Source organism: Phyllostomus discolor, chromosome 12, assembly GCF_004126475.2.
Source record: "Phyllostomus discolor isolate MPI-MPIP mPhyDis1 chromosome 12, mPhyDis1.pri.v3, whole genome shotgun sequence".
Lineage (NCBI taxonomy): Eukaryota > Metazoa > Chordata > Mammalia > Chiroptera > Phyllostomidae > Phyllostomus > Phyllostomus discolor.
In genome coordinates, this window is record NC_040914.2 from 75,545,637 (window position 1) to 75,797,992 (window position 252,356).

Consider the following 252,356-nt stretch of genomic DNA (forward strand, 5'->3'; position numbering starts at 1 on the left):
CCGCTGCCTTCTTGCGCGTCCGATGGCTTTTGCGCCGATTTCCCGCCAAACCTTCCCCGGACCTCCGCGCGCCGCCAGCCCCGCGCCCGCCCGGCTTGTCTTCTCCTACCAGTCCGGATGAACGCGTCTACTTCAACTTCTTGGCTGCCCAACTTCCATTCAGATAAATCCTCTGCCGGATCTGGGTGTTATTCTGATAGTAAATTATTGTTGTAAATTATTGGTTTTCTAATCTTGGTTGTGCGAGGAGGTACGGTGTGTCCACCTATTCCTCCATCTTGCCGGAAGTCCCCATAGACAGGTTTAATGTTCTCTGTTGCCTGCAACATCTGTGTCAGTTCTGGGCCCATCTCAGTTGATTATCTTCTGTATGGGTTGTAGTTTCCTACTTATTTCCTCCAACTTCTCAGCTCTTTCTCGGCTATCTCAGTTTCCCTCTCTGTTCCGTGGCTGGAACTCTAAGGCACCTTGTGCGTGTATGGCCTCTCATAGGAATGTCTCGTGTTTCTTCATTAAGTAACATCCTGACTTTAGATTCGAGAGGACTGAAGCATAAACATGCATGTGCATGTGAGCGTGTGTGTATGTGCACAAATTTTAAGTGTGTATATGTGCCTGTGTGTGGTTGACCTGTGTGTGTGTATATATATATATGTAACCTACATAGGCATGTATCAGACATATGCATATTAGGTTATAAGAGTTCCTATGTATGTATGCACATGTATTCATGTTAGTGAAGTATTAATCAATTCCCATTTTCTTGAAAGCTATCATTTTTGAATTTGATATGCAGTTTAAATATCATCAGAGGCTTTTTCAGCATCTTGGGAGATACAAGATTTTTCTTCTTAGCTGTATTCTAATGGCATACTAATGGGTTGCCAAATATTAAAGTAGTCTGTATTCTTGGAATAAGTCCCATTTAGCTATTACAGTGATCTTTTCAATCTGGTATTGGATTCTGTTTGCTAATATCTTAATTTGGATATTTGTGTTGACGTAAGTAATATTGGCATGTAACGTTATTGATTAATTGAGCAGTCTTCCGATCTCTGCCACTGCTTGCCTTCTGGATGACTTCAGCCCAGGAGGTTATTCCGTCCCATGGGTTATGGATAAGCTCACTTGGCTCGCTCTCAGAATAACCTGGACCTCCTGCTCATCACCCGGCTCCCCTTCTGCCGTTCCGGGGACTCTTGCCTGTGGGGCGGACAGGTGGGCTGTGTCGGAGAGCACAGAGCCTTTGTACAATGAACAGCAGGAGAATGGTACACAGGTCCCGAGCACGCCCCTTCTGAAGTGTGAGTCAAATGGCTGCGGGTGCTGAACTGCTCCTTCCCCCAGCACTGAACGCCGGTGCGTGCGGGTCTCCCCTCAAGGGCCCTGCATGCCCACGGCCCTCTTTGCGGGCGCTCTGGGATGTCACTGGGGTACTTCATTCAGCGTTGTGAGGAGCCCGGATTATTAGATCAGTTGTCTTCCTCTTCTGAAGACACCTTTACAGTGTTCTTAGGCTCACATGATGGTTGACTCAGTGTGCAATTCTAGGTTCAAAACCCTTTTTCTTTTAAAAGTTGTAGGTCGCTCTCCGTGAGAAACAGAATGTCAGTTACCAAGGATCTACTGTACTTTCTCTTCACTTTGGGTTTTTTTTTCTTATCCTTTGATGTTTTATCGGGAATTGTCTGCATCTCTGTTTCCCGCCACTCCCCCAGCGCCCTTCTCTGCACGTCCGTCGGCCCCTTTGGCTGCGAAGGCCACAGCCAAAGTCCTTAGCGCGGGTCCCACCTCCGGCTCCACCTCTACTCTCCCTGCTTCCTCCCCCACAGTCTCTCTTTCTGAACACGCTGGTCTGTTAGAGCTGGCTTTCTTGTCTCAAATTCTGTTTCATCGTTTCAGTTGCTTATTTTTCCGAGAGACTTCCTCAATTATATATTCTGTCCCATTTGTTATTCAAGCTTCTTAGCTGAGGACTTTTTTTTTTAATTCGACAATCCAGTCTTTAATCTCTAAGTATCCTCTGGTGGCTATTCCTTAGCAGAACGTTCTCCTTTTACGGCAGCAACAACCTGCTTAATTTATTAAGAAATATAAACCAATGCAAAATAATGCAATGCAAAGTGAGTTGCTTCCTTTTCAAATTCAATCCCACCGCCGTTCAGTTGTCCACCTCAACGGTCATCTTCTATTTGTGCTGTTTTCCTCGGCTGACGTCTCTTGACTTTTTTCATGTCACTGTTCAGCAGGATAACAGCTAGCGCTAATGTGGACACGCTCAGCTTACGACCCCACCTTGCTCCTCTCTCCTTTGCGGAGGGGATGGCTGTGGAAGTGAATGGGCAAGGACGTGTATGTGGTTGGCAGGCATCACTTCGGTTTTTTGCCAAATTTTTTTACTGTGGTAAAATACGCAATTTGCTCTTAACCACCTTCAAATGTACAGTTCAGTGGCATTTAGTACATTCATCTTGTTGTGCAGCCGCCACCACCACTTGTCACCAGAAAGCTTCTCACCTTGTGAAATGAAACTGTGTCAGACACTGGCACCCCGTGTCTTCTCAGCACCCACCTTCCCCACCCCCCCCCAACACCTTCCTTCCGCTCTTTTTCTCTGGGAATCTAAGGCCTCCAGGTACCTTACCAGGCTGAATTGGTGTTGTGGGGGGGGGCTTCTAGTCAGCAATGTTGTCCTTGAGTTTGAAGAAATAAATGATAAGACCATCTAATTCCTTTTGGGCACCAGGGAGAGTACTTGTGTCTCTGCTTCTCCGTCAAAGGGTCCTAATATTGATAAGGTGCAAACCAGATCACCGCATGAAGCAGCCTCTGAGGCTGCCCCTTCTACGCAGAGATTTGGAAGCCGAGCAGCTGGTCCAAGCCCGGCTCCATACGGCGGCGCCAGACCCGGGTGATCATTACATTGGGGCAGGCAGAAGAGCCGTGGGTAGCAGCAGGTGACTTCCGAGGTCAGAGTCACCCAGGTAAGTTAGTAGATGATTACATTTGTAGAAATGGCCCCCCTCCCCAGATCTTTGGGAGTGGCCGGCAGCATCCCTATGCCTCTGACACCCTAAATCACACCTCCCAGGTCCCAGACACCACTGTCCCTGCAGCACGTGTATGCAAAGCTCCTTTGTGATTTTACAGGTGATTTGCGTGCGAAGGGACACGCTGTGCTCACCAGAACTGTGCACCCAGTCACTCCGCTGGCCATGGCATCCTCAGTGCCTCGCCTGTGCCCTGTTACCACAGAAGTCCTTCATTTCCAGGCATTCGCTGGTCTAAGTTTCTTAGCTTCTCTGAGGCTGCATTTCCCATCTTTGAAAAGGCTGTGATGGAATAGCTGTCTCGTTGGGCTGTTCTTGAGATTAAACTTGACAGAGACCGCTAATCGTCTGCCCAGCATCCACTTTTTCACTGTCCTTAGTATGGAGTCTGGTGCAGCACAGGGGCGTCAGGGCCCAGGGTAACACCTGTACCCCCAGGTCACCACGGGCGTGCAGCCACAGACACGGCTCTGGCTTCAGCCTAAGGACCTTCCGGAAAACTTGTATCAGGGAATGTGAAGAATTGTATCTATTGAAGATTTAGGGGAGGGCTACCTCAGGGGAGCTGTGGTCAGCAGAATGACCCTGAAAGATGTCCAGGTTTTTGTCTCTGACACTTGAGGGTGGAAGAGGCCCACTGAACAAGTAACGAATAACAAAGTAGATAAACTGTTGAGCGGAGAAAAAACTCTCCACCAGAAACACCTGCCCCTTCAAGGAAGCTGACGGCCACAGCCCCTCACAGTTCAGGTGCCAGTTCCCCAATCTGCATGTTTCCAAAGTTGGGACCCTCGCTACTTCCTCGGCCAAATGTCCAGCAGAAGCAGCTGGAGCCTGAGTTGGCCTGAGACCACCATAGATTCAGGGGCTGTGGAGAGATCCAAGACTGTTTTCCTCTCAGACTGTTGCATTCCTTAGCTGGGGAGCCCACGGCTGGTGTCGAGCATGAAAGCACCATTAACCTCTGTGATCCCCGGGCTGACCGCACGGTCCATGCAGCAGCTGCCAGGGGCCAAGCTGCCGTTGTGACCGCCTGCTCACGACAGACGAGGAGCCAAGTGCTCGCTGGAGGGGAAAGCTCATCCAATACAGGCAAAGCTTCTGGCAGGAAGAGGCTGACCATTGTCCTGGAAGCCAAGGGAAAGAGGTTTACACTGAGGGACCAGCTGTCAATGGGCTGTAAAGGACTTTTTCTAGAAGGAGAATTTAGGGTGCTTCCCTGGCAGGAGGTGGAAAGAGATCCTCTGGCTCTCACAGGACCCTTTCTAGTCCCGAGAATCTAATTCTGACCGGTAGTTTGGGCCCCTTCATTTGCACTTGGAAAAGCCTGACAGGGTAAAACACTGTGAGTCCCCAAAGGATCCTGTTCGCTGCCCCCACCCTCAAGGAAAACATTCTCTCTCTCCCCAGAACATTCTCCCCCGCCTGCTGCATGCACTCATTGTCCATGTCCAGTCCCAGCTACCAGGAAGCCTCCCAGGACCCTGCTCCTGCGAGGTGGCCCCTGCTGGCAGCCCACACCCACCTCGCTCCACACACTTCCCTGCAGTGGTGGAAAGCCTGTTGTCCTGCCCCATCATCACCCACCACCGCATGGGACAGAGGTCTGGGCCGGGGCCCCTGTCTGGGACCAAGAGGAGATGGCCAGAGTCCTGGCGGGAGAGGAAAGTTGTCCTCATCAGTGGATGCTGAGGTGCCTCTCGGTCACATTCTGGGTTCAGTGAGGCTGCTTTCGCCTGTGGAAGCGGTGTGGCCACGGTCTCCAGCATAACCTTTTCAAAGGATGGTTTTCCTCCAACAGCTGCTGCCCTCAGCCCCTCAGCAGGCGGCAGGCAGCAGGTGGCAGGCGGGCTTCTTCTCAGGAGACCAGAGAGGCCGTTTCCCGGAGGAGAGGCAACGCCTGGGGGGAGCAGCCTGCCGGCCACCGTGGTCTCTGGGAGCTGGCCTGTCTCTGTGGGAAGGGAGGGTGGCAGGTTGCCGCCCTCTTGGGGCCTGGGTCTCCACTTTGTACTGGGACGAGTGGCCGCCCACCCCCCCCCCCCCCGGGGAGCCATCGGGAGCCTTCAGGCGACCTGGGACCGACTGAGAGCTCAAGGTGACGATGAGGCAGCCAGGGAAGCCGCTGCCCTCACTCTCACAGCGAAAAGGCTTGAAAGGCCTGTGGGCAGCATTTCTAAAGCAACTGCTGTGACCAAGGTCAGGGGACATTCTAGAAGGTCGTGAAGCCTTGGCTGGGTCCCACGGTGCTGTCATGTGAGCCAGCCGGGAGGACAGGTCGAGGGCAGCAGCCACAGGGCTACAGCCTCTGCTGCCCAGCGTGCTCGCCACTGAGCATACATGGCTGCTTGTTTATTTTATTAAAATAAAGCTTTCTCTTTAAAAAATTTTATTTATTTATTTCTAGAGAGGGGGGAGGGGGAGAAAGAGCGGGAGAGAAACATCGATGGGCAAGAGACACATTGATCGGTTGCCTCTCACACACCCCACTGGGGGCCTAGCCCACAACCCAGGCGTGTGCCCTGACTGGGAGTCTAACCAGCAACCTTTCAGTTCACAGGCCGGCACTCAATCCACTGAGCCACACCAGCCAGGGCTATCAAAATAAAGTTTTCTTTTTATTGATCTTGGAGGGGAAAGAGAAAGAGAGAGAGAAAGAGACAGAAACATCGATTTGCTCTTCAGCTTACTTAAGCATTCACTGGTTGGTTCACATATGTGCCCTGACTGGGGATCAAACCCACAACCGAGGCATATAGGGACGCTGCTCTAACCAGCTGAGCTACTTGGCCAGGGCACACGTGACCGTTTAAAGTTAAATTGAAGTGAACAAATATCAAAATTCGGACCCTCAGGTGCAGTGGCCACATTTCAAATGCTCAATAGCCACATGTGGCTTTTGGACCCTGTACTGAAAGGTGCAGATCCAGAACATTCCATTTTAGAAAGTTCCCTTGGATGGGGCTGCACTACATGGTGATTGATCAGTAAATGGTATGGGACAGAGAGACAGAAAAGGGGAGGAAAGGGGGAAAGAGAGGGGAAGGGTGGGACGGGGTCTCTGTGCTCCCTGACTTGATTCTGAGGTGCCGTGGATCACAGGAACATCTTTCCCAAAACCCCTTAAACTGCTCAGAACACGTGCTTCTGCCCAGAAGGTCGAAGATGTCATGGCCTCACCTGGAGACAGCAATCAGCAGCCCCAGGAGACAGCGGGCAAGCCCGGGCCAAGCTGGGCGCTGGAGCAGCTCCCGGTGCTGACCCTCCGTGAGGGGTGCCAGACCAGAGACTTTCAGACAGCGCCCTCTCGTGGCTCCTCCCATTAGCTTCAAGAAAACAAGTGTAGGCAGGGAGTGCCTGGGCTCAGGTCTCATGATCACACAGCACATCTGGCGGAGCCACTGCAGCAAAGTTGTCCCTGCATGAAGGACAAATGACTGTGTCCCTCCCCTGGAGCCCATCTGCACAGATTTCTGAGTGACGGCACCAAACCCTCCTCTGTACCTGGAAGAAAATCACCACTGACCCAGCTGAGGTCTGGGCACCACACTCGCCACATAGCCGTCTCTGCCAGGTTTTCTGCTGTAGCTTCCGAGGGGCTCTCCTGAGTCCACTCTCACCCTGTTCTCCATTCAACTTGATTCAGCCCTAGTGGCAGTTCCCCAGTGCAAATCTGCTGCACTTGGGATCTTTCGATACCTCCCACCGTCTGGTCCCAGCTCCACCTTCTCTCGCTGTCTCCTCCCAAACATGAGCTTCCTCTGTGGGTAGCACACACCAGACTGCCACCCGGAGGCCTCCACACTGCGTGCCTCCACCCAGAGTCTGTCCTCACCCTTCATTTCTAGGATAATGAGACTCGTCCTCAAGTCTCAGCTCAGAGGGCCCTGCCCCAGGAGCCTCCCTGACCCAGTCAGCACGCCTTGTCTCATCTAAGGTTCCCCAGCACGAAGCCTGGGCCAAGGGTGCCTCCCAGTGGTTTGCCTCCCAGTGGTTTACAGGGAGGTAATCTTGGCAGGCTTGTGAGGGAGTGGGGAAGTGAGACAGGGAAGGGGAGGAGCCAGGACAAAGGACATTACCAGGAAGGTGACCGCTGAGGGTAGTCGGGGCCCTGGGGCTCCTGGAGTCCCTCAGGAGACAGAAGAGAACCCAGCTCAAAGGGTGAAGAGGCTGGTGTTTATCCACACCTCTCACCACCATCGGCTGAGGCCGCTCCCTGGGGTGTCACTCCCTAACACATCCGCTTGTCCCTGCACAGGCTTCCATGGCCGAATATCACCCCAGGCAGGGAGTGCTGGTCCTTGGGGCAGCCTGGGAATGTGGGCAGGCTGTGACGTGGACGATGTCCCTGAACTCCCCCCCACCACCACCATGCTCACACATACTTCACTCAACGCCACTGGCCATCTGCCTGAGAGCTGCGGAGGGTTCAGGCACAGCTTCTCACACTCTCTCCCCAATGACTGGCACATAGTAGACACCAATGTTTGCTGACTGAATGAATGATGCTTAATGTCGCCCTTGTGTTACAGGATGCAGCCAAGAGGGGGGACCCCAAATAAGCATTTGAAATGGGGTCCAGAACTTAAGGTGTCCAGGAGATTTTGGGATGTCTCCATCCCCCCCCCCCCCCCCTGCCCAGGGTGTGGGTTGGGGGAAGGGACAAATGGAGCAGGGCCATTGAGAGCTGTTTAGCATAGCAACAGCCTTGCAGCTAACCTCTGGCTTGGTCATTTAACATATCTGTAGCCTTTGGCTGGTCGCTTAGATATGTTAAATAGCTGTGATCAGCTCTAAGCCAGGGGAATGGAAGTAACTTCCCCACCCAGATGTAACTGGGGGGGGGGGCGGGTCCCCTGAGTTACAGCGCCTGTGTGGGAGCTCAGAGAGGATTGGCTCCAGGACATGGGGCCACGCCTGCCCAGACTCATGATGGCAGCCCAGTAAAGCTGGAAGGATATGAGTTCTGGCATGTGAAGCCGACTGTGGGAGGAGTCGGAAATGAGGCTGCAGAGGAAGATTGGCCGCGGGGATTTAAAACCCAGATTTGGTGGCCATTGAGGGGGGATGAACCACGCGGACTTGACGGAGTGGAGACTCCTGCAGCCCTGAGAGAGGGGAACCACACGGCAGCCCTGGAGAAGAGAACCACGCGGCCTGGCAGAGTGGGGGCCCCCCCACACACAGCTTTAGAAAGGGGAACCACCACCTAGTTCTAGCAGAGATCCTGGTGACTCAGCGGAGGGTGCCAGGAACCCAGGGAGGTCTCCCAGTCGAGAGGGAGTACTAACTGGGAAGAACCAGAGGACTGCCTGAGCCATGGACTTCTATTTCCTTTCCTGAGATACGGTACTCTAGACTGGGCAAAGGGGGAAGGAAGGAAGGACTGTGTCTGTTTGTGGGTGTTTTAAGGGACTTTGGGATTTTGGTGAAGACATTAGGTCACTACTTTAAGTTAGTATAGCATTAAATAAATATTTCCTTTCCTATTCACCAATCTCTGGCATTGAGAGACGTCTTTCCTCTGGCGGCGGACATAACGGACCCGGGGCCTTCTTTCAATAATAGTATATCATCCCAGGCCCCCCTTGTTGTGTTCTGTAACACTTGGGGCAGGGAAGATGTACCCAGCAGAACACAGCTGTGCCTCCCCATGAGGCCCTTCGCAGCAGCCAGCTCAGAGGGAGGGAGGTGCCTGAAACACCCCGCAGGGCCAGCCATTGGCCCAGGGGCCGAATTCCTCATCGTCCTGCATGTCTGAGGCACCCGGTCCTCTCCCGACTAGACTTCCTCCTGTCTCTAAGGTGGACACCCCCATTCACGCACCCTAGAGTCTGGTTCCTGTGGGAATCTGTTCCTTCCTGCCAGGCTGATGCGTGGGTCACCGGCCAGCAGTGATCATGGAACGCTGTGGATGGCTCGTCGAAAAACACACGAGAAAAAACATGCACAGAGACAAACTAGTTTCTGTGGAGAAGTAGGGAGGAAATGGCCACCCCCCCTAGTGGGGAGCGCGCTGATTTACCATCCATACCTGCTTTTATTGGGCTCATTTTGCATAATAATTCAGGTAAAGTACAGTACTCATTAAGGGGAAGTAAGGAACTATAGAAAACAAGGAACTCTGCCAGTCTATTTTGAGTCGGGGTCAAAGAGCTGTAAGACTTTGAGGAACAAACTAACTTCCTCCTTGGACCCTTATCATTCAACTGAGAGCATTCTAAACAAAGAAGGCTTCACAGTAATTCACATATTTTCTTAGGCCTGATCACCTGGGGAATCCCCCCTTTTCAGCACAGAGCTGCACAACCCTGTCATTGTTTCAGGCTTAGGTGGAGCAAGGGAAGTAAGGCAACCAAGAGATAAGGAGTTTTTCTCCCAGATGATGAGAACTCAGGCTATGTCAAAGCCAAGGAGCGAGGGTCCATCACCCCCTTTTGCTGCAGCCCCCCAAGTCCTTCTTTTGGGGGGCCTCCCAAAGTGATCGTGCCTGTCTTAGGTCATTCCCCCCTTGGGGAATCTTACCCGTCTTTGGTTAACCAACCAAGCTTTTGGGGGTTCGGTTATTAATAAAGCAGCAGAAGCAGCATTCCTGCCAGGGAGATAAGCTTTTGTCTCCTGGCTGGCTTACAGTTCCAAGGGCGTTCGTTCCCTTAGCCTAAGCCTAGGTGGGGGTTTCAGCCTCTGGCACCAGTCAAGGCGGTTCCCAATACCAGGCTAGTGAGAGGTTAGCTCTGCATGGGGTATCCACTTTCTTCTTTGTACTCTTCCATATTCTCAAAATCTCCCAGACCTTTTCTAATGAAACTTTTATTTTGAGATCACTGTAGATTCACATGCATTTACAACAAACAGCAGAGATCCTGTGCTAACCTTTGTCCAGTCTGCCCTTGCTGGTGACATTCTGCAAACCTCTGGTCTGACATCGCAGCCAGACAACTGATAAAAGTGAAGATACAACCTATTTCTGTCACATGACGCTTCATGTTGCCCTTGTATGTTCACACCCATTTCCCTCCCCCTCACTGGCCCCCGGACCCCCGACATCACTAATCTGTTCTCCATTTCTACAATTTTATCAAACAATGTGATGTCAGATAACTGGATATCCATGTGCAAAATAATGAACCCAGACCCCTACCTCACACCATGTACAAACATTACAAAAATTAACACAAAATACATAAAAAATCTAACTGTGGGAGCTAAACTATGAATCTCTTAAGAGACAGCAAGATAAGTCTTTGTGAAGTTGGATCTTTGTGAACTTGCTAGGCATTGGTTTCTTAGAAATGACCCAGAGCACAGGCAACCTAAGATAAAATAGAAAATTGATTTCAATGAAATCACAAATTTTTGTACTTGAAAGTATATCAAGAAAGTGAAAAGGTAACATACAGAACAGGAGAAAATACTTTCAAATGGTATGTCTGATAAATATCTAGTATCCAGAATACACACATAACACAAATTCGACTATAAAAAAGATAATACAATTAAAATATATACAATAGGTTTGAATAGACATTTTTCCAAAGAAAATACACAAATGGTCAGAAAGCACATGAAAAGGTGCTCAGCTTCACTAGGCATCAGGGAAATGCACGTCGAAACCACAATGAGATGCTGGTTCCCACCCACAAGGACAGTGAGAATAAACACGACAGATGAGTGTTGGAGAGGAAGTCCAAGCCCTCGTGCCTCACTAACGGGAATATAAAATACAAAATGGGGCCATTTTTTTACTATGGAAAACTGAGACAGTTCCCCAAAACATTCAGCAGAATTACCATACGACCCAGCATCCCTAGGCACACACCCAAAAGAAATAAAAATATGTTCACGTAGAAACTCGTGCTCAGATAGTCATGGCAGCGCCTGGCCCATCAGCCCGTACGTGGAAACAGCCCCAAGGCCCACCGACCAGTGAACGGACACAAGGACGTGGTCTGTCTGTGCAGTGGAATAGTGTTCGGCCGTAGAAGGAACGGAAGCCCTGATACCTGCTGCAATGTGGGTGAGCCTTGAAAACGTCCAGCTAAGTGAACAGAGCCACAGACACGAGGAGCCTGTGTGGGCAAGGAGCCACACAGCCCAGTATTACACGTGTGTGAAACGTGCGGAACAGGAAACAGCAGGAGCAGGTTCATGGTGTCAGGGGTAGAGGAAGGTGGCGAGGAGGAGTGGCTGCTTGGCAGGTGGAGAGTTTCTTTTGGGGGTGATGAAAAAGGTGTAGAATTAGATGATGGTAAATATACTAAAAACCACTGTATCATAACTTTAAAAAAGTGTATTTTATGGTATGTGAATAGTATCTCAGCTTTTTAAATATATTTTATTGATTATGCTATTACAGTTGTCCTATCTTCCCCCCTTCACTCCCCTCCACCCTGCATACCCTCTCCCACCCACATTCACCCCCTTTAGTTCATGTCCGTGGGTCATAAATTCTTTAGCTTCTACATTTCCCATACTATTCTTACCCTCCCCCTATCTATTTTCAACCTACAATCTATGCTACTTATTCTCTGTACCTTTTCCCCCTCTCACCCCCTCCCACTCCCCTGTTGCTAACCCTCCATGTGATCTCCATTTCTGTGGTTCTGTTCCTATTCTAGTTGTTTTCTTAGTTTGCTTTTGTTTTAGGTGTGGTTGTTAATAATTATGAGTTTGCTGTCATGTTACTGTACATATTTTTTATCTTCTTTTTCTTAGATAAATCCCTTTAACATTTCATATAATAAGGGCTTGGTGGTGATGAACTCCTTTAACTTGACCTTATCTGAGAAGCACTTTATCTGCCCTTCCATTCTAAATGAAAGCTTTGCTGGATAGAGCAATCTTGGATGTAGGTCCCTGCCTTTCATGACTTGGAATACTTCTTTCCAGCCCCTTCTTGCCTGTAAGATCTCTTTTGAGAAATCAGCTGACGGTTTGATGGGAACTCCTTTGTAGGTTACTGTCTCCTTATCTCTTGCTGATTCTAGGATTCTCTGCTTATTTTTTTATCTTGGCTAATGTAATTATGATGTGCCTTGGTGTGTTTCTTCTTGGGTCCAACTTCTTTGGGACTCTCTGAGCTTCCTGGACTTCCTGGAAGTCTATTTCCTTTGCCAGATTGGGGAAGTTCTCTTTTATTATTTGTTCAAATAACTTTTCCACCTGTTGCTCTTCCTCTTCTCCTTCTGATACCCCTATAATTCAGATGTTGGAATGTTTAAAGATGTCCTAGAGGTTCCTAAGCCTCTCCTCATTTTTTTGAATTCTTGTTTTTTCATTCTTTTCTGATTGAATGTTTCTTTCTTCCTTCTGGTCCACACCATTGATTTGAGTCCCAGTTTCCTTCCCATCATTATTGGTTCCCTGTACATTTTCCTTTATTTCACTTAGTGTAGCCTTCATTTTTTCATCTAATTTGCCACCAAATTCAACCAATTCTGTGAGCATCCTGATCACCAGTGTTTTGAATTGTGCATCAAATAGGCTGGCTACTTCTTCATTGCTTAGTATTTTTTCTGGAGCTTTGATCTGTTCTTTCATTTGGGCCATTTTTTTTTTTTGGTCTTCACATTCCTGTTACATAGTAAGGGACAGAGCCTTAGATGTTCACCAGGGCGGGGCAACCCAGTCACTGGGTTGTGACACTGTATGTGGGGGCAGAGGTCAAAGAGGGAACAATGGCACTTGCTCCACTCTCTGCCGGATTTCAGTCACTTCCCCTGCTTCCCACAAGCAAACTGGGCCCTTCTGGTGCTGATTCCCTGGTGGGTGAGCTCGTGCACATTCTAGGACCCCATGGGTCTCTCCAACAAACTCTCCTGTGACCCTGGGAGTCTCTCCTGGCACCTCAACTTCCGAAGGTGCTTTCAATCGGTGTTTTGAGGCTTTATTTCCCCATGCTGGGGCCCTGGGTTCTGTGGTCCATCCTGCTCCCCAGCTTCGCCTGTTTTATCTGTGCAAATGTGGAACCTCCTGGTCCACCAGACACCCTGTGCACCGCGCCCCTCCACAATCTGCCACCTCACTGGGTCCACCCGCTGCTGCCTTGTGTGCTGCAGTCCGCCAGCTGCCACCTTGCCTGCAAGCCCTCTCTGCTATGGCCGCCCGACTCCACCCCTCCTACTGGTCTGGATGAATGTGCCTTCTTTAACTCCTTGGTTGTCGGACTTCCATACAGTTTGATTTTCTGTCAGTTCCAGTTGTTTTTTGTTTTTAAATTGTCGTTGTCCTTCTTTTGGTTGTGCAAGGAGGCACAGTGTGTCTACTATGCCTCCATCTTGGCCGGAAGTCTGTATCTCAGTTTTAAAAATTCAATTCACATACAGTTTTATGCTCTTTACAGTGAGACCCACCTGAAACAGAGAGGGTCTGCTGTGTGCAGCAGGGAGAAGAGAAACTTGGAAATGGCCCCCATCCTGCAGGGACACAGAGGTAGAGGGCAAGTCACTCCTTCCTGAGGGAAAGTCATTATCGATAAAAAGTGGCCACTCGAGAGTTTCACCAATAACCTTTACTGACTACATTTATAACAGAATCACCCACATTCACAGAAACTCTATACAACCAAGAATCCCCCAATGATAAGTAATTTGGATGGAATCTTGGGTGAGAACCATGTGATCTGAGAAAACAGTGGCTATTAGAGTCTTTCCTTGACTTGAAGACCTTTGTTAAAGACCATGGGTATGACTGGTACTTTTGTTGATGTTCTGATAGTAGCTGAAGATCCCAACTTCAGCCCTTGAAAAATGGCTGGAAAGCAAAGAGAAAGGCAGCTACCAGGAAGTGTCCCCCAGCCGAGCGCACACAGCCCTTGCAGTGCCTGTCAGGAAGCCTCCATGGGGAGGACTGTGGAGGGTCCCCCACAGTGGAGGGGGGTGTCACCTAGGTCCCCAGTGCACTCAGTCCTAAGGAGCCCAGGCAGGGGAGGGATGCTAGTAGGTGACACCAGGGTGCAGTCTTAGCTGCTCACTTTGCAGCTACTGGATTTCAGGAGCCACTCAATCCCTCAGAGCCCACTCTGTCCTTCTACAGCAAGGAGGAGAGTCCCAGCTTTGCAGGACTGGAGAAGAATGGGATGACATGGAAGCTACAGCGGGTCTGACCAGAAGGTGAGTGCTTGATCACTGCTCCTCAGGGCTCCCTGTTGGGAAGGTTCTGAGCTCAGCCGCCCACCTGAGGCCTCCTCAGTTCTAGCAAGTCTCTGCCAGGCCAGCAGATGGGTGACTGGTGGCTTCTCCTCAGATAAGCTGGTTGTGTAAGTTCGGGGTATCTCACAGGGCATTTTGCCTGTGCTCCAGCCAGGCAGGATATCTTTCCTAAATAGCGGGCCACTGCCTGCAACAGCAGTTCTCATCCTGGCCCACCCTGACCAGCTACCTAACAGTCCAGTTCCTTTGTTTGTCCTTCCAGAGTGGGCGGAGGGTGTTGGGAACCACCCTGCCTGGTATCAGAAGCTGTAACCCCTGCCAAGGCTAAGGCTGAGGGAATGACCTTCGACCATAAGCCCCCAAGGAGACAAATCTTATCACTCTGGCAGGAGCACTTCTTCTGCTCCTTTTACTTCACCCTGCCTGGCCCCCAATACTTGGTCAGTTAGCCAATGACGGGTAAGATTCCCCAAGGGGGAACGATCTAAGACAGGCACAATCACGTGGGAGGCCCCCAAGGACGGACTTTGGGGCTACAACAAAAGGAGGTGATGGACCCTCGCCCCTCAGCTTTGACATAGCCTGAGTCCTCATTGTCTGTGAGAAAATCTCCTAATTTCTTGGCTGCCTTACTTCCCTTGCTCCACCTAAGCCCAAAACAATGACAGAGGGTGGTGTAGCCCTGTGCTGGAAAGGGCGGGTTCCCGGGGTGATCGGGCCTGAGAAAGAACATGTAAATTCCTGTGAAACCTGCTTTGTTTAGGATGCTCTCAATTGAATGATAAGGGTCCAAGGAAGAAGTAAGTTTGTTCCTTAAAGTTTTTTTACAGCTCTTTAGCTATCTGACCCTGACTCAACATAGGCCCTCAGAGTTCCTTGTTACTTGGTCCTTACTTCCTAGCAATGAGTAATGAGCTTTACCTGAATTTCTGTGTAAACGAACCCAATAAAAGCCATTGAGGAAAAGGCTCTTGGTTCTTCTCCTCTGAGAGATCAGCCACATTTCCTCCCCAAGCAGATCATGTCTTGGTAGACTTATTCTCATCTGTGGCAGCCGGAGGGGGGGGCCCTGCAGGTGGAGACCCCCCCCACAAGAGGGGAGTCCCACTAAATCTGACATCGAGTTAGCAAATGTGAAAACAATTATGATCTTCATGAAAAGCAAACAGGGGAAATCTCACAACACTGCCCTACGCATGGTCACAGGTCACACCAAGCTGACAAACCCCCTGCCCGGCCCCCTTCCTGTGAGCACAGGCCCCACAGCTGTGGCCCAGGCCACTCCCCAGTGAGCGTGCATCGCAGGGGTGTTTCTTGTCCCAGGGAGTCCAGCACCCAGACAGACAAGCAGGACACAGGGGAGAGGGACGTCCACTTCTGGCCGTGGCAGAGTGACAGAGACACAGCTAACCTGCCGAGAACAAGAAAATCAGGGAAATAGCACCTAAGACTGTTTTCAGGCACCAGACATTTTCTAGGATATTCCTCTCACAATCACATGGAGGAGACAATTAAAATGCAAATAAGTTAACACATGTAAATTAGAATTGCATACATTTACACATTAACATGTATCTGCATGTCATCTATTTACACAGTGGTGTGTTGAAAAGGAGTTGGGCTGGATAGAGATAATGTTTGGGAAAGATGCATGAACTGGGGCAGGGGGAGTTCGGAGAAAGAGGAAGAAGAGCAAGACTTTTCCAGAGGAGACTACAGGAAGAAGCTGGGTGTGGGGAGGCCCCAGCTTGAACCCCAGAGTCACCCTGGAGGCTCCTGCAGGAGGGACTCAGCGGCTTCCGGGTGAGAATGTGGAACCTGCTCAAGGTTTGTGGGATCCAGACTGGGCCAGGCCTTTCTAATACAGAGCCTCCGTGGTCGGGGCAGGGCTGGGGACACGCAGCCGGTCCCCACCCGGAAGGTGTGCTCCAACCCCAGGGGGCCGGCAGAGAGAGCCAGCTCTAAGATCCACTTTCCACACTAATGCGATGAAAATGTGTGGGAACTGGAGCTGGGGGTCTTCTGCGGCCAGAGAATCGTAGAACCGGGTGACAGAGAACAGGTAAAGAAAGAAAGGTGGGTGGCCCCAAGGTATCCCGGTCCCCACCATCAGCTCCATCACATGTGCATGGCTCTCCCATTGACCTGCTGGAATGAGAAGACACCGCGTTGGGCATGAACACGACTCGGGACGGTGGTAACAACATAACAGTAATCACAGCCACACCCATGCGTCACCCTTTTGTTGAACTACAGCCAACCTCGCCCACATCCTAGACTCAACCAAACCTCAGCAGACAAACCCTGGGGGAAGCAGCCCAGGGAGTGAGATGGGCCCTGGACGCCTCTGCCCCCACCCCAAGCCTGCTCACCGAGTGACAGCGATGACCCTCCAGACATCCCGGAGGGAGGCCAGGAGGCCGAGGCAGAGAAGCAGTAGGGAGCTCTGGGGACTCGCTCCCCTGCCCTGGGCCAGCGGCCCGGCCTGGTGAGGGGCCTGAAGCTGCAGACGCTTGAGTCAGAAGCATCTGTTGCAGCAGATCTGCCATCTGTTTTGCTGGAAGCGTAAGTCCAGGGGGGGTTTTAGGCAGAGAAAGCGGGTGAGGCCCCGCCTGGGTGTGAGGACAAGCCCGTCCTACGTTTGTACACTGCACACCAGACAACCCTCCAGAACCCAGGGCAGGAAGCCAGGTGTCCCGGCCAGCTGGGTACAGCCCCAGGGGGTGGACACTGAGCCCGCACTCAAAGAGATGAAGAGAGCTGTTCACTTATTTCCAGGGTGATCATGGGGCCCCCTGGCTGTTTTTCCAGTCTTTATCTTTCAGAGCTGCATACTGAAATATTTATGGATGAAAGGAGGCAATTCAGCTGGGATCTGCTTCACATTAATCTTTTCTTTTTTCTTTTTTTTTTTTTTTTTTTGAGGGGTAATGGGAGTGGTGAAGCTCAGATGAATCCAGGTTGGTGAGGAGCTGATGACTGGATGAGGGTGATGGGAACGTGGGGTTAATCTCCGTGTTTGAAATCTCCCACAACTAACGGGAAACAGCAACCGCAATCCCCAGCGGGATTCCAGCAACTCCACCTCCCTGATGCACTGCAGCTCGCTCAAGACCTGCTGTGTTCAACACGTGCCCTGCTGGTATTACAGCTCATTTATTTTTATTATACTACTAAAATACTGTACAATAAAATGTATACTCTACGTATACTGATACAAAGGTGCACTATCAATAGAAAATGTAACAAATGTATTTTCTGTATAAGAAATTCAACTACAAAAGCATAGAAAAGTATATAAGCCCCCTCTTTACAAGGAAAATACTGGAAAAGAAATATGGATTTTCTCTTTAAAATAGAAATAGATGCAAGGCCCAGAGAAACACAGTTTTCAGTCCTCTGTGTGAAGCTCGGGAAGAGACATGTGTGATTTCTCCTTGTGCAGTGAGACCGCCGCTCAACCATGGCCATGAGCCCCTCTGAGGGCTTGAAATGTCATTAATATAAACTGTCTGAAGCACAAAACAGTGGCTGGAGTAAAAGTTGATACTGCTTTTTAACAATGTATCCGTTGATACATATGATTCAATAATAAACTGAGCTTTTAGCTTTTCTCAAAGACATAGAAAGTCATTCAAAGCCAAATCAGCCAATAAAAACGAACCTATACATGTATGTGATTATACAGTTAGAATAGCAGTTTCTCCTACTGTTCTTCTCCTGCTGGTGTAGAGATTTTTAAATAAGGTGATTTCTGGCTCTTCTACCTGAAACCAGGGCCAGCGCCTTGCTTCCTGCTCCGCTCATCATGCATCCCATCTCTCTTTGCGGGTCCTTTTACCTGCCCTCTTCCCACCCTCACGGGTACCAGTGCCTGTCAGCTCAGACACACACCACCCAGCCCTTAGCTACGTCAAACAGGGTTACAGCTTTGCTTTGTGCATGTGCATTAATGGAGCCCTGCTGTGCGGGCTGCAGAGACTCGCTTCTGTTCTCTGTTGCAATGTGCCGGCGCCCGTTTCATTGTCCCTAACAGCCGCACACTCTAGGTGCCACGTTCCCATACACCCCCCCATGTCCATCCTCCCATTGAGAGGTGCTTATGTTGTTTCCAATATTTTGCCGTGGGAATCACTGCTGCAGACAGGGGTGCCTGTGGGAGTGTCTCCAGATATGACCCAGACGTGGGCTCGCTGGATTAGGTTAAACACATCATGAAATTGGATGGACACCTCCAAATCACCCCTTGGCAAAGGCTGTGACAGTTCACACTCCTCCTCACTGTGTTGCCTTTATAATCAGGAAAAACATGAATCTTCTGCAACACGAAGAGGCGGGTGTGTTGGGTTGTGGCCGTTCATCTCCCAAGCACTCTCCCACTCAGCACCTCCTGGGCCCTGACTGGGCTGCTTGAATCACTCGCCCATCACAGGAACCCTGGTGACCTCTCGGACCCGCCCCCTCTTGTGTGTACAGAATCCACCAAGCGGTGCCCACTATGCAGAGTCTGGCTGCAGCACGCCCAGGGAGGACATGACACAGGCCCACAGAACACACCACTCCTTTGCTCACATGCAACCCCAGGAAAGCAGATGGGCCAGCCATCAGCACTGGAAAGGCACTTGGAGAACAAGTCCAACCCGCTTGTTTTACAGACAATGAATGGGATGGTCAGGGTGCAGACGCCACCTCCTCGTGCAGTGCGACGTGAGTGCGTAACTGAATCTGTGCGCTGGGCCACGAATATGCACGTATATGAGTACACTTTGTCGTGAATATATGCTGCATCATGAACATACAAACACGTATGCACTGTGTCTGTCACAAACATGAATGTGTATATAAGAGGTCACAAACATGAATATACGAAGATAGAACACATGATATGTTATGAACGTACAATGTGGGAATGTGTACTCATGAAACTATAAATAAATACTCTGTCATAAATACATATATATACAACACACTCACACACTGTCATAAATTATAGGTGGTTAGAGCTTTAAAAAAACACTTTAAGTGCCATCCAGCTCCAAAAAGAAAAAAAAAAAGATTAAAAAATACCATCTAAGCCCGGATTGCAAATTGGTTTCATCCTGGAGCCAATGCTAATAGATTGGTAGAGTCTGAGGCTTCCCTGGGGTCAGTGGGAAAGGATGGCGGGTGATTAGTGATGCCTGATGGCAGCCAGGGGAGAGAACCCCGGTGCGGTGCGTTCCGTCTGTGGACGTATCTGTGTTACAGGCATCCGGGATGACAGAAGTCTCCCCATCCCCATCCTGACGGTCCGGAGACTCCACCTTCCCAGGGCAGACTTCCCTGCTGCCTTTTCGCCACCTAAAAGAAAAGCATGTGGGCAAATGTGTCCACCCCAGTGTGCCATGGGGGACTAATTTGGTCTGGAAACCTCCAAAGGGAGCATGCCCGGGGCAAAATGCCAGCCCTGGTCTCCTTTTAAAAGGATTCTGGGGCTTAATTCTGGGGACAGTTTACTGCCTGATGGTGGAAAACCAGCACCTGGAATGTGGGGGAAGACAGGAAGGAAGCCTCGAACTACCTCCCAGGGCACACCTGAGAGGAGAGGGTTGGGGGGAGAGGGGCCGGGATGCGAGGAGGGCTGACCTGGCCCGCCTGCACTCACTGCCTTGGAACCCCGAGCTCTGGAGGAGCCGAGCAGAGCAAAGAGTGAGGACAGAAACTCAGGGCAATGGTCCTTCCCTGACACCCTCCCTCCCCCCCCACCCCCGCCATGCCTGCCGGGCCAGGGCTGGAAGCACAGGATGCTCAGACAGGCTGGGAGAGTTGGAAGGGGGTGAGGGAGGAGGGGGTGCAAAGGAGGAGGCAAGGAGGTGAGCGTGTAAGCCAGGCGGTGGAATGGAGAGAAGAGGAGGAGGTGGAGGTGGGAGAGGAGAAGGTGGCAGGAGAAATGGTGGGAAAGAGGGCAGCAGAGACAGGCGCTCTCTTCAGAGGTCAGTGACCCCCTTCCTAAGCCCCACCAGGACACATAACCTGGCCCCATCCCACACCCCAACTCTACTGCTTTGCCATGGCTTTCAAAGGACCCCTCCCCACAGGACACCAGTGGAGGCCTCCGCGGGGTAAGAGCCCAGCACCCTCCCCCCTCACCTCTGGGTCCCTCCCAAGCCCACCCTCACTCACAGGCCTCACTGCTGTAAAAGCCCCCCTCTCACCCTCTTGTAAGACCTCACAACGTGGGGCACCCAGTAGGGCATCACAGCCTGATCCCTAGGCACCGGGAGACGGCCTCCAAAGTGGTGACGGGCCGGGGCACGGCTTGGTGGCTTTGGGGATGTCCACCGGGACCATGTTTTGGATCTGACAGAGAGGAAGGGAAGAGAAGGCCGAAGGGGCTGTGCCCCGGACAAACAGCCTCGGGCACAGAGCCCGGTGAGCCCCTCTCCACACGCCTCCCACAAGCACAGCCAACCCCCCAGCTAGGGAGCAGGTCCCCCCTTCACGGCATTCCGGAGCGGCAGGCACCAGCACCTCCATGGTCCCCCTGCCCCTGTGACCCACCACTGGCAGGGGCAGGACACAGAGGACACACAGGTGGAGGCAGAGACCTGGCTCTGTCCCGAGCCTGGTGGCCTCCAGGAGCAGCCCTTGGGCACAACATTCAGCTCCCCAAGCCTCAACGCTCTCAGCCCTACAGAGGGCTCTGCCAGCACTTTGACAACATTGATCAGAGTTTCAAATGACTGACTTTGATCCAGCAATCCACCTCTGGGACTGAATCCTAGGGTACTCATGTGCATTTGCAAAATGTGTGCACAGAACACTCACTGCAGCGTTGGCTGTTGTGACCACACTGCCTGAATGCCCACCAATAAGGAACAATAAATGGCAGGACGGGGCACAAGAGGAAATAGTGTGGCCTTTGGCAACAATAAGGTGGTCCAGTCTATCAGGAAATGACGTTAAGTGGGAAGTGCAGCCTTGTAAGCACAGCATGCTACCATTTGCATTTTTAAAAAATACGTGCGTCATACTGCTTTTATATGAGTTGTGGTGGGTCATATCCAATTCCTCACCCCTTCTTTGGGGCCTCCCCTTTGCCGTGTGACTCTGCAGCTCCTCCCAGCGGGGACAGGGTAGAGCCCATCCGCAGCTTTGGTTCAGCCAGGCACTGGACTGGCAGCAGCAGGAGGAGGGAGGACAGCAGCCAGATACAGAGCTGGGCCAACAGATGCTTGCAGGTTCCCAGCTGCCCTCACCCCTGTCATTGCCACGAGAAGCCCATGCCTGAGCAAGCCCACCAGCCCCGAGATCAGGGACATGCAGGGCTCAGCTGCCCAGCAGAGACTCCTCAGATACACAAGTAATAACAGTGACTGGTGGTCCAAGCCAGGAGTTTGGGTGACTTGCTGTGGATCACTGGTGAAAGGGCAGGGCACAGAAAATGTCCAGGACACACAGGAAGCCTTGGGGGAGGGGCCAGGCAACAGGAATGGGGGCCCGAGGGAGAATTATGTTCATCAGACTCCTTTGAATGCTGGATTTCCAACCATGTACTCACGTCACACATTATAGAAAGTAACAAAAACCACTTTTGAGTGACACTGCTGACTTCCCAGGGCTGCCGGGCACTCCGGGCAGCCTGTGTGAGACGGGCGGCAAAGGGCAGCTGACGCTGCAGGGGAAGGGCTGAAGGATCCGCGGGCTCAAGCAAAGAAGGCGTAACAAGGCCCGGAGCACTCAGGGCCCTCCCCCACCTCTGCACCTCTTGCCACCACAGCACGGACACCCCTCGCCTGTGGCCCTTTTGCCCAGCAGGAGGAGCACACTCTGGCCAGTTCTACCCAATCCACTGAGCACTTGCTGAGCGCATGCTCCCTGGCAGGCACTGTGTTGGAAGCACATAAAGCCCCATCTGGCCCGCAGGAGTCACTGCACCGCACCATTCATGAGAAATAACAAATGTCAGGATGCTGGGGAGCAGAAGGAGATGGGAAAGCATTCCAAGCCAGAGGTGGCTTTCCAAGGAAGTGTCACTGAGCCAAGGCATGGGGGGCTGGCTAGGGGGAGAAGGCGGCAGAAGAGCAGGTGCCTGCTTGAGAGCCCTCAAGGATGTGGGTAACGGAACCACCTTTATGGGGCAGGCCTCACAGGGTGTCTGTACAGCAATCACTTCCTCCCCCGAGGTAAAAGAACCCACTGTTTCTAATGGAGCTAAGTGCCCCACCCCTAGTGGTCAGCATCAGCCAGCTGGGGCTTTGCCAGGAATGGGTCTGGGGTGAAATCAAAGAGATGAAAGAGAAGATGACTGAGATTTCTGGGAACATTTTAGTCTGTATTTTTAGTACTGCCCTCACTGCGTGCTCATTGGACAGCAGCTCAACCCCAAGAAAAATACCTGAGAATTGTTTTATCCCTGATAAGAAAGAGGATGGGAGAAGCTTTCTATGCTCTCCTATGACCTTTCCGCTGTGTGCATTGCGGTGTAAGAAAGAGACTTGCAGCCACCATCTAGAAACATTAGCAGTGACAGCGCCAACACTCTGAGCAGAAGGATGAAAAGAAGCCGGGTCTTGAAGACACTGTTGAGTCATAAACCGTTCCTGGAAGAATCTTCTGCCAAAGACATTCCTGGAAGAATCTTCTGCCAAAGACGCTGGTTGAAATCACTGTCAGTTTTCTGTACTTGCAACCTAACACCTTCTCTCTAATGGAAATCAGAGCCCCTGGGGAGTAGGAGCCCCTGGGATGAGCGGAAGTGGGGTGGAGGAGCCAAGCAGAGGCAAGGTCTGCAAGGACTCCAGCGGTTGTATAAGGCAGTGGGGTTGACACTCCGAAGAAAATGGGGGAATGCAGGACCAAATCCATGTTTCTAAAACTCATGGGGCTCCAGAGCACAGAATGGGCAGTCAGAGCTAGAGAGGAAGGGGGTAGGGAGCCCAGCGAGGAGGCTGGATAGGCACTGCAGTGAGACATGCTGGCGCCCTGACTTCCCTGTTCCTTCCATCCTGCTTAGAGGCACCTCTTTCCTGGTCCCAGCCGCACACCTCAGTGGGGACTGGATTCAGAGCCAGAGACCTGGATTCTAATCCATGATCTGCTGTGGACTGACTATGTGACCTAGGACAAGGCCCTATCCCTCTTTGAACCTCAGTTTACCCATCTGCTAAAGGGGTGTGATAATACCTACTCTGCCCAACACTAAATGATACAGTGACCTTTCATCACTAACCAGAACAGTATGACCTAATTATCTTGACATCACTGACCCCTTCTTTGAGAGTTTATTAAAAAACAAGGAATGAAAGAGGTGGCATCACTGCAGATTCTACTGAGAGTAAAAGGGCAATAAGAGAGGATTATGAACAACATTATGTCAATAAATTCAACGGCTGTGGCCTAATGGAGCAATTCCTTGAGAGACACAAACTACTAAAGCTTGCTCAGGAAGAAATAGGTAACCTAAATAGCTCTGTATTTATGAGATAAATTAAATTTGTAGCTAAAACCTTCCCACAAAGGAAGTTCCAGGCCCATATCGCTTTATTGACAAATTCTTCCAAACACTCAAAAAAAAATATTGCCAATTTTACACAAAGTCTTTCAGAAAAATGATGGGATACTTCCCAACTCATTTTGCAAAGCCAACATTACTCTAATACAAGAACAAAGGCGGCACAAGGAAAGTGCGGACCAATATGCCTCATGAACACAGATGCAAAAATCTAATCAAATATATCAAAAGTATAATACAATATGATTAGATCAGGTTTATCCTAGGAATGGCTGGTTGAACTTTTGAAAACCAATCAATGTCATTCATCATATTAGCAAACCAAAAAAGAAAAACCATATGACGATCTCAACAGACAAAGGCAAAAGCCAACATTCATTTCTGATAAAAGCTCTCAGCAAACTAGGAATACATAGGGAACTTTCTCAGCCCAATCAGGGCATTTAGACTTACAGCTAACATCACAATTACTCATGAAAGCCCTCTCAGATCAGGAAGAAGACAAGGATATCTTGTCTCCTCACCGTATTCAACAGTGTACCGGAAGTTCTAGCCGCTGTACCAGGCAAGAAAAATAAATAAAAGGCATCCAGCTTGGAAAGGAAGAAATAAAACCATGTTTAGCTGCAGGTGACAAGATCAGCTATGTAGAAAATTTGACAGAATCTACAAAAACAGATACTAGAATAAATGTGTCTAGCAATATTGTGGGATAAAAGATCAAAATACAAAAATCAATGGTATTTCTAAATACAATGAGCAATCGTAAATTAAATGTTAAAAACAATGTTATCAAAAATATGAAATACAAAATGGAACTTGCTTTTGACTCAGCAATTCCACTCCTGGGAATTTATCTGAAGAAACCGGAAACAGTAATTCAAAAGAATATAGGCACCCCTATGTTCATAGCAGCATTATTTACAGTCACTAAGATTTGGAAGCAGCTCAAGTGTCCATCAGTAGATGAGTGGATAAAATAACTATGGGACATTTGCACAATGGAATACTACTTGGCCATAAAAAAGAATAAAATTTTATCATTTGGGACAGTATGGATGGACTTGAAGAACATCATGCTAAGTGAAGTAAGCCAGTTAGAGAAAGACAAATACCATATGATTTCACACATATGTGGAATCTAATGAACAAAGTGAACTAACCGAGTAAAATAGAGACAGACTCACAAAGAGCAGGAGACAGCTATGGGGTGGGGAGGTTAGGGGGTGGCAGGATGGAGCAAAATAGAAAAAGAACGCATGCACATGAACGACAGAGTGGTGATTGCATTAAGCTCAGACTTTCCTCCACAGAAACTATTCAGATGACTCAGAAGGCCACAGCTATGGGCAACTGGTGATTGGCAGCTTCATCGCCACAACATACCCGCTTGTGCATCACATCTCGTGCAGTTTTTGGCAAAACGTCACATCACCCAGATTACTCAGCCCCCATACAACCCAGATTTGGTGCCTTGTGACTTCTGGCTTTTCCCAAAACTTAAATCACCTCTAAAAGGGAAGAGATTGAAGACTGTCAATGAGATTCAAGAAAATACAATGGGGCAGCTGATGGCAATTGGGAGAACTGTGTGAGGTCCCAAGGTGCCTACTTTGAAGGGGCCTGAGGCAACATTGTCCTGTGTACAATGTTTCTTGTATCTTGTATCTTCTTCAATAAAAGTCTCTATTTTCCATAATATATGGCTGGATACCTTCTGGACAGACCTCATCTAATGTTACAGCAACAAGACATCCATATGCAAAAAAAAAAAAACCAAAACAAAAAACTAACTCAATACACACCTCATACCATATACAAAAATTAACTTAAAATAAACCACAGGAACTAACATGAACTGTAAACTATAAAACTTCTGGAAGAAAACATGAAGAAATCTTTCTCACCTTGGATTAGGCAAGAATTTCCAGAGATGTTTATAAAGCAGAATCCACTGCTTTTTAGGGCTGGGCACACCTAAGCAAGATCCAGAAAAAGGTCAAATTGATAAGTTGGACTTCATCAAAATTTAAAACTTCCGCTCTTTGAAAAATGAAGAGGATAAAAAGACAAGCCAAAGACACAGAGATAATATCTGCTCATTGAATATCAGACAAAGAACTTGCATCCAGAATATATAAAGAACTCTCAAAACTCAATAATAGAAACAAACAGCCCATTTTTTCTAAATGGGCAAAATACCTAAACAGACACACATCAAATAAGATATGGAAAATCATATGAAGAAACAACAACATGGTTTGTCATAGTAAAATTACTAATGAAAACCACACTGAGATAAGGTGGCTAAAATTTAAAAGACTGACCAAACGAAGTGCTAGTGAGGGTGTGGAGAACCTTGAACTTCATGCTCCTGGTGGGGATGTAAAATGGCACAACCACTTCGGAAAACCAGTTGATAACACAGACCTACCATATGATCCAGCAATTCCATTCCTAGGCATTTGCCCAAGAGAAATAAAAGCATGCTAATACAATACAAAGACTTGCATGCAAATGTTCATAGCAGCTTTATTTACAATAGACAAAACTTCTGAAAGCGATCCAAGTGTCCTTCACTGAACAAAGGGATAAACCAAAGTCCATTCATATAATGGGAACACTAAGCAGCAGTAAAAAAGAATGAACTACTTATACACACAGACACGTGGATGAGTCTCAAAAATAACTGTGCTGAATGAAAAAGCCAGACCAAAAAATATATATACTATATGATTAAATTTATATAAAACTCAAGAAAAAGTGAACTATTCTATAGCAGAAACAGATCACGGTTGCCTGGGGACGAGGGCAGGGCAGGGAGAGGTAGGTGGGAGTTACAAAGGGGCATAAGGACACTCTTTAGGGTTGTGTATACGTACATCATCTCAATGGTGGTGGCATACATGTATGTCAAGACTTAGCAACTGTACACTTTACATATGTGCAGTTTATCATATGTCAGCCATAATTCCATAAATCTGTTTTTTAAAGGAATCTGGTTATAAAAACCACAAACTATCTTTCATACATTTTAAAATATCATTCATATAATACTGATAATTATTATGCTTCTGATGGGGTAACTGGTCCCCCTGGACCCAGGTAAAGAACCTCTGGTTCAAGTCAGCTACCTGTTTCAGGGTCACAGGGACAGAGGGACCCGCTAAGGTAGTGCTGCCTCAGCCCTGGGCACCTGTAGGCAGCCCCCGAACCTAGACTGCTACCCACAGCAGATGGGCTCTTGGTGAACAGCTCTAGGGACGGGACACATCTGAGCAAGAGCCAGAACTGACAGGATCTAAAGGGATGCTGCATCTGTGATGTGAGCCAAGGAACTCCCTGGAAGAGTAAATCATCGCTCAGAGGGAACTAGGGTTGAGGCAGGTGTCCAAGGGCAGGGACAGGCCCTCGTCTCCTGCTGCAGCTCAGAAAGAGGCAGGCTACTGTGGCTCATCCTCCAAAGTCATTTAGAGGGGGACCGCCATAGCCTGCAGAACACTTACTGCCACATTAGCATAAGCAAGTCTCAAGTTCCAGCTCTGAAAACGGGGCAGTACAACCAATTCTAGTGGGGAGATGATTGCTCTCTTCGTGGTTATGTGTCAATCTGCATACAGTGCTTTCCATTTTCAAAGACTTCCACATCCATCCCATGTGATCCTCCCCAACCTACAGGCAGGAAGGAGAGGGGAAGTCATCCTCTCCATGGGCAGATGAAGGTGCTGATGCCCACAGCAGATACTTTAGGTGGCAGTGTTGGCTCTCCCCAGCCTCCTGAATACATGTCTCAAAGTGTCACGAGGAACTGGGGGCTAGGGATAGACAATGGGTGACCCGGCACAGAGACTTTAGGGGCTCAGCGACTGCCCCTACTACCTTGAACTCCTGTGTGCAGCACATTCTCTCATGAGATGCTGCTTCTAGACCCACATTCTCCGCTCCCCCCACCCCAGGAGTATGTTGGGGTCAGGTAAAGTAGCTGAGGGCTTGCTTTCCTTACTGAAAGATCTGTGAGGCACATTTCTTCCTCAAAGGTTTGACGTTTGCTCTTCCTAGAAAAGAAGGAAGGCTTAGAAAGCCCTGGGCTCTGTGCAAATTGGGGGCAGGAGTGCCAGGGTGAGGGCCTGGGCTAGCCTTCCTGAACTGGTTCATATCATTAAACCCCAGGGGTGGAAGGGGTCATCCATTCAAGCCTAAGAGGGAGTAGAGGGTGATGACAACAGAAGGTGTGTGCCGGATCACGTGCTAACATCTGGGGGTTCCCTGATGTCGGATTATTGCCAAATCCTACTTTCCTGAACCTACTTGCGTGGGCACGCTCCAGCTAAACTTGTGCTGGGTGGGCACTTTGGAAAAGACAGGAACATTCCAACGTGGTGAGAACTTCCCAAAACACGGAACTGCCAACCACAGCACCTATGATGCTTTATCAGTCACCCCAAAGCTTACTTAGAATACTGGAGAAAAACCTTGTCAGTGCTGCACATTTAATTCCTTCCAGCATGAACACCTGAGTGCTCTGCCTCTGGGATGACAGACTCGGGGTTACTCTTCCTCACTCTCTCCCCCAAATTATAAATGTTGGCCATATGGAATGTCCAGTGGGCATAAATGAAATGTGTCAAAAGTGTTTTGTAATATGGAAACCGTAAGAGTGATACAAGTGTTTTTGTGTTTCAATATTATTGTAATTATTGTTCTTTTATTACACCAATAACATGGAAAACATGAGTGATATGTGTTTCTGTGTTTCGTTATTATCAAAATTATTATTGCTATTTTATTACAGCAATAGCTTCAGGTCATTGAGAGCAACTCATCCAGCTAATATTTGAAAACAGAGGATGTGGGAGGTTGCCCCGCCCGGCATCCAAACAGCTGGTAAAGACAGCTTTGCTGTTTCCTTGGGGGACCACGCCCACATCCATTCTTGTGGTTCAAATGCGCTGGAAGCCCGGACTCCCCAGGAGGGAAAGTTTGGTCCAGCCCATCTCAGACATTGTTTCGGAATTGTTTTATCTACCAAGTCAGTCCAGTGAAACTCATTCAAGGACTTTGTGCTGTAATTAACTGGTAAAGACGATCTCCTTTTCTGCTGAGGAGATAAGGCTCTAGAGGTCTTGGTGGTCATCTTGCCTCCAAGGGAGAAGCCAGCACTGAGAGATGAAACAGTTCTTGAGCACCTGGATACATCCGTGCCGGAAGACCTTCCCCTGACATTGTCGGTGAAACAAGAAATTGCCCTTTCGTGCACAGACGCACAACCACATAACGCACCCGCCCCCGCCCCGCAACCCGCAGGCTGTAGACCACAAGTTCCGTTTCCGTTTCCGTCTGCAGCCTCCGAGGCACCCGCTTCCGGCACTACCGCCCCTCCGAGTGCCCCCCTCTGCCCCGCTGATTGGTGGGGCTCCAGCCAATAAAGCGCTGCCTCCCAGGCAAGTGCACTTAGATGGCGATTGATTGGTTCCTGGTGGAACGGACTTCGGGGTCTAGCGAGGCCGGATAACCCTGGGGTGGAAGGGAGGTCAGAACCGTGGAGGTCGGACCAGCACCCTTGCCCTTGTTAGTCTCGCCCAGCGGGCTAGCACGGGTGGGCGTCAGCCCGAAAAGCCCACCGACCCCCACTGGGAATGCCCACTCACCACTTCCGACAGGTTGCTCCCGGGGCGCCCCAGCCTGGGCGGGGGGTCTGTCCCCTGGAAGAAGGAGGGGGACCCGCCGCCTTACAGGGGCTCGCAGACGCGGTCCTAAGGTTGGTTTCACAGAGCCGGGCAGCGTTTCGGCCTGAGTATATCACACGCAGGATTTGGGGTATATTTGTATTTAAAGTTCTAAGTTGTTTTACTGAAATTCGTATTTAACTGTGCATTTAAGTTACTGATTTGATGGGCTCAAATTGTGATTTTTAGGGAAATGTGTAGTTTTTGAGCAACCAGAAGTCTAAAAGGCTGTGTAATTCAAAACAGCTGTCATCCCGAAGGTCTCGCTGCTGTTTTAAACCCGTCGGCCTCTTTTCCCGAGCCCCTTCCCTTAGTCTCCCTCCCCTGCGCATGTGCATGCTCTGAGGCACAGCAGCTAAAACGAAAGTGGGACTGTGTCCTTCTGTTTACGTGAAACCAAACACATTCTGCCTCTGTGTTCCTTTAGTTTGTCACAAGCTTCAATTTCCTATTTCTTGGGAGTGCATTTTTACACGCTTTTCAGTATTTTCATGCTGACTTGAATACTCTCAATATTTGCCCAAACCATCATAAAAGGAACTGTAGCCCTGATGGACAGCACCCCAATGTGCTGTGTTCTAACCATGGGCAAACAGGGTGCTCACAGGCACAGCTCAGCTTTTTTGGCTCTGCTATTGAACCACGAAGATGGTGGGTGACCTGTGAGCAGGACTGAGTGCCCAAGCCAGGACACACTCGAGTACTCACATGCATGCTCTTCTGGCCAGCACCCATGCCGACTGGGCAGTGGCCCTGCCATATTAGCTGCTAAATGTCTGAAGGCGTACCCCCTGTATCTGTGTCTTTGTAAAAGTCATCACTGGTCTCTTAATAGCTAGTGACAAAATTACCCAGGAATCTCGTCATTAGCCTAGCATTTTATTTACAGGTAGCTGTCTTGTTTCTGCCCCCTTTAGGGCACTCTTGGCTACCCTGCTGTTTCAATTCTGAGCCCACTAGAACACAGCTGTAGCATAGAAGACAGGCTCATACTCCCCAGAACTCTGGCCATTACTGCTGGGACACTGTCTTGCCTCTTCATATCAAGAATAGCTCATGACTGTCCCCATCCCAACCATGAATGGCTCAAATTAAAAGGACTGAAGATACCAAGTTTCTGAGGATGTGGCAGGTAGAACCCCCATGCATTGCTCATGAAATAGATACAATCGTGTTGGCAAACTTCGCTGGCATTACAAAACCTAAACTTGCATACTTGATGACAAAGCAGTTTCTTGCCCAAGCACAGACCCAAGAGAAATGAGAACTTATGTCCACCAGAAGACACGGGCAGTAACATCCACAGCAATCTTTGTTAACAGCTCCAAACTGGAGATGGCCCAAATGTCCATAGGAGAACAGATTTTCTTTAAAAACGTATGGCATGTTCACTATGTGACAATAAAAAGAACATACATCCACAGCCCACAACAAAGTAGGTGAACGAAGCACACGGACAAAGAAGCCAAACCCCCAAATGTGTATGTGATTCCACCTGTGTGATGTTGAAAGCCCCAGAAGCAAATCCACCACCAAACCAGCTGACCACCTGCCCCAGGAGACCCCATGTGCCCTGCCCCAAGTGTTCAGAATAACAAGGGGCCTGATCCCAGTCCTCGCCCTGCCTCTTACCATATATGGCAAATCTCCTAAATTTTCCAAGCCTTGGTTTCGTCAGTAAACTAGTGATAGATAACCAGAGAACACATCCCATAGGAAGTTTGAGATCAGGTAAGACAGGAAGAAAGGTGCCGCAGAGCCAGGCACCTCAACCGCCACTCCCTCAGTGTGGCGATATCCTAGCCCACCCCCCATTTCCCTTTGCCTTCCCACTGGAAGCAAGGGTTGGCTCATTGCCACTGTCTCTGGGGAGGGAAGTGGGACCAGAGAAGCCTGTGGCTGTCAAAACATTTCTGTGCCGGCTCTTGTTTCCCGAGTTCCCAGGGGAGGAGAAGGGAGGGAAAAGTAGAGGAGGGGAGGGGAGGGGAGGGGGAGGAGTGCCAGGGCTTGAGTCCCTGAGTCGTGGTACAGATGGGCAGCGTGTTCACTGACCAAGGGTGCCTGCCTGAGAGCACAAGGAGGACCTGCATTTGGCCAAAGCACCCAGCCTGACTGACCCACCACGGGCACAGAGAAGGGGCTCTGCAAATATAAGTCCTGTGGGTTAAGTTAAATCATAACGTCAACATAAAATCTAAGAACTATAATTTTTTAAAATGCATGTTTCTTAGTGGGGGACTTCTGTGTTACGTGCCTGGTCCCCACGGGTGGACAGCACCCTGTGAGACTCTGCTGCCAAACCCTCACCCTTCCCTCCTGGGATCACAGGTTTCATGGTGCCCCCGATTCTCCTCGCCTCCCAGTCGATGACTATCATTCTGCCCTCAATGAGCTGTAAAACTTCAGCGTCCTGGTTTCTCTTCTTCACTGTGTCCTCCTGCAGTCTGTGGGGAGACATGGGACCCACCATCATCCTTCTCCTGACTGTCATCAGAGCACTGTGAAAGGGGCACAGCCCAAGCCGGACAGCCAGGCTCTGAGTCTGTTCATTTTCAAATGCCTCTGTCACCATCACCTCACCCCCTCCCCTCCCTTCCACACACACACACCAAGGACCCACATCCTAGTGCTTTCCTGAGATCACCAGTGTCCTCTAGGAGAAGAGGGGCTCTGAGAAGTGTCTTGCTTGCCTATGGCCATCAATGGAAGCTTGCCTCCCAATACAACTGTGGGAACTGGGGACAGAGAGCAGCTCTGTGGTGACAAGGAGCACCCACCAGGCTCAGTCAGCCTTCATCTTCATCCCGCATCCTGCAGGGAGCCAGGAGAGGACAAGAATTGGGTCTAGGTCCCAGCCTGCCTCCTGGCCAGTCCACATAGTACTCAGCAGGTGTTCTCTGAACGACTGTCTGAACAAGGGTGTCCTGTAAACTCCTCCTCTGTTGCCTGGGTTCCCAGGCGGGGATGGCAGCGGCCCTGAGCCAGTGTCCAGGTGTTACCCAACCACAGTGGAGTTCGGCTGCCCGCTGCCACCAGGGGCTGCCTCCAGAGCCAGAGGCTGGTGAGAAAAGAAAGAACTTTTTTTTTTTTAATTTAGATGTTGCACAATGTGGGAGAATGGCAGACTCTTGTCTCAAAGCCCATCTCCTCTGCAAAACCCAGACAAAACCCAGCTGTCTTCAGCAAGACCAAAACAAAAGACAGAGTCCATCCTGACTGGTGTGGCTCAGTTGGTTGGGCATCATGCAGCAAAGTTAAAGGTCACAGGTTTGATTCTTGGTCAGGATACATACCAGGCTTGGTCCTGGTTGGGGCATATACAGGAGACAACTGAATGATGTTTCTCTCTTGCATAGACTATTTCTCTCCCTCCCTTTTTTCCCCTCCATTCACCTCTCTCAAATAAATAAATAAATAAGAAACACAGACAGAGTCCAGAGTTCCTGTTCCCATTTAAAGTTCTGTTCTTTGGGACCCACAGGTGGCTGCCGAGCAGTCAGCCTGGTACTTAGCTTGTTCCTGGCTGCTCTCCAGCTTTAGGCTCCCTTGGTCCCGCATGTGGGGCCAGCGCCGCCATAAGCCATGTGGTTTCTGGGGCCACAAGGCCCCACAAACACACCAAACAGTGTGTTCACCAGGTGGGCAAGATTGTTTCTTCATTTCCCTGGGTCTGTATTGGCTGGGGAGGGACCAGGTGCTTTCTTTTGCTTTTGGTGGGTCCACCTCCCAACCAATCCCTTCCCTCCCCTGGCTAGACTGACAGGTCTCTTCATCAGCACCTCCCCTGTCACCATTGTATCTTCTATTTGAGCATGTGCTGCCCCCAGTGTGGTGCTGGAAGGGGATAGGAGGGCTTTTCCCCTCTTACCCAATTATCTTGCCAGCCCTACATGTACTCAGGGTAAGGACTTCCTCCTGCCCACCATGTTTCTGGGGGTGGAGGAGGGGGTGGTGCGTAGGCAACGCCCGCCCCCCCCAACTATCTTGCCTTGGCCCCCATCTGTTCACCATCTTACCCCAGGAAGCCCTTCCTGTTCCTTGTCCTTAGCTCGCTCCCAGCCATCTGGACAGCCTCTCAGTATCACAGGCACCTGCTGTCTACTGAGCGGTCACGGTGGCTCTGTGAGGTGGGCTCCAGGACTGGGCCCCCAGCAGGCCAGTCCCAAGACTGCATTTGGGCCAGTGGCTCTCGGGCGAAAGTGGCATCAGCTCTTTTCTTCTCATTCCCTCAACCCAGTCCAGCAGTCCGCAACTCCTCACCCAGAGTCTTGCCACCTCCCAGGGTTCAGGCTGTGTCAACCCTTACCAGAATCCCCAAAGCAGCCTCCTGGGAGACATCTCCCACCACCTCCACCTGCAGCCCCTTCTCAACGTGGCAGCCAGAGCTACCTTCTGATCAGAAGTCTCTAGGAACTCCCGGGGGCTTGGGGGGAGGGTCCCGGTCCTCACAATGCCCGAAGGGTGCTGTGTGAATACGAGCACATGTGTGCACACCTCATTCCCAATGACAGCGTCAGGCAAATGTGGCATCGTGGTGTTACCAGACTCAAGGGGTCTGTCACTTGGGGTGTTCTGTTCAAGGAGATATGGTTGTCCTTGGCCAGTATCTCATTTACTTGAAGCAAGTGACCAGGACAGATTCACATCCAGAGCTGTCTCCCCCAGGGGAGGCTTAGCCATTGCTTGTGTATGCTATTTGGTAAATTGCACGTTCATTTCTTCTTGGCAGTTGGCTAAACTGATCAGTTTGGGTTCTGATTAAGTTCATCCTTTACAGCTGCCTCTGAAAAAATACCGTGTTACATTTTAACACTTAGCAAAAATAGCATTTAGTGATAGTAATAACTGCTCAGATCTTGAGATCCTTGTTCTCCTGGTGGGTTTCTTCTACTCTTTAAATACTTCTGAGAGTGTTTAGTCAAATTACATTCCAGATCTTTTCCCACAAATAAAGACAGAGGTGTTAGCCTATGTTAACACTGGGATGGCCCATGAATTGGGGTGTTTTCTCCACAAGGTGGGTCAGGGTTGTGTGAGGACATTCACAGCACTCCTAACAGCTGGAACATGAAGACAGTGAAAGGTTCCAAGAGAACATGACTGCTTTCTCCAAGCTCTGAGCCATACAGTGGGCTGCTCAGAGTCTATGCACCAGGCACCATGGCCACAAGGCAGGCACTCAGGAAATTCCAAGACACCTGTGACCAAGTTCACCAAATGACAGAGACCGAGTAGGTTTCTGTTTCTGTCACTGTTCACGAGCATTAAAAAGTGACTCATCGGAAGTGTCCTCAGGGTGGAGAGAATCAGCTGGCTAAGGGAGGGGTTTTGGCTGTCTAGTGTAGGCTGCAGCAGTGAACTCCAAGTTCTCAGAGAAAGAACAGGCCTGTCGTGTGAACTCCTGGGCTAGTTCTGCATGAAGTGGGAATGGAGGCCTGCTGGCACCTAGCTAGTCAAACCACCGTGTGCACTCCGGCCCTCCATGCTGGCCAGGTGGACGTGCCTGATCCAGAGCTGCCTGGTGTCAGGACAGAAGGGTGAGGGAGGAAGGAGCAGGGCAGCTGTGACATTGAGCACCAGCCAGTGAGCCATACGCCCGGACCCGGCAGGTGGTTAGGGAGGGAGGTCCCAGTCTGGACCTCGAAAGGAGTTGGAAACTCTCCCACTGCCAGGGGGCCTTCAAACCTGTTCACACTCAGCAGTAGACACTGGCAGTTTGAGCTGGATGGGCAGATATAGGTGGTTATATGGCCAGACCCATGTCACAGAGTTGGGGGGAAAGTTCATTTGCAACAGTCTCATGCAACGCACATTCAGCCCCAATACAGAAGAATCTCCAATGACTTGTTAGAAACCTCCAATGGCATCCTCTTCAGCTGAGGAGCAGAAAGCAGGGCACGTTCAAGTACGCAGAGATACAGCTGTTTCTCCCAGTCCACACAACAGACCTACCTACCTTACCCAACCTCGCAGCAGCAAGATGGCAAGTGAAGGTGGTGCCACCAATGGAAAAATGTCTGAGGACCCTCCTAGGCCAACTGCCACTTTCCCCAAATCAAGCACCACCTGGGCACTGCTGGTCCCTAAAGTGGGTCATTCAGGTCTGGTTAATTCCTTGGAAATTAATTCATGCAGCAAGTTCTAATGAGCTGCCTGACCAGTCCCTTGACCAAGGAAAGCCAGCTGGTGTGGGGTCCCTGCACATTCACCTGCTAAACCAGAAACAAATGACACATCAGAGTGGGAAAACAACACATACTCTGGACAACAGCTGCCAGCCCTGCCTGGCGTCACTGCGGGCCACTGCCAGATGGACAGGTCCCGCAGGCTCTGGGGCTTCACCTCACACCAGAGACAGGGCTGATGTGAACACGGCCAACAGCCTACAACCGAGGGTCATTTTAGTCATTACTGGTAGAAACCGGGTATAGGCCCAAACACCAGAGGCAGGTTATACCCTTCTGATTTGAGAATGGCTTAGAATCGGAAGTGCTCGTCTTCGATACGTGCACACTTTACAATGCTTAGGGGAGGCCTCAGACGGAGGAGTCCCTCAGAGCGAGCCTCCCACTCGGGGTAAAATAGGCATTCTCTTGATTGTATTTAAACAATGGTGAAACTCAGAGAATGAGAGCCAGCATGCCCGGCTGTCCTTCATCTTCATTTTCCTCAAAGCTTCACGGCCACAGCTATCACGTGTAGTTCAGGGCTGGCCACGCTCGGCACAAGAGAAAAACGTCACACTGCAAGACGGGAGCAATGATGCTTGCAGGCTCAGTCCTGCAAAAGACGTAGAAATGGGGGCCATGCCTCCTCATCTTGGCTGCAGGACCTGCTGGAAGGATCTGCAAGGTGAGCCCTGGGGACGCATCTCTGATGAGATTTCGCTGACAGTGCTGGGCGGCTGAACCCCACAGCTGCCCAGGCGGGACCTCATCTTCTCCACTGGCCTCTCCGGGTCTCCACAGAACCTCCTGGGAGGGCCCGTTTGCCATTCAGGGAATGTGTCCCAGAGCCTGTCAGTTGTGACACTGGGAAGCAAAAGAAGGTCAAAGTTGCCAAATGAACTGAAGTTAGGGAAGTGGGGATTTTTTTATTTAAAAACAAAAAAAAAAAAAACAAAAAAGGCCAGTCAAGGAGAAATGAATCAGGAAACAGAGGACACATTTCACGAGACAGCTCAGATTGGTCTCTGCAAGAAGGTGCCACAAAGCTGCCCCCTTCTGCAGGGATCCTCACACTCAGCACAACCCAGCCAACAAGGACAAGCAACAAAGAGGAGACAAAACTCTGCCCTGCCCTGCCCTCCATAAAGCGCACACCTGGGCAGGTGGTGTGGAGATGGACCTCTGCCGCCTGCAGGGAGAGCTGAAACATTCTTGCAGGCCAGCACACATTTAGGGCTCCATTCTTCAGGAGATACTGAAATTAGCATGGACCTCAGAGGGGGTCCCCAAATGTTAGCTGTCAACCCAACATGGGCACAGTGCCGGTAGAAGAGTCAGTGCTCAGGGTCTCCATGAGGGAGGGTCCTGGTCTCCAAAGTGTACCCTGATGCCCACAGTGTGACTTTTCCAGAAAGCTGCCCTCTCGGCTGTGGAGGGGCTGCACGGTCCTCACGTGCGGCCACTTCTGACACTTGAACACCTCCCAGAACAGCGCCAGTGTACACTGTGCAGACGGGATAACCGCAGGGTGGTAAAAAGACATAGCTCTGACCCAGTTCTGGGATACGTGGCTGAGTTTGCAGTTCTAACATGAGAGCGTGTGTGTGTGTGGGGGGGGGGGGGAGGTGGCTGGGCAATGAGTACCGACTAGAACTGGCTGCAGAGAAGGTTGTAAGCCTGGAGAGAGGCCAGGGCAAGCACATGGGTGCTGCCTGGGGACCAGGACCGGGGGTGCTGTTCACAGGGCCTCCCAGCTGCTCAAAGGCCTGAAGTGACATTCTCTAGTGACCCATACCGCTAGCCCATTCCCCTGATTCGGGAACTGACATGGGGGTGAAATTTTTGTCCAAAATCCAAGTGAGTCAGTAGAGAAATGGGAACTCACAAAAAAGTGAAAAAAATACAAAGGAAAAAAAGAGACAACAAAAAACAAAACATAAAAGAAATAAAACAAAGCAAAAAAAAAAAAAAAAGAGAAATGGGAACTCAGTCCTCAGCCCCAAGACTGATACCCCCAATTGGCTAGGCCCCTCCCTTCCTGCCCAGGCTGCACAGAAGTTCACCTCGCCAAGGCCCTCACAGGCCCGCAGCCACTTCCATTTGTTCCTGCAGAGCAAAGGGTACAGCCGGCACCCCCCACACTGGACCCCTTCAATCAAGAGACTGAGTTATGGCATGAACTTCCCTGAAAGAGGATTTTGTTTTCCCTAGAAAACCGTCAGTGAGTCAAAGACAAACTCAATTTCTCCAATTCTTTGTTTTTTTTTGTTTTGTTTTGTTATAAGACATGCTCGGCTCAGCTTTCCCATCGGCTACTGACAAATGTGCAGGCCTACGCCACACACTCTATAGAAAGTATTTCAGGTGGCTGGGTTGAGAAGCCTCCAAGAAGGTGGGTGTTCTGGTCGGAAGGTTGAATCTCAAAAGTGCATGCTGCTGCTCTTCCCAGGTCTCAGGGTCTGGAGCCGCCCCCAGCAGAGAGAGGGGCCGTCAGGAGGTCAGGGACTGAATGTTCTTGAGCATCTCCTCGAAGGCCTGCGAGGACGGTGCGTCCGCGTTCCGGAAGTTGGCCTGGACTCTGCTGTACAGGCTGAAGGATTTCAGCTCCAGCCAGATGAACCCGAAGCGGTCCTCGTCGAACAGGATGAAGACGCCAGGGGTGCGCTCGGGGCTGGTGAAGCCATGGTCGGCGATGAGGCCTGTACCGTAGAAACTGAACCAAGAAAGAGGAAAAGCACAAGGGAGAGAAGAGTAAGAGGGGCTTCGAGGCACTGTGTTGGCCCAAGTCAAGAACTGGTCATGCGGGAGTGCTCTAAAGCCCTTTCCTTCCATTCAAGCCACTTTCGCTCATTGTAAGCAAGAAGCTAAGAATCAGCAGGCGCCCCGAGAGAGCCTGTCCTTGTGGAACCCTGCACAACACTCAACATCCAGCACACTGGGCCACAGTAGCAGAGGGGTGGGGCTCTGGGGGTTTGGGAGATGGACGTTCACGTACGGAGCATGAGAGAGGGTGTGCCGAGCTCCCACACGGTTGGGCTCACCCCGCCAGCTGCTGATTCCTACCACCTTGCCAGCTACGGGAGGAGGGTCTCAGGCAGCCCCACCTCACAATCTTTCCCAAAGCACGTTTTCATCATGCAGGCCTGGGTCACAAAAATCTTAATTCGCAGGGTAGTTATGTCAACATATGAACACTTCAAGTATAATCAATAAAGACTTACTGGCATGCAACTGGTATTAAGTCACAAAGTAAAACTTTCAAATACCTACATGGCCCAGTTTTGAGATCTAAATCAGGCTGAAATACACTGTCCTTCTTACAAAGAACTTGGTGCTTCTGCTGAAGACAAGAAGTCAGGGGCTGGCCTGAATCTCCCAGCACGTGGAGTGACACCTGAGACCTCCTCCACCCCCACCTCTTCCCGCCACAGTGAGGCTCTGCTGGGTGGGAGAGGGGACAGCAGCCTGCGCTTCAGGGTTTCCTGGGTGGGAGGAAAGCACTACAGCCCACAGGGAGGCAAAGGGATGCCCACTGGGCTTCGAGAACACAGCAAATGTCTGCTGCACCAGCACCGCAACAAGGCCTCGCGGACACACAACGCAGACAGGGAAGGATTGCAGCAGGCCCTCCTGAGCCGGGGAGCCGCCGATATTCAGCACGGGTTGGAGGACCACCCTGTGGTGCTGCCAGGGTGCTGCCAGGGGGCTGCCAGGGGGCTGGGGCCAGACTGGACGGCCCCAGCCTGCTGGTGGGCTGGCCACAAGCCACTAGGAGTTGTCACATTATCCAGGGATAACAGAGCCTTTTCCTCGCATGGCCTTTCAAATGGGCATGTAATGTACAGCATGGGGAAAAGAGTCGACATTACTCTACAACTCTGTATGGTGACAGAGGGTTACTGGACTTATTTTGGTGATCAGAATGTAAGGAATCTAGATGTCGAATCACTATGCTACACACCTGAACCTAATATAATATTGTATGTCAACTACAGTTTTAAAATTTTAAAAACTTTACAAAAAAATTTACATCAGGTGAAATTATACTGGAATGCTACTTATATGTCTCCCTCTGGAAAAGCCAAATTCAGTCACTTGTATCATAACTGCGTAACCAGAAGAAAATGTAATAATGTTTTTCTGCCAAGCCCACAAGACACCTAAATCCCCTTGGGGGAGCTGGGCGTGCGGGGCGCACTGTTAGTCTGTACAGAAACAGCTGCTCAGACCACTGCAGGCGCATGGCCCTGCAGGCGGCCCAGAGATAAAGGGAAACAGACTGTACATAACTTGAAAAAGGTGGCGAGTCAGCTGTAATGCTGGGAAGCGGACAGACTATTCCCTCAAAATAGCCACTAAGGCAACTGCACAGAACTTCCTGTGATCATTGAATGTCCTCGACTTGCATGTGCAATATGGTGGCCATCAGCCACATGTTGAGCCCTTGGGGCCAGCGCAACTGAGGACCTTTTTAATTTTACTGATTTTAGCGAAAGTTAAGTAGCCCGAAGTATAGGGGACTGCGGCAAGGGTCTCGTAATCCATCTGCCAGGGAATGGCCTGAATGGCAGGGCTGGGACTGAGTGGCTGAAAGTAGAGGCCTGAGACAAAACTGTAAGAACAGCAAGTCAGGTGAGGAGCTGGCAGCCTGGGGGAGGTCTTGTCCCACGAGCAGGGATCCTGACCTCTGCATGGAGGGAAGCAGCAATCCCTTACCACATGTTGTCTGGGCTGGGGTTCACTTTGGTGGCCAGTTAGGCGCTGGCCCAAAGTAGCCAAGGAGGGCAGAAAAATAACAGAAATGAAGAAGGAAGGAAGAGGAGAAATCACAGGATGAAATAACAATCTGACGTCCAAACTACCTCCATGTGGTGATGAATGGCAAACCCACGACAGGCTTTACCAGCAAGGACATCCAGGTGAACTCCAAGCAGGCTTTCTCACGGAGAAGTGTGGGCTGAGGGTGAGGCCTGCTCCTCGCTGTCTGCTTCACTGCTACCTGACATCCTGCCTCATATCCCTTTCACCTTAGTAACTATGTGACACGAGGCATTCTGGAAGGAGTCTTCATGCCTGGCAATTCTAATAACCCCAGTCTGAGGCTCCCCGACGGGGCGTGACAGCTGACTGTTTAGCCCAGGAAACGGTGCCAACTGTTGGGGTCTGAGCTAGGGCTTGGACCCAGCTGCCAGAGGCTCCCATTCCAGGGTGGGAAGCCCCCACACCAGCCTGTCAGAGCCCAGGCCCACCCCGAAGCCCAGTCTTCGCTCACCCTCGTGTCCTTACCACATCCTGCAGGTTCGGGGGTAGTCCTCGTTCCTTGAGGTCACACCCACAGGCAGAACAAACTGGACAGGCTCCTCCTTCAAAGCTGCAGCCCCTTGGTCCCCGGGCTCCCAGACCTTCTCCGTGGGTGGCCTGGCACCCTCGCTGTCCTCAGTCCTGTCTTCTTGCTGCTGCTGCTCCTGGCGTACCTGCTCGTGAACCTCCAGGACGATGCGGGAGAGCTCGTTGAAGTTGCAGAGGTTCTCGACATTAGGCAGCTGGATGCGGTGCATGAGGTCGATCTCTACCGTTTGCTGCCCCGCAGGAATATTGGGGTCACCCTGTGGAGCGAGTGGGTGGCAGAGAGCAGGGCTCAGAGGCCAGCAGAGACATACTCCAGCCTAGGCCCCACCTCTGGTCAGAAGAGCTCACTCTAGTGTTCCTACTGACTTAGAAGCAACCCCTTGAAAAGTAAAATATTTTAGAAGCCCTTAAAATTAGCACATAGAGCAAGTGTCCCCATCTTTGAAGGGATCTTTGAGGCCAGAAAATGACAGCACCTTCTAGGGATGTGCTGAGGGTCCACAGGCACAATGGCTCATCTGCGCTCAAAGACCTCAGGTGGGAACTAGCCTGTGACAGTCGAAGAGACAGAGGTTTAGAGAACTTCACCCCCTCCCAGGGTCAGGCAGAGGGCAACAGGCCTGAGAGGCCAGCCCAGACAGGTCTGCCTGGAACACAGAAGCTCCTCAGCACGAACTCCAGGAGATCCCCAGGCCCTGCTGCTCTACACAAGTCCTGGGGCACGCCAAGATCCCCCCCAGAAGAGCCCCACCATGCCAGGGACAAAGCCGTGGTTCCAGGCTCTTGTTCACTAGGAGCTTTCCCAAAAGCAGAGGGACCTCGGAGGACACAGGCTCAAGAGCAGCACTGGGTGAGGACTAGGAAATGGTGCTGCTTCTTCAGGATGCTTTACTGCACCTGCTGGAAACTCACCCCAACAAACTATGCAAATGACAGGTGAGCACAGCATGAATGGGGGCCCTGGAGGGGCCAACACAGGGCCTACTCTGCTCAACAACCTTCCAACTGCTTTTTCAAGCTGCTGAGGCCGGGACAGGCAGTGGGGCATGTGTGCCACCAAAGGGGGTCTCCAATGGGAGGCCCTTGGGGTCACCTGGGGGGCTTGTGGAGCCCTTACCTAGACCCCTACCCATTAAATGAGAACCCGTAGGGTGGAGCAAGGGCATCAGTGTTTTCTCAACTTGCTGCAAGTATCTCAGTGTGGAAAAGCAGTAGGGCTCACCATCCCCTGAGACCCTGGTTGGGTGAATCTGGGTGGGGCCTGAGGATCTGCATTCCCAACCAGCTCCCTGGGGAAGCGATGCTGCAGTCTGGGTCCTACTAAGGAGCCAGGGTGCAGCCTGAGTCACGATGTACCAAGGCTGGCCTGACAAATCCACACAGGGCTGGACCCGGCCTGGCAGCCCCAAGACTTACTGTGATCTTCGTGGCCCTGGCATGCTTCCCATGGAAGCTGAGCATGACAATCTCTAGGCCGTGGCTGCCATAGGTGCCTTTGAAGAGGCCTGGCCTGATAAGGTCGTCTGGGTGGCTGGGCGGGAGGTAGATGCGGCGGTAGGTCAGGCAGTTGCTGTGGGGGAGTGGGTGGTGTGAGAGCCGCACGGAGCTGCAGCAGTGCAGAGCCCACACCTCCCTGCCCCACCACGGGCAAGGCAGGTGGCCTAGCATGGCCAGGTCAGTGGGGAGCAGGGGCACCCCATGTTTCTGAGCCATGCTCACCCACCCACGTGTGCAGGGAACCCTCACACCTTCTTTGATCCCAACAAGGCTTAACAGGGGCTCACGTGTCCCCCTGCCAGGCACCCGAAGGCCGCTGGATTGGCGCTCACAGTGGAGGGAAGGGAATGACACTCCTGATCGGTCACCCTGGGGCAGGAATCCAAGACTGTGCAGGGGACATGGCAAAGAGGCCAAACAGGGGCTGCAGGGACAGGGCCAGGGACAGAGAGGTGGGAAAGCAGGCCTCCTAGGGTGGAGGTGGGAAAACAACCCCAAGGGTTAGGCACACACACCAGGGCAACTAGAGCATCCTGCTGGTGGATACTGATGATAAATAAGACAGAAAACATACGGGACGCAGGCGAGAAGGTGGGCGTGGACTGCGCTCACAGCAGCCAGAGAGGGAGGTACTAAGTTCACAATACTCCCACAGAGAGGGACTGTGCCCACGGTGCCCACAGAGGGGGCTGCACGTACTCATACTGACTGGTGTAGATGAACTTCATCAGGATGAGCTCCTGCATGTGCTCATGGAAAATGTCCTCCAGCGTCCGCCCCCATTCTTCCCTCAGCCACGTTCGGAACTCCTTCCAAGAGAACACAGGTCATGAAAACCACCATGACACAGGGGCACGGGGAGGCCGCTCACTGTGATCTGAGTGGACAAAGCAGCATTTTTATAGTTGTGGGTGATGCTGTGGGCACCCCTATGACAAAGGAACCCACCTGGGCAGGCACATGAAGATGGGGCTGAGCAGGAGCATGGGAATCTACTGTGGTGTGTTTGCTCTCTCAGCACCTGGCCTCCTTTCCTGTGGAGACATGCCACTGGTGAAAAATGGGGGGCTCTGGTCCCTGCTTTCCCAGAGCACACAAGCCCAGACTTCAGGGGAAGCAGCAGGGACACGAGGTCCCTTCAGGTGAGGCTGGGGCCACAGTCCATGTCCGGAGTTCCCAGGGAACAGCCACATGAACCTCACCTCATGCCCACCCAGGAAACAACTGGGGTCTACACCGAGCTGGCTCAGCAATGCACAGCATCCAAGCCTAGCTCCCAGTCTTCTGGGAGAACAGCAGGCACAGCAGGACTCTGTCGCTTAATCCCATGCTGGGCGAGCTGGCCAGAGTTGCTCTCTGCAGCTGCTGAGGAGGACCACGATAGGTTTAGCCCGAGTCAAGAGACTGGGTGGATTTTCCTTTCTCAAATGTGCCTTCATATAGTTATGCTGTGTGTTCAGTAAGTATATGCACAAAAAGGGAGCTTTTACAAGCACTGAGTCCCCAAAGCTCAGTAATTCATTATGGAATCAGAAACTGTGAAGGATGTTTAGTGCTTAATTGCTTGATTCTGCACATTTAACTTAATCCAGAGAACTGAGTTCCTAGCTCAGTATAGTGTTTCTAATGATTATCTAGAATTAGCTCTATAAACAGAAGCAAAAGCTCTTTACCAAAACAACAAAAAAGCTACAATCTGTCAACTGCTTTAATATGTTACTGGCCCAAATCTGGCAAAGAACAAAAACTACTACAGTGACTGAACAAAACTGTTATAACTAAAAAGTCAATACGTAAAATCAACTGAGTTTTTATATACTAGCAGCACAAAATTGTAAAATAAAAATTTTAAATCCTATTTACAATAGCCTAAAACAAAACAAAACAAAACCACAGCACTTGGGAATAAGTATTACAAAATATATGCGAGACCTCCACTCTGAAAACCCCAAGACTGCTGAGAGAAAGTAAAGAGGCGTAATAATAGTCGGAGATCTCTACGGACTGGAAGACTCAGCATTAAGTCAGCAATTCTATACAAACTGCCCTACAGATTCAATGTCAATCATAATCCCATCAGGCTAGCCATTCTGTAGAAACCAACAAGCTGATTCTGAAATTCATAGGGAAATGAAAAGAACCTAAACATCCACAGCAGTCTTGCAAAAGAATAAAGCTGAAGGACCCACACTAGCTCATGCTACAGTAATCAAGATGGGGGACTGACAAACACATAAATAGAACTAAACAGAGAGCTTGGAATCAGTCCCACATTTATCTGGTCAGCTAGTTTTCGACAGAGCTGACCTAACCACCTGGTGGGGAAAGGAAAGTCTTTTCCACAAACGGTACTCCAACGACTGGACATGCATACGGAGAAAAAGAACCATGATCCCTATTCTCATGCCGTACACAAGAAATAATTTGAGTTACAGACCTAAACATGATGTGAAGCTACCAAGCTTCAGAAAGAGAGAGAGAGATTCTCTGCCACTTGAAGATAGGCAAAGATTTTTAGAACACAAAGAACAATAACCATAAAATGATTTTAAAAATTATACTTCACTAAAATCAAAACCTTCCACTTTGTGACTCAACTCATGGAAGAAAGGCCCTTAAAAAAATCAAACAGATAAAAAACAGATAAAATGGAAGCAAAAGAATGTAATGAACAAGGATTTCAATGTTGCCATGGTGAATAATCAGACTTTAGCTAAATGCCAAAGAGAAGATGGCTTGTGAATAGTCATAATCTTGTTTACTTTGCACGAAAGGTCAAACTCATTATACCAGCCAGGCCAAATTACTCAGAACAAAGAACTTTCAAATACATATGTTTATTATAAAGTAATCTTATAAGGTGTATATGCATAAGGAAAAACACAGGGGCCCAGGGAAGAATCAGTGTGGTACTGGTCTGGGGCTGACTCACATGTGCTAGCACTGTACAATCACTGTCTACATCTGCACAAACGGCCTAGGAGACATGCGCTAACATTTTCCCTGTTCTACAGGCTTGGGACTTACAAAAGTAGAGAAACCTTCCCAAAGTCAGCCAGCTAGTGAGCGACAGAATCAGAGCTAACCCAAGTCCACGTGCTAACTGGTTTTGCCTCTAGCAAGGCAAATATAAGAGCCAATGGAGTGTGGGAGCTGGGCTCACCCGCCCTGGTGGACCGTCTGTACCCAAGGACCATCAAACTGACAACACGTAACAAGAATTTGGAACACCTTCAGGGCATTTACCTGGCAACCCCACTTCTGCATGATCCCAAATCCACATAAAGTTTTGCACAGAGTTCAGACGGTGGGATGACAGCAATGACACTTGGCATTCTCCTGGTGTGGTATCCTATTCAACCCTCCAGAATCACTTGGGGTGCACAGGTGATCATGTCCTCTATTTCAGAGATAAGGACTGAGGCTCCCAGAGGGTAAGTCACTCAAGCACGTGGTCAAGAGGGTAACAGGAGAAACATGAACATTTGAGATAAACCCCACATCCACCTGCAGGAGAATGGTTACATCCAAATACATCACAGCAAGATGATAAAGTTCTATGCTGAATGAAAAATAAATCTTGTGAAGGGTTCTAATGAGACTGGAAAATATCTCTGGAGTAACAAGATTAAAAAAATCCAGCTGAGAAAGTAAAATTGTAATTCCATCAGAAATGCCAAAAGACATAAAAGGAGGCCGGAGAATGGGCTGGGAGATGACTCCTAGGTAGGGCCATGCCAGCACTTTTCCCTCCAGATTCTGCTGATTTCATATTTGATGATGATAAGGCATCATTTTAGTAACTGCATGGTTACTTCCCCATCTCTGCTCCTCCCTGCAGCCCCCAGGCTTCAAGAAGGCCTGGGGAGGAAGTAAGGTGGTGGCTGGGCCTTAGCCATCATCCATGAAGACAAGCCAGGCAGTGTCTACACGGGGGAGGCAGAGTCTGGGGCAGCCCGAGGACTACACTACTCCTCACAGAACAGCCTGGACTTGGCCTTCTAAGGTGCACAGCGCTGGCAGCAATCCTGGGCCTAGAGTTTGCATGCAAGCAAGTGGAAGAATTGTCTAGCCCTGTGGGTGCAGTTTATGATGTCATGGGGCCGGCTTCTGGTACCAATGAAGTATGGAGCCCATGTGAAGGGCTGGGCAGGACTACTCACTGGTTTCTTCATGAGCAGGATGCTAAAGGGACTGGCCATGAGCCACCAGAGACTCAAAAACTGCCTGAGATATGCACACCCAGCAAATAGATAAAAGCTATAATGAGTCTACTATATTTTAAAAGTTCAAGTTTTTCTTAAGAAATGCCAATCTTTTGAAATGGCGATATGACTTAGATCCTCAGAAAACTACAACTCAGAGACAAGGTAAAATTACTCATGCAAACAAAAGAAAGCACAAAAACTGGTATAGCTGACACACAGGTTTACCCACCATAAGGCCTGGTCTGAAAATCTCAATCACCAGGTCCACCTGTGGGGAGAACAGCGCGGCTCGGAGAACAGCCCTCTGGTCTCCCTGCAACTCAGCTCTAAGAAGAAACATGCACAGCACAGACACCCTCGACAAAGTGGTGAAGGAGAACCACATAGTGAAAACTATTTCCTTTTGGTCACATTCTGAGGATTGGTGGAGAAACAAAAACCTATGCTTGTGTACACACAACCTCATGAGGCCGTTTCTCACAAAAGGGTCAGACACTTTCTGCGGCAACAACATGAGGATGAATCACGGGAGAGGGCCATCATGTTGGTGGCGTGCCGATGATGTGAAACCATTCAGCCTCATGTCTGCTCCTTGTGCACAGAAAGGGTACGGGCTCACCTCTTGCCTCCCACCAGACATCCTGTGGTGGTCCGTCTGGTTACACTTGGTGGAGAACTCGTCCTTCTTCACAATCTTCAGCATTCATGACAAAGCAGCGAGGGGAACAAATCAGTCATGGCATCTCCATCAGACAATGAGCCCCTCCTCCCCGATGTACCCCACTCATCTACAGAAGCCCAGAACACATACAAATTGTGACCAGTCCAGAGAAGGGAGCTCAGAACCACCCCGAGTATGCACTTCCTTCTGGAGGAATGGTGCATCCAAGAGAGAGGTGTTTGTGCTTTTCTAAGGGGACTCTTAGAGCAGGCAAGAGGGGCTATCATTTCATAGTCTTAGGTTTTGAAAAAAGAACAGTGAGGAATGGTGTGGTTGGAAACAACAAATGGTTTTAACTGGATACTGGATGCAGAACTAGTGGAGGGGTCCAGCTGGTGGTCCTTTGGGGAGCTACACCACAGCACCATAGCATAACTAACACACAGAGGGGGTAGGGGGTAATAACACAGAGCCCTGTTTCCCCTGATCTGCTCGGACACAGGCCTGTAGCTACGGACACCACTGCAAACTGAGCTGGCACCAGGACGGGGGAGACCAGAGGAGACCTCGCCCCTCGCCTGCACGTGGCTGCCGTGTCTCAGGGAGCCCAAGTACACACTCACCTGGATGTGGCCATTGTGGGGCCCTCTGTGGCCATACATGCACTCCACCGTGGGTGATTTCCTCTCCGTCAGGTGGATTCTAAACAAGGGCTTGAATCGCATTGGGTCATCCACATGAGGGTCATGGGGAGGCAGGTACATCCAACCAATAATGAACAAACCATCCACCTGCGGTGAGGAGAAAGGGTGCACGTCCACGTGAGGGTATGTGAGGCACGGAGGCAGAGGGTCCTCACCCGCAGCTGTCCACAGTGACCACCCACGTCTCCACACTCCAGGCCCACGAAGGACCTCAGGGCCAACAGACATCGAGATGCCCCTGGCCTGTCACAAGGGGACAAGCACGGCCCCACCACCAAGTGCTTGTTAACTAGAGAGTAGTTATCTAGTGAAAAGCAATGTGACTACACTTAATATCAGTTGATTGGTCACTGAAATTTACTGAGAACAGAACTTAAATGTGTGATGATGCATACATTAATTAACTAGATGGGGGGACCATGAAGTGTGCTTTATAAATCTTATAATTTTGTCAGTGATACTTCAATAAACCTGAAAAAAAATAATCTTTTAGATAGAAAAAAGTTGTTAGACCTGAATCCAAGAAAGCCTTTGAGAGAGAACTTCCAGATCTAAAGTGGAGTATGGGGGGAGCTAAATGACATGAGAAAGAAGTGGAATAATCCAGAAAGTGACACCCAATAAGTATGGCAACTGACCTGAGAAAAAAATGGGGGTGCTGCTTTCAACAGGAGAGAGTCATGAGGCAAAACACACAAATACAATGTCAAGCCTGGTTTAGGAACCAATCGGAACGAACCAGCTGTCAACAGGCAGTTTTGAGACAAGCAGGGAACCTCACATAGGGACTGGGTCTCAGGTAACATCAAGGAATTACTGCTGCTTTTGGAAGACGTGATAAGAACTGGTAGATATGTAGGAAAACACCCACATTTTTAGAGACCCACACTGAAGTATGAGCAGATGAAGTGACACAAGCCTGGAATTTGCTTGAAATTCCCTGAAAACAGGGACGAGACAAGGGACGAGCCAAGGGGCGGAGACAGAGGCTGAGAACTTGGTGCACTATCGGTGGCTGCTGAACCCCGGCAGTGGGCAGCGGCACTTCACGCTACCATCCCCCTATTCTGGTGTGTTTGAAACAGCGAGTGATAGGAAGTGACAGAGCTCAGATCAAAGGACACGCAGTCCCCACACGCATGCTCAGCACAAAGGCGCCCACATTCCCAGTGGAGGGACAGGGACAGCCCCATCTGAAATGACCCAGCAGTCGCTCCTGCCTTCCCAGAAGAGCCTAGATCCACACCTTCTAGCTCTCGAAACGGGAGGAGAGAATTTACTCACTTTTGCGGCTAACCAGTCTGAGACGAGAGCCAGTTGCCATGGTTCAGTCATGGGATACATTCATCACCCTCCCCAACTAAAAGGAAAAAAATATGCCCACACTGGGTTGTCCCTGAGAGAACATTTTAAAAGCCAGGCTTTTCCCCAGTGATATTAAATGTAACATATGTAAAGTGTGTTTCTGAATGAATGCTGCCACCAAATACAGAGTATAAAGCAATACTTATTCCTGTCCAAACCCCACCTGGTGAGCAAAATACACAGAGTGACAGTAACCAGAGTCACCAGGTGGTCCATCTGGACCAGGCTCGGAAGAGCCACACTGAGGCTGTCCAGGGCCACGGCGAAGCAGACTCACAAGTACTACAAGATGTGGAGCCGGTCTCCCAGGCTGGGCTTCTGGCATGAGCCAGTGGGAAGGAAAGCAGGGGCAGAACACCAGCGTTCCCCAGGGGGCACCTGACTGTTTTCACTGGGACATCAGCTACAGCAACACCTGGGCCCAGGCGCCTGCCCAGAGTTGGCCGAGTATTAACTGCACGTGCTTGGCCCTAGGGCTGCTGCTCAGTTCTGACCTCACAAGAACCCACAGGCGAGGCTCTTGGACTTACCACCACATTCAGCAGTCCTCCGTAGGGCCCGATATCTGGCTGCCACAATCCCAAGATGTGTCTGTATCTGTGGAGCACTACAGGGAGAGAGAGAGCAGGTCTTTGTTTCAGAGCCGGCCAGTCTTCACTTTAAAGTACATCAGAGGAAAGGGCGGGAGGAGGAAGATAGAACTATGAAGAAATGACGAAGGCTTATAACAGAGCCTTGTAAACAAATGTGGATTTAAGCAAAACTTACCTACCAAAGTTTCTAAAGAATTTTAAGAATGAAAATGTCTTTGAAAAGCACAATAAAACAGACAACAGAGTCCTTTTGAAACCCAGCCTCTCCGTGAGCAGCTCCAGTGACAGGGAACTGCTGTCTTGTAAGATGCAGACTGGGCGCCATTAATAAGTGGTGAGCCTCCCGTCCATTTACACAGCTAAGGAAGCTCAGGATTCCTTAAGAGGTGGGGCAGAGTCCACAATGTCATGGGACTGGATAATAAGAATTAAGTTGGGTCATCTCTCTTTTTTAAAAACACCGCACTTCCCCACCTCATTTCCAAAGCGACGCACACATACTCACTGCAGACAACTGGAGAGGAGGAAACCCAGTGCCAGCCTGCAACCCCACCACAGTGATGACGAGCTGCAGTACACATTTTGGAAAATGTCCTTCCCTTCAGTTTCCTCTGCCTTTGCACATGCACTTTTTGGGTGAATAAGTCAATGAGTTAATGGGCAACCAACTTACGCAAGACCCTGACTGCCAAGAGTAGGGCCGGGGTCTCTGTGCAGGCAGAATGTGCTGGGTAACTTCACGCACTGACTGGAAGGGACCACAGGGGGCCCAGACACGGGTCAAACATTATTCTGGATGTGCCTGTGAGGGTGTTCCTGGCTGAGGCTGACATTAACATCAGCAACACTGACTGCTCTCCCCAGTGTGGGGGGCCTCATCCAGACAGGCGGAGGCCCGGGCAGAAGAAGGAGGCTGATCTCCCACTGGTACGAGGGAGCCACTCCTGCCTGGCTGCAAGAGCTGAGATATGTTTTCTCTAACCCCGAACTCTAAATGTGGGCTCTCCCTGACCAGAGTAAAAGGCTAACTCCTGCAAACAAGGGAATTTCCTCTTGCATGACGGCCTTCAGCTGCACACTGGGTAAAAGTGGCCTGTCTACCTCCTCACCATGTGGTGGGCGACCTTCTACCAAATTCCTCGCATCCACTAGAGCAATGTGGAGCACTGCCAGGGTCCTAGGTCAGAACTCAAAACCCAGAGCCCTACGGTTAGTTATTTTTAAGTTCAAAATGCACTTCAACAGTCACCATCAATTTGCACACAGGGTCATGTCGTAAGGACAATATATCCCTTATGATGCTTCCAACTTCTTACAGACACGAATTATCAAGAATATGAAGCGACATATGGCCCAATATTAAGAAAAATAAACAAAAGTGACACTGCAAAAACCGCTAATAATCTGAGGCCACAAAGCTCCTAGCAGCCAGAAGCTGCATCCTCAGATGATGCTGACTTGCTTCTCCCCAGGACAGCATTGTGCACGCAAGACTGTTGATCCTCTCTGGTCCCACAGGACATGGCCCAGAGGCTTTTAAGAGACCAGGGGACACAGTTACCAAGGGCTCCAGGAATAACGTGAATGGATGAGGAAGAAACAGTGCAAGGTCCCAGGCACCTCACAAGCCAATCGTCACAGCAGACTTTTCTGGCAAGTCTGGCTAATGGCAGAGAAGAAATTCTAAGCTGCACTCTGTGAAAACATTCTAGAGGCACTGGAATACTGAACACATATTTAAACATATCAGTTTAAATATGTCCACAGAGAAATGCAATCGATGCTTACATTATATTTTCTGGATCTTCCAAGTTTGCTACAAGGACTGCTACATTTTTACGCCCACATTCAAACCTTAGAGAGGACAGCTGTCTCCAGTTAGAGCAGTCTCTTCTAAGCTGTCAGCTACCCGCAGCTGGGGAACATCCAACACGTGGCTAAAGTGCAGATGCTCTGAAAGTCATGAAAAGTCTGGACTCAAGACACATCCTTACAAGCTACAGAAAGCTTCTGACCAGCCAACCCTTGGGAACAAAAAGAACACACCCCTGACACAGCCCTAGGCACTTTCCAGGTCCCAGCCACCGAGCCACCCTCCCAGAGGTGGGTCAGAATTCCATTCTCGGTCTCAGGTATAAGTTCCAGGTAGACGGTTGTTCTAGAAGAATCCTGCAGCAAACGTATGACTTAATGAGTCTCTAAGTGCTTGTCCACTTGTATTTAAAAGCCCACGCCAGGCTGTTCCCGTCAGCATAGCTGTGGTGATTGATTGATGGTTCTCTTCAATAAATGCTACGTCTCGTTCTCTCCCACGAGCCCAGAGAAGGCACCTTGGCTCACTGACTTGGCCTGCCAAGCAGGGAGGGCGGGTTGGTCTATGACAAGATGTTCTAGAGAGGCTACTTCCAAGGGGGGTTGGAAGAGAACAGAATTCATGCTTTCAGACTTGGCCCACTCACCCGCCTGCCCCCCAACCGCAGCCGCCAGCTCCTCCTGACTGCTCATACGCACTCCGGACGAGCCCCCTCACCCCCTCACCCCCTCACCCCCCCACCCCCATCTCCACTCAAGCAGCTCAGCTCTGGGCCTGATGACACAAACACTGTGGGTGGCATTCACAGTTGTGCACAGGGATCAGACACGACCCCAAGCACACTGACCAGTCCTGGTATCCCCACACTGCCTCCACGGTGGTTCCCTGGAGTAAGTAACATGGGACCAGCGAGCGCTTTAGCTACACGTCCAGAGGCTGGCGGGGGTAAGGAGAAATTCCATAAACAACTCTATTCCTTGTGTTCTAAGTAGGTTTTGTTAGAAACTGTGCCCTTATAAGACATAGAAGTGGGTCTGGTTCACTCGGGATGCTAACACAAGGCACACTTGGCAGGGCAGAGGTAATAAGCAGCAGGGGGTCCTTGCAAGGAGGTATTTCTAATGTCTTTCTTGAAAACTGAAATTCACACCCTCCATCTCGGCTCAACCTAATAAGAAGTGGGGATACCCTTAACCATGATGGAATATGGCTTAGGAAAATTGCCAGAGCCCAAGTAATGCTAATCAAAAGGAATCAGGTTCTAAATAATCAACTGTGCCTACACAGTTTTGTCTCATGTGTATATGGGTACAGGTGTATGTCATTTTTTCCCATTCACATACTCTGTCCAAACACAACTGACTACTGAAGCCTAGAAGTAAACCACTTACATTTCATTTTGGAATACAAAGGTTTGGAGGCCTCAACTCTGTTCTCCCCTCTCGGCCTCAATAAATGATAAGTGCTAAAATGTGTGTCAATAGAGCGACCGCACTGGCACTGCCCCCAAACAGAAAAGAGGCTGCAGAAACCTGGCCCAGGCCACCGCTCAGGTGTGATCCTGGTCATGGCCGAGCCACAGAGAATGCTACGGAAAGCTAAAAAGACAGCAAAAGCCAAGGTCAGCTCGCTCCTAGGACCAAAGCATCCGCAGACTGCGAGTTAGAGGTCCCTCTCCATGCAACTTGTCGCTGTGCTCCCCCGCCAAAGCCAAAGCAGCAGGAGGTACATACGGCAGGTGTACACATCTCGGTACTCCATGTGCTGCTCACAATCGGGAAGAACTTTCATGAAACGTCCTGACTTCACACGAGGGTTTATACCTGAACAGACACAGCAGGGAAAGGGCTGAGGATGGCTCTGCTTTCACAATGGTATAAACAATTTTCACCTGACTCAACACCCTTTCCCTCTCCGCCATCATACTCAACCCCGGTACCTTGGGAGGCAAGCACTTGCCAAAAATGAGAGGCCTGGCTGGAAAGAAAACGTGATGTATCTCTCTTTTAATCAACAGATTCACACCAGGAACTCAGGACGGCGGGCAACCCTGGGGCCCTCTCCACGGTCACTCTCCTCCCGCAGCCGTCATGGATCAATGGAGCTCACTGCGGTAGGAGAGCAGAAGGTGCAGCCCGTGGACATTTGCAGTGGCTGTTCTGGGAGCCCTTGTGCTCCAGCTAAGATACCCAGCTTGTATAGTGCGCACCTAGTGTTTTCCTTCGCTCAGGTTTGTTTTGTGTTGCTTCGGACTATGGACAACATCTGCCAGCTCCTAACTCAGACCCTTCACTTCCGAATGAAGGCCGGCTCCCTCACCTATGCCAGCTAAGGCTGACTTTCTTGTACTATCTAGTCCAGAAGCTAAGTAATTTTCTCCTGGATAAGGCCTTCAAAGCAAACTCAGGAAAACATGCACCTGCACCATGAAACCTGCTTTAGCTGGTGGCAAATGGAACTCTTGAGGGTACTAAACAAAGATAACATAAATTATTCTCTGAATTTCCCAACCATTTTCACAGAGTGAAGAATAACCAGTCAAAAGAAATCTCCAGATGTCCTCCTTGGTCTGCCGGCCTGCCCCCACACAGGTGTGTGTGTTCCCCTCGCCACAGCCCATGTCCCCAGTCTGTTGCCCACATCCGGGCTTACCCCTGGCCACACCATGCTTTTCTCCCTGACAGTCCTTCCACATTTATGGAGAAGAGACTGTTCCCTTGACATGACTGTGTCTATCCTGCAAGCTGGACCTGAGCCAAAACACAGGCTGTTTCTGCAAACCCCCTTAGAGATTGGCCAATCAAAAATGTTCATTCAGACATAAAGCAGCACCCTCCTTAGCCTCCTGCTGTGTACCGGTCCTGGCACAGGTGGTTGTCCTGACCGGGCCGAGCACATAGTCTCCCGTACCTGGTAGCATTCACGTACTGGTTCCTGGGGCTAGCACCCCTCTTCCCTGTGTAACTCTCTGGTGCCTGTCCACTGGGGAGAGGATCCACTTTATACTGCAGCTGCCCCAGACATGCCTCCTACCTGAGTTCCCCCCAGTAAACCCCGTTAATTACTAGACTGCAGTGGCTGGCCTGTCTCTTCAGTGTGTTACCAGCCCTGACTTACAGAGGTCAATGTTTCCATCTCGGGGCTTTTCCCTGGGTCTGCGTGTACAAACACCACCTGCCTGCTCACCTGTGCCCAGATGTCCCCTCTATAGGACAGCTGCCAGAGGGCCTGGCCAACCCCCCCACCCAGAGCTATGAGGGCCTCATTTACCACACGGGCTGTCCTCTGGGTGTTACAGCTGTAATGCCCAGGAATAAGGTGCATGTGAGCACCTGCCTCCCTCCAGGTGAGTGCTCACAACTCTTAAAGAGAGAACAGTCTTCATGCTGCGTTAAGAGAATGCTATCCAACAACCTCAGAAAACTCAAAAAGCAGTCATCAAAGATAAGAACTTGTCACATTAGATAGTCAAAAAAGCCAGCTGGCCATCCCCAAGGGCCATGAAACCTTTCTTGAGTGCATGCACACAGAGACCGTGGCAGCGAGAGTTTGGTTCTGACTCTGACCCCAACGCCCACAGCAAGGCTGCATGGCCCCCATGAGGGTGAAGACACTGAGCTCTGGGCCAGCGACAGAGGGACGGAGGGTACCGCCCAGACCGTGTGAGCTCCCATGGGATAAAGGGGGGAGGGGACCGGGGGAGCACCCACCCACCTGCCTCTGAAACTCTGGGCTTGGCGGGAACCATGGAGGCATTGTTCTCACCAGTGAGATGAGAGGGCAGGGAGGGTACATTTCCAGGACACATGACCACTAGATCTCCGGACTCACTTCATCAGAGAGACGCATGTCTTCCTGGGTCGGTGGGATGGGAAGCAGAGGCAAGAGAAGAAATGAAAGTCTGGACACGCAGGGGAAGGAGCAGCGGGAGGTCCTGAGCAGGGCAGCCTTGCAGTGGAGCCCAGGGCTAGGACAGCAGTGCAGGAGGCAGATGAGGACTGTGCCTGAGGGCAAGGTGAAGCCCCAGGCACACAGGAGGGGGAGGGGTGCGAGCATTTGGCAGAACTGGGGCAGAAATGAGGCAGGGCACAGGGGCCCCCACAACAGCCTCTCCAAGGCTCCCTGAGGCAGGAGGAAGGGGCAACAGCTCGGAGGGCACACAGCTGAGCCACCAGGAATCACGATGGAAGAGGAAGGCCCATGAAGAACTTGGAGACCTTTGACAGGAAATGCCCCAAGGGTGAGCAAATTCTGACCCAGAAACACTAGCCAGTCCAGCAACCCAACTGGCCATGGGGTCCTCGTGTGCAGAGTCTCCTGATGGGATGAGGAAACCAGGAGAAGATGAGCGTGGCCCAGGGACTGAACACTGCCTCCCTCCCACCCCCACGCAGATCGGCCACTCTGCAGAAATGCTGCCCTCTGCCTGTGCTGGTGGCGCAGCCACGTGAGGAGGGCCCCTCAGAAGGGGACTCTGACAGGAGCAGACCCACGGAAAGACAGAATGCAGGGAGGGACACCCACCAGCCCCCGGACCTGGAAGAACGCTCGCAGCGCTTCAGCCCACAGACCTCGGCCTGGCCCATGGCGAAGCCCCCTGCCCACCCCCTGCCCCCTCGCCCACCACACAGGTTTCTGTGGAGAAGCGCGGCCCTCAGATCTTGGGTGAGGTACATGGTAGGAAAACGTCCCCTGGTCTGCTTTCAGTGCAGAACTGGGTAGCAAGTGCTAAAGAATGCACAAACCAAAGTCTCCTCAGATGGGTTTAAGAGGAACAGGTAAGGTCCTTCTCAGAGAGGTCAGCAAGTCAACTTTAGACCAAAGAGAATGGGGTCACCGTGTCTTTCTTACTCTGTTCTGATCCCCAGTCCTGGGTGCTAATAGTCCCTGCCACACCCCACCGGGCTGCTCCTGGGGGACCTGGGTGTCACCCAGAGCCTTCACGGCCCCCTGCACAGGGCACTGAGAAAGGCCAGCTGGGAAGGCAGGCAGGGCCGGGGAAACTTGGAGCACTCAGGGAGTGCTGCTGGCAGCGCGCACAGTAACACAGCAAGGTTCAGAAATGGGGGCGGGCAGGAGGGGTGCACACATCTAGAGGACCTGAAGGAAACACTGAACACAGGGCTGGTGTCCAGGTCCCGGCTGCGGGGAGGAGCGGGCCCACAGGCAGCCAGGAGGTTCGAGGCTTCACATCCCACTTCCTATCAGCCGTCCCCTCATCTGACCAGGCTGTGGGCCCAAAATCCCCAGGAAGGGACCCTGGAAGCACCCCAGAGTCTGTTCCCAGGGCAGACGTGTTTCTCAGCTCTGAGGGTCCCGACCCCTGTGATGGGCTGACAGTCAGGGCACTGCCTCGCCCAGAGAGGGAGAGAGGAGAGCCCCCCACCCAGTGCCGGTACTATCACTGCTGTCTTTACAGTGTCAGTTTCAACATTAAAATTAAGGTGTCTGAGAATGAAACCGGGTTTGGGTCAAATTAATTTATGGTCCATCGTTGATACTCACGGTGTCTGCTCTTGGGACGAAGTTAATGATGGATGATATTAGGTTAACTTACACTTCGCATAGACGTCTCGACAAGAGACACCCGTGATCTCCAGCTTCCGCAAGTTCTCACAAACGCCGTACTCTGTAAGAAGAGACATTTGCTAGACATCACAGTGAACAGATCACAAAGCAACAGAAACAGACAGACTGATAGAAGGGGGAGAAGAAAAGGGAGGGAGGAGGAACGACTGGGGAAAGGAAAGAGGGAGGGAAGGAGGGAGGGAAGGAGGGAGGGAAAGAGGGAGGGAAGCTGGGTGCATGCCTAATCCTCGGTTAGTCTGATCAGACAATCTTCAAATCAGACAATCCCCAGCTTACTAATAAGGTGTGGCAGAAATTCGGTGGTCTGAAATGATGCTTGTTCTCATGAAAATGAGATTGTCACTGGTGTCAGGGTTTCACAAAGACTTGTGTAACCCTCAGTTTGGCTCACCACACTACTAATTCTATTAAACAAAAACACAGTTCCTATGATTGAAGACCTAGGCAAGACGCTGGAAGGAGGAGCGGGACACTCTCTGCCCCTTCGCACCAGCTACCTTAGAATAAAAGCTGGTAAGGAGAGATCCTTGACAACCTCCCCACCTCCTTGTCCCACCCCCGCACCCCCCCTTGGATGACAGCACATATTCTCCTACTGTGGGGAAGCTTTGCCAGCAGAGCCCCCTGTCCGCTGCAGATGGGAATAAGTGTATCAAGACATGATCTGCCTGGGGAGGAAAGGTGGCCAATCTCTCAAAGGAGAAGGACCAGTCACCTGTTCCTCAATAGGCTTTCATTGGGTTTATTTACATAGGAATACAGGGCATAAACATAAAGCTCATCAGTCATTGTCAGGCAGAAATGATTAAAAAATAGAACATTCAAAGAACTTGAGGGCTTATTCTGAGTCAGAGTCAATAGTTAAAGGGCCATACAACTTTGGGGAACAAACTCACTTCATGCTTGGACCCTTATTATTTAAATTGAAGGTATTAGCAAAGTAGGTTTCTTAAGATTTTATGCATTCTTTCTTAGGCCTGATTGTCCCAGGGAACCTGCCCTTTCTAGAACAGGGCTGCACCCACCTCCAGCATTGCTTCAGACTTAGGGCATTGTTTCAGGCTTAAGTCAGGCAAGGGAAGTAAGGCGGTCAAGAGATTAAGAGACCTCTTGGAGACAGAATGAGAACTCAGGCTATGTCAAAGCCAAGGGGTTAGGGTCCATCACCCCCTTTTTCTATAGTCCCCCAAGTCCTTCCCTGAGGGCCCTATCATGACCGTGCCTGTCTTAGGTTGTCCCTCCCTTGAGGAATCTTACTCGTCATTGGCTAACCAGTCATCTGCCCAGGGCCAGGCAGGGTGAGGTGGGTGAGGCAGGGTGGGAAGGGCAGAGGTGGTACCCCTACAAGGAAGATGAGCTTTGTCTCCTAAGTGGCTTATGGTCCCAAGGTCCTTTAGTCAGCCTTAGACAAGGGGATTACAGCTTCTGAAACCAGTCAGGGTGGTTCCCAGCATCCTAAGTCTTCCTCCCTGTCCCTTCTCGCACCCCACCATGGCCCCACCTTTCAAAATCACCCTCCCCCACTCTACCACACCAGCATTTCCCAACCAAAACCTCAGGTCCTTCTGTTCAGGTTTCAGCAAGGCATTGGAAGGAAAGAACTGTAATTGAACTAATCCACACTAATTCAGAACTGCCTGTTGACCAAAAGCTGATAATGACAATGCCTGCTTCATACCTACCTTTGTGCATGCTGGGCACCATGCCAAACTCCTGCCAGGCACCACTGCAGTCTATTCAACCAGCAGCCCACGAGAGAGGTGCTACAGTCATCTCCATTTTAACAATGGAAAAATAGGGGCAGAGAGGTGACTGTTCTGCAGAAAGAAGCATGGGCTTGTGATGGCGGACCCAGAATCAAAGCCTGGATGTGGAAACACCTCAGAGCAGCGAACACAGCCCTGGCACAGGTGTGTGCTCAGCAAGCATTTGATGATGAGAACAGGGGGCCCTGGGATTGCACAGTAATAACCACCAGGACTCTCCCTGTGCTCATACCAGGTGCAGGCATTCAAGTAGGGCTTCATAGAATGGCCTAGTAACAAAATCCTGGCAATTACCTCTAAGACCAGTACTGTGCCTGCATCACAGGGCGGGGACTGAGGCTTGAGGACACTGGTGACTCAGCAGTCATTTGGCCAGTAGCCATACAGCACTGTCCCTCATCTCATCACTTTCAATCATGCCTGAATCTCCCCAAAGTCTTGTCTTGTCTTCTTTTCCTTTCTTTCTTTCTTTCTTTCTTTCTTTCTTTCTTTCTTTCTTTCTTTCTTTCTTTCTTTCTTTCTTTCTTTCTTTCTTTCTTTCCTTTCCCTTCCCTCCTTCCTTCCCTCCCTCCCCCCCCCTTTCTCTTTCTCTCTCTTTCTTTCTTCTCAATCACACATTATTTTCCTTGAGGCAACCATTATACTTGTATATACAGCCTGGTCTTTTAAATAAAATGGATGATATTACCCCAAATGCTCCTATAACTGTTAGGATTTTGACAGTACATAAAGTACAGCTCAAGATGCACACAGGCTGGAGAAGCTATCTGCAGCGAGGTGGTTACTACTCTCTCTGCACACCCCTTTGATCAGGCTTGCCTGGGGGCCCTGCTTTCCCCTACTCCACTACTGATGAACACACAAAGTTTAAAGACCTAAAACCATGGCCTTGCTCATTATCAGGCAAAATACACATGCTTTATCCTCATGCCAAGAGGAACCCGGACTCTAGAGAATTAGAGAGATTACAAGCATTTGTGAAGTAACACAAATCATGAAATACACTGCCTGAGAATCTAGGGCAGGGATAAAATAATGCAGGCATGTAACAATGTAACATGAGTTAGCAGCAATCTGAGAGAGCACAGTTTATCAAAATCCTTACAGATCACCTTTGGTCGGTGGAACAAACAGGAACAACTGGTCTACCCCACTCTCCCTGAGAAGAGCTCTGCTCTATATTAAACTATCTTCATACTTTCCTATGGCTCTGTGATGCCAAGGGGCACCTCTAGAACACCACCAGTCACTGTCACTACCTGGTCCAGCTCCCCGTAAACACACTTTGTCCTTCTCTTGTACAAACGATACACTTCAAAATTGTCACCCACATAGTAATATTGGTGCTTCAGTTTGTTTTCTGTGTAGCTTTGAAAGGCCAGCTCCTTTTCTCGGTCCCAGAGGGCTACTAGTGCATGAGGCAGCCAAGGACCAGCCTCTTCCTGCCTTGCTGACAAAGCAGTTTGATTGTGGGGCAGGGGATGTGGGAGGGTGTCCTCCTTTGAACTGCACATTTTTTTAATGTGTTAGTGCTGCAGACCAATAGTTACATACAGGGCAGGAGCTGGAAATACATTGTGCTCTGGTTGCTGCTGGCACCTGAAGTCAAAAGCCAGGCCTTTTGTGAGGCATTGGGACTGTCTCGTGGGCATTCCTCTGTGCTCACACTGCAGAAGACTGGTGACTTGGTTTATGATCTCTCTCTTTCTCTCTTTTATTCTTCGCCAAGGGCATTTTTTCATTGCTTTTTAGAGAGAGGAAGGAAGGGAGGGAGGAAGGACAAGAGAAGGGGGGAGGGGGGGAGAGAGAGAGAGAGAGAGAGGGAGAGAGAGAGGGAGAGAGAGAGAGAAAGAGATACCAATTGGCTGCCTTCTTGTATGCACCTCGCCAGGGGACCAAATTCCCAACCTGGGTATGTGCCTAACCAGGAGTTGAACCCATGACCTTTTAGTGTACAGGATGATGCTCCAACCAACTGAGCTATACCAACTGGGGCTGATTTATGATTTCTACTTGAGTCCAACGAATACTCTAACATGATGGAAACTACCAGTGCCCCTCACTAATCACTTGGGCTTCTGAGTGACTCTAAGGTTTTTAGCCAGGATGACCAAATTATGAATTTCTGTATACTTTGTCAACAAATAGTATTGCTAATATCATACAGGAGACGAACTTGCACAATCAGATAAAGCATCCACAAAATACACCATTAACAATCAGGAGAAGAGCAAAGTTATTATGTAGTGCTAATGAATACAGCAATCCTTAGTAGACTTTCCTTAATGTTCCCAAAAGATCACAATAAATCCACCAAAGTGAAATAATGTCACTCTGACCCAAATGTTCCTGTAAGAAATGCTTGGTATTTTCCACATGATAGAAAAAAAAATTTTTTTAAAGAGTGGCTAAGAACAATTCCACATCATCTGGTTGTTCTATAAACCTTCCCATAAGTCATCAGGGGAAAATGCCCTGAAAATGGCCTTAAGGCCAGACGTTACCAGTACCACATCTCCTTGCTTCCAGAGAAACTAACAAGTGTTAACTCCATCCTGCGGCAGAGACCCTATCTGAAATGATTAAAAATTAGCACACAAACCATGCTGCACATTGCTGCTCTTTAAGTAAGGGATTTGGTGTTACAGTCTGTTGATTCAAAAAGTTTCCTTGTTAATCTAGTACACAATTTATGAAATTCTTTTTTGAAAGTGTCTGCATAAACAGATGGCAACAAAGTATCAAAAAGTTGGGAAGGTGGAGAAAAATGGGTGAACTGGACTTGAGTAAATTTATAAAATTAAATGCTCTTATTCTGGTGCATTTTTTCAAACAATAAAACATAGAATCACCATATGATCCAGCTATTATTCTACTTTCGATACATAATCAAAAGAATTGAAAGCAGGGACTCAAAGAGATATTTGTACAGCCATGTTCACAGAAGCATTACTCACAATAGCCAAAAGTGGAAGCAACCCAAGTGCCCACTGACAGATGAATGGATAAACAAAATATGATCCATCTGTAAAATGGAATATTATGCAGTCTTTAAAAGGAAGGAAATTCCAACATGTGCCACAATGTGGATGAACCTTGAGGACATCATGCTGAGTGAGATAAGCCAATCACAAAAGGACAAATGATGCTGCATGATTCTGTTTATATTGGGTCCCTAGAGAAATCAAATTCACAGAGACAGAAAGGAGAATCGTGGTTGCCGGGGACTGGCAAAGGAAAATGGGGAGTTAGTTTCCATGGGAATGGAGTTTCAGTCTGGGAAGACGGAAAGAGCTATATAGACGGATGGAGGGTGATGGCTGCCCAACAATGTGACATATTTAATGCCACTCAACTGTACACTTAAAAAATGATTAAAACAGTAAATTTTATTGTAGGTATATGTTACCATAACAAACAATAAATCGCCACTTGGAATACTCTAATCAGAATTTTTCAAAAAGCTATTTGAAAGCTGTTTTGCCAAGGGTTAAAAAACAGCCCAGTGGTTTCGCCTGAGTCAAGTCAACACTGAAGCTGCACCACACTGCCGGGGCTGCCAAGCTCTCATCGTGCATTTCCTGTCCGATGATGCCCGCTCTGTGTGATGGGCCCTACCAGAAGCCCTCTGTCCCCACAGCACATTTCTGAATATGCGCTGAATCCAGTCAGCCTCTATGGGTGGGCATGAATTAGAAGAATTTTCTCTCTCTTTTCTACTCTCTCACCCCCACAGGAGAGCCCAAGACACATCTGCTTCTTTGGGCTCCTTTCCTAAAAAAGAAGATGGAACAGTGGAGATGGTACTCGCGGCAGTGTGACAGATCTGCAGACACTCTGCACCGGAACAAAAAAGACAAAGGAGTTCATGTCATTACTCTGTGTGCACTGTCTCAGTATTGGGAGACTACCATTAGAGGGGACTTAACCTCCTTGTCGCAAAAACATGCCCCTCATGAGGGAACTTTGCCACACTGGAAAGGCACAGTACTAAGACACCAACTGAAACAGGCTGGTGGGCACCCAAAATAAGTCTGGAAAGGGAGGTTCTCTTGTGTTCCTAGAAGGAATACCAGAGATGGGAGTCCACAGGCAACACAGAAGCACTGAAGAGTCTTAGTGGAAAAGCAGCAGGGACAGGGCCTACACAGTGGACTGTTAACCTGTGGGTGGAGCCAGCAGAGATGCACCTGGAAATGTGGGTATTGGGTGTGGGGGTCCAGTGAGGAGGCCACCAGGTTAAGGCAGAGGAAAGGAGGGTACAACCCAGATGTGGCGTCTGGCAAGCAGGACGGAGCTGGGGAGAAGGGGTGGAGTGCGGACTGGAGGAACACTGCTGGCTTGTTTCCTATCTGCTGTAAATTCACAGTTTTCTAAATAAAACCTTTTAAAAAGTGTATTGGTGAGAAAAGCTGCATTCCTGTTTGTACTAAGTTAGGGGATAACTATAACCCTTAATAAAATATAGTTAAAAGTTTTACTTCCGAGGCTACTAAGAAGTCAAAGGTGGGGGGCAGAAGCGGGAGGGAGGGAGCAGTAGGGCACCGAGGCGTCCTGACACAGCTGCTCCAGGCGATACCCAAGAACACTCCTCAACAGAGCCCTGATTTCAACCCCCATGTGTTCTCCAGCAGCTGCTTTACTCGGCTATTACTGTAAGTGCATGTAATGCCCTTTAAAAAAATAATAATGTAGCGGATCTAGAAAAATGCTCTGCAAACAGCTCATCTTAGGATGCGAAAGAATGTAAAAACCAAAACCTGGACATGGGTGTCTCCTATTAAACACCTTGAAACATTTGGGATGCTGAACAAATAGTTCCCGAGGATAGCTGAAACCACCTACATTATCAATATGACTTATTCCTGACAAGCTCCACCCCTGCAAAGATAAACAGTCTCAGTGCCAATAGGAACCTTGAGAAACTTCACTCTTCCAGCTAGATGACTCTGATCCTCACCCGGCTCCCATGACAGGCACCCGCCTAGCCACAGGAGACCTAGTCAGGCTAAGGCCCATCTGTCATCCCAGACACCCGTTCTTCCTGAGCACACGCACACCTGCTCTCTCTCAGTACCCGTTTTGAGACCAGATGTGCCCCTGAGTCTGACTGCAATCTCACGCTGGCCCTTTTCTAATATTCCAGACACGTCCCTGTTCCCCTAATACTAGACAAGCAGGCCTGGCGATTCCGGGCTTACTCTCCATTGCCACTGGGTGGACAGTGATGGCATCACTGCAAAGGATGCTGACTCATGAGTTTGGAACCCAGGCCATCTCCTGAAAGGGCCTGGTTTTGGGGAGGACACTTGTTCCTCTCCAAAGGCCCGAAGACACCTTTGTATTTATTTGCATGCCCTTTACAGCCAGAGAGACAAACTCAGATCCTCCAATGCATTACGTAACCACTTTATAAACAACAGTAAAAAATGGCAGTGCCTGCACCTCTAACAACCAATCAATTCTTTTTGGCAAGTCACCAGTGCCTGACCAATTAAACAAGGCCAAGGGAAAATCTTCACGCAATGCTTTCTGGGTACCAAATTCACTTCCCAGCTCTCTTTTTTAAAGTTAAATAACAGGACGTTTTAAGGAACACCATTTTTCTTTATCCTTTTTTACTTTGCTAACTGAAAGGACTAGGTTTCTCTATGAAGCAGCATATGAGACTCAACTTGCAAATATGAGAGAGGACTATTGTCCTTTCAGTGAGCAAAGCAGAAGAATAAAGGTTTTCCCTACAGTTTCGGATCCTGCTGTATGTCCAGGAGGTGGACTGGCTTCCTCTTCTCGTGGTTGAGACACCTGTTTCTATGACCTGGACAGTTTGTCTATCCAACTGCCAACCTGCCCTCCCTACCACCAAAGCTGGTGGGCTCTAGAAGCATCCACACAACAGGAATCAAAAAATATTCCTCAAGCCAACCTTAAAACCAAAACATGGTAGTGGCCAACAACTTGCCCATTTCCCCTCTTCCCATGATGGCTCTTCCAATTTCAGCCATATTTAACAAAAGCCACATGACTCAAATTTTGCATCAGTACATCAAACAGAATGGGAGTAGCATTTCTTCTGCATGCACAAAACAGAATTATTGGTTTTTAATTTCCCATTTCTGTCATAAAGATCACACATTATGGGAAAAAGATATTTCTGAGTATGATGGAAAGTAAATCCATTTTAGACTTACAACTGATCAAACTATTATACAAATATTATTCCATGTGTCATTAAAAATACCATTAAAAAACCACTTACCATCAAAGAAAGAAAAGGGAAAATTACATATTATTAATTAAAAACCTGATGCTGGAAGCAAGCACCGAGCTGAAAAATATGAAATTTTTGTGACTCAGTATTTAGAGTTCAGTGTGGAACAGAAAAATATGTGTATAAGTATTTCCTTTGTTTTTAATTTATCTTCTGTTATTACTTAAATATTCTGATTTAGAACTATGGCCTGGATTTTGTAAACTCATTAGCCTTTAGGTAGCCTTCATAAAATATTACATAAATGAACAATGTTAAAATTGGCAAGCATCTCAAAATTTACCAACTAAATGGTGAAGTATTAAATGAAAAAGCCCCGTCAGGGTCAAAGGCAAAATAACACACTTGGCTCCCACCACGGGTACTCTGAGAAATGACGACTTATTTATAGCTCCACATGCAAGTAACTGCAGGAGGCCTGGAGCCAAAGGAATGATGCATCAAAAAGTGTTTACCCTCCATCTCTCTGCCCTGCCTGCACGACTAGGTTTGGTTCGGTTTCCTGTAAGAGAGGGAAAAACATCACCTATTTGTCATACACTTGCCCCAAATCAGGAGAACAGATTCAGCTTTCCAGTAGCAACCCTTTTACCTGCCCAGAGAAATACCACTAGAAAATACTACATGCAGGGGGCTAGAAAGGCCCCATAAAAGGTTCTATAGAAGTAACTGATTTACTATGGCTAACTTATTATTGCTAGAACACTGGAAATGTGAACTTCTCCCCAAACATTATAACTCACTTTAAGTTTCTGGTGTCTCTCTCTCCCCACTGCCCTCAAATCATCCTATCATTTTAGGAAGAGCTATTGAACATACATGCTTTGTCGACACCCTGAAAAGTAATCACAGCCCAAATTCTTTGAAGCGGTTACAGAGGTGCATGGTGTCCTCTTTCCCACTCCCATTTTTTTGTGGTTTGTTTCCTGTTCTGGAAAATCCAGTTATATAAATGCAGAAAGCAAACATGTGAACACTGAGTAGTAAACACTCAAACTCATTACTTAGTCTCAATCACCCTTTCAAGACACTACAAACTGGAGCCACCACTATACCCCTGCCAAGGCCAGAACCCAAGGCTGTTCCAGAAAATCTGATGAGGTAGGACCATCCACCTCCTCAACCAGCCTGACATCTTGTCTCCTCTTCACCAAGGCTGGTAGAGCTTTGGTTTTGTACCCACAGGGGCTTGACTCTTGCCTCATTAACACCCAATGTAACCAAATGTCTAGTTCAGGAAAGATGGAGTTTTGAGGCTCAGAAAAATAAGACCACATTTGTCTTGTATACAACTATTCTTATATATAAATCCAAACACAATTATACTAACTCTATGAGCCATCTATGAAAACCACATGGGATTATCCAATTATTGACTAGATAAACTGGGACTTAAAGCTATTAGAATGAAACAGTGCAAGTGAAATCTAGCTGTCGACCATCTTCATAACCTTGGAATGACAATTATTACTTAAACCCAAAGTTAAAATTTTGTTAAAATTCTGATTTATGTTGTACACAACAGTCACTATAAATGAAGTTAAAAAGCAAATGACTATAGACTACAAGAAAATGTTTTGCAATATATTAAACAGAAATCTATCCAGATTAAATTAATAAAAGCCATAAATTGATATGAAAAACAACAGAAAAAGAGGGCAAAGATTAAGGATAAGCAAACAAAAGAAATCCAAATGGCCAGCAATTACATTTTTGAAATGTGCATCCTCACTAGTCATCAGGCATATACAAATTAAAATGAGATGTTGCTTCTCCCTCAGATTGGCACACATTTTTTTATATTCCTCACCTGAGGACATGTGTTTTGATTTTAGAGAGAGAAAGAGGGAGGGGGAGTCGGGGGAACAAATCCACAACCCCACAACCTAGATATGTTCTCTGACCAGGAATTCAACCCACAACCTTTTGGTGCATGGGAGGATGTGCCAACCCACTGAGCCACCGGGCTAGTGCTGGCACACACTTTTAAAGCTGTATCCTTCACATTAGAGAGAATCTAGCACATAATGGATTAAATGAGATAACCTGGACCACAGAAGGCAGCTACTTTGTAATGATGCATATTGGGCATTTGTATCTCACATTTTGTGACCTGCCTATTCATGCTCCAGTGACAGGTATGTAAAGGGGTAAAATCACTCTAGGAAATGACTGGATAGTATCTAGTAAAAACTGCAAATTTCAAAGCCCACTGCCCAGCCACACTGCTTCTGGATATAGTACTTAGAGAAATTTCCAAACTTATCTAAATCCAAGGAAACACATAGGAGATTGTTCACTGTCACACTGGGTATAATAAAAAAAAAATTATAATAGGGAAGGAATGAAAGTGTAGCCTCTTCAAATTATGAACCGGCACATAGCATTTAAAAAGATTTAACCAGACTTAAATGAGTTAACATGAAGAGAACTTAAGTAAACACAAGTTGACAGGGGAAAAAAGCAGGTGCACAATACTTACAGCATGATATAGTGCTACAATCTAAACCACCACAAAGCAATATAATGTTGGGGATGTATACAGGTGTATGCATATACAAGTAAACTAAACCCACAGCAATAGCTGCTTCTTAGAATGGGAAGGAGAGGGGTGCCCACAAGGGACTTCAGTCTCAGCTGAGATGTCTTCTTAAAAAAAGGTAGAGGAGTCAAAAGTAAATATGACAAAAGACTTTTTTGGGGGGGGTGGGTAGGAATACACTTATTTTATCATTTTTATCTTTCATTTCTTAAATTCCACAAAATGAAAATTCCCCTGCCATGTCAGACTACCGGGATGAACAAGATGGCTGGATTCCACCATCATGTCTGTTGTCCTAGGAAAGCTGAGCTGAAAAATGCAGCAGCGAGCAAGGAAGGACTCAAGGGTCCTTTCACGTCTGCTCCACTTCCTTCTATATCTTCATGAGGACTTTTTATATTTCCACTAACAATGCTAGGAATTTACCTTGAATTACAACTCCAGTTAATTTACCCTGTGACATGCCTTTGAGTTTCCTAGTTACACAAAAGTCTTCTGTTACCTTCGTTCCTGGAGCTGAACTACACAAACGCATACATTACAGTTCCCACGAGACCACAGCACAGGTTTGCTTGACTGATAGAGAAACTCCTCAGAGCACAGTGGAACATCTGTGATGAATTTTTTTTTTAAGATTTTATTTGTTTTTACAGAGAGGAAAAGGAAAGGAGAAAGAAAGGGAGAGAAACAGCAATGCACGAAAGGCAACATCGATCAGTCTCCCCTAGCACGCCTTCCAACTGGGGACCTGGCCCACAACCCACGTATGTGCCCTGACCAGGAATCAGGCCGGCACTCAATCCACTGAGCACACCAGCCAGGGCTGAATCTGGGTCTTACAGGTGTACAAAATACAAAACAAAGCAAATGGAAATCACAGATAAAGAGAAAATGGAACTTTTTTTGCCTCTATTTCAAAATGTCAAAGGAAATTTACTTACCACATATATGACAAAAGGTTAATATTGCTAATATTCATAGAGTTCTAACAAATTTGTAAGACAACAGACTCCCTGCCCTGGCCAGTGTGGCTGGAGTGTAATCCCATGAATCAAAAGGTCACAGGTTCAATTCTCAGTCAGGACACATACCCAGGTTGCAGGTTTGATATCCAGTTACGGCACATACAAGAAGGCAACCAATGTTTCTTTCTCACATTGATGTCTCTCTCTCTCTCTCTCTCTCTCTCAAAAGCAATAGAAAAAAAAGTCCTTGTTTAAGGATAAAAAAAAGAAAGCAGTAACAGATTCCCTAAGAGGACAAGAGAGAAAACAGAACAAAATAAAACAAAAAAATAACAACCCACAAATAAGAATTTCACAGGAGGTGAAATAAAAATGGCCAAAAGCCATGATAACACCTACCAGAGAGTGAGGGCTTCACATGCATCATCTCACTGAATCCTATGGGATAGCACTTCCCACTACCACTTGGGCAGGTGAAGCAGCCTATCCAGGATCCCTCAGTGGATACACAGCCCACCCCTATGACTCTAACTCCGGAGTGTTGGCCATTGAGGTTTACAGAAGAGAGATGACGAGCTGATCCCCTTGTTAGGGGGGATTTGAGAAAAGAGGCCTCCTCATGCAGCCTCCCTGGCGGTGTGAATTCCAACAACTGGGCAATGGGTACCTAAGGTATTACTAATGTGCACATCCTACTACCCACAACCCCGCTTTGGGAAATGTGCACTAGGAAAATAATCTCAGAAGTCCTAGAGGATACATGTAAGTCCCATGAATTCTCATGAAATGCACAAAGGCAGTCTTGATAGCACTGTTTATGACAAGAAAAAATTGCAAATTTAAAAACCTACCAGTAAGGGAAGTAGTCTGTGGCCTATGTATGCAGGGGAATAATATTACAAAGCTTTTTTATACTAAACTGTCTCTAAGTAAAAACATGTACATGACTTTATATTTGTATATGGAAAGATCTTTCCAAAAATTTAAGTTTATCTTTGATTGTAGGGGCTCTGATGATTCTTACTTTTTAAAAAATAAGTTTATTTGAGCTAACTTGATGACATATGCCAAGGAAACAAGACTTCAAATGCTCCCTGATGATTCTTACTCTCATCCTCTTGCCGTTCTGCGCTGTTTTTTCTTGCCTATCCTATTTACCAATACATGAGAGCTTACTGAATATCAAAGATCTGTTAACGTTTAAACGCAGAGAGCCTTGTACTCTGGATTAAGGAAACCTTTCCTCCTAGGATTTGTTACAAAACTAACTACCCAGTATCCTCACCACTGCCACCAGCACCCCTGACTGGGACAGCAACCCCTCCGGCACTGCCCGCTCCACTCACCTTGCGCAGACCCACTCCTTTCCTCAGGAGACCCTCCAAACACTCGGCCCCCTCTGCCTCCTACTACTCAAGCTCACCCTCATGCTCTCCTCAGCTTCCCCCCCACCCACAAACACACCCCCGCCCCCAAAGGGCTGGGGACACGGAGGGCGCCGGCGGACATCAGCGGACGTCAGCTTACTACCCGGGCCGTCCTAAACCTCCAGGGTCTCACACCTACAGGGACCACCCCTCAACCCCAGCCCCAGATCGCGTCACTTCCCTTGGCTCCGCTGCTTCCAGTCTTGGCAGCTGAGAGACCACTCCACCCTCTCTGAGCACCCCAATGCCCACCGGGAACTTTACTTCACCCACACCCCGTGCCCTGGATCTGCTGTAGGCTCCCTGCCCCCCCACCTCGCACAGCAGGGTCTGCCCCTTGGAACCCCCATCTCTGGCAAGTCCCCATCCAGGGCCCATGGGGACCTAAGACCCCGAGTCCCCTCCAGGCCGAATCCCTCACACAGCCGAAACCTTGCCCATGGGACCCCCGAATATCGCAGATATCTCTCGAACTCCCATTCCAGGCCCGTACCCCCAATACAACGCACTCACCCTCCCGACAGCGCCGTCTCCAGATGGTGTCAGTGTGCAGGATGTGACGGAACTTGGTGCAGACCTGAGCCAGGCTCGGGAGGTCTGTGCCTGGTAGCGAGGCGAATATCTCCACCAGCAGCTCCGGGGGCAGCTCGAGCAGGGAGCAGCGCGGGGGCGGCGAGGGGCTAGCGCTCCGGCTGCTCCCCCCACCGCACAGCACTACCATGCCAGCCTCGATGCGCTCCTCCTCCGGGTCTGTGTCCGGTTCGCTGTCTGCCGTCGCCGTCTCGGCTGGGCCCCGGCGCTGCTGGCGACGCCGGCATCCCCGCGAAGGGCCCACGCCGCAAAGACGAGCGCACACCGCCATGCCGGTCAGAGTAACAGCTGCTGTAGCCGCGCCTGCGCCGCGCAGCTGTGAGCCGCTCCACCCCACCCGGGCCAGAGCCCAGCCAGCCCCCCAGGGCCTAGTCACGCCCACTTAGAGCCTAGCTTCATTTACCACCCCCCACACACCCCTCCATCTTGTCTTGGCCCCGCCCCCTAGGAGGGACCCACAGAGGACCAGCCCCCGCAAGCCACGCCTGCCAGGGGGGCGACATGCGGGACCCTTTCCTAGCCGCTGGCGACTCCCTAGTGGCCCTGGCATCACCTCACCTGAGGTCTGAGGGCCTCCTGTCCGGCTCCCAGAACAAGCACAGGTAAAGAATGTCACCCACAAACGTGTGACAGCTATCCCTTCCCAATCGAAGATAGGCTGGTGGGTAGCAGGATGGTGCGCTGTCTGCTGCGGCATCTGAGGACCAAACTTGCTACCTCCAGAGTATGGGGCTGACGCGCTCCCCACTGCACAGACCAGGCTTGCGGAGGCCGCGCCTCACCTGGAGTGCCTTCAGATGTGTCTGCCGTCCCAAGGATGGCCCTAAGGACCATCCCCCATGGTCCCGAGGACCTCCCACCTCAACCTTCCCCTGAGGACAGCTGCAGGGACTGGCCCTCAGGATTCCCCAAATACACCTTCCTCCCCAGGAAACCCCACCCCCACCCCCTGGAAAGCTCCAGATGACCCCTAAGGAATGCTGCACACAGAAGGCATGATTAAGTGGCAGGAGGAACCAGTGCCAATTGTTAAAGCTCTACAAACTAGGTGAGCAAAATAGAACCCTGAATTGTGCCTGTCAGCTCTTTTATCTAACAACTAACATTCACTCATTACAGCGAAAGGGGAAATCATGCTAGCTAATGAATCCTGTGTCACCTCTCAGTGATCTTGTTATATCCCAGTTACCTTGTTCCCTGTGCTCCAGGGCAGGTGGGTTCTAGAGAATCTGTAAAGCCACCTGGGACAATGGCTTCACCTTAAATTGCTCATAACAAGGAACTGTTGTTATTAGTTGTTTCCAGAGAGAAGGGCTGGGGGTGTGGACCCAACTCCGTTCCGGTCAGACTTACTTCAATGACCCGAAGTGCTGCAGAAGTTGCCCAGAATCCAAAGCACAGGTGGCAAACACAAGGCGACCCTCTACCTTGTTTCTACCAGCGGCAGCGCTGAGCTCCTTGCCCCTAGTTAAGGAGTAGTTACATTATACAGTCCTAAAATTACATTTGGCCCTTTGAAGGCAACTGTGAGGCTGATGTGGCCCCCGGTGAAAATGAGTTTGACACCCCTGGTCTAAATGGAAGCTAAGAATCCACAGGCCACCCCAGTGTTTCTGGTCAGTGTGGGGTCTTGCTAATCTAGTAAAAACAAAAAAAATAGGAAGCTTGCCGGTTCCCCCAGGCCCAGTCTCCACAAAGTCCTGGCTATCCAGTACCACCTCCATAAAGAAATCTCGAGCAAAAAAAAGGGGAGCCTACTCTAGTCCATAGAATCCCATAAATGGGGAAGCACGTCTCCTGGTAAAACTAACAGTACCTTAGTTAAAATTTTGACCTTCTCAGGTCCACATAATTGAAAAACAACAGCAAACAGAGATGGCCTCCCTGCATCTAGGTTTTTCAGTCCCTCCTGTGCAGTTACCAGAACTCACTAAACAGCAAAAAACAAAAGCAGACTCATCCCATGTAAAAGTACTCAGTGGGCCCATGGACTCCTTACCACACCACACGGAGTAGCTCACTGTCTGGTCCTAACCTCCCAGCCTGGCCTCACCTCCTTCCCCACACGCATCTTTCAATGCGAGCCACCAGATTCCTTAGCCATAATTCACTATGCCTTCTCACCTCTCTGTCACGTTGCTCAAGCTGTCTCCTCTGCCAGGAAGTCCCATCTCCCCAGTCTGTGTCATTAAAACCAACCCTGTTCCCTCTTGTCCTCTAAGGCACCCCCCTTCTGGGAAGGCTAGTCCCTTTATTACAGCATCATCATATTTTATTGTAAACATTTGCTCCCTTTGGCACCAGCTTTATTAATGTATCCTTTGTAACATGATAGATAAACTAATGTTTCAGGTAATAAAGGAATGTTTACTAATTAAATGTTTGTAGAATGAAAACAAACTGGGTAAAAGATTAAGCAGGGAGAAAATATGAGCCAAACAGATGTAGAGAAGACTGGCGGGTTATCACCATCACCATCCAAGCTAAGAAGTATCTCAGCAATGTATCAACTAACATAATAAACATTTACAGAATGCCTGACTAGCCTAGGTGCTATGTTCTGTGTGGATCCATAGATTCTAAAGCATGATCCTTGCCACTGTTACACTTCAGTCAGTTTGTTGAAAAACATATCTATTCCTTACTAGCCCCTATTAATACAATAAAATTTTCTTCTAGAGGAGCTTAGAGTATATTAAAATGTACAAAATAATTTGCTCAAGTGCCCATCCTTAGTAGAACAGTTAAACTATTACATGTTGATAATTTGAAATATATAACTATACAGTTAAAAAGCATATCTACGTATTCCCTACGGCAGGAAGTCTGTGTACAGTAACTCCCAAAGATGCTGACGGATGGCGCTGGTGCAGACCACCAGAACAGAAGGAAGAAGACAACCGTCAGAGCCTGGGTGACCCATGTTGGCGTAAAGGAACCAGAAGGGAAAGATCTGCACATAGCAGAGAACTGTTACAGGTTGAACCCTGAAAGTTTTATTTGTCCTTGAACAATTTTATAATCCCTTCTATACAACTGTATCCTTTACAAAGAACACTAGGAGAGGGCATTCATACTAAAGTGAGAAAAAACTAGGTAGAAAAGATCGTTTGTTTTAACACTATGAGACTACAATAATCAACTCTTTATTAGTGAAAACTGATAACATCTAAGGAAATAAGCAGAATACAGGGGAGGGCATTTTCCAATTGGTGGTAAGCAATGTTAACTTGACTCACGCTGTTTCTCAGAATCCAGATGTGAAAAAATGCCATCTTATCATTGCTCAGCAGAAACAGTCAAGGTGACTGGAAAGAAGGGAACACATTCAAAGGCTAAACAAGAGGTTCATGGTTTAAAAGGAGAGTCTGAACAGTTACATCCCTTATATGGGCAAAAGCTGAAAAACAAACAGCAATCCTTTGAAGTGTGTTAGAATTAAGCAACAATAACAAAAAAACGTGTGGAAAGTCACCCAGTCCCATCAGCTGTTATTCGTTTATTTAAGAAATAATGTTAGGTTATGTGTGATTTATGGTGGCTTTCCTGCGAGCACTAGGTCGCTGTTTTCTGAAGTTTTACCCCAGAGGCAGAGCATCACCGGGGAAGAAGCACCGTCTCCCAAAACCTCCCAAGGAGCCACTGAAGACACTCCCACTGCACTGCACCTAAGGCGTGCCAACTTCAAAATCCTCCTGACTGAATCCATTCTGAGAATAGCTCCAGCACTCTTCTTGAGCAATACTTGTTTGTTTACTTGTTCTGAAGAGCAAAGAGATGACACAAGACTGACTGGACCACTGGCCAATAGTGGCCCAGACAACTTCCAGGGTGAAATCTGCCTTCCAATCAGAAAGAGGAGAGGTGGGTGGGGCCAGGCGGGCCAAAGGAGGTGACCTGCTTCTCAGTGTGACTTGCCCTCCATATTGAGTGTGGCAAAAATAACCCTTGTGTTCTAGACTGCAGGTTCATGTCTCGTGCCCCATTTTATAGATTCTTAGAAATAGCTAGATGGCACGATTTAAGCCATCTGACATCACTAATGCTAGGAGGTCATATTCATTTTTTTCTCAGTTAAATTATGTCCCCCACAATTATGGTGATTTAATGTTATGAAAAAAGGAATAGGGTGAGAGTTACTTAAAACTAACAATGCTTGGCTTTCTACAATGATAGTTCATTTGATAGTTTAAAAGTACCATGAAATTCCTGGAAAAACACTAAATAAATTTCAATGAAAGATGTGCTTTTGCTTTTTCCCTTTATATGTATTGTTTTAAGGGACAGTAGTATTTATGTTATTTATCTAAAAACCAATTATACTATGCTTATATTAGCTAGTATAAAATAATTCATGAATAATTCATTTACCACTCTATTAACTACAATCAAACTTATATTAAATTGCAATCTGGGGCACAAGAAATTTTCACCATATGCTTAAGCACACTTGTTTTCAAAAGTTACATGAAGTCGCTTTCTTTTTTACTGGTTTTAGAGAGAGAGGAAAGGGGAGAGACAGCGAAAGAGAAAAACATCAGTTTGTTGTCCCACTTATTTATGCATTCATCAGTTACTTCTATTATGTGCCCTGCCTGGAGATTGAACCCAAAACTTAGGTGTATCAGGATGTTACTCTAACCAACCTAGCTACCCAGCCAGGGCCTGAAATAACACACTTTAAATATAATTTGCTATTTATTTGAATATGCTAGTCTAAAGTGGAGATTATGTTTATGAGACACCCATACTGTACACATCAACTGTACTGGATAATTTTCTGAAAAGTATGTAGGGATCTGTGGTTTTAGATTGAAGTAGGAACTTAAAGTTAGGGGCTGAACTATAACAGCCACCGTAAATGTGGACTTCAGTGCTTGAAAATGACAAGGAGTAATCACATCCCATCACTAGCATAGGCCTTGAGGCTAATCCCCTGAGGCTCTGACAGTGAACCCAAGGCCTCTAGTAATTTGGTATGGCCGCCCAAGGGACCAGGAAAACAGGAAGCCCTCCTGCCCCTCTCCCCACCTCCATATGCCAGATAATGGATTTCCCCCCTTCTTGCATTTGAAACGGTTGTCCAGCAAGAGAACAACAAGTCCATTTCTTACAAAGTAGCACTAAGCCAAGAAAGCACTCACCAGCCAATACTTACTATCATAAAAAATCCTTTTTGACTTCAAACTGATCATTTTATGTTGGGCAGAAGGTAGGTACATAATAAGCACTTACTGGATCTCACAGATATTTTTTCCAGTCCTCACATAATAAACACAAAGCAACAAAGAGAGTACACTTGGGAGCTTAAAACCTTCCTTTGGAACTTTGGAAACCTGCTGAAATGTCGAAGTACTATCAGATTTTGAAAGCAAAGAACTGTGATAGAGGGACAAACACCTGGGAAATAAAGTGACACATGCACAGATGTACTGTTCTGTTGTGGGCAGTGGGAGAATAAAGAGCCACAACTAACATCATTGTTCTGGTGGGGGGAATAATTAATTACACAAGGATCTCCAACATGCTTGCTTGCTATGAGAGAAATTCCTTTGTATTAAAACCACTTTTGAGAAAAGCATCTTAGAAAGTTGCGTATGTTTGTATAATAATGTATATTAGCACAATCCAATTTCTTTATCAAACAGGCATATAAGAAAGGCTTTTCCAAACGAAAGGGTGTGTGGGGGGGAACCTGGAAATGATGCTGATCTTACAAAGCATTAGATATTGAAGAGCAAAAACAGCCAAAGAATCAAGTGCTGTTGAAACAGATGTAGGTTCATCAGATGTTGAGATGGGCAATAACTGAACTGATAACTAAACATTGCATAGTGATCTCGATTCTACAGGCTTTTATTTGCTCCTCAAAACTCACTAGGAGTTCTAAAATATCGCCCTTTACCCGAGTCTGAGACTCCCAAAAAACGGCTTATTCAACGTTGCTCAGCTCGTCAGTGGCTGAAGTGAGTAAGACTCAGCATTTGAGGACTGGAAACCCCCCCTTTAAGTGAAATCAGCACACTAGTGACGTGGGGCAGGCCCTCTGCCGCAGGCACGGGCAGGCGCGCAGGGGCCTCCAGAAGTCACCTAAGGGCTGCAGCGTCTGGTCCAAAGAGGAACTCACCCGATGGGAAGGTCTCAAGCTCAAACAATTATCCTTAGACTTTCTTCCAAGTTAAATTCCAGTAAACAAAACCTGAAAAAAAACTAGTTGCAGGTCTTTCCTAGTTCGGACATCGTGTGACAGAAAACACACACACACACACACAACTGAATATACTTGGTCCGGAAGGCCAATGAAAACAAACAAAAAGTTTACACCTCAGAATAACCAGCACCTCCTAGATCGGCGATACTCGTGCAGCAGGAGCACAAAAGGACTCTGTTTTCCAGGAGGAATCTTTGAGAGTCACCAGCACCGACCGCTGGAAACAGCGGTGCACTAACCCAGAGCAGTTGGCCACGAGGGGCGGCGCGGCGCGGTCTCCCGGGGTCGCAACCCGCCTCTCCTTGGGACGAGGGGCAAAGCGGGCCGCCTGGGCCCGTCTCGTCCCCCCTCCCTCCCGCGGGCCCCCAGGACACGTCCCCACTGGGCGCCGCCACGCAGACGTTTGCCGCGCGTGCGCCGCCCCGCTTCCGCCACGCTCCACAGGGCGGCCGCGGCGGCCGCCCTCCGCCCCGCCTCCGGGGGCGGTGCGCTAGTCACCTGACGCGGCTGCAGGCTGAGGAGACACAAGAGAAGTCGCTGTCGCCACTGTCGCATCCGCCGCCACCTGAAGCTGTCGGGACCGTCTGCCTCGCCGTCCTTTCTGAGCCTCCCGCGTCATGCCGTCGGAGAAGACCTTCAAGCAGCGTCGCACCTTCGGTGGGTGCCGCCGCCGGGCCCGGGCCCGGAAGGACCGCGGGGCCGAGGCGCCGGGCCGGGGTTTGACGAGGGCCGGAGCGGGCTGAGGGGCCGAGACGACGGGCTGGGCCGGAGAGGGCCGGGGGTTGGCGGGCGCCGGGGAGGGCGAGGAGCCGCGCCGGAGGCCGCGGGCTGACGGAGGGCCCGGCGCGGAAGACCCGAGCGGCCCAGACGGCGGGCCGGGCCCCGCGGGGCCGGGACTGACGGGCGCCCGAAAGGACCGGGGAGCCGAGGCGGCGGGCCGGCCCGGGGCCGACGGAGGGCCGGGCACCGCAGGGCCGACGTGCCGGGGCGACGGGGACCAGGAGCCGGGCTGGGTTGAAGGCTAGGGGCTGGGGTCTGGGTGGCGGAAGGCCGAGGGGCCGGGCCGCGGAGCTGGGGGTGCGCGCTCGGGGCCTGACGGGCTGCGTACGGACTCCGGCGACTGACGGGCGGAGGGTTTTCGGGGAGGGCTGGGAGGGCGGCGGGCCGGCGGGGGGGGCGGGGCGTGAGAGCCGGGCCCGGGGCGTTCACACCTGGCCGGCCGGCGCGCGCTTGCGCGGAGCTGCGAAGTCCCCGGGCGCCCCTCGTCGGCGCTCCCGGCTAGGGGCGGGGGTGACTGTCCGTTCCAAAAGCGCGAGTCCTTGAAGGAATGTGGGACTCGTGGGGAGGCTGTCCTGGACGCCGGCAGTGCCAGGCCCTCTGAAGTGGCTGGTGGCTCTGGGATGCAAGTGAGTCACCTCCAGGTGCTTCTGTCCTGGTCGCCTGTGGGCAGAAGGAAAGTCAGTGCCGTGGTCGAGAGGAGGAGTGGAGACGGGTGAGCCCCGAGTCGGCCGTCTCTGCGTCCCGGCGCCGGCCCGTCCACAGCGGGCGTGCTGGGACGTCTCGTGCCGGTTCATGACAGGAGAGCTGGGGCGGGGGTCGCCTTTGCCCGGGCTCGTGGGGACATCCTCACTCTTACACCGCCCACACCTCAGATCAGGTCTCCTCCGCTTTAGACGGCAAACCCCGCTTAGGTTTGCTGGCACTTGGTTGACAATGAAAGTAGCATCACGATAGTGACTTCTCCACAAAAATGACGATAACGAAGGGATTAGTGCTCCTTTTAAGCAAGAAAATTCTGCAGTAACGAGCGGCCTCCGTGGATGTCTGTGTAGGACTTGTTTACAGCGGCTTGGGGAGCACAGTGGGACCCCCGGCTCCACTGTCCCTGGGCAGTCAGGTGCCTCCCGCTGCTCGGGGAGTTCCTGTGGGAATCTTATGCGCCATCTCAAGCATCGGCACCTTTGCGCAGATTCCGGGCCTCTAGGAAGGGGTGCGCATTCATCTGAGCTTGGATGTGGTTGTCCAGATCTCATTATTGGTAAGTATTTGATTTCTCGTGCTCGAGGAGTTTCAGTAAGTGAAATTCGTGTCGGCCTGCCCAGCATGTCCTCAGACAACCTCTTGAGGCAGTTTGTTGGTCAACAAGACTTGGATGTGCTTTTTTTGTTAGGAATTTTCTCCTCAGTGACCCTGGTGAACTCTTCCTGTTGTTTAGCTTTTATGCAACCCGGAGAGCAGCATTTGAAGCCTCCGTCCTTACTAGCCCTGCATTCCGGAGTTAACTGCGCACGTTTGTGTGGGAAAGATGTCCATTTCTGATGACTGTCCATTTCTGATGACTGCGTGGACTACAACAATCCTTTCCTTTGCTGAATGTATTTTTACGTTATTCTGAAAAAGTACTTTCTGATGACTTAGAAGGATTTCACCTGAAATCTATGGCCCTGGGGGGTACACAAGCAGGAATGTCCCATTTTTACCCTATTAGTGTACCTTTCTGTGCAATTGTGACATTCTTTTGAGTTAATAAAACTACTGTAATAATCATAACCCACATGCATTTTCACATATGAACAACTGTAAACCTACTTTTGTCCACTTCATTTATTGTATGTGGGCTTTCCCCTTGGCTCGCCATTCCTCCCTGCCATTTTAAGATATCTTTAGTAGTAATTTTGCAGAAAAGTATCAAATATTTATACTTTTAATAATTTCTGCCTCGCCTTGCTCCTGATTGTCGTTAACAGCACTGGCAATTGACAGTTTTCAGAAATTTGTAGCACAGTAAGTGAAGGGAACCAGCTCTTTGGGGAGAACCTCTTTATAGAATCTAAGACCAGCCCCAGTTAGCTTAAGCAGTTCTTTCTTTCCAAGTGAGTGAGTTTAGGTTAATTTAAAATTGAATATAGTTCTTTTGATATATGGTAATTGAAAGGGTTGAAATGGATCTTAGCCCCCTCCCCTCCCAAACAACTCCTTTTGTAGCTGAAGAAACTGGGTGGGGCCCAGAGAGGTGAAGATCGCGGTCCACCTAGTGGCAGAGTCTGGACTTACACTTCTGACCTTCTGAGATGAATTCTTCCATCCTCTGTAGGGGAGACATCATTTCCAATACACGAAGTGGATCCACACTCAGCCAAGATGCCTAGTGTGTAGATGGCTTGCAGATGGTTTGAAAAGTATAATGAACTTAAAAGATTGTATTTGAGTGCCCTGGCTGGTGTGGCTCAGTGGGTCGAGTGCTGGCCTGTGAACCAAAAGGTCGCCAGTTTGGCTCCCAGTCAGGGCACATGCCTGGATGGCAGGTCAGGTCCCTGGTTGGAGGGGTGCAAGAGGCAACCAATTGATATATCTTTCGCACATCAATGTTTCTCTGTCTCTTTCTCCCTCCCTTCACTCTCTGAAAATAAATAAAATCTTTAAAACAGTTGTATTTGAGCAAGTAGTTTGGGATTTGGTTTTCTCAAATGTTATAATAGTTTCACTCCATTTTCACTCCAATAGTTTCTTCTGGGGTTGGCCAGTTTATTCAAAATCGGAACTGTTTCCCAGACACTGTTCTGCTGAGATTCAATGGTAAACTTAGGTCTTAAGCTCCTCCACTGATAATGAAAGGGCTTGCATGTCTCAGGAGAAGCTTACATGTTGCTCTAGAATAAATAGCTCTAATAGGTTGACTGGAGAGTGATATTTATGCCAAAACTTAGGTAGCACTCCATGAACTCAGCAAGCTCTGGCACTCTCTGATGGGTTGGATGTTACATTTATGATTTGTAGACAGATAGGGAAATATTTATTATGCTTCTCTTTCACTCAGTGACATAAATCCTGGAAAATGTATACGTGAGTTTTTACTTTAATTGCTCTGAGGAATCTCAAAGCAGCTTTGCAGATAATGTGTTGGTAAAATAATGTACTTTAGATTCCTATCTATTTTTATGTTTGTAAGGCTTATAAGGGTTCTCAGAGATAGGAGGAAAAGTAATCTGGGGAGGCATATCTTAGTGTGCATTTGGAGCAGTATCTTCATTTTCCGTGTGTTTATTAACCATCTCCTATGTATAACCCTGGGCCTTGAGGGAATATAGACATGACTAGAGCTGGGTCCTTGACTGCCAGGGTCAGTTTGTTGAGGAAGACAAATGATAAACAGATCATTAAAGCACTAAGAAAATAATTGAGTAAATAAATTGCTCTTTTTATGTGCCTTTGATCTGTGTTGTTGGTGTGGTCCTGTCAGATGTACCCTTGGTCTCTGAAGATAACTAATCAAAAAGAGTAAGGTATGAGCATGTACCATATTTAATTAATTGGTTCAGCATCACTGGGCCAAGACACTAAAGACATTCCTATGTCACTCTTTTCAGCTCAAAGATATCACTTGTCTTTAATAAAAATAATCACTTTTGTCTTCCTTTTAGGGCCATATTTTAGGGATAAATCAGGATAAAAAAGACTTTTGACACTATAGTTTGAAGCTTCACATTTAGAGCTATTTTGGTTTTTCCTTCTTCATTAACCAAAATAAACCCGTTTCCTTGTGTAAAAAATCTCTTCCTTTTGTACCTAAATGTTTCAACTTACCTTTTAGATTTATATTAGGATAAACTTTTAAATATGGCACATTCTTTAGAGAATGTTAAAGAATTGCCATCCATTTGCTAGAGTGAATTAATTAAATTCAGATTTCCCCAAGCCTCTGAAAGAATCTACCCTGACAAAATGGAGGTTTTTATTGTGAAGAGAGCTGATAGCTAAATCTGGATGGTCGAGCACCTTTTCTAGGCTAGGAGAGTCATGGGGACAGGTCTTAAAGCAATGAAGAAGAATCCACACCCTCAGAAATAGAGGTTTCAAAGGATGATGTAAAGGAAGTGCTCCTCCTCTGTATGTTTCCTCTACTCTGAGTCCCTTCCTAAACACTGCTGACACCAGACGTGGGTTTTTTGCACATCAAGCAGTTCAGCTGGGTGTCCTACAATTTAGCACTATTTACCAGTGTTAGCCTCAGATCCAGCAAGTTGAGGGCTCAGTCCCACAAGAGTGCTCCTCCCCCACTAACATTTCAACCATTAATTGCAAGTGCAGGTTTTAATCTGTGCTTCTGACCAACTGGCTACAAATCAGAGGTTCCCACAACCCCCTCACTTGCGATTAAATTGCTAGAGTGGCCCAAGAACTCAGGAAAACCTTTTACTTATTAGGTTACCAAATTATGATAAGGGATATTAAAGGATATGAATGAACAAGCCTGTGAAGAGATACACAGAATGAGGTCCAGAAGACTCCCTGTCCCTATTTGGTGTGTGCCACCCGAAAGCTTTCCAAACCCATCCTTTTGGATGTTTATGGAAGCTTTATTACATAGGCACAACTGATTTAAGTATTGGCCATTGGTGTAATTTAGCCTCTTGTCCCTCTCCTTTCCCCTCCCAGGTGGTCAGGGAGTGAGGCTGAAAGTTTCAACCCTCTAATCACTGTCGGTCCCCTTGGCACCCAGCCCCAACCCTTAAGGCTTTCCCAAAGATACCGCATTAAAATAAACTCCGGTGTAGTTGAAAGGGGCTTGTTATGAATAAGGAAGGACCTTTTTATCACTCATATTACTTAGGAAATTCCAAAGGATTTGGGAGCTCTGTGCCAAGACCAAACGTACATTTCTTGTTATAAATAACAATATCACAGATGAAAACTACTAGGTTAAGTTTATTTTAACAATAGCTGAATTTGTTTATTCTCATGTATTGAATAAAAATATGTACTGGGCTCAGTTGGTAGGAGTGTTGTTCCATATACCAAAAAGCTGCAGGTTCGATTCCTGGTCAGGGCACGTACCTAGGTTGCGGATTCAATCCCCAGTTGGGAGCCTATGAGAGGCAATCAGTCTGTTGTGCTTTTTTCCCTCTCTCCCCCTCCCTTCTATCCCTCCCACTTCCCCTCTCCCTTCATCTCTTTCTTAAAAGCAATGAAAAATGTTCTTAGGTGAGGATTAAAAAAAGAAGAATGCACTGGTAGGAACCCATGAGCTTACAGTCTTCTTTGTCTATAGCAAATATTTAGTAATTTATCTTAGCAGTTGATTTAGAAATGTTGGATGGGAAAACAGAAATAGAATCATGTTTATATTTGTATATGGGAATTAATTCAGTAGTTTTTATGAAGACTACTAAAATGTTTTTTTAATCCATACCAAATTGGCAACAATGATAGAATAAATTATAGTGCCTTTTTTCTGGAGCCACCAGCATAAGCACTTTCTCAGGAAGTTCATGATATTGATCATTTATTTGCAAATACCATAAGAATGAGTCCTAACCATGGTAAATCAAGGTAATTTTTAGAGGGCTTAAAAAGAATTTATTGATTCTGGAGAGAGAGAAAGATCAATGTGTTGTTCCACTTATTTATGTATCCATTAATTGATCCTTGTATGTGGCCTGGCCAGGGATCAAACTCCCAGTCTTAGGGTATCAGGACCATGCTCTAACCAAGTGAGCTACTCAGCCAGGGCCTTAGGTTTTAATTAATGCCATCTTAATCATATGTTCATGTATTACTTTATATATGACATGCCTCTCAAATTATACCTTATTGGGAACTGGACTTACCTTGTTTTTTTTCCCTGTGTTCCCCAGACAGCTTAGTACAATTATTTGAAAATATTAATAAGTGATTATATTAAGGGGCAGAATACAGAGAATTCTCAAAGTATTCAACAGTAGCCTTTGTGCTTTAAACCTTTATTTTGGGCACTGTGCAAAACCATTTAAAACTTAAATAGGACATTCTTTTTCCTCAGTCTTATGTCATACCAGCTGATAGAGCCATGTAATTGCATATTAGTTTTCATGTAATTGCCTTTGGCCTTACATACTAACCTTTGCCAGATATGAAGTGTTAGTGCTTGGTTTCTCTCAGTTCTAGGAAAGATGTGTCTACTGCTTTGCTCTGCCACAGCAAAGGAAAGATGAATTCAAATATGAAGGTTACCAGAAAAAGTGCAGGCAAGAAGCTGCATTTGGGCCCCTAATAACACCTATGTCTCTTCATTGCAGAACAAAGAGTAGAAGACGTCCGACTTATCCGAGAGCAGCATCCGACCAAAATCCCGGTAGGTAGTTTCAGGTACCCATGTATGTCTCATTGGTTAATGATGTATAAAGAAGAGAGCCCTGCTTAAGTATAAATTTAGTGCAGTGCTGCTGTATGCAACTACCTGACAGGGTTTCTAGAGGAATCCTACTTCTGAGATCTCTTAATCGAGTTTTTAATATACTTATATTGTGTTTCCTTTTAAGTCTGTTTGCCATCTTAATGTTACACACTTCACAAATCAAATGTATTTTCGGGGACAGGACGAGAGGGTCTAGAACCGTTAGTACTTTATCAATGGAAGGAAATACCCACTTCTTCTAAAGAAAGCAAAGACTACTACTGTGGGCAAATGAGCAGCTCTCAGGATTGAAGTGAGACTGTATATTCTAGGCTGCCTGACTTCTGATGCCCTGGAGAAGTCTTTTCTTATATTTGGCTTCTTTGCAGGAGATGGAGGAACAATACTGATCATCCTTGTCATGTGTAGGGGCCGCAGATGCTTATTGCTGTACTTAGCCAACTAAGTTCTCTGCCTTGAATCCTTTGATGGTGGACCTCAAATTAAATAGGCTTCTGCTAAGGCACTAAGCTGTTCTAGAGAGAATTTGTCAAAAGGAACTTTTGGTTTTAGGCAGAGGCCGTCTTCAGGCCCCCTAGGGTCAAGGTTGCTAAGTGATCTTGGACTAATTAGTAATATTCTGAGAGGAGCTCATCTGTAAAATGGGGAGAAAAATCCCATGCCATATGGTTGTTGGCCAAGTTGCAAGATTCTGGGTGCGTGGTTGTTACCTCCTGCAACTTTTACAGACCACTTACAAAGAAATTCCACTGCCAAATACTGTAGAAGTTTTCATGTTTGACTTTGAGACTGGTCATCTCGTACTGAAGTGAGGGGAAAAAAGATGAATGATCCATGGGGTTGGGGCTGAAAGGTACACAGAAAAGAGAGTAAGATGGGGCTGCTCAGCAGTTTCATGCCTGCAGGATTCCATAATAAGACATGTTCTGTGTTGCTTGGACTGGTTGGAAATTTCACAGTATGTCCTTGGCCTTGGGGTCAACGTATGGCTTAGAGGTGAGCCTTCTGGGGAATTTCCTTAATTTGAAGGTTTTTCTTTACTTTTGAGCACCTACTGTATCTATTTGCTACAGCAGGTGTTGCATATATTGGATGTTGTCCTTTTAATAGGAAAAGGGATTCCCCCTGGAAATAAATGGCCAGCCCAACAGGCTGCCAGGACTTGTTCCACAGACTCCTTTTGAAATGTGAATATATGTGTACATTAAAAATGATATCTTTTGCTGATAGTTCCAGGGTTTATTTATTTACTTTTTTATTTTGCAGAAATCACATATTTGTCCTTCCATGTATGTGCTTGTGACATGCTGAACAAGTTTGAGAAGCAGACTCATAGCCACTCTCATGTTGAGAATGTGATGAGTGCAGACAAACAATGGACAGAAGGACAGACAAGGCACAGGCAGTTCCCTGGCCCTCCAGTCTCCATTCCCCAGTGGTGGCTTTCTCTTCTGTGTTCCTGTTCATAGCCCTACCATCTAAATGAAATATCAAGAAGGCACTTTTCAGATCTAGTCAGATACCTTATTCTATGTGTTACACATCTGCTCTCCCAAATGAGAAGAATTAAGGGAAAAATTTAAAAAAAAAAAAACAAAACAAAACCAAAAACTGAAAAGTAAACCAAGCCTTTAAAGGTGATTGTATTTTCATGGAGCTCACCACATGGTGAGTAGAAACAGCTACAACAGCTTCTCCCCAAGCAGATCAGACTCACAACTGAAAGCAGGAGGTACCCAAGGTCATCTTATCCAGCATTTTTTCCAGGCTGCTGTGTGTTCCTTTAATAGAAGAATTCTAAGGTCTTGAATTTTTCTTCCCATTCTCTACTTCTGCTTCTTCCTGGGCCAAGAATCTAAAATTTCTATATTGTCTCTGATTTCTGCTACCACTTAACCCCAGGCAGGTAGTCTACCTACTGATACTTTCTTGTGGATATTATGTTCTGAATACACAGCTGTGCTAGGTAAGCTCTTCATTTTAACAAGGGAGGTGATGACAGCTTGACTTGGCCCTAACACAGAACCTCATGTAGGTCCCATAGAGTGGAACAAAGTTCAGATAAGCATTTTCCCTCTTTTGAAGAAATATGTAATTTCTTCATATTTTGAAGAAATATGAAGAAACTGGTATCTCTCAACTTCTCAATGTTGTTACAGGTCAGAGAGTTGCTTTATGTGAGGAAGGATGTCTGTGGTACTCAGTAAAGAGATGGTAATGAGTCTCAAAGGCAGTCACCAGTATGTGGTCAGAGCTTTTATATGGCTTGAACTGGAAAAAACGCTATTTCTTTTTCTCTGTACAAAGGAAGTATGGCAGGGAGCTAATGGATTTATTTCAGTTCATAATGTGAAACTATTTTTGTTTCTTGCATAGCTCAAGATTCTTGACTTTAATACTCATTAAAGGAATAGCAAGAATATTTTACCAAAATGAAAGAAATCCTCAAGTAACAAATTTGTCCCTGGAACCAGCTAATCATGATCTCTGCTTGTCAATATTGATTTAGGATTATTTTCATGTAAACAGAGAAACATGTGTCTAGTATTTAAAAAACTAAGTCTATTACCATAATTGAGATCTTACCATTTTATTAAGGTTCCTTGCCACGTCACAGGAAATGGTGGTTTTACAATTGATATAGACAGATTCAGATCTTTATACTTTAAGGTGCTACTCAGCCTCTCTGCTCCTCTAAAACTTAGGGTCTTTTTTTCAGACTAGGTAGTATATTTTCATGGTTCCTGTAGGGTAAGTGGAGGCAGTCTGGCTTCCTTACCCAAGTGTGGGTAACTAAGGGAAGTAGTGTTCTCATAGCCTTGAGACTGGGTCCAGGAAACTGTTCCCATAACATGAAGTGGGCTCTTATACACAGAATTATGTTCCGTTATATAATTCTCTGCCTTGAAGGCAGCTTTGTTCTAGTATTTAAAAGGGGCTTGGGTCTCCCTGCTCAGTGCCACACTGGGGAGCAAGGGCTACAACATGTGCCACACAGAGACATGCAGGGGGACATGTGGCTTGCAGCGTGCATGGCTCGCCTACTGGTGAATAAAGGCATGTCAGACATCCCAACTGCTTCGTGAATATTCTTCTGTTTGCCTGAATACCATGAACCTATCAGGCCTGGATCAGCTGCAACAGTTCCAAATAAAAGAATACATAGCAGTTTTGTCCTCCACCCTGCAGCCACCCTGCTCACCTCCCTGGAGGTAGCTACTTTGTCTCACAGGTACCATTTTATAGGAGAGAATCTAAGCTAATAAATGATTACTCTTCACAGGAGAGCTATGAGGAAACTAACAAACATGCTATTTTAAACCCCATTTTGGCATGTGCCAGTTACAATATAGGAAGGATTTTATTTTTCTCTGCTGATGGCTGTTTTAAAATCACCTTTCTGGCTTCATTTCTAGGTGATAATAGAACGATACAAGGGTGAGAAGCAGCTTCCTGTCCTGGATAAAACCAAGTTTCTTGTACCTGATCATGTCAACATGAGTGAACTCATCAAGATAATTAGGTATTTAATCATCTCTTTTTTATTTCTTTGAGTAACTGCTCCTTGTTTATCACATTTACAGATAGATTTTTAGTTCTGATTAAAATTATGTAAGCTTAGTGAGACTATAGGATGCTTCATTTCTCAGTTTTTTAATATTTTTTACCTGCTGGATCATGTCCCTTCGGATCCTTTCATAACAGCTAGTGTGGATGTCCATTAACCAGAAAAGTTACAAGTTTTGTACAGCAAAATTAGTAAAAGAGTATAGACTTGGTACAATGGTAATAAATTGTACCAGCTTAGGTCTTAGTTTATAAATATTTTGAACTGTTTTTCTCACAATTTAGACACTAATGGCTCTTCAGACAACATACTAGTTTAAAACTGGCCTCAAGAAGGTAATAAGAATAATAACCTATCAAGGATTATCACTAATATTGATCATGAATATAATCATAGAAAATGTTTTGTGCTTTGTGAGAAGAAATGTTAGAGTCATCATCATCCGTAAGGCATATACTTGAATTTGCTAGAAGCAGCATTTGGAAAATCGTTACACTTTTAAATCATTCGGGTGAGTGATATTTTTACATATGCCCCTTATTGCTGATGTATTAATTTTTTTTTTCAAATTTTCTTTCAATAGAAGGCGCCTACAACTCAACGCTAATCAAGCCTTCTTCCTGCTAGTGAATGGGCACAGCATGGTGAGCGTATCCACACCAATTTCGGAAGTGTATGAAAGTGAAAAGGATGAAGATGGATTCCTGTATATGGTGTATGCCTCTCAGGAGACATTTGGAATGAAATTGTTGGTGTAAGACTAGAAAAATGCAACTGTTCTAGAATTTTTTAAACCCTTACCAACAGGAAAAAAAAGGGATGTTACCAACTGAGATTGATCAGTTCATCTAATCACAGATCATCAAAACAGTAGTGTTCCTGCCTAGGAGCTTTAGAAAGTTGTTTTTGTACTTCAGGCAGAAAAACTGGGCTCCAAACGAGCACACTCAGCTTTGGAAAACTACATTATTTAACCTAGGCTGTCTTGTTTTCAGATTTAGAAGTTTAAAAATAAAATACTTTGCATTCTGAGTTACCAATAAAATAGACCTTCAGTTATTTTAATGCTCTTTCCACAACAGGAACTTGCATTTTGAGCAGAGACAATAAATCTTTTCTCTAGGTTCATAGAACCCGCCAACTTTTTAATTGGAGGGTTTCTACCCAACTAGAGAGGTTTCTAAGAGGATCTTTAAGCATAAGTTGTCAAGCATAGCCCCCCCAAAACACATTTGCCATAACACTTGGTGAGAAGGAGGCCAAATAGGGGTGTGTAAGAAAACTGTGAACTGCTGTTAAAGGTTCCTCCTGATTCCTAGTGAGTACACCCCAAGTCAGCGCTCTTGCAGTGTTAGGAAGTTCTTACTTGGTTTGTTCCCCAGGAAGTAACACACACAGAAAAGTATCACTGCTCAGTAGGAACCTTGAATAATTTATTTTGGTCTAGTTTCTCAAAAGTCCCAGAGAAAAAAAGTGACATTTCTTCTGTTTCAGATATTCTCTGATCAAAAAGGTCAAACTAGTGCCTGCTTTGGTGATTAAACAAGCAATTGTATCAGTTTCATTCTTTAGGGCAGGGCTGAGAACTACAGAATCCACAAACTAAAGGTGTTAAAATTCAGATGCACTTCCTCTACATTTAGGCTTAAGGCTGCAGATGATCCATGTTTTACATTAGGTGTGTGACTAAAATATGTGATTAAAAAGTTACCACATTTTAAAGAGTATTTCATTTATCACCGTTAGGTCAAACCACCATTGAAATTCCCGCACTGTAAGTGCATGTCAGTTGTGAAGAAAGCAGTAAAAGGAGATACATTCTCTTTGCAGATACTAATGTCAAAAATTAAAACTTATTTTCCATATCCAACTAGAATAACCAATGCTTCCTACTACCTGCATGGGGCTCGTTAGTTACTGTTTTTATGGGAGTATCACAAAAAGATCACATACCACTTTAGACTACATGTTGCAGGTCATGATTTGCCCTTGTATATTTAGATGTGTATGGAACACCTGCATCAGTTAGTGGAAATTATTTGCTGTAATGGAGGGACTAGGCAATGTTACTGCATATGGGCCTTCAACCCCCCCAAGCTCCCGTCACCTACTCCTGCTGCATGCGTCTGTCTACATGGCTAACTTTTAAATGTATATTTTTACATTATGTACATTCTTAATCGGCCTGTCTTGTTTAGATTGTAAACGTCATATCTGACATTGTTGTAACTACTGTGTGATCAATAAGATTCCTATAAGAAATTCTGCTTTTTAAAAAAAAAATCAAGGCAAGAGGGGTGACTTATATCCCAGATTAGTGGGTGGTCACTCTATATTTATAGCATCTTTAAAACAAGTACATTTTTAATGAACTAAGGTGAATAAAGGCACAATTAAAAACTTATCAAAGCTCAGTTTAATGGATCAGTGTCTGAGACTTACAATCCTACATACTGTCTGTAGTAGCCAAAGCCAAACAAGTCATATCCTTCCTAAAAAGGAGCACCCAGACTGGTTTTGCTGTGTGGGACAGCAGTTGAGTTGGAGGGACACCCACCTTTGAAGGTCTCTGCCTTGTCATGGGCGCCTTCTTCACCTTGGTCGAAGTTCTCCCAACTGGTTGAGGGCCCTGGTCAGCAGGCTCGGTTGGAGTGTTGTCCCGATATCCCAAGGTTGTGGCTTTGATCCCCAGTCAGGGCACATACAAGAATCAACCAATGAATGCTTAAATAAGTGGAATAATGAATCAATGTTTCTCTCTCCACCCTTCCTTCCTCTCTAAAATCAATAAAGAAATTTAAAAATCCCTAAATTATCCTTAGAACTTACATGTCATAAAGTATGAGTAGGATGGATGTGGAACCTAGGTGTATTGCGGGAATAAACACTTAAAAACTTAAGTCGGTCTGAATGAACATCAAAGTAAAATAAACACGAAGGTGTCAAGAGTATATGTGTGTGTGTGTTGTGGTCACGAAGGCATTATGTGGCTTATGGTACCTCAGTTGACTATGAGGAGCCACATCAAGTAAAGCTACAGAGCCGCCCTCTCCCTACCCCCAGTCACCATGGATGAGAATCAGTCTACCAAGACAATGATCTACTTGGGGAGGAAAGGTGGCCAGTCTTTCAGGGGAGAAGGGCCTTGAGCCTGTTCCCAATGGGCTTTTATTAGGTAGTTTGCCCAAGAATACAGGTAAAGCTCACCAATCATTGTCAGGCAGTAATGACAATGATTCCCTGACCTTACTCCCAAGTCAGGGTCAGATAGCTAAAGGGCCATAAAACTGGAAAACTCATTTTATGCTTAGACCCTTCTCAGAAAATTGAGGGCATTCTTAGCAAAGCAGGTTTCACAGGATTTTACGCATCTTAAGCCTGATCTCCCGGAGGAACCACCTGTTCCTGCCCAGGGCTGCATTGCCCCCTGCCATTGTTTCAAGCTTAAGTTGGGCAGGGGAAGTAAGGCAGCCAAGAGATTAGGAGACTTCTTGCAGACAGAATGAGGACTCAGGCTATGTCAAAGCTGAGAGGTGGGAGTTCATCACCCCCTTTTTTTATAGTCCCCCAGTCCTTCCCTGAGGGCCCCACTGAGATCATGCCTGTCTTAGGTTGTCCCTCCCGTAAAGAATCTTACCTGTCATTGGCTAACCAGTCATCGGCCTGGTGCCAAGCAGGGTGAAGTCAAGAGGGCAGAGGCGGCACCCTAGCAGGAAAGGTAAGCTTTGTCTCCTTAATGGCTTATGCTCCCAACGTCTTTTACTCAGCCTTAGCCATGGGGAGTTACAGCTTCTGAAACCAGGCAGGGCAGTTCCCAACAAAGTAGTGGCCAGTGTTATTCATTTGGAAAACTGGACACAGAACCAACTCGAAATACGCTCTGTAACTTTGGTGGAAGAGTACAGGGAGCGAATTAAGGGAATTCTCTGCTTCCCCAAGTTTCTTGTTCAGCAGATGTGCATGTCTCCCATCCCAAAGGCCTGGCCTGGATGGTTCCCTAGAGACAACCCAGAGGCCCTGGAAGTAACCAAAGAGCAAGAAATAATTTTAGGAATGTATAAATGTAACTACTCCTTATCTGTTAAGGAGTTGAAATTCAGCTCTTTGAAGGCAACTGCAAGGCTGATGTGGCCCCCAGTGACAGTGAGTTGACACCCCTGTCCTAAATGAAAGAACAGAACGTAACTTCACTGGAAGAACTAAACAGAATGGAGACAAGCAATCTTCTACATGCAGAGTTCAAAACACTGGTTATAAGGATGTTCAATGAACTCAGAACTTCAATATAGCATAAAAAAGAACCACTCAGAAATGAAGGTGATGCTAACTGAAAAGAGTAATTTATAGGGAAATCAACAGCAGAGTGGATGATGCCAAGAATCAAATCAGTGATTTGGAATTTTAAGGAAGCAAAAACGCCCAGTCAGAACAGTAAAAAGAGAAAAATCCAAAAAAGTGAAAAATAGTTTAAGAAGCCTCTGGGACAACTTCAAGCATACCAACATTCACATCACAGGTGCTGGGAGAAGAAGAAACACAAGAAATCAAAAACCTACTTGAAAAAATGATGACAGAAAACAACCTGGTGAAGGAAATAGACATATAATTCAAGGAAGCACAGAGAAACAAGATGAATCCAAAGAGACCTACTCCAAGACACATCATAATTGAAATGCCAAAAGTTAGTTACCTACAAGGGGGCTCCCATAAGACTGTCAGCTTATTTCTCAACAGACACTTTGCAGGCCAGAAGGGACTGGCAGTAAATATCCAAAGTGATAAAAAGCAAGGACCTACAACCAAGATTACCCAGTAAAGCTATCATGTAGAACTTAAGGACAGATAAAGAGCTTCCCAGACAAGAAAAAACTAAAGGAGTTCATTACCACCAAACTAGTATTATATGAAATGTTAAAGGGTCTTCTTTAAGATAAAAAGTATGAATACAATGGCAATAAATACATATCAATAATTGAATCTAAAAAAAGGGAATAAGTGGAACAAAAACACACTCATAGCTACAGAGAAAATTCTGATGGTTGTCAGATGGGAAGGGGGTTTGAGGAATGGGTGAAAAAGGTGAAACGATTAGAAAGTACAAATGGATACTTACAGAATAGTCATGGGGATGTAACATATAGCATACTCAATACAGTCAATATTCTAAGAACGAAGTATGGTGTTAGAGTGTACAAGATATATCAGGATGATCACTTTTAAGTTACGTAATGTCTGATCACTGGACTACACCTAAAACTAATATAATACTGTATGTCAACAGTGACTGAAAAATTAAAAAATGACTTAAAATTAAAAAAAAATACTTAGATCTATTAACCCCAACTTTGAATGTCATGAAACCTACAGCGGTATGTAACATCTTTAAACCCCAAATCAATATTCAAATTTCTGTCCATATCAAGGACATTTTTTAAAGATCCTTAGAAACTTGATAGAAAATAGATTTAAGATTAAGTATTCCTTTTGTAAAGCTGGGAAGAAGGCAGAAAGGACTGACTCCCTAGTATGGAGATCAAGAATTGTGATTTATTTGAAAAGACTTGCGCTTCATATTGTGAGACAAAAACCTCATATAAGGAAAGGTTTTTTTTTTTCAATTTTTATTTTCAGTACATTAAATTTACTCATAAAAACATTCTAAAAATGTACAATTTTTCCTTTTTAACAAAGTATAATAAAACATAAAAACCCCAAAAACAGAATACTTGACATTTACAATTCAAAATCAAATTAGCAGAATATTAAATATTTACAAAACTATATTTTTAAAAAATATTTATAAAGTTACATGCAGTTTTGTAGGACTGACAAAAGAATGGCTCAAAAATGGGAGACTTTTCCTTCATTCCTAAAAAGCAAATATGTCCAATACAAGCTGTGAAGATTCTTGAGTATACGAGGTCTTCAGTTTCAGTACCAAAGCCTTTGTCTTTGTGCATGTAAGAACTTATGCATGTGAGGGGCTTGCTACAATACCCAGGACGGAGAACTAACACTCCCCTCCCTCCATTAACAGTGTAGTAACATTGACCTTTGGCCTCAACCAGCACAGTATGTAGTTTTATGAATGTTGATTAAAGATATTTTCTTTCAGAACCTTGGGACTTGTCAATAATTGAGCTTCTTCAGAACCCATGGCTTTATATGTCACCTGACTCATTCTTTGGGAGTCATCTGTACTTTGGAAAGAGCGGCCGATGGGATTAGGTTCCACAGGCCCATCCTCTGAGACGGGTGGTCAAGCTGAGCAGGGACACGGTTTCCCTTATAACCTTTTAAGACTCTTCAACATGTAACGCCATCAGTTATCAGTATGTAAAACTAGCAAGGCATCAAATAAACCACCACAAAAGCAGGAAGAGTGACAAAATGATAAGGAATGAGGAGGGTAGGGTACAACCCAATTCCTCTCAGCAAGTGCTCACTGGAAACACTGGAGTGAGTGGATGAGTGCAAGCCTCGGTCAGCCTGTGCTCAAACAGGAAACGTGTTACAGCCGTGTGACGTTAGGCAAAGTTACTACCACTGCTACTGCGCCTCCATACATAATGTGTAGTGTAAACTAACTATGTTGACTTCTTGCGATAAAAGACCTATAGAATTCTAAATATAGTGAATTAAAGTACTCAACCTACTAACTACTATATTAACAAGCTGACTCCTGTAATCTTTTGGAGATTATAGATGATGCTGGTTTTTTAAAATACCCAATCACATATCTGCTTTTAAAAAATAAATTTGTTTATTTTTATTAGAAGTGCTAGCTCCCATTTCCTCAGTGCTCTTTAACAATTAGGAGTTTTAATGTTTAAACACTTTCCAATTTTCAGTACTACCATAAAATAAAAATTAGAAAATAAGGTATAAAATTGAGTGTTTTGCTTTTCAAAAAAAAAAGATTAAATAGTTGTTTTACCCCAACATTGTATTGTACTTTGATCTGTACATTCCTCTTTCCCCATTCTTGGAGATAAAAATGGGGTTAGAAACTTGAATATACGACAGACTACACAAAGCAAAGTGGCTGGCGCCACACCTACCTGGTTGCCACAGCACTTCGAAACAGCCACGATTTCAGGAAAAAGACTAAGTAGTTGAAAGGATCAGTCTGATCTGTGTTTCTAACTGGTGAGGACATCTTCTGAGGAAATGCAAAATGCTTCTTTTAGGTTTACTGACTTTGGTAGCTTTTGGAGAGAAATTCATCAGAGATAATGCTGTTAGCAAATATTCTCAAGTCCAAGTTATGCGATTCACTTGGGAAGAGATCTGATGGATTGGCAGCTTTGTGTCCTGTGTACCTCATATTTACATTTTACAATTGTCAACTTGGAATGACCTCTTTGGAAATGTCACACCACACACGCACTTTCAAAGAAACCGGGAATTTTTCTAAGACCTTTGATGACTGGAACACAGCCACACAACGTCTGAACTTATATACCTCAATCTGAATGTCATACTTCAAATCAAAGTTTGTTTTAATTTTTTGTTGTATTTAATACTAACCTCTAATAGTTATCAAAATAGTTGTAAGGGTAACAACACACACTTTCATTCCCCAATACTGACCACTAAAACAAAAAACCTAAATATGACTTTTTTTGCTATGAGACAGTTTTCAACAATTTCACTATGTTGAAATAGGATTTATTTAAAATATTTCTTTGTTTAAAAAACCAAAAAAATTTAAAAGTTTGGCTTTCAGCACATATCCAGGCCACTATAACGGCCTTCAGAAATATTAAAATCGTAAACATCAATGAACACTCTAAGTCTTCCTTTAACATAATATGACAAGTTCCAGTCTAATATTCTTTAAGGCAAAGTTGTGTCAGTTCTCATTATTTTGACATTTTTGTAGTGTTTATAACTTTAGAGATCAAAACATTCCCCCCAAAAGCTGTTGAAAGCATCACCATCGCTTAAAAACTGTATGTGATAATACTGTGTACCAGGAAAAGAGAATACAGAGGTCTGTCAATTCTGCATTGCATAGAAATAAAACTCTACTAAAATAAAACTCTAAAAAACTCTACTAAAAGCCTTTTGTAAAAAAAAATGTTACAACTTTCGACTTTAGTTTCCATGAGGCCAGGAAACTGATCTCAGAATGTGAAACCTCACATCGCAATGCCTCAAATTCTAGGGTGTTCTTTTAATTTACATCAATTTTGCTTGAGGCTGATTGTCCCATTTTAAGAATGGTCTGAACATTGTGATTTTTTTTAAAAAATAAATATTCATCTGGAAAAATCCCTGGGCAAGGCCTTACCAATCAATATTTTAATACTGAAGGCTTTAGCACTTAAAACAATGTCATTTAGCAGAAAATTCCCTTTAGTCTTAAAGATTTAAGTCCCTAAATTTCAGGCCACAAAGCTCCCCCTGCAGTGGGGTGGAACTGAGAGCTGCGTGGTGAGGACTACTTCTCACCTCGCTAAAACCAGACTTCTGCAGACCCTGTAGCTGTCCTGCTGGTGTGGTCTCTCTCAGAGCCTACCACTGTCTATTAGTCTTCCAGGTAATTTTTAACAGGACTCACTATTAATACACAGCCTGATACAAAAGAAGTTGACAGCAGAAAATTTCTAATCTTTTGCTTATGAATTACAGGACTGTATTATTGTTAACATGTGTGTCTCAAGTGTGAATCTGTTAGCAATAAGCTTTGGGGTCTCTGGGAAATCTGTGTGAGATTAAAAAAACTTGCAAACTCTGCTAAGGACAGATGGCATCTGTCAGAGCCAAGTCACAAAGGCCGTGCCATCACCATGTGTCTGTGAGAGTTCCTTCATGGTGGAAGATGACAGGACTCAAAGCTATGGAAGGGCCAGTAAAGAACATATTCGCAAAGCTTTGACAACCAGGAATTCTCTGGGACTTGGACCCTTAGAAATTAGTTGTTGTGAGTAACTATTTCTACTTAATAATGTAGTTTAAATTTATTTGCAAAAAAGAAAATAAAAAACCTGAAACTGCTACAAAGTGTTCTAAGGAGGGAAGTAAATACTAAAATCTCTGTTGTGTACTAAGTCACGTGGCCTGCTGGTGCCAACTCTGTAAAGACAGATCCTCTGAATGTCTCACACTGACTGGTCTCAGGGAGTTGAGTCTCCCAGAACTGCAGAGATTGACATCAGTTTACATTCTGCTGTAGTGCAATCCTTAAAAAGCCCAGATATTAGTGCCTAGCCACTTTAGGAACAAAACAAAAACAAAACAAAACAAAGGTGACATTTTCCCTCACCCAGGGGTGTCAACAGTCCGACTGGTAGAACTCCACTTGGAGAACTCCAACCTTCAGCTCTCACTTCCGATCTCGCGTAGCTGCCCTGGAATTACGTGGGAGCCTAGAAGGACCAGTTACGGCAATGCTCTTCCAGAGACGGCAGGTCTCTGCATTGCAACCAAGGGTGGAGATACCCACTAGGCAAGTCCTGACATCGAGCTCCAATCTAAAATTTTGGCAATAAAACTGAGTTTGATGCACTCCTATGCTAGGTTTTCTATCCAGTCTAATAAAGTAAAGCACCTTTGGATTAAAAATATTAAGCTCAACAGCAACTAGACTTCTCAGTTTTGTATTTAATTTTCCTTATGTCTCCATGGCTTAATAGTGTTCTGTTGCCAGAGAAAAATATCAATCTGTGGAGTCCAGACTTTCTGCTGGAGGGGCATATTTCAACCTAAAAGTACCTAGAGAGAGGGGAAAAAAAGAGATCACATTTGAATCACTGTAGAATTACCACAAACAACTGATCTGTCCAAAGTTATCTTTGAGTCACTGCTCAAGATTCAGGTGCTGGAAATCTACACCATCTGTTTCTAACGACTGCTAGCCCCCCTCTCCCACCCAAAAACCAGACGCTATTTTACTAGTTTATAAAATCAGACATGGGGTGAAATAACTGAAGAGTTACCAATCCATTCCTTTATTCTTTTAGCAGCTCTTTTTCTGACTCCAACAGCACATAGCTGGTGGGCTATCCAGCGTGCATCTGCCCAGGGACAAGGACCACATGCTCTGGGCTTGCTGCTGCTTCAGGAGATGCAGCACATCTCTATCAACATAGGTGGCCACAGCCCAGTCACCTGCACCTGCCACTAGACCTATTGAGTCTAAGTTGTTTGTTTTTAAAACTCTCCAGGTGACTAAGATACACAGACAGGTCTGGTAATGACAGGTCTAAGGCAACCCTCACACCTACAGAGATCAAGTGACTCAAGGCTGCACGGTGAATAGTTACAGAGCTGGGACCAATTTCCCCAAATGCCCAGTTTAATGATCTTTCCAAAACCAATAGCAAGAACAAACCCATTGTAATAAATACATCAGACATACACTTGAATTTGACTAAACAAAACAAGAGAGAGCAGATGGGAGAGAGGGGTAAGGAAGAAGATGGCAGTGCAGTGAGGTATCGTGCACTCACGTGCACACACCAACAGTCACAGGCACCCTGCAGAGGGGAGAACGGAAGTGGGGACACTGACTTCCATCTGCAGCATCTGAATTTATGTGCTACACCCTAGGCTTTCAGTTAAAGGTTGGGGTGACATTAAATCACCCATACTTACTCCCCAGTCACACGGGAGGAAGTAATAGACCAAGGAGCCATCAGGCCAGAGCCCCTCTCCACAGCCAGCTCGTCACATTCTAGAATAAGGAGCAGGCTGAAATCATGAAGACAGTCTCAGAACCAAAGTAACCCTCCTTTTGGGAGCTCACAGCCTACTGAGAATTTCATGCTTTTTCAAGGAGCATTTGAAAAATTACTTTTTGCTTTTAAAAGAAAGTTTACTATTACTTTCATAAACAATAAACCTTTTCCTGCACCTCTCTGAGCAGCGCTGCACTGCTAACCAGTGTAGCCGGTTTGCCTCCGGAGCTTCGATGGCCGCGGCCTGCCTTTACCTTGCCGATTGAAGTCCATGGATGGCTGCTTGCAGTCCTGAGCACGGTGACCGGTGGCCCCACAGTTGTAACATGAGAGGTTGCCGCTCTTTTTGTGACTGGAACCATTGCTACTGCCCACCAAGCCCTGGGCCTGGTACACACCGGCTGCCCCTGCCATGAAGCTCTGCATGGGAGGGACAGTGAAGGTGGACTGGCCGCCCAGCACGGGCTCCGTGGGCACGCTGCTGCCATAGGGTGAGGGCATGACTGGGAAGGCGCTGCTGCCATACTGCTGGGTGCCCACATAGCCACTGCCACACACGGGGCTGAAGGGTAGGAAGGGGAAGGGGAAGACGGACGGCCCCGAGAATGGGTGCTGGAAATAGTTGGCATAGCTGACAGTCAGGCCGCCAGAGCCACAGCTCCCGCTGCATCCACAGGACGTGCACACGACGCAGCCGGGAGGCGGGCCGGGTGAGGGTTGCTGTGGTGCCGTTGGTTGCTGATGGTGGTGGTGGTGGTGGTGGTTCTGGGCAGAGGCAGGAATGTTCCCAGGGGAGCCGCTGCCACTGCTGCTGCTGCTGCTGCTGTAGAAACTGCTTTCAGGGACTGAGGAGAGTGCAGGGCTGGAGCTGGGGGCGGGGCAGCTGGGCACAGTGGCCATGTTTGGGAAGGACGGGGAAGCGTGGCTACTGGAGGAGGCAGTGTTGCTGTTCGCACAGAAGCTGCCCTGCAGGGGGCCCACGGGCACACTGCTCATTGCAGAGAAGGCAGCTTTGGTGTTGGCTGTGTAGAGAGCAGTCCGGGGGTTTATTATTGCAGGGGGCACACTGATCTGCACACTATTAGAACAGGAGGTTTGCCCAGAAATGGCAGAATCCGCAGGGACAGATGAAGACATCAGAAGTTTCACTGGTGGCCGAGCCACATGGAAGACCGTGCTGGATGTCCCCATGGCAGCAGAGCTCGTCTCCACCACCAGGGCCGGCTGCTGGGCCGGCTTCATCACCCTGTCCAGTGCAGACGCGTGGACGACTTTGGTACGAGGACCAAAGGACACGGTGGGTGACACGGAGCTGCTCTCAGTAAGTCCAGAAAGGACCTGCATGGGCTGATGGGGGGCAGATGTGGGTAACACGTCCATCATGGCATTACCAAAGCTCTTGTCCACTTTGATGCCGCTTCTTGGTCCAGAGACTTTATTCCTTTCTTCTAGCGAGAGCAGTGAGTGCATGGAAGATGACAGGAGCTTCATGTCTGCACCTCCCCTTTCTGATTTGTGCACAGAGTTCAGCATTCGGATGGGTGCGATGTGCGAGGCTGCAGTCATCATCTGAGGAGGCAGAGGGTGGTGGCCTGACGGGTTGGAGCCGGCCTCATTCTGCACAGGAAGAACCTGAGCTGTGGGTCTGGTGGAAGCTGAAGTGAAATGATTCAGCAGCATGACAGGCTTCTCTTTATCGGGACCTTCCATGTGCATCTCTACACCTAGAGATGGAAACACAGAGGTCAGCACAGTCTCACAGGCCAGGGCAGAGGCAGCACTGGGCCAGCCATGCCGGGTATCCTTACGCCTGTCATTCTCCTCAGCACTGTCTGAGCTCTCTTCCCGGGCCTGCACCCCCATCGGGCTGGGCGAAGAGCTGGAGCACTCTGAGGAGCTGCCTTCCCGGGCCGCCTGGTGAGGCGTCTGCTCCACTTCCACCCGCAGCGCTGCAAAGAAGAGACAAGTGACGGTCTGAAAGTGGCTCCCAAGTCCATGCGCTACAGGACTCTGACAGGGATCCCTCCTCACCCACCTCCATGCACATCTATCACACACTGATTTTCTACATCAGCCCCAGGAAGGCAGTATGATTATTTCTGTATTCAGACAGGGCTCTGATATGCTTAGAGAACCAACTGCCCAAGGTCAAGCACCTGGTTATATGGCAGATGCAAACACAGCAACGATCTCAGACAGATACTCAGAGGCCTCCCTACTCAAACACTAGGTAACAAGAAAAAAGCTTCCCAAATTAGCACGGTGCTATAAAAGCAGTCATCCACAAACACACCATGTCATGAGTTTGAGGGACATAAAGACCTTTTTAGTCAAATAACCGCTTAAAAGATACACTGCCATTTTTTTCCTTTCCTCCTTTTCTGTTTTCCCTTCATAGTTTTATTACATAAAGAAAACAACAGAGCAACTTTATGGGGGTCCTCAACCTTCTTCTGAGAGAGAGAGAAAGAGAGACAAGGAGGGAGAGGGAGAAAGAGAGAGAGAGAGAGGAGAGGGAGAGAGGAAGGGAGGGAGGGAAAGGGGGAGGGGGATGGTGTTTGAAAAATCAGATCACTGGAACTTCAAGTCCCCAGGGCAGGAAGGCTAATGGTTAGGCATTAAGAAGAATTTCAAAATGGACTTGGTAGTCAATGACCTAAACATGACCTCTGTCATGACCTTCCCATTTGGGGAAGGGAGATGCTTACATCTATTTTGTATACTTCCTGCTCCTCCCCTCTCATCATAGCAGTTTCTGGATCTAATTCTTTTGCCCAAACAACTTCAGGTGAGTCACCAGTCTCTAGCTTCTAAGTCAAATGACCCTTCTAATTTCCTATGGTAGATTACCAAAGCTAAAATAACGAATAATTGTAAATACTAAAAAATGTGTATGGCAAAAGGGTGTGTTATGAGGTCTCATGATTATCAAAAGGACCAGACTGCAGTCCGTGTGTCCAGGCTAACCCGGCAATTGCACACCTGCAGCGTGGGTGCTCCGCACGTTCTGCACGGGCCCCACGTGGCTGGTGGGGGGCACGCGGGCCACTCCGCTACTGGTGACAGTGGGTGGGGCTGAGGGGTTCATGCATCGCTTCTCTGACTTCTCCCTGTGCAAGAAGAAAGCATGCAAACAGGTGAGGTTTCAATTCTGCTGAAAAACCTTCTCATGTGTCACCAACTCTGCTTACATACATCTATTCCACACAGAGATGACTTTCATCATAATCGTCTCCAGGTGGAAAAATGACACATTCTCCCTTGTCAGGTTCACTGCAAAGGGCCTTACCTAACAAACCAGAGCTACACTCAAAGAACTGTAAAAGCATTAAAGTTTGAAAAGCAATCAAAACTAATCCAATCACTGACATGTAACAAAATCCCAAGTCCCAGCATCTCTCTGTTCAGCATGTCAGAAACTAAAATGAGCAAATATTTCATAAGCAACTTCACACTTACTTCTCTAGCTCCAGTTGAGTCTTGAGTTTTTTCTTTGCTCCCATGGTGAGGGATTCAAATTTATTTAGATCTTCTTCAGTAAGGCTCAGAAACTTCCATAGAAGAAACAAATTACAAAGTTACTGGTAATTAATAAGGATGCTAAAAACAAAGAACTTTGATTCTACCTCTAGGATATGTGAACAGATGAAACTTAACTAGATAACAAAAGACTTGGGAACACTTAAAACAGTTACTTGCTAAATGTTTTGCTATTCATAGTTCAAAATACAGAGACTCATTTTCCACCTAAAGGCATAGGCACCTCACAATGGCTTGGTGAAGACTGGGTCCCCGGGAAGGTCCATACTGTACGGGCAGGTGATGAGAGATACAATTTGGGGAAAAGCCTCCTTCCTCCCTGGGGCTCCCCCTCAAATGCAAGCATTTAATCTCTTGCAGACAGGAAGACAGTTTCTTTTAACAGTTCTTTTTTCCTGAAATCTGGGACAATAGCAACTGTGTTGGATAGGAAATAATCCAGAAGAGTAGAGGCATCAGAACTAACCTGACCTTACACTAAGTGAACATATGATACTCTGGTTCTCAAGACAGCCCATGACATAATGTGTGGCTGCAGCCATTTCAGCTAACGCATGACCAAGGTTAGTAAAAATCTGTTGTTTTTAAGATCTATGAATCCTAAACTGAGACTACTGCAAATATACTTAAAATTTGTTTTTTATTAGGTAGTAACAGCTGTATTTCTAAGTTCAATTGTCAATTTTTGGACAAAGGAAATTTTTACCTAGATAAGTCACAAAGTCATTTTACCCAACAGGGGGAGCTCAGAGTTCAAACACTGAGTACAAGTCTAATTTGGTTTTATTAGTGATACTAAAACTTTAGAATTTAACAGTGAAAAAATGCTCCTAATCAGAACTTTATGTAAAAAAATAATTTCTATGATGGGCTGCTTGAAAGCCCTGAAATCCATCTGTTCCTTTAGCTATATGACCCAAATCAAGCCAGATCATCAGAGAGCCACTTACTTTTAGTCCCACTTGCTGGGACCAAAGTGCTAGGACTCCTTATAGAACTGGCCTTCCTGAGCTGAGCCTCAGCCCATGCACGGGCCTATACCTAGAGGCATCTAAGATGGGGGCGGGGGAGGGGGGGGGATAGTCAGGAGAACTCACTATTTCTACCTATTGCAGGATTGGTGGAGACATAACATCCTTCACATCACAGAGAGTACCTAATTGGTAGAGACCCCAAACCACCTAAAAAAGCTGTCTGTTTACAACCAATCCTGTTCCAGTTTTTCCTTCAGCTGCAGGCAGCCTTCCAATTCCATCCACTGCCTGCCTCCAGCAAGCATGCAGCACTTAGGGCATGCATCTGCAGGTGTTAAATGTCAGGTATTGTTATTTCCACACTACACACAGTTTAGAATCCAACTCAATTCCTCTAGGAATGAGGTCAGAAGAAAGACAGGTTGCCTGAGAAAACAAGCAAATTCTACATTGCCTGCTTAGTAGTCAACATACCTTTTCCATTGTGAGCTGTTTAAAGACAGGATAGTATTTGTGCAAACGCAGTTTCCTCAGCCAATCTAAAATCCCATTTTGCTCCTGGGTCTGAGGAGTCTGCAGACTGGAAGGCATTAAGATGGCAGGCGAGGTGTCCATCTGAGTCCGGTAGGCCAGTGCTGAGCCCCCACCCCCTGTGTGGGAGCAGTGGGGCAAGGTGGCCGCACCAGCTGAGTGCTGCATGTGGTGCTGGGTGCCACTCTGAGAGGATGGGATGCCGGCCACTCCGCAAACAGGCCTGCAAAGACAGTGGACAGGTGGTTTCAAAAGACCGCAGCCTCCACTGAAGGTCACTGTAAGAGACATGCACACGCTGGCTTCCACATCCTGGACTGCATCTGCGGTCATATCTACTGGCCTCAGAGCCCCTTCTGCCACTTCCCCACCCCACCCCACCCCACCCCCATGCTGCATTTCAATGTTTGTAGGTACATGTGCATACATGTATTTGTATGGCAGCACTAGAACACACATGTGCATGCATGCATTTCTATGCATGTGCTCAAGACTGCATGTATCTGTGTATCTGTGTGTGTACATACGTGTGTGTCATGACCAACATCTGGCTGAGCTGTCTAGTTTCTTTGTTACTTGTATCACAGGATAATACTCATAATCATAAATTAAAACTGACTCCTAAATCTTTAAAACTCAATTTTAAAAAAAGTAAATCATAGCAGCTAGAGGGAACACAAAGCATCTTTCTTACTTTACCCCTTTTACCCTAAACTATAAACCTATATGCCAGGCTAAGTGGTATGCACTAAAGAAGAAAGTCAGCGCCTTTGGAGACCTCATTAACTACCTAGCTCTTCACACAACTGTGTGCTCACATGCACTCTCTCTATGATGTCAGTGTGTTAGAACGTCAGCTCTCAGACAGGCAGGTGGGCTGTTTGTCACGTGAGCACTCCCCCAGCCACCATCAGGCCTCACAAGAACAGAGGACCCCAAAGCAGTACTCCGGCATCATGTGCATACTCACATGCCTGGAGCTTGTAAAGATGCAGATTCTCAGAAATCTGGTTCCCCAGCATGTACAGGGACCAGAAACTGGCACTTGCAATAGGGGTCCTTGGGAATTCCAATTCTAGTGGCTCAGAGAACCATTTCTTTCTCTTTTTTTTTTTTTGAGAAATTTTAAATTGGATTATCTCTATGAAACTCCTCTCTCAACATTATTCAAGACTAAGATTGAGAATGACTTAACTCTAGAAACAATTATTTTCACACAACCAAAAGTAACAATGTTATTTGAAAGGTGCTGGTTACATGGTAGAACTCTCACCTTCCAGACACGCCCATCACGGTACCGACTTTAGAAAGGGAAAGGTTGCCAGGACCTGTGAGTTAAAATAAATGTCATAAAATTTACAGATAATAACAATGTTCTTATTTTTACTTAATTACACTTTACAAACTCACTTGGACTTTGAAGCTGTTGGGTGGGAGATGAAGTGCTGAAAAACTTCTTAACATGGTCATTTTTCAGTACATGAGAAGGTAGTGAAGCCAAATACCTAAAAATTAAACAAAGGGTTTTATCTGCATTAAAATATTACCAAAAACTGACTGTGTAGAAAAATTTACATTTTCAATTAAGAGAAATATATACTAGGTAAAGAAGTAGACAGTAGTGCCTTTATCTATATTCGTCCTGATTTAACTCAATTTAATCTTTATTGTGATTCGTATTATTTCCCCATGCACCTTCCGTTACTTATACTGTATCAGATTGTATGAATCAAGCCTTCACAGGCCCACTATGTGGTCACTAAGCCGTAACATGGATGCAACCCACACCATCACAATCCCTAGGAACTTGCAGCTACTGTGCTGCAACTGGGTGTCAGGTGCTAAGGTATCAGTGCCTGTTCTGGAGCCCAGGCAGCAGGCCTTATCCTCCCTGCACATTTAAAGAACCAGTATGCCAGGAGAGTATCCATGGGTCCAGAAACACCTGGCTTAGGAGACCTTTTTATTAGGCCCTGGATCAGTCTTAACTTTCGACTACAGGGCAAAAATAGTAATCAGATATAATTTTATAAGACTGTCAAAATTACATGAAATGGTAGCATATATATTTTTTTAATTTATTGATTTTAGAGGGAGAAAAAGGAACATTGATCTATTGTTTCATTTATTTTTTTTAATTTGACCTTTATTGCATTTTTTTCCATTACCATTTAGTCCTCTTATACCTCCCTCCCCCATGTAATCACCACACTGTTGTCCGTGTCCGTAAGTCCTTTTTCCTTTTTGCTCAATCCCTCCACCCCTTAAGCTCTTCCCACCAACTAGTTGTCATACGCTTTCCATCTATGAGTGTGTCACCATTGTTCTGCTTATTTATGCATTCAATGGTTGCTTCTTGTATGTGCCCTGACCAGGGACTGAACCCACAACCCTGGCTTATCAGGACAACACTCTAACCAACTGAGCTACCCAGTCAGGGCAAGTAGCACGCACTTTGAAATTCCTTTGCTCGTATCCTCGAAATCACACCTAGGTTATTAAGAGACTTCAAATTGCCCATAAGAGATGAAAATCCCTAGAAACAAAGTAGACACGTAAACCACCGAGAGTAACGTATGATGTCAAGAGCTTCTCAGATGACCAGGAAGCTCATGTCTGGACCTGCCTGACCCTGCCCACACTACAGACATGCATCAGCCACCACTGCGCCACCCGAGGGGCTGCTCCCTATGGCCCTGGGGTGGGGTAAAGAGCATTACCTCAGGTCCGCTTCCAGATCTATGTGGTTTCGCTCTACATAAAACGAATCTGGGCCAGCTAAGCAAGGAATGAATTTCTCCAAATTTTCTTCAGGGTATAGCTGAGATAACTGAAAAATGGAAAGCACAAGAAGTACATTAAAATTCACTTCATAAAACCAGAACTCTTTCATGTAAGAAAAACTTGGGGAGGTATTAGAAGGTGACACCTGCTAGTATGATACAAAGTATCATTTTATTAGCTACTTTGGGGTTCTACATCCACTTAGGATGTAGAAAGCCACAAAAGAACATAACACTCCCACCATAACATCAAGAAATATCTTGATATTCTTATAATCATACCTTTCCTTGAGCCCAGAGAGCTGAATGCAGGGCTACCACCTGAACTGAATTGCATGAGGGACCTGTCCCTCCCAGGGGAAACAGGACACCTGAACTGTCTCAGCTGTGACAGAGCACTAGGAGGAGGTGGCCACCATGTAAGCAGGTAGAAGAGACTGGCCAAGATGCACACATTCCCACAGCCTGAGAGTGGGCCAGACATCCATCAGCCAGGAGCCCCAGACAAAAGGGGACTGTACCCTCATTCCTGAGCTCTCTTCCACAGGCAGACTGGCAGGAGCCTCCACAGGTAGCACAGGTATGAGTTGGCTCCCCCTGGGAGTCAGGCAGGAAATCCTGTGCCTTTCCTTGGAACCTTCACTCAATCCACAACAAAAGTCCTTAAACTGCTGCAGGAGGAACAAGGCTGCTCCTGCTCTCAGAGCCCAAGCAAAGGCCCCAAGTTGCTGTGGATGAGGCCGAAGCAATACGTTCCTGCCTCTGGCAGTGGGGTAGGATGTCTTCCTGGCACCAGGCCACAGGCAAAGATACCTTGGCTTGGGGGGAGGTAAAAGCAAAACCCCTCTAGTCCCGAGGAAAGGGCCTACCTGGGTGGAGGACCCTGCAACATCACAGAGCAGAGGTCCACTGCTGCTGGGGAATGAAGGGTGGGGATGCTGAGAAAGCCCCTGCCAAAGGCCTTGTACTTGCACCTAAGTCTGGACCAGAAGGAGAGAGATTCCCCCCATCAAAGTCCACCACCAGGCAATAAGCAACAGCTGTCTCCTGAGGTGGTGGTGGTTGTGGTGGTTGTGGTGGTGGTATGGGGGCATCAGAGCCGTCAACAGAGTAGGGAGACCGCCCTCTGTGCCACAGTCACGTAAGACTGCTGAAAGCTGAGTGTGATGCAAGACCACTGAGAACCTTCCTACACTCCAGGACCCGCTCAAGGCTCAAGGCACCAGCAGCTCTTTGCTGGGGAAACTGGAAGCCTGTGGCACACGGACGGTAACCACAGTAACAACAAAACCAAACCCAGCTCAACCCCTGACTGAAGCAACATGAGGACCCGACTGATGGCCTGACAGAGTGGCCGCATGCCCATTTCCAGGCACAGCATGACTTCCCCCAGTCTCTGTATTTTCTAAACAAGATTTCTAACATTCAGTCAAAAACTGTAAGGCATACCCCAGGAAAAAGAGAGAATAAAAAACCTGTCAAGATAATCATCAGAACCAGACTCAAAACTAACTCAGATGCTAGAACTAACTATCAAACAGGGATTTTAAAATAACTATAATTAACATAATAAAAGATTTAGTGGGGAAAAAAAGAACATCATGTATGAACAATTGGAAAAATTTGGCAGAGATGGAAAGTTTATTAAAAGACATGTCAAATAGAAAAGAGAGGGGGAAAACCAAATAAGAAAAAAAAACAACAAGAAAACCATGCTATCAGAAATGAAGAATTCAGCAAATGTAACAGCCTCAGCAGCAGCCTGGGCTGAACTGAAGAGTAAAGTCAATAAACTGGAAGACAGGGCAACAGAAATGATCCATATTGAAACAGTGAAACGAGTAAGAAAAACAATAAGCACCCGAAAGCTGTGAAGTATCCCTGTGAAGTATATCAAAGGTCCGAGCACATGTAACTAAGTCCAGAAGTACGAGTGAGTGGGGCAGAGGAAATATCTAAAGAGATAATGGACAAGCATTTTCCAAAGTTAATGAAAAGACAGCAAACCAGACTTCCAAGAGTGCCAGAGAACCCAAAGCTGGGTGAATACAAGCCACTGCAAACACCCAGACAAGAGACCCATGCAAGGTCAGAGTTCCACCAGCATCAGGGAGTCCAGAGAACTTTCTTTCTTTTCTTTTCTTTCTAACAAAATGAGAGGACAGGCACAAAGGAGAAGAAATTTAGTGTTCTATATGTTACAGAGGAAAAGTGAGCTCCATGAAGGGTCAGTGGCCCTAGAGGAAGGCACTGTGGTCTTCTCGTGTGCCTGACATGCCAGATGGACAGGCAGAATCAAACCACCTTCTGTCCAAGCTTTTAAAATAGGGTCCACCAATGGGATGTTCCTTTACAGGATTACAGTCAAACCTTGGCTCTCAGGCGCCTTGGTTCATGAACAATTTGGTCCTCAACTAAGCTGTTCGCAGAAAAACATCTTGGTTGCCTAAAAAACTTCGGGTGTTTATTCTCAACCCAACAACCCTTTCAGGCTGACACCAGCATGATCAGTCACGTGTCTCTTAGGTGATAAGGGAGATTCTGCTTTTGAACCAATCACTTCTCAAACAGTTTTCTGAGAATGAATTTCAAGAAGTTCAAGAACTGAGGTTTTACTGTATAGCCTTGCTTTTATACTGAAAATGTAAGACTCACTTTGAAAACACTTTAGATACATGTGGGTGAGTATATGTGTATGCATGTACATGTGTAGGCATGTAGGTAAAGAGGTATTTAGTAGTGCAAGCTTTTGTTCAAATAATATTTGTTGAATTAACCCTAAAATGAACAGGAAAATCCAACGTGTCAAACAGGTAAAGGTGGGACTAGGTGAAGTCTCTCCCTCAGCCTCTGCTGAAGAACAGCCAAACCAAACCAAGCCAAGCACCCTCAGTCATCTGTGCAGTCGCATCTTCTGCCTCAGCTCATTCTCAACAAGTGGGAGGCGTCCAGACTGGCATCGAGGACCGTGTGTTTACTGCCGCACTCCGTTAGACACAGACCTTGGACTTCCTGTGGACAGGCGCGAGTTCCAGGCACACATTCACTATGCTAGCTGAAGAAAGCCGTCCACTGAAATCACTCTGCAGTATTACCAACCACAGGGAACCAGAGCCTTCTCATTTTTAGAAGAGCCCTTAATCACCTTACCTTTGAAATAAATTCAGTCACTTCAGAGGAAGATTTGGTTACGGATGTTACTGAAGAGTCAGACCACAAGACCTTAAAAACAAACAAACAAACAAACCTTAAAAACAGACACCACATACGTAATCCACAGCATGCTTGTCCAGGCATTCTTGCGGGCACAGGTGTCATGGACACAACAGGCCCTAGTATACTGTGCGTCTTGTGAATGGAGCATTTACACATTCATTGACTTGTTAGAGAAAGAGCACTCACTCAGGTCCAAAGCTTAACTCTGTCTTTTGGGTAATTATTCAAATATCGCCAAATTACTCAAGCATGGAATCTAAGGTCTGCTCCTCAAAGTTCTAACAAGTCACTGACAACTATGGCTTGTGATGCCCATATACATCACCCTCAAGTGGACCTCCTCTCCTCAGGTCATTGTGCACAACTTTGGATGCAAATCAAGAAGTTACTAGAAATCAGCCCAGGCATCCACACAATAAGCACTTGTATGTGCCCCTGCCCTCAGGAAGCTCACAGAACTGGGGGCCCCGTGGGAGAAAATCCTTAACAGGCCAGGACATCAATACTAAACAGCAGAGAAAATCTTCCCTGGTGGGGCAGTGTAGGAAGAATCTGCGGAGAAAACATCAGAAAAAGGGCTTTCTGGAAGAAGTTCCACAATGTCTGGTATACCAAAGACCTGATTATACATGTCTGTTTTCCCTTGCCTGCGTGTATGATGGGTAGTTTTGTTTCATTTCTTCGTAACTGTCAGTCTCCTCAAACTGACTAAATTCCCTGGGGGAGAGGGCTGGGTCTTTTTCTTCAGTTTTCTCTCCACATGTCTCACAGTGTTTCCCCCCAAGGTGCTAGATGCGCATGAGCGGAAGGGGGAAGACACCTATGAACATCATCGGAGGGCTTTTCTGCATGAGAAAAGCATGAGCTGAATTCAGATGGGCAAGCATGAGGCCTGCTAAAGGAATGAGGCAGACAAAGAGGACAGAATGCGATGACTGGGAGGGAGGGGCCAGAATAAGAAAGGTTCAACCACGAAACAGGAACTTTACCCTAAACTCCAAAAGAAGCCACTGGACGATTTCAAGTCAGGAAATAAAATGACCAAATATGTTGTATTTTATTACCAAAAAGAAAGCATTAAATTTATACTGACTTAGAGCAAACAGAGCCTGGAGATATCAAAACCACCTTCTGCTCCCCTCCCCCCCACCTGCCCTCATCACGTATGCTGCGGGTTTTCTTTGGCCTGGAAGGACTGCCGTCTCCCCTCTTGTCTGCTGAAGTCCACATAAGTTCCTTTCTACTTCAGTAGCTGTCACACTACACAAAAATTACTAAGGCATTTGTTTCATCAAGATCCCATTAAATACAAGCTACCTAAGGAAAAGGACCATCCTCTTCATCTTTGAATTCCCAACTACAGGAATTCACCAATAAGGCAAGCACTGGCATTCTTTGAACAAACTTGTCTTGCCATCTAAAAACTACCTACACTAAAAGGAAAACACCCAAGTTGTTTTTGTCTAAAACAATCAAATCTTACAACAACATTAAAAAGAAGTCTGGTGGTGGTTGCTGGGGGGCAAGCTGCTTCCCACACAAACACAAGTAACATCTATGATGGAAAGTGAAAACTTTCTAGTCATTAGATGTGTGAGTCAAAGCACTGTTGACATCCTCTGTGATGTGGAAAACATGTCTTTTCCTTATGATAATAATGTTCTAGTTTGAATCTTTTCTCTCTTTCCGTCCACAGTCGCATCCCATGAGTGCATCCTAACCCAACTGAAACATGAAATCCAACACCCAAAGAGTACGGGCAGCATGCACAGACCACTTTATATTGAATCGACAATCTTCATCCCCAACAATTATGTACTTTAAATAAGTACAACTACCTTAGGCTGTCTGCTACTGATACATTTTTCTTTTACTTCCAAATGGAACTGATATTTCAACTGAAAGCAGACAGGAAGCCAAGACCTAGAAACAAGAGCTCACTTCCAGGCTGGATTCAGCACTACTGTGCTCTGCAGATGAGGCAGGATTATTTCACCCGCACATCCTCTGCCTCTGCCTTGTCTGCAGGCCCATTCCCCTGTGCCAGATGAAGGGAGAGGCCACAGAGGGGTGTGGATATGACAGAAAAGCCCCACATCATGCAATGTACTACAGAGACGCGTGCCCTGTCAAATCCCAAGGTGGAATAAATTACAATCAACCCCATTACTTATGTACCAAGAAAACATATTCCCAATCCAGTTATGGCACATTATTTTCCTACCACTTAATCAAAGAGCTACTTGGCCTTACTGAGACAGGTCTAACACATCTTAAGCATCCACAAAAAGCAAAATATGCACAAAATAGCTACATATTTAGGATCTCTTCACACTCAAGAGTATAATTCTGACTCACTTTTCACCTTGATCATGTTTTTCCACACAGCATCATTTTCCAAAGCATGTAGAGTAACATTTTCTTCACCCTACGCAAGAATCCGCCAGCCAGAAGCCCCTTCGCCCTGCTCATGCCACACCCTAAGGTGAGTGGGAGACCCAGGGCCACCACACCTACTGCCAGGCTTCTGAGAATCCCAAACCAACCACAGAGATGGGCAAAGCAGTCACACAGGACAAGGCAGCCTGGAGGAAGCACAGACCATGCATGGAGAAGAAAACTTTAAAAGCAAAACAGTCCTTAATATTCTTAGTGAACTAAGAAAGCATAACCAAGGACAAGATGCTACAAAAAAAGAGTTGGCATAGAACAAGTAGTCTCTGAAATTGAAAATAGGATAGCAAAAGTGAAATGAATTCAGTTGAAAAGATGAAAGATGTAGTAATCTTCCATAAAGTAGATCACAAAAGAAAAAAACAAAGGGAAAGAAAATAGAGGGGAAAAAGACAACAAAAAACCTAAGGACCATTCTTAAGGCCCAACATGCAGGTAAGAGTTCCAAAACAAGAAAACAGAAAACTGGGGCAGAGGAAATCAAAAGGACTGGTCCAAGAAAATGTCCCTAAATTAATGGATGTGAGTTTTTAGATTAAAGGGCCCACTGTATCTCAGCATATGATGACTACGGACCTACACCCAAGCACATCTCCAAGAAATGTGCAAACACTTGGGACTGAGAAAGTTCTGAAAACTGCTAAAGACTGAAAAACAGGTCTGAATGCAGGATCAGGAACCAAAATAGATTTCTGATTCCCAACAGCAACACTGCAAGACAGTCAATAAGCAGTGCTTCCAGAGTCCTAAGGAAAAAGACGCCCAACTGTATTCTCAATGTCAGGATGAAAAGACAAAGGCACTTCCAGACATGAAAAGTCTCATAAACTATACCCCCCCAAACACCCTTTCTAAGAAACAACCAGATTAACTACTATACCAAGACTAACTTAAGACAAAAGATGACCTACGACCTGAGAACATGGGACCAGAGCTGGGAGGGAGGAAGGAACCTCCAGGTGATGATGAAAAGGGACCCCATGATGAGAACTGTGTGAAGGGCTGAGGAACTTAAGTCCCAGTCGGAGCAGAGCCACAGCTCCAAAGATGAAACCAATAGGAGACTGGACACATCTCAACAAGGAGAGCTGCAGACACCTAGGGAAAACCTTAGGGGTGAGGTCTTTTTGCAAGCACTTGCCCCTGGGCAAAAACAAAAACAAGCAAAATGAGACTTGTAACTCCAGGGAAAACATAACTTTGGAATGAAAAGCACTAAGCACACGTCATACGGCTTCAGTACCAACAACCTTCACATAGTCACACTAATTATGATACAACCAGAGGCACATATCAAAAGAAACAGTTCCCTGCGACTCTGGGCAATGTATGCAGAATTACTGGACTCTTGAAACTGTGTGTGTGTGTGTGTGTGTGTGTGTATCCAATGAAAACAAAATTGAAAAAGTAGTCACCAAGGCTCACCCTTTGCTAATAATGATAAAATATTCACAGCAATTAAGATTGTTTAGAGATGAAAAATTAAATATTAAAGAAAAGATAAAGCACCAGGATAGATATAATCTCTAGGTTCTTAAGGAAAATGGCATAAAAATAATTCTTTTTAATTCACAGTGTTCTATAGTTCCTCTTAAGTCATTAAAGCTCTACAATCTAGTAGGTGCTTCAAGGGTTTGGGTAGTCATTTGAGGATTTTTTCCCTCCCTTTCCTTCACGTGTAATAACTAAAGAAAATGTTTTAAAAACATTTTTTAGTTACTCTCATTTCTCAGTAGTGATTTTGGAAAATCTGGTAACATGTGGACATTTCACACATACATAGTTACATACTGATTTTATTCTGTCACCTGCTTCCTATATACTGATTTGGTTTCCTCAGTTACTAGTAACTAGCAATTACAACTTCAGCAAAAACAAAACCATCTCCATGGAAAAGAACAGAAAATTCAAAATTCCTATTTGTAGTACATTCGTGTATTTTGAAATCATCTTGATCTGGGGTTAGATCTTCCTATAAAGGAGTAACCTTTAATTTGTATACTGGAAAACAATGACCCATAAAAATTACAACTACAGATAAATAAGGCTGAGGAAATTGGTGTGGCAGAGAGACATTGATTTCCCCCTGAATAATCAGAAAAATTATTTCACTGAGTCCTTCCATATTCTTAGCAACAAACTGTCACATCTCATTGAGGCTGGCAGATACTCCTAATAAGATTTTTTTACTGTTCTGGTCACAGTATAATAGCTATTTATTTCCACATACAAAGGATAACCTATGTAAAGAACTCTTTAATCTTGATTAATTAGGGTTCTGTAGACAAAAGGGCAGGTAATTTTTATTAAAACATTTTATTAACTTAAAACTGACATCAAACTGTACATATGAGGTCTGTCCAGAAAAAGCCCAGTAATCGTTAAGATAAGAACAGTTTGTGCCACATTGATATAGCCTGGCAGCCAAGGAGAGTGGACTAGAATGTGCATGTGTGAACAATGACAACTTCACTGTACTAGTCAGTGGGGGTAGCAGATGCCACTGAGTGAGCACGTGTACTGTGTGGCCATCACATTCAAAATGACCAAGTGAGTAGAGCAATGAATTCTGCACCAAACTTTGTGTTAACCTTGAACATTCCCCCACAGAAACTACTGGGATGACTCAGAAGGCCAAAGCTATGGGCAACTGGTGATGTACAGCTTCCCACAACAATGTGCCTATTAATGCATCACGTCTTGTGAAGAGTTTTTTGATAAAACATCAAATCACCCAGGTGACTCAGTCTCCCTAGAGCCCCAACTTGGTGCCCTGCTGGCTTGTCCCAAAACTAAAATCACCTTTGAAAGGGAAGAGATTTCAAACTGTTGATGAGATTCAGGAAGATACAACAAGACAGCTGATGGCAATTGGAAGAATGTGTGAGGTCCAAGGTGCCTACTTTGAAGGAGACTGAGGCGTCATTGTTCTATGTACAGTGTTTCTTGTATCTTGTATCTTCTTCAATAAATGTGTCCATTTTTCATAGTACATGGCTGGATGCCTTCGTATTTCAGACAAATCTCATATTTCAAGGGCACAAACTGATGTTTCAACATGTTTACGCCCATTGTGAAACTATCACTCCAATCAATATAATGAACATATATGTCACCCTTAAATCTTCCTCCTGCCCCTCCCCAGGAGGCCCTGATCTGCTTTCTGCCACTGTTTGCATTTTCTAGAATTTTATGTAAATGAACCTTTTTAATTTTGGGGGGGTGGGGGTGAGGAGAGTCTGGTTTCTTTCACACAGCATATCTGAGTTCCATCCGCATTAGTGAATGTATCACCATTTCACTCCTGTTCCCTCTGAGCAGTGCCCCACTGTACGAACACGCCGCCAGGGTTTGTTCACCATTTTCCCGCGGAGGGTGCTTGGGGTGTTACAAACAAGGCTGTTATGAATGTTCATGCACAAATCTTTGTACAAACATATGCTTTCATTTCCTTTGGGTAAATACCTAGAAGTGGAATTGATGAGTCATATTTTAGGGATATGTTTAACTTTAAAAAAAAACTATCAAACTGTTTTCCAAAGTACTTGTACCATTTTACATCCCCACCAATAGTGTAGGAGAGCTCCAGTTCTTCCACATACCTGCCAACACTTGGTATGGTGAGTCTTTTTAATTGTGGTCATTCTAATGGGCATCTAGTATTATCGCACAGTGGTTTTAATGGGTATTTTCCTAACGACTAATGATGTTAAACATCTGTTCATGAGCTCTTTGACATCCATACGTCTTCCTTAGCAAAGTACCTGTTCAAATCTTTGGCTCATTTTTTAATGGGTTGTTTTCTTATTGAGTATGATGGTTCTTTATGTACTTTGAATGCAAATCATTTACTAGATATGTAATTTGCAATTATTTTCTCCTAATTCATGCCTTGTCTATTCATTTTCTTAACAGTGCCTTTCAAAGAGCAAGTTTTAAATTCTGATGAAGTCCAATATATTTATTTTGCATCTTATGGATAATTTTGGTACTGTATCCAAAAAACCTTTGCCTCAAAACTTTGTCACAAAGTTCTCTCCTATGCTTTCTTCTAGAACTTTTGTAGCTTTAGGTTCTACACTTAAGTCTAAAATCAATTTTAAGTTAATTCTGTATTAAGAGGTGAGACTTGGTTAAGGTTCATTTTTTTGTATATGAGTATCTGTTCCAAAGCCATTTGTTGAAAAAAAAATCCTTTCTTTATTGAGCTACCTTTACACCTTTGTCAAAAATCAATGGACCATTTACATCTGAGTCTAAATCTGGACTGTGTTTTGTTCTGATCGATACCTCTACCCTTTCAGCAACACCCTGGTGTCAGGGTTCCTGGGGCGTAACAGGAAGTCTTAAAACCTTCAGGAAATATAAGTCTTCCAACTTTTTTCTTCTTTTCCAAATTGTTTCGACTACTCTATAGTTCTTTCTACAGAAGTTTTAGAATCAACTTGATTCCTAAAACAGAAAATCCTACTGGGACTTACTCTTCAGGGGCCATTACAACGATGGAAAGTTTAAAGATGCGTTGTCATTTCCTTGTATGATCTGATGGCAGCTAGCCAAAGTGACTGCAGTGAAACACCAGGAGCTATGAAACCATACAGTGGTTCCACTTTTCCTCCATGTGAATGATACGTATCTGCATCCTATAAGCAGCTGCTTATTTAAGAGTAGAAGACTTCAACTCACCAGGCACATAAGCACAGAGTTTAAGCAGCACAAATTAATGGTGTATTTTATAAATAAAATTTTTTTAATGTTGATTATCTTTTCTTTGTGCCATGAATACCATCCAACAAATGCGGTCTGAACTATAAATTCCTTTGGGTACATCAAGTTCACACCTCAAAAGAACTGATAGCTGGACTGCTGCATAGTGAAGGACACTTTTCTGAACATAAGAATACTTTTAAAATCATTTATCACATCAGGAAAAGTCAGCTTTTCAGACACTTCAGCTTACTTACTGGGGTAAAGACATCTTCAATCGGACACCTAATCCCATGTGACAGTTACCAATGTCAGCACTAAGCAAGCGTCGCTGGTCTAGTGCAGCAGCCTCCGAGCTGGGAGTGGCCCAAAGGCCACAGCTCCAGGCTCCTTCCGGAGCTGTCCAGCTTGCTTTCAGAGGACTCTGGCATGGGCCCCCATCCCCACCGGCCCGTTGCTGTCCTTTTCTCCTAATCATAACCCCCTCCTCCAAGAAGAAGCCGTGAGAGGCCAAGTGTCTACTTTGCCAAAGCTCATTTTTTAGCGAGCAGCTGCAGACAATTGTGTTGTATGTGGTTCCTGCATCTCACACTGCGTAAGCCCGATTCCCTGCCACAAGTAACAGGACTGAAGATGGGGACGAATCAAAGCCCAGATGATCAGACAGACTGTGAGTGGGGCCAACCACCCCTGAGACTCTCCATGCTCAGCAGTCTCCTGATGGTAGCCCCTGTAGAGGCAGATGATGATTGCTAAGCACCCTTCAGGGAAAACCTGATGGCGAAAGGCAGAGAGTAGAGGGGAAGGGATAGCACATCCAGGTCTGGGGACTTGCTGGGCTCCCAGTACCTACTAGGCCTGGAAGATGCTGGGATTCAAGGTTCTCTGGGTGCTAAGACTTGAGTGCCAGCTGCAAGCTTTAACAATCTCCAAAACCTAACTTAAGTCTTTCCTGTACATTTTGAAAAGTCATCATAGCTTAACAACTGATTCTCACAATGTAGCACCTCCCAAATCAAAGGAAGATTTTATCCTTTTAGTGGAAAATGTATTTAAAGTATTTTGAATCTGCTACACTGTGAAAAACTAGTAAACTTCACATAGTATACAAACTACTGTATTTTGCCGGGTGTAATGTGCAGTTTTTTGCCCAAATTTTTGAGGGAAAAATAAGGGTGTGCATTATACATGGGTAGTACCTAAAATACCTTGTATATGTTCTTGTGTTTTGTAATTATTTGCTACATAAAATGTCTTGTACCATGATATATTAAAAAATAAATGCTAAAATTCCTTTACAATACAAAAAACAAGTATCTAAATATAAATTTAAAAAACTGAATTAAAACTTAAAACAAAAGACTTTTTTTCCTGAAAGTTTGGGCCAAAACCATGGTGGTGCATTATAGACAGAACACATTATACATGGCGAAATACGGTAGATACTCACTAGTAAACTGCACTTAGCATATATACTAGACACTAAGCAGAAGCTTTCTCTCCTGAGAACATTCCCCAATAATGTGGGAAGCAGATTTTCCTTAACAATCAGTATTCAGGTGCGTGGTCAAAAGAGATGTTCACACAACACTGCTGAGCAGGTAACAGAAATTCATTTCCTAGCCTCTCCCATGGTTAAGTGGGACCAAGAAACTAAGTCATGGTCAATAAAACATAAGCAACATGAAGTAGCTGCTTTTAAGAATGTTCCTTAAAGAAAGATAAAACCTTTCCCCTTCTCTTCATGCCGTATCTTGCTATGTGGAATGAAAATGTGAGGACAGGAGCCCTAGCTGCCATCCTGGGCCACGAGGCTAAGGGTCACCTCCTAGGGATATCCAAGTAGCCAGCTGCAGAAAGCCTGGACCCTAGGAATTTTCAAGAGCACAACGGCCATAGCAACACCAGGCCACCTCCCTGTTGTTTCAGACATTGTCACTGAGGGTCTTTAACCCTAATATACATTGCGTCTCAATTTTTAAGATTCTCTACTTCAGCCAACTTATGTGACCAACTACCAGCAGCTGAGCATATCAGTCGACAGAATGTTCACCATACAGACCAAGAAGCATTTGTCATCTAGTGGGTACAGAAGAACAGCTTTTGTTTGCAGGCTTTTACTGCTTCCAGACCTTGTGCTGAGTGCTCTGTAGGGGCTGTCTCCTTTAATTCTCCCCAAAACCCCTCCTCCTTTACTGACTGGAGGTGTTGGGGCACAGATGTTCAGCAATGTCCTCAGTCATATGGCCAACAGGGACAGGACTGGACTGTTGTTAACGCCAGGCAGTTCTAGAGCCCAGGCCCCTCCCCCTCATGGAGGCCACTGAGGTCATGGAGTGAGCATCCTGTGGGCCGGAAGCCCAACAAGCCCCATCCTGGAGGGGGCCCACCCCCGGGCTGAGTCCCAGCTTTCTCTCTCCCACAGCACTGACAGTGTTTTGTAAAAAGGCCCATCTTTTATTTAGATAAATAAAAGTATCAATTCATGGTAAATGTTTCTTTCCTATCCCTTAGAGGAGAAAAGGGAAAAAAAACTTAGCATCTTACCTCAAAGGAACATTCAACATTTCTTTCATTTTTTTTGTGTGATAATCCCTTCAGGTCTATCTTTTCAACACTCACTGCAAAAGTAAAACAAAAAACAAAAACAAAAACACAAAAACAACAAACAAAATTATAAAAATGAAATAAAATCTTGAGGTACATATTATTTTATTTAGCATTTGATATTTTAGCAATTTTCAAAATAAGGCTCTCAACGCCCAATGCTGCTCAGTCTCTTCTGCGGTGTGTTCACCTGGAATGAGAAACTCAAGAAGAAGGCAAAAATCTGTCACGCTGAGGAATGGAGGGTGAATTTAAAAGCAAGAAAAACAGGCAAAAAAATAAATACAAATTATAGAAAAGGAAGAGAACAGTGCTTGGAAAGAGAACGTAAGTTTATTTGAATGCACAAGAATATGAATACTAATTATAATGAAGATTAGTTATGATCTGTTCCAATTTCTGAAAAACTAATACTTAACATTTTCTACTGTTACTGTTTTAGACAGAGCTGCCCAGAGGCTCCTATATATCGAGTCTTCCTGTCAACAGAGCACGGCCTCATCCTTCTCTGACAGGGCATGCCTCGAGGGGGGCAGGGCGGTGGATGCGGAAGAAACGGTAAAGACTCCTAATGCTGCCTCTAGAGAACATACATACTGAGGACTGGTCAGGGACTGGCTGCACAGACTGACAATGACAAAAAAGACAAACCACCATTAAGAGAGAGTTCTAAAGTCATCAGTGTCTTCGTACCACCCTTTTCACATACGTGAGCACATTCTTTTCTGCTCAAAAATGGAATGATACATTAGACTCATCTTCCCCCGTTATTTTTTACTATTTTTAGGACATATGGCAGTGCTCTGTGAGGATTTACACAGATCTTTCAACCCAACTGTCCAATAAGAAATACTCAACTTATCAAAACTATTGTTACAATTCTCACAGATGCCTGATCTCCTGGCCCGCCACACCAATGTTTCCCAAAGTATTCTCCAAGGAACACCAGTTGTGTAAGATGTTCAGGGCCACCCCTGAACACCTTCATAGTAAAAAAGTTTGGAGGAAAAAATCTGAAAAACTCCTTGTATACTGTCTACGTACATCAGCAAATTAAAGGCTCTGAGAAGCCACACAACAAATAAATCTTTTTGTTAACAACAATTCCCCAATTATTTGGGGCCACAGAACTTTCTTCCCTAATACATATGAACGCCTCAGAGAAAACAAACTGCTCTGTGTAACATGCTTTGGGGGAGTTTCTAACCCTGCACTACCCAATACTGGAGCCACTAACCACATGTGACCATTTAAATTTGTATTAATTTCGACTGAACAAAATTAAAATCTAATTCTTCAGCTGCACTAACCACATCCTAAGTGGTCAACAGCTCTGTGGGGCCAGTGGCTACCATGCCATACACACAGACACAGAACATCCAATCATCAGACAGTTCTGCTGGACAGTGCTGCTCTAAGCCAGGGGCTGACAAACTGCAGGCTGCCCTCCGCCTGTGGGTATAAATGGTTTTACTGGCACATAGCCATACCATTTGCTTACATATAATGGCTGCTTTCCACCCCCAAAAGCTGAGCCACTGTATGGCTCCCAAAGCCAAAAATATTTACTATCTGGATCTTTGCAGAAAAATATTTGCCAGGCTCTGCTTTAAACCAACAATTGTTCTTCATTCACCAACATGCCTTATGAAGTTCCTGCTGTGGACCAGGTCTCATTCTAGGGGCTGGGAATACAACAGTGAATAGGATAGGTGGGTTGTTGTGCTCATACCATTACAGTCTAAAAGGGAAAGGACCTTCGCTTGCTAAATTATTCTCCCATAAACTTTCCTAATTTTGTCAAGTTGCATCAGGGTTCATATGCATCTTGGGGGATGCTAGAACCCATTTGGTTTAGTGTATTTTAAGTTTAAAATAGCACCTTACAGGAAGGAATTACTCTTAAAAAATAAGAATGTTTCCTTTCTGGCAAAACAAAACACTACATTTAGAACTTGTACACCTCCTTATTTTCACTCAAACTACTCACTGTTCCTGTTTAACTTCCTCAGTCAGACTGTCAGCAAATAAACAGCGCTTATGTTTTCCCAACCAGTATTTTAAAAAACTTACCCGCAATGACATCACTCTAATCCAGATCTTTAACTTTTTAAACAATAGAGTATATAAAGTCGATGAATACAGAAAAATGTAGTCAGCATTTTCCCTGACCACAGAACACCAATGTGTACCTAAATGTCCCAGAACTAAATAATATTAGGATTTATGGGGAAAAAAAACCAAAAAACAAACAAAAAAAAACCTCATCTGGATTGAAAGCAGGAAGTGACTCATATCTGGACAGCAAAATGTGAAAAGCAGATGAACATTATTCAGCTGTTTTGAAATAAAAGAGGCATTTGAACTTCAGGACTAAAATGTTTGTGAGAACTCTTCAAAATCATCAGACCAACCAACATCAGCTGTATCAGCTCTGTGTGTACAAGGAGCTGCTGCAGTGGCTTTAGCCACTGGGGCAGCCCTGGACCAAATAAATGGTTTAAGAGTTCTGCTACAGTGAATTCTCTCTATGTTGCCCTCCCTGCAAACAACACCCCCTACTATACAGGGCTCTGAAAATGGGAGAAGGGGAGCCTGCTGGAATGGAAAGGCAGGAGGGCACCTGCCGAATGATTTTCTGTAGCAGATTATCAGTGATGGCAGTGGCTAATGTGGAAGGCAGGGTTATGAGATATCTAAGTTTCAAAGACATTTAAGCACATTCTCAGTTTTGGAGCTATATTAAAGACAACAATTATAAAAACAAAACCATGAAAAAACACTTATAATATCAACTGAAAGATTATAAATTGTATGTAAAACATGATTATAGTTGTTTAAAATGTAAATGAAAAGCAGACTAAAAATAAATCATCAAAAATAACAGCAATGAGTCCTGACAGGTGTGGCTAGTTAGTTGAGCGTCCTGCAAAGCCAAAGGTTGCCGGCTGGATTCCTGGTCAGGGCTCTGCCTGGGTTGTGGGCTGGGTTCCAGATTAGGGCACACGTGAAGGGCAATCAATTGATGTTTCTCTCACACACTGATGTTTCTCTCCCTCTTTTTCTCCCTCTCTTCCTCTCCTCCAAAAATAAATAAATAAATAAATAAATAAATAAATAAATAAATAAATAAATCTCTTTTAAAAATCATAGCAATGATAGGAATAACTTTGACTGGTGGTGAAATTATAGGTAGCTTTCCCTCTGAATTTCTATAATGTGGTTTCATAATGTTAAAGTGTGTATCTATATGCATACATATACCTACTTATAATCTGTTTAAAGTCTGTTGGTAGATAAAATGACCCCCCTTTCGTTTTCACCTCCCTGGTCAGTCCTGTAGGCTATCATCTATTGTCGCATAGTAACCCACTACCTTCTGGAGTACAAACATATGTGTGTAAATTTTAAGGGCTAGATAATCAGTCCATCACCTGAAGGGACAGAACAGAATGAAAGGTGACTGTAAAGACAGGATGTGCGTCAACTGAAAAGACTCAAAGAACTGAGAGAGCACACTTCTATCTGGCTGGAGACAAGCCAGTCACCGCCAGGAACAGCGCTCTAAAAAGCAGACTGGGAAGGACTGGAACATCCATCAGGGGAGAAACTTGGGGGGGGGTGGGGAGAAGTGGGGCTGGGGTCTAGACTGTGTAGAAGCACGTCTATGTAAGACAGATGGAGCTGGGACAAACGGGTGTGACGCTAGACCATGTGGAAACAAGAAAGAAAAGGATGATTTGCTTTTTCCTTTTTAAAATTTTGTTTGTTCCAACTTTTCTTCTTTTCTTCATTCAAGATGCACACTAGAAACTCTATGATCTTACAAGATACAGTAAATCACATAACCTTAAATAAAATGTATAATTGCATTAAATTTTTAAAATAATTGAATCAATAGCTAATTTTAAAAACCAATACACTAATGTAACTGAAATAAGAGGGAGGGAAATTTGTGTAAAGAGAAAGTACAGATGTGTCATAATAAAAGCCCAGGCAAGCAACTGAAAGACCTGAAGCAGGATCAGGCAACCACATGGGGATGGGGGCTGGCAAAAAAGTCACAAATGACTTAGGATGATGATGACTGACCAAGAGGCCACAAAGCCAGCAGGTGCCAAAGCCAGGACCAGGAACACACTCTCTTCATTTCAGCCCAGGGAGCTCCTGGATAAAACTGCCACAGCCTAAGGGCCACTTTTGCTACCAAGCATCTTCAAATGATTTGTAACAGCCAACTGTCACATCAGTACTTAAGACACCTATTGCTAATGGCTTTAATATGTTCCAAGAATGAACTCCTCTTTTGAAATATTTTCCCTTTCTAAATTTTTCTGGAAAAAACTGGATGGTTGGTAGTTTTCTGCATGGTTGGTAGTTTTCTGCCAAATATGTTTTTTACTCGATTTCAATGTATCATTATTAAACAATTTAATTTTATATGCCCAATAACAAGAAACAACTTCAAAAATTACCAAAACTATACTAAAATAAATCAGAGTAAATAAGGTATTATTGATAATTGAGGGAAAAGATGAAAAAAATTTTTCTAGCACACACACTCTCCTTCTCCTAAGTTCTATGCAGTAGAACTCAAGTCTTCATACTTGAAATAAAGAAACTAAATCGGATTAAATATTTAAGATGCTTCTTGCTTTCGAATTTTATTAGTGAAATCTAGTTTTCATTTAAAAATTGAAAAACTATATTCTTTAAAAAAAGTCGCAGCTCAATAACAATATTTCTAAAATAGCAACTTAACTTTCTCACTTTCATTTACTTGCCTGTGTTAATGCTGACCATTTTTAGAAGCATTACTTCCTTCATCTGTTCTTACAATGTGAACATTCACTACTATACTGATTAAGTTGATCCTTTTCTACATCTTTTTAGGATATGTATCATGTTATATTTTAAAACTCTCATATATATTTTTCTTTGCTTTTTCAATCACCTAGCTACCTTGCCTTATTTGATCTGTTAGTTCTCCAGAAGAAGAGATAGAAACAAAAGTAGTGCATAACTGAGAAAACACAGCGCTGACACAAGATATTTCTAAAGTAGCAAACACAGGAAAGGAATATGCATTTTCCATCTAAGTGCTTAGTGATAAGATACTTGAATTTTGGAGCCTGAGGAATTTCACTGATTTATGTATCAGGGACAAATATTTTCTTCAGCATTAGTATACATTCAGCACAGTACCAGCTATGTGGTAGAAAAATTACAGAGTTCAAAGTGGTAATGCTTGAGCTAGACTTCAAAGGGAAGGGCCCACTTGGGCAGAAAGACATGGTGACCCAGGCCCAGGTATGACAGTACGTGATATATGAATAAGTTTAGTCATAGCTGGAATCATGACACGAAGATAAGTGTGACAGCAGAGCAGAGAGGGGAGGACAGTCACAAGGAGGCAAAGGCACAAACAGGACCAACCCATTAACCCCACAACAGGCACATAAAGAAACTTGGGCCTTCCTGCAGGTCAAGGTAAACTCACAGGCTCTGCAGTCAACCCTGCTCAGTCTGAAACATGATACTTCCCAGCTAAGTGACCTTGAGCAGTTATTTAATCCGGGAACAAAAGGAATGATGGTTTTCACTTCATGGAATTGTGGTATCAACCAGATGAATACACACAAACTGCAGGATGGCACCTCATGTAGTTAGTGCTGTATGAGATCAGCTGCTGCCATCATCAGTGCTGCTGACAGGCTTCTTAAGCAGGGGACCATGATCCAAAATGCTGGAGAGGTCCCTGCTCAGGAAATGGGCTGGAGAGGTGAACCTATGGGTGGCAGAGCAGACTGAGGCCTGAACCAGGACGGGGACCCAGGGCCAATGAGAAGAAGCTGTGACAGCCTTACAGGGCCACACCTGCCAGGACTGTAAGGGCTGACACACCTCAAGAAGGAGAGAGAACTGTCATGGACTTCCAGGTGCCTGAATGCTGGTATCAATCACGAATATTGGAAACCCATTTCAGGGGGTAGCAATGAAAGTAATGACTGCATCCTAAGCATTCCGACAGAGGTACCAGTGAACCATCTAGGTGGAAACAGTCAGTAATTGGCAGGTTCACAGGGATTTCAGGTCCAGAAGGGTCTCAGCTGGACCCACTCCTGAATTCAACAGATCGACACTGGCTTCAACACAGGCTCAGAGAAGACTGCTCAGACAGTGTGAAGTAGGGGACCAGGAAAGAGCCTGGAGAGCACTGATGTGTTAAGGGGCAGAAGAAGCAATTACAAAGGAAACAAAAGTGAACAGAAAGGCAGGAGGAAAACCAGGTGTGTTGTCAGGAAACCTGTGTTGGCACCCCACCCCAGTGCTTATTATGTATGTCCGATGTTCCACAACTTAAAAATGAAAAAAAAAAACAAAACAAAACAAGGTAGGACAAAGTCTAGAGTGGGGTGATCACAAATGACAGGTGAAGATAGAGCCAACTTGTCACCCAAGGAAGCATTCGTGACCTTCCATGAGAGTAGCATGCTGACGTCAGAGGTCATGGAGAACCCACCCTTCTTCCAGGAAGTAGGCTGTGGGTTGTGGGCATACAGAGCACAGGATCATACATGACAACTATGGCAGGTCAAGAGAACTACTGTGATGGTTAACAACTCACTTGAAAATACACCAAAAATGCAGTGTCTTGATGGATGGAGAGATGGGCAAATAAGGGAAAGGCAAATAAAGTAAAATGAAACTGTGAAATCTAGGTGGCAGCTATTCACTGTAAAATTCTTTGAACTTTACTATATATGCTTGAACATCTTCATAATAAAATGTTGAATAAAGAGCCAGTAGAGAAATTAAAATTATCAAGGCTTCTCAATTACAAATGCACATGAGAATCCCCAGTACAACCTAACAAAAAATAATATACTACTGATATTTTAGAGTTTAGGCTCTAATGTAATTCTTATTAGAATTCACATTCTAGTTCTCTGGGTTGGGTTTTATTTTAAAAAAAGAACATGACTTTTCATCATGACAGTGCTGCATGACAAACAAAAACTCTCATTGGCTCACAACAAAAAGCATTTCTTTAGGTTAAAAAATAGCCCTGTCTAATGTGACTCAGTGGACTGAGTTCAGGCCTGTGAACCAGAGTCGCTGGTTCGATGCTCAGTCAGGGCACATGCCTGGATTACAGGCCGGGTCCCCAGTAGGAAGTATGTGAGAGGCAACTACACACTGACATTTCTCTCCCTCTTTCTCCCTCCCTTCCCCTCTCTCTAAAGATAAGTAAAAATCTTAAAAAAAAACAGTTTTAATCTACAATGTGCTAAATATCTATAGATATAACCTATATAAACAAGCTTTTTGGAATCAATTTTTAAGAATTCAAAGGGTCCTGAGATAAAAAAAAACCTTTCAGAACTTCTGGTAAATGATCTGCAGTTTAATTAAGTTTAATGAAACTCTCTTTTACTGTTATCACAAAAGGATAATTAAAAAAATAACTACTTGAAGTCTAGAGAAAAAAGTTACTTATAGAACTTCTTTCACTTAGAGTATTATTAAAAGTAATTTCCACCTCACCTTGTACATTATAACTCTCCCCCTACATTTAAAAATGATCAGTACTAGGGACTAGGTCTGGGCAGACCAGGAGCTCTCCCAGAGTGCACAACGGCCCCATGCAACACTCCTGGGTAACTCGAGGCCCCAGAGGAACACACCATTGACTGCCTGTTGCTGCAGCCAGGTGCAGGCCACTACTCTACTGTTTTCTATATGCTAGTACCTGAAAATCTTCCCAATCAACAGTATAGAAAAAAGGGGTAACACTTTCACTTTTTAATGTGTCTTTTTAAGCACTGCACCTTGATTTTCGTTTTCTGTTCTCTTCAGTCTCACCTAAGCAGTAAGAGCATTAGCTCTGAGTTGGAATCCCAGCTTACCTTGGGAACGTTACTTATCTGTGACTCAGTTCTTCCATCTGTAAAATGGAATAATAATCTCCTAATGGGATTGTTGTTAGAATTATATAGGTATAACTGAGCCCCTACAGAACTCTTCAGAAGACTATGTACTTTCATCTAGGTAATCAGCTTGGGACACAGCCTGACCAGAGCAGTCAGGGTTTCAGACTGTCTTCACAGCAATTCCCTGGGCTTGTATACAAAAGAAATGGAAAAGTCTGAACTCTTTATAAGGTAAGCTGTATTCGTGAAGACTTCCAGATTCGCAGAGAAAAACAAAAACAAGGTGGGTTACAGAACAGACAATGAAAAAGCTTTATAGTAATACTTAGAGTGACTTCAGACTGCCAGAAGAGCAGTAACGTACGCCCAGTAGAATGGTAGGAGAAATGTGACTAATAAAACCAAGTTAACTTGCTTGCCAATTTCTGGAGGGAAGAAACTATTGTTACCTATGACCACTGAATGGAGAAAACTGTAGATAATTAATGGTGTTTTGGCACAGCTGATGCTAAGCCGGCTCACTAGCTCTCTGGGCACCAACACACACAGATATGAGTGAGAGAGGTAACAGCCACATATTCTGCAATTATATTTTTAAAAAAGAGTGAGGGGTTCTTGATAATTATATCTTGAAGAAAAAAATACTGTGGTGTATCACCAAAATCACTTATGGTGAAGAAGAGGCCAGCCCTTCAGATCAGGAGGGTGCAGGGCACAGGTTCTGTGCTGGATGGTCTGGAGACAAAGGGAGCAACATCCCATCAGAGGCCCTGCTCCCTGGATGACACACTGAAGGAAAAAGGACAAGGGCAGTTTTAGGGGGATAAAGTGCCTGTTACTGAGTGACAACTAACCATCCTGGGGGCTGAGGCCCTCTGCCCTGAGGATGACGGTCCCTGGAGCACGGTATAAGGAACAAGCTGACTGCGCTCCCAGGGCTGCTACAAGTATTTACCATTTTAACACAACGACAGGGTATGTATATATAAACACAGGTGCAGGCACTAGAAGACAGACATATCCACCATATGACCCAAGCCAGGGATGGGTGGCTCACTATGACTTTGTCAAAATGGGGCTTTATTTTTAAAATAAAGTGTTTACTAAGCATTCTAGTAAGGCACTGTGCCTGAGACAGGAGGGAGACAGAGAACAGAAAACACAAAACAAGCAGGCGACAAAACAAGCAGGCATGGCTCCCACCCTAGCAGAGCTCAGTTCTAGAAGAGACACAAACAAAAGGGGGGAGGAACAAAGCCCAGTCATGAGGGAGTACCTGGGGCCTCGTGATGACCGTCTAAGGGGCATCTTGGCCCTTCTAACAACTCTGCAAACTTGGGGTTCACTGTCAAGCCATCTAGTGCCACACATCACCTTCACTCTCCTGGAAAGTCTCCCACACCTCCACAGAGCTCACCAACTTTGTGGCAAACTGACTCTGTGACTGTACAGTTGGCTGCAAAAGTCAGGCATATGAAAACCAAAGAACTCACTGCTTCCTCTGAAACATGCCTTCCACCAAGCCCAGAGCTGCACTGCCCAATGTGGCAGCCAAGGTCCACAATGAGCTACTGCAATTGCAACTGCAATGGAAAAAAACACGGTCCTTACTTGCATTAAGCCACATTTCAAAAGTGCTCAAAAGGCACACGTGGCTGGTGGCAACCAGTTAGTGCAGATACAGACCATTCCATTATCGTAGAAAGTTCTTCAGGACAGTGCTGCTCTAAAATTTAGGATTTATTTTGGTGTGGGATGAGGAAGGATGTAACAACTTTCTTTTTCCCTCCTTAATAAACATCAATATTTGAGATTTTTACAGCCAAGATACGTTCATGTGTTACTTACAGGATTTAGAAGAATAATACAACTTACTATAACAAATGTTTATGAAAGATCTGAAAGCATTTAACCAAATATCACTGCACGATCTCCCCTCCCACACTCTAGTACACCTCCTTCACCTCAGCCCTGCAGGTGGACAGGCTTACCTTTGGAGTGTTTTCCTACAGTCCTCTTGGGCAGCGACTCCTCAGTGGAATGTGCTGATGTACGTAGTGCATTCTCCAAACTATTACTCACACTGGTGACAGGGGTCTCAGTTCTTGGAGTGACCTAAAGGGACAAAAATATAATCATTGTACCTTCTTCCATTTGGTTCATATAGAATGGTTTTCATGGTTATTTAAAAGTCATTTATGTTTATTATAGTTTTTAAATTTTTCTACAAAACATGTCTTAATATGCACTTTCTGTAAAAGACAAAAGTTTCACCCATCTACTACTTACCACCAAAATTTTTAAATAGCCCAGGGAACTTTAAGTAAACATGGGAATTTATGTCTCGTGGTTCACTTGACTGGATAAAGCTATGTCAGCCAAGTTGTCACAATTATAACTTACAAAATTAATTATACAGCAGGACTTAATGCTGTCCTTTCACAAATCTTGAATAAATCATAAAATGCTCTAAAAACAATAGTAGAGAATGGAATATACCTGGATCTAGTTGAGGGGACATTTTACAAAAGCATATTCTGAAATTATATTTACAGTTCTGTTTTTAGGAATTCACCAAACTAAGTGCTCACACGTGAAAAAGATGTGTGGCGAGAGGGGGGAGGATGCTCGCTGCAGCATGTGCAACAGTGAAAGGCGGAAAGCATCTGAAATAGCCGCCAATCGAGAGCCAGCTAACCAAGGACAGCGCATCCACAGATGAACTATGTACAGTCATAAAACTACCATGGAAGCTCATCAGCATATGGAAAAATTAAACAAGCCACAAAGCGTCATTCCACCCCCTCCTCCTTTGCTCTGGTTTAAAGAGAATGTGTGTGTGTGAAAATGAACAGAAAGAGGCCTGGAAGAATATGGCAAACCCTGAACTGTAGTAACCTGAAGAGGGGGAGGAGGGAGGGGAGAGGAGACTCTCTTGGGTGGGGTGGGGAGGATGCAATAACTTTTATTTTTTCCCCTTAGTAACAACGTTTTATTTGAAAATTTTATATACAAAATATATTAACGACCTAAGAGGATTTAGAAAAAAACAGCAACCAATGCTTTAACTTCTTTGGAGTCACAGTTAAATGCATATCAAAATTCAAATAATAAAAGAAAAAAGTTAAGATTTTAAAGTTCAGCAAAAGAGGTGTGAGTTTTCACAGGTGGAGAAGCACTACACTACACACACAGTGAAGGGGAAGAACAGCATGACTCTCAGACCTGATTCTTAAACAGACCTGACTTGAGACATGTGTGTCCCCCTGAGCTGTCTGGCCTTCATTCTCATTAGCTTACCTGGAAAGCAGGTGGGAGCTAATCAATAGAATCTATAAGTGCACTGCAAGTACAGACCCCATCACCACCATAAGGCTCTGGAGGCAGGGGCCCTGAGGCAGAGGCAGAAAGCTGTGGGGAGTGGGGAGATGGCCACCCCTCATGCAGGGCTGGGTTGGCATTTGCTACATGAAATACAGAGCAACATCCAATCATTCACAGAGAACTGCAGTAAAACCACATGCCACATATACAACAAGCTCTCTCTACTCCCATCTTTGTCAGAGCCACTGGAGCAGGAAGGCCTCCCTGCTTTGTGCAGACACGCCTCGCTGTGCAACTCACAGCACACCACTGACAGGTCCCGGGCCACACGAGAGATACCGTGCATGACAAGAATCTCGTCACAAGTCTAGGTAACCTGGCAGTTAATATAACTCAAGAAAATGACCCCACTGATCCAATACCTCCCTAAAAGTCAATTCTTTTGATAACATTACAAAGGTATTAGTTATCAAGACAGTTAAGAATTTATATCACTTAAATAATTTAACTAAATTGAATTGTTCCCCTTAGATTTGGCAAAGTTTCTTCCAACATCCAATGTCAGAATACTCCAGAAATGAATTTCTTTCCTATTAAGATAATAGAATAGGTACAAGTAATTACTCAAAAAGCACATTTTTAGTTCCAACAGTAAATATTACTATGGGAAACAACACAGGAAGTTAACATTTATAACTACATAATTAACATAACCACAGTAGACTCCATCCTATTTGGCCTGACTAATACGAACCCTCATGTTGTTTTAGCTACCCTGGTAAGTAATTCTAAATCCTGGTCCCAAGAAGGGGCTGAGCTGCCTGGATCAGCGACAAACCTCTCCTGCCCCGAGCTCACACACATGGCCGCTATGTTGTTCTCTACACATACTGCTTGCTCACCCTGAAACATCCCCAACAACCACAAACAGAAAACCAGCCACCCAACTCTCAGCCTGCAGGCAGGAGGGGAGAGGGAGGCAACAGGTGAGTGGAGGAGAATGTGTTTAATGCATTTAATGCTATGGCCAGGAGAAGACAGCTTGTGAAATAAGTGCATTGGACTGAAAGGGTGGTTTTTGACCTTGGCTGCATTCAGAACCTCCGAGGCACTAGAAGAACATATACCACCACCAAGTCCCACACACCCCCATTAAATCAGAGCTTCTGGAGTGGGGCTGGCACACTGCTTGTGGTATTCTTTTATGTGTTCAATTCCCCAGGTGACGCTAATTGCATCCAGAGTATGAAGTACTGATAGCCCCATGGCCAGGTTTCTGACTGTACCCATCACCTTGTCAAGTCTCAGCAAAGTCAAGAGAAAACCCAGAGAGAGCCGGAAGCTCCTCTAGTGGATTAACAGGAAAAGCTAAAAGGTGTGTTCCATTGTCATGCCACAAAGAGAAAGGTAAAACCTCTGAGTTACCCTTTCAAAACATACCCACTGCATCTGACATAAATACATGAAAGAAAACTCTTTAAAACTGTAACTACTAGAAAAGAAGTATTTGTTTTCCTTAGTATTTTTTCCCCTAAAGCGTTTCTTCTTTGTCTTCCAAATGTTCACTTTTTCACAAAGCCTTTATCTTTATTTTGCTCCTTTGTTTACATTGAAAGCTGTCTCCACTTGCTTTTCCCAGAAATGCTGTTTTGGGGTTATTTTTGGTTAAGTTAATTTGCCCATGTGACCTACTCCTTCAACTCAGATGCTCTCTGACTCATGCTCACAGCAGAGCTCCAGTCATCAGCTCAATGTGCATGAGAATGAAGACTTGATCGGTTCCAAATGTCTTCTGCTACTGCAAGGAAGGCAAGAAGAAAAGCCTCTCCAAACACAGTGCCCGACTCAGCCTTGATGGATGTTTTCCATTAAGTTCAAAGTCCTTTTTTATGCAAGCGCCTTGCTTTATTTCTAAATGAACACTCGGTATGCACCCCCAGCCTAGCTAACCACTCTGTATCTGCACAGCCCGCCTCTCCTATGAGCTACAAGGGCCTGGCTCCTGTCATCTCCCGTGTCTCCCCCGTGCTCAATGCACTGCAGCCACCAAAGGTAGACTCAGCGTCCAGGTTTTGCTTGGAGGCCTTCGCCCTGGCTGTACCCTCGGCCTGAAAAGGCCCCCTCATTGCTGTCACATCTACACTGGCATGTCACCTTCTTAGTAAGGACTTCTCGAAGCTCAGTGAGGCAGAGACATTTTGTCTTTGTTCACTGCTGTATCCTCTACACTTTAAACAGTGCTTAGCACAAAAAAGGCACTTAATATATAGCTGTAAAATATATGACTCTACCCACCAAATTTTAATGAAATTCAAGCTTCGCCTAACAAAAAAGCACCTCTAATTCAGAGTAAAATTCCTGTAGTCTAAATTATATACTATACAATCATCAGAGTGTTTCCTCAGGTCTAATAAAGGACTGACCAAGCTTAGGCCACGAATGAAACCTGACTCTGAAGTGTGCTACTAGTCACGAGGCACACACTCTATTCTGTGGTTCTGCCAGGAAAGTGATTCTGGTTTGACATTTGCCACACACCTAGGGAGACCATAATGGCTATAAAGTCCCACCACCTGGACTCACAGCTCGCACCCTGGCTCTGAGACAGCAAACCTTCTCACCTTCTCATTGTCACAGCTATTTCAATAGAGACTCGGCTTCTGGTTCCAAACTTTAATGTGCAAAATGCCTCCAGATCTTGTTAAAATGCAGATTCTGATTCAGAAAGTCAGGGAGGGGGGTTGGCTAAGATTCTGCATTTCTAACTAGTTCCCAGGGGATGCCAATGTTGCCAGAGTATTTCAACATAAAGGAGTTTATCATGATCAGAACATTCACAACCTCTTTTTTTTTTTTAATTTATTGATTTTAGAGAGAGAGAGGAAGGGGAAGAGAGGGACTGAAGAAAGGAGGGAGGAAAGGAGAGAAAGGGAGAGAGAAAGAAACATCAGTTTGTTGTCCCACTTATTTGTGCATTCATTGGTTGATTGCTGTATCTGCCCTGACCGGCATGGAACCCGCAACCTTGGAGAATTGGGACGACCAACTGGACTACCCAGTCAGGGCTTCACAACTTTTTAGGCAAGATGTAAAAACAAATCCAGCAGTGTGTAGAAAATTGGATCAGATGAACTCAAAGTCCCCTTCCAAGGGTGAGGTATGAAGATGACAACCATATAAACCATCACCCTAGAGAAGGGACGTGTGTTGGACAGTATGACTCCTGCTAATTCTCTCCCTCAGATATTTACACTTTTCTTTAAGGGTTTTCCTCAGTCCATGAATCTGATGACAGAGACCTAGTGCTGCATAGTCTACTTTAAAGCTTTGTGTTTAAAACTCACTTTAGTATTCATGGACCAGAACCACAATTTTTAGAAGAGAGTTTTAATGAAAATCTATTTCATTAAAGATCAGTCAAAGTCATCTAAATGGGGCATGCTAACATGCACTTGGACTGAAGAAGAACCCCAAAACACAGGTAAACTGACTAAGGCCCCGAGTCTGCAAAAGTCTTATTTCATGCCACCAACGGGCATTTGAAATGGCTCTGAAAATGGTAATAAGCACCAGAGCAGGGGTTTTTTACTTTGTGAACAAACAAACAAACAAACAAACTCTAGCTGTTTGATGAAGTCTACTGATCTGTCCCAGAAATATGTATTAAATGCATAACATACACAGGACTGCAAATGAAGCCAATTATACTAAAAATAGCTAAGATCTTAAGAGACGAACTTCTTTAACATATTTAGCAAGCAGGTGCCATGTAACCTGAAGTCATGCCAGCACAAAGGGTACCTTAAGGTACCTTAAGGTGCAATATGAAGACATCTGATTTCTATTGATGACAAGTCACAAGCACTGTTAACACCACTGTGAGTTTCTTTCTGTTGTCATAATGGCAGCAAAAGCTGTATTTCCAGTTACAGCAGGGGCGTCCAACCCTTGGCCCGCAGGCCACGTGCAGCCCAGGAAGGCTGTGTATGTGGCCCAACACAAAATCATAAATTTACTTTAAATGTTATGATTTTTTTGTGATTACGTGCCTCAATGTATTTAATGTGTGGCCAAGATAACTCTTCTTCCAGTGTGACTCAGAGATGCCAAAGGATTGGACACCTCTGAGTTAGAGGCTAGTGGAAGCAAAGCTGTGATCCTCCCCATGGCCTCTGGCAGCGGGAGGACCCTGGGCTAGCAGGTAAGCTGATGTGTCAGTGCACCCTCCAATCAGGGCTCTGTGATGGGCATAGGTCTTCCCTTCTGGACTGAAGTGCAAAGAGACCACCACAATGAAAGCACTCGGACCAGCAGTGCCCTCCTCACTTTTTTTCACCTGAATAGTATTAACATAAGCACTGTCTTATAAAAATGAGCCTGACAGAAAAATCCTCAGAATCACTTTACAGTTCAGGTGTTTTGCACGAGGGGAAACATGTCTTTATGGTGCCTACAAGTAGCTTCTTACCATCTACTGCATCAAGCTTGAACCCCTTTACCTAATTTTTAGAACTCTTCTAGACTTCTATCCTTATTTTACTTATAAAATCTTATTTTCCACTAATCCTAACAGTCCTAGAAGCCACAGGGAAGATTACAGTTTTAATTTTGCTAGCTTCTAACTGGAAATGCAGCACTTGCTACCACTATGCAATTAGGCAGAAATTAACAATGCTTGTGACTCTGCAGTAGGTCAAAACCAGGGGCAATCCACCCAGAGGATACGGCCATGTCTGGAGACATTTCTGGTTGTCAAAACTGGGGGCAGAACTCTACTGGCATCTCGTGGGTGGAGGTCATAGATGCTGCTAAATATCTTACAACACACCGGGCAAGCCCCCAAACAAAGGATTATTGGGCCAAAACCTCGATAGTGCTGAAGTTGAGAAACTCTACTCTCATCCAATTCCTTTTCTCTACTATAAGCCTTAGGACTTTTAAGGCAAAAGCAACCACCCAGTTTCTAACTGGAACCCCTGAACCCCGCCCAAATCGGAGCAGGTCTACAGAAAGCCATCCTTAATCACCTCATCCCCACAACACAATCCCTCTAAAATAAATGCAATGCTTAACTCTAACTGGAAGTATGTGCACAATGGTTTTGCCTGCCTACTAGATTCTTGAAGAGGGACCCCAAAACTTACCTTTTATAGATGTGCCCTCTCAATCCCCAGCAGAGGACAAGGCATGTAGCGTGCACTCAAACGTTCAACATGTAAGTGAGGTGGAGGAGGTTTTAAGAAAAGCCTGGTAAAGCAATGGTTAATCTCTTAAGAATCCAAAGTGTCAAGGTCTTAGCTGCTCTGTAAGTAAATGATCAACAGTAAGAAAAGAAATGGAAGGGGATGTTGTAGGCGGGCAGCAGGACAGCCCATTTGTTAACAGGCAATGGTTCTGTGGTGAGGTCCTCCACAGACTCACATGGGAATGCCTACACAAAGAGAAAAGTGTGCCTTTCCCTCACACATGAGGTTAAAAGTTCCAAAACCTACCCTCGGATATACCCAAACACATTCAAGATAACATCAACCCAAGGTTTACACCATGGTGATGTATGGTACTAGCCAAAGACCAGAAATAATTAAGTGCCATTAATATGGGACTGGTTAAATAAAATGATACAGGTATGCTTATAATACTAGGCAGCTGTATACAAAAGGGACAGTGATATGAAAAGTCTGTTAAGATATGAGTTAAGTTTAAATAGCAGGGTGGACACCTGAAGGCCTAAGATGTGAACACTTTGTAAGAGGCAATGAAAAATACTAGTATCATAACCACACTCTGTTTACTTCTTATCATATCACTTATGCAATATGCTTATATACACATGCATCTATGTGTAGGTGGCAGTTATTGTTACCCCACTTTAACAATAAGGACAGATATTCATCAACGACTTCTCCAAGGTCATCTGTCCAGTAGGGAGCAGTCATACAGCTACAGAGGTTTATGAGCTGATGTAGATTCAGTCCAGGGATGAGAAGACAGTTCTAGACAGCTACCAGTTTCCATGTCTGCTTCCCCGCAATCTGGGTCTGGGTGTGTGTACGGGGTACCTTCTCTTCTAAACAGACACTCCACTTAAAAATGACTACCATGACAAGTAATCACCTATTCTAAAACTAGCACACAAAGGCTTGGAAGTTACCTGAAGTACAGTTAGACAAAATGTCTTAGGAGTTAGTGCTCACAAAATGTTAAGAGGGGGGCATGGTCATCCTCAACTAACAAGTGCAAATCAATTCAACTGTCTTGACAGCAATTAGGTACATGTAACAAATTCTCATTCCATCTGTACCTTTGAATCCACTAATCCTGCTGGGAGGCATCTATGCTAAGAATATAATCAGTGATACAAAGGTTTGTGTGCAAGGAGAACCATCTTAGCTTTAGAAGAGCAAAAATAAATATGCACATAAATATCCAGCAAGATTTAATATTTAAATAAATTTACATCCCCATGATTACATACTATGCAGACTTTAAAAAATAATTTCAGAAAATATAAGGCATGGGAAATGCTCACACTTAGATAAATGAAACAATATAGATATTTTGAGGGGTCATTTATTTTTATTTACTTTTTTAAAAAGTGCCATAGTTTATATAAAATATTATATTGGTTTCAGGCATACAGTATAGTGATTTGACATTTTTATGTCTTACCATGTGATCACCTCACTAATTCTACAATAGTAATCATCTGTCTGTCACCTATCACAGTATTATTGACTATATTCCCTTTCATCACCTTTTTTACTCATTTTCCAACCCTCTCCCCCCTGGCAATGATCTCTTTGGTCTCTGTTTCTACGAGTCTGTTTTGAAACAAGGTAGAATATGTCAACTGTGTGCATATACAAACAGGCATTGAAAAGAAAAGAAAATGTGCCATAATACTAATAATATTTATTATCACTAGGGGATTTAAAAATTTTTGTTTTCCAACTTTTCTGCAATAAACATTAACTATTAGAATTTAGAAAAAAGTTTAAAATATTACTCTATACATAAGTACCTTCCTATAAGATATGAACAATATAAAAATGTAAAATAGAAGCAACCTCTAAAACCAAAACTGCTCATTTTTGTCAATGACTGCCGCCACCTTCCCACCAAGCTGGATGTTACTGAGGAGCTGTCAGAGGCGGTAAACAGCACTCACACGACATGAGAGATGCAAGCCTCATAGAGGAACAAAAAAGATAATTTCAAAGAAAATAAGGAGAGTGACATGATTCCTGGTGATCCAGAAGTAACAGCAGAGTTGAGGTCTAACTGGAGGAGAAGCCAGTCAAGCCAAGACCTACAGGAAGGGCTTTCAGGAACAGGATCAGAAAGGGTGGTGCCCCGGGGCAAGAAGAGATGGGCAGAAAAACCTTCCGGACTGAAGCTTATGAGTGCCAAGGAAGCAGCAGGGCCAGGTACCCTCAAGTAAGAACATGAACTTCAAAGTGCCTGCAGACAGAGTCCTTTATTTTCTATTTGTTTTCCAAGTAATCCGTCTCTACACAGGAAAGAATAACATCTGTTAAACACTTTTAACTCAGTGGGAAAAAATACATAAAATCAAAAGGAAGAGTGATTTGTAAGCATTTTATTAAAATAGTAATTACGTGTCTCTAAAAACCAGAACAAGAAAATAGATAGTTTAATAGTGAAAGCTATTTGCTGACTTAGGCCAAGTGAAAGCCAATGCTAACCCAAAACTGTTTTCCATATGAAAACATTCCTTTTAATATTTCTTACCCTAGAGCTCTACTCATTAAAAAAAGAAAAGAGAAAAAAAGATTACTGCTCAAAAATCTCAGCAAAGGATACCAAGGACTTAACTAGATGAACTCCAGCAATGAGATTATAAAGCAAAGTTCTTCCACAGGCAGCCTGCAGAACAATATAGCTTCTTACAATACCAGGCATTCCCAGCCCTAACTGTGCACACTCAAGAAGCTTTAAGAAATTCTGATTCCAGGCCAGCCCCAGGCAGGCTAATTAAACCAAAACCTGGGGGCAGGGGAGCATGCCCTCTGTACAAACAGCTCTGAAAGGGTCCAGAATTACTGTTCAGATGACTTAGAAGTGCAGCGCAACATGGATTTGAGGCAAAAGCCCTGGGTTGACTAAAGACAATACTTCCTAAGCTATGCAAACCTATAAAATTGGGTTAAATAGCATCTTGGTCAATTCCTGTGGTTTTTATAAGATTAAAATATCTAGTACCTGGAGAGTTTACAGAGCCTGTCACGTAGCAGGTGCTCAATAAACAGACAGTTATCCAGGTTGGTGACACAAATGAGGAGCAGGGTATACCAAGAAAGGCTTCTGTCTGAATAGCCACACTAGCCAGTGTTTCACATTGACAGCTTTATTGAAACACAATTCCGACAGGCTTAGGTGTATTCTCCTAGGGCAGAGCAAGTAATAGGCAGCAAATTTAAAGTGGGGGTAGGAGGAGCCTAAAGAAATCAATGGTTGCTGGAGAAAGGTACAATGTTAGCAGTTAAGAAACCACAAGGGACAGCAAAGGATCATACAGACGCATTTTTAAAAACCGAAGTTTGAAAGGCATAGCCATGTGGGAACAAACAACCCAACCTAAATAAACTCTGAAGGCAGCACTGTGTTGGAACAGAAAACAACATATTCAGGAAGATAGTCCCTCCTCCTTCAAGAAAAATTTAAATTATATGACCATGTAATACTAAAAATTCTTAACAGTGAAAACAAGTTCGGATGCAGAGGCTGCAGTTGCTCCTCCTCTGCACGTGATTTCAGGTGGCGTTTCATCTTGTGAAGGTCACACCCAAAAGGACGGCAGAGGAGCATTCGTGTAGGTCAGTTTTACCTCCAGGACTTCTGACATTAAGTGCATACTATATACAATATTGTTATTGTGTACATTTTGGCCCGAAGTATGTTTAAATATTAGAATTTTCTTTAAGAAACTGGCTCAGTGTCTAATCATAATAAGTTAACTGTGTTATAATAAACCATTTTGGTTCCCAATATAATATTCAACTGCCTGAAATGAACTATTCAGAACAGTTAGCACATTAAAACGGTTGTTTCACGATCCCTGTGGGGTATTAGCCACAACATAAATTCAATTGCAGAACACTTAGGGATCCAGGAGGGGAAGATCAGGAATTGAAATAAACCAGAAATGTATGGGAAGTATCAGAGGTCCAGAAAATACCAGTAAAATAGACCTTTGGGTTTTATTTCTATAGGAGCTACAAATTCCATTCAATGAGTCTTGACTGGATGTCTATTATGAGCAAGGCAAAGCTGCCCAGAGTACGAAACCAAATCTCTTTTATGGCCAACCATGCAGGGAAAGATCAAACCAGAAAAGAATCAACTGGAATGAACAGAAAGAAAACACTTTGGAGGTCAAGAAATTCAAGATTTACCTCCTTTAGCAGATATAACCAAACTCTGCATCCAACAGGTAAATGGTATTTCCTTAGATGAATTCCATGACTGTAAGTAAAATAGAGCCCAAATCTGCCCTTTCACATTTCTTCTGAAAGTTCATCTACACACCTAATTCTCCATTGGTTATTTAGCATGTAGGCAGTACCAGAACATTAAAATCATCATCTCATATTCTCCAAATGACCCTCTAATTTCCAGACACTAGGCCAGCTCATTTTTTCTCCTCTGCACAGAACCTTAATCTTTATAACAACAAATGTCATTGTATAAAACCCTCCTTTACTGCTACACATCATGAGAGAGAATTAATCCTTCCTAGAACACATGTTCAATATTTACACAAACAATGGCATTATATAAAAATCAGGTGATTCTACTTTCAATAGTGGTTGAATAATCAGACCAATCTTCATGCAGATAACCATAAACTCTGGACAAAGTATTAAAAAAAAAACCCAAAACAATAAACTGAACACAACCAAAAGCAAGCAGAAACTAGAGGTAGATCTACACTTGGAAAAAGATTTGCACTGGGGAAGTTTCATATCCTGCAGGCGCAGCCCCCGTGAGAAAAAGTACTAAAGCTCAGACAGAACCCCAGTCTCACTGACTTGAAAAACCAGAGATCAGAATTCTAGTAGACTACGATGGCTGGAAAGTGAGGGGGAAATTCCAGAAAGGGAAGCACCTGGGAAGGGAACACCAATTCTGCATACAAATTTTGCCCACATCTCCAAGTGAGCCTTGACACATGCATGCCTGGGGCAGGCTCCAAGAAGCCAAGCTAAGACAAAGAACTAAACAGAGATTGCAGCTGCTGATCAACACAGGGAAGAGAGTCCTAGAGTTTCAGTCTAGCCATGTTTACTGCTGGCTAAACAAACAAAACATCAGTACTCTTCAGGAGGATAGAACAAAATCCATTTTCTAAAATGTCTCATTCACAAAATCCAAGAAGCAATCTGTAAGTACTAGACATGTAAATAAACAAAAACATGACCCATACACAGAGAAAAAGGAGACCAAGCACAAGATGAGTCACATGCTAGAATTAGAGGGAGTATTAAGTGGTTGTTATAAGGAATTTCAAGAACACAAAGGAAAATATGCTCACGAGGTCCAAACCAGAAAGATACCTCTGGAGGGAAACAGAAATGATTTAGAAAAGGAAATTCAGGAAGGAACCAAAATATCCCTCAGTGGGTGAATGGATAATGAACTGTGCACATGCAGAACACACATATTATCCAGCAAATCAGTGACAAAAAATGAGCTGTCAAGCCATGAAAAGACATGGAGGAAACTTAAATGCACATCACTAAGTGAAAGAGACCAATGTGAAAGGCTACACACTGTATGATTCCAACTATGTGACATTCTGGAAAAGACAACACTATGGAGACACTAAAAAGATCAGTGACTGCCGGGGTTGGGGGAAAATGTAGGATGAACAGGTGGAACACAGAGAATTTTAAGGACAGTGGAAATACTCTATGCTACTATAATGGTGGACACAGGTCATTCATTACACATTTGTCCAAACCTATAGAATGTACAACACCAAGAATAAACTCTAATGTAAATTGTGGACATTGGATGGTTTTAATGTTTAATCTATGTAAACCTAAAACTGCTTAAAACAATAAACACTTTTACAAATGGAAATTCTAAAATGAAAAATGCTATTCCTAAACTAAAAAATCCACTGGATGAGCTTAATAGCAGTTTGCAATTAACAGAAGACAGTGAGAACCAGTACAGACTGACAGAAACTATCCATTCTGAAAAACAAAGAAATATTTGAGGGGGGGAAAATGAACATAGCTTCCAGGACCTGTGGAATATCAAAAGGTTTAAAACACTTATAACCAGAGTTGCAGAAGGAAAGAGGTGGTGTACTGTGGAATTGTGCACCTGAGATCTATATGGTTTTGTGGACCAATGTCACCCCAATATATTCAACAAACATTGAAAAGAAAATAACACTTGAACACATTATAGTGCTCCAATACCAAGACACAGACAATCTTGAAACCAGCCAAAGAAAACCAGCATGTTAAATATAGTAGAACAGCAGAACTATGGTCAGAAGACACTGTCTTGACTTCTTTTTTTAATTTTTTTAAAGATTTTATTTATTTATTTTTAGAGAGAGGGGAAGGGAAGGAGAAAGAGAGGAAAGGAACATCAATGTGTGAGAGAAACATCAATCAGTTGCCTCTCCTTTGCCCCAACTGAGGAACTGGTCTGCAATCCAGGTATGTGCCCCAACTGGGAATTGAACCAGTGACCTTTTGGTTCACAGGCCAGCACTCAATCTACTGAGCCACACCAGCCAGGGCCTCAAATTCTTTACATGCTGGAAGGAAAAAAATGAGAACACAAAATCCTACATCCAATGAAAAGACCCTTTAGCAATAAGACAAAAGCAAAACATTTATGGATAAAAGAAAACTAAGAATTTCTTGCCAGCAGACCCTCACTCCAAAAAATTCTGAAGTTTTCCAGACAGAAGGGATATGGTAACAAATTGTGTCTTGAGTAAGGAATGAAAAGCACTGCAAATAGTAAATATGTGAGTAAATATGTAAGACTATCCTTGCTCCTTAATTTTAAACACTGCATTCACATTAATGCAAAAAAGATACACTGTGGGGTTTATAGCATGTGCAGGGTAACATGTATGATTAGCATGAAGAACAGAGAAGGTAAACACGGTTGCAATTGCAAGACTGAAAGGTACATTGAGTGAAAGGTACACTGAGAGACTGTGTAAACTTAAGAATATACACTGTAACCCCTAGACCAAATGCTAAAAATAATACAACAATGCAAGCATAAGGCAAGCCAATGGCCAAAATGAAATTCTATGATTCCACTTAAATGAAGTTCTAGAATAGGCAAAACTAATCAATGCTGGGGAAAAAGTAGAACAGAAAAAAGGCAGGGCAGGTTGGGAAGGTGGGGACTAGTAGTGGTAAAAGTGGGAACTGGGAGGGCTAGGTGGGTAGGCTGGGATGGGAGTAAAAGATAGAAAATTGTACTTGAACAACAATTAAAATAAAATTTTTAAAAAAAGTGGGAACTGACCAGAAAATGGCAGGAGGCAATTTTTCTGGGGTAAGAGAAATGTTACATATCTTGACAGTGGTTTGATTACACAGGTTTATGCATTTATCAAAACTCAAACAGACACTTAAAATACAAGGTCTGTCCAGAAGGTATCCAGCCATGTACTATGAAAAATAGAGACATTTATTGAAGAAGATACAAGAAAAATTATACATAGGACAATGATGCCTCAGTCCCCTTCAAAGTAGGCACCCTACAACCTCACATACTTCTTCCAGTCACCATCAGCTGCCCTGTCATATTTTCTTGAATTTCACTGATGGTCTGAACTCTCTTTCCTTTCAAAGGTGACTTTAGTTTTGGGAAAGGTCAGAAGTCGCAGGGTGCCAAATCTGGGCTGCAGGGGACCTGAGTTACCTGGGTGACTTGATGTTAAGCCAAAAAACTCTGCATAAGATGTGATGCATGAACAGGCATGCTGTGGTGAAGCTGCCAATCATCAGTTGCCTATAGCTGTGGCCTTCTGAATCATCTGAATAACTTCTGTGGAGGAATATTCAAGCTTAACGCAAAATCTGATGCAGATCCATTGTTCTACTCGGTCAGTTGTTTTGAATGCAACGGCCACACAGTACACACGCTCACTCAACAGCACCTACTGTCCCCACAGACTGGTACAGTGAAGTCATTGTTCACACATGTGCATTCCAATCCATTCTTCCTTGGATGCCAGGTTACTTGGATGTGGTACAAACCATTTTTGTTATATTAACAATGGCTGGACTTTTTCCAGACTGACCTTGTATGTGCCTCTCATAAAATGTTTTAACTTTAAATTTAAAAAATAGAGCTTAGCACTAAAGATTATCACTAAAGCTTATGTATGAATGAATAAAAATTAAAAATTAGGGGTGGAGATAGTGGGGAGAGGAATTATGTTATAAAGACAGTAGATTCCAAACGCAATCAGCAGCAGGCCCAGTGGTAGCTGGGAACTGACAGTGTGAACAAAAGCTGTGAATGACGTCACACTTCCTACTTCTACAAGTTACACAGAATTTAGGCCTCCCTTTTTGTACTCATTTCATATTCTTTAGGTTTTTCCTCACTTTTGACAATGTAGGAAAATATTTTTAAACATAATTTTGGCTTCACATAATAAAAATAGCCACTTACAAATGTCACCTTTGGCAAATTACTTACACTTAGCCTTTCTGTGTCTGTTTTCCCACTGCTAAAATGGGGACAAAAATAGAACCTAACTCACTGAGTTATTATAAGGATTGAATAAATACATTCAAAACATTTAGAACAGTGTGTTATACATAGAAAATATTCAAAATGTTATCTATCATTGACATCATTCCCTCTTTATGACTACCTGTTTTCTACTTCATCTCTTTATTAATAATTCTAAAAGACAAAAATAATTTTGACTGGTAAATCAGCCTTCCCAATACAAATATTAATAGTACACTGGCTCATGAACTTTATACCTGGTCTTCAAAATAAAGAAAAAAAATCCCACAGAAGTAAATGTTCTCAGATATTCCATACCTTGCAACAGTACCCATACAAGAAAATACTGTCAGGAAGCTGGAGTCAAAAGAATCCACCCTTCCAAGGTAGCACATAAATACAGAACAGTATTCTGAAATTTAATTGTGTCCAGGTAGAGTGCATACACCACAAAGTGCTTCCCATACAACTTCAATACTGGTGCATTCAAAATATCTTGTCAATGTTAGTTCATTTTATTATAGCTAGGTTGTTAGTGTTATTCCCAAGCTTTTATATTTTATTAAAATGTCCAAAAGAGGGAAAGGGATTGTTCCTCTTCCCCACAGATTAATCCTCTTCCTTTTCCAAAGTGATTTCTTCTAGTCAAGACTTTAATATTTCAAGAAGTAGCTCCTACATATACATGTTTTAGTTAATTGACTGTGAATCAGTAAGAAACCCGAGGATATAATAATTTCTTCCTAGTAAATCTACTGAAGCTTTTTACGTGTAAGTCCCAAATAATTAGGAGATGTCTCTATACTGCTCCCTTCTTGAAATTAATCTGTTGTCACTAAAGTGTAAAAAATGTAAACTAAACTTTAATTAGGATAATTAACAGTTATTCAGTTAATTTATTGCCATTCTATAGCAAACTAAAATATCCAGGCTTACCAAGATTTACAATTTTGAAACATTAAAGGAATAAATTCAAAACAGTCTTACTTTCAGAACTACAAACACTACTCCTAACCTACAAGGACAGCAAGGCAGACAGTCTACCAGAGCATCAGAAGGTGACAGGCCCTTCCCCAGCTCTCTGTGTACTCTTGTCCATTAAACTTGGGTTTTGTCATGGGGTAATGTACAGCCAAACTACCATGTTCAGACAATTTCTCCCAATGAAAGTTTTTGCGTGCCAGCTTGAAAAATAAGGAAGTAGAATGTCAATGTTAAAATTAATTAGCATCTACAGCTATGAAATGTGTAAGAGAAATGGCCATTAAATACAGGCAACTAAGGAAGCACCTGAGTTGATAACAGGTACTATTACCAATACGGCCATAGAATAAAAGCACTAAGAAAAAAAATATTTTCACTAGGATGGCCTTTCATAAACACCCAGCACTTCCTTCCCACTAGGTTTTCACACATTCTCAGAACACAGCAGTGGCAGGGACTGTGGGCTCTGGGACTGAAAGAGAAAGGCAATCTCTGCCCTCCAGTAAGTCAAAGTCTGGTGATGGAAATTTAAAGAAGCCTATTATAATACAGTATGCCAAGTTCTAGGATAGAAGGAGGAAACAGAAAGTTTAGTAAGTATGGGCCAGGAAGTCAGGGCTAGGGTGCCTCAGGTAGGCACCAGGTAATCCCATCTGAGAGAAAGAACATCATTTGCAAAGGCTCAGTGGAAAGAGAAAACTTGCAGTGAAGGTACTGCAAGTACAGACAGAGATGAGGATAGGTAAGCAATGAAGGTAGGTCATTAAGACGGCAGGATGCCATGGCAAGAACTGCACACCAGAGAGTAAAATCCTGTAGGCATCTTACCAAGCCCATTCCAGTGACACCATTGGAACTATTGATGGAAGCTAAGAGTGGGGCCAGGGAGACTAGCTGTTATAGTGGATTACAACTAGGTCAGGGAGACTACGGTCAACTACACCCAGGTCAAGGTCAGAAGCTGGGTACGTCAGTTATTTCTAAAAAAGAGTTAATTTAATTATAAAAAAAATAGAGCAGCTATAAAGTTTTCTCTTGTTGACTTTAAACAATGACATCAGCTGAATTCTAGAAGGAGATCATCACTTACACTTCAGCATATACTCTTTACTCGGGACAGAATGCAGTTTACATGAGGCTAGGGTGGTGCTTGTTCCCTGAAGACTAATTTTATCCATTCCCTGGCTCCCTGGCAATTCGTCCAAAATCTAAGTCTGCCTACACAGAAGTGTGCCATATGTGGTGACCAGCATGCCAAGTGTGGTGGGGACAGGTTGAAGGAGAGGGAGTAGAGATGGACAGACGGACAGAAGAGAGGAGACAGGGAGAACCTGGGTTGTGGCCATGTTGATGGAAAACAAATCTACAGGATGGTTGGACTTGGAAACAAGCTGGCTGGAGGATGTGAAGGCAGGCAAACTACCTATGAAAGGCATGGGCTTCTCACTAGGGGGAATGGGGACAAGGGCAGAGTGATCCACAGTGGGAATAAAGAAACTTAGCTTTGGACAAACTGAGCTACCTGAAACCTCCAAGTTGGAGCTCAGGTCTAGTTGGACATCAGGTTTATATTCATCAGTGTGAGTGGCAAAATCAAAGCTGAAAATGTCATGAATTATAAGGTAAAAAGAGAAGGGAAAGATGGAGAAGAGAGGAACACCATCAAAAGGATAGGAAAGCAGTTGCAAATACTCAGAGAACCAGGAGGAAAACCAGTGGTGCCTAATCAGAGGCCTAATGAAGATTCTCAGTGGGCTGCCCAGGCCATGCCCAGACTCCTTTAAGCCAGAATCTGGGGGAGGTACCTCAGCAGCCATACATATTTAAAAAAAAACAACTCTCTCCTAGGAATTCCACTGTGTGGGTAACCCAAAGAACAAATGAGAGATTAAAAAAAAAGATAAGGATTGAAAAGTATCCAACGAAACTGACAAAGTCATCATCAGATAAAAACATCAAGGAAACCAAATACAGTCTAGAAGTAAACCTAAATATATATGGGAAATGCAGCAAATTATAAAAGATATTTCAAATCTTGGAGGGAAAAGATGGATTATGCAACAAATGGCACTGGGGCAACTGGGTTGTCATCTGGAAAACATAAAACTAGCTTTCTACCTTACACCATAATAAATTCCAGATGAATCTGTTAAAAGCAAAATGAGAAACCACACAAATTCTGAACCAGAAGAAAACACATGGAATGTCTGTATAATGTATAATGCATATGTATAATATATGTACAGTGCATAATGTATAATGCATTTCTGATTATGACACAAAACTCAGAAGCCATACAAGGCTGGTAAATTAAAAAAAAAAACTGCATGGCAAAAGTCCAAAGGCAAAGGAAAAAAAACCTGGAAAATAAATATTTGCAAATTCTAAAGACAAAGGACAATTTCCTTGAAACTTAAAAGAGCTCCTAAAAAAACAATAAAGATCAACAACCCAACAGACATGGCAAAGGATATGGAGAGCTTGCCAAAAATAAAGGTTCACTTGAAAAAATATTCAACCTTGCTCAGAAAAGGACTGCAAAATAACATCACACTACACTGAGATGTGTTTCTCACCTAACCAAATGGCAGAGATCTGGGGAAGGGGATGAGGGAAGCTAACTCTTCATACTAGTTAAAGGTATACAAACACACACTCACACACTGCTGTGGGAATTCCAAAAGATGGATCTTGGCAATATCTAAAGTAATCATGTAAGTACAGAACCATCAATCCCACTTCCAGGTTTCTATTCTATAGGTACACCTACTGAAATGTGAAAGGCTATGCATACTGCTTATCATATGTATTGGGTTGGCCAAAAAGTCTGTTTAGTTTTTTCCATAAAATAAAAGACATTTTTCATTTTCACCAATAACTTTATTGATTTGGATATTTTGAGTAAGTCAGCTATCTTCTGCTATTGTCTTCTAGTGGGTAGAGGCCAAGGATGCCACTAAACATCTTCCAATGAATGCATCAGACAGCCCCACAGCAAAGAATTATTTGGCCAAAATATCAATGGTACCAAAAAACTTCGCAAACCACTTTTGATATGTTTGGTCAGTCACAGCACCTTCTCCATACACTGCACAAATCTTTTATTTTATTTCAGTTGCATTTTTAGCTTTCTTGAAATCATAAAGCATAATACACCGAAAATGCTGTGTATCCTTCCATCTTCAATATTAAGATGGCTACACTAAAATTCACCAATTCTGTAAGTTTATTTTCAAATGCATGCTGATATGACAAATGTCACAATACAATCCAACATTATTGTTTTGAATAAAGTTAAAGACAACTAAGCACTACTAGAGCTATTCTACAAAAAAAATGTTACAGACTTTTTGGCCAACCCAATAGATGACACATATGTAATATGTCAAAGACACTGAGTTGTCTGTAATGGTAAGGTGGAAACAAAATGTCCACCAATAGAGACTGATTAAATAACACATGAGCTAGAATGAAGAAGCTCTATGCACTGATAGGGAATGCTCATCAGGAAAGACTGCCAAGAGAAAGGGACAGACCATGTGGGGAGTAACACGGCAGTCATCTGTTAACACAGAGTCTCTCTAGAAGACTGTCCAAGCAACAAAGAGAGGGGCATGGCTGGACAAAGGGTAAGAAACCCAAAGGAAGACTACCACCCACCACATTCCTCCACTGAACACTTAAAATCACTGTTTCCACATGCCCTTAAGAAATCAATCTCCTAAAGGGTAGTTCCAGTATGAATTCCCTACCATAAAGATTCTGAAACACAAAGGTGGGAGGGCACAATTCTCTCAATGCACTGAAAGCCAACAAATTGCATACTTTAAAGGCATAATTTTATGATATATGGGTTAAGTCTCAATAAAGCTGTTATTTTAAAAATTAGCAATATGGCCATAGCACATTATCACTTACATAGAGAAAAGACTACAGAGGATAAACTTAAATTTCTCCCCAAACTACGGCTGTAATATTTAAATAAAGAGGAAAGACAGAGGTAGTGTTAAGTCCAAGCCAACCATTACCACTATTCCCATCGTGCCTTAAGGAACAGCATACCTGCAGTACCTACCTGTCAGCTACTCAGTACAGTAAAGCAGCTGCAATCTACTCCTAGCTCTACCACTCTGAATACTTCCTCTTTCTGAAAAGTAAAATGTCTGTTTTACATTCCTCACACTTTAAACTCCTATTGCAAGTCCTCAGAGCAATAAGAATTTTATAATAACATAGTAAGGGTTGGAGAAACAATATAAATAGTGCCAACAAGCAGTAATATAGTTAATAAAGTGTCACTTTAAATAGGATAAAGAATGAAGCAGTCAACATCTTTATCTCTAAAAGATAAACACAAAGTCTCTAGGCCCAGAGTTTAAAACAAAACACAACAGCTTACAAAAGAAATACAAACAGAGCTTTAATGGGGCTGCTTTCTCAGGTTTACACTAAGTGTTAGATTTAGAGAAACTAAGGCAGCAAAATGCGTAAAGGCCAGATTTCCTTTGAGTTGCTTACTCCAAGGAACAGAAGAGTTTATCAATGTCAGGCCTTAACTTTAAATCAGCAAAGGAACAGAAAGTTAAATGAACTTAGTTTAGCAATGACGTAGGGGATGTAGGGAAAACTAGATACCACAGTTGTTTTGAAATAAGGAAGCAATACCCCCAAGGTTACTCATTATAACCTCATTATTAAAGTCAGGCAGAATTCTCCAATTTCCCCAGGATGAGCAAAAAACACGGTAGTTCTAAGTTACGTATCCAAAAATCAATTTAGAAAACATGAACACTCCGAGACACAAACATTTTACTCTGTAACAACATGCCTTGCTCAAGTTAGCATTCCTCTGTAAAAAGTCAGAGAGGACAGAAGGAAGCCCTCAGTGCACATCTGCTGGGCACTTCACACGTGACCTCATGTGACCCTCCAAACAAGTCCATGAAGCAGGTAGTTTGCCCTCTAATGAGAACACTGGAGGATGGAGGGCTCTGGCCAAGGTCACTTAGTTGGTTAATTCAGTGCCCATATGGGTAGGGGGGTGGAGGATGGATAGATCAGCCCCTTCATCACATCGAAGGGATTTCTGACTTGACAGAAAGTCTTTATTGGTATTTTTTCCCCTAGCTTTTAGCTTACTGCCCCACCAAAATAATGACCACCATCTTCTGCTTTTAATAAAGCAATGCATCTGCACATACAAAAGGCCCCCCTCAAGAGCTGAGTAAACCTGGAATCACAGCCATGGATGTTATCCATGTATGGCATTTAACCTAAAGACTAACCTCGCATGAAGCTGACCTTAGGGGACTGAAATCCCATAAACAGGTGACACTCCACTAGCACTCCAAAGCTTACTGAGCTCCCTACAGATCACCACGTTCCCTGGGACCCAGCTTTCTCTTTGCTGTAGCCAGGGTAACATTTTTTTGCTCAGTACACAACATGGGTGGGATCGGAACACTCTTAAAAAGAAAACCACAGTTTCAGGGGTCAATGTTAACAAGAAAAAAAAAAAGGACACATTAAAACTAACGCAGGGACCACAACCACTTCTTAGAGGAAGACATTAAAGAAAAGCCACAATGCAGGGTTGGAAGATAGCTTAAAACCACCAGCAACCAAACCATCGAGTATCAACATTACTTAAAGGACCTTAGGCACCGTCAAAAAAAGATACTGAACACTACTGGTCCTGACTGTAATCTCATTTCCCAACGTCAGTGTGACACCTTGAATATGACACACTTGGTCAAAGAAAAATCTTTTTTCTCTTTTGGCACTGGGTCCCAAAGAGCCGTTAAAAATAAGTTTGAGCCCCACTTTGTTTACATAGTTTTGAAACATTTAGACAAAAGTTCACATTTCTAAGTGGATGACCATGATGCCCTTCCTGTTTAACTTGGAGACTGGAGATCTTTAACTTAACCTAGCATTCTTAGGAGACTGATACCCTCAACACCCACAAAGAAAGCCCCTGAGAAATAACTGTCTCACATGCCACTGTCTGTTAAACACAAACAGAAACACAGATATGCATGTGGATTCATAAATACACATACACACATATCGATACACTCATACACATTCACCAGTAGGTATACACATCCATGCATGCACTCTCAAATACACGTGTACATGTGCTCACACCCGTGCACACACCGGGCTACAACCTTCCCCATCCCGCCCGCCCCCCCCCCTCCCTCTCCAGCCGCAACACCTGACCACTTAGCGGAAAAAGACCCAGGTCTGGGATGCCGCACGATACCCCGAAAGCCTATGCACGTTCTAGTGCCTTCTCATCTCCATCTCATAATGGCTTCCTTTTCTAGTAACAAACAACAGATTCGGAGAAACCAAGGCGACACAATGTGTAAATGTTATCTGTCGCCCAGAGCCCGATTTAAGGAGACAAAGGCCTGAAAGAACCGCACAGGAGCTACGACCTCTGACTGGGCTATCTGTCCTCTAGTGGAGCCAGGAGCGCGGCCCTCCCTGACACCCCGTGACTGACCCCGGTGAGATGGGTGCAACAGCCCCAAGGGCGTGAGGTGCCAGACTGGTTTGGGGGTGCGGGGTTTGTGGGTCGAGGTGGGGACAGGGACTTTGGGAAGGGTAAGAATACATGGTGGAGGCTTGGGACACAATTGTGAAGTGGAAGCTTGAGGTAAGTGCTTGGGGGTGCGAGGTGGCGACTCCGGGCACGGGAGGGAAGCTTGGGGTTGGGGTAGGGGTTTGGAGTGGAGGCTTAATGGACGGGTGGGCGTTTGGGACCCCAAGTGAAAGCTTGGGGAGGTAGTGTAATTTTGAGGTCGGGGGTGAAGGCTTGGGTGTGGGTGGGTTTTGGGGGAGCTGCTGAAGCTTGGGGTGCGGGTGGGCGAGCCGGACCCGCCCCCCGCGTGGGCACTCACCTTGTGGCAAGACGGGCAGGTGGGCAGCGCGCTCTTACCCCCGTGGCCCCCGCCACCGCCGCTCAGGCTGCTCTGAATCTGCGTGAGCTCCTGGCGCAACACTGCTTCTGGTGGAAGCTGAAGGCCGGGTGGTTGGAGGCCATGGTGAAGAGCAGCAGGAACTCATCGCCCGTGCGGCCCTCGTTGAGCTGCAGCCCGTAGTTGTGGATGATGGAGTCGATGTGCGTGAGCGTGCGGTAGAGCACGCCAGCCGCCTCGCGCTGCTCCGAGCCCAACAGCGCCAGCGACACCAGCAGCTTGCTGCGCACCACCTCGTCAGTCAGGTTGGTGAGGCTGCCCAGGTCGGCGGGGTTGTTGGCCTTGATCTCTGAGTCGCGCAGCGAGTGGTAGTCCTTGCGCGCCAGGTCCTCGAGGCACGAGCCGAGGAAGCGCAACTCGAGAGGGATGCACAGGTCCAGCAGGCCGCACAGGAACTCCACGCGGTTGTGGCGACGGCAGCTCCGAGAACCAACGGTACAACCGTCCCTCTGCAGCGGGCAGCGCTCCACAAGGGAGGGACGCCGGGGGCCGGAGGCCGGAAGGGGCAGGGGGAGAGGGGAGCGGCGGGTGAGAGAGGGGGGAGAGGAGGGGCAGGGGGAGAGGAGGGCGGGCGCGCGGGCTGGGGGGGGCGCGGGCGCGGGTGAGACCCCAGCCAGGGACGGGCGGGTGGGCGCGCGAGAGGCGCTTGGGGGGCCGGGGCGGCCGGGGGCGGCGAGCGCTCGGGCCCCCCGCTCACGGGCGGGCTCTCGGCCCGCGCCCGTCCCCAGCGGTGGCCGGTGCGCGGCGGCGGCGGCTGCTCCTCGTCGTCGTCGTCGTCGCCCGGGAGGCGGCCGCCCCCATCTCCCCCCGCGCCGCAGGGTCTGTCACTGTGGGCTGCCCCCCGACGGAGCTGCCCAGGCCATGCCGCCGCCGCCGCACTTGAGCTGGCCGGCCGTTACTAGGACGGAGGCCGCGGGCGGGTGGTCTGGCGCCTCGGGAACAGCGGTGGAGGGACACGCGGGGCGCGGCGGCGTGCGAACGAACGGCGGAGGGATCTGCGCCGGCACTCGCGCGGCCTCGCGTCCAGGCTTCTCTCACACAGGCTTCTCGCGCACAGGCTCCCCGCTCCGCGGACGGATCCAGGCGAGCGCAGCCGGGCTAACCGCTGACGGACACCGGGACGAGGCTCAAGTGGGCGGGGTGGTTTCCTCTCGCGACAGCGGGTCGGTAGGGCCCGCCCTCCCCACGCTGATTGGCTCCAACTGCTGCTTCTAGGCCCGTGATTGTTTCGGCTCCCCAATCTCGATTTACCCCCGACGCGGCCACGCCTCTCCCAGTCTGTCGATCACGTAGGATCGCCCTGTCCCTCCCCTCCGTGGCCAGCTGAGTCGATTGGCCAGCGGAGCCGGAGGGACGGAAAACGCGGGGCGGATTAATGGTTGCTTTTGTTCCGACAGATTTGCGTGGAGCATTGTTTTAGGTTAAAGCCAGGCGTTCAACCTGCTTTATTCCTGAGCGGCACAATAGGAAGGTAGCAGGTGTCTTCGAAAAGCCGCTGGAACTGGGCTCCGGAGACCCGAGTCCCCATCCCTGCTCAGTCTGCTAAGCTGTGTGACCTTGGACAAGTCGCTTGGCCTCTCTGGGCCCTGGGTGCCTTCTAAGAAAATAAGGGTAGTAATAACCGCCCCAGGAACTTGTGAGCTCACAGAGGGCGGGCGCCCTCATTTCTGAGGCTATCAGCTTGCCTTGGGCATGTGATGGGAACAAGCTTTCTCAATTAAGTAAGCCTCCTTTCAGTGGGTTACTACCTTAGTTTAGGAACCAGAGGATGCAAATACACCGGAGATCAAAAAGCAAGTGAACCGAACTCTCCCCCAGCATTTGAATTGGCACTGGATTACAGGCTGAGGAAAGGTGGGTCACCCAACAACCTTTAAATTCTGCCACTGCAAGCAGCAGTCCTACCATCTACAAATAAAGAAACTGAAACCCAGGAACAAGAAATTCTTTCCTCCCCTACCCTACACCTGGAGCCCTTCTTTTGACGTCTTGTGACCAAGGATGAGTCTGTTCTCTCAGCAATTCTATAGAGGCCTGGTGTGTATCAGGTTCTAAGCCCTGCTGGGCAGCCATAAGCAAAGTGGTGCCCTCACTGCCCTAGGAAGCTTACAACTTGGTTCTGAGCAATATGCAATAGAGAATCATTGAATAAATAAATTTCTTCAGGCATGGTCCAAGGTACTAGAAACTTCCTAACAAGAAATTCTCCATCCAGCCTTCATAGTTGGCAGAAAAAGAAAATTGCTTTCTACTCCTCTCTACACCTCTGAAAAATTTCCCCAGAGCCGCCCTGGTGTTCTTGGTCAGTGTGCAAAGGAACAGGACCCCAGGATAGCTTCCCCAGGGTATAAAATCTACACAGAAAGCAGGGGCGAGGTGGGGTCCAGTTGGGTATCCCTGCCTTATTTTCCAAATCCAGACTAATTCCTACAATAATTGAATCATCTTTGTTCTCTTCAACCTCACTTTTTCTATTGATTTCAAGGAAGCAGTCACATCCCAAAATCTACAATATGAGGGAATGAAGGAACGTGAAAATTAAGACAGTTAACACCTTTGCCTTCTATTGGTAAATTAAGTTCCTCAGAATGGAAAGATCTTAGGATCTTATCAGCACTAGAGTTCTTCAAATCCAACCCAACCTGGCTGTGAAACCTCAAGCTCTGGTGCCAAACCAATCTGGATTTCAGTCCCAGCTCTAGCCCCCTGGGCTACCTTGGCTCTTCACTCAACACTTACATATGAGAAGCCTCAGTTTCCTCATATGTAAAAGAGGAACCATGTCCCCCACCAGCTGACAGTGGAGCCCAGAGACGTTCAGGAGCCCTCACTGGCTAGGACAATTGAGGCACAGAAGTCACTGGATCAAGATCCCCAGTTCCCCACAGCCTTTGTACCACTTCTTGCTCTGCTATTTGCTACCTAATGTTTGTACTGGGTTGAATAGTACCCTCCAAAAGACCACATCTGCCTAGAACTTCAGAATGTGACCTCATTTGGAAATAAGGTCCTTGCAGATATAACTCAGGTGAGAATTGAGATGAGATCATGGATTACAGTAGGCTCTAAACCCAATGAGAGTGACCGAAGAGAGAGGAAAGAACAAGCAGAGACTCAGAGAAAAAGGCCATGTGAAGATGGAGGCAGAGATTAGAGCCAGGAATGCCCAGAGCCACCAGAAGCTAGAAGAGGCAGGAAGGACCTTCCACAGAGCCTTCAGAGGGAGCATAGTTCTGCCCACACCTTGACTTTGGACTTCTGGCCTTCAGAACTGTGAGAGGATAAATTTCTGTTGTGTTAAGCCACCGAGTTTGTGCTTATTTGTAATGGCAGTTTCAGGACACATACTGTGTCATATCTCCCTGCAGCTCCACTTCAGTCCATCTCAATTTATTATCCACTCAATGGATAATAAATTGTTATCCTACAGGATCAGACTCCACTAAAGGTTTGGGGGCTTCTAAGGAGAATGGGATCCAGCCCCTGTGACCTGAAGGAACTGGCAGCCTGAACTCCCTGCCCCAAAGTAGACAGGCCCCCTGTCTGGAGGAGCTGTCCCTCCTGCACACTGTTCCCTTCCCTGGGAAGCAGCCAAGGGTCTCCCAGGAGATAGGGGTGGATATCCACCTGGCAGTCTGTACCTGCTCACCCTTCCAGCCAGGGTTCCTGCTGTACAGCAGACTCCATCTCTGGGCTATTTGGAGGTTCTCACTTTCCCTTTCTCTGCAAAAGGTGACTCCTGGCTAGTGGAGGGGCTAAGGGTCTGTGGGAGGAAGTTGGGGAGGGGGGCACAGGGTAGGTCACAGGGTGGGGCATGCCTCCTCCTGAGCAAAACTGAAGCTACAGGCAAAAGGCTGGGCTGTGTATTCAGATAAGGAGAGAGTTCCCACACAACGCTGAGTGGGACAGCAGTCCCACTTGGAGATTCACTTGCCCCTTCAGTCCATACTTGCCTTGTGTTTAACTGGGGCCAGGGGCTGATGGAGCAGTGGGCCCTGCCGCTGGGGAGCTCAGTCTAGGATGGGACAGTATGTCTGTTTGCACTTTCCATAGGGCTGGAATTGAGCATAAATTAATACTATTTTTGAGAAAGATAGGGACTTGGAATTCACAAATTCCCCAAACAAATGATTTTGCAATAGAGACATGATGTGCCTGGGATGACTTCTTGTGTCTGAATTAGTGATACTGACTAAATTACCAGAGTGAGCAGTGACCAGGCTGAGACCAGATTGGCCATCTGGACTCCATGTACAGCCAGCCCCCTTCCCTCCATCCATACCCTCCCCCATAGCCTTGCTTTCCCTTTCTCATTTAGAATAGGGCAGAGAGGAGAAGCCTAGAGGCTAGGTAGGGATTAGGAAAATGAGAACAGAATTAAGACTGAGACATGGATTAAGACAAGGGTTCCTTAAACAGTTGGGGCTGGAGGTGCAGTGCAGTCTCCCTGCCTTGTTCTACCTCTTCTTTTGCCCTGGGAGTGTGTGCCAGGATGTGTGTGGTCTCAAGTGGGGGGGTTTACTGAGTTACATTTTTCCTTTGTCCTAGACCCTGCCTTCCTGTGACCGAGAAGGCAAAGGGACCTCCACCTCTAATGTGAAACCTTAAGAAGTGGGTCCCAAAGCTTACTAATGGATTCTTGTCCAGCACCTCAACTTCTGATAGCCTCCGGTGACAGCCACAATCCCATGTGACTGGTCCTGATACTGCTGTCGTTGTTCCCATTTCACAGACGCTCAGTGGTCAGCCATGGGCCAGGGCCATGCAGTTCATATGTGTTAGATATAAATCCTGACCTAAGTCAGTTGCCCAGACTCTGTCTCTCTAGGAGGAAAGCACAAGGGTGACTTGTCATTTATTCACTATTTCTGCAAAACGAAGAGTTCAATGGTGCCTGTCGCATGCTGGTTTTCCTAGCTGTGACTGCTGACACAGCAGTCACACCTGGAATCATAAATGGGCAGTTTTCCCAAACTGCATCCAGCCCTGTTTCTGCATGGCCACACACTTTCCTCCATGCAGACCTGCTCCCTAGGGCATCTGGCCTTGGGCTACATGTGGTGTTTCCCTACTGGGAATTACCTGGGCTCTTATTTAAGATGCAGATCCCCAAGCCTGACCCTAGGTACAGACTGAGTCAGACTCCTGGAGAGGGGCCTTGGATTCTGCATTTGCCAGCTCCCTGGCGGTCCCCATACTCTAGTTTGAAACCTGCTATTGGAGTGGAGGTCATGCTTTCAGGCTTCTAGTGTGCTTCTCTGGATCAGCCAACAGCAACCACAGTAATAATCAGAGTTAAATTCATACTACATGCCTGCTAGCCAGCAAGGATCCTCCCTATTGACAGATCGGGAAAACTGAGCTTAGAGAGGTCACACAGCTCATGGTTCACAGATTCTCATCATTAGGTTCTGCAGGCTACTTCTGTTGTATATTTGTTGTTGTTGTTGTTTTTTCATCTATGTTGCTTTTACCATAGTAATAAAATACTCTGAAAGTCAACAGTTAATTCACTGTTGCTCTCAGTTTTGTGTGTTTACCTTTTTTTTTACAATGGAAATTTTAAAAAAATATCCCAAATCAAGGAATAGTGTAGAAGTTCCCCATAGCCCTAGTGCCCAGCTTCAAAAGAGATGACATTTTGCCATTCCTATTTCATCTCCTTTTCCCACTCCACCTGGGCATAAGATTTTCTTTCTAAAGTATTTTAAAGCAAATAAATTAGAGAATGTGCCCGTGTGTGTGTATATATATATGTATATATTACTGTGTTGTTTTTTGGATTATGAGGTAATGCATGCTCCTTGTAAAAAGGTTATATCTCACTAAAAACAAAACAATCACAAAAAAACTCACTTCTCAGTCATAACCAATGTTAACTTTTTGAAATACATCTTTCTAGACACTCTTGTATTCATATATTATGCACACCTAGTTCTAAAAATGTGGCATACTCCACAAAAATAGGATTGTACTTTACATTTCATAACCTAGTTTTTCACTTTACCTACCCCAGATGTCTGCCCATGTTGTAACCTCTTCTATAAATCATGGTTTTTAAGGGCAGCCCAGAATCTTGCTGATTGGATATAACATGATTTATTCAACTAGTCCCCTATCTGGGGGCATGAAGATTGTTACTGTGCTCTGTTGATTGAGTTTCAAAAGGCAGTTTTGCTTACCCTAGTCTTTGCACCAGGCTGAAACCGGATCCACCTTCTGTAGAATCCTGCCTGGGTTTCTGAGAGGTATCAAGGAGAGATAAAGATGGAGGGACTAGATTGCTTCTCAATGTCATCCTAATCAAGTCTTCACCACTTGGTTTGAAGTCTCAAGACACAAGAAACACCCAGATTTGTATGGGTGAAAAATACATTCCAGGGGCAGGTAACATTATCTTTTGGGGGACAAGCTATAACACAAAATATGGAAGGTTTCTTTTTAAACAAACATACCAGAGCTCACCCAGCCCAGTAACTCTCTCTCCTTCAAAGTAGTAACCCCACAAGGCAGCACTCTCATTGCAATTAAACTGTGATTGCTTGAAAATACATCAGTGAACCCCTTTTTTAAAACAGTCTCCAGAGACTGGTGTCAATCATTTTTGAAGGTACCATATGCTGGAAAGTCTGCACACTTCAAGGGGGATTGATATTTAGAGATAGCCTGTGCTGATAAATTACAAACAACAGAATCTATTTTGCCTAGTTTGAGCATAAACATTTACTAAATTATAACAGGAAACTCAGTCTGTAGCATGGCCTGAGAACCTGGTGTGTATGCCATTCTTACATCTTTTAAAAAATGAATTGCCTGGTCATGTTCTTTGCCCATTTTTCTATCAGGTTTTGGATCTTTGTTTCCGTCAATTTTTAACAGCTGTTTAGATATTAGGGATATTAGCCCATTATGTGTGACTTAAGTTGAAAATATTCTCTCCCAGTTTGTCAATTGCCTTTGACTTCATGTTAGGTGTTTTTTTTAACCTTGAAAAAGTTGCTTTTATTTTTATGTAGTTAAATGTATTGATGCCTTCTTTTATTGCATCTAGATTTTGAGTTTTGGTTAGAAACCTTTCCCTACACTTGGATTACAAATAAATTAACCTATGTTTTATTCTATTTGTATATGGGTTCATTTTTTTCATATTTAGATCCCCAGTCCATTTGAAGTTTACTCTTATGTGGAGTATGAGGTATTTGCTTTTGGAAACAGTTTTTATTAAATGTTTTAATTAAACCAAGGGTTGCACACTAAAAAATGCTTTAAAGAGCCAGGCTGAAACTAAATGAATGAAACTAGGTGGTAGAATAAAACAGGGAGTAGTGAGGGCTGTGGCCAACCAGAGGTTAAATTGAAAAAACACTCCATGGTGGGTGGCTATATTAGTTTTCCCAGGGCTGTTGTAACAAAGTTCTGCAAGCTTGGGGCTGAAAACAATAGAAATTTATTTTTTCAGTTTCCGGAGGCTCCAAGTTTGCAACCAGGCTGTCAGCAGGGTTGGCTCCTTCTGAGGGCTCTGACTGGGAATGTTTCAGGCCCCCTCCCAGCTTGCGGCGCTTGCCTGCAGCCCTTGCCTCGCAGCTGCATCACTCCTGCCTCTGCCTCTGTCTTCATGGGGCCGCCTTTGTGTGTGTCTATGTCCAAACTTCCCTCGTCTCATGAGGATATCAGTCATGGGATTTAAGGGCCACCCTAAATCAGTATGCCCTTTGCATGTGATATCTGCAAAGACCCTGTTTCCAAATAAGGTCACGTTCATGGGTTCCAGGGGGATGATACTGGACCCAGTAGAGTGGGGGGAAAGAGGAATGTCTGGACCCCCTGTGGCCTGCATGCTGAGAGCTTGAGGACCCTTTTGTAGATACCTTATATTGCTGTTCAGAATCGTCTCTGCCTAGTGACGAAGAATCTGCTGTGTCGGGAAACTCAAATTCACTTCGGAGAATGTTTTAAAAAGCACTGACAGCTTGTCGCTTTAAGATGTCCAGAAAAGAAGGAAGAGGAAATCCAATGGTCAACTCTTCTAAGTATGAACTAATAGATGGCCTGTCCCACACCCTTACGGAAGACAGGTTTGGTCAGTGTGAATATTCGGGTTTACCCTTGGAGGTTAGGACTCTGTTATGTTTTTTTCCTTCACTGTAAGAGGTGAATTCCTACAAATTCCTCTGTGCCAAAAGAGGGCCCGTTTCATACCAGGAAGGACAAAGATGGTGCCTTGCCTGCCCAGAGATCAGGGGAGGGACTGTCTTCGCAGCTAACCTCCCATAAGACCTTCCAGGGTAGGCAGAGTTCTAGGATGGCCCCCTACATTCCTGGCCCCTCGTTATCCAAACCACTAATCTCGGTGCTGCTCTGAAGAGATTTTGTAGATGTGAAGTCCAAGGTCAAGTGACCTTAAAACATGGAGATTATTTGGGTGGGCCTGACCCAGTCAGGTGAAATTTAACAGCAGAAAACGTTGTCTGGCTAGTGGCAGAGATGTTAGAAGGGTCAGAAGGGCGGGACACACTGTTGCTGCTTTGAAGACAGACGGGACCATGTGGGAAGGAATGTGAGTGGCTTTCAGGAGCAGAGAGTGGCCCTGCCCTACACCAGCATGGACCTTAGACCTACAAGCCTTAGAAAAGTAGGTCCAGCCACACCTGAACGAGCTTGGAAGCAGATTCTCCAGCAGACTACAGCCCAGCTGGGTGACCCTTCGTTTTCATCCATGAGACCTGAGCCGAGAACCCAGCTGAGCCTATTCAGTATTCTGGCCTGCGGATTGTCTGATGATATTATATGTGGGTGCTGTTGCCACTAAGTTTGTGCTAACTTGTTGTGCAGCAGTAGAAATTAACACACCTCTGCTCTTGGGGTGGGGACTCTAGCTGGGGGAGAAACAGATTTGGGATTGAGCAATTCCATTTTTTTCTCTGTCTCATCTCCATTCATACATTCATTCATTCAGCTTACAAGAACTTCTGTCCCCTGTGCAAGACGTAAAGATACCAAAATGAACTGGCTGTGGGGTGTCCTCAGTGGCTTCAGAGGTTGATGGAAATCAGACATATGTGTCCTCTTCTTGCAGCTAACTAGTTATGCAGACCAGAGAACCAGGTGTGTGTAATCGCATTTTATCCTGGTGTTTTCTGGGTTCCTAAGAATAGAAGGAATCTTGGTAAAGTCTTAACACAAGTTAAGTTTCCTGTTGGGGTAATGTCCCAGGAAATTGCATTTCCCCACCTCCAAAAAGGAGTAAGCAGCAAAGCCTTTTGTACACCACAGCTCTGCGTGCTCTTAGCCTTGGGCAAGTTACTTTCCACCTCCCAGAAGCTCTACCTCTTGGAGCTGACCCAGTAGCTCTACCTGATAGAGTTGAAGATAGCAGGTGTGAAAACTGGCTTGTCGCAGGTACTCAATAAATGTTAGCAGTTGAAATAATGATCCTCATGCGCCCACCCTCTGTTTACTGCTGTGTTCCTTTCCCCGCCACAGGGCCAGGTCTGTGTGGTGGGTGGTCTTTGACAGCAAGCTTAGTGAGACCTCGGCTGGGCCGTGCCACAATGTCCAGGTGCTGTTCGAGGGCACCATGCACGAGACAGCCAAGAGGCAAGCATTGCATATCCGCAAGCAGGTATCCAGCGGTGAGAGATCCTCAGCAGCCCCGGGACACCCGCCTGGTCTCCCAGGCAAGGGCTGGGAATGTGCAGCACTGCTGACGAACTACCTGTTTCCAGCCTGTCCTCTCACTGCCTCAGACTACAAAGATGGAAAACAAAAATCTTACATGCCCACTTTCCTTGCATCCAAGAGTGACCATGTGATCCAGTTCTGGACAATTAGACCCGAGTAAGTCTGTCCAGGGGTTTCTGAAAACACCTGCTTCTCTAACAGACGGGGAATTGTGTCAGACACACCTCGTCACCCTCTCCATCAGGGCCTCTTGGAACACAGCGTGGCTCCGGAGTGAGGGGTCCATGGCCGCCGTCTCATCACCTTGCTATGATAAGCACAGAGACTCGTCCAGACTCTTTGCCTGGCATCCTTCAGCTGCTCAACCAAGCTTATCACTCGAGAAAAAATAAACCCGGATTTGTTCAAATTAGCGTGTTTTCCTCCACCTGCTGCTGATGAATGCTTTCCTAGATGATGCCATGCTCTGCCCACAGGCGGTTCCCCAGACCTGGCCGGGAAGGAAGAGGGTCCCTCTTCCCTCTGGGGGACCAGAGAGGTTGAGGGCAGGAGCTCTGGAGGTTGGAATGAGCAGATCCTAATCTCAAGTCTCTCACCCCCAGTTTACAATTCACCCCCTTTTCTCAGCCCCCCCCCCATTCTCTACAAAATGGAGATTACTTTACAAGATGGCTAGAGAGTAGGGAGGGGTTCCACAAAAAGCTCAGCACTATAGAGTCAGGGCCAGGGTGAGAACTGTCTCATCTCACCTGGACAAGCTCTTTGAACAAGACTTTGAACAAGCTCTTGACACAAAATGGGGACCCCTTTCCTGTGTGTTGGGGTGTGTGTTTATATCACGGACACTACCCTCTCTCCTACCCCCAGCCCCTGGCTTAGCTCAAACCATTCCCAAGTCAGAGAACAATAATGGCAACAGGTCATCATGGTCGCTGCCATTTATCGAGTGGGTTCTGTGCACGGGGCACAGCAGTAAGTCCCTTGCCAAAGGACAAACAGCTAGCAGGTGACAGAGTGAAGCCTTGAGGCTGGCAGCACCCTGTGCCTCCTGCCAAGTCCAAGCTCAGGGTTTTGGCACTGAAAGCAGGAAGAGCAGAAATACCAGGGGACAAAGCACTTTCACGCCTCATTTAACCCTTGTGACATGCTTTGAAATCAATAGATCATTATCCTCACCTGGCAAAGGAGGCGGTCAGGTCTTGGGGAAGGAGAGCAGACATTGGCTGCCAGAGCTCGGACAGGAACAAAGGTTTCCTGATCCCAGATCCTGCTGCCCTGTCCCCTCTAGGATGACCGCAGGTGAAGGCTGGGCCCAGATGAAAACTCCTGGGTGAGAAGGGTCACTGGAGAGCGAGTTTCTTCAACATGATACAGGCGACCCTGATGTCAAGGAGCTAATACCACCTGTCAAGACCTCCTGGAGTCTGGGTACTTGGCACATCATCTCAGTTCTCCTTTTGCAGATGAAGAGATTGAGGCTCAAAGAGGCCACTTGTCCCGTGTGGACAGCCAGCAAGGACAGAGCCATGTGCACTCCACGCTATCACATTGGGGGTTTCCTGACCACACAGAGGCCTTTGCCCTCACATTTTAACCACATCACCTCTAATATAGATGAGTGTATGTTTGTAGGCTTTCATATGTAATATGTATTTGGCTTCAGCTTAAGGTTTTGTTTGAAGAGCAGTTTCTGTGGCTGACATGTTTTTAAACCACTGGTTCATACATCACACATGTGAATCCTTCACACATCTGATTCTTGGCACTGAGACTTATTTTGTTTTACGCAGGAAGAGCATTCCACAAGGACATCGGTACAGAGGCACCAGAACCATCCCCTGGATGTACAACACTCCAAGGCCATGCCGGCCTGTCCCAGCGGGAGGTCGGTCCTGTTGATGCACATGCACCAATGACTCAAATCAATTCTAAGCTCTTTGAGAGCAGGCTTGATAGTTTTTTTCAAAAAATCATTTTGGGTTCTCAGCTTTATATGGATACCTTGTACACAGTAGGCACTTATCAAATGTTTGCTGATGGTTGTTTCATCAGCTAAATGTGTGCAATGCATCTCCCAAACAAACATTTTCTTCTACAAAGATGATGGTACTGTGTCAATTTCTCCAATTAGTGGGAAATCTTTTCTATCAATTATTTGTTATGTATAATTATGGTTCCACCCAAATGCTTGTAAAATGGAATTTTTTTCTAAAATATTGTTAATATTTCCTTGTAATATAGTGTTGTTAATCCCAGGCTAGGAAAGACTTGAGCTGGAAGAAGATTTAGCAGTCAGGCGAGTTAACTTCTTAATCAGCAGATGAAGGCCCTGGAGTTCATGAAGGTCAAGGGCTATCAGGGATCGCCCAGTCAATCCACTCGTCAGTCTGTGTTGGGAGCTGACTGCTGGTGCAGAAAATAACCGATTTGATTTGTACATCTTCAGGTTTTTGAGCAAAGATATGTTTGATCAAGTTTCTCTTGTATTACATATGTGATAACCTTTTGCAATAACCTGTTCTATTCACCGTCGACCCATGCTTCTGTCATTACACATGACCTTATCCATGTAACCTGCTAGCTAGCAGCTCTCAGAGGACAGGGGTCAGGTCCGTTTGCTCACAGTGACTAGTGTGTGTAAGGCAATCAATATAGACTTGTTGAATGAATGATGAAACTGGGGTTGAAACCCAGTGTACGACTTACTCGTTGCTCCAGTGTTCCACTTAGCACAGATACTGGTGATAAAAAAAAACCCACAATGCAGAGGCCATCCTTCTCAGTGGCCCGGCCCACGTCACAGATCATAACCTAAGTCAGCCTGCACTTGTGAAAACACATGCCAAGGAATCCTGGTCTGCACTGGTCACAGTCCTCCAGCTCAGCCTTAGCTAGCCAACCTCAGAAGGCAGGGCCTGGTGGCCTTGTTAGCGAGCCCCTGACTTCCTGCACAATTATGCTGTGAGTCCCCATTGCCTCGCCTGACATTCTGTAAAACTCACTCTTCATCAATAGCCCTTGGGAGGAACGCTCCACTGTTGGGGGGGCCCTGTACTCCCCCAGTCCATGGGTTGGTTTCCCTTGAACCAAGAACATCAAACTGTTACCAAGTTGTTTCAGCTTTGTCATTTGACACTAGACCATCCTGTTCAGTTGTGGTGGGGTTTTGGTAAGAAATATCTTTGGCTGCACTGAACAATGGCATGAAACATAGAGGGGTTTGTTTTTCGCACATGACAAGACATCCAGGGATGAGTCCATGTTGCTCTGGGAGTGCCACTCAGTGACGGGAGGGACAGCATCCTCGGTTCTTTGGGACTTTCCTTACGGTAGCGATATGGCTGCCATAACTGCTGCCGCTCTGGGCATCACGTCCTGCATTGAATACAAGAAAATGGAGGAAGGGATGAAACCTGTAGATATTTCTTTTATGAGGAAAAGCAAACACCTTCTGAGAAACCTTCTTACAGATTGCTACTTAAATCTCATTTGCCAGCATTGTATCAGTGGCCACCCGTGGTGCAAAGGAGACGAGGAAAGAAAGCGGCCAGGATCTGACCCAAGGCTTGGAGACTGTGCATGCTCACTCGTGCCTCAGCCATCACCCTGAGAGAAGCAGGCCCAGAAAGGCCTGTGGGTCCTGGGAGGAGAGCGACAGACATGAGGAACAGAGCCATCCCTGCTGGGCCCAGCCCGGATTGGCCAGCCCCGCTCAGGCTCCTGGGTGGGTGAGTCCAGGGCTGCCCCATTGATTAGCTGACCCTCAGCCTACCTGCAGACATATGGGAATTAATGTTTGTATAAAAAAACATGTAACTTAACACCAAAACAAAAAAACCAATGAAAAAATGGTCAGAGGATGTGAGTAGACTTTTCTTTAAAGAAGATATATAAATGGCCAATAGACATGTGAAAAGATGCTCAATGTCACTAATCATCACAGAAATGCACATTAAAACCACAATGAGGTATCACTTCACACCTGTCAGAATGGCTATTGTCAATAAATCAACAAACAACAAGTGTTGGCAGGGATGTGAAGAAAAGGGGACCCTCGTGCACTGCTGGTGGGAATGCAGATTGGTGCAGCCACTGTGGGAAACAGTGTGGAGCTTCCTCAAAAAACTACAAATAGAACTACCTTATGACCTAGCTATTTTACTTCTGGGTATTTATCCAAAGAAACCCAAAACACTAATTCAAAAAGATGTATGCACTCCTTCATCCATTGCAGTGTTATTTACAATAGCCAAGATATGGAAGCAACCTGAATGCATATATGTATATAAAATGAAATATAACTTGGCCATAAAAGGGAATGAAATGTTAACACTTGCGACAACATGGTCAAACCTAGAGGGTATTATGCTAAGTCAAATAAGTCATGCAGAGAAAGACAAATACCATATGATTTCACTCATATGTGGAACCTGAAGAACAAAATAATTGAACAAACAAACAGACTCGTAGATATAGAGACCAAACTGAGGGTTGCCAGAGGGGAGGAGGGTTGGGGGGCTGGGTGGAAAAGGTGAAGGGTTTAAGAAGTACAAATTGGTAGTTACAAATTGTCACAAAGATGTAAGTACACATAGGGAATATAATCAATAGCATCGTACTACAATGTTATGTATTAACTATGTATGGTGCTGAGTAGGTACTAGACTTACTGGGGTGGTCACATTGTAGGTTGTATGAATGTCCAATTACCATATCGTATACCTGAAACTAATATAATGTGATAAGTTGACTATAATTGAAAAATAAAAAAGAGAACAAAAACCTCTTGAATCTGCAAATTGAAAGATCACACTTTGTCTTGGAAAAAATTAACAACCAAACACGAATAAAACTGCACTGATACCAAAAAAGATAATTAACGATTGTCATTGTTGCTTTTAAATACCAATTTTCACAACAGTTTTATTGATACATAGTCCATACACCACACATTTTACCCATTTAAAGTGTACAATTCGATAGTTTCTAGTGAAGTAAGAGTGGTACAACCATCACCACAGTTTTAGAACATTTTCATCATCCAGAAAATAAGCCCTGTGTCCATTGCCAACACTGCCCCTTTCTCCCCAGCAACCCAGCCCTCAGCACCCACTTACCTACCTAGTCCCCTCTCTATGGATTTGCCTGTTTTGGACATTTCATACAGACAGAGTCATACATTGTGTGTTTTTTTTGGCACTTCTTTAACTTAGCGTAATGTTTTCAAGGTTCATCCATGCTGTAGCATGTCAGTATTTTATTTATTTATTTGTGTTTTTTAAATTTTCTTTTTCTCCAGCTTTATTGTGGCATAATTGACCAAATTCTGTATATCACTACTTCAGGTATACAGCCTGAGACTTTGATGAACAGATGGATGCTTTGTGGAATGATTATCACAATCAAGCTAATGAACATTCCCGTCACCTCACGCAGTTACCCTTTTTCTCTGTGTGTGGTGAGAACACTTACAATCTACTCTTTTAGCACATTTCAAGTCTACGATACAAGTATCTTTAACTCTCGTCACCGTGCTGACATTAGATTCCCAGAATTAGGTTCCCAAAATTTGTTCATCTCATAGCAGCGAGTTTGCGCCCTCGGATCAATGCGAATGACCGCTGGCTGCTTTGAGACAGTTTCTCTCCCAGCATCCTGACTGTGGCTAGGTCACCTGAAATGGCAGGCACACCTCGCTGTTTCCTCTTGGGTCTGTAGCAGAGCATTTATGAAACAGACACTGGGGCCTGGCGGAGAGGCCTAAGGCATTGTCTCCCTTGGGCAGTTTGTATCTCTTGCTGGGGAGAAGAAAGCCCTTGGAATCCTGGTGACTTGCTGTTTTTGCTCCTCACATCATCACCTTGCACAGTAAAGAAAGCCATTGTGTGCCACGCATTACAGTAGGTGCTTTATATATTTAATCCTCCACAGAGCCCTGCGTTAGGCAGGGTGCTTCTGGCTATGTGTACCAGAAAATCTAACTCAAAGGGGCTTAAATGAAAAGGAAGTTCATTGTCAAGAAGTCCTCAGATAGGGAGGCTCCAGAGATGTGAATGCATTGGTTCAAGGACACTGTTGAAGACTCAAGCACTTGCTGTCTGTACCTTCTGCCTTCCTTTGTGTGTCAACCTTGACCTGAGTCTGGCTCTCCTCATGTTCACAAGTGGCTACACTGTTCTAGGGATCACATCCAACATCCAACAAAAGAAGAAAGATTATCTGTCTTTGTGTATCAAATTTAAGGGCAAAACCAAAAACCAAAACAAAACCTTTCCCTGAAGCCACTTGGCTCATTGGCCAGATTGTGCCACGTGCCCATGCTTAAACAAACCACACACAAGAGGAACTGAGTCACCATGCTGGCCCCTGGACTGGGCTTCTGAGGCTGGAACCAGTCTCTCCTGAAGCCCGTGGCTGTGCAGGGGGTATAGGAAGCAGAACAAATTCAGGGTTCTGTTTCCACATGCGGACGCTGAAGCTCTCAGAGGTCATACAACTAGCAGGAGGTCACATCTGGTATGCTGTTGTGCCAGGCCTCTGACCCCGATTTGTCTGGCCCCAGAGGTCTCTCCACTAGACCGTCCTGCTGTTTTACAGGAGGTGGTGGGGTCACATGAGGAAGGGCTTGTACCACTGTAGGGCTGTTGCTACCCTTTAAGCATCGTAAGTGCTGCGGCCAGCACACACTGTTAGAGTCAACTCTTAATTGTCATGTAAGTGCTCTGAATCATTAATTTTATAGCTAAGCAGGTACAATCTAGCCTCAGGTAACCACATGGGCTCATGTCAACATTGCCTAAAAGCCAAGTCGGCCAAGTGAATCACCTTCACGTGTGGGAGAGAGACTCGCAGTTGCCTGGTATGCTTTCTTCCTTCCCATCTGCCCCGTGGCTACTTCCCTGAGAGTGAGCCACCACGCTAGGATGAGGGAAGGAACGTCCCTGCACCTGGTATTAACCCATTGCCTCAGATAACTGAGGATTAGGCGCATGAGCAGCAACCTTCCCGTCCTCATCACTCACTTGGCACTCACATAGCCCTGCGTGTCACTAGCATGAACACAGACCTGTGTCATGCCCTGGTCTCGAGTTGCTTGTGTGGAACCCTCTTCAATCTGTCTGGGTCATTAACAGTCAGTGACACTGGAAGCAAGAGAGAGCTTTGGAAACCTGGCTTCTACCGTTCCTAGCTGCGTGGCCTTGGGTGTGCCACTTACTCTCTCTGAGCCTCAGTTTTCATATGTAACAGGTGGTGCCTTACAGGGCTGCTGACCATGAGCCTGGTGTGTGGCTGGGCCCCCAAGAGCAGTGGCCGTGAATGTCATCACCACTGAGCTTGGGCCACTAAAATCGGGATGAACAGTCAAGGCTCCTAAGTGAAGCTGTTGAGTTTACAAACTCGGGTGCCAATTTGTTACAGCACTTGGAGTGTGGCCAAGGTGGAATCAAATGAAGTGAATTGATCTCCTAGTAGTCACAGGACATCTTGGCACACTCTAAATCAAGTTTCAATTTTCCTATGAGGGCAGGCTTCAAAGGCTTGTGAGCTTCCTTGCTTTGTCCAGGGAAACTAGAAAAGAACCATTGGACGGATTTATGTCTCCACCTGGGTGCGTATATGAGTGTCCTATGGCTGCTGTAACAAATGACTCCAAACTTAGTGGCTTAAGACAACACACACTTAATTGTCTTACAGTTCTGGAAGTTAGAAGTCTGAAATGAGTCTTACAAGTTTAAAACTCAAGGGGTCTGCAGTGCTGCATTTATTCTGGAGGCTCCAGAGGAGAGTCTGCTTCCTTGACTACTAAAGCTTTTAGCAGCCACTTGCTTTCCTTGGCTGGTGGCTCCTTCCTTCATCTTCAGGGTGCGTCTCCCCAACTTCCGCTTCCATCATCCCATCCCCTTTTCCTCTGCTGACCTTCTTGCCTCCTTCTTCCTAAGGACTCTGTGATGACGCTGGGCCTGCCACGCAATCTCCCAGTGCAAAACCCTTAAGTTAATCATCCCTGCAAAGCCCCTTTGCTGTGTAAGGTGACATATTCACAGGTCCTGGGGATTAGGACGCGGGCACCCTCAGGGCTATGATTCAGGTTGCTGCGGTGTGTGTAAGCAAACCGATGGTGGACGGGAGGAAATGTGCATTAAACGTCCAAAGTGCTCGATGGTCCAGTCAGTGAGCATGCTCCCCGGGTGTGAGATGATCTGCTGAGGACCAGGAAGGGATTCTAGATTATTCTGAAGACTAAGACAGAGAGTCGGCCTCACTACTCCTGGTTCTGGATGGACACTGACTCCCTGTGTCCACGAGAGTTTAGGCAGAACAGACCACACCGGCTGGTTTGTCAGAGAAATGTTAATACAGGAGTCACCCTTGTCCGAGGTTTTGCTTTTCGCTGTTTTGGGGGCCCACGGTCAACCACGGGCCAAACATAGTAGGTGGAAAATTCCAGAAATAAACAATTCATAAGTTTTAAATGGCACTCCATTTTGAGTAGTGTGTGATAAAATCTTGTGCCGTCCAGCCCAGGTTATGACTCATCCGGGGTCTGGTGCTGCCACGCTGTAGACACTCCCTGCCTGGTAGTCACTTAGTAGCCGTCTCTACGATCAGATCGACTGCTGTGGTAGTGCAGTGCTTGCGTTCAGGTGTCCCTTGTTTTCCTTAATAATGGCCTCCAAGCACAGAAGTAGTGGTAGAGAAGCCATACAGTGCTTCCTTCTAGTGCGAAGATATGCATGTGTAGGAAAACACACAGTGTATGTAGGGTTCAGTAGTGTCTGCAACTTCAGACATCTGCTGGAGGCCTTGGAATGTATACCCCACGGATAAGGGGGGACAATGCTACAGGGCGTTGATTGACCATATGCTGTAGGACTAGAAGGCAAAAAAGAACCTGAAGTAACACAGAGGGGGAGTAGCTATGGCCCCTTAGGTTTGGTCACGCTGCAGTTGGTCCCTCACGCATCCCCCGACATAACTCCTGAGGACAAGAACCAGTGCATAACAAAGTCCCACCGACCGGTGTTTTAGCTCTTATGATGTAGGGCTGTGACGTATTGGCTCAGGAAAGTGGATTTGCAGGTGATATGCCTATCTTACCGAGTCCTAACTAAGTTAGACATGTGCCTTAACAAGATTCCTGGAAAGAAACTGGACTGAAGGAAATATCGTACTAATAAATCAAGCACAAGTAAAGAGCAAGAAAATCGCAGAGGCAATTGTCTTATTTCTAAAACAGGCTCTTTATCAGATCTATCCCAAAGTAAAAACAAAACAGCCATCGAATCAGACAGGAAAGAAAGATAGCCCCAAATTCCAAATTATCTAGAAATCTATTTGAAACTTGCAATGAAAAACCCACGGCCATTCACAAAAATCCTCACCCCCAAAGGCATCCTTCTGCCTTGAGGTATTAGTAATGATTGGAGCTGCCACAATTAGCAAGAGATTTAAAAACATCCTTTTACCTTTTACTTAGTACTTAAAAATCATTTGATATGGTTTTTATAATTATGCATAAAATATGAGAATAGTGACGCATATGTACATTAATGAATTTTCAAATGCACGTTCAAGGTCTATCCGGAAAAAGTACAGCCTTTGGTTTGCACCACATCAGTGTAACCTGGAGAGCCAAGGAGAGTGGACTGGAGTGGGCAGGTGTGAACAATAACAAGTTCACTGTACTAGTGGTCTTGGGGGTGGCAAATGCTGCTGAGTGAACATGTGTACTGTGTGGCCACCATATTCAAAATAACTGAGTGAAACAAGAAGTAAGCATCAAATTTTGCAATAAGCTTGAACACCCTCCACGGAAACTATTTGGATGATTCAGAAACCCACAGCTATGGGCAAGTGGCAGCTTCATTAGAACTCAGGCCCTCATGCATCATATCTCATGCAGAGTTTTTTTGTGAAATAGCAACTTACCCAGATGACTCAGCCCCCATACAGCCGATATTTGGCACCTTGCAACTTCTGGCTTTTCCCAAAACTAAAATCACCTTGGAAAGGGAAGAGATTTCAGAACTTCGATGAGATTCAGCAAAATACGATGGGGCAACTGATGCTATTTGGGAGAACTGTGTGAGGTCCCAAGGTGCCTACTTTGAAGGGGACTGAGGTGTCATTGTCTCATGTACAATATTTCTTGTATCTTCTTCAATAAATGTCTCTACTTTTCATATTACATGGATGGATACCCTCTGGACAGACTGTATATATTGTGGGTGCATGCTAGAAAGTTTTTGCCTGATGAGATTTATGGTGTCAAAAACAAAACAAATAAACAAAAAAACTTAGGAGACTGCTACCCTAAAGAATGTGTGTCTATTAGCTGTCAAAAGCAACACATCAAATTAAATGATCGTATGATGTATTTTAGCTTTGTTTTATGTAAGCAGAATGACCTAAGGAGATGACTATAAACAAATCATGCAGTTCTAGACATTTTTTGACGATGCAGAAAAGCTGTTGTATAGCAAAAGTGTTCGGCAGAGTTTATATTTTTACAGGTTATTAGAACTTGAGAGAGGAATCCCTTCCCTTCTCCACATCATCTGCACTTCTCAGCAGAGTGAGGGTTGGTTGGAGGAGAGACAAGAGCTTCTAATAGCCAGAAGTGTTGCAGAAACAGCTCTGGCTGTCCAACTACATACAGATTTCTGGTCTTAAGTGTACAATACAAGGTGGGACCCCTCCCAAAACTGGAATTATCTTCTGGAGGGCAGGTCCCTTGTAGCACAGGCTTCCCCTGTTACGTGGGTGTTCTAGGAACCCATCTGTGTCAGTGTACCAGCTGCCATTGTTGTGAGAGGCTGTGTTCAGCTTTAATGAAGTTTTTCTAACGTGTTTGTCCATTTCACACTGGGTGATTTACGAGTGCACCTGCCCACACCACACTGAGTGTTCAGCAGTTTTTGACCAAAAATGGCATGACCCCCAAGCCCCACCCTCCCTATTCACCCGATCTCACCCTGAGTGACTTTGTTTTGTTTCCCTGGATGAAAAAAGTCCTCAAAGGGAAACATTTTGCCCATGAGGAAGAGGTGAAACAAAAAAAAAAAACAGCAAAAGCTCTAAAAGGCCTCAAAAATCAATGAGTTAAAAAAATTTTAAGCAGTGGGAAAAACATTTCAACAGGTGCATTGAGGCAAATGGAGAGTACTTTGAAGGTGACTGAAGTTCAAACATGTAAGAATAAATCCACAATTTTTTTATAAATAAATTCTGGGGGTCTTGGGAGGTCCTCCTTTGTACATCTACACAAAAAAACACAGTTCTGGGTCATTCTCTCCTTTGAGGCGGGGGTAGGAGGTGGAGACCAACGTCCCTCTCTCACCTTCACCTGGAGCCCGTTCCTGGCCACAGAGATGGAGGGCGGGGGTGAGCGTGTTTGGGCAGTTAAATTCGGATCCTTGTCAAAGGCTTCCAGGAGAGCCTGACTGAGGCTCTCTGAATTTATGCACAACGTTTGCATGTAAATGTCTATGCTTGTTTTCAAAACTAGAGGGTTTGTACCTTTCACCATATTCTTAAAGGAGTCTGGGACTTGAGGCAGGTTGAAAAGGGATGGGAAAGCATCATTCTGAGCTCGGGCTATGTTCTGGCCGTGAGATTGTCACTTCACCTCTGAGCCGCAGTTTTCCTCAACTGGGCCACGGGACAATCCTGCCCCACCTTGGACTGTTGTACAGGGTCTGGTGCCCAGAGGGGCTTGGTGGCTGGTGGCCATGTCCAACCCTAGCACGCCAGCATTTACTGACTGACTCCATCCTTCTCCCTGGGCTGCACGGGCCTGTCTGGGTTCCCATTTACCAGTTTCCCTGGCAGCCTTTTTGTTTGTTTGGAACGGTTTCTTGGGGTGTCCTAGAGAAAAGGTTCCCAGCTGAATTCCAGAAAATGAACACACTCTCCCCTCTCCAGTCCTCCCCCCGGTCCTGTTTGGAGGGCTCCCAGCTGCTGCCTTGGTCGCCCAGCTGAGAAGAAATGATGTTAGGAATGTTTATCTCTTGAGCAAGAGGCAGAGCTCCTTTCAGCAGAGCAAGAAGAAACCACAAAGGGGGTGCAGGGGTCTTGCCAAAGCACAGTGCTGCAGGAATATCCATTTTCTTTGTCCTCCCTCAGCCCACAATGCCTCCGAGAGAGGCTGAGTCAACTGGGCTGGCAGTCTCAGCTTTCTAGCCCAGTCGTGGTTATTCTATGTCACAAAACTCATTGGTAGCTCAGGACCAAAGAGACTAGGGTCCTCTGCTCCAGCGCTCAGCCTTTAGGTCACCACTTGAGGGGCCCTCTGCGAGCAACACTCCGGCCTCCTTCCCGGCCAGCACAGAAGTGGTGTCGTTTCCAGATGCCCTCTCACCTGAAGAAGCAGCACTGGGTGCAGTCTGGGGCCATGACGGGATGGTTCAGTACCTCCGTTCTGGAACCAGATTGACCGGGGTTTGAATCTTGGCTCCACCATTTGATAGTTGTGTGACCTTGGGCAAATGACTCCCTCTTTCTAAGTCTCAGTTTTTTAATTGGTGAAATGGCAATAACGAGCATTTGTAGCACATACTGCAAAGGGTAGCAGTTGTGAGACCTGAATGGGACCATTGTTGTGAAGCACGCGGCACGGGTCAGTGCTGACCCACGGACAGATCCTGAGTGCAAGCTGTTGTTATTTTAGTTATTTGGTTAGAAAATCAGAGAATTGGAGCCTTGGCTGGCGTAGCTCAGTGGATTGAGCGCGGGCTTCGAACCAAAGCATCGCAGGTTCGATTCCCAGTCAGGGCACATGCCTAGGTTGCAGGCCATAGCCCCCAGCAACCACACATTGATGTTTCTCTCTCTCTCTCTCTCTCTCTTTCTCCCTCCCTTCCCTCTCTAAAAATAAATAAATAAAATCTTTTAAAAAATTTAAAAAATCAGAGAATTGGAAAATACAGAAAAATTCAAAGAAACCCAAAAGCTCTCATAACCCGATGCCCTGGAGGCACGTGCTGCGAGACTCTGGGTAGGTTTCCTTCCAGTCATTGTTCTCTGTGTGTGTATTTCATAGACTCACCTTATTGCTGAATGACTAGCTTCTATATGTACATTTATTAGTTTTTCTTAATACCAGGCAGGATGTTCCTTAACCCACTTTTTTTAACTTAAAAATATATTGAGAACATTTTCTCCAAATCATTTCATTTTACCATATTGCATATTTTCCCACACTTTGATGTGTCTGAAATTAGGACGCGTTTCAGAATCAATGTCAAAAGAAACATGCCAGCTGTTTCCTCTCGCTCTTTTCCCCTGTAAAAGGGGGTTATGAAATGGGCGATACACGTAATGAATGGCAATGTCTCGGGACAAAAGAAATGTGGCATCTCATTCTGAAAGATACTTCTTAAAGACTACATAGTATTCTTGGGTGCCTTCTCTATAGTTAACTTAATTGACCATTATTTTTGGACATTTTAGCTCTACTGGTTTTTCCACTATTATTAACAATGCTGGAAAAGAAAACATATGGCAGGAAGTATAATCAAGTGTATCACTAACCAAGCAGGATGAACGTTGGGTAGAGAGGTCAAGGTCATAGCTAGCCTGAGCTGACCTTGTAGGGAGGAAGGTAGGAAATAAGTACCCTAGCCACCAGCTTCTTCCTCCCTGCAATCTCATGCCAGGGCTCCATTTGGCAAGGAAGGCAGGGGGATACTATGCTTCAGATCAGCCCCTCACTTCCTGGCCATGGTGCAGAGTGGCCCTGGATGGAAAGAAGCCATGCACAGCACACCAGCTGTGTTGAATCATGAAGCCAGCTGTAGGCTGGGTGCTTACTACACGGGCTTCCCCTTCCCGTGCAGAACAGAAGGCGCTGGTGAGCGGCCCCTTGTCAGTCCGTGCCCGGCACAGACCATTTTCGAGCCCATGTGCTCCAAGGCAAGAAAGCTTTCTCCTTTTCTGGAGTTCTGTCTCGTGCCTACGTTTCAGGTTATTTTTAAGTGCCTGGCACTGTGGATTTGTATACTTGAAGGGAGGAGAGGGGACTCAACACCGAGCAGGGCTGGGTGGGCAGAGGGGTGGGGAGGGCTGCGTTTGTGCTGCTGTAACAATGACACCTCAGGCTGGCGGGCTGTCACACCCACAGCTGACATTAATCACATCCTGCCTCGCCTTCTCCAGCAGCTCTGACACATGAGGCCACACCCTGCTTCTGGAAAGCTCCTGCCCAAATTATAATGGTGCTTCTCCGCCATACTTCCCATGTGGGGTTCCCCTCCCACCACCACCCACCCTTGGATCTCTCCTGCCTGGCTCTGGAGACTGGGTGGGCTCTGGGCCACCATGAGAAGCAGATAAAGCTGTTTATGTGGCAGGCTTCTTAGGAGGACACAGGTTCCCTTTGGAACATTGGCAGCCATGTAGGGGGGGCCAGGAGGGGCAGAGCGTGATGCCAGCCCAGCCGCTCTTTCAGCTAGGGTTTTGGGGTTACAAGCAACAGGAATTGACTCTTGCTGACCATTTTGGGGCTCAAGGAGGGGGCTACTGAAAGGAGATTAGCTCATTTGCAGAATAGAAAAGAACAATGGTAACAGATCACAAGACAGACAAGGAGTATCACAGCCTGCTAGCATCTGGGAGGTAGGATTAACAAGCAATGGATGGTGGGGGCAGGGATGAGGGGTTGTGGAGGGGGTGCAGGAAAGGGCAGATGCTGCTGGGATCCATCTGCTCCATTTTAGACTTTAAGCAACTGGAAGTCAGAGGGGGAGGGCACTTGCCCAAGGCCACGTGGCTCACTGGAGCCACAGCCAGCCCCAATCTCAGACCTCTGACGTGGTACAGTGAGACCAGCCCAGGTCCTCAGAGAAATCCTCCAGGGCCGTCCCCACAAGAAGAGGAGGTCCTTACAAGAAGAGCATCTCCCATGGTGCCCATTTCCTTCCCAGGTCCTAAACCCGTGGGCCACACATTGCTGACATGGGATTGGCTCTGCCTACGCCCCAGGCAGAGGGAGGGGGCTCTGGCAGGACCTGAGAGTGACTCATTTCTGTCTACCCAGCCAAGCGCCAGAGAGGCTGGCAAGCTGGAGCCAGTCCACAGCCACTAACCAGCAGCCGAAACTGTGCCCAGAGCAGCAGGGCCTCCATTTACACCAAGGCCACTGAAGAATGACCTTGGCCGGATGCCAGCCTTTGCCTCTCTGACCACCAGCAAGCCCGCCTTCCCAGCATCTGCTCAGATGACAAGTCCCTCCCCTTCTTGCTCTGGACACACCAGACAACCCTGCAGTCCCTCCCTCCTTGCTCATTTCATGGTGAATGCCCTTCTCCTGTGTTCCTCCCAGCTCCACTAGCTTGGCATGAAAGAATTTGGGCTCTGCAGTCAGAAAACCGTATGTCTGGCTTCACAACTTCCTGGTTGTGGAGCTTGAGCAAGTTGCCTAGCTTCTGTCTGGCTCAGTTTCCTCCTGTGTAACATGGAGGTAAGGCCCCCTTTGAAAGTTGCTGTAAGGATCAGGGGTAAGGTGTGCGGACACTGATGTTTGGCTCAGAACAGACTCCAGCTACAGTGGCTGGGATTCTCCCCCAGGCCCAGCATCTACCTCCAGGACCCAGCCTGAGGAATGTTCCAGGCTGCAAGGCAGCTCTCTCTGGGGCTGCCTATCACCTTCATCTGGATCATTTTTATAGCCCTTTCCAGAGGCCACCCTGTATTGTACTCACGGCAGAAGGGAACATTTTGGCTGCTTAAAAGCAAGCTAAACAAAAAAACATCATCAATTTTTGCCTTCTAAAGAGAGTGGTAAATTCATGTTGAGGATTTTGGCCTAGGGATCCTGGTTAGCCAGGAGCAGAAGAAAACATGTCATTTCAAAGTACCACCTAGTGCTTTGTGCTGTTAACCACAAGGGTCCTGGCTTAGCCAAGTGTCTTGGAGAGCTTGCGGTCTGTATGTTTATCAGGACTCTTTTTGCTGCAAATGACAGAAATTTAACTCAATCTTTAAGTTTAAAATATTATTGAGTGATTCACTGACTAAAAAAGAAAATCTATCAGTGAGTCTAGCTTCAGGTACAACTGGATCCAGGGTCTCTTCTCTTTGCTCTGCTCCCTTCTGTGTGTTGGTTTAGTCTATATATCCCCCTCCATTTGAGTAAGGATGAGGGTGGCCCTAGGTTTCTGTGGCAGGCTGTGTATTTCAAATTTGGCCACATCAACATACAGCCCATTCCACATGCTCTTCTAAAAGATAATATTGTTGACCTGGCCAATGTGGCTTATTTGGTTGGAGCGTTGTCCTATAAATCAAAAGGTGATGGGTTAGATTTTTAAGGAACATACCCGGGTTGCAGGTTTGGTCCTTGGCTGGGGCGTGTACAAGAGGCAACCGATTGATGCTTCTCACATCAGTGTTTCTCTCCTCTCTCTTCCTTCTTTCCCCTGTCTCTGAAATCTATAAGCATGCCTTCAGGTGAGGATTTTAAAAAATCTATTAAAAAATAAATAAAAGATAGTATTGGCATACTTCCATCAAGAGGGAAGGTTTATGTTCCCTTCTTTTGACCTTGAATGCCCTTTGTAAGTATCTCAATGAATGGAAAATGGTGGAAGTGGCATTATTTACCCTCCAAGCGTTTTAAAAGGCATACAATTTCTGCCTGGCTTGTTCCCTTGTGGGACACTAATCCTTGGAAACTAGTACATTGATTCTCAGTAAAGATGCAGATTGATCCAGCTGGGGCAAGAGTCCCATTTCTAAACCAACCTTTGTGGCCGGAGGCATGGAGAATTCTGACTGTTTGGGCTGAACCATGAACCATGCTCTGGCCTGGTGAAGGGTGGGGACACAGTCAGCCTGGCCAGGACCACGGAGTTGGCCAGAGCACAGCCAGCGCTGGCTCAGCAAGGAAAAGGAGACATATCTATTACATGAAGGAGGAACCATCCCAGGATAAAAAGGCATGTCCACAACTTATTTGGGAATTGTTCTGCTTATCAAGAAACTGTTTTCTTTGTTAAGGCCTGGGTTATAGGAAGCTGGGAAGAAGAACCCAGAAAAATAAGATTCATGCTTTTTTTCTTACCATACATGAGTAGAATTTGGAGAAAGCAGGTGAATGTCAAAGATATGCAAGTAATTCCTGAGTTAGCTGAGTTTGTGTGAGGAACTAACATTTACCTAGGGCTAGCTCTGTGCTTAGCGCTGCATTGAGTATTTAATATATTAATACATCTTCATTTAATGAGCCTGCAACTCTTGGAGGGAGGGACCGAGCCTCCAGGGCACAACATGCTGTGTATTAATTAAGGCTCTATCTTGGCTGCAATAACAAAGACCAAGAAAACAGTGACTTAAATGAGAAGTTTATTTTTCTCTCTCACAATTGCCCAAGATTAAGCAATGCAGGCCAACTTGGCAATTCTAGGTGCTCTTACACTTATCTCGTTCTGCCAACCCCAATATGTGGTCACTACCTTAAGACAGCTGTCCCAGCTTTTGCCAGCGTGTCTACTTTCCAACCAGGACAAAGAGGGAATGGGAAATGGAGGTCATCCCCTCTTCCTTATATGGACAAGGCCCAAATTTTGACTTGTCTCTTCTGCTTATGTCCCATTGGCAGGAACTTAGTCACATGACCACATCTAGCTGCAAGGGAGACTAAGAAGCTCAAGGGGTGTAATGTTAAAGAAGAAGGAGAGAATGGATATTGGGTGATAACCAGCAGACTTAGCCAAAACCACTCAGAGCTGCAGAGCTGGTAGTATTCCCTAATCAGAGAGGCCTTTATGTGTACCCTGATGAAGAGTTCAGGTACCAGAATCAAACCTCCATGGGGCTTAATCTTGGTTGTACCAATTAATAGCTGTGTGACCTTAGTTTCAGTTTTCTTGACCAAAGCATAGGAGTGGTAATAATACCATATTTCATTGATTCTAAGATTTACATGTTAACATGTCTACAACTGAGATGTGTTTATAAGTTACTGACATATTGAATTGACAGGTGTTTTTTTTTATTCTTAATAGTACAAAACAATGGTATATGTTACATCTTACAAAAATGGTATCTAGCATTCGATGAAATATAATCATTTTGAAGATAAAATATAGAATACATATCTTATTAGTAAAACTATCAATTGAATATAGAACCATTGTATTCATATACATTCACTTGAATAGTTCTAGGATTACAGTAAGAACTCAATAAATGCCAGTCATTATTGTATCACCAAGTGTCCCGGAAGACAAAGTGGTTCATTCAGCTGGGGCTAAAATAATACTGAGGTTCAGTGAATTTATAAACCACTTCCCCGTCAGTAAGGCAAGAAGCAGACAGGTGCTTTCCCCTGTCCACATGCCCCTCAGGTTCTAAAAAGCAATGTGGCAATTGATGGCCAGATGGAGGGGGCGGGGGTTAGGTGGAAAGGGATGGGAACCAGCTCACTTACTGTAATAGTCAGCTCAGGCTACTGTAACAAAATACTGTAACATGGGGCCTTAAGGACAGCAGGGATTTATTTCTCACAGTCCTGGAAGCTAAAAGTACGAGATCAGGGTGCAGTATCATTGGGTTCTGGTGAGAACCCACTTTTAGGTTGTGGACTTCTGATTGTGCCCCCACATGTTGCAGAGCAGAGGGGGACAGAAAGCTCCTTCTTGGCTCCCAGAAGAGCGCTGGTCTCATTAACAGAGACTCTACCTTAAGCCCCAGGTAATCCTAATCACCTCCCAAAGGCTCCACCTCCTGATATCATCACATTAGGGGTAGGGTTTCAACATATGAATTTGGGGGGGATTCAAATATTCAGCCCATAACATTAACTGTCTTGGTTTTCCTTCATAAACCCTGGATGAATGTCCTGTGACTGCCATAACAAATAACACAAACTGTGAAGCTTAAAACAATAGAAATCTATTCTCTTCCAGTCCTGGAGGCCAGAAGTCTGAAATCAAGGTATTGGCAAGGCTAGGCTCCCTATGAGGGCTCTAGGGGAGGATCCTTTTTGCCTTTTCCAGATCCTGGTGGCTCTTGGCAGTCTTTGGTGGTCCTTGGCTTATAGATGCATCCTTCCAACCTCTGCCTCTGTTGTCACCTGGCCTTCCCCTCTGTGTCTTCCCCATGTCTTGTCCTCTGTTTATAAGAAGAGGGCCACCTTAGCCCCATGTGACCCACTCATAACCTTACTATACACCTGCAAAGGCCTTTTTCCATGTAAGGTCACATTAAGGTTCTGGATGGATGTGAATAGCAAATATTTGGAGGGCACTCTCGAACGCAAAGCATCCTTCCCTGCAGTCTGTTTCCTGTCTGGCCATGGTTGATTCTGCTTTCACTGCATCATTTTTGCTTGTTTTCACTCCCTGGCACATCTGCCAGTTCTGTGCAGCTTCCCTGACACCAACCTCTTTGAACATTCTGTTCCACACAGATGGGAAAGGCGGCATCCAAACGTTCTGCCGGCTGCATTAGAGTGTAACAACCGAGAGAGGAGATGGGGGCAGATAAGCCAGGAGAAATGATTAATAGAAAGGAATGTCACATGGCATGAACTCACTCAAGCACATCAAAATTTGTTACCAAAGACCCCTCGGATTCCATTTATTATTGTTTTATTTTTTCTTTTCATAAAACGTTCTAGCCAAGCACTGAACTTGTCAAAGCACAAGAGGGCATAAGAAAGATTCTGAGAGTGAGGTATTGGCTTTTGTCTTTCTTGAGGTGAAAAGGAAGTAAACAAGGCAATGGCTGTGTGGGTGAGTGTTACAAACGAGTGGTTTTTCTACCAGGGGACAGAAGGAAGCTTTCTGAGAGTCCACAGGGTCACTTAGTTGAAATCAGCCTCTAAATGCATGTGGATCACAGAGATACAATGTTGCTTTGGGGATTATTTAAATGGCATCATGCACCTGACTTTATCAGAATCATGGAAAAAGTTTTCTGAGATCAGGTGTCATTTAAAAGTTGTCCTGGATCTGAAGAAATCACATAGCTCAATGGTTTCAAGGCCTATAGCCCTAACACCTCTTTTTTTTCTTATAAGGAATATGTTGCAATGTTTATTTTCATATTCTGAAATGAAACTTATAGCGAACACGACCTCTCTACACTCCAGTTGCAAAAAATAGTCGCAATGCCCTAATGGTAACATAAAGAAAACATAAAAATGAAAATCACTTATAATAAAACAATATGGATTTCAAAAGGTAATGTTCAGGTCTGACTGTACAAAGCATGATGATGTGGTCAGATGCTTACACCCACAGGGAGAATCACGGTGACACACGTGTGTCACATAAAAGCTCAAACACCATGAAGGCATCACTGCTGATGCTGTGATTTTCCAAAATGGCAAACAGTTCTTAATAAAATTCCCAACAGGAGAAGTAATGATCTCTCCATGACCACGTGGGAGTTGCTCACTTGCTCCATTGGTTAGGGCATCATCCTGATACACCAAGGTTGTGGGTTTGATCCCCATTCAGGACACAAACAAGAATAAATCAATAAATGCATAAATAAGTGGAACAACAAATCAATGTCTGTCTCTCTCTCTCTAAAAAAAAAGATGGAGCTAAGTTCTAGACCCATACATTATAGGAGGGTTTTTCATTTATGTGAAGGTCTGGTAAGACAGTGGAAAGTGGAAGGACTGGGGAAATTCTTCATTTGGAAGACTACATTTGTCATTGAACCCCCTGCAAATTGCCAGAATACCTCCTAAGGTGCAGCACCACCGCCCTGAGAACTGCTGACCTTTGAGGCCCTCATTATTTAAGCAAATGGAGGCTGAGAGATTGAAAGAGGTTCACCCTGTGTCACATCCCCACTGTTGGGGTGGGGATGGGTGGTACAAGCATACCTGGGGGGCCCTGTTACCTCAGTACAGGGCTTCATTCTGGCAATCCTGGGCCCTGCCGGCACTCTGTCTTTCTTGCTGAAGGACAGTGGAGGTTGGAAAACAGAAGCTTCTAGGCTTAGTAACCTTGTGCGCTGCTGAGTCACAGGAATTCAGGAGTTCTGGAGGGGGAAAGAGGACTCTTCCAGTGACCTTGGGCCTTGCTTTATCACAGTGAAGTGTTCAGATGGAGTCAGATAGACCTGGGTCCAAGTTTTTGCTCGGCCATCAACTGGCTGGGTGCTTTGGGGCCAATTGATTAATTTCTATGTGAGTCTCAGTTTTCTTATCTGTAAACGGGGTTAGTAATATTGCCCAGTTATAGGGTGGTTAAGAGCACTTAGTGAGAGATGTATGTAAAGTACTAACTTAGCATAGGACCTGGGTGGCATGGAAAGTCCTACTCAGTGATCATAAGTTTATGAAAACCACAGCCTCAGGCAGAGGGAGGCAAAAAAATCCCCTTTCAATTAATCCTCCGTATTTTTTATTTGTTTTATGGTTCAGTGGTTTCTAGGGTATTCACACAGTTGGGCAACCATCATTGCCCAGCCTCACAGGAGAGTTTGTTGGAAAGATCCACAGGGTCCTAGAATGTATACAAACTCACCCACCTGAAGGGCCCAATTTGCTTGTGGGTAGCAGGGGAAGTGACCAAACTGGCTGAGAGCTGAGCAAGCAGTATTGGTCCCTCTCTGACACGCCCCCCCCATACAGCATCACAACACAGAGACGTGGGTTGCCTCACCCTGGTGAACACCTAAAGCTCTGCCCCTTACTATGTAATAGGTGTGCCAAGCAAAGAAATATGGCCCAAATGAAAGAACAGACCAAAACTTCAGAAAAAGAGCTAAGCAATGACGAGATAGACAACCTATCAGACACAGAGTTCAAAACACTGGTAATCAGGATGCTCACAGAAATAGTTGAGTATGGTCACAGAGGAAGAAGTGAAGACTATGCAAAGTGAAATAAAGAAAAAATATACAGGGAACCAACAGTAAAGGGAAGGAAACCGGGACTCAAATCAATGATTTGAGCAGAAAGAAGAAATAAACATTCAAACAGAACAGAATGAAGAAACAAGAATTCAAAAAAATGAGGAGAGGCTTAGGAACCTCTGGGACAACTTTAAACATTCCAACATCTGAATCATAGGGGTGCCAGAAAGAGAAGAGGAAGAACAAGAAATTGAAAACTTATTTGAATGAATAATGAAGGAGAACTTCCCCAACCTGGCAAAGGAAATAGACTTCCAGGAAGTCCAGGAAGCTCAGAGAGTCCCAAAGAAGTTGGACCCAACTAAGCACACACAAACCACATCAAAATTACATTGCCCAAGATTAAAGATAAGGAGAGAATCTTTTTTAAAAAGATTATTTATTTATTTATTTATTTTTAGAGAGGGAAGGGAGGGAGGGAGAGAGAGAGAAACATCAATGTGTGGTTACTGGGGGCCGTGGCCTACAACCCAGGCATGTGCCCTGACTGGGAATTGAACCTGTGATGCTATGGTTCGCAGCTCATGCTCAATCCACTGAGCTACGCCAGCCAGGGCTAGGAGAGAATCTTAAAAGTAGCAAGGGAAAAGGAAACCTACAGAGAAGTTCCCATAAGTCTGCCAGCTGATTTCTCAAAAGAAACCTTGCAGGCAAGAAAGGGCTGGAAAGCGGTATTCAAAGTCATGAAAAGCAAGGACCTACATCCAAGATAACTCTATCCTGGTTATTTAGCTGTCATTTAGAATGGAAGGGCAGATAAAATGTTTCCCAGATAAGATAAAGCTAATGGAGTTCATCATCACCAAGTCCTTATTAAATGAAATGTTAAAGGGACTTATCTAAGAAAAAGAAGATCAAAAATATGAACAGTAAAATGACAACAAACTCACAACTATTGACAATTGAATCTAAAACAAAAACAAAACCAATGAAGCAAACAACTAGAACAGCAACAGAATCACAGACATGGAGATCACATGGAGGGTTATCAGTGGAAGGGAGAGGGGGAAGATGGGGAGTGAAGTACAGGAAACATAAGAAGCATATATCGTTGGTACAAAATAGGGGAGGTTAAGAATAGTATAGGAAATGGAGAAGACAAAGAACTTATATGTAAGACCCATGGACATGAACTAAGGGGAGAGGAATGCTGGTGGGAGGGGGGTGCAGGATGGAGGGGAATAAAGGGGAGAAAAATGGGACAATGTAATAGCATAATCAATAAAATATACTTAAAAATGAAATACAAAATAAATTGAACCACAGTTTAAAATCTTCCCACAACATAAACACCAGACCACTGAGTTTTACAGATGAGTTCTACCCAACATGTAAAGTCTATCATTCTACTGTTACATGAACTCTTCCAAGGAGTACAAAATGAAGGAGTATTTCCAAACACATTTTATGAGGCCAGTGTTATCTTGATATCCAACCTGACAAGAATAGTGTAAGAATGAAAAATTATAGGTCAAAATCACCCATGAAAATAGGCACAAAAAGTTACACACAATAGTAGCAAACCCAATTTTTGATATATAAGAGAACAATGCTAAAATCAACACCCTTTTATCATAAAAACTCTTTGCAACTTAAGAAGAAAACTTTCTTCCTATTAAAGTGTAAAACAATTAAACTTTCTTAATATGATAAAGCACATCTATGAAAATGCTACAGTGAACATCATTCTTAATGCTGCACATTCAAAGCCGTGTCTTTAAAACCGGGAACAAGACTAGGTTAACTCTATCTTTGCCACTGTTCCTCATTGTACTGGAGGAGCTACAGTACAGACTGGGAGAGTAAGAAAAGTAATGAAAGTCATCAGGTTTGGAAAGGAAGGCACCAGGCTATCATTACTCTCAGATGATGTGACTTCATTAAAAACATGAATCTACAGGAAAAAAATACTGTAATTAGACATGGTAAAAGAGTTTTTAACAAGGTCATACCCATAATTAAAAACTTAAATCTCAAACCGAAGGGCCAGGGGAACGAACCGCGCAGCAGGAGCGTGAGGGCGACGAGGGGCGTGGCGTGCAGTCAGCGGGAGCAGAACCCGGAGCTTCTCAACAGGTGAGCACCGGGATCATGGAACCACGCGATACCTCCCTGTTCAGTCAGGGGCACTGACCTCTTTTCCCTTAGATAGTCATTTAAAAAAAAAATGGCAACAGCCAACATAACAATAGCCATCCAGTGTGAATGCATCAACATTTTACCTATTTTTGATGTGAATTGGCAAGAAAATATATTTTCTGGTGTGCCGCAGAATTTTAGTAGTTTATGTGTGACACGAGATGAAAAAGGTTGAAAATTGCTGACAGAACCCATCACAAAGCCACTAGTCCCCAGAAGGGGTTCTGCCCAAGGGCAGAGTTGGCACAAAACGTGGGTGGGTCTGAGCCCCAGCGTAACCGTGGGTTCCACCTGGTCGGACAGGAGGCATGCGAGTGTGGAGAGCAAGGCCGTTCTGGCATGAGCCTTATAAATCTCTCGCTTCACTCCCTTTCAATCCCGGAAATACTTCTCTGGGTCTCTTTTAATCCAGCTAGCCATGCAACTAAATGATTGGGTTAGATTCTTTAATATTTGAAAGTACCAGACACACCCAGACCCAATGGCCTGGCTCTGATGCTGGCAAGGCAGGAAATTTCTGTTTTCCCATGTCTGTCTTGCCTGTCTCACCTCTCACCTGCCCCGGGGGAAGAGCCTGATGGAACAGCACTTGTCTCCTACACTCATCACCTCTGGTTCTAGTTATCTGTTGCTGCCTAACAAGCCACCCTGAACTTACTGGCTAAAGGAGAAAAATCATGTATTTTATCGCTATACATCTGTGATTTGAGCAGGGTTCGGCTGGGATGCTCATCTGTGCTCTATGTGGATTCAGCTGGGGCAGCTCAAAGCCTGAGTGTGGCCTGGTGGCCGGGACTGGGATCAGCTGAAGGTTCTCTCACTCGCAGGTCTGGGGGACCTCAGTTCAAACACCTGCATGTGGCTTCTCCATGGTGGCTCACTTCTAAGAATGGTTGTCTCAAGGGAACCAGGTGGAAGATAAATAAGTCACCTTTTGTGACCTAGCCTCAGTTGTCACATAGAATCACTTTGACCACTGTCACAAGCCCACTTCCACTCAAGGGAAGGACATCTAGGCTTCACTTCTTTGGGGAGGAGTGGTAACATCCCACTGTAAGAAGAGCATGTCAGATAGGACATACTGTGACAGCCGCTTTGGGTAACCCAGTCTGCCCCTCTTGTGCCTGCTCCCAGACACCCCATTTTCTTGGTAGCTCACCCCTTTCTATGTGGGAAGCCTATGACCTGGGTTGGGCCAACAGTAACCACCATCTGTCTAGCTGCAGGGCTGGGGCCCTGGATGAGCATGGGACCCAAACCAGCTCAACCAAAGCCAAGCCCCTCTTGCCCTGTGGTCATAAACCCCAGGCAGGGGGAAAGCCACACTCGAAGCACACACAGCCGTACCATGCAGGCAATGTTATGAAGTTGCTGCATCAACCCTGACTCTTGTCTTCAGACTTCTGACGTGAAAAACTAAACTCTTAGCTGGAAGTCACAAGTCGCACAACATCGCTTCCCCTGTGTTCTATGGGCCAAAGCCCTCTGCAGATTCGCGAAGTCACATTGCAAAGAAGCAGGTATACGAGGTCTGCCCATAAGGCATCCAGCCATGCACTATGAAAACTAGACACATGTATTGAAGAAGATACAAGAAACATTGTACATAGGACAATGACACTCAGTCCCCTTCAAAGTAGGCACTTTGGGACCTCACACAGTTTTCCCAATCACCATGGCTTCCCCATTGAATTTGCAGAATCTCATCAACGATCTGAAATTTCTTCCCTTTCAAAGGTGATTTTAGTTTTGGGAAAAGCCAGAGGTCACAGGGTGCCAAATCTGGGTTGTATGGGGGCTGAAGTCACCTGGGTGATTTGATGTTTTGCCAAACATTAAAACACTCTGCATGCGACGTGAAGCCTGAGCAGGTGTGTTGCTGCGATGAAGCTTCCCATAGCTGCGGGCTTCTGAATCATCTGAATAATTTCTGTGGAGGAATGTTCAAGCTTAATGCAAAATTTGTGCTGATTTGTTGCTCTATTTGCTCAGTCATTTTGAATGTGACAGCCACACAGTACCCCACAGACTAGTGCAGTGAAGTCATCATTTTCACTCATGTACATTCCAGTCCACTCTCTTTGGCTGCCAGGTTACATCGATGTGGCACAAACCATTCTCATTATATCAACAATGGCTGCACTTTTTCCAGACAGACCTCATACAGGCAGCTTCTTTCAGCTCTAAACTGGGAATCACTTTTTCCCCAACCCTGTCATCCCCTCGATAATCCCCCCAAATCTTCAGTTTTCTTTCTCTGGATAGTTTCCTACTGCTGTTGTCACTGATTACCACAAACTTAGTCACTTAAAACAACATAAACTTATTATCTTAAAGTTCCGGAGGTCAAAAATCCAAAGGAGCATAGCCTGCAGGACTGTGCTCCTGCTGGAGGTTCTAGAGGTGAATTCATCCTCTTGCTTATTTCTAGCTTCTGGAGACACCACACTCCTCAGTTTGTGGCTCCTCCCTCCACCCATAAAGCCCACAGTGTAGCGTCTCCTCTCCTCTCTGACTTCCTGCCTCCCGGTGATAAGGACGCTCTGGACTGTGTTTAGGGCTCGCCTGGATAATCCAGGATACATCCTCCCTGTCAACACCCTCCCTGAACTTATGAAGCCTGCAAAGTGTCTCTGCCAGGGAGGGAAATTACCCTTTAAGGGAAGCACTCACAGCTTCCAGGCACTAGGACATGGATGTCACTGGAGGCTGGTATTCTGTCTACCCCAGACTCTCCTCCTCTTTCATTTTAATCTGGTAGTTTCCAGACTTTTTGAACATATTCCAATAGGAGCTCAATAATAAATTTTTAAAAAGAGCATGCCCCAATATATGTAATTAAAAGCCTGGGCTCTGGAGCCAAATTACCAGTCCCCACCTCCTGGCTGCACTCAGTGCCACAGCCAGACTTCTTAGCCTCTCCACGCCTTCGCTTCCTCACCAGTGCGAGGCAGGTGTCGGTGTCCTGTGGCCGCCATAACACACAGGCACAGACCGGCACACCGATTGTCTCACGGTTCTGGAGGCCGTCAATCCAAGATCGAGTTTCTGGCTGACCTGGTGTCTGGGGAAAGCCTTCTTTCTGGCTCATGGGTCACTTCCTCCTCGCTGTGTGCTCCCATGGCGGGCAGGGAGCACGCCCTCCGGTGTTTCCTCTGTGAGGACACTAATCCTATAGGACCTTTTCTTCTTTATTATTTCATTAGTGCAGACTCAGCCCTGTTGGGGGTTAGGGCTTCAGCATATGAATTTGGTGGGGGGACACAATTCAGTCCATCGCAGGGGGCGATAGCATCTCACCCAGTTGTGAGGAGTCAGTGAATGATTAGCTGTAAAAGGCTTGGAGCAGGGCTGTGCTCCAAGGACTAGCTATCATTACTAGTATCATTTATAAAGCAAATATCCATACTTTGCCACTACCATTTTATGCACATTATCAAACATCAAAGATGAACTTTAGGAGGATGAGATGAAGTTGAAATTATAATGGTTTCTTCCTGCAGTTCCAATGGATCATCTTGCGTATGTCTTGGGGTGCACATGCCTGGGGGTCCCAGCCTGGGGGACCAGTCACTCGTGACAGCTTCCGGAGCCCCACCCAGAGATACTGAGTCAGCCTCTCTGGTGGAGGAGCCTCATAGCTATGCTTTGAGAACATGCTGTAGGTGAGTGAGACACGGCTGCAGTCAACGGTGGGAACCTCCCAAGACCCACTTACATCCCTCAGACCACACAGCCTCCAAGTCAAGGTCACTCCCACCCACCCAATGATACTATACCTGATGAACACTGAGTTCTTATATTCACAAGGTGGCAGTCACCACACCAATGTCCAATCCAACTGGGCACCCCCACCGCAAGCCCATCTTCTTTCCCTGCGATGCAAACCCATTTTGAAAGTTTGAGATTCCAGGCACAGAGAGGACCACACTTTGGTTTCTGAGTTCCTGGTTTCCAGCGAAGCCCTCTGACCTTCAGCGCTGGTGCTGGGTCTCCCTCCTCACTGTTCGCACAGCCACAGTCAGCACACACCCCAGTTCTGGAGGCCCACTTGCACAAGGGATCTGCACTCATTTCAGAAATGTGGAAAACATGACTGCCCAGTCCGTTCCCCTCCTTTTCCTCAGCTGGCCAGTGATGTGGATGACAGCTGGGCGAGGGCAGATGCAGGGGCCCCCTGAGAGTTGCTTCTGGTTCATTCAGCTGATTCTCAGAGAATCCAAAAGCCCAGCTCTTCTCTCTGTTGGAGGAACAAACGCACAGGTTGTCCTTTGCCTCTCAGGAAGCATTTTCCAGCAGCCCAGGAGCTGGTGCAGTATCAGCAGAAAGCACTGCCACACCTGGTTTGCATTTGCTGGGTGCTAGGGCCAGTGACCTCTGACCTTCCAGACACATACCCTAAAGGCAAGCTCTAGAGGCGTGAGAATTAGAAGAAATGAAGATTTTTGTTTCCTTTCCCAGCTTACTCCCTTCCTCCTGCCTCCTTTCCTCTTCCTCTCTTCCTTTTTGTCCATGTTCCTGTTCATCTACTTTTAATTGAAAAATGAATGTATGCAAATAATAAAAGAAAACTCAAAGGCAGCAAAAAAGTATGTAATGAAAAGTAAATCTCCCCCCACCCCAGATCTCAGTGTACCAGACTGGCCTTTTAGAGCTACACAAAGTCATCAGTTTCCTGTGTATGTTTTCAGAAATACCCCTTATCTATACATGTGTGTATATGCATAGATATGCATGCATGTACACATATCTCCTGTACATGTATGCACATGCATACATACATGTTCGCCATATATCACACATTTCTTCTTCCATAAGTGGGAGCATCCATGCATCTTGCTCTTTTTCCTTAGTTTATCTCAGAGACTGTCCTGCATCATCTTGCACAGCCCCACCCCTTCTTTTTGTCTGACTGTGTGCTGGTTGTTGGTACGTGGGTGCCAGGCCCTATTTATCCACTCTCCCCTCCCACTGCACACCAGGCTGTTCACAGTCTTTGCTACTGTGAACAAAGCTGCATAAAGCAGCATTGCTCCTTGCACACCTGTGGAATGGGACTTGGCACACACATGCCAGGTCACAGTCAGAAGGGACCCTGAGAGATGGAACTGCTGCCCAGAAGGACTCGCCGTCTCAGTGCTGACGGTTGTCCTTTCATGGCTACCCCGCTCATACTCCTGCCCATCGTGTGTCAGAGGAAGGCCCTGCTCCTACTGCCACATTGTGTGCCACTGGCCAGGAGTCCTTCCAGAGTCCCAGGGCATTCACTGTCATCAGAGAGCAAAGGCATTCAGTTGGCTTGATTTTCAAATGACAAAACCCACCTCCTCAACTCGGCTTGGGAAGGTGAGCCCTTTGCTGGAAACACTGTTATTAAAATAAATAAATACATGAATAAATGAGAGGACCAGGTGGAAAGGGCATCTCGAGAACATCATCAGAACTGCTGCCTGCACCAGGGGGCCAGAGAGACGGATCCGGATCCCCTGCCCCTGGTCCCCTGTTCTGCCAGAACTCACCCAGCACAACCGAGACATTAAAAAGACACGATTCTTGCCAGCACAGAAACAGCTCCAGGTCTGCTCCTCTGAGCCTTTTTCAGTCCTCAAGTCACCCTAAGGGATTTTTTAACCCTTTCTGCTACCCCAACCCACGCCGCCCCTGGCCCAGTGTGGCACGCACAGGCGAGAAGAAACAGTGCCCAATATGTTGTCTGACGCAGAACCTGCAGTGGCGTGGGGTGAGGCGGCCCTGGCCCAGCTGGATGAGCAGGGCACTAGGCAGACCCCCAGACTGCGACCTTGCTTCCCTGAGTGTGGCTGTTCCCTGAGCACGGTGGCCTGGCTCACAAACCGCCTTGCCGAGCCCACCCCATCCACACTGAAAACATTGATCTAGAAATTATTTATAGACCCTAACTCTACAGAAACCAGTGTGTCTGCTGTTGCTGTGGCGACGGGATGTGGAGCAAGCACTGGGCCTGCTGGGGCCAAGGAGGCCAGGGAAGGCGGTGGGTTTGCACCCTGAGGGTCCTGGCTCACACTTACCACCAGGAGTCACCCAGGAATGAAAGGCAGCGTTCGATGGTGCTTCCAGTGCGCTGGCTCCTGTCCCGGAAAACGGCACCTCCTGGGCGCTCAGCTGCTTGCTGGTTGTTGGGCGTTGTTCAAACCGCTATTGAAATCATCCAGAACGATGTCCCCAAGCCTGGCAGAAAGCAGCCATCAGCAGAGGGGCCTTTCAAGATCCTGGCTCTTTACCCCAAACTGGCTGCTTCAGGCTCTTTGGAGGGTGAAACCCAGGAATCTGTATGTTACGTTCCGGAATGGTAAAAATGTACATGACTCAACAATCTAAGCATATACAGAGGTTACGAACTCCCTCATTCTTGCACCCTAAGTATCTACTTTCATTAGATGTGTTCATTTATACTCCCCTGAGGACAAACTTATTGATTTCAGAGAGAGGGCGAGGGAGAGAGGGAGCAAAACACTGATGTGAGAGAGAAACATCGATCGGTCGCCTCTCATATGCGTCCTCACTGGGGGCAGAACCCGCAACCTAGGCACGTGGCCTGATCAGGAATTGAACCCGAGACCCCTTGGTTTACAGGGTGATGCCATAACTGAGCCACACTAGCCAGGGATCATTAGTTTCTGAATTCCCCCTTTTTTTTTTATGGAGATGAAAACCCATACAATATACATTCTTATCCTTCCTTTTCAAAAATAAGAATACTATATCCACTCTTAGGCACCTTGCTTTTTTCACTCAACAGTATGTTCTAAAGGTGTCCCCAAATCTGCAGCTGCTCCTGCTCCTCCTCCTCCATCTCTTCCTCCTTCTCCTCTTCTCAGTCTTCATCTCCCTCTCCTGCTCCTTCTTACCTTCATCTTCTCCTTTGTCTTCATCTCCTCCCTCTCCTCCTCCTCTTTCTCCTTCTTGTTCTCCTTTTTTAATAGCTGCCATAGTGCTGTGTACTTTGTTGGACGTACTAAGGAATCTGCACGCTGACCCAAATCTCTTTTCTTAGGACAAGTTTCCCAGCAGCAGACCTTGACATGAAGACCAGTTTTGGAGTGATTGTTAGGGGAGTGTTCCCTGGGAAAACAGGAGTGGCGGTGAGGGGTGCAGGACAGGAGGGCCAGAAGCCACACAAGGGTGCCCAGGGGGCAGGTTTTTCCCTCTCCCACCCCAAGCCCACTGTCTCGGTGAAGGGCTGGCTGCCTAGAGTGACACGAATTCCCAGGCATTCCACTTGAAGGCAGTCCTCCAAACAACAGCTGCGGGTGACAGAGGCCCACATGTGCCAAAATTCTGAGGCCACAAACCTGGTAAAAAGGGGTCCAGGAGATCTGGGAGGGAGCACTGACATCATCTACTGCGCTGCTGAAACCACTTCTGCTAAATTTGGTTCAGACTGGCAGCTTCTCAGCAGCTGGGAATCCAGGTGGCAAAGGCACTTGCCCATAGCTTAGGGACCATCAGCGAACAAATTATCATCCATTTACAGAGCGTCTTCATGAACAGAGAGTATGAGGAGTCCAAGAGGCACAGAACCATGCTTACATCCTCCGGAGGCCGGGCGGCCAGCAGGAGTGATCAAACAGGTTCGCACGCCTCAGCGGTAGGTAAGCCTGCTTTCTCATTAGCCTGCAGCAGATTCTCCCAAATAAGGCTCCTCTCTGCACCTCCCAGCCGTGGTGTGTGCTGAGCACTGCTGTAGAAATCATTCTAGTCATCACCACATTTTATTTATCTGTTTATATGTTATGACAAATATATAACTATGTAATTGATTCCCAACATTTGGTACTAAAATTTTAAGGTCTTTTCAGATAAGTAGAATCTTTGCGAGTGCTGGCAGAGATCGTCTTATATTATCTGAGGTTTTTTAATGGCTCCCTAACCCCAATTTCCCATACAGACCTGCTGTGTGTGGTCTGGAAATCATCCCACAGGTGAAGGCACGAGCTCAGACAGGGGCCACGTGGTCCTGTGTGAGCCACACGTGGCCCAGTCAAGATGACTTTTTGGAAGACAGCCTCCTGAGGATTTTCTACTTTGTGCTGGCCACCTGTTTATACCGTGACTGGCCTCGCCTACATCGCAGTCCTGTGCTAATCTTGTTGTCAGGGCCTTGAGTTCTCTCCCACATGCGTCTTCAAACTTGCAAGGCAGGTGGGGCCCAGGCCAGTCCACAAGATGTGTTCGTGCAAAGTAGAAAGGCGTAGCCTTCTGGCTGGATGAATTTTAAAAGGCACTCATAATGGCAGGGACTAAATCTGTCCGAGCTGCCCATGCCTCCATGTGGCCAGGTGTGATAATTCAGCTAACGACTAGGGTGCTGTAACAAAGATAACCAACACAGCAATGATCGAGTTTTCTTTCTCTGTCTCTCTCAGGTCCAGGCGAAGCTGGCATGGCTCGGGAGTCTTCTCCCTCACTGCTCCCCTAGCCCCGTGGTGCTGCAGACTGGACCCCAGGTGGACATCGTCATGTAGAGGGGTCCCGGGGGTGCTGTCGGGCAGGAGAGAACCTGCTGTGACGCAGCCTCCACAGGCCACAAGAGGAGCTCCAAGGCTAGGACATCCCTTCAGGGGTGTCCCAAGCAAGGGTAATGGGCGGGGCCATCATATCCCCACAGGGACCAGAAGGGGTGTGGCTCCAGTCACGGCAGCTCTTCAGCGGAGGGTATTTCCAGAGAAGGCTGTGTCCCAGAATTGGGGGCAGTGAGTCCTTCAGTCCTGCAGGGTGGTCTGGGTGGTGAGCACAGCATTCACTATGGCACATAGTGCATAACCACGCTGGCTCGCTACAGGTTGAACTCCAGTTGGCGGGAAGGAGAGGGACAAGGGAGGGAACTCCCCAGTCTGTAAGAACACAGTTCAGAAGTTGCACATATCACCTCTGCTCTGATCCTGAGCTAGAACTCAGTCACATGGCTACATCTCCCGGCAAGGAGGCTGGAAGGTATGGTGTTCATTGTTGTAGCTGTGTGTCTGTTAGAAGCCAAGGGTCTCCTACGATGTGAGCGATGGGAAGAGCATAATACCTGGCACTGATCCAGGCCGGCCCGGATCTCAGGTGCTCAGTCACTCAATAACTGAGCTGTGGAGTGGCAAAGGGGCTGGCCATCTACTGTACGTAGGAAGAATGGGATATTTTCTCACGGTTTAGGAAGACTCGGAAGAATCACGTGTGTGTTAGTTTTCTGGGAGGAAAACTATAAATCATCGTACAATAAATTATCACAAACTTAGCAGCTTAAAGCAACTCAGCGATTGTCTCGGTTTCAGCAGGTCAGGGGTTCCGGCTTGCAGGCTGCCATCCAGGTGTCAGCCGGGCCACACTGTCATCTGGCAGCTCGCCTGGGGAGCTCAGCTTCAGTGATCACTCAGGTTGTTGGCATGACTTATTTCCTTGTGCCTGGAGGACTGAGGACTTCGCTTTGTCACCGGATGTCAGCTGGAGGCCACTCTTGGGTCCTGGGGCCTCCCACAGTCCCCTGCTTTAAAGCCGGGTCCACAGATTTGTCACAGAGGGGCTGATAATTGTTCAGCACCAGCGGGGGCATCTCTCTCACTCCAGTCTGCTAAGTCAGTCTTCTATGATGAAACATAACTGTGGGAGTGACATCCCATATTCCACTAGTAAGAAGCAGACCACAGGTCCTGCCTCCTCTCAAGATGAGGAGATAACACGGCAGCGTGATTCACTGCGGGTCACCCTAGGATGTGTCTGCCACAGCCTGAGGCTGTGGAAACACATTCAGAAGGCCTATGTTCCAGACTGACTTCTCCTACTGCTGTGTGACCTTGGACACACTACTCACCTTCTCTGGGCCTCGATGTCCTCATCTGTAAGGGAAAGCTGTAGAGGTCAATGGTCATTAGCTTCTACATTGAAATAGATGTGCCTCCCCCGGTCAGGTAGCTAAGTTGCTAGAATGTAGTCCCAATACAGCAAGGTTGTGGGGTTTGACCCCTGGTCAGGGCACATGCCAGAGTCTACAAATGAATGCATAAATGAGTGGAACAACAGAGAATCAATGTTTTTCTCTCTTTCTCTTTCCCCCGCCCCCTCTCTCTCTCTCTAAAATCAATAAATTTTTTAAAAGAAAGAAATAGATGTGCTTTTTCTCTTATGTTCAAAGAACATGTTTCCCAGTTCCATTTTTTGTATTAATCATAAGAATGCTACCCACTGAGGCTATTAAAGCTAAAGATGACTAAGTATTTGCCATGGGTCAAAAGCTTCACATACACTTCTGTAATCCTCTCAACAATCCTGCAAGGTGGAATTGCTGCCCTCGCTTTACGGACCAGGAATCCCGGCTCTGAAAGGCTGAGGACCTGCCCAAGCCACCCAACTAGAAAACGAAAAGGCTGGGCACCTGGCCCAGGCAGGTCCAGCTTCAAAGCACCTGCCCTTCCTGCTACAGCAGCTCTATCTCTTATTGGCAGCTGTCACTGCTCTCTAATGGAATTTAGCAGGCAGGGGTGTGGGTAGGAGGAGGTTATTGCCTTTGACCTTGACAAAGTGTTTGGGAAAACCTAGGCCTGTCTCCAGGCTCTCCTGCTGACCCTCTCCCCTCCCCCTACCTTTCTGTTTTCATCAGAGCTCAGGGCAGAACAAGAGGCTAAGGGACAGTTTGACTTTCTGGTGGCAAGGTTGGCCCTACAGTGCACTGACCCGTCCTCATAGATCTTTAAGACATCCCATCTGAAGGAGAACAATGATCTAACCAGGACACATGGCCATCACCAGTGAAGTTGATTGTCACTGGAATATTTCTGACTTCCCCTGGGGCTTCTGTCTCAGTTCATAGACTTAGGGGCTCCTGAAGGAGGAAGGGTGGCCCATGGTCTGTCCGTCAGGGAGCGCACAGCACCCTCACATTCAGTCAGAGATGTCAGGAGGAGAGTATGTATTTATAGGGCGTGACTTACAGAGTGTGGGTGGCAGGGGGGCACGAGGAATCCTGCAGGCCCCCTGGGGGGATGGCTGCAGGGCTGCTCCCACCACGAGGCCTGGACTATGATGGCAGGCGGGCAGTGCTGGAACCTGGAGAGGGAAGTGCATGGAGTCCACAGCCTTGAGAGGGTGTGACCTTCAGCTGTGGGACACACCAGCCCGAGGAAGCCCTGCAGGAAAGGAGCCCGAGGAGTAAACACTGCACCTCACTTGCCCCTTCATGTTGATTTTACACCAGGGTGCCTGTGCGCAGCCTGCAGCTAGAGTGCAAGGATGTGTCCATTCTACAGGAAGCACAGTCAGCTCTTTGGGCAGAAAGCGATGTGGAGGGGGCAGAGCGTGGGTGTGCAGGGCACTGGTTAGACTGTGCGTGGCAGCAGTTTGAGCAGACGTGTGCGGCGTGGCAATTGGGCAGGGCGTTTGTTCAGGGATTTGTGTCAAGTTTTATGACAGGCTGAGAAATCACACATATGCAAATAACAGCTGATGTGTCATTAGGCTTGCCCATAACAGGCTAGAACTGGGCTCAGGGAGAGGGGCTGGGGAGAGCGGAATTGCTCCGTATGATTGATGGAAGAGCACTGGAGGGGTGTATGGGCCGGGGGGCAGAAGTGAGGGAAAATGGGGTTGGAGAGAGAAGAAAGTTGCCAGGAGGAGGGCAAGGAGACTGGGCTGGGAGCCAAGGGCGGGGGAAGCAATCTGTGATGGGTTCTTTGATGGCAGACTGGCTTTTAATGGCAAGGAGGTCTGTGACTGCAAAAACCAAAATGTGTAAAACTTTTGGGGGGAAAGGCCATATTTTTATGACTTTCGTGTAGGCAAGGATTTCTTTAACAAGATTCTCAAACTGTAGGGGAAATTGATGACTTTGACATTGAAATTTAAAAACTTCTGTTCAAAACATATTCCTATAAATAAAGTGAAAACACAAGTGACGGGTTAGAACTTCCTTGCAATCTAAGTAACTGATGAAGCATTAGTACCAGCTTATCTAAAGAATTTCTGAACACCTGTAAATAAAAGACAAGGAGCCAAATGGAAAGGTGGACGAAGGACCCACGAATAGGGGAGTGGAAGAAGGGAGAACATGCAAGGTAAAGAAATACATGCAAAATGCAAGAATTTGCAAGTCAGCAGGAATGCACAAATCAAAATCACAACGTGGTATCTTTTCTCACTCAACAGATTAGCGAAACTTGAACAGCTGACCACACCAGGTGACAGCAAAGGGTGGGGAAACAGGTGTCTGATCCTTTGCTGCAGAGGAAGTCCCTGAATGAAGCACCCAAGAGAACAGAAATCACACATAAAGTGCACAAGACCCAGCTGGTACACTTTTAAGTACAGGCCACAGAAATATGCTCACAAACGTACAAAGACATGCACGAAGGTTCAGTAGTATTGTTTATAAGAGCAGGCAACCTGGAAGCATCCACCAACTGGAGGATGAATCCACAAATTAGAGCAAACTTGCAAAATGGACTGCTGGAACCATTATAATCAATGAGCCAAAGCTACATTAATAAATCTCCGAAACATGATGTTGAATCAGAAAAGCTCCTTGGTGAATGTGGCATTACGCTACTTCCATAAAGTTTAACAAGAGGCCCAGAAAAGGTGGTCCAGGTTTACCCGCCATTGTTTGCTGTGCTGAGGGGTGGACACCCCTTGCCTCCCTCCTCGCCCCACTCTGCCGTGAGAAAAAACCTTTGCACGGGTGAGGGCGGGAGACTGGTGTGTGAGTGTCAGGGCATGAGAATGAGTGTGTGAGTGTGAGAGAGTATGGGTGAGAGGCAGGCAATGTAAGTGTTGGGATGTGCGTGACTGCTGGTGTGAGACATGTGAGGGGTTGTGTCACGTCTGTGTGCATGTGGGTATGAGTATGTACGGGTGAGTGCATGCATGTGGAAAAGAAAGTGTTTATGTGAGTATGTGGATGTGTGTCAGTGTGTGACAATGTGTATGAGTGTATGAGCATGAATGAAAGTGTGTATGTGTATCAGAAGGTATGTGAATGTAAACATGAACATATGTGTATGCGTACAAGTGTGAGCGGTGTGTGGCAATGGGTATGAGCAGTGTATGAAATGGGTGGGAGGGTGAGCAAGGTGTGAGGCAATGGCTGTGAGTGTGTAAATTCATGCATGTAAGTGTGCGCTAAGGATGGGGCCGAGGCTCTGGGCGTGGGAGGAGCCCCGACTGGCTCCCCAGGTTGGCTTCCCTTCGAGCCCCACTGCCCAGGGGCACAGGATCAATCCTGCCAGCAGGCCTGGCGTGGGGAGGCACATGGGGAATGAGCTCCCGGGGTCCTTAGGGGTCGCCGTTGAGGGAAGAACACAGCGATGGGACCTCAGGAGTGAGGACCTTGTGCCCACAGGCCTTTCGGTGAACGTTCCTACCCAAGCTTTCCAGCAGGTGGCAGTTTGCAGCAGGAAGTTAGGGCAGGCCCCCCTGCACCCTCTCTCCGGGGTGGGGGTGCTGATGGTACAGTTCTCCTCTCCCCCGTTTTCCGCAGGCTTTCCTGCCTCTCCAACCCCAGCCTTTCCTTCCAAACCAGGGGTTGGTTCCTGTAGGTGCCGTGTTCGCGGGGCCTTGCTCTGTGTGGGGGCTGCGCACAGTGGTGAGCAGAGCAGGTCGTGGTACCTTCTACAGTGGGTGCCCATGGTAGGGGATGGGTGTATGCGCGGTGCGGGGGGAGTGCCTGACCCTGACACATGGTCTTCATCCCACACCCCACACCCTCCACACATCAGACCCCGCAGCCTCTCTGCCTGGAGCCCCCTCTGGGAGTCAGTTCCGGCTGTGCGCCTTGGTCTCTGCCGTTAGACCCTCAGTGCCCTGGGAGGGTCTAGCCTTTTCCATGTCCAGGTGTTTCAGAGCAGGCAGCCCACCCTGGTGGACAAACACGGGAACTCTGCGTGGGTATGAGGTTCCCTGCAAAGGCTCAGGGCCTGCCACAGGTACCTTGGCGAGCCCTCTCCAGGTTCATCGGAGGGTGCAGCGGGGTTGAATTGTGTCCCTCCAAACAGATGTGTTTAAGTCCTAGTCCCTGCTACCTGTGGATGTGTCCTGATTTGGAAATAAGGCCTTCGCAGATGTCATCAAGTCAAGAAGACGTCATTCCAGCTGGATTAGATGAGCCATAATCCAATGTCCTTGAAGAAGAGACACAGAGACAGACAGACACACACAGGGGAGAGAAGACGTGATGACCAAGGCAGAGGCTGGAGGGATGCAGCCGGAAGCCAAAGCACGCCAGAGATTTCTGGCCACCACCAGAATCTGCAAGAGGCAAGAAGGATCCTGCCCTAGACTTTTCAAAAGGAGGGAGGCCCCACCCACACCTTGATCTCAGACTTCTGGCCTGCAGAAAGCGAGAGAACAGATTTCTGTTGTTTCAAGCCTGGGATTTATGGTCTTTTGTTAGGGCAGCCCCAGGGAGCTGACTCAGAGGGCGTGCACAGGATTTGGAAGGAGGCGGGCCTGGTTCTGGCTCCTGGCTCTCTTTTTCCCTGAGAACCGGCTTGGCCGTGGGGGAGCACGTGGTTCCTGCCTGGCCTCGGAGCACTACTCTGCTCCGCTGCTGCAGGCCGGCCTCTCCTCCCGAACGTGTGTCCCTCCCTGGCCCTCACGTGCTCCGGGGACGTACCTGAGGTGCTGCTTCAGGCAGAGGCGTGGTGAAGCATCCTGCCTGGGCTACTCACAGAGGGGACGCTCCCTCTGAGCCTGTTTTCTCATCTGTAAGAAGAGCCAGTAATACACAGGGTTGTTGTGAGGATGGCATCAGACATAGCCTGTCCAGCACGTGTATAGAAGGGCTCTGTAATTGCTCAGTAACTACTGTACTAAGCATTTCTTAAAACAATGGATAAATGAAAAGAGACTACTGATTCCTTGATTTCCTCTTGACAGTGACTTGGCCCCAGATCTGGGAAGCGGGTGGAGGAGCAGATGGGAGGGCCACAGCCCGGGAGAGCATTAGGCTCTGCCCCAGCACTTACTCACATGGAGAGAGTTTTGCAGGAGAGCTCAGGGGAGAAGTCCACCTATGAGTAAGAGTCACGTGCAAGAGGCTCTTAGAGCCCACATGCAGTTTATGGGTTAAACCCGGTATTTGAGAGACAACAAAGGTTCCACTCTTGAGCTTTGGAAACAAACAGACGCTGCAGGGTTCTGAGTGGGACATGAGCGCTTTGGAGGCATAGGATCCAACTAGAAGGTTTCTGCAGTCGGGAGGAATGCAGGCACATGTTGGAACACAGGACTTTCTGGCAACATGTGGCAGAGGCTCCGTTTAGAGACTGACCTTCTCAGTGCCCCTGCGGTAATGCACATTCACACCACTCAGCATGAGGACTGGCAACAGACCATTGCCAACAGCAAGTGCCGGCAGTAGTGAGCAGAGGCTGGGCCTGCGACAAGGGGGAGAGCACCTGCTGCAGACCCTGGGGCCCAGGCCCAGACCTCCCCTGCACCTCGGGCCTGCCTGGACCGGCCCCTTGGACCTTTGTCTACAATGGGAAGAGTTTGCCCCCATTTGTGGGAGAACTGGGCAGTGGAAGCCACAGTTCTGAGAGAGGGTTAAGGGCAGATTTTTGTGTTTTTTTTAGGTTAGATATTTTTGTGGGACTCAAATGGGGGCACTGTACCCTGATGTCAGTGGTCACACAGGCCTTTAGACACAAGCAATGATTCTTCTTAGACACTGCACTCACGTAGATTTGCAGTTTAGGGAGTTTGGCTGCTTTAAATGAATGACCACTCATGTGCCCACAGGTCTCTGTGTACCTTTTCTGTAGACAATCAATAAATCTAGGCAACTGGAGAACATTCCGAGACACAGAAGGCACTTCGGGCATAAAGATGTTGCTTTTAGTGTTATGTGCCAGTGACAATGGTGGGAACAATGAACACGTCCAGGGCAAGGAGACAAAACAAGCCACGCTGCTTCCTGTGGATGGGATGCGGGCCATCGGAGCAGCGGGGGGATGTGTTGCCTGGGGTCTGACCTGTGGTCCAGCAACTCACAGCCCAGAATGCCTCTCAAAGACACGCACAAGGGAGCGTACCCTGAGTGTTGCAATCGCTGTGAAAAAGCTCGGAAACCACCTCACTGCCCAACAGAGACTTGGGTGAACAAGCAGCTGACCTTGGAGAGAATGGAATTCAGCCTTTGCATCGGAAACAGATGGGTAAGTTCAAGAAATTTAGTGAAGGGACAATTTATAACAATGTGGGTAGGGTTACAGAAGATTAACAAAGGAAGTGGAGGCAGCTTGGGTTTGGTAAGGGGAAGCCCTTAGCACCCCAGGCCTTCAGGCAGGAATGCAGCCACTGCCCACCCATGGGGAGTGGGGTGGAGAGGGGGAGGCAGCCAATGTGGAGGGGCCTGTGGGACAGCAGGGTCACGTCAAAAAGGTGGCCACAGCATTCAGAACCATGTGCGAATATAGCCAAAAATCCTGATTTACTGGCCTTTCTCTCCTAATTTCACTGAAGATATGGCTATAAAATGAAATAAAAATATTGCATGAATACATGTAACATATATGTGAATATATGTATATACAATGAAAAATACCTGTAACAGCAAGCACATACGTAGGTATGATCCTAAGTTTGTAATTAAGTAAACAAATTAATTTATATAGAGGTTTTAAAACAAGTCATGCCCTGGTCACATGAGCACAAAGAGTTATTAGCAACACCCCTGGGTGTTAGGGTTAAGGGCAATATTATTTTTCCTCTGTCTCATTAGACTTTTTATTTTCTGAATATTTAGCAATGAACATGTACTGCTCTTGTGATGAGAAAAGTAGCTATTTTGCAATAAATACATAAATAAATGTTGCAAAGAAAAGCAGTGCTTCCCAGGATTATGAAAGAGTGGACGGGCACCGTCGGGGGGGGGGGGGGGGGGGGGGTTGGGACCAGAAGTCAGACTGCCTGTGGTGCTGGGCGAGTCCGACATGCGCAGACAGAAGAGGCCCTGCCTTGGGAGATGGTGTCGACGGGCCCCTGGTGGTCAGGGCGGCGTGGGAGGGGCTGCTTCTGCCCTTCCTCTGGGTTCAGGTTTTCTTTAAAATCCATGCACTAAAATTAACCAACGGGCTTTTTTGGCAGTCCTTGCCTAAGAGGGCAGGGACTCCGTGTGAAAGAAGGGAGCTGGACTCTATCTTCAAAAGAGGAAGGGGCCCAGTCAGATCTTGAGGGTCCTGTGAGGTGGGACAGAGTCCATTCTCCCAGTTTCCAGGTGGGGAAACCAGGCCCAGAGAGGGGCTAACAGCCCTCCCTCACTCACTGCACTCAGTTGTCATATTTGCTCCTTGCAAGAGCTCTTCAGATCAAATGCTCTTAGAGTCCACATCCGATCAGAAAAGACGGGAGGGGATTTTGCAGCACGAGGAATTCTGAGCAGCAAAGTCTCCTGCAGCACGCTCTAGGGGGCAGTGCGGGAAGTCCTGCATGGGGACCAGCATGAGCACCATAAGTTTTTGGAGACAGTGGAGCTGCAGATAGGCTTGAAGAACTATGACCCTCAGACGCTCAAGACTCTCCTCTCGGCACCGTCAGGCTTAAGTCCACTCCCCGCCCCAAGTTCTCCGGGTGTGTTTTGCAGGACCAGCAGCACTGTGATGAGGCCAAGACCAAGGCCGTGGCTATCCCCCATGTGGACATCGAAGCGCAGAAGAAACTCAACAAGAATAAGAAGCTGGCCAAGAAGTGGGATGTATTTTGGCTTTAGAGTCTCTGATCAGGCAGATCCCACAAATCCTGGGCCCCAGCCTGAGTGAGGCTGGCAGGTTCCCTTCCTTGCTGACCCACAGTGAGAACGTGGTGACCGCGGTCCACGCAGTGAAACCCACGATCAAGTTCCAGATGAAAGAAGTGCTGCGTCTGGCAGTGGCTGTTGGCCACATGAAGACGACAGATGATGAGCTTCTGCACCACATCCACTTAGCTGTCAATTGCCTGGTGTCACTGCTCAAAAGGAGCTGGCAGAACGTGCGGGCTTTGCACAGTAAGAGCACATGGGCAAGCCCCAGAACCTGGGCTGAGGCACAGCATAGGAAACCATACTGCTGCTATTAAAAGAGAGCAAGCAGGAGACAGGTTACACAACTCACCAAAGGCCATATGGCCAGGAGCAGGCTTTGAGTCTCAGAGGCTGCCTTCCAAGGCCACATGTTAGGCTGTATTTGCTGTCTCCTGGAAGGGCTTCTCCTCCCCGCCCAGGGTACAGTCCGTGTAGCTAAAGGCCACTGCCCTGCCTTGTCCAGGCTGTTCCCTGCCTGAAACACCCACCCTTTCTCCTCTCCCTGGGGGAGAAGTGGGTGGGCTCCTGAGTGGCCTGCAACCCTTCCTACCCATGGTGACTGGACCCCAGCTTTAGTCAGTGCCTCTCAGCCCCCTCCAGCTCCCAGCCACAGCAGGATGACATCTCCTCTTCCTGGCTGACCAGTGTGTTCTCATTCTGCCAAGACTTTCAGGAACACAGCTGGGATGGCTGGTGACCAGAGGGGCCTGGCCCTGAGTGGCCTTCCTGGCTGCTGGACCCCAGGGATATGGAGAGCACAGAAACAGCTTCTCTTCTCTCCAGCTGCCGAGAGAGCCCGGCTGCTGGCTCAAGGTCGGACTGACCCCAACAGGCCTGTCCCAGGCTCAGGGCTGGCCTTGCTTCCCTTCAGGAGGAACAGAAAGCAAAACCTCAGTCTGCGGGCCTAGGCCGAGCCTGGGGGTGGGAAAGGGTACAGAGGCTGCTGCCTGGTTGCTCGCACCACCATTTGGGATGAGGAGGTTAAAAAATTCCCACTGCTTGGGGAAGACAGGCTGGACCAAGGGTCCACGCCAGCCAAGCGGCCAGGTCGATTCCTGTGGGAGCACAGTGAGTGCTCGTGGGGTTCGTGCAGGGGCTGTGGCGGTCAGTGAACGTAGATGGGAAAAATTTACACCCTTGCTTTCACCACCTTTTTAAAAAGTCCTCACCTGAGGACATGCTTATTAATTTTAGAGAGGAAGGGAGGAGGAGAGGGAGGGAGAGAAACACCGATGTGAGAAAGAAGCACTGATGGGCTGCCTCTCCATGCAAGGCGTCCCATCAAGGCGTCTTGACCAGGGACCAAACCCCAGCACAGGCATGCACCCTGACTGGGAATTGGACACCCAGGAAATGACATCAATGAGGAGTGGGGGGAATAAAGTACCGGCTGCATGAGGGCAGGGTCGCCTCTCTAGATCACTGCTCTATTTCAGTATCTAAATGAGCTTCCAATCAGGCAGCGCCAACACATGCAGTGGGGAAACTTGCACCTTTTCACCAGCGCCCCCCCCCCTTGATTATTGGTATAATCAAGGCAGCTTTCAGTCAACCCCCTAGGGCCCCTCCTCTGGAGAGACTGGTGCCAGGGCATTTCTCCTGCAGAGACCCTGGAGCAGCCGGGGCCCCGGGGTCACCCGTGGAAGGGGTGAGTCCCATGGAGTGTCCAGAGCTCGGCTCTGGATCAGATGACCCCGTTTCAAATCCTGGCCCTCACGATTTACTGGCTGGATGACCTTGAGTAATTTCCACAACCTTTTGAAAGGTTTCCTCATCTGTAACATGGATTTAATCACAGAATTTTAATAAAAATATTCTCTACATACTTGTTTCATCATGTATCTGTGCATTCATCCATCCATCCATCCACCCATCCATCACCCATCCATCTGTCCAGCCATCCACATACCCACCTACTTGTTCATCCTTCTTGTTTTTTTAATGTATTTCAGAGTGTGTACATTTCCTCCTAAATCCTTCAACATGAGTACTGTCAATAGGACTTTAATATTTCAGAAATTTAATTTTACTTCTGGAAGTGCAGATGGCCAAGTCCTGCTTCCTTTTGCCTGTCCCGCTCCTACCCTGCAGCCGCAGACTGAGAGACCCCTGGCCAAGAACCAAGAGCCTCTGGGTTCCCTCCAGGTGCCTGGTTCCTGGAGGGCCCCCCCCCTTCTGTGGAGAACCTGAGCACAGAAGCTGGCGTCTTACCTCACTGGCGCCTTGTTTCTCGTGAGGCTCTTAGTATGAGCTGAGTATTGCTTGTTGCTTTGGAGACGTGTGAGTAACTTCTTCCCCGGATGTCCTGCTGTTCTGGTGCTGATGCTGAGCCTGGACTGGCACTCACAAAGGTTGTGCACACCTGTCACTGGAGGCAGTTACGCAAACACCAAAAGGTGCTCTGAAGCGGGTGGGAGGATGTCACGCAGAGGATTCAAACCCAGAACAGTGGTGAACTACATCAGGGTTTCCCACCTCGGCACTGTTGGTGTTCCAGGTTGGATCACTCTGCTGGGGGACCACCCCGTGCACTGTGGGGTGTCCTGCAGTATCCCTGGTCTAGATGCCAATAGCACCCACATCCAGCCGAAACGGCAACCAAATATGACTCCAGTCATTGCCAGTTGTCTCTGTGGGGTTGGGGCGGGGGGCTCATCTCCAGTACAGAATTCCTAAACCAAAGGAAATGGAAGGCCCCTTCTATCGTGAAATTCCATGATTTATCCTGCTCTCAGGACTGCCCCCATCCCCCTTCCTCGTTGCTCATGGTGCTGCATCCTTTCTGTTGCTATGGAAACTGGGAATTTTCTTGCCTCTTCCAACTCCTTGCTCACCTCATTTATGCTTCTTCAAACGAACAAAGCCCATGTGACAAGCCCAGGGGACCCTACCACAGATAGCCTCAGTTTCCTTTTCCGTCTGAGGAGGGCAACAGCAACTTGACCTTCAGAGATCGACTGGGGGTGAAGTAAAAGGGTGCAGGGAAGAGCACCAGCATATGGTGGCACACGCAATGCACAGCTGCTCTCAGAACGGGGGTGAGAGTCTGAAGGAACGGGGGCAACAAACCAGAGTGGCCAGGCCTAGCTGGCAGGGCAGGTGGGCTGCCAGGGCAGGGCTGACACCCATGTGAAACTGAAGGATTATTGTTCCCTGAGCAGGTGGAGGAGCTAAGGTCAGGGGGTGGTCCTTGTCCCTGGAAGCAACAAGCTCCCTGGGGAGTTCTGATCTGGGCGTGACATATTGGGTGTGAAAAGGGGGCTGGACAGAGGACTGGCAGACCAGCAGGAGGCAGTTACAGTAGTCCAGGAAATAGGAGGTGGGGGCTGGCCCTAGTGGGGATGGCCAGAGGAGGGGCAGGGCAGGAGGAAGGCAAACAGAGGGGCAAGCAGGTTCTAATGGAGCAGGAAAAAAGCCCAGGTGAGGCCAGGGGAGAGCCAGACTTCCCTGAAGAAGGAGCCAGGCCTCCTCTGGCAGGGCCAGGCCTGGGGGCAGGGCCAGGCCAGGGACTCCAAGAAGGAAAGCAGAAAGGTGTCCTCCCAGACGACATTCTCCCTGTCTCAGAGCCTGGTTTTCATGCGACTAACTCTGCTTCCATCACAGTCGTAACCATCTGACCACATGACACCTTTAGAAGTCATTGCCAAAGCCTGTGCCTGGAAAGATTGGCAACAGCCCGATGTCCCTAGGTGGCGGACCAGTTACGTGCCTTCAGGTAAACTCACACAGCGACAGGTGCACGTCCCTGTCACCACGTGCCCTGTCTGGAGGGAAGTTAAGCTCTGCCGTGGAGTAGATGCATGCGGAGCAGTGTGCTCTGTGCTATCTCACTTGGGTGGAGAAGAAAAGCAATCTATAATCATATGTGCTTATATGTGCACTCAGTTTTTCTGGAAAGGCCCCCGAAACTGGTCACTTTGCATGTCTCAGGGCAGCTGGGAGCTGGGACAGGGCTGAGAAGAAGACTCTTACTTTATTGCAGATCCGGTTGGAAACGGCACGTGGCTGAGGGGACAGAAGCAGGCTCTGACACAGTAGCACGAGGAGCGTGTTTCGTCATGGCACCTGAGGGTGTCCAGATGCAGGCAGTCAGGTCTGGGCAGCAGCTCCATTTAGACAAGTGACCTCATCCAGCTCCCGTCCTCATGGCCACGTGACGACAGCTCCTCTGCCAGTAGCTCTCGCCTCCAGGTAAGGCAAGGTCTGCAAAGCGCAGATACCAGCTTCTCAAAAGCCCCATCCCTGAGTACACATGCCATTGGCTGCAGGCAAGGCTGGGATCTGTGGGTTTTCAGCTGGGACCTCAGCTCCCTGGACAAAATTGGAGCTCTGGTAAGAAGATGAAAGAGTTGGAGACAGGGCTGGCACCCTGTGTGCTTTTGAATGTCACGCTAGGTAACTCAGTAACCTCTCAGGAACAAACAGACCTTTCCAACACTTGTCGCCCCCTCCACTCCCCAGCTGCAGTCTGGTACACAGCCTTGCCTGAGCTCAGAGTGCCCTATGGAGCAGGATGCGGGCAAATTTGGAGGATGCCCAGGGCAGCATGGACGCCCCCTTTCCTTCTGGTGGGAGAACAGAGACATGTCAGGTGACAGGTGAGAAGGCAGATGGTATCTGAGTGGGGTGGCAGTCTGGGACATAATGAGGTAGCTCATTTGCAGGCGATATTTCGTGGTGGCCTAGCGCCCAGCCCCAGCCCAACTCACTCCACCCAGGGGCGTGAGGTCAGGGGCCGGCTGCTGCTTGTCCAGACACAGTCCTGTCTACGTGCAAAGGGTTTTTTGATGGCCTCCTGTGATAAGCTGGGGTTCTTAACTCTGTTACCTGGAGGTAGATGTGATTCAAACCCAGATCCTAGGCTCCTCCACCCAGAGAGGAAGGTTCAGTGAGTCAGAGGGGCCCAGCAACCTGGCTCCCAGGTGATTTTGAGGCAGTTAAGCTCCTGCTGGACTATAGGGCCGTATCCAGGTGCGCTTTGTCGAGTGCCAACTATGGGCTGGGCACAATTCCCTTCTTATACATTAGGTTTTGCTGAGTCTTCACAGGGAATCATCACCCATGATGTAAAACTATCATTAGTCCATTTCACAGACCCCAAAAAATGGAAGTCTATGACATGAAGTCCTTTGGTCGAGATCATACAGCAGTCTGGCAGGACCCTCTGTCCTGCCAGTCACCCTTGCTCTTTAGAGAAGACAAAGTCTTGCACCTGAGTTGTCCTGTGTAGTCACACGATGCCCTTGGAAGGCTGGCATTGCCGCATTAACAGGTGGGGCAGGCTGAAGCCCTAGGGGCTGTGTCGCCACTTGGAGTTCCAGTCCCACCAGACAGTAGGAGCCTGTATTTGTCAGGGAAACAAAACCAATAGGATGTGTATTTATAAATGTGTAGATGTATATCTATCTATCTATCTATCTATTTACTTATCATCTATCTACACTGAGAGAAAAAGAGAGAGAGCCAGAGAGAAAGAGAGCAAGATTACTTTTAAGGGATTGGCTCACAAAATTACAGAAGCTGGCATTTCAAAATCTGTAGGGTGGGCCAGCACAGGCTGGAGACCCGGGGAAGTGCAGCACTGCAGTTTCCATCTGAAGGCCGTCTGCTGGCAGAATTCTCTCTTGTCTGGAGGAGGTCTGTCTCTTATTCTATTCAGGCCTTCAACCAGTTAGACGAGGCCCACCCAGATTGTGGAGGGCAATCTGCTTTACTCAAAGTCCACTGGTTTCAATGTTATTCTCATCCAGAAACTACCTCACAGCACCATCCAGAATGTTTAATTAGATATCTGAGTATCAGAGCTCAGCTAAGTTGGCATAAAACCAATCAGCACAGAGCCCAATAGATGTTTGTTGAATGAATAAATGAACCCCTTGGGGCCGAGAAAGGCCTGATTCTGTTAGGAGAAGATTTTTCATCCATGGGCATCAACCTGTACATAAAACAGTCTACTGTGGCCCAGGCTGCCTGCCTTGATGACCGCTTCTCTCTATGGACTGAGCCCTGGCCCCACATGTTACCTTGCCAGAGGGAGGTGGGTCTACACCAGGGCCCACTTGGCACCCACCTGCTGCTCCCCCCAATTGGATGTGTTCAGCCATGCAGGGCAAGCTGGTCCTGGTAACGGTCACATCCCCAAGTGGCAGACAGCTTTGTCCATAATTGGAAGCGTTCTTGCATCTAAGTACTAACCACCCTCCTAGAGGTTATAGAGCTTTGTGTTTTGGGACATGGACCTTGAGGTGCCCCTTGGCTCCCTTCTCTTTTTATGTAACCTGCCACCTGGGGGAAGGTTCCAAATGTTTACGGTGCACAACTGGCTCTGTCATTTCGGAGCCCAGGCTGCCTGTTAGCAAGTGATGTCAAGCAGGTGGCTCTGGAGTCCAACTTTCTGGGTTCAAATCCCCACTCTTCCTCTTGGAACTATGTGATGACTTAGTCTCCTGGAGCCTCAGTCTCCTTGGCTGTCAAACAGAGAAAACAGGAGGACCTATTTCTCAGGTTGTTGTGAGAATCACAGGGGATGGTGGTGCACGAAGTGTCTGATAAAGCCTGGCATAGAGAAGGATGTCCCTGGAGCAAAGTGCTGCCATTATTATCGTTGTGGTATCATTTATAGACACCCAGCTCATCAGAGGAGAGTGTGCTGTGGTGGGAGCCCCAGACTCCCTCCTCATCCCTGCCATGGGACCCACCAAAAAGGCTCGGGGAAGGGAGGCATGGGTGTGCCTGAGCACGCACCGCCTGTCTTCTCACACCCCTGCTCTCTCCACCACAAACATCTTACCTGCCTGTCCCCTTAGGCCGGCTGTGTGTGAGGAATTCAGAAACCACAGGAAGTGGGTCTGCTGCACAGAGCAGGAGGGGCAGCTGTCCATCTGCCTCAGGTGTGGCCTGTGACAGCACTGCTCAAGCTGCATGTGGCCGCCCTTTGACTGGACAGGAAGTGGGCCTCTTGGGGTGTCTGCTTCCTCACATGTAAATTGGGGTGGTGGTAGTGATGACTCCCTAGAATGGTTTTGAAAAAGAAATGAGGTATTGTAGGAAAAGGGCCCATCTTGGACCTTGGCTCATAGTAAGTATTCAAAATAAAAATATACACTTAGGTGTAATTTAGAGAGGGCATGTTTATCAGAGATCTCCGCTATTTTTATACTGGGATCAACCCTTGATACCTTTATTAACTTTTTTAAAACATAAGATTCAACATTTAACAATTGTAAAGTGTACAATTCAGTGGCATTTGATACATCGGAGAGTTGTCACAACCACCATCACTATCTAATTCCAGAATTTTAATTGCCCCGAAAAGAAGCACCATGCCCACCACCGGTCACTCACCATCCCCCTCCCCTCAGCCCTTGGTAATCATGAACCTGCTTTCCACCTCTGTGCATATGCCTGTTCTGGATATTTCATACAAAAATAATCAGACAATATGTGACCTTCTGCATCTGGCTACTTTCACTGAGTATGTTTGCAAGATTCATCTATGTTGTAGCATGAATCAGTACTTTGCTCCTTTTTATGGCCAGATAATATTCTGTGGTGTGGACACCTATCACAGTTCGTTTATCTAGTCATCTATTGATCTGCATTTGGGTTGTTTTTTTCATTAACTTTTTAGACATATTTTTATTAGCAGATTTTCACTGAAATTTGAATACAAGTAAAAAGCATGCAAACCCTAAGTGTACCATTGATTGAATTCTCAGAGTGAACCCACTCACATAACAGCACCCGGGTCAGGAAACAGAACATCAGCAGCTCCCAGAGGCCCCTCGGTTGTCCCCCAGGCACTGTACTCCCCCACACTGAGAGTAACCACTGATGTAACCTTCCACATGGAAGGTTGGCTCCTGAGGGTTGTACAGATGCAATTAGGCAGCGTGTGCTTCTCTCACTCATTGCTGTTTATGCGACGTATCCGTGGGGTTGTGGTAGTTTTAGCTCATTCACGTTCATGGCAGCACAGGACCCTGCTGTGTGAAGAGAATAAATTTATTTACTCTACTCTTGATGGACGCAGGTGTTGCTTCCAGGCCAAGGCTATCGCCACTCGTACTGCTATGAACGTGCTGGTACACGTCCTTTGGTGAATAAAGGCACTTGTTCTGCTGAGTATGTGCCTGAGAATGAAAGTGGAATCATTGGGTATGTGCGTACAGTTTCAGTAAATATTGCCAGTTCTACGAATGTCTATAATTAGAGACTGAACGTTTCTGAAAATTGCATTTGCACCACATCCTTGCTGTCCATTACTTCTGTTTCTTTTACAGCATCATTGGATATAATTCAGAGACCATACAATTTATGCATGAAAAGTATATAGTTTAATGGTGCTTACCATGTCTGCAGACTGTGCAACCATCACCACAGTCAATTTTAGAACACTTTCATCGGCCTAAAAAAAAATCCCTGCTCTCTCTGGATGTCACCTCAACCCCCCACTGTTCCCTCCAGCCCTAGGCAACCACTAGTATATTTTCTGTCTCTGTGGACTTAGATATTTCATGTAAATGGAATATCTAAGCATACGAATGCTATTCGGTCTTTGGTGACTGGCTTCTTTCAGTCAGCATGATGTTTTCAGGGTTCTCCCAATTTGTAGCAAGTATCAGCCCTTCTTTCTGTTCATGCTGATTGATATTCCGTGTGTGGATGGGCCACATTTTGTTTATCCATTCATCAATGAATGGTCACGTGGGTTGTTTCCACTTTTAGGCTGTTATGAATAAGCTGTTATATGCAATCTTGCACAAATTTCTGTATGTTTTCATTTTTGTTGGGCATGAACCTTGGCGTGGACTGCTAGGTCACGTCGCTGTCAGTGGAAAGCGAGCTCTTGTGGTGTCACGAGAATCTAGTGTCCCGGGCCTGCGTGGGAGGGTGGGGCTCTGCCGTGTGGTTTACTGATGATGTGAAATCACGGGGAGCTCCTGCTGACTTCCCGATGTCTCCTCTCCATCCCTCTGCCATGGAAATTCAGGGCCAGAAACATAGTTGATGTCCAGAGATTCTATCGTAGCACGGTGCACTCCAGCATCTGGCTGGCTTAGTGCGTGTTTCCAGCTGCAGTCCACTGCTGTGCTGCAGAATCAGGCTCCCCTCTGGAGCCTGCGTGTGGAGGCCCCTGGCCAGGGGCTCTGTGGCTGCTAGGACCACATGGCTATGGAGGGAGGACACATGAGTGCGTGGGGCGAGTGTGTTACTGGGTGGGCAAGAGAGAGGACTTCTTTGTTCCCATGGGATTATGTTAGCTTGCGCTTGGCAAGGACAGGTGAATTTTCAAAAGAACCAGTCAACTTCCCAAGCTTTCACGGGCTTTGGGTGGGTTTACACTCCCTAGTTAGACTATCAGGCCTCTATGGTCCAGCACCTTCCCCTTTGCCCTGCAATGATCCTACACTGGAGGGGGAGGGAGGAGTGTTAATCTCCCTGGTGGAGCACAATGCTGCGGTCCCCTGGAGTGTGAAAAGCTGTAGCTTCCTGGCCAAGCAAACTGGGTTATGGTCCTCAGTTTATCAAACTCAGTGTCTGGTTCCCTTTCCTTTTCTAAATAATTACCATATTCTGCCATGTATAATGCACTTTCTGCCCAAATTTTTGAAGGAAACGTAAGGACTTGCATTATTCATGGGTATAATGACTACACACCATGGGCACAATAATCACGTATACACTGGGCACACTAACGTGGGCGCCCATTGTACACAGCTAAATACTGTAGCTAAATACCAGCGCTAACAATATGGCAATTCCGTGTTGAACTGTTTGGGTGGGAAACTGCCAGACTTGTTTTACACAGAGGCTGCGCCGTTTTTATATCCTCACCAGCAGTCATCTCCGTGACCGAAAGCATGCCGCTGCACTAGCGCGCGCTGGCTACAGGCCAGCCTGGGGGAACTCAGCATCTTCTCGCAGGAGGGGACGCTGGTGGGGAGAAGTGCCCACTGTGGTGACATGACCAGCCCCGGGAAGGCCAGTGTCTTGGGAGTGTCCAGGGTGCCCTTGGTGGTCCACCATACACTCAGTGGCCTCTGCAGTGTTTAAAGGTGGTGTCTGGCCCAGAGATTTGCTGCCCGTGACCTTGGCTCTTCACCCGGAGCTGTCATGCTTTTCTGGTGGCAGGAGTCTCCTGGGAAGGACAATCGGTGCAAACTCCTCACTCCATGGGCAGAGGGGGGCAGGGCTTGATTAAATCTCATCGTTTCTAGGGAATTTCACAGAGTCCTGGACAGAAATCTTATCCAGCTCCCTGATCATGTTTTGCCTGATGGGGAAGGTTCTCAGTCACTCGGGGTACCAGAAAGTTCCCTTTGACGTGGAGAAATTTCACAGAACAGAGGGAGGGGCTCCTGACAGCAAAGAACACAGAGGCTCCTGGGGGGGAAGATGCCACGTGAACAAATATGGAGAGAGGCCCAAGCAGGCACTGGCCAGCAGGGACACCAGAGCTTTTGTGCAAACACATTGGATGTTCAAGGAAGTCCGCAGGGACATGTCAGTTGGCACTATCCCGTGCCCAGAGAGGGGGCCCCCACTGCAGGGCAGCCTGCCTGCCTCTGCCTGAGCTGTGTTTCTGGCTGTAATGAGGCCTGGAAATCCATCAGAACCCATGCTTGGCTGGGTATCAGGGGCTTGGACTCCACCCTTGACTCCCAAGTGACCTTGGGCAAGTCCTGGCCCGTCCTGGGTCTCAGTTTGCCTATCAAAAGGAGCCTGGGGCCCACTTGACAATGCTCATGGCTCTCCAAGCTCTCCCGGGAAGCTGGGCTGGCTGCACAGTGGCCTTTGGACAGCAATCCTCGAGTCTGCTCTCTGCTCTGGGGGCCTGTGGCTCCCCCAGAGGACGCTGGGTGGAATGTGTTTATGTTCCTGAGCTGAGGAATGCCTGGTTCCTGGAGACCCACAGCCCTGGCTGGGTGCCTGTCCGCAGGGAAACACCCGGCATCCGCAGAGCCCGTGGGCCCCCCAGTGGCAGGGAGGGGGAAGGGACAGCTTCCCCAGATGGTTCTGTTTCCACGGGCACGGGGATCCGCTCAGAGCGCTGAGGTTCTCTTCTTTCTTCATTTGCTCAAAATTTAGCTCAGCGACCTACACTCAGAGGGCATTTAATAAATATTAGTTGAATGAATACATTTGTTCATTCACTTATTCAGCCAATGAAAAATGTTGAAACCTCATGGTCAGGAGCTGCGGCTGCGAGGGCTAGCTCACTGAATGCTCACCACGGTAGCCGTGTAGGGCCAGGCCAGAGGCCCTCACGATCTGGTTTGGTCTGCACAGCACCCCGGAGAAGTGAGTACTGTCACCTCTCTTTGAGGAGGAGGGAATGCCAGGGCAGAGGGGCAGGGACTTGGACCCAGGACTGCCTGCCCTCAGGACCCCCTTTTTGCTCCACACTGCCCTGTGCCCTGGGGCGGACCAGGAGCCAATCCTTACCTGCCCAAGTCAGGCTGGTGGTTTTGGCAGCATTCGTGTTGTGGCAAAGTTGGGGAAGGGTCCACAGACAGCCAAGGTGCCCCAAGAACCCAAGAGGGAACAGGGGCCACTCGCACGCACACTGGCTGGGATGGTCCCCATCGAGTAGGGCTGTGTGAGGATGCGGGGCACACAGCAGAGCTCGATTTCAAAAAGCCAGTCACCCTGTGCCCGCTGTGGGCCCACTAACTTCACAGATGGAATGGGAAGAAAGGGCCAGGTCTTGGGGTGGTGGTACTATGATAGGATGATGGTGAGGATGGTGATGGTGCCACCCACCTTCGGAAGCCACACATCCCAACAGCACCAGGGTGCCAATCTGTGTAGCTCGTAATGTAGGGACTTGAGAGAGTTATTTGAAATCCAAACCCACTGCAGCCTCCTCTACCTTCTAAAGATGGTGGGCGGCTGCATGAGTGTTCCGTGGCTGCTGTAACAAATGACCATGAACTTAGTGGCTTAAACAGCACATTTATTTTCTGACAGCTCTGGGGATTGGAAGTCCAACAGGATCTTGAGGTACTGAAACCAGGGGCTGCAGGGCTGTTTCCTCCAGGAGGTGCCAGGGGAGAGCCCGTTCCTCCTCTTTTCTAGCTTCTCAAGGCACCGCAGGCCTTGGGGGCGTGGCCCCACCTCCCAGTGCATCACCCCTCCCCGCATCCTGCAGCACATCACTGTCTCCCCTCCTGAGGTCAGAGCTCTGTCTACCTCCCTTTTACAAGGCCCACCCCCATAATCCAGGATCCACTACCATCTCAAGATCCTCAGCCATACCTGCAAACTCCATTTGCCATGTCGGGTCACATGTCTGCAGAGTCCAGGGATCAGGACAGATGTCTTTCAGGGTCATTACTCAGCCCACCACGGTGACCTAATGAACCCAGGGGGAATGCATCTCTGCACTACTCCCTGCCACCTACCAAGACTGGAGGTGGCCAGGGAAGGATCCAGAAACACAGATCACAGCCTTTTCTTCCTGCTGTGGGACCCAGCTTGGGGAACCTGTCCCTGTGGTGCTCAGGGAGCCAGACATGACCCTAGGGTGAGACCCCGGGAAAGTGGGGAGAGTGGTTTCTGCAGACCCCACCAGCAGAAGCCTCATGGGCACCCAGTTTACTGCCCCTTCTTCCTCTAACTCATTTGTCCCCAGATGAGCCTCCTGCACAGATGCAGCCACCACCCTTGTCCCAGGGCCTGCTGTGGCGACTTCCTGAGATTCTGAATTGCTTTTGTAAACTGGGGCAGCAGCCACCTCTCTGCACAGCAAAGGGTCAAGTGTACAGAATCAGGGAGAGCTGAGTGGATGCTGCTGGCCCTCCTTTCATGAAGGCCCCTGTCCTGACAGGGAGGTAATAATTTGCTTCTTAGCACCAACCCAGACTGGCTCAGGCCAATTTCATAGCCAAGAGCATGCAAGAACAACCCACTGCTAGTGGCCCTCAGGCCGTGTCTCGTCACGCTGTGGAAAATCTGTGGCACCCGTGGTGCGGTGACGCCTCACAGGGGCGGGCAGGGCCTCTTACTCAACCACTGGTGAGCGCCCAGTGGCCGAGGCCATGCCCCTGGGGAAATAGAGCTGGGAGGTGGGCCAGGCTTCCTGGCCTCCGAGCAGGCAGCCTGGCTCCATTTGTCTTCTGAGTTACATTTTTGTCCTGGATGTGGTCATTTCTTTCTGGAGTAATAATATTCTTTTATGTTTGTAAAAGGACCGCCAAGCTACTTGGTGAGAGGCCCGTTCAACCTGGGGACGGGATACTAAAAACCAGCAGTGGTGGTGGGCAGAGCAGCATCCATAGAAGGAAGGTGGACAAGGCAGGGTGAGGACAGCCAGAGAAGCCTGGATCCAGGTCGCTCCCCGGGCTGAGACCCACAGAGGGGGCATGATGGCCAGAAATGACACACGCGTCCTCTTAAGGCCACATCAATTGCTCAATTCAACATTCACATGCTTCACACTCTGAAATCTTTCTCTCTGGAGTTTTGCTACCTGACCCGTGGAACCATGCAGTCCTCCCAGTGGCCTCCAAGGTCTCTGACCTCTAACCCCCTGCCTTCCACTGCCCAGGTCCACTACAATCTGACTCCCGAGCTCCCCACCTTGCTTCTGGTTAGAGACACCCCTAGCCTTGGCCTGAGCCCCACTTTCGGTGCCCACCTGCTTCCCCTTCCAGGAAAAAACCCCAAGAAGCCAGGTGCTGTGGCTGGAAGGCCCCAGCCTGGGTCACTGCTGTTGTCTCCACCTGCTCCCCCTTCCAGGCCGCCACCATCACCAGGGAAAGGCAAAAAACTGTGCCACTTGGTTGATGCCCCCTGGCTAGCACACCCAAGCCCTGGTGGACTGCCCAATGCAGTGGGTGCTGCCTCCCCTGGGGACCGAGTTGGAAGTTTCTGGAAGGAGGTTGTTTGTCACAGTGATCAGGAGCCCTGACCACACTTGGAGGGTGCCAGGCACAGATCATGGCCATGACACCCGAGCAGCATCCTTTGTCCACCTGTTTTAGGACATCCTAGGGGCTATTCGTGCAGGTGGAGACCCTGATCTAACTGCATGGGTCTAGAACCAAATTCCTTTGAACAGACAGACAAGAAGCATGGTTTTGCATATGTATGGTCTGCACTGTTGCGAGGCATGCAACTTTTTAAAAAAAATAAATATTTACTCAATATAGGCAATATCCATAATGTTCTGAAGAAGAAAGAAAAGCTGAGGGTTCTTAGAGTTAAAAGTATGTTTGAAAAGAATCAGTTCTGCATTCTTAGCCTCTACATTGGTCCGTTAGGTGTCAGATGGTCTGGATGCATGAACAGTTTTCCTTGGTCCTTCAGGGGGTAGCCAGAGGTTGATCTGAGGTTGGATGTATACGTCGTACGTAAGCAAGCATTGAGGAGAAATTTATGTCAATCAAGATTTTCCGCCCAGTGGGCCTTTCAGTCCCCAGATAAGGTGTGAGCCTATTGGCTAAGCCTTTGAACAGCTTCCTCATGTGCAGTGTGAGCAAAATCCAGAGGCTACCCCAAAGACCAGGCATGCAACTATTTTGCAAATGGTGGGGACATTGTGTTTTGTCATAGTCAGAACTTTGTGAAGAGATTTTTCACCATTTGGAAAGCCATGTGACTGGCAGGTAAGTCCCACTCTCCTCACCTGGGCCAGGTGCCACCTGTCACCATCGCGCTCATGTGAGCCTGCGTGCCACATAAGCTGTTGGCAGGTGCATTTCCCTTCCCCAGGGAGGTACGGATAAGCATCGCCACATTGAAAAACACAGGATTTTATGTTTATTCCTTTTAGATCTGCTGCATATTACAGCGGGCACTCTGTGGAGTTGAGGAAATTGTGTGGGTTTCCATGCATTTCGTTTCAGGATGGCAACGGGGGCGTGAAAGTATTTGCTGTGAAGAGGGCGCTGGTCTGTTGGGCCAGGCACCGTTGTTTGACTGGACTTCCCCTAGTGGTAGTTCCAATGTTTTTCCCCCTAGCTCTGTCGCTTGCTCTTCTTAAAAAGAAAAATAAAACTTTAATGAGGTGTAATTGATATACAAAATCCTGCACATAGTTAATGTACATAATTTGATGAGTTTGGACGTATGCATACACCCTGAAGTCACCACCATGAAGTAACAAAATATTGCCATCACCTCCAAACGTTTCTTCGTGCCCCTTTCTTGTTGCTTTTGGGTTCTTGGTTTTCGGTGGTAAGAACACTTAAAATGAGTTCTACAGCCTTAATAAACGCTCAAGTGTACAGCACAGTCCTGTTAACTGCAGACACTATGTCATACACTCATGGTCCAATGCTTTTTAAAGAAAAGTTATTTTTCACCTCTTATTATAGACTATTGCAAACATATACAAAAGAGCATAATTAACCCCATGTAGCCATGACCCAGCTTCACCTCAACATTTTGCCATTTTGCCAATCTTCTTTCTACTACTTCCACTCCTTTTTTTGCCCCCAAATTTTAAAACAAATTCCAGACTTTATGTTATTTGCATGTATTTTATTTTAAAGCATACTTTATTGATTATGCTATTACAGGTGTCCCGTTTTTTTTCTCCCCTTTATTCCCCTCTGCCCTACAACCCCCTCCCACCAGCATTCTCCCCCTTAGTTCGTCTCCATGGGTCAAACCTGTAAGTTCTTTGCCTTCTCCATTTCCCATACTATTGTTAACCCTCCCCTGTCTATTTTCTACCTACCATCTATGCTTCTTATTCCCTGTACCTTTTCCCCCATTCTCCCCCTCCCCCACCCATTAATAACCCTCCATGTGATCTCCTTTTCTGTAATTCTGTTCTTGTCCTAGTTGTTTGCTTAGTTCATTTTTGTTTTTGTTTTTTTAGGTTCAGTTGTTGATAGTTGTGAGTTTGTCATCATTTTATTGCTTATATTTTTTATCTTCTTCTTTTTCTTAGATAAGTCCCTTTAACACTTCATATAATAAAGGCTTAGTGATGATGAACCCCTTTAACTTTACCTTATTTGGGAAGCACTTTACCTGCCCTCTCATTCTAAATGATAACTTTGGTGGATAGAGTAATTTAGGATGTAGGTCCTTGCCGTTTATGACTTTGAATACTTCTTTCCAGCCCCTTCTTCCCTGCAAGATTTCTTTTGAGAAATCAGCTGGCAGACTTATGGGGACTTCTTTGTAGGTTTCCTTTTCTCTTGCTGACTTTAAGATTCTTTTCTTATCTTTAATCTTGGGTAATGTAATTGTGATGTGGCTTGTGTGTGCTTGGTTGGGTCCAACTTCTTTGGACTCTCTGAGCTTCCTGGACTTCCTGGAAGTCTATTTCCTTTGCCAGGTTGGAGAAGTTCTCCTTCATTATTCATTCAAATAAGTTTTCAATTTCTTGTTCTTCCTCTTCTCTTTCTGACACCCCTATGATTCAGATGTTGGGATGTTTAAAGTTGTCCCAGAGGTTCCTAAGCCTCTCCTCATTTTTTTGAATTCTTCTTTCTTCATTCTGTTCTGTTTGAATGTTTATTTCTTCTTTCTGCTCAAATCACTGATTTGAGTCCCGGTTTCCTTCCCTTTACTGTTGGTTCCCTGTATATTTTTATTTCACTTTGCATAGCCTTCACTTCTTCCTCTGTTTTGTGACCATACTCAACTATTTCTGTGAGCATCCTGATTACCAGTGTTTTGAACTCTGTGTCTGATAGGTTGGCTATCTCCTTGTTGCTTAGCTCTTTTTCTGGAGTTTTGATCTGTTCTTTCATTTGGGCCATATTTCTTTGCTCAGCACACCTGTTATGTTGTAAGGGGCAGAGCCTTAGGTATTCCCCAGGGGAGGGCAGCTCATGTTTCTGTGTTGTGATGCTGTATGGTGGGGAGAGGGGTGTCAGAGAGGGAACAATACTGCTTGCTCAGCTCTCAACCAGCTTTCAGTCACTTCCCTCTCTCTCCACAAGCAAATTGGGCCCTTCAGGTGCTGATCCCTAGGAGGGTGGGCTTGTGTATGTTATTGGGCCTTGCGGGTCTCTCCAACAAACTCTACTATGAGGGAAGTTTCTCCCACCACTGCATCCCCCACGGATTTTTACAGCCAAAGGTTTTGAGGCTTTCTTTTCCCCACACTGGAACCCTGGGTTGCACAGTCTATCTCACTCCCCAGTTGTTCCTCCTGGTTTTTCTGCACAAAATTTTGGGACTGCCTGGTCCACCAGCTGCCACCTTGCTGCATGTCCTCTCCTCCCCAGTTGCCTGTGTCTGTCCTTCCTACCCATTTGAATGAATGTTTCTTCTTTAACTCCTTGGCTGTTGGGATTCCATACAGTTCGATTTTCTGGCTGCTCTGGTTTTTTGTTTTTAAATATATTGTTGTCTTTCTTTTGGTTGTGTAAGTAGGCAAAGTGTATCTGTCTCTGCCCCCATCTTGGCCAGAAGTCACATGTAAGTATTTTAGTAGGTTGTCTCACTGGTGAAGACTAAAAAAAAAGTGCTCATCATGCCATTGTGACGCCTAACACAGTTAACAATATTTCCTTAATACTGAGCCATGTCCAAATTTCTCCAATGATGTCTTTATGTAATTTCTTAAAATCAGTACTCCAGTATAGTTTACACAGTGTATCTGTTGTTTTTATGTTTGTGTCCAAATGCTTTTTCTCACTGGCCTCTTTTCCCTTTCTCTGGGACTGCCCCCCACCCCCATTTTTTCTTGATTTTTCCAGAAAAAGTCTTTTCTTTTTTTGTGATTTGTGATTTTTATTGGACACAGTCAAGAAAAAATCCACTTTGTCCCTGCCATCATGGACAGTGTACATGGGAGGGAGAGGCGAGCCTTACAAAAAGGAGCCACTTGATGTTGCTGGCAAAGGACGGAGCTTTTCTCCTTTCCTGTCTGCTCCCTCCTACCTGCTCTCAATTCAGCTCCCTCCTGCCCCCAGAGGGCCCTCGTTTATTAATTAACTCTGCCTCTTTCCAATGCCTCCTTCTGCATGCTCAGAAGGACACCTGTTTCCCCAGTCTGCAGAAGAGACCACCCTTCTCTCCTTCTGGCAGGGCTGCCTGTGTCGATGATAACTGCAGGCCCTTGTCTATTCATATATAAGCCACTTGGCTGAGCCCCTCACACACATCAGCTCAGTCATTCCCACAGTGATCCCTGCAGACAGGGGCTGCTGTATGTCCCAATCACCACCAAAGCTTGGCTGAGAGGAGTTTGTAACTTGTCCCAAAGTCACAGTTGTTGACCTCCAAGGCAGAACATTTCTCCAAGCAGTGCCATGGAGCTTTTTATGCCCACGGCTGAAGCAGATGAATTAAGGTGGACACTTTTTGCACCTCTGAGTTTAGATGAATTAAAGCAGCAGTTGGCAAATTATAGCCTGCAGACCATATCCAGCCACTGCCTATTTTTGTAATTAAAGTTTTATTGGACCATAGCCGTGCCCACTCATTTACACATTGCTCTGGCTGCTTGGGTCCTGTAATCACAGAGCCCAGTAGTTTAGACAGAAATCATAGAACTGCAGAACCAGAAGTATTTACTACCTGGCCCTTTATAGAAAATGTTGGCTGAACCCTGAGGTGTACATTTGAGGAGAAAGGAGGAAGAACAAAAGAGAGGAAAAGGGACCTCTTTTTTTTTCATAAACTTAAATTATTAAATGGCTTTTTGAACTGGCTCTGCAAAGGATTCCCTGACAGAATCCTTTTCTAAAAGGTAGGAGGTGCTAGATCGTCAAGGTGAAAGTAAAAATCTTAAGTCCTGTGTCTGAATTCTAAGGATATGCTTCCCAGGCTAATTGAATTCCCTGCATGAACTAGTTAATTTAAGTTTTTGACAAAGGAAGAAAAGAGCCATCTTGGTGGGTGTGTTTTTTCTTTGCTTCGATTCCATCATGTGAAATCTCAAATCATTCCTCAATTTACTCAAACGCCAGCACCCAGTTCGGATGGGCTAGAGACAGAAACCCCTTCCCTCAGAATGGATCACGCTGCTCCCCGAACAGGACTGATTTATTTGTGTGTGGGGACAGATGGTGTCTGCCCACGGTGGGCATCTGGCTGGGGCCGGGTATCCGTGGTCTGAGCCAAGTGCCACCTGACTGCATGCAGCCTGGACTCTAGCAGGGAGGTGTTTCTTCCTTAGGGGAACCTCTCAGAGCCACCACTTGTCTGGCTCTGGGAGGCCTGGCCAGGTGAGTGTATTTGATTCCTGACAGGGTAGTTTTAAAAGCAGAAACGGATTCTCCCAGAGTTCTGGAGGCCAGAAGTCCGAGAGCAGGGTGTCCGTGGATGGCTTCTTCTGAGGGCTGTGAGGGAAGTCTGCCCCAGGCTTGACTTGCAGACAGCAGTCTTCGCCCTGCATTCTCACATTGTCTTCCCATTGTGCACATCCCTGTGTCCTAACTGCCTCTTCTTATAAGGATACCGGTCATCGTGCATTGGGGCCCACCCACGTGACTCATTTTAACTTGGTTACCTCTGAAAATGCCCTGCGTCCAAAGACAGTCACATTATGAAGTCCTGAGGGTTAGGACTCCAACATGACTTCGGGGGATGTAGTCTGCCTGTAACAGTGAGATGGAGCCGACACAGAACGCTTTGGTGGGGGGTGACCCCAGACTGTGGGTACAAATGAGGATGTGAGACACTGAAAACAAGGGACAGTCTTGTCCCTCACCTCATGACCAGAGCACCCCAACTCTTTCCCCAGTCAAAGCCTCCCACCGCCATGTCTGGGGGGCCAGACGGTGCATCAGAACTAACTCATCCATGGTCTTCGTCTGGGCTCTTGTGTCTGATCCAGTGACATGGTAACACTATTGGCATTTAGTAGGCAGGAGGCCGGGAAAATTAAACATTCTGTAATTCTGGGGTGTACCATAAAGAGCTATCCTGCCCCAGGATACCAACCATGCCCCCTGGAGGAATGGCTGGAGACATGGTTGAATTCTTGAGGGAAAGCCACTGGGCTCTCACATTCATTGGGGGTGAGTGGGTGCCCCTCACTAGCTCCTCCATCTAGAGGGGTCTCCTGGCCTCCTCAGTTGACCAAGGGGCTCACACCTCCTCCAGCAAGGCACAGACTGAAATGGAGCATTTCCACATCTAGCTTGGCCCCCCTCAGCTTTTGAAATATTAAAAAAGAGATTACTGAGAAGAATAATACTAATCAGAATTTATTGTGTTCAGCACTTCACAGACATTTTTGCATCAAGTCCTCAACAGTGCTATGAGGAAGGCACTGTTGTTTTTCTCCCTATATAGGAAGAGGCTCAGAGGTGGGAGGTCACCTAGCCAGTGTCACACAACTAATAGGAGGTGCACTGGTACCTGAATCCTAGGTAACTCCCAGGCTGTCCCACTCCTATGCCTCAAAACATGTAAGCAAAGACAACCATGAACAATGATGCTGACTGGATGAGAGGACGATTTGTCTGGCCTTTGCTTCCAAACAAACCAGGGCAGGAGGCTATGGCTAATGGAGATAAAATGAAATGGGTCTTGTGTTGAGGCAGGTGATGGACACATGGGGTTCATTGTGCTTTGTCTCTTTGATGTATGGCTGGCATTTTTCATAGTAAATAGTTTTTTAAAAATAATGTTGACTAAATATACCAGATAGCCTTGAATATAAGGCAAGTTTTCTCCCCACTCTAAAAAATGTATCCTTTATTACAAAATGAATATACAGAAGTCATTCCATACCCTAATAATGAACAATCAGAAGGAGAAATGAAGAAAATAATCCCATTTACAATTATATCCAAAAATAAGAAAATACCTGGAATAAACTTAACCGAGGAGGTGAAAGACCTATGTTTGGAAAACTATGACATTGAAGAAAGAAATTGAATAGGACACAAAGGAGTGGAAGCATATACTGTGCTCATGGATAGGAAGAATTAATAATGTTAAAATGGCCATACTACCCAAAGCAATTTACAGATTCATTGCAATTCCTATCAAAATACCAATGTCATTCTTCTCAGAACTAGAACAAATAATCCTAAAATTTATATGGAACCCTAAGAGACCCTGAATAGCCAAAGCAATCTTGAGGACAAAGTTGGAGGTATCATGCTGTCTGATCTCAAACTATATTATAAGGCTGTAGTAATCGAAACAGCATGGTACTGGCACAAAACCAGATACATAGATCAATGGAACAGAATAGAGAGCCCAGAAATAAACCCACATCTATATGGTCAACTAATCTATGACAAAGGAGGCAAAAATATACAACAGTCACTTCAGCAAGTGGTGTTGGGAAAACTGGACATATACATGCCAAAAAATGAAAGTGGACCACTCTCTTATGCTGTGTACAAAAATAAAGTCAAAATGGGTTAAAGACTTAAATGTAAGGCCTGAAACCATAAGGTTTCTGGAAGAAAACATAGGAAGTAAACTATCTGACGTTAGCCTGAGTAATATCCTTGCACACACATCCTTTTAAGCAAAGGAAACGAAAGAAAAAAATATATGGGATTTTACAAAACTAAAAGTCTGCACAGAGAAAGAAACCATCAACAAAACAAAAGGCAACCTACTGACTGGGAGAATATATTTTCAAATGATATTTACAATAAGGAATTGGTATTCAAAATTTGTAAGAAACTCCTACAACTCAATAATAAAAAATAAACAGTCCAGTTGAAAAATTGGCAGAGGACATGAAAAGACATTTCCCCAAAGAAGACATATGGCTGGCAAACAGACATATGAAAAGATGCTCAACATCACTAATTATCAGGGAAATACAAATCAAAACCACAATGAGGTATCATCTCACACCTGTCAGAATGGCCATCATCAAAAAGTCAACAAACAAGTGTTGGCGAGGATGTGGAGAAAAGGGAACCCTCTTGCACTGTTGGTGAGACTGCAAACTGGTGCAGCATCTGTGGAAAACACTATGGAGATTCCTCAGAAAACTAAAAATAAGTATATCATATGACCCAGCAATTCTACTTCTGGGTATTACCCAAAGAAAACAAGAACACTAATTGGAAAGGATATGTGTACCCATGTTCACTGTAGCATTATTTACAATAGCCAAGGTATGGAAGCAGCCTAAGTATCCATCAACAAATGAATGGATAAAGAAGATGTGGTGCATATATATATATATATATATGCACAATAAAATATTACACAGCAATAAAAAAGAATCTTACCATTTGTGACAACATGGATGGATCCAGAGGGTATTCTGCTAAGTGAAAAAAGTTGGGCGGAGAAAGACAAATATTGTATGGTTTCACTTGTACGTGGAATCTAAAAACAAACCAAGCCAAACAAACACAACAAAAACAGAATTACAGAAACGGAGATCAAAGGGACGGTTGCCCGAAGAGAGGGGTGGAGAAATGGGGGAATGGGGGATAGGGGAATTTAGTCAACAATATTGTGATCAGTTTGCATGGTGACAGGCGATAACTAGCATTAGTGGGGTGATCACATGGTAAGGTATAAAAAATGTCGAACACTATATCGTACACCAGCAATATAAGATTTGTATACCAATGATACGTAGAAATAGATAAAGAATGAACTTAAAAACAGAGGAGAAAATGTATCCCTCACAGCAGGAGGGGTGGTGGATGTGGCAGCGACAACACAGAGTGGAGCCATCTATCAACCTGGGTGGGAGCCAGGCGGTGTGTGCGCCTGTGACCATCACACACACTCTGTCCTACTTTTGTGTGTTTGAAAATCTCCAGTGTGAAAAGTAGTAAGAACAAAAGTAAAGGAGATCAGCTTAAAAATAAATTCACCTAATAATTATGTCTTTACAGGTCAGTCTTTCAATTATTTTATTCTGAACAACTAAATTTGTTTAGGGAAGGCACCTCGTCTGGAGATGACCTCAAACAAAGCCAGATCAGATCCTCATGGGGGTAACTGGAGGAAACGATAAAAGAGGAGCCCCCAAATTAACCTAGATCTAGCAAATCTTCCTCCGGCGGGGATGTCTGAGTATAGACGTTGCAGTGAATAAGCTGTTTAAAGACCCTTTTGAAAAGGAGTATTTTAAGTGCTTCGGTTGTGAAGGCTGAAGATCTAAACCTACAAGTCAAATGGAGGGAAACAGTCTTCATATTTTGTAATAGAGATGTGTACCGTGGTGAAGCCATTGTCAACAATGTCCCTCAGAGGACTCAGAAGAGAAAACAAGATGATGTGCCCTGGAAAACTGAGTTTGAAGACTCAAGAAGTGGTTCTCAAAGATACAGACACTGATGTTGACTATGTGTGTGAAGAATTTGAATAAAATTGACCCAGGAAATATGAAATGGAAAAAGCCTTACTTCTAAATTAATGTATTGATTTAAGGGGCATCAATCAGCGCGGCCAAACAAAACAATCGTGTGTAGTAATGCCATGGACTCATCCTTTCTCACATGAGTTCTAATCGGGTGTTTGGTGGGTCTTTAGGGGTCCCCCATGCCCTGGGGCTCAGTGGTCTGGGCTGGATCCAAAGTCCAGTCAGCAGATGAGCTGTGAGCCTGGGCAGGCTGGGTGAGGGAGGTTTCCGAGGCCAGGCCCGGAGGCGATGTCAGATATTACTCCCCGCATCCCACTGGACGATGTCTGTCTTGTGTCTGTACTACCTGCCAGCGTGGCTGGGAAATGGAAGCAGTCTGTATTTCCAGGAGGAAGAGGGAAACGGTTTGATGGACAACACACCAGTCTCCGCCACATATACCATTTGATCTCATTTGTGAGTCCAAAAGTGTATTTCTAATGTATTCATGAATTACACTGTGCATGCATTTCACAGTGGATGTGACTATTTCATTGACATCTAAAACACTTCTATATTCAAGTTGGGCCAAAAGCATTATGGAGAATTGGATTGGGCATTTCCCTGTACTTGGGGCTCCCTTATGTTTGGTCACAGGGTGATCCCTGGATTTAGAGAGACACATGCATTAGAGGAAATAACAAGAGCCGATGAAGAGTAAGAGTTCACATTTACTGAGAGTTCACTACTGCCCTCACCCCAACAACTGGTGAGGGGGGCTACTTGGTTGGAGGGTTCAGGATGGGTCCTTGCCCCTGCTTACCATCCCCTTTCCCCACCTCCCCCCACCACCACCAGTTAAAACAGAGGAGGTAGGGCAGGGTTTTATCTTTTTACGGAAAAAAACATATATATATGTGGGAAAATGCCTACCCAAAATGTTAATATTGGTGATCCCTTGGGAGCAGAAAGGGGCAAGTTTTTATTTAGTAAAGCTTTTCCTGCATGTACACATGGAAAAGTGCACTAATCACAAGTGCACAGTTTGATGTGCTTTCACAGATGCAAACACCGGGGGTATTCCCCGCAGTAGAATGTCCCCACTCCCAGGTGGCTGCCATCCTGGCTTCTGATACTGCCTGTTTGAACTCTGGGTACTACTCACCGCACCTTGGAGGGGCCAGCTTCCTGCCTGAGAGAGTCGTCTTTGTTCGTTGGAGATCAAGTTGGTTCACTTCCTCGCTGTGTAATCAAATTGTGAGGTTTTTAACTCTTCCTTATGTGTATTTATATTTTCTCACTTTCCTACAATAAATATACATTACATAACGAAATGCAGTTTTAAAAATCGGAGGGGGGAAAAGTGCAAGTTGATTTCAAGAAGAATTCAAACAAAAACCACAAAAACAGCGCTGTCCCAGGGCTTCTGGTTCAGAAAAAAGCTTCAAAACATATAATTTCTGGCCAAGGCCAGCCTGTCTGTCGGCCAAATGGGAGGAGTGCGGGCAGCTGTCACCACAGGCTCTATCCTCCTCCGGTCCCATGATCCTCGACCCAGGGAAGGCAGGGAAGGCGGGCGGATGAGGCCCGAAGCCGGAAGGAGCGGCCTCGTTCCTGTGCTAGGGCTAAATATACGCACTGAGGCACCGCCCCCTGCCTTTTGGTCTCTCTGGCCTCTTTCTTTCCCACTAAAGCTTGCAGTAAAGAGAAAAAAGAAAACCACCCTCTGGGCAAATGAATGGTCAGGGGGGAGGTGCCCTGGGGAGTGGACAAGGCACTGTGTGCTGTGGGGAGAGGCTCACTTCAGAGTAACAGAGAGAGGACACAGCTGTGCAGACTGTGTTGGAAACAGCCAGCTCTTCAGTCTGAGGGCATGCAGGGTCCCACCTTCCCCTCTGGCCCCCCCACCCAGGCTCCAGGCAGATCTGGACCCCCACCCATCACTTAAGGCCCTGTGAGCTTGGGGGAGTGGCTCTCTCCTTGGAGTTCTTCCTCCTGACTGTAAAGTGAGCATGTGGACCAGCTACCTGCTGGGATTTCTTGCTCTCCTAGACTGCAAAGGAGCTGAAATGAAAGGAAAGCTGGTGGGCGAGAGCGGCACTCTGCTGTGTGGCTCAGATGGGGAAATAGGTTTGTTTACATCTTCAAATACCTGACTTAGAAGTTCAGAGTGTGAGCTCTGGAGTTAGGTGTCTGGCTCTGCATGTGGTCCCATGTCTACGAGCTGTGTGGCTTTAAGAAAACATTCTGCCTCTCTGAGCCTCAGTTCCCTCATCTGCAAAATGGGGATAAATGTAGAACTTATATTACAGGTTTGTTTTGTGGATTAAATGTGAAGTTCTTAGGATGCTTTAGGGCTCATGATTAAGTGCTCAATAGCTACTGTTAGGTGTGCAAACACACACACATGCACATGCATAATACACTCACGCACACACATATACACATGCACATTTATACATGTAACACCTACCAACACACACCCACACCCACATACACATATATACACTTGCTTATATACATATGCACACACATGCACACTGTACACATGCATGCACACACACATTTACACACAAGCATGCAAATACATGTTCATATAAATATATACACACAAACACATACAGATATTAACAAACATTCACAGACACATGTTCATGCACATACGCACATTCGCACACATGGGTACACAGGAGCCTTATCTACAACTGAAACCAGAGCCACAAGGACAAGGGGTCACTCCCTATCAGGTGCAAACCTGCACTGCAGGACCCTGAAGTGGGCACCTCACTTGCCCTACCCAGCCTCGCTGACCCTGGTCTTGACCTGACCCACATCTTCAGGGTAGGCAGTGCAGCCCCATGCAGTCCCAGAGAACTAGAACTTAACTGTGTCTGGTGCAGCCAACTTGGGAAAGCCTCTTGATTCTTGTTAATTCTTATGATGATTCATTTTTCTTAATGACAAGGCCAGTCGTCATCTGGACCAGAGGGCGTACCTTGCTGTCCTATTCTGGGTGTCCAAGGAGCAGACCATGAGCTAGGATTTGAGAGATTCAGTTTATCTGAAAGTGACCCACGAAATTCTGGGTGGGAAAGTGGAGAGAAAGGACCACTTGGGAAGCATTGATCTTATACCATGCTAGGGCTACACCCCGCTGGCCACGTTGGGACAGTGTGGGGCATAGCATAGGTTCTCGCTCCTGTTACTTTTCAACAGGGCTGCCCGTGAAACATAAGCCCCCAGCACTTCATTCTGCCCTGTGCCCAATCATGTGTCTACTGCACCTTCCAAGTGGTCCCTGATGCTAGATTTGGGGCTCCTTGGTGACATCTGATGTGGACTCCAGCCAGCGGGGTCTGTGTGTTGTGGATGAGATAAACAAATTCACACAAACTACAGAAGTCCTGCGGAGAAAAAGGGGTGGCATGGCCACTCACTGAGTGAGAGAGATAGCCCTGACCCCTGCCTGGACAGGTTTTTATTGCTCTTCTGGGCACATTACATCAAGGATGGTCCTTATTTCCTATTCGCAGGTTCATTTTAGGTGGTTACTTTTTAGAGATAACAAAGGAGAGGAAGTTGCGAATTACTACAAAGAAAAAGGATATTTGCAAATGCAAAGGAAAAAGTGGCTGACCTGGTTACACTCCATCCTTGGGAGGTTTAGCATAGATTTTAGGAAGTAACTTTAAAGATATGCAGTAAACATTTGCTGCCTCACTTCAGGGTGAGGGAGTTTTAGCAAAAAGCAAGCCTCAAAGCAGCCTACGTACAATGCAGGCCTGATTTTCCACAAGAAAGCCGATCCGTGGGTTTGGCTTCCTGTGTGCTGACTCGAGCCTGTTGGTTTTCTGATAGGGCTGGGCTACATTCGCCATACCACATGGAATGGCTCCTTATAGACATCTCTGGTGACCTGTCGGCTCACACTTGTACTCTGTTCTCACATTAACAGGCTCTCAGAGTGTCTTCACATGCCAGGCCCGGGGGCAGGAAAACCCCACCCCTGCTCAAACAGGGCTCACAGACCTCCATGCAGGTGTTTCCACAAAATCCCATAGCATGTGAGACCCGGAGAGGATGCCAGCATTAGAGCACTGAGAGCTAAAGGGGGCCACCGAGTTGGGGCTCAAAAGTACACAGAAAGCTATTGTTGGACTCCGGGAGTCCACCCCCAGGGAGAGAGTTTCAAGAGAGTTGAGACCACACGTCCACACAAAAATGCGTGCGTGGGTGTTCACAGTAGCATTATCTATTACAGGCCAAAAGTGGAGAAAAACGATGTGCATCCATTGATGAACGAATGGACAATGTGTGGTCTAGCCACATCACGGAACCTTACTCGGCCGTGAAAAGGAACCAAGTGCTGACACAGACTACAACATGGGCCACCCCTGGACACTTCCTGCCCAGTGAAGGAAGCCAGACACAGAAGGCACCATAGGCATGATTCCTCTTCTAGGAGATGTCCGGAATAGGCAATCTGCAGAGACAGAAAGCAGATTGTTGGTTGCCAGGGGCTAAGGGGATCAGGAAGGGGGAGTGGCAGCTGAGGGGGACGCTTCTCTTCTGGGGTGATGGACATGTTCTGCAACTGCACTGTGGTGACAGTGGCAGTAACTCTGTGAATGTGCTAAATGTCACTGGATTGACCACTTTAAGTGGTTAATTCCATGTTATGTGAATTTTACCTCAATAAAAAAAAACAGATTTAGCAGAATTGGGGGAGATTCCACAATGGCCCGTGAGAAGCAGCACGGCTCCCTATGGAATGGAGAGAAGGCCAGGGAGGTGCCGAGACACAGAAGGACCCTCCCCTGTTCTGGAGCCCCTTCCTCGCCAGTCCCCACCCGAGATGTCCCAGGGAAGCCGCACTCAGGCCTGTGCCCCAGGCTTCCCTTGGTGGCCACACTCCTCCTGCTGTCATATTAATAAGATGAATGACAACCGTGCAGCCTGTTGGTTGGGGGCCCTCCTCTGAGCATCGGCTCACTTGATCTGCCTAAATCCTCTCTCCCATAATGGGAAAAGGTATAATTATTGACCTAATTTAGATGAGGAGAGTGAGGGGAAGGGAGGACAGGCAAGGGGAGCGGGATTAGAAATCCAGGTCCATCAGACTCCAAAACCTCATAACATGGAGGAAAATTCTAAAATGCTTCATGTGCCAGATTCTGTGTCAGTAATTTACACTCGGGAAGAAAGTTCAACTGGGAGCTAGCTCCCTGCAGACTGGATTACAGCTTCCGGAGGTGCAGCCAGGCAGGGCTGCGAGGGAATTGGCAGAGGATGGCAGGGATGGAGAAGGGCTGGAAGAGGATGCTTGCACAGACATGCTGCCCAGGCACTCAACCCAGGTGAGGAGCCACAGCTCAGCAGGTTGTGATGGGATCCATGCTTGTGGCTTCTGGTTCATCACACGTCCTCAGAGGCCAGGACACTATGAGGAAGAGATGCTTTGAGACTGTCAGTGGTAAAACCAGCTGGATGCACTCATCCATCTGTGTTCTACCACCTGGTCTCTGGGTGATGCTTCGTGAGTGTATCAGTAATCAGTTGCTGTATAACAAATATCCCCAAACCCAGGAGCTTAAAACAACAAACAAATTATCTCCTGGTTTTCTCAGGTCAGGAATCTGGTTGCCGCCTGAGTGGTTCTGGCTCATGTGCTGACTGCAAGGTCAGGGCTGTCACGTGGGACTTTGTGGTTGCTGGCAGGCCTCAGGTCCTCACTGGCTGTTGATGGGAGGCCCCCATTCCTTGCTCTGTCTCTCCATAGGGCAGTTCCCAGTATGGAACCTGGCTTCTCACAGAGTGAATCGTGTGTACGTGTGTGTGTGTGTGTGTCTGTGAGAGAGAGAGAAAGACTAAGACAGAAGCCAGTCTTCCTATAACCTAATCTCAGAAGTGATGTGGCACCACTCCTGCCATATCCTATTTGTTAGAGGTGAGTGACTGAGCCCAGCCCATGCTCAAGGGCAGGAGAATTCAGCTCCTCCTCTCAAGGGGAGGAATATCCAAGAATTTGTGGACATATCTTTAAAACCACCACAGCAGGTGACCTCACCACAGGTATGTGTGGTTTATCCAGGGTCCCGAGCTCGAGAGCGATGCTCTGCTGATGGAGTAGAAGGAACTGTATGCAGATTTGGAGTCTGAAGACCTGTGCTCATCTCCTGGCCCCCCACTTCCTGGCTGAGCGGTCTTGCACTCTTTCTCTAAAAAACAATGACTATAAGCAAAAATTAGAAACAGCCAAAAGCTTATCAGGATGCAAAATAGTCAAGTAAGCTGAGGCTTGGGTACGCAGTGGGATAATGTGCTGCACCGCTTTTAAAAAGGAATAAGAGCTGCATGAAGCAACGTGAATAAAACTAAAACATTATAGAGTGGAGAAAAAAGAGGTGCTAAAGGAGTCGAATAGCACGATAATCTTCACGCAAGTTCTGTGATGCAGAGTTTATGACGTGGGCTTGTGGATGCTGGCATCCAGAGGGAAACAGGCATGGAACTGGCGCAGTGACTTCAGGAGGAGGTCACCCCTGAACAGGGTGGGAGGGAACAGGTGGGGTGGGCTTCAACTCTCTCTAACTTTGATCTGGTGAAAAAACACTCCCGAGCAAACAGGGAAGAGATTGGCATTTGTTCAGTCGGGGGGCGGGGGTGCAGGGAGGTGGTGGTACAGGGTATATATCAAACTGCTCATAATTTAGAGTCTTCCGTGCACTTTGACATGGAGCTGCTGTGAGGACGCTCTGGGGACGGGGGTTGAATGCACCCACGTGCTAATATGCTGGAGACTCACAGAGGTTTTCAAGCTCCCTGCAGGATATATTTGCATGTGTGTACACATAGCATGTTGCGAGTGTCCTGCTAGACACACAGTGGCCAGTGTTTTAATCTGGAACCAGGCAGCGGGCATGGGGATGGGAACTAGGCTGACTCCACTTTAGATGCTGGAAGCCTTTAAGCCTCCCCCTGATTTCTCTTTACCCCACACCTGGGCAGGCTGGTAAGGAAGCCCATGTGCTCCCCCCTCGCTGCAGGGGATTTAAACCACATACCTCCGTTCAGCTTCGTTCTTGGCCCTACTCCAACCTCAATAGGACCCCAGGCAGTCCCCTTTCTCTGCTCCCTCGAGTCATTTTGGAGAAATGGAGGCTGCCCTGCTCTCCCCAGAAAGCCCCACCATAGGAATAATTGGATGCGTAGCTCATCCAACTTCGGGTTGGGGGTCCACCCTGTTTCTCCAGCATGGCCACAGCACAGTGACACCTGGAAAGCTCTTCCTTCCTTCCTCTGGAAGGTGGGGGTCAGGTGAGTCCGTAAGCCAGATACATATCGGCATCTTTGTCTGTCTCCTGGGGCCAGGCACAGCTCGGCCCCTGCCCAGGGTCTCAGCCTGGCCTCCCCCACCCCACCCGCTGCTCTCCTGGGACCGACCATCGAGGTCCTGGTGGAGAGAAGAGAAGGAGGCCAGCTCCCACTGACATGAGACAGATGCTGGGCCGTGTGGGGCCCTCTGTCCTGTGTTGGCTCACCAGTCCTCACAGGCATGCGGCTCTGGGAAGCATGCTGAAGAACACAGCAGCCCTAAAACGCTGGAAAGCGAAAATGGGGGCACTGATTAAAGGTCCCCAGAGCATCGTCAGTGGAATTCCCAGCTGGTCAGTAGGATGGAGGGGCTCAGAGAAGCTTATGCTTGGTGGCATCTTAAATCCCATGAGAAACAGTAAATGTTGGTAGTGTTATGTGGTCCTGTACAAATATGTTGGCATTGCATGTCCTGAGGATAGGGTATTTATAAAAATGACTCCAAACCTTTGCAGTGAGGCTGAATATTGAACCACATGAAATTGCCCTTTCAGAAGGCAAAACTGGCCTCCTATTGGCAATTATATGTGCTTCGTGTAGAAAGCAAAACACTAAGAACTTCGGGCTCTCCCCCAGTTTCCACCTGGATTAAAGTTGTTTGGTTTTGTGCACCCCACTCCCCACTCCCTGCCTCCCCTGACTCCTGCCCAGGGAACACAGAGGTACCTGCAGCCTGTCAGGTGGAGTGAAACCCAGCATACACTGTGTCTCTGTTTCCCCAGGCTGGACTTGGAGACAGAGTTGCCAGGGCTGCACAGACGCTCCCGTCCAGACGGGGTCTCCCTCGGCCAGCCCTGCTCTCCGGGCCTGCTTGTGGCGCTGCAGTATGGAAACCCGAAGCCTGAGAGGCTGCAGGAAAGGCCCTCCACAAACAAGGCAGGACCCACGCTGCCTGGCCTCGGTACTGAGAACCAGTCTCGCTAATCCTCTCTGGGTGGAATCTATTTGCAGGAATTGGCGCATAAACAGCCCATCTGGGCTGGCGGCTAATGGCAGAGATTCAGGCTCCTCGGGGAGGGCAGGAGCTGTGGGGACCCAGGCAGTGTGCCAGGAACGGCTTCTCCAGCCCCCACGGCTCTGTACCAGCCAGCCGTGAGCATGCTTTCTGGGGCCGTGGTCTGTCCAGCCCTAGCCCCACTGAGCACTCCCCTTTCTGTAAGAAGGGAGTGGCAGAGAACTCGTGAGTGCCTAGGGACCTCTTCTACTCAGCGGGTGGTCCTGGGCCAGCAGTATCAGCACCTCATTAGAAACTCAGGGTCTCAGGCCCTGCCCGGCCCTGCCAAACCAGAATCAGAGCCAGGTGATTCTGACCCATGTGGAAGGTTGAGCAGCTGTGACGAGGAGGACCATCCAGATGGCAGCAGCAGGTCTGCAAAATGCCCTTTGACCTGGCTGTTCTGCATTTCGGAACTTATCCAAAGGAATCAATCAGAGGTGTCCACATGGAAATTTTGTTTTCTTTTTTTAAATATATTTTATTGCTTATGCTATTACAGTTGTCCCATTACTCCCCCTTCATTCCCCTTCACCCTGCACACCCTCTCCCACCCACATTCCCCCACTTTAGTTTGTGTCCATGTGTCATACGTTCTTTAGCTTCTACATTTCCCATACTATTCTTGCCCTCCCCTTTCTATTTTCTACCTCCCGTCTATGCTACTTACTCTCTGTACCCTTTCCCCCCTCTCTCCTCCTCCCACTCCCCTGTTGCTAATCCTCCATGTGATCTCCATTTCTATGGTTCTGCTCCTGTTCTAGTTGTTTGCTTAGTTTCTTTTTGTTTTTGTTTTAGGTGTGGTTGTCAATAATTGTGAGTTTGCTGTCATTTTACTATACATGTTTATCTTCTTTTTCTTAGATAGGTCCCTTTAACATTTCATAAAATAAGGGCTTGGTGATAATGAACTCCTTTAACCTGACCTTATCTGAGAAGCACTTTATCTGCCCTTCCATTCTAAATGAAAGCTTTGCTGGATAGAGCAATCTTGGATGTAGGTCCTTGCCTTTCATGACTTGGAATACTTCTTTCCAGCTCCTTTTTGCCTGTAAGGTCTCTTTTGAGAAATCAGATGACAGTCTGATGGGAACTCCTTTGTAGGTAACTGACTGTCTCCTTATCTCTTGCTGCTTCTAGGATTCTCTCCTTCATTTTTACCTTGGCTAATGTAATTATGATGTGCCTTGGTGTGTTGCTCCTTGGTTCCAACTTCTTTGGGACTCTCTGAGCTTCCTGGACTTCCTGGAAGTCTATTTTCTTTGCCAGAATAGGCAAGTTCTCCTTTATTATTTGTTCAAATAAGTTTTCCACTTGTTGCTCTTCTTCTTCTCCTCTGGTACCCCTATAATTCAGATGTTGGAATGTTTAAAGATGTCCTGGAGGTTCCTAAGCCTCTCCTCATTTTTTTGAATTCTTATATCTTCATTCTTTTCTGTGTGGTTGTTTCTTTCTTCCTTCTGGTCCACTCCGTTGAGGTGAGACCCAGCTTTCTTTCCATCACTATTGGTTCCTTGTGCATTTTTCTTCATTTCACTTATTGTAGTCTTCATTTTTTCATCTAATTTGTGACCAAAATCAACCAGTTCTGTGAGCATCCTGATCACCAGTGCTTTGAACTGTGCACCTGATAGGTTGGCTATCTCTCAGTCGCTTAAAAGTACTGATTATGGGGCTTTCATTTGTTCTTCTGTTTGAACCATCTTTTTTTTTCCTTTGGTCTGGTCGGGCCTATTACTTATGAGGGGCGGAGCCTTAGGTATTCACCAGGGCAGGGCATGCCAGTCTCTGGGTTGTGACATTGTATGTGGGGGCAGGGTCCGAGAGGGAACAATGGCACTTGCTCCACTCTCCATCGGACCTCAGTCCCTTCTGCCGCTTCCCCTAGCAAACTGGGCCCCTCTGGTGCCAGTTCCCATGTGGGTGGGCTTGCGCGCTCTGTGAGACTTTCCAAAGACCTCTCCTGTGAGGCAGGGATTCTCTCCCAGCACCTCAACACCCACAGGTATTTTCATTCAGTGCCCCGAGGCTCTATTTCCCAGCTCTGGGATCCTGGGTTGCATGCAGTGCCTTGCTTCACAATCACCACCTTGCTGGGTCTGCCAGTTGCCACCCCTTGGCCGGAGTCTGCCAGCGGCCGCTTGCATGCTCAGGGTCCGCCCACTGCAGTCTTGTGTGCCCTGGATGCCTCACGTGCCCAGTCCCAAAGCGCTCTCCATGCCTGACCCACGACCTGTGCCCTGCCTGACTCCACCCCTCCTACTGGTCTGGATGAACGTGTCTATTTTAACTCCTTGTTTGTCCAACTTCCATACAGTTCAATTTTCTGTTGGTTCTGGTTGTTATTCTGTTTCTAAATTGTTGTTGTCCCTATCTTGGTTGTGCGAGGAGACACAGTGTGTCTACCTATGCATCCATCTTGGCCGGAAGTCCCCACGTGGAAATGTTTCACGTGGCAATGCAGTGCTTACCATGGACGTCCTGCCCCAGGCACAGCAGATGTCCCAGTTCATGTCCCTGGGAAGTGGCTCTCTGACAAAGAAAGAAGTCACAAAAATTAAGGAGCCCAAGGGTATTCAGCCATGACGCAGTAGACTTAGGGCTTAAATTCAGCCAGCTGGCTGTGGGCCCCTGCCCCTCCTACCCCCAAGCAGTGCCCTCTGTCTACCTGTGTGGACGCATCCATCACAGTGTTATCTGTATGTCAGGGAGCAGGGTGATGCATCTCCAGTGCTGAGGGCTGGCCAGGGGAGTGTGGTCTGTCTGTATAACTGGGTGTCCTGCTCTCTAGTTCAAAGCACAGATGCCACCCAGCCCCCAAGTAGGAGCCTCAGGCACACTTGAACAACATCCCTCCAAACTGGCCGGATGTCTACACTCTCTTCCCTTCTTTCTGCCCCTGTAAAAATCTCAGGGGGCTCATGTGGCTTCCCAGGGGAGGGGTGTGCCTTTCCTGTGAGCTCAAGTTTGTGTTCCGCTCTTGCTGCCATTGGCCAGTGAAGGCCCCATCTCTGGTGGCTCAGGCCAGCATCACCCTGGGAAGCTTCAGTGCTCATTCTAGACCACGGTGCTTGACACCAAGGGCGTTGGGAATCAGGGCAGAAGACAACAGCCTCCGCGTGTTTCTGCAGCTATGGGAGTGCCAAGTTAAATGGATTCGCAGCACTCCTTGCAGGTGCATGCAGGTGCTCATAGCCACACAGACAGGCACGACCACCTTCTCCACCACAGGCTTCTGAGGACAACGTGACAGAGGCACAGGTGACCCAGTATCAGTCACACGCTGGGTCCAGAACCAGTTGGCCTTACTGCCATCTCTTGGTCTGACTTCCAAGATCATCCCATCCTGTTTCTGCCCATAATGAGGGCGCTTTAGAGGCAGGGTGGTCTCTGGAGCCAGACTGCCTGGGTTCAAACCCTGGCCCCATCGCTTAGCAGCTGTGTGACCTTGGGCAAGTGGCTCCACTTCTCTGTGCCTCAGCTTTCTCCTCTGGATAGGCCCATAATAATAGACTCAGTTCGTGTGGTTGTTGTGAAGATTAAATGAGGTACTCTGCAAAAGGCATTGAGCACATATGAGCACAACATTAACATTAGAAACGCTAAAGCATGGTATAAGCTATGCCTATACATAAACATTTGCTATTATTAACAACCAATGATGGACACAAACAACCTTAAGTTGGGCTGTAGAAGACAATTTGATGATGGGAAAATGTTCAAGGCTTATACTAAGTGGAAAAAAAGGTAAGTACAAACAGCCTTTGCAGTGTGATCCTAATTTTGTAAAATACGGCAGTCCCTATGATTTTTTGACTCTACAATGGTGTGAAAGCGACTCGCATGCGGTAGAATCCCTACTTTGAATGTGGAATTCTGTTCTTTTCCTGGGTAATAAGAAGCGGTATGATACTCTCCTGTGATGCTGCTGAGCAGCCACTGAACCGCTTGATCATGAGGGTGAGCAGCCGATAATCTACTATGTAGTGTTGGTGGCAATTTTTGGATATTAAGTTTTGATTTTTCACCTCGTCATGTCTAGGCAAGAATGCCCATCTTTGTCTCCTGCGTCTGGTGAGAAGAAGAAGAGGAAGGCAGTTACTTTTAAGATGAAAACTCAGAACAGTTGCCCAACTTCAGGCTAATGTAAGTTTCTGAGTACATTTAAGGTAGACTAAGCTATGACGTTTGGTTGGTTAGATATATGAAAGCACTTTGGCTTATAATGAGGATATAGCCCGATACCCCATCGTAAGTCAAAAATATTATAAGTCAAATACTATATATCTGTGTTAATTATGCATAGAAGAAAATGACAGAAGGAAATAAATCAATTGTTAACTAACTACTGGGTGATGGGATGATGGAGATTTTCATTTCTTGTGTGTGCTTTTTTTGTGTCTTCCAAAATGTGTATAGTAAGTGTAATGGTTATAATATGGACCAAGCACATTTTTAAAAGCTGCTCTGTGAAGAGGAAAGCTATTGTTCAAGGGGCCTCTGACACTTTTCATGAGGGGAAGCTACCTTTCATTTTCTAAAGCCATGGCCTGATTACAGGGAGAAGGGGTATGGGGAGCTGGACCGGTGGGAGGTAGTAAGAGCTGCTATTCTCTTTCCTCTACTCTCCAGGGAACTACGGAGACCATGGACCAACAGGGTCTGCCTCCCCTCTCCTGGGGCTTCTGGGTTTTTTTCTGGGGGTGCCTCCCTTGTGGGCTTATTGTGCTCATTTGATGGGTGATGCTTAGGCCAGCTCCTGGCACACAGCTTTTCATAAACAGAGGGGCTGTGGCACCTCCTGCCAGGTCAGCACAGACAGTCACTTATACTGGTGATGTGTGCACGGCCTAGTTCTATGCAGGGAGCGGGGGTTGATTCGCTTTCCCATTCGACAGGTGAGGCTCCAAGTGGCTGAATGATTTGCTCAAGGCTGCGCAGCTAGCAAAGGGCAGAGTTAGGACTGAGCACACATTCTGTGAGTCCACTCCAGGCTCCCAGAAATTCTTTATTATGCAGTTCTTTATTCAGTTAGGGGTGCTTAGCTGACATAACTGTTTACCAGCCAAGCCTGTTCTCCACATCATCAGTAACTATAATTTCAATGGTCAGAGCTTTTACAGTGTGATAGTTTTCTGGCCACATTGCAAAGACAATGCCTGTTTTATTCTCCACCTCATCCCAAGGCCTGGCCTTGGGTTTCTTGAATGAATGTTGAATGAGTTGTTGAATGTTCAGGGTGAAAGATCTATGTTTCAAAGGCAGGAGAGGTAGGCAAGGTGAGGGGCAGAGCACAGAAAGAAGCTAATCTGCTCAGCCCTTCATTTGGCGAAGGGCAGACACTGGCTGCAAGCTGCTCACAGAAGCTGTGATGGGCCTGGAGAGTCTTCTGGTTCAAGCAAGCTCCAGGCTCCTCAGCCCCTTATAGGGGAGTGGAGCTGGACTTGTGCTCACTGGCTCTGATTGGCCCCCTCTCTGTGTCTTCCACATCTTCCTGGAAGACACACCAGGAAGCCCTTGTGTGTCCAATCAGGTCTGACCACAGTGGGAAACAAGAGTGAACGTCTTGAGGAAGAGATGTAAGTCTGTCCAGGTGCCTGGCGTGCTTTCCCCAAGAACCCACTGTGGGGTGTTAAACAGCCCTGCCATCACTGGTGAACCGCGCACCCATCCTCAGGGCTCTCGTTTGGGAGGCAAGGCCACCACGCTGGGAAGACATCGAGGAGGCCACAGTGACGAGGGCAAGCAGTCCTTTCAAAGAGGGCAGGTGTGTCAGTTAAGGCCCTTCAGCAATGACACCAAAAGCAACACCACCAGCAACAAAAAACAGGTGCATAGGACTTCATCAAAATAAAAAAAAAGTGTGCTACAAAAATTAGATTCCATGAAGAAACTGAAAAGACCACCCACAGAAGAGAATATTTGCAAAGCAATATTTGGCAGAGAGATCTAATAAGAGATTTGTATCCAGAATATACAAAGAACCGTAACTCAATAATAAAAATACAAATTTAGAAAAGGGCAAAGGACTTGAATACCTATTTCTCCAAGAGAAGACATACAAGTGGCCAATAGGCACAGGAAAAGATGCTCAGCATCATTAATCACCAGGGAAATAGTGCACCTGATGTGGAAAACAGTCTGGCACTTCCTCGGAGGTGAAATGGAGCTCCCATACAACCCAGCAATTCCACTCGTAGGTTTATACCCAACAACAATGAAAACATATGTCCTCAAAAAAAGCAGTATATGAATGCATAGCAGCACTATTCACAACAGCCAAAAGTGTAAACAACTCAAATATTCACTGACAGATGAATGGATAAATAAAATGTGGTCCATTCATGCAATGGAGGATTATTTGGCATTAAAAAGGAATGAAGTCCTAATACATGCTATAACACAGATGAGCCTTGAGAGCATGCTGAGTGAAAGAAGTCAATTACCAAAGGCCCATAGTGTATGGTTCTATTTATAGAAAATGTCCCAAATAAGCAAATCCACAGACACAGGAAGTAGAGTAGTGCTTTCCAGGGGCTGGGGGAAGGAAGAAGAGGGGGCAGCTGCTAACAGGTACAGGCTGCTTTGGGGGATGGTGAAAAGGTAAAATTACATTGTGGTGATAGTTCACAACTTGATGTTATGATGAAAACATTGAATTATACATGTTAAATGTATGTATTACACAGTATGTGAATTATATTTCAATAAAGCTGTTAAAAATTCTTTTGCAAATACTAGAAAACCCATCTCAGAGTGATATAAGCAAAAGGGAATTTGTCAGCTTCGGTATTTCAGTAAATGGTAAGCTCAAACATCGGTCTGCTTTCAGGTAATATGTGCTTCAGGGGCTAAAGCGGGTCAGCAGCTTGGGGTGAAGACTACTCAACACATGGGCTGGGGATCAGGAAGCATCTGAATGTTTTCGCCTAAGAAAAGGGTAACGGATGCTGAGCAGCCCTGTGCCCACTGCAAGCTTGAATAGGCACAAGAGGAGCCACCAGAAAGGAGGAGAGGGAGGCCTTTGTCTGTGCAGAAGTCAAGGTCCGGAGACGGGGCTGGGAGAGGGAAGGAGCTGTTCCCAGACCCAGTTACCTCTGAGTCACTCCATGATCCCGAGCAAATACTTGACCACCTTATTTATTCAATCACCCCAAATCATATTTATTGAGCACATACTATGTACAGACACTGAGTTGGGATAGAATGTGAACACAGTGGTCACAGTCCCTGCCCTTAATTGTCTAGCAGATAAAGCCGATGATAAAACAAACCGGGACCACACAGTGTGCCAAATGCTATGAGTCAGGAGGTCCAAGGAGCTCTGGGAGCACAGGGCGGGGGCATCCATCCTGGCTTTGGTGGGGTAGGCGGTCAGGTAGGCTTCCTGGGAAAAGGAGTTACTAAGCTGGGATATGAAAGCATGCAGTGGGCAGGGGCGACAGAGTATGTTCGAGAGGAGGCTAGCCTAGGTAGGATGGGAGATAGGAGCAGGAAGTAGGCGGGCGTTGGGGAGGAGGCAGGGGGGGTAGGCGGGTACAGTTGGTTGGTCGGGGAGGCCTTGTTGACCATGTTAAGGAGGCTGCATGTTATCCTGAGGCCAGTGGGTTCTGATGAAATCCGTCACAGAGAAGACAGGAGGGAACTCACCTGGCCTGGCCCGCACACCAGCTTGTCTATTCTGGCCGGGCCTCTAATCCACTGCTGTGACTTCGGGATTCCCCTCCCCAACCTCTGAGGCCCTGCATGCCTTTGATGGGTGTCTCTGAGGCTCTGACCCTTGGAGACACCCATCAACCTATGGCAGCTCAGCCCCTGCCCTAGCCCTTTCCCATACTCCATGACTTTCATCTTCCTCTCTGATGAACCAGCATGTCCATGGGTCTCTTCCTGCCACCACCTGCTCACTAATCTTCCTTGGGGATGGACAAATTGAATACACAATAGATAAGGAAAAGGCATGAGGAAACCACTAGCTGTCTCACTCTAATGAGGTTTAATCACACTTATTAGCCCTGGGAGGCAGTAAAGGAAATAGAAAAAGGCAATACGCCTGGAAGCATTTTTCTGGATGTCTTTATGCATCCAACATACCGCCTACTGAGCAGGAAGGGTGAGTGAGGCCTTGGCAGTCCTCCCCAGTCCTCCGCCTCTGACTGTGTCCCCAGGTGCCACGTGTGTGATATCGGCCTGTGTCATAGAAGGTTGAAATACATACCAGAAGCAGCCACAGCTGACTGAACATCTTAACAGCACCTCTGGGCTCCACCATTCACTTGTATGACAAGCTTTGGCTTTACAAATGTACAGGGGAATGCTGACTGTTCATGCATTTATTCATTCATCATTTACTCAAAATGCAATCACTGCTCTCCTGGTGTGTGCCAGACATCATGCTGGGGGTGAGGGGGAAAATAAGGATCTGACAGGGTCTCGCCTCGAAGCACTCCCTCTCCCTGTGTGAGTGAATGAGACCTCGAATGAAATGGTAACTGTGTGGCAGAGTGACATGCACAGATGCGCAGAGAAGAGGACTCCCTGGAAAAGGATGTTTATAATGAGTCCTGAGAGTGAGCAAGTGTTCCTGGGCAAAGAGACGTGTGTGCACACTTCAGAAGACATAGACCAACTAGTAGAAGCAATTGTTTGTAATAACCCCAAACTGGAAACGAGCCAAATGTCCAGTTACAGGAGAAGGGTATTTATACAAGGGACTACTGTACAGCTAAGAGAACAAATGGACCCCAGAAATGCACAACCATATGAATGAACCTCACACACGATGTTACCAAAATGCACATAGAGAATGCACATAGTATACTTCTAGTGCCATGAAGTTCAACAACAGGCAAAACTAAACTATAGTGCTTAGGAATGCATATTCGCAGGTGGTAAAACTATTAAGAAAAAAGATTACTATAAATTCAGATTTATGGTTCTGTCTGTGGAGGGGGGAAGGTTATGATTGGGGAGGGACACATCGTGGGTTCAGTTCCTTGGCCTGGGTGGTTGTTCACAGGCATTTGCAATGTACCCATTCATCACATTGTACAAATACGGGTACCAAAATCACACTGTGCTTGACCACAGACAAAAAGTCTTCCTCCCCAGTGAAGGGGCATTCACACGCTTGAGACAGAAGGGTGTGGTGGTTGCAAGCCCACGCTCTGCTGCCAGCTGTCTGGGTTCATTTCCGCCTTGGACAAGTGACTAGACCTATCCACCTCTTCTGTTTCCTCACCTCTAAGAAGGGGATAATAACAGTACTAGTCTCACATGGTTGTGTCAGGCTTAAATGTGATAGTGAATGTAAAGTGCTGAGCACAGAACCAGGAACATCAATGGAAAATTAATCACTGTCACCATCACCATTATCATCATCACCGTCACCATCATCATTATCATCACCATCATCATCCTCATCATCATAATCACCATTACCATCACCAGCATCACCTTCACCATCACCATTATCACCATCACCATCATCATCATCGTCACCATCATCATAATCACCATCATAATCACCATCACCTTCACCATCATCACCACTACTATGGCCTCTCTTTTTCCTTCCTGCGATCCATCCAAATCACTTCTGCACTATTGTCTTCTTCTTCCTTTCCTCCACCTCTTCTTCATAACTGTCTTCATCTAGAAATTGAATGACAAGTGGCAGTGTTCACTTGAGGTCATAGATCATTTTAATTGTTGGTAAATAAGGAAGTGAAATGATGTTTGCCTTTCTTTCATAACTCTTCCATTCTCAGTGTCAAATCATCTGTCCCATCGACAGAATATACACCCCAATTTTTAATTCAGAATGTGCCTCCTCCACTTGCCCTTGAAATGTCCGTTATTTTTCTTCCTGTGGTCACAAGGCAGGACCCGCTTCCTGACCACAGCTGATGGGGTCAGGAATGGCCGCCTGACCTATGCTGACCCAAGCCGAATCTCTCTCCCAGGAATCAGGATCCACAGAGTCCGGGTTATGGGCTGTCAGGGCACTGGACTGAGGGACGCTGGAGAGAGGAGACTGCGGCAGAGAACACTGCTGTATGGAGAGCGGGAGCATAAAGCACACAGGCCAAGGGGATGGACAGCAGGGCCCAGGAAAAGGCAGAGCCTCGGGTTCCGACTTCTCAGTTCTTGGTTTCTGTCCAGAGCCTGCTTTTACCTCCATCCTTGAGGTCAAAGAGGTCCGCCTCTCTTCCATTAAATCGCTACATTCTCATCCCTGCTGGCCTATTAACTGCATAATGTTATTCTCTAAGTAAACTTCTCCCGCCCTTTTCTTAAAAACTTGGATAGATTTTATTTTCAAAGAAAAATTTACATCAACAATCTTAATAGAAAATCTGTGGCATATGATGTTCTCAGAAGGAAACTATAAAATAACTACAACAACTAAATAATAAGAACCAATATAAACATCAAAAATAAAAATTGAATAGTAAAATATAAGTGAAAAATAAGCCTCATTAATTTACAAAATGTTTTTCTAAGAAATGCAAATTAAAATCACAGTAAGATACCATTCTGCATCCATCGGACTGGCTAAAATTAAAAAGACTGACATTACCAAGTGCTGGTTAGGGTGTGGAGCAACTGGAACTCTCACCCTCTGCTGGGGGAGTGCAAACTGGCTCAACCACTCTGGAAAACTAAACGCTGAAATTAAATATACATCTATCCAAAGCCTCAATAAATTCACTCCTAGAAGTAACACACGAGAGCGCTCACACTAGCTTTATTCAAAATAACCCCAGATTGGAAACAACACACGTGTTTATAAACAGGAAAATAGATAAATAAACTGTAGGATATTTATAAAATGCAATACTATACAGCAACGAAAAGAACAACGGATGGAGTCATCACAAATGGGATGACTCTGAGACATAATATTGAATGAAAGAAGCCAGACACAAATGTACAATTCCATTAATATGAAGTTCAAGGATAAGGAAGAACGAGTTTATGGTGCTACAAGTCAGAATAGCTATTCCTTGTGATGGGTAAAAGGAAACGGTGAGAGGAGGCGCACAGGAAGACACTCTGTATCTTGAATGGGATGCTGCTGCTATTGCTGTAATGCTTGTTACCTTCGAGGGGTGGGCACCAGGCAGAGCAGGGAGACGGTTCTGATTGCTGCTAGCTCCTGATGCCGTGACTCCAACTGCTGAGATGGAGAAGGTGGTTAGGGATGAGGATGAGGGTTTGTTGCAGGACAGCAGGATGGAAAGGGGTGGTCATATGCCTGCTCTGAATCCACACTGCCATGCACTGGCAGTCAGTCTAGGGACTGACATGGCTTGAGTGAGGTAGGGACTTGGGGCCACCAAGTCCAGCTCACAGAAGGCACTGACTGTACGAAAGGTGGTCAGGGGTGGGGGTCCCTGGCACTCCTAGTGGAAAAGACAAATAGAGCACATGAGTCTGGAAACACTTGAACTTGGAATGTCAAGGTTGCAGAGCCATTTCCTTAAGAATTTACTTACCACCCTGGCCAGGTGGCTCAGTTGGTTGGAGCATTGTACAGTACATCAAAAGGTTGCAGGTTTGATTCCCGGTCAGGGCACATTCCTAGGTTTTGAGTCCGATCCCTGGTTAGGGTGTGTATGGTTGGCAATCAATCAATGTTTCTCTTTCATATTGATGTCTCTCTCTCTCTCTCTCTTCCTTCCCCTCTCTCTAAAATCAATAAATATATCCTTGGGTGACTATTCTTTTTAAAAAGAATTTACTTGCCTATCTTAGTCAAGTCACCCCTATTTACTCTCTGCCTCAGTTTTCTCATCCATAACACGGGGATAAAAACATCTGCTAAGAACCACTTATCGGAGTTGTCCTGAGGAATAAGTGAACTAACAACTGGAAAATGCTTAGACAGTGCCCGGTGCACAGTTGGCAGTGTTTTTAGCCACTGTTATTAGTAACGTCTCCTGGGATTAAGATGTGGGCCTAGGCAGCTGCAGGGTAAGAGAAAAACACACCCAGCAGGCGTCTTAGGGTTGAATTTCAAAGCTCCAATTAAGGTTTTTCAACCTTTCTCCTTAGCAGACCCTTGTCCCCGGAGCTGGTCAGCAATTAATCATAAACAAAGGATGCCTAGTCTTGGCTGGTATGGCTCAGTTGGTTGGAGCCTTATCTTATAAACCAAAAGGTCACCTGAAAGGTCACATATTCGAGTCCCAGTCAGGGCACATGCCTAGGTTTTGGGTTTGGTCCCAGGGCCAGTATGACTTCTCGATGTTTCTTTCTTGCCATTGGTGTTCCTCTCCCCCACTCTCTCCCCACTTACTCTCTCTCTAAAATCTGTAAGCATGTCCTTTGGCGAGAATTTTTTTAAAAAGCATTACTGCCCTGAAGGCTGGGTTCTGGCAGCTCAGGAGTGAGATTCGCCTCAATTTCTCTTTATCTTTTTGTGATCAAGCCCTGGTGCTTATACTTGCCAGCTGTCTGTGGCCTTGGGCCACTCACTTTACCTGCCTGGGCCTCAGTTTCCCCATCTTTAAGAAGGAAGGATGCTCGCCATCTGAACCCCAAAGGGCTATGCCAGGATTTCGATGAAATAAGGTACTCAAGAAGCTGGCCAGCAACACCCTGCCTTTCTGACTATCCCCTTGCTCTCACCCAGGACTGGCATCTTTCTCTGCCTCTGGTTTGGGGGGAACCAAGAGCCCTAAGACAATCTCAAGGTTTAGACCCTTATGAGCACCTCCAAGCAACTGTTGTCTCTTCCCTGGGGCCTGAGTATAGACAGGTGGAGAGTTACAACCAGAAGCTGTGCCATGGAGGAGAGCACAGGGGAGGGCGGACACAGGGCGCCTGCAGCACCTCTGGGCCATCGGCAGCTCTTGCACCAGATAGCCATCTTTATTCCTGGGAACAACCATCCCTGGAGAGGGAAGGAACAATAACAACTATGAGTTACTGAGGACCGGCAAGGGCTAAGGACCACCTGGCACCTTTCCTACCTTTGTCAAGTCAGTTACTCTACCCCAACCCTGTAAGGTGGGAACAGGTGTTGGTGCCACTTCAAAGATGAGGGGTGAGGAGGGAGAGGGGCACAGAGATATCCCGTCATTGGCTCCCAGCAAGGAAGTGGCTGAGCTGGTTTTCCAACCTGGCCACAATGGGGACTGACTGTGTGGGTGAGGTAGCAGACACCCTCTCTTATGGCTGCTCCTGGTGCGCTAGCCACACTGACCTCCCACATTTCATGAGTGTGTGTAAGAGGATCAGTTCCGGGTTGCCACAGGGCTGATCAACCACACCCTGAAGCTGGCTCAGGGAGACACCAGAGAAAGAGCCCCTCTGTAGGCTCCCTCCGCAGCTCCCACGTGCCACACGCACGGTCCTGAGGAGTAATCCACTACACAGAGACCATAGATAAACTCTCCCCCAGTGCAGCAGTGCAGGGTCACATTGAGCTGCAAGCAGAGGGGCAATGAGTGCTGGGGAAAATTCTAGAACTATAGAATTGGTAGACCAGGGAAGTCATCTAGTTTCCCATTTTATAGGTGAGGATGCTGAGCCTTGGGAAGCTGGTAGACGTGCCCGACGTCACACAAGTTAGTGTCAGAACCAAGACCAGAGCCCAGGTCCCCCACTGCCCGGAGGCTGTTTTCCCTATCACCATGCTGCTTACCACCCACTCCCGGGTCGGTCATTTGTGTCACAGAAGTGTATCATACACCTGTGGCTCCGGCTCCTGGGGCAGAGAGGGAACCACACAAGACAAGCTTCTGCATGAGGTTTACAGCCTGTTCTGGTTACTACTATCGAACAACAAACCACCCAAAATGCAGTGGCTTAAAGCATGGTTTCACGGACTAAATGTGTCTCCTGCTCCCCAAAATCAATATATTGAAGCCCCCACCCCTAGTGTGGCTGGATGTGCAGTAAGGAGTAATTAATGCTAATTGGGGTTCTAAGGGTGGGGCCTGATCCCACAGATTAGTGTCCTCACAGGACAAAAGCCCTGGAGCACTCTTGCTCACCTCTGTTCACTGGGTCTTTCTCCCTCCTTCCCTTTCCTGCCTGCCCCATTGGAGGATGCAGTGTGAGGCACAGGAAAAGGTCCTCACCGGCATCCAACCGTGCCGGCACCCTGACCTCAGACTTGGGGCCTCCAGAACTGTGAGAAAATAAATTTCTGGGTTTAAGCCCCCCAGTCTATGGTATTTTGTTATGGCAGCCTGAGTCGACTAACACACAGGGCTTGGCAAACTCCGTAAAGAACAAGATGGTAAATATTTCAGGCTTTGTGGGCCCTATGGTCTCAGCTCTAATGATTCCACTCTGCCACTGGGGTGGGAAAGCAGCCACAGGCATGTGTAAGTGAATAGGGGGTGGTTGTGTTCCAATAAAACTTTATTTACAAAAAAACAGGCAGTGGGCCAGATTTGGCACCTGAGCTATAGTTTGTATAATCTCTAACTCAACATAATAAGAATCACTGATTTTGCTCAGAAATTGAAATTATGACATGACATGGTGGAGAAAGCGCCGTGGGTAGGACTCCTGCCCCGTGTGGCGTTCGTGGGGGTGGTCCGCCTGCACTGGAGGATCTGGTTCAAGACAGCGCGTGCACACAGCTGTCCGTGCGTGCTGGGCTGGCTGGGAGGCTGGCTGGGGCCGTGGGCCGGAGGCCCTGTTTCTCTCCTGTGTAGCTTCCCAGGGGCTGCTTGGGCTTCCTTATAGCATGGAGGCTCCGTTCCAATGAGCCAGAAGCTGTGTCACCATTTATGTCCTGACCTGTGCAGTCACATTGTATCACTTCTGCTATACTCACCAGCTGGCCTGCCTCTCAGCAGGAGGAGTGTCCATGTGGCTTTGTAGGAGAGACCCCAGAATGGGACTTCTTGATGTGGACATCTCATGGTGTCGGAGCAAACACCAGCACAGACTAGAAGACAGGTAACTGAAGGAAACAAACAGGCTTCTCGAGATGAAGTGGTGAAGGGTGGGGGCAGGTGTTAAACATGGAAACAGAAAGCTTCTTGGGAGCTGAAACCAGAACACTTCCCAGTCGTGTTCATGGAAGAGTCTGAAGGGAACAGCAGTACAATGCCTGGAGGCCAGAAAAGTTACAGGCTGGAAAACCAGACTCTGGAGCTAGAATCCTGCTTAGTCATTATTTTCCCTCTGGCCAGACGCTTCACTTAGGTAGGCTCCAAACTGGTCTTTACGAAGGGAGGGTGCCTAGAAGCCCAGGACCCCCGAGGAGTGCCCATGGGATCACTGATGAGAGGTACCCAGCCCAGAGCCTTACACACACAGCCATGAAATTCCGCATGGTGGTATCATTTCTTGTTTTTCTCCCTGGTTTTTGTTTTGAAATTGCTGGGTGGTACCATGTTTATAGCCTTGGAGACTTTCTTCCAAAATGAAATCAATACCTCCAGCCCCACTTTATGGGAGAACGATTTTCAAGTTGCACAAAATGAATGCCTCTAATACCTGCAACTCAGACAGTAGAATCTGTTGCTGCTCAAGCTAATCTGACCATGCACTGGAAAGGAGGGAGGGTCAGTGCTGGGGGTCGGGGTGTGTATGGGAATTACCAGGGGAAGGGTATGCATTACCCAGAAGTAGAAGGAGCTGACCAATAATTGTTTGGAACCCATCACCATTTTCCAATAAGATCTCAGTTGCAATCCACTGCTCCTATGAGGAAGGGCTGCTGAATCAGCAAAAAAAGGGTTGGAAATAAAACAGAAGGAAAAAAGTGCAGAGTATACAAGAGAAAGAGCGGTTTTACATCAACAGTGTTTGGAGGAGCAGGCTGAAGACTGGGGGTCCCACGTAGGAACCCATGACCTTTGTTAGGGGAGTGGGCTCCTAATAACATGACTTCCTGTTTCTTCAGTGCTTACTGTGTGCTGAGCACCCAGCTACTTAAATGCTCACTGCACCTTTATAAGAACTACCATTATACCCATCTTAGAGATGAGAAAACTGAACTCAGAGGTATTAAGTGACTGCCCAAACGCACACAGTTGGCCAGCCCTGGAGGCAGAATCTGAACCCAAATCTCGTGAGGAAAGTCTGCAGCCCTTTTGTCTACATGTTTACTATACGTAATTTTTCATTTTCACCAAACAGCCCCGAGGTGCTATTTCATACCCGTTTAGACTAACAAAATAAAATAAATGGAAACCCAATATAAGTCCGATCAAACCCAGTGCTGGCCAGGAAGTAGAGAATGGGAAGCGCAGGTGCACTGCAGGGTTAAAAGGAAATTCTCCAGGAGAGCAACTTCTACGAAGTCCCAGAGGTGCTTGACCCAGCAATTCCACCCCGTCATTCAGAGAAGCACAGGGAGACAGGGCTGAGAAGGTGCTTTAAAACTATGTAACTGCAAATCGCAAAGCCAAACCAAAAACTCCCTAAAGGCCCCTCTAACCCCTCCCCTGGGGGGGGGGGCGGTGAGGAGGTGACTGCCAAGCAGGCCAGTGGCACTTTAGGGAGGGGGCTTGGGTGCCTAGGGCGAGACAAGAAGTCAGAGCTTGAACTGTGGCGGTCAGAGGTGGAGCTAGTTTTCCAGTGAGAGCCTATTTACCCAAAGGTGGGAACAATGCAGGCAGGAGACTGCTGAGCAGAGCCCCTGGCTAATTGGAGGTTTCATTGCACCCCTTCTGCTGTGCTAAATCTCAGGCTCCACTGCCTGGTTCGCAATTCTTGGCTCCACACAGCCCGAGCCACCTGCCCGCACTCCAATTAGCCCGGACCCCGTGCAGTCTCCCTCCGGATCACTGGCTGCTGCCACTTGCCACATGCGCTCCGAGAGAGCTGGGAACGCGGGCTCTGCCTGCAGATTTTATGGTCCAGGAAATGCATTTTAAATTGGTCCCAGGATACTCGGATCCAGGAATCAGGCGCTATCTCTTGTGGGGTGGGGGTGGGAATATGTGTGGAGAGAGACCTAGTAAC

The 252,356-nt window shown here is 46.6% G+C and overlaps 4 protein-coding genes, 1 long non-coding RNA gene and 1 pseudogene across 8 annotated transcripts; 3 read left to right on the forward strand and 3 right to left on the reverse strand.

The window, feature by feature from the left end:
• Nucleotides 1-20,355: 20,355 nt before the first annotated feature.
• C12H16orf95 (chromosome 12 C16orf95 homolog) lies at nt 20,356-27,181 on the reverse strand. Its single transcript, XM_036013569.1, is given in 3 exon segments — nt 20,356-20,571; nt 24,878-24,893; nt 26,840-27,181. Coding segments are annotated over 3 exon segments (348 nt in total). The 5' UTR covers nt 26,965-27,181; the 3' UTR covers nt 20,356-20,364.
• A 9,348-nt stretch (nt 27,182-36,529) lies between these two features.
• FBXO31 (F-box protein 31) lies at nt 36,530-71,275 on the reverse strand. 4 transcript variants are annotated; one of them, XM_028501995.2, is made up of 10 exons: nt 70,847-71,245; nt 57,331-57,402; nt 53,507-53,596; nt 49,898-49,974; nt 47,922-48,089; nt 47,257-47,331; nt 43,129-43,238; nt 42,349-42,502; nt 40,870-41,189; nt 36,530-38,296 (listed from the first exon to the last, which is right to left on the reverse strand). In XM_028501995.2, the coding sequence occupies exons 1-10, from the start codon at nt 71,193-71,195 to the stop codon at nt 38,074-38,076; spliced, it is 1,638 nt and encodes a 545-aa protein (XP_028357796.1). In that variant the 5' UTR covers nt 71,196-71,245; the 3' UTR covers nt 36,530-38,073. The 4 variants fall into 4 exon arrangements, with proteins under 4 accessions (XP_028357796.1, XP_028357797.1, XP_035868262.1 ...); XM_028501996.2 differs by lacking the exon at nt 53,507-53,596 and having other exon boundaries at nt 70,847-71,275; XM_036012369.1 differs by lacking the exons at nt 42,349-42,502; nt 43,129-43,238 and having other exon boundaries at nt 70,847-71,252.
• A 43-nt stretch (nt 71,276-71,318) lies between these two features.
• On the forward strand, nt 71,319-72,572 carry LOC118497581. The gene is made up of 2 exons (XR_004900114.1): nt 71,319-71,972; nt 72,220-72,572. It is a non-coding gene; the product is annotated as an uncharacterized LOC118497581 (long non-coding RNA).
• Nucleotides 72,573-77,569: 4,997 nt separating this feature from the next.
• MAP1LC3B (microtubule associated protein 1 light chain 3 beta) lies at nt 77,570-90,280 on the forward strand. The gene is made up of 4 exons (XM_028501828.2): nt 77,570-77,792; nt 84,191-84,246; nt 87,726-87,832; nt 88,461-90,280. Exons 1-4 carry the CDS (start codon nt 77,753-77,755, stop codon nt 88,633-88,635), a joined length of 378 nt encoding a protein of 125 aa, XP_028357629.1. The 5' UTR covers nt 77,570-77,752; the 3' UTR covers nt 88,636-90,280.
• A 3,467-nt stretch (nt 90,281-93,747) lies between these two features.
• On the reverse strand, nt 93,748-152,823 carry ZCCHC14 (zinc finger CCHC-type containing 14). The gene is given in 14 exon segments (XM_028502146.2): nt 93,748-97,597; nt 98,817-100,286; nt 100,371-100,511; nt 101,545-101,672; nt 102,022-102,113; nt 103,551-103,830; nt 104,881-104,935; nt 105,018-105,112; nt 106,328-106,437; nt 109,541-109,612; nt 119,315-119,388; nt 129,300-129,423; nt 152,280-152,380; nt 152,383-152,823. Coding segments are annotated over 14 exon segments (2,838 nt in total). The 5' UTR covers nt 152,423-152,823; the 3' UTR covers nt 93,748-97,541.
• An 8,077-nt stretch (nt 152,824-160,900) lies between these two features.
• On the forward strand, nt 160,901-205,051 carry LOC114488406 (annotated as a pseudogene).
• The last annotated feature ends 47,305 nt before the right edge of the window (nt 205,052-252,356 follow it).

Bases quoted from the DNA above. Each gene is read 5' to 3' on its own strand.
- FBXO31 (XM_028501995.2), bottom strand. From the start codon at position 71,195: ATGGCGGTGTGCGCTCGTCTTTGCGGCGTGGGCCCTTCGCGGGGATGC. The intron at 48,090-49,897 runs GTAAGTCCAAGA...TCCTCACCGCAG, and splicing joins GAGGACTGCTGAATGTGGTG to GTGGATGGTTTGTTCATTAT. The intron at 41,190-42,348 runs GTAAGTCTTGGG...CTCGCTCCACAG, and splicing joins CCAGGGCCACGAAGATCACA to GGTGACCCCAATATTCCTGC.
- MAP1LC3B (XM_028501828.2), top strand. From the start codon at position 77,753: ATGCCGTCGGAGAAGACCTTCAAGCAGCGTCGCACCTTCG. The intron at 77,793-84,190 runs GTGGGTGCCGCC...TCTTCATTGCAG, and splicing joins CAAGCAGCGTCGCACCTTCG to AACAAAGAGTAGAAGACGTC. The intron at 84,247-87,725 runs GTAGGTAGTTTC...CTTCATTTCTAG, and splicing joins AGCATCCGACCAAAATCCCG to GTGATAATAGAACGATACAA.